Source organism: Podarcis raffonei, chromosome 11 (assembly GCF_027172205.1).
Source record: "Podarcis raffonei isolate rPodRaf1 chromosome 11, rPodRaf1.pri, whole genome shotgun sequence".
In the NCBI taxonomy this organism is placed as follows: Eukaryota; Metazoa; Chordata; class Lepidosauria; order Squamata; family Lacertidae; genus Podarcis; species Podarcis raffonei.
The window spans coordinates 47,904,214-48,192,571 of NC_070612.1; the positions used below are offsets into that span (position 1 = coordinate 47,904,214).

The 288,358-nt window shown below is 42.8% G+C and overlaps 1 protein-coding gene across 4 annotated transcripts; it reads right to left on the minus strand.

Annotated features, from left to right (window-relative positions):
* Positions 1 to 52,656: 52,656 nt before the first annotated feature.
* ZNF608 (zinc finger protein 608) lies at positions 52,657 to 175,507 on the minus strand. 4 transcript variants are annotated; one of them, XM_053409189.1, is made up of 10 exons: positions 175,310 to 175,507; positions 171,113 to 172,148; positions 118,689 to 118,944; positions 65,266 to 65,353; positions 61,658 to 64,085; positions 59,491 to 59,908; positions 58,811 to 58,983; positions 56,873 to 57,026; positions 54,655 to 54,714; positions 52,657 to 53,657 (listed from the first exon to the last, which is right to left on the minus strand). In XM_053409189.1, exons 2-10 carry the CDS (start codon positions 171,986 to 171,988, stop codon positions 53,515 to 53,517), a joined length of 4,596 nt encoding a protein of 1,531 aa, XP_053265164.1. In that variant the 5' UTR covers positions 171,989 to 172,148; positions 175,310 to 175,507; the 3' UTR covers positions 52,657 to 53,514. The 4 variants fall into 4 exon arrangements, with proteins under 4 accessions (XP_053265164.1, XP_053265163.1, XP_053265165.1 ...); XM_053409188.1 differs by lacking the exon at positions 175,310 to 175,507 and adding an exon at positions 172,962 to 174,432; XM_053409190.1 differs by lacking the exon at positions 175,310 to 175,507 and adding an exon at positions 172,962 to 174,429 and having other exon boundaries at positions 53,550 to 53,657; positions 54,633 to 54,714.
* Positions 175,508 to 288,358: the final 112,851 nt, after the last annotated feature.

Below are 288,358 nucleotides of genomic sequence, written 5' to 3' on the forward strand. Positions count from 1 at the left end.
GAGCCCTGGCTGAAGACTGGGTTCACGAGGTGTGAGCGTTGCTAAGCAACTGGGCAGAACTGCAGAACATTACTTCAAGCTGAGTTTCTTGCATGCAAGGGCCATGCTCAAAATGTGAGTTCGTTGCAGACACACTGCTCTGTTCTTCAGGAGACCTGGCATGATCTGTTGTGTTCACTATATGCAGGGCTTTTGTTCAGTCAGAACTCACCGGAACTCCATTCCGGCACCTCTCAGGTGCCAACAAGGGAGGAGTTCATGGTGAGTTCTGGTCCCTCTTTTTCTAGACAAATAGCACTGACTGTATCTGTTTTAAAAGTTCTTTACTTCCTGGATTTAGGACCAGAATTTTCCTTCTCCAAGATAGGTTGCTTCCCCATCTGCCCCTCACTTCCTTCTATGGCACAATACTGTTGAGAGTGTATTAACTTATGGTCTGGGTGTGTGGTTTGGGAGCTGCACGGTCAGGGGGAAAAACAATGCTGCCCAGGGTTGTAAAGACTGCGGAGAGAATAATTGGGTGCACTCTTCCCACCTTGGATCAAATCTATGCTTCCAGGTGCCATAAGAAAGCTGCAGAGATAGCGCAGGATAGTGCGCACCCTGGAAATGCTCTCTTTCAGCTTCTGCCTTCTGGAAGAAGGTACAGGGTTATAAAGACTAGGACTAGCCGCCTGAGAAACAGTTTCTATCTAAATGCGATTTTGGTTTTAAACGCAGTGTAAGGAGTCTCTATGGGAGTGTATTGTATTTTAAAATGGGGTATCAGAGTTTTTAGGGGGCTAACCAGGTTGGGATAGCTGGGATAGCGGGCTTGTTGGTTTTGAATGTCTTATGTAGATTTATTCAATTTCGTTGTTCTGTATGGGGCAATGACAATAAAGATTATAGTATCATATATCATGTATCACATGCAGAAACCACCATCTTGACCACTGGAGCCACTATTGGTCTCGTCCACTCAATCCTCTAGAACCTATCTCCACATGCAGGGGAAGGCCCTAACTCGCCAAGGGTTTGAGACCCATTGGCTACCCTCACCTGGGATGTGGCTGCTGTCGTAGGCTGACAGCTTCTAGGAGCCAAAGGTGGACAAAATACCCCAGAAGGAGCACAACACGTCCCCCTCAGAGGTGTTGCACCTCCCCTAACACCCTACTTACATTCTAAAGAAATGGGCACATGCATCAGCTGTTAGTGATAATTAGATCAACGTCACAAGTATGTTTTCCCTGGATACTTGATTTTTCTCTCTAGTATTTGTATTATCCTCATTCTTCTTCAGATTAACATCTTCATTACTCAGAGTCTGCGATCGTCATTGGGGAGGAAATACTTTAATGGAAAAATTTGCATTCTTCAGCTACACACCTATGCATTTATCCAAGGTATATTTCTCCTTTTGAACCATTCAGATTATGCAACGGCAACATACCATGCTATAGTTTCCCTTCCGTGTGTTTTAGATCTAGCTTGTCTTTCATTTCTTCATCGATCCGGAGACAATATTAACATACATCAAAAGGCATTTATTCCATTCTCTGTACTGAACAGATGGCAGATAGTTGGCTAAGTGGTTTAAAAAAATGGGATACTGTTTGTGCTGATTTACATCAGCCATGCTAACACTTCTGGATATCTATTATTCATCTCTGTTCTTCTGAATGCTGTTTCATGAGGCTCCTGCAGCTTACTCAGCTGTAAGTGTCTGAAATAAATTCATCCATTTCAAATGGTTGCTGAAATGCAGAAGTGGATCTTTTATCTCTATGCAATTTTGCCATCATCATTGTCACGCTTGTTCTTGCCCGCTCGATTTACACAGTAAGACCCAAGAATAAAATAATTCAAAGGAAATTTTTCCGGCAGCATTGAGTGGAGCTTTTTTCTTCTTCTTTTTTCTCATCCACCAACACTTTCCCGAGCACTTTGGGACTCTTACAGTACTCAGATGGCTTGTAATTCTCATAGAAGCTGAAGGATTATAAAATCTGCTTTGAGGCAGTTCCTGCAATCCTGCTGTATTTTTGGGCTGGCACTCAAGGCTGTATGAAATAAATGCATCCATGAACGATTAGAATCGAAAAAGAAAAAGAAAAAGCAGAAGGAGGAAAGATAAAGGAAATCTCATGAAACCGAAGATTAAGTGCATTCCAAATTTTACTTCCAATATAATAGATAACATTTCCAAACATGCATACTTGTTGCAGACTCGTCATATTCTGGGAGCTGTTTCCATAATCACTCTACAGTTTGTCCATATTCTCTGTGAAGGATGAGTTGGAAGGGGCTCCAAGGGCCATCTCCTCCAGTCCTCTGCAGTGTAGGAACCACAGCCAAATAATTCCTGACAAATGACCATTCACCCTTTGCTTAAAAACCACCAATGAAGGAGAATCTACTTCTTGTTTGCATCCGTCTGCCTTGAGAGAAAATGGAGTGTGTCTCCAGGAGAATCACAGTGCCTGCTGTGGCTGCAGAGACCAGTAACTCATAAATGCTGCCTCCCACATTGTTTTTGCTGCATTAGCAGCCTTGAAGTGACCTCCCCAGGGTACAAGGCTGGGAAATGTATATGGAGGTCCTGGGCTGCCCAGATGACAAGACCGCTGCCCCTCAGCTTCACTGATGTGGCCCAAAGGAAAGCAGAGCAATACGTTTGGCACCAGCTTAGCTGCAGGAGTTGCTGGAAGGAGGCAAACAAGACCCCATCCAACCATCTTAGAGACTCCCCTCAAGATTTGTGTAGACTTTACTCCTGAGCCATTTCCTCTTCTTCCACTGTCAAACAGCTTTTACTATCAGAAAGTTCTTCCTGATACAGTGGTACCTCGGGTTACATAAGCTTCAGGTTACAGACGCTTCAGATTACAGACTTCGCTTACCCAGAATAGTACCTCGGGTTAAGAACTTTGCTTCAGGATGAGAACAGAAATCGTGCTCCAGTGGCGCAGCGGCAGTGGGAGGCCCCATTAGCTAAAGTGGTGCTTCAGGTTAAGAACAGTGTCAGGTTAAGAACGGACCTCCGGAACAAATTAAGTACTTAACCCGAGGTACCACTGTATTTAGTCAGAATCTCCTTTCTTGTAAGCTGAATTCATTGGTTCAGGCTCTAGCCTATGGATCAGTGGAAAACAGAATTGCAACATTGTCCGTGTTACAGCCCCTCAGATTTTTGAGGACAGCTATTATATCATCTCTCAAACTCCTATTCTCCAGGCTAAACATAACCAATGGCACAGAAGGCTTGGTTTTCAAACCCTTTATCATCTTCGTCACCTTCCCTCTGCACATTCAATATCCTTCTTAAACTCTGGTGCCACAGTCCTCCAGCTGTGGTCTGACCAAGGCAGAAAAGAGTGGTATGATTACTTCCTGTGATCTGGACACTTGCTAGACTGAACAGATTGCTAAAATCAAATATTGGTGAAATAACGTGAGCCTTCCAACCGTTGTTGAATTTTGGCTCAGGGTGATTTTAAGAGGAAACCTATTCGTAGAGCACGATTTCATCCTCCTTACAATATGGCCGTGGGCAGGTTGAGAAAAAGCTGCCCACCAGGTCTCTAGCGCCAACACAAATAGACTGTATAAAACCAGAGCAGGTCAAGTAGGACATTAACTCAGCATCTGTTAATTAAGCACCTCTCACTTTATAGTATTGCTTGGTGCAGCTTCAGACATGCCCCCTACTGTGTTGAAAGTCAGGTTTTTAATATGCATAATTATTTACTATTTGCTTTCTGCATTTATAGCCCCTCTGTAACAAAAGGCTACTGGGCAGCTCGGACAAGCACATGCTGTTACTCATTTCCAATATTTCCCATAAAGCATCAAGCATTGGAGCTGGGAGGTGTTTAAAGCATGCTTTCCTATCCCACAACATTTCCAAAGCCATTTTTAATCCCAAGTCACAAAGCCCCATCAGGCAGAAGAAATGCAGCTTTTACAAAACAGCTTCAGGTGGGCAGGTCTAGCTGCTCCTTCTCACCATAGCTGTCAAGCGTGCCTTATTTGGCAGGAAAGTCCCTTATCCCAGCGCCATGTCCCGCTGCTGTCCCTTATTGATGATGTCCCTTAAATTTCCTGGGTTTCAAAGGAAGCAGCTCCTCTCCCTGCCTGCCTGCTGGCCAGGGAGGAGGGAGGCTCCAACTGTGTTGCTTGGCTGCGTTGCTCACCCAATAAGAAGTCTAAGAATGACTGGGGGGGTGGAGCTTGCATGCCTTGTGCCAATCAAATCGACCGTGTTGCCTGGGGACTCGCCTTTGCTCAGCGCTTCCCAGAGGAGAGGTGACAGTGGTTTTCCTTGCTGCATCCCCTTTGCCGGGTTGCTGCGCTGTGGGAACCACCGCTTGAGGCTTCGTTTGGCTGCTGGCTGGGCTTTCTGCCTTTGGCTTGGAGGGGCTCAGAAGTCGAACATACCTGTGCTGGGAAAATCCATTATTTTGGCTGCTGATCCCTTATTTTCGAGGCTGCTGGTCCCTTATTTTCAAATCTGTAAATTGACAGCTATGCTTCTCACCTGCCCATGCTGAGTGATTCACACCCCCTCTCATACACTTTAGGATATCAGCCAGACCAGGAACATGTCCCACGGCTGTGCCCTTGGGGCAGCTGTCACCAACCTGGTACCATCCAGAAGATTTGGACTACAACTCCCATCAGCCCCAGTCAATAACCATGGTGGCTGATGGGATTTGTTGTCCAAAATGTCTGGAGGGCACAGGGGGTGGTGAAGGTTGAAAAGACAAGCTCTAAACTTCAGGGTGGAGGAACAGAATGAGCCTTGATGCTATTAAACTCTACAATTCTATGACTCTCTTATAAGGGAAAGTAGCATTATTTACTACTCAAAATATCACCAGACGTGGACCGACGGGACACATACAGATGGCGTGTTTTGTGCAATTCTGATCACTTAATATCATTCATTTCTACACCCACGCTGCCACAACTGACTAGTTTTTACTACACAAAAGCAACAAATCTTGTGTTTGACATTAATGAGGTTGTAGAAGCATCATTTTTACAAGACAGACCAATTAATAACTTTATGGTTGAAAAAGTCCATTTTTAATCTTTCCATTTTCAAAAAACTAACAGTGAATATTGTCCTTCAACAATTCGGCTGAGGTGTATTAGCATAACCATCTACGTTACGTTAGAGGAACGTTGCTGGGCTAGGTCACTGGTTTGTCCCATCTCTGGCAGTGACCAGTCATGGTTTTTGTGCTACTAGCACCTATTAGACAGTTCCACTGAGAGACAATTCCCCACGCCCCAATGATGAGTTTTAACCTATTTCAAAGGGTGTATCTGTGTGGGTGGATAAAGGATAGACAGATAAAGAGACCTGTTTAGTTCAGTGAAAGGTGAGTGGTTTTGGCCACAATCACATTATACCTTTATATCACTATTATACCATTTCATACCCTCCAACATTCCTCAGGTGAAAATAGGGACATTCTTTCCCACATCACTACTGCTGCTTTCAAGAGACAGGAAATGCTTTTGCCCAGAGTTTCTCCTCTCTCTTCATCTCTGGCATCCTCCCTCTGTGTACTGTGAGCAGGGAGGAGATGGGGATGTGGTTACTCCTGGTACTTCCATCCGCATGCCAAAGGGAGAGAAGCATTTTTTTCCTTCCCACACTGCTACAAAGAGCTGTTCCACCTGGCCTTTGGTTTGGACTCAGTCTGACCCTTATATTCCCCTCCCCTTATGGTTTTGATCTATGGGCTATTATTAAAATGAGGCTACATTTTAAATTGTATTTTTAACCTGTATTTTAAGTTGTTTTTCCCCCTATTATGTTTTTATTGTAATTTTACTGGTGCTAGCTGCCCTGAGCCTGGCTCTGGCCGGGGAGGGTGGGGTATAAATAAATTATTATTATTATTATTATTATTATTATTATTATTATTATTACAGGAGGCAAAAGGGAGCTGGAGTGCTCAACTGATAGGAGGCTGTGGAGAGCGAAGCATCTTTCCTTGTCAATGCTGCAGCTCATCTGAGAGCATTGAAATATTCTACACTCTACCTTCTTCTTCTTCTTCTTCTTCTTCTTCTTCTTCTTCTTCTTCTTCTTGCAAAACAAATCCCGTGAACCGCCCTGAGACTGCAGGTATAGGGCGGTATACAAATTTAATAAATAATAATAAAGCAAATAAATAATAAATCTGTTTCCATTCTTGAGACCCAGGACTTGCACATTAGATTTGTATGGGGATAAATAAGAAGACCCATGTTTACATCAGGAGGCAATTCGAATTGTAGCAAGTCTCCTGTCTCCTCTACCGCCTTTGTACAGTTTTACACAACTGCTGTAAGATCATCACTAATGTTGCCATAAAGCACAGGGAGAAATCACTTCCTGTGCCCTGTAAAAATATTGCCTTTGTGAAACCTTAGATCTGAGGTGGCAAGACGTCTCATTGCTTCCCCACCCTAATGCATGTGCCATTCTATGCTCATCCGAAAATTCAAGACTGCATTGTTCATCCTGCATTATTTGTCTTCCACTCATCCCTTCTTACCCTTTCTTCCCTACTCACATTTAACTATTTATGGAGTTGTAAATGCTTGGCTGCTTCGGAAAGACATTTAAAAGACCCATTATGTTCATCCCTCTTTTATGCAGCCCAGGATTTGCTGTGCTAGCAAACAACAACTCCTACACAAGTGCAACCACGCAAAACATTAGACCATGAGCATTGCACACAAGTGATATTAGCACAAATGTTTAATACAGGGATATCCATTCTGTGGACATCAGTGAATTCACATATGCCGTGTTTTTACACCCTTGGTGTGATGTCTCTTTTCATCCCTGTGACTGATGTAGGTAGAATTATTATTCTCATTTTATGGATCATTGAGGTTCAGAGAGAGCAATTTGGCAAAGAATGCCGTGGGAGTCCAAGGATGGGCCAAGGTTTAGAATGAAAGTCACCCACATTCCAAACATGCAGCCAGTCACACTATCGCAATTTAGATACCGTCAGCTTAAGCTTCTGCATTTCTCAAGAATAAATTTCTAGAATGCTCTGATGAAGAAAGCAAATCACAAATTCTTCTCAAACATCATCTTGGCAAGCCTTTCTTCTGCTACTCATAGAAAAGGTGGCTTCATGGGAAAATTGAAGGCAGAGACAGGGGTTGTGGTCCCACCAGATGTTTTGGGACAACATTACAACATGCGGATAAAAGGGGAAATGATGTTGTGGAGAAGAGCAGGAGATTCTGGGGTCACTGAGGATGGTAAAATTGAACAGAAGTCATAGATCAGGAAAATTGAGATATTATAGAAAAATTAGATGGCTGTAACTAGTCATTGCCAGAGATGGGATATAAGACTAGAGGAACCAGTCATGTAAGCCAGCAATGGTTCCATGTCTAGCACAAACTCCATGAACTTATCTAAAAAATGCACCATCCACATCTCCCATGAGCCTTGCTCATTGGCTGTGTTTGCTGGAGCTGATGGGAGTTGCAGTCCATAGCATCTGGAGGGCACTGTGTTGGCTATCCCTGCACTTTACAAATATTCACAACCAAAAATCATTCTGGTTGTGTGTTTCGCAACCAGTGCCGAATTTATGTATAGGCTAAGTAGGCTGAAGCCTAGGGCCTCTAAATCTAGGGGGCCTTGCCAGCCACCCGCTCCCCAGCAGGCAGTCTCCCCTCTCCCAACATTGTAAACCCAAGACTTCATGCAAGGGCAGGGCAATTCAGGCTCAGCAACCATGAGACTCAGGGATAGCCAGTGGGGGCCCAATTTGAAGCAGTGGGGCACACCTTTTTTTTTTTTTTGTAGGGCCCCAGTTCACAGCCAAAGTCTGCAAAATCTTATAGATATAAATAAAATCCATCTAGATTGCCCTGGTGTGTGTGGGGGAGCCTTAGGAGCAGCACGCGGGGCCCAATTTGGCCAAATTGCTTCAATTGCCTTAAGGTCAGCCCTAATCAGACTGTGCAGGGGTTGGGCTGACAAGCCTTGCACCTTCTAGGTCCCTGGTGTCACTATTCAGAGTACAGACTCAAGGACGTCCTATGGAAATAAAGGGGGGCACTTATTGGAAACCAGTTTTGTCACCTCTCCCCCCCCCAAACCCTGGGACGATGAGCCCAGCCAGCTTTTATTCACAGTCGCATAAGCACTACACTACAGTATGGCCCTAAACCTGTATGTTCAACCACTGAAACATACACCCAATATGTAGCAATTGAGATTTATGTTACTGCTTTATGAATGAACACTGGGTTTTATGGATGGACTCTGTGTTTTGTGAATTACCTAAGAGCCACCAACAGGGAACTCTAGAATCTGACAGCTAATCAATTGGGTACTACCAAACAGCAACCCCTATTGCTGAAAGCCGGTAACCAGGAGGGAATGCTTCAGCTCAGCCTTTGCTCTGTTGACTGAACACCCCCTGCTGTGCAGATAATGGAGAAAGCTCATAAATTGTATCCCTTCTGGCATCCTGGCCAACTCTATTACGCTGGTGTAAACCTGGTGCACCAGAAGCCCAGAATAACAGCAAATAAAATCCGCTCATATGTCAGCAACTGATTAGACTTGTCAACCAGTTCTTCCAAAGTCTTCCTAAATTATAAAGCTCCAAAATACAGGCCAAAAGAGAGCAGGTCTGGGAAGAGCGGGCATACAATGGGCACCACCAGTGAAAAGGCCCTTCTGTGTACCTCCTTCCCTGTCATTTGATAGGGTGCCCACTCGCCCTCCTTCTTGACATGGAATGCTCTCTGTTAGATTTTCCAGGTTCAGTACAAAGACCATAAGAAGGGAGAGCAGGGACCTTGAAGTTCCCAACAGCTGTTAATCAAGCAAGCAAACACACAGGGCACCTTTGTCACAGTCAGGGCACCTATGTCCTGGCCAGGCCTGCACCCAACCTTGTTTTTGTACAATCTTGTTTGTCCTCAGTAACCAAAATTATATTATCAACATATACAAGCAGAAAAATTCTTTTCTTTCATTTGCAAGGAATCATACAAAACAAAGTGGCACTAATAAAGAAAGGTTCCAGGGTGGCAACAGAAAGCAAACTAAAAATACTTTTGCAGTTCATCAGAACTATCCAGCAATATCAAGCTATAGGAAAACTGGTGCTATTAACAGTAGTCCTTCCAGTTGGTTAATAGGTTCGGCAACTTCCATGCACATGACGTGTGATGCTATTTCCCCCAAGAGTTAAATGATAACTAATCAGATGCAGCTACAGGAGAGCTATGAAGTTCAGGTGAGGGTTGGATGCCTTGTCAATCCCAGCAGGTATATAAGAGGACGACCTGGCCTGCCCAGGCCTCTGGCTTGCTGGGAGCTTCCATTTGTGTATAGCTTTCACTTTTAACTGCTTGCTTTTGGACACGAAAGGGATCGGACATGTTTTCCTTTTGTCCTGCTGTACGCTGAATAAGCTGCTTGTAAATATGCTCACACAGCCGTCTCCTGCCACTTCTGTTGCGTGGCGTTTACTCTGCTGAGTAGCGTGCTCTAGCTTATGAAGCTCGAGTCGCTGATGCTGCACCAAGGACTGGAGATCGTCTGGCGCACCGGCCGGTGGGCTGGAGCCAGCTGGGGGCCTGCCAGTTGCCCTCGATTCCTTGGCTGCATCCCAACAGGGGGATGGGGAGGGGCCTCACAAGTGGCGTAGCCTAGGGCCTCTCTTCATCTAAATCCAGCCCTGCACGCAACTGACGTCCCACATGGAGTTGCCTCCCCTTGGTTGTCTTTCAAAAGGCAATCACAGCACCAGCATTTCTGCTTATGCAAATTGAGCCTAAAATAGCATTCGGGCTGAGCATTCTTAGGAATGTACTTTTCTCATGATTCTGCATAATTCTCTTGTTAGGCTTTGGATGTTGCTCGACTAAAGTTGTTCTGTTTATTCCAATCAGAATTAGGAACAAATCTTTCTTTCCACTGGGTAACATTTATGTTTATTCTTCTGTATGTCATACAGGTCCATTAATCATTATAGCAGCCTTTCAACCTCATAGGAGATGTGGGGAAATGATAATGTTTTATGCGAGTAATTAATCCTCTGGCAGATGTGCTGTTTCCAAGACTACTGCCATTAAGTGTATTGACAGTCTTCAGAACAAATACTCAAGCTCTGACTCAGTAATGATTTTAATATGATAATATCCAGTTTCTCATAAAAAAGGGAACATTCAGACCTAAAGTTTCTCATAAGTGTTCTAATTGAAAAGTGTCTCAGACAGAACAAGTGATGGGTTTTCTTCATATCTGTAATGTCGAATAAGCAGCTAGCAATTAACATACCAGCTGGAAATGCATAATTCCTCACCCTCCTCTGTTCAGTTAGGTAAGAGCTGTCCTTTGCAGAGTGAGGGATGTGATTCATGATACAACTGAATATCATCCAAGAAAACAAAATGCCAAAGAACAGAGCTGGGTCACAAATTACACAGGATGTTGCATGATGATACAGTTCTTATTGCCTCCATATTTATTTTTAATTTTTATTTTTTTGTAATAAATGAAGCATGCCACAGTCTGTATCCCTAAACCTGTGGCCCTCCAGATTTCTTTGGATTCCATTGCCCATCAGCCAGGGGAGAAACTAGGCTTTATTTCACCTGAGTCAAAGACCCAGTTTGGCACACGCTCACACATTTGTGTATATGTACACACAAAGGTGGGAACCCAAATGGTACCCCTCTGGGAGCTTCACCTGGAGCAAAAAACCCCCAGCTACCCAGCCCCAACCCATGTATAAATACAGCACCGCCATCAGCCCCAGTCAGTATGTTGACTTTCAACATCATGTGTTCCTGGAAACACATTCACATGCAGGGACTCATGTTGACCCAGGCTCTCTGTGAATACTATCCAAAAATGTATCCTATGTTTTGCGCTGCTGAAATATGAGCTCCCACATTTATGGAAACTGCTGCCAAAGTCGCTCCAGCTTTATCCATGTTCCTGAGGACAGTTAGAAATGTTTAATGGCCCAATCGCAAGAATGTTATTTTAGGACTAGTGGTCCTTCTCGCCCCCAGTAATATATTCTATGTAACAGTTGGAAAGGATGTTGTAGCAGATCCGTCACAGACGTGTTTACACAAGGATCTGCATCAGTCATCACTGCAGAAATTGCCACGTTGCACCGCTGCAACATGCAGTGTCAAGCAATTTATTCAGTGTCAACCAGACTATAATGTCAAGTAACTGCTCCATGATGTAAGACAATTCAGGCAAGGAAGTGTAAAATTTTCTCTTGCTTTCGTCTCACTCTTCCTTAAGCTCCCTGCAAATCCATAAAGAACATGCCATCCATTGCCCATACACAAATGTCAATAGCTGTGTAGAGGAGCCACTAGTGACACGAACTCCTTTCCTATCACCTGCCACAAAAAGTGTTTCCCAGTTATCGGTGTTTATACTACATTTTTTGAGATTTGCCTTGAGAGAGTCTTTGAACCTCTTTTGTTGACCACCAGCATTACGCTTTTCATTTTTGAGTTTGGAATAGAGTAGTTGCTTTGGAAGACAATAATCAGGCATCCGAACAACATGACCAGTCCAATGAAGTTGATGTTGGAGAATCATTGCTTCGACTCTGGTGATCTTCGCTTCTTCCTGTACACTGGCATTAGTTCGCCTATCTTCCCAAGTGATTTGTACAATTTTTCGGAGACACTGTTGATGGAATCTTTTGAAGAGTTGGAGATGGTGTTTATAAGTGGTCCATGTTTCACAAGCATACAGTAAGGTATGGAGTGCATAGGTATGAACAGCTATACCAATGGATTGAAAGACCTGGTCATGTTTCCCAGCCCGTTTAGAGAGAAACCATCTCTCAGTCTGGAGCTAACTTATGCTTTCCATTGAGAAGGTACCAATATCTGTTCCCAGCATCTCTACCTAACAAAGAGCTCTGCATAAGAAAACTGTACTGTCTGTTAAGTTGTGGGTAAACATATCAGATGACACAGTGATTCTTCAGACAGCTCTTGTTTATTCACTAGCCAGAACAGAACTGAACTGAAGGGTTCAGCCAGCCTGCTTATATAGAGCTCCACTACAATGCAATCACTGAACGTCACTTTCAATTCCTTATTTGCATATGTGGACCTGAGTGAAAACTATCTACAGTATCCCCCTGCTGGCCCAGGGTGAGAACTTCAGTACATAACACTGTCTTAGATGGATCAATGGTCTGACACGTGTATGGTAGCGGAGACCACTGTGCTGTTCTGTTATATTGGTAGTGTCTTGGCCTTGTCCTCTGTATTTTGGCACATTCCCTGATTCTGCACTTGTCCGTGCAAATGTCATACCTCTTCAACACTTGTCTACCCACCCATTTGTCTATCTATTGATCACAAAATCAATAGACAAGAACTCTATTGTAAAGCAATTAAGGGTGCTGTTAATAGATAGGATCCATGACTGAAACAAGAAAATGTCAGGCTTTGGTCAGTATCTGTAGGTGAAGGAAAATGGAAAATGTTATGGCTGATATTTCCATTGCCTTCTATTTTGTTGCTGTACTATTCCACCACTGATGTAATCCAAGCTATATATTTGCAGTGTCTCTGTTGATACACAGGGCAGAATAGCAGAGTGATGAGCAGCTGCAATAAATATACAGGCACCCCAATATCCAGACAGACATAGGAAAAGGGAGGATGAAATATACATAGCAGCAACCTGATATTGATTGCTGAAGAAGAGGTCATGTCCTTGACTCTCTCCTCTATTGACTATAGTTATTTGTTTCCAAGTTCTAAGTATATTTCTTTCCTATAGCAAATAGCAAAAAGCTATGAAAGTTAGTATTTTCTCAGAATTCTGACTTGCATTTATAAAAACTATATAATCTGTGCATTTTGGTTCAATCTTCCTTCCATTTTTCCTGCACATACATGACAGCAGTGGAGGCTGGTACTTTAAGACAAATGGAGCACAATACCACCAAACTCAAGTTTGACATCAGCAACCTTTGGCAAGGGTAGGATAGCTTTGAAGTTTGAGGGCCTTGGACAAGGTGCCCTCTGATACGCCCCTTTGTCTGTTGGTGGGCTTTGGAGGGGGAAAGGTAAAGGAGCCCTGGACGGTTTAGTCCAGTCAAAGGCGACTATGGGGTGCAGCACTCATCTCTCTTCAGGCTGAGGGAGCCAGTGTTGGTCCACAGACAGCTTTCCGGGTCATGTGGCCAGCGTGACCAAACGGCTTTGACACAACAGAACACCGTGACGAGTGCCAGAGCACACACAAACACTGTTTACCTTCCCTCTGCTTATCTACTGCTGTTGGTATGCTTTTAAACAGCTAGGTTGGCAGGAACTGGGACAGAGCAACGGGAGCTCACCCCGTCATGCGGATTCAAACCGCCAACCTTCTGATCAACAAGCCCAAGAGGCTCAGTGGTTTCGACCCCAGCGCCACCCGCTCCCTGAGTGGTGGGCTTTGAAAGGCTTATCTGGTGGTGGCAACAGAAGTAGTATACCAGAGACAGCAGTTTAAGGGTTACTGAAACGCAATAAGCAGCATTCTGACAGAAGTAGTCCTGTCAGCGGAGAACCATGAATAGAAAACCTTAATAGAAAATGCTGTTATCAGTTGGCACACAAGCTTGTCCTGAACCCCTGGTCTACCTGGCAGCAAGTCCCCAATCCAAAGTGAATCCACATGTCCAAAGTCCAAACCGAAGGACAGTTCCACAGAGATCCTGGAGCATCCAAGCTGAGGTTCATCAACAGGGGAGCATCTGTGCTTGATGAGGCAGGTGACCTTCACCTGCTCCAAGCCTCTTCCAGCTGAGGAATCACACACCTCCATCCAGAGCTAGCAAGCCTCACCTGGCCTGCTAGTGAGCTGGGCTATGGGCCCTTGCCTACCTCAGCCTCCTGGAGCACGCTGCCTGCTGTTCCCTACACCTAAGAGCCTGTCACGTTCATGGAGACGGAGGCCCCTCTGGCTCTGGTGATAGGTCCAGCTTCCCTGGTCTCCAAGGTTACTTTGCAAGAAGGCACTTTTTCCACTGGAGGAAATCTTCCCCTGTCAGAAGGAGCTCGTTCAAGACCCAGTCCTCTGTGTCGTCTGCAGAATAAAGTGGTACCCCCAACAATCGCCCACGGGTGACTAAGAGCTACAGGCTACACTAGCAGAAAGTGCCTGGTGCTGGCTGTGAATTCCAAGAAACAAACAAACAAAAAAGGCATCTAGATCCATAAAGAGCAGATGGACAGACAAACCATTCCCCAAAATATATAGTGGATGGTTGCACCAGGGCTGCTTTTTCCTTCGCAATATCATTTGTTTATTTTCAGCCTTCTTGAGTGCTTGACTAAAACACTATTTGCTATTCTAAGAGCATTTCCTCATCTGCATATGTTAGCCATTTATAAGACTAGAATTGATAGAAAATACAATTTTGCCAAACAAAGCCCCTCGCTCCCTCCCTCCTCTCTCTTTCTCAGCCACCAACCTGCTTTTCTTCTAGTAAAGACCTAATGGAAATTGAGGAACAGTCCTTTGAAGGGAAGCAGGGTGGGGCTTTTCTTCCATTTTGTGTTTTTGATGCACAGAAACGAAGCTTGGTTTAATAATGAGGCATTCCCACCTCCTCCTTGGCAGGGAATATCTCTGCCCAGAAAATCATTTCTTTTATATACCCTCCGTTACTTTGTGTTTATTATTCAAACTTGAAACTCTTCTAACCAGATTACCTTGGAACCTTCTGAATTCCAAAGAAGGAATGCTTCAGATTCAGAAAACTGGGGTGAGAATTTGGAGTCTGCACCCAACCTGCTTCTGAAACAATAATAATAATAATAATAATAATAATAATAATAATAATAATAATAATAATAAATTATTATTTATACCCCACCCATCTGGCTGGGTTTCCCACAAAAGCGCTGGATGTGTGCATGCAGGTGTATCTAGTGACAGAGATAACTGCCCTGTTTAGCAGTGATATTGTATTTTATTAGGCTGAGAAATAGGATTACTTGGAGTAACTGCACATTGTTCTAATGAGGATGGTGCTTTCATAAGGAAATTAATGGGAAATCTGTGTAAAGAACACCACACTGGTGATCCTTCACACACAGTTTGGTTGTTCCTGTTGCTTTGTGCTGCATGTACAGATATCGGATATGAAACCATTCACATGCACGAATAATGAAAAGCTATTTCAAGTGTCACAATTCACCGAGGCATTATACTTTGGGCACCACTTTTCGTGTAGAAATAATTCCATGCACATTGGTGACCCACATTTTTTGTGGGTGATACCACAAATGCACGCACAATGAAAAAAACATTTCCCATCTGCACTTTGCACTTTCATACTGGATCCCACATAAAAATGGCTGGCATATAACACATAAGGTTGACCTCATTTTTCATCATTCAAGGATAGATCCATATGATCCAAATAGCTGCATACATCCTAAAAATGTTTCTAATGTCTAATCCAAATTTGCAATATACCGGTATATATGAGACTATAACAGGTACTGGTGAAAGTTGGAAATTCGAACTTACGTTACACTGAACCCCACCAATAGCCCACAACAGAGTAGAATCTTCTGTATACAAGTGTACAGTGGTACCTTGGTTTGCAACCGCTTTGGATTACAACCATGTCAAACCCGGAAGTGCATGTCCCTTTTTTAAGGATTACAACCCATTTGTAACCCATTGGTGAAAGTGTGCCTTGGGCTACAACCTACTTTTGGTTGACAACCAGACCTCCGGAACGGATTATGGTTGTTGTCAGAGGCTCAGGAGCAGAAGAGCAGGGGAGAGAGCAAATAGAGAGCGGAGGAGAGGAATCAGAGGGGAGCGTAGGGGAATATGACAGTGACCCGAGAGATTCCATGAGCTTCTCCAGTGAATCAGAAGATTCCCAGAAGGGGGCGCCTATGGTAAGGGCGAGGGGGGTCCCAGGGGGGACGCTCCATAAACAAGGGACCAGAGGGGACTCCCAAGGGAGCAGCGGAGGATCAGGACCAGTTCCCCCACCAGAGCACAGTGGGGGGGAAGAGTCACATGAGTCAGGACCAGCTTCTCCTCCAGCGGGGAGAGAAGATGAGTCAGGGGTAACCACGCCCCCATCGGAAAGTGGGGAAACGGAGGGAAGGCCAGGTCCAGCTAGCCTCCCCGAAAGAGGGAGCAGTGACACAAGTGTAACGGTCAGAAGGAAAGTGGGAGGCTGCACGCGCGCGCCAAGTTCAAATGTGGAGGAGCGCGGGACAGCAGAAAACCCGGATTGGGAGCCAGGTCCAAAAGCCCGAAGGAGGGAGGGGGAAGAGTCAGGGGACTCAGCGTCAGAGGAATCTAGGAGGGCTGAGACTCCGACTAGCAGGAGGACCCAGAGAAAGAAGGAACAGAGGAAGAGGTGGAGTAAGGCTAGAATCTTAAGCTGGTGTCAGGGGGGAGGAGATTCAGATGGAACTTCTACGGTCTAAGGCATAGACGTAGCGTTGCGCGCTGCGCGTCTGGAAATGAAACTGAACTTCAATAAAGACTTTTTTACTTGAGGAAGAAGCAGCGTTGGTCTTGTGTGAGCTGGGACCTTGGGCAGCGCTGACAGTTGTAAACCAAGGTACCACTGTAATTGAAACCTGCAGTCCAATGTTGTACTATCCATTTGGAAGGAAGCCTAGTTCAGTTCAATGACATTTACAGAAGACTGCATCCGAAAGCACTTAACAGTTTGCTGAGGTGCTGTTAATTTCAACAGGACACACCTGTGCTTAACTTCCCATCGATTACACCCAAAATGTTCTCCTAATACCTACTGTGCAAGCCTCTAACCTAAGTTCCTTTTATGAGTTTGAATACCAGTGGCAGAAGGTATTCTTGTCACCCTTTCCTTAACCGAATTCACGCTTCTGAAAACCAGCCGGCGATATATGCAATAGAGATATCACACCATGTTTGTTTGGGTTTCTGACAGTGCCATGAAAGTCCGAGACAGACGCTTCTATTTTCATGATCAATTGATACTGCGCCTCACAACAAGCTATGCTGCTCTGTGAGCTGATCTCTGCCATAAAAATACATGCATGATATATACAGGCATTTATATTCCAGGCACAGAAGATGAAATAATTCCTGCACCATGTCCATTTTTGTACTGTTAAGGCATTCTCTTGCTTTGCAAGCAAAACAGTAGATCTTTCATTTGCTGGTGACATTCCACAAAGTGCTTATAATTCAGTGTTCGCTTATCAGCTGTCCAATCTCCCTCTCTAGGGAATGTGTCGACCATCAAAAGCAGTGGAAGAGACGTGCTGAATCTTAATGGCTTCTATTTAATCAGATTCACTTTCTTAAGGGCATTTAATCAATGAGGACAAGTCGTAGGCAGATTTTTAAATAAATGTGTCACTTTAGCGTAATCCACAGCACAGCTGAATGTATTTGTGTATGAGATTCTCCAACTCCGTGCTTTGTTGCTCAGCTGGATTGATAATCCGTAAATCAAAATGTGTCGCATGTAGTTTTAAATTAGCCCTTGAGCAATAACTTTATTCCGAGTATCTAAAGCATCCAGAAGTTTCAGAATGAGGATATTTAATATCCATGCACTTGCTGTTAAAATTGGGATGGGGCTTAATGGAATTTGCAGCCCTGTCAATCATGATCCACAAAATCCTATCATGAAGTTGTCTGCAAAATTCAAATTTATATTACCTTAATTGAATTTCTACAGGAAATTGAGAATGAAACATGGCCCTTGTGGAGGGATTCCTATCCATTCTGGGCTTGTGTCTTCAAGAACCCCTTTTGTTACCCCTTCTTCATCTGTGATCTCAAAACAGTGTTTTTCCTGAGCACATAAAACAAGGTCAACAGTGCTAAATCTGCCTAGCCAAGGAGAACCACTGTTCATTTCCCACCCCTCCCTCTTTGGACAGTAAATTTTTTTTCATTGCTTTGCTCTGAGGCGCCCAGTACGTGTACAGCTGATACCCGCAGCCTGGGTGGTTTCATATTGACACTGGTATCAGTGATAGATAACCTCAGGCCTAGGGGCCAAATGTGGCCTGTGAGACCGTGAGCATAGCCAGGATTTATGTTGTGGGGCCAGGACACCCCCTGTCACCGTCCTCTGTCTGGCTCTGTATAACCCAGAGATGTCCAAGTGGTCCACCATAATTGACGGGTTCCTGACCTGTGGTCGATCGCAGGTTCCTGACCGCTTGTGTGACTTTAAGAAAACAGGAATGAATGCCTCTGGCCCCCGCCCTCTTGCTCTGTCACTCTGTTGCGTCTGTTTGTTGTTCACTTGGCGTAAGCTGTTGTTTAGCGATTTATAGCCAGCTATAGAGCTATATTCCCCCCCCCCAAAAAAAAATGAAGCTAATGTTAGGTTTCTGTTATGCCACTGTGCAGTTCTTGGAGTCACAAGCCTCTGTTGACATTCCAGACTGTTGGAAGTCTCACAGGAGACTCACGGGATGTTGATTTTACTGGTTTCCTGTTTCTTTATCCTGTTGTTTTCCGTCTCTCACAGAGAGCAGATGCATATTCTTTTCTGTCCTGCGTAGTTAGAAATAAAGTAGCAAAATAGCACATATTTCAGGCTCCTTCTGCTGCTGTCTGAGTACTCTGCGCAATGGAGATCGTGCCTGAAGTCTCATTCAAAGACTTAGAGCCTTGATGGGGTTCCAAAGACACGGCCGGAGGAGTAGCCATTACAGCTTGGTCGTACGAAGGCTCCAACAGCTAAGCCACTCTGTCCCCCCCCCAAAAAAAAGCTCAAGAACTCTGGCTCTCTCCCTCCCAAAAAAGCTCAACAACTCAATGGGTAGGTCACTGCCAGTTGTTTTATACTGGGAGTAGATCACAGTCTCTTGGGAGATGGATGTGCCTGGTATAGCCAATTCAGAATGAAATGTCTCAACAACAGTTGTTTTAAATTACTTTCTTTTGACCCCAAGTGCTTAGAAAAATCTGTCATTTCGATTTCAGATATTCTGGCTATTTCTACTTTTGGTTAAAGATCTTTATTTATCTACTTGGTTTGGGGGGGGCAGCTGCATCCGTGTCCCCTGGCTACACCAATACATGAGACCCCCCCACACACACTTCCATCTGTCCCTTGGGTCTCTCCCCAGGCCACACAGTCTGGGGCCCACGCAGCCTCTCAAGCCACACTCCTCAGCAGGTCTGCTTTGCCCTCTCCTTGAGTGTTTCTGGCTGAACTCTAATAAAACTTCTTGCTTGCCTAGATGGATGTGTGAATATGAAGAAACTGGCCTTTGTGGGCCCCAGGCCAGAAAGGGTCTCCCACGGCAGCCTCATATGGGCAAGGGGAACACAATGCATGAGGGCCCCACAGGGGCCACCAAACTTAGAAAGCTTCATGAGGTTCTCCTGGGTATTCAGTCTGAGGGTGCAGAGAGCAACCTACTTCTGAACAAATAAACACGATGTGTGCCCAGTCTGGCCTGCACTGGCCAGCATTCCTGACAGGTTCCAATTCAGACAGAGTTATCTGTGGCGGACAGATTTAAGCATCCAGAGGTTCAAGATGCAATCTGATGGAAAGCAACAGGTTTTAAGTTTGGCTAAATCAGGGCCAAAGCGCACAAGTACTGAAATCAACAAGCTAACGCTTAGTCTTCCTCAAAGTTTGAACACCAATCAACACAAATTGTGATTTGAGATTTCTAGGCAAAATTCAAAAATTGTCACTTGGGAAGCGAATGTTGAATTTTCAGCACAATTCCAGTTGGTGGGCAATTTAGAATAATAATAATACCCCACCCATCTGGCTGGGTTTCTCCAGCCACTAATTGCTCCAGAATACTTAATAGTTTTATAGCAGAGGAGCACTTATGTCATAGTTATTCATCATTCTCACAGATGGGGATGGAGGACCTGTGGTCTTCAAGATATTGTTGGACAGAAGCTGCCGTTTCCCCTTCCCATTGGCAATGCTGGCTAGGATTGATGGTAGCTGAAGCCCACTAACACCTAGAAGGTCACAGATTCCCCATCCTGTTATAGTCCTTTTCCATTGTACAAAGTAATGAGGAATCTACTGTCATGTATCCTGAAATCAGTGAGTCCCTTGCCCAGAGAGCACTGTATGTATATATGCTATTGAACCCAGGATGAAGAACAACATCCTAAACACTGCCCCCACACTGCCCCTTTCCAGCTGCACAGAGGATGTATACAATGTTCAGCATACCTTGAACAGGATTAATTTGGTAGAATGTAATCGGAGTATTAAGGCCGATAAGGTTGTTTTTTTTCAGATAGGAAAATAAGTAAGCTGTTATGGTTTTGTTCCTCTAGGAAACACACTAGGGTTTCTTTTAAGTGAACACGAGTGAATATGAGCATAGCGCACTGTGACAGAAGCAGCAGGACAGCATTTTCACTGCTCTTAAGGCACGCACAAAAATCTTCATCTTTGAACGTGTTATGGGGTGGTGGCTTTCATCATATTTTTATTAGATGTTCAGGCTGAACCAGGTTAAAGCCAGTTCTTCTGTTGATGCTGATAGTGTTAAGGCTGTCATGAGCACGTATTGGCTAGCTCCCATAACATCGTCATTACACCTCTCTCCAAGCTTTGGCGCAAGGGTTACAGGTGGAGGTTGGATGCTTTAGGTAAAAGTGTAGAAGTAATGTAGATAGGTAGGTGAGGAGGCAGTAGGTAGATTGGCATGTGCCTATCTAAAGCAAATAAATTAAATATATATTTTTAAATCAGACTGCTGCACAAGGGGAGAAGCCAGACTCAGCACTCACTCTCTTACTGAGCCAATGTTTCACTTGCCGGTATATGTTTACACTACCAGTCGTGAACCCAGGTTAATGCTATGGGTGACTACTCCATTATGACAACTGAGAAAACACAAAGACTGTCTTCACCTTTAGAAATTCAGTAGCAGATTACCCTGGAGCCGGATATCAGAAATATATTTTTTGATGGTGCAATGCTACAGATAAAGGTGGTTTTGTACAGCTCTTTATTCAGGCCTTGAATGGAGTTGTAGCACAAACTGTGTGCGACATTGCAAGGATGCCTCTGGCTTGCGTTATGCATTATATCAAAAAAAGAAATAAAGGAAACCAGTTCAGTGCAGGAAGAATACTTAGGGAAGAATACTTAGTGAGCATTCAGCGGGAGACATCAGAGCAACTGAACATGGATACAGAGACGGATCTGAAAACGTCTTCATGGTTTATGTTTCTTGTAGCTCTTTCACTTTATGCTAAAATGGCTTTGTTCCACAGTCAGTTATTCAGAGCACATTACTAAAATGATAACCACATCGGTAAGTATATACAAAGGGCTTCCTCAAATGTATATTAATGTGACAATTTGTGCAGCAAGTCAGCTCTTTAAATTCAAGGACAAATTAAATTCATTCTTGTGCATCCCACTGGTAATGTAATGTACCATTAGCTTTCTGAACACCAGTTTGGGCTGCTTCCCCTTCTCTCCCCCCCCCACCCCCCTCTTCCAGCATCTTAACAGCCTTTGACAATATCAGGGAGAAGTCTTTTTGAAAAATAATCTCTAATATGGATCCCCAAAGTCGCTTAAATCAAACCATTTTGTAAACTGTGTCACAACCTTTTAAAATATATCTTTGTGTTCCCTTTAACATCATTATGTCCCATTGTGATGAAAATGGACGTTCTGTATCCTGTGATAATGAAAATAGCCACTTTATGTAGTTTCTGCCTGCAATTATCCAGGCTTTTCTCAGGCTCCAGAGAAATCTAAGCTAATTGCTTTGGGACTTTCGCTACATTTCCATAAATTCTTTGTTAATTTTTTATGAGAAAGTGTTATTGCAGACGGCCTTAAAGTTCCCATTGTATTCAATAATGTAAAGAAGTCATTTGTAAAAATACAGTATACTCACAAGCCCTTGGATCAAAGCTCTCGTCTTTTTATCTACTCCTATTCTCAGGTGAAGCTAAGTGTGACTCATCCAAATCCTTCAATCTCTCCCCCCCCCACAACCCGGCCACACACCTTTATTTTGATATGAGCTCTTTCCCCCCCCCCCACCTCAAAGCAAATCTAAAAGCTGTTCTGTGTGGTACACGACCTTGTCATTATAGGACATGAATTGAGTTTGCTTTATCGGACAGTTTGGCTTGATGAGAAGGTATAAAAGCAATTCCACGGCAAAGACAAAGAACTCCCTGACATAGTCGGAACAAAAATGAAGCGCATGTCCAAAGGGAATGCCTTGTGGCTTGTGATCTCATCGTTGATTTATTGATTGTTTCAAGCTGAAAGCCACCATTTCGCCAGGCTCTAAATAACAACAAGAGCAAATGTGAGTCGGTTTTATTGCTCTGTTGCATGCACTAGTCTAAACTGAAGACAAATTCTCTACAGTGCTAAGCACTTTGGGGATGGCTTTGAGCTACTGCAAAATCCACAAATATTACCTTTCCAAACTGGGCTCTACATTTCTCCCATGGAAGTGATTTCTTCCCATTGCTTTTCTTAGGCTTTTGCCACAGGGGGGAAATTGTGACCAACTGGGACCAAAACAATGAGGTGAGATCTCTCCAATAGGCATTCTTGTCATGGTGGAGTGTGGGGAAAATAACTGTTTACAGCACTTGGAATTCTAGTCCAAGTCACTTTTAAATTACTATTCTTGACCCCAGCAAACATATCTTTGTTGGGGGTAAAGCGGCAGTGTCACAGATACATATTGGCTAGTGTCAATAACCACTGCATGAGCCTTTCATCCAGCTACCTGGTCCATTTAGCAATCTTTCCCACTGACATTTCTCTCTCTCTCTCTCTTTCTCGCCATCTTCAACCCTTCACCATTTCCTTCAGAGGCTGGATCCTCTCTAGCCCTCAAGCATATACCTCCTTTAAATCAAAGTTCATCTCAACATTCATCAAAGATGTTCAGAGAAAGCATAACTAAGCTCAACACAAACAGTTGCCACAGAGAGGGAGGAAGCGAGGGAAAGAGAGCTTGGTGTTGGCCAACGTTAGTAAATCACTAACAGAAAGTTGTGATGTCCACGTGGAACAGGACCATGTTTTGCAAAGACTCAGAACATTACTTCTTGGAATTTGGTAACTTTTTACATTTTAACACGTGGAGTGGTATCATGATAGTACAAAAGTGATGGTTAAAAAGTCATCTGGTCTTGGCTCAGAGCGTTTTGCTTTGTATGCAGTAGGTTCATGGTTCAATCTCCTGCTTCTCCAGGTCAAGCTGGGAGAGCTTCATTCTGAAATGCTGGAGAGTCACTGCTAGTCATTGTAGACAATATGGAGCTAAATGGATGAGTGGTTGGATTCATTATAAAGCAGCTTCCTATTTTCCTAAACAACAGCCCAATGCCAGGATGGGACTGAGCTTAGAAATGAAGTTTAGGTGCTGGAGTAGTGAGCTTTTGGGGACTGACACCTACGTACTCATTGTCAGGAGCTCGTCCTACAATCAAGCAGGACCCTGGCAGAGACACACGCCCAACTGGCATGTTCCCTCCCTCCTGGTCGATTGTTCGGGAGCTTCAAAAGCTTTCTTCAGCCCGAACATCACAGTGACCGATGCCAACAGACATCAGCACACTTAGGGATCTGCAGAGTCTTCGCAGCTTGCGTAACAGACCTCAGCAACTCAGCATTTTGACTAATCTACTTTATTTACATATAAACACACACGGAGCACTGCAACAGAGCATCGCATCCTGGTCACTGTCTCTTCGAGCTCCTGCCGTCGGGACGGAGATACAGGACGATGAAGACAAGAACGAGCCGTCTTAAGAACAGCTTCTTCTCCAGAGCGATCTCAGCCCTGAATGGGAAGCCTGGACTTTGAAAGTCATCTAATCTTCCTTGCTGTACTATACTGTATTGTTTTAATTAGTGTTTTTATGGAGCAGTCAAGTAATTTCGTTGTCCCTGAGAGGGGGCAATGACAATAAAGATATTATTATTATTATTATTATTATTATTATTATTATTATTATTATTATTATAACATGGCTCCCTCTCTCTCTAGCATCAGAAAGCCAAGAGAAAGAACAAAGGACAATAGTCCCACTTCATGGAACACAGTAAAACAAACATCCTGTCTTCGTCACTTCCCACTCTGTGGAGTCAAAACATACCATGCCATGTGAAATACAAAAATCCCATGACTGCAATCATGGAGCAGGAATTCTAACACTCATGAGGTATGTGTGAAGAAAAACCAGTTCAAGTAGTGGGTCATGTATTCAGGAAGATTGTTTCCAAGATATCTCCTGCCTTACACATGACCTTCGAACAATGAAGAAATCCTGCCTATATTGTATATACAGATTACATTCATGAGACTTTGCATGGGCAGTTTTCTGTTCCTAGTCATGGACACAGCTGGGGAGCACGGGAAGCAGCTGCCCCCCCCCAATTGAGTAAACAGTTAAAAATACTTAACTAAAAGTAGAAATTGTAGAAAGATTTTGACAGAATTTTCTGAGCACTTGGGGTCAAAGGAAAGTAATTTAAAACAACTGTTATTGTTTCATTCCAAATCTGCTAGACAGAGCCAGACAGAGGATGGTAACAGTTGAGTGTCCAGGTCCCCCAACCTGAATTCTGGCTACGCCCAAGTTCCCCGTTTCAGTATTAGAGTTAGAAAATGTAGACTGCTGTGTGCACCCCACTCTCTGAGTGGTGAAGAGACTCCTGGAGTTCCAGCGGTTAGCCAAGGTTTGATTTCCATGGGATGTAGGTCCATAGAAACTGTGATGGTTCGGGGTATATGGTTTTCTTTACACAGATACAGTGGTACCTTGGTTCTCGAATGGCTTAGTTGTCGAACAAATCAGCTCCCGCAAACCTGGGAGTAAGTGTTCCGGTTTGTGAACGTTTTTCTGAAGCCGGACGTCCAACGCGGCTTCCGCTTCAGTGCAGGAAGCTCCTGCAGCCAATCAGAAGCCACACCTTGGTTTTTGAATGGTTTGGGGAGTCGAATGGACTCCCAGAATGGATTTAGTTCGAGAACCAAAGTACCACTGTATGCAGCTTGAGTGTAAGACAGAAGGGCTCACAGCATTAACACTCCAGCAAGTTCTCGCTTCCTCATTTTTAGGAGGGTTCCCAAAGCCATGGTTTTGGATTCAGCGCACAAAGCAAGTCAAGTCTCTGCATCTCTCTAGCTTCAGCCCAGACTTAGCACAAAGACCAGCCCTCTCCCTGGCCTAATGTGCTCCCACCTACAAGAAGATGTGGCCTTCAGCCAGTTGAGGGGGATGGGTGGGAAAGGCCTACCTAGTTGTCTCTATGGCAACACATCTGTTATTCACCCATTTCTTCAGCCACAGGGACAGGCGGATGGCCCTGTAAGCAAGCTAACAAAGAATCTGGCTTGACCAGTTCCACAGTCTCTTTGCTAGATTCCAACCTCAACTCGCTAAATCACAGACATGGCTGGCACCCACAAGCGTCATCCAATCCCCCCCCCCATCTTACAACACAGGCAAATGAAAAGGCAAAAATATATATGAAGGGACAATTTAGACAAAGCATTCTATCAACATTTCATATAGAGCATTCCACTTTCTCTCTCTCTCTCTCTCTCTGTGTGTGTGTGTGTGTGTGTGTGTGAACTTTTCCTCTTCTTGGCGAGATTATCTAGATAATTTATATATGCATCCGCTCCATTTCCCCCCCTCTTCTTCTCCCCCCTCCTTTTCTCTCCCACTCTTGCTTGCTCTGAGCACAAGTCAGCAGGAACTTCTCCTATGCAATCACTATTGCAATTAATAGGGCATGCGGCTGCACAGGCAAAATTCTCCGTGGATTTTAGCCTGAATCATTAAGTGACCCTGAAACGCCCTATCAAAAGAGATGCAAAGCAGGTTTTTATTCACTCCGAACCTATTTTTCTTAACGGACACAGGGAAGTTTGGCCCAGATGAGCAATTTAGGATGCAATGGATCTCCAATGACTGGTTCACGGGTCAGCTTAAGTCCCGAAGCTGGCTGAGTTGAGGCCAATGTATGCCACAAGAAAAGGGTGTCCCAGGGGTGTTGCAGGGCGGGGCAGGGACTTAAGCTGGATCCTAAGTCACATGACCTGGCAACCCAACACAGAACACTGTTTTACAGGCTTGTTTTCCCTCTGCCAGGCCCCGCTGCTGAATGGGGCGTGGACCTGGTGCAACTTTACACCAGTTTAATATACACTGGCTTGCTTAATCTTGTGCACGGGATGTGCAAATCCCCCGTCTGCGCACAAAGAGCTGCCTTTTGTGCGAGGGAGCGAAGCGCAGTGTTCGCAGCACATTCAGAACTCCCCTCATTCATGTGGGGAAACAATTGGCTGATTGAAATCCTCTGCATGTGTTTCTCTAAAGGAGGTTTCTCCCAGAAAAGCCAAATTGCGATAACTGTGAATAACACGTTGTTTTACAGGGTGCTGATTTGCAAAGCCCCCCTCCCCGGCTTCCCATGGCTGGTGAATTTCTCTTGCCAACTGTCTAGAAAGAAAGCAACGTATGACTAGTTCTTCCGCACCGATGTTTGCTTGTGTGCATGGGCATGCTCAGTGCGGCCAGGTAGACATGGCGTTTTACTTAATAGTGCTTTGTTAAGTTATGCAGACAGCATTGTCATTACTTAACTGCCATGGAAGACTCTGAAAGCATCCCTGTTGGTTTTATTGGGGAGGGGGGGTTGTCAGGCTCTATAATTCACACATCATTAACTGCTTCATTAAGACTACAGCAGGCCCACTGGGTCTTAAACCTGTTGCACTTTCAAGACAATGCGGTGAAATATTCACTGTCTGAGCCAGTTAGGCATCTCCAGTGATTGGTGCACCAGGTCACTGAAGGAAGTATTGGACGGGCTTAAATATCTTTTTCCCCCTCCAATGTGTGCAAGAAAAATTAAATCTGGAAAGCTGAAGGTGTCGTTTTTTAGCGAAGGGCCTCCTGCTGTCAGTTAACCAATGAAAAGGACAACATGCTCACAACATGGCAGCGGTTTAAGGATTTTTTGCACATGTCCTTATTTCCTTCTCTTTCTTAGGCACACAAGCTGCACTTTTAAAATTTGTCAAGAGAAACACTAATTAATGATAGAGAATACAAGTTGTCTATCTTTCAGATAAGGACCATATGTGTATTTGGAGCACATTTTGTATTCGATGCTGCGGTTTGGGGCCACTATAATGCTTGTTACTTGAGTTGCTTGGTGATGGCTTTGACTCTTGTATATAAATACAAGGAATAAAGAAAAGAAAATAGACACTGGCTATCTCTGAGCATATTATAGACACCTAGAAGCAAAAGGGGCAGTGCTTATATTATTAGTAGTATTTATTAAATGAACTGCTTGCTTTATTATCAATGTAACTCAAAGCTACTTGCAATATTTTAAGCAAACATGTGCATACCTTAAAACTAGAAAAAAGAAAAATCTAAAAGACCATTCCAGTAATGGTAGGAGAGGGAGCAGATTTTCCCATGTAAATTGCTGCTGACTTTCTTTATATCGGTACCATCATTGCCACCAATATCAGAAATTATATTGTTTCTGAGAACAACTGAACCCTGTCTTGAGACCAGCCAGCATTCACAATTTTATCTGTAATTAGTAATGGAATAATATTTGGACATTTAAAGTGGAAATGAATTGTGGCAGCATGCTATCTGGGTTAATTCCTAACCCTTCTGTGAAAAGGCCCATGCCTCCTTAAGTAGGGAGGGAAGGAGAGAGAGAGAGAGAGAGAGAGAGAGAGAGAGAGAGAGAGAGAGAGAGAGATTCTTCCTATGTGTAGAAAGTGCACCATTTAGCCTTTCTGGTTATTTTGACTGAATTAATAAAAGTGCTGCAAGACCCTAAGTTAGGAAGACTACTGACCACAGTGACTGAGCTCCCTGGTTGGTTGTCTTCAACATTTGATGCTGTTTCCCATTGACTTCCCTCGTTCTGCAAGCTCTGAGACATTATTTGCATCAGCCTTATTAGGGTAGTATTTCTTGGAACAATTAAAAGGGTTCTGTGTCATAGGAGGAGCCTAAGCACTGCAGGTAGAGTAGGTTCCTACTTCTAATCTTCTCTCCAATTCATGGACAGCAGAGAGTCAACTGACATTGTGTGTCAATTGACAAACAGAGAGTCGACTGATTGGGGGCAGAGTGGCAATGGCTGCTATTTAGGGCTGGGCGATATCTGGTTTTCATCATCGTGATACATCACCAGCTAACCATCACAACATATCACCAACTAAACATCGTAACATATCACAATGTGTGAAATAAGGATGGAGCTATGTAGTGATGTATGGAAGTTAGAGCTGGACCATAAAGAAGGCTGATCGCCAAAGAATTGATGCTGTTGAATTATGGTGCTGGAGGAGACTCTTGAGAGTCCCATGGACTGCAAGAAGATCAAACCTATCCATTCTTAAGGAAATCAGCCCTGAGTGCTCACTGGAAGGACAGATCCTGAAGCTGAGACTCCAATTCTTTGGCCACCTCATGAGAAGAGAAGACTCCCTGGAAAAGACCATGATGTTGGGAAAGGAGAAGGGGACGACAGAGGATGAGATGGTTGGACAGTGTTCTCGAAGCGACCAGCATGAGTTTGACCAAACTGTGGGAGGCAGAGGAAGACAGAAGTGCCTGGCGTGCTCTGGTCCATGGGGTCACGAAGAGTTGGACACGACTAAACGACTAAACAATAACATGTAGAGACATTGACTGGCATCACAGTTCCCCCCCACATTGTGATTTTTGCATAGCACACAAAAAACCCACCCCATGACATATATTGCCCGGTCAAAAATTATGAAATCGATATCACAGTATGGACTTCGAACTGGTTTTGAAAGATATATTGATATATTGCACAGCCCTGCTGCCAGCACCACCCCTTCCAGGATGCTAATAGTGTAAGAAAACAATGTCCAAATAGGCCTTAGATTGTGGATGTTGTTGGGTATCATCTGGAACCAGACGTCAAGGTCATTGTTTGCCGCATTTTTTCTAAAATCCTATCTCAGGAACAAAAAGAAAGTGCAGACATAAGTCACTTGTTGCATGTTGAAACATACCCATGACAGTTTTAAACAGAATTGCAACCCCTGGACTATGGCACAGAAATAGGAAATGATGATCTCGTACTGTTTCTTTCACTTCTTTTTTTTCTTTACCTGTTTGAAAAATGCTTTCTTTGGGGCCCTGAGGTGGGATTTGTGTCTTTGAAACTCTCTTCCTTTCCTTTGAGTCTTGTGAGTGCCTTCCCATCTTCAGATCTTGTCTTGAAGTGATGCCCAATAAAGAATTTTATGATCTACTCTTTGAAGGCTGTTAAATGAAATAAATGATATTGTACTGCATTTCTTTTATATTAACCTAGATGCATCGTGAAAAGAGTAGCTGATTGATGTCATGCCAGAAGTCCATTTGAATAGGGCTTGGTTAATTCATTGTCATTCTGATGACAATTTGAACAGCATATTTGTTCTCATAAAGCAGTCTCTGGGTAAAAGTCCCATCATCAAAGACATGCTACAACGCTTTGAGCTCAGATGCGAAAATCTCTATTGAAACTTTCCTGTAGGGACATTGGTCCTTTTTATTTTTTTAAAAAAGTTTCCTTTGATATTTCGCCATTTACCTAAAGATGTGTGTAGTTAGTTATCTGCTCAATCAAGCCACATCTTTCCCCCAAGGTTATATCCCCAGTTTCCCTGGGAATGTATTATTCTCTGTGTTGCAAAATGTGACCAGTTAGATGTGTGCTCTAATCTCAAATGAAGGGGGGGGGTGTATGTGGAATTGTCATCAAAAAGCTGGTAGCTAGTATTGCCTTATCTCTCTCTCTCTCTCTCTCTCTCTCTCTCTCTCTCTCTCTCTCTCTCTCTCCTCATATAGGTCACCAATCATAAAATAAGACTTCTCTAATTCAGAAGAATGTCTGTGAAGAATAATTGTAGTTGTTACAAACATATCATTAACCTTATTTTGCCGCTGGTGGTTAAGAAAAGACAAACAACGGCAGTTCTTACTTCTTTGTTCTTGGTTAAGGTTTCTGCAAATGCATGATGAATGGCTTGGACACTTGGCCTTTGCAAGGGAGGAATGAAAGAGGATTTCCCCAGTCCCTAATTACCTTTGCTAAATATTTGTGCTGTCAAAAAAATACCAACTACTGGTTCTCTGGGAATATGGAGTGCTTCAGAAACGTAAAAAGTACATAAAGCTGCGAGCTTTGCATATTGTACCAGAGCACATACCTCTCTGGATTACACACACACACACACACACACACACACACACCTTGTTGTTTTTGCTTTTTGTTAGGGTTGCCATATGTCCAGAATTTCCTGGACATATCTGGAATACTGCGGTCATCAGCAGTGTCCAGGTGGAAAATGTCAACATGAAATCCAGACATTATGGCAACCCGTGTCGGCAGTGTTGTTTTTGCCAATTTTCCATAAAAATGGCTCAAAAACGACACTGTTTGAAATGGCAGCCCTACTTTTGTAGCTTATTTTGATTGATAGATGTGTTGTTGTTCTGATGAAATGTTATCCACCTGGAGCTGTTTTACAAGAAAGGTAAGATATACTTTAAAAAATAAATAATTTTCTAGTTGAGTGGCAAGATTTGTACAGTTATTTTGGTACCATAAATCTCGGTTGTTGGTCCACTTCCCCCCTCTTTCCTGAGGCTGTACTTAGCTGTTTTCTTCGCTCTGTCTTTTCTATCTTTGCCTCCTTTATTCAGCGCTCGTTTCCCTTCTAGTTGTTACCAGCTGACTTTCCCCCTTCTGCCTTGCCCTTTTCCAACATTCTATGCTTCTGCCTTGATTTGCTAGGATTCTGTGACCTCACAGCCGCAGGCATTACGGCACAGCATAGACTCCTCCCATTTCTCCACGACACTCTTCCTGGTGGCATGGGAAGGTCTGGAGCAAGTTCAGTTCATGTGTCAAACACCCTCCAACATGTCGCCGTGGAAAACTGGGTCTTCTGGGATGCATGCCTGTGTGAGTCATGTGACCTGCACAAGATTGCACTCTGAACATCTTTTGGGTGCTGAGGTGCCCAAAAATGGGATGTCCCAATTTATTCAGGGCAGTTGAGGGATATGGTGTCAGGCTAGTTGGGCATCAGCTAAGGTCCAGAAGCTCCTTTTCACTATTGCTGCCTGTTTACACAAACAGAGACGGAGTAAGCAAGTCACGAGCCAGCAAAGATCAAAAATAACAGCAGCGGCTGATGCCTGACTGCTGGCTCCTCAGTTGGCAGTAGTGGCAGTGAGGATGAAGAGGAGGCCATTGAGGGTAAGGGCTTACACGGACAGTGTTGTGCCCGACGCCCCAAAACAAAGAACCGACAATTGTTCAGAGCTGCTCCAGTTCCATATAGTCATTTATTTGTGTGCCTCCCCATGAAACAAAGTTCTGTGGGTGACTTACAATAAAAAAGTAATAAAACCCACAGTTGAAATGTCAAGTAAAACATAAAACTACTAAAGGAGAAGGGGCATAAACACAACAAAACAGAATTCGGTGCTCTCCCAAAATTAAAAACAGATTAAAAAATATATAGATCAAATTGCTGAAGTTTTTTTAAAGGCCGGGGTGAGCAGACCACAAAGAGGGCACCAGGCGAACCTCCCTGGGAAGGCTGCCTCATAACTGAGGTGCCACTATTGAAAAGGCCCTGTCTCTGGTGGTTTCGCTGAAGCAGGGTCTCTCATGCCACTGGGTGAACGTCGAACCAGCAAGCCTTAATAGCCTCCGACTGGCTTTGCTGAAATATAAACATGATACTTCTCTCTCTCCCCCCCCTTTTGGCACGGTCTTTAAACCTTTCAGAGAAATTCCTCTTGCATTCTACTTGTTTAATTAGGGCACCGTTAAGCAGGCTTTGAAAATTTCAGACCTGTGAGCATTTGCCCAAAGAGACAGGCCAGGCTAGCTCTTAATCACATTCCTCAGATGAGTGTCGAGCCGAGTTGAGGTGCAAACACACCAGCGGGTTTCGTTTGGAAGACCTTTAGAAAAACAACACAGCTGAATGGCAAAAGCTGGACTTCAGCAGTGGTTATCATGTTGGGCTGCGCCTTTTCTTTACTTTACTTTTCTTTACTTAACAATAAAAATAAAAAGCCTAATCCATCCAGATAACCATTTGCCCGTTCTTTCAAACAAACACACCCTTCCTTGTTTAAATGTTCCAACTAAGAGAATACGTGGCTTTTTAATCGTTCTGCTTTCTGTTCAAGGGAAAGGGACCCAGGAAGGAACTGAAACCTATTAGGTGGTTTTGTTTTCTTGCGCTGGAAATCCCTGGCTGTAGCAAAGGCAAACCCACAATGGCAGATGGAGGCAGCCTGCTGTTGGTGAGGCGAGCCGTCTTTTGAGAAGTACCTTTGTAGGAGGAAAACAGCTTTGTAACGGGGAAAGGAGTGAATAGCTGTAACTCATGGGGAACAATTCAAAAGAGTCAATGGGGTTCTTTTTCCTCCCTCCCCCCCCCAACTACAGTGGTGCAGTTAGGTAATTTTAGGACCCTTGGAGGGCCAGCTCAGCCATTAGGGAGAATGAGGCAACTGCTTCAGGCAGCAGATGTTGAGGACGGCAGTGAGGTGCTAGATGACAGAACTATAAATGCCCTGAGGCCTGTCCTGTACTCCCTGAGCTAGCCTACTGTCCTCGGGTGCTGTGGCAGATACTATCCCATCATGAGGGTGTAAATAAGGTTGAACTACTAGTTTAGCTGGTCTGTGGAGTTGAAAGTGAGGCACAAACATACCCTTTTTCCTCAGGTGAAATGTCTTGGGCCAACCCTGGACTCTCGTCTTAATGGCCATAAGGGAACATTGTTGTTTTGACTTCAAAATAAGCCAGCCCAGCTGCATTGGGGGGTATTTTCTCCACACTTCTACTCCAAGTCCTGCCCTGATAGTCCCATCATACATGTCTGTCTAGCTCCTAACTAGACTGGTGCAAGAATGTGTGTATGCACAGCCCTCAGCCTCCACAGACAAGAGCTAGGAATCCTTTAAAAATGAAATCATTCCCTGCATGCCTTTGTATTCAGGATCCCACGCACAATTTCCTAAGAGGAGTGATGTTGACTCGTAAGGTCCTATGCTATATTGCATTGGATTTTTTTAAAAAATGGTTTTATCTTTATGCTGGCCCCTTAAGTCCCCATAGAATCTTGCACGTTTGGGTGGATACTATGGTGTTTATCTTCTTAATCTTCATTGTAAAACAAAAACTTTGATGATAGGGCATGTATTTTAGCCAGGACTTTTTTCAGCTGGAACTTGCCGGAACTCAGTTCTGGCATCTCTCAGGTGGGTGCCATTGCCATTCTAAGAGAATGAGGGAGGTGTTCGTGGTGAGTACCTCTTTTTCTTAAAAAACCACAAAAAAACCAACACTGATTTTAGGTACACACACAGAATACACTTTTAAGCATTTGTTGCGAAAAGCCAAAGGAATAAGCGGTCCGTGAACTATGACCAAAGGAAGCTGCCTTTCACCAGGTAAGATTGTCTCTCCATCTGGCCCAGAATGGTCTCTTGTCTCACCAACCTATGCTGAAGAAGAAGAGTTTGGATTTGATATCCCACCTTTCACTCCCTTTAAGGAGTCTCAAAGCGGCTAACATTCTCCTTTCCCTTCCTCCCCCACAACAAACACTCTGTGAGGTGAGTGGGGCTGAGAGACTTCAGAGAAGTGTGACTGGCCCAAGGTCACCCAGCAGCTGCATGTGGAGGAGCAGAGACGCGAACCCGGTTCACCAGATTAGGAGACTACCACTCTTAACCACTACACCACGCTGGCTCACCACTATGGCAGAGATCTCTCCCACCACCTGCTCCCTGGGCTTGGGGTACTTTTAAACAGAGACACTGCTGGCAGTTGGACTTTCAGACAAGACATATGCTCTACCACTTAAAAGATAGTAAAAACACTCACAGATCTGCTTTAGATTTCTTCACCTCATTTTCAAATCTCAAAAAAGGCTAGTTGTGCAATCTACTCAATGCAAAAGCCACATTGTACTGTAAAGCTGAAGAATTACACCCCAGGAAACAGGTTATAGATTAGATTCCAGGGAGAATCCAGAAGTTACTAAAAGTTGAACCGTCATAGGATTAACAGATTTCTTCCGTGTACATTGACCTGAAGAAATCATTGTGGAGTATTTGCAGCTTATGTCAGAGTTAGTCATGAATCATCCCAAGGGTAGCTAAAAATGAATTAAGTTTGTTTTTAAATCCCTCGATTTATGAGAATAGTTGTGATGTTATGCAGATAATCAAAATATCTGACAATGGATGATCCTCTTTTCTAGCCAAAATAGAAACTTAATGGAGCATCAGATAACATGAAGCAGACAAGACATGATGAGCAGGGAAATGAATAAAGGAGAGGGGTGATAGAAAGGGATTGAGGCTGGTTTCCCAAGAACTACTCAGCAACAATAAAACCCCACATAAGCACCATCATTTGCTAACAAGGAGGCCTATATGATCCCATCTCTGTTCTTAAAGTGACTGGGTTAGGTGGATTTATCCCTCCCTAGAAAATGATTGGGGGACAGGGAGACAGTGTTATGGGTAAACATGGTTCTTGATTACTTTCTGTTGTCTTTGTTCATTGCAAGAGCATTTTACTAGGTCCCTTGGGGATGCCTTGAGGGTTAAGGCACTCCCTGACACCTGATGCAGGGTAAAAGTGTGCCTTTATAAAGGCAGTCAAAGAAAACAGCACGGCACTGAGAATAAGATATATCTATCCAGTCTGTCCTTTCTCTGTTCCATTATATTCTCTCTATTGAATTTCTTATAAAATGCCCATCACTAATGCTCACCTCTCCCACACACGCTATGGCCTGTAGGGAGAGGGAAGAAATGTGTTGTCCGGTTCTTTAAAAGATAGCATGAAGTCAATTGATATTGTTCCCATTTCCCTGACCAGTGTGCAGTCTAGGCCTTACAGGGTGAATTTTGTTTGAAAGGAATAGAGCTTTGGAGAATTGTGATGCTTCAGGTGATGCGATGCAATTTTGCCCAGGGCAGAATAAATAGTTGGTATGTTCCACATAGCCTACCAGCTTGATCCATAAAGCAAAGTACCATAACGTATAAAAGGTTTGTCTTATACTTATTCCAGAGGTTGCTCAAAACATTGGGGTGTCTTCAATGAGCTTTCACTTAGAGTAGGCCCACCGAAATTAATAACCCTAATTTAGTCATGAACATTAATTTCAATGTTCATTGAAACATTAGTTGAATACAACCCAATGGATGTTTCGCTTATGGGAAGCTCCCTTCCATACCCTCCAACATTTCTCTGATGAAAATAGGGACGTCCTAAGGAAAAGCAGGACATTCCAGGATCAAGTCAGAAACCAAGACAGCTTCTGTAAATCCAGGACTGCCCCTGGAAAATAGGGTCACTTGGAGGGTCTGCTGTTCCTTAGGGAAAATGGTCTGTTAAATAAAAGCAAAGCTGTTTAAAAAACTGATTTACATTAATATGTTCCATGTTTCAGAATCTGGCGAATAACCAGAGACATTGATATAGTAGATTGTGTCAATCAACATGAACTTCCAGCGATCAAGATCTAGAAGGTGTCATGTTTTTAGCATAGTACGTTTCCCCACTTCTTGACAAGCACAGAAGCCTTTGACACTGGTTCTGACAAAAGCTGGTTTTACAAAAGGCACCTTTTTTTATTAGTGCGGAAGATTAGTGAAATTGATCTTCACAATGAATGGGAGTTTAAATTGCGTTCATCTGAAAACGAAATCTGTGTGGCATAGGAACAATGACTGTGGTGCTATGAATAGTGCATTTTTGGAGTCATGAGGAATTAATTCAAAATAGGTCAGTGGTTCTGAAATGCAGTTTGCTAAGCCATCGGCAAAAACACCTTTCATGAAAGAAAGAGGGAGGCTAAGGTGGGCTTTGCTTCTTAACAGAGAAATACGACTTGCACACAAATCGTTCCACTGTCTCAATGTCTTTTGCAGGTATTTACTCAAATGCTCCCCCCCCCTAAAAAAAGAAAAAATAGACTCAGTTCAGAGATTCTTCTGAGCAGCAGAAAACTATGTTCCTGTTGATAACCAATGCTATACTTCCATTCATGGATGTCTCTTTGATCCAGCTTCTGCATACAGGACAAGGAAAGTGATTTTTCCTTTTTGCCTTTCTCTCCCCACTTTCCAGTGCGAGACCCTCCAGAAGAGCACAGGAGGTGGCTTGAAGGGCTGCAGGACAAAAGGGGGATTTGAAAACATCGCATCCCTCCCTCTTCCATTCATGGAGCTTCTGCTGGATCATATAAAAGAGCTTCTGTGAATGGGAGGACCTCATTGACTACAACCCCTTGTCAGCCCTGTCATCATACCAGCACCAGATAACTGGTGCTGTCACAGCTGACAAACTAACCTTTGGTTGAGCACTCCATGCATGTGTTTTGGGGTAGTGGCCCATTGTCAGGAATTGCACAAGTAGCTCTGATTGCTGGAACAAAGATTTAACTCAGGAAATCATGCTTCCTGGTGTTCATTGTCTTGGGTTACACTGGGGTGATTGGGTTTCACAGCAATGGGGGTCTCATCAATTAACTAATAATGTCTATACAGCATGGTCACAAACCACACCAGTGATTGCCATGGAAGAAGCTCACCTAAATCCATGTTGGATTGTTGCCTTTCTGTGGATGTGGAAGAAACCATAAAAAAAATGCCATGCAGGGTCAGCGTATATTGGGCCTGCAGGTCCCAGGTGCATCAAAATTCCAACTCAAAGATCTTTGAATTTCATTGTTAAGAACCCTTATTTTTGCAAGGACTAAGTGGAATTACATTTCAAACAATGTCAGTGCTGGTATGTAAGAATCAAAAACAAATCAAAGCAGCAATTCATGTTTTCCATGAATCTCAGCTTGATCACAATACCCCTTCTCAGTTCATACTTTCAGAACATTCTGTTGACATGAAAACACTTTTCATTATACAACTCTTCTGTTGTTGCGGCCCAGATAGGAAGAAAAGGATTCCAAGTCTTCGCTTTGTCTCCCACTTTGATCCAGGGTTAAGAGTGAAGAAAATTAAGCAGACAACCCTGTGAGGCCGAGAGAAAGACGTGCTGTTTTGTAAGGGCCAGCTCCCTTTGCGGCCATGGAAGGGGACTCTTTGAATGAGATCATTTTGACTTCCTTTGCTCACATGCTAATGTGACCATTCTTCCTTTGAATTAAAGCAGGTCAGCTGTGCACCAGGGTTCAGTGCTGCATTGTATAATATTTCCGAACCCCTGGTGACTGCGTTGTGACTCAGGTCTGAAGTATGTGACTCAAGAAGACTGTGTTTCCCCGCTGTCCAATGACAGTCCAAGGGGCTGGCATTCACAGAAGCACCTTTTGTGCTCCCAGCAAAATCTTAACAGCAAAGAATCTTGGCAACTAAAGTGTTAGAGAGCAAACAGAGTCTAAGTGGGCTTGATTTTAAAGCAGGCTACCTCTTGAAGGCTTAAGAAACCAAATCGTGTGTGTTCTGGCCTCCTCGATAGCCCACTAAATTTTAATGGGGATTTTCTCATGCTTTTAAGAGCGTTCCATCTCACTTCAGTTAGAAGAGGGTTTACAGCAATGTTTATTTCTCATTTCTTTTAGGAATGGTGGCGGTTTTAATCCATAGATTCCCCTTTTCTCCATTTCTTTTTACTTGCTTTCCACTGACTTGTTGGCACTGCAGATTTGGAGCACCGACTGTAAATCCTGTTTCAAACGTAGTTACCAATTCATGAAGAAGAAGAAGAAGAAGAAGAAGAAGAAGAAGAAGAGTAGTTTGGATTTAATATCCCACTTTATCACTACCCTAAGGAGTCTCAAAGTGTCTAACAATCTCCTTTCCCTTCCTCCCCCACAACAAACACTCTGTGAGGTGAGTGAGGCTGAGAGACTTCAGAGAAGTGTGACTAGCCCAAGGTCACCCAGCAGCTGCAGGTGGAGGAGCGGAGACGCGAACCTGGTTCCCCAGATTACGAGTCCACTGCTCTTAACCACTACACCACATTGGCTCAAGCAAGACAGAAAGCATTGCAACAGGGATGGGCCCTCCAGATGCTGTGGTCCTCCAGATTTTATCGGACTCTGGTTTCATCAGCCCCCGGCCAGCAGAGCCAATGGTCAGAAATGATGGCTGTTGTAGAACATCTGGTCAGCTCGAGGTGTCCTCAGAAACCTGGACTGTCCCTGGAAAATAGGGACACTTGGAGGGTCTGGGTGTCCAATGGGGTGGACGAGCCCTATGCACATACCACTGTACTTGTGTGAAGCCCCTTTCTCACCAAGATCCAATGTATGTCCACATTGGCATGGAGGGATGCAGCCAGTAGTTGCATTCTCACTTGCTTTTCACATGTTTATTGAGTGGATGGGTGGGTGTTCCCTTGAACACCCCCTATTATCAGTGCTCCTAAACACCGTTCTGAGTATGGTTGATTAAAAGAGGGTCGACATATTTCTGACGAAAATCAGGTACATATTTATGCTGAGCTTGCCTTGTCACATTATATTGCTTGCAGATGGTAAATGAGAGACAGACGTCGTAACTTGAATTGAAACAGGCCACAACTTTATTTAACTCCCAGGCATCGCAACTGTTAGGGAACTAGGAATGGGGTGGGAGGAAGTCCTAATCCCAGACTCAGAAGAATCAGCCTGACTGTCCCACTGTACTAGCCTCCCCCCCCAGCACCCCAGCTCAGTCCTAAGGCATTGTCTGCCAGTAGAGTGAGGTAGCCAACATAATGGCCTCCAGATGTTATTGGAGTATGACTCCCATCATACCTGATCATTGGCTACGCTGGTTGAGATTGATCAGAGTTGGGAATCCAAGAATGCCTGAAGGTCATCACGTTGGCTACTCCTGCCATAGAGTGCTCCCCATCCAGAAGCTGCTCAGCACTATTGTGAGAAGTCCAACCCAACATTTGTGCTAAAAGAACGCTGCAGAACACGGCCCTGAAAGACCTACATTGGCTCCCAGTACGTTTCCAAGCACAATTCAAAGTGTTGATGCTGACCTTTAAAGCCATAAACAGCCTTGGCCCAGTAGACCTGAAGGAGCATCTCCACCCCCATCATTCAGCCCGGACACTGAGGTCCAGCTCCAAGGGCCTTCTGGTGGTTCCCTCATGGTGAGAAGTGAGGTTACAGAGAACCAGGCAAAGGGCCTGCTCGGTAGTGGCGCCCACCTGTGGAACACCCTCCCATCAGATGTCAAGGAAATAAACAACTATCTGACTTTTAGAAGACATTTGAAGGCAGCCCTGTTTAGGGAAGTTTTTAATGTTTGATGTTTTATTGTGTTTTTAATATTCTGTTGGGAGCCACCCAGAGTGGCTGGGGAAGCCTAGCCAGATGGGTGGGGTATAAATAATAAATTATTATTATTATTATTATTATTATTATTATTATTATTACTTTCAGAAGTCCTTCCTACCCCTCATTAAACTCATATTTCAGAAGCCCCTTCTCCTTCATCAATGAAAGGACACCTCCCACTTGATTCTGGGTCTCCTGCAAAGGAACAGCAATATTAGACCAATATCCCAAATAACTGAAAACTGGACCTACACCTTGGAGAAGGCAAATATATATATACCCATTTAGAAAAAAAGGCATCTCTAAAAATCCTTCCTGGCCTCCATGAAGCCCAGAGAAACCTAGGTTGCTCATTACCTTGATGGAAGGACAGCTGGATCTGGAGACCCACTTCCTGTTTCTCGTTCCAAATCTTGTGAAAGCAATGCTAAACATTGCAAGACATTTCTCCAAAGTTATTTACCAGTGGCCTTGGAGGAACTGCTTCCAGACCATAAAAGTTCATAAGAAACCATAGGCTCATCTAAGCCAGACTCCTGTCCTTACAGTGACCACCCAGACACCTATGGGAAACCTACAAACACCTCTTCTCTTCTCCTCTGGCTGTGCCACAGAAGTGGGACACTCATGCCACGGACTGTGAGTCCCAAAGTACTCCTCACATCAGAAACCAGCATCTTCTTGTCTCATAGTCCAGCTTTATACTGTTGCAAATTATTTTTTGCTGTTGAGAGTATGTGTGGCAGTGTAGCAGGGAACTCCAGCACACTCAGGTCAGATCTCTCCTCAGGGTCACAGGCCTTAGTTCTCTCTCATCTAGGTTGCTGTAATATGCCCTACATGAGATGGCCTTTGCAGATGGTTTGGAAACTTCATCCAGCTGACAGTACCAGTCAGACTATTGACCAGGAATGGCTGAATGGATTGTGTGACTCCCCTCTTAAAACAGCTTCACAGGCTACCGGTTTGTTCTGGGTAAAAGTCAAATTGCTCTACATAACTTGAGGCAGAGTTACCAGAAAGTCCATAGTCTACAAGCCCACTTGGGTTTTCAGACCCTCAGATGAAGTTTTTCTTTCTTGGGAATTCAAAACAGGGCCTTCTTCGTGGCTGCTCCCAGACTCTGGAACTCCTTGCCAACCAAGACCTACCTAACTCCTCTTCTGAATACATTCCACCAATAGGCAAATAAGTTTTTCATTCATACAGGCCTTTCGTCTCACATGCTGACAATTATGGCCACTGAAAATGTCGCAGTTTGGTCAATCAGCTGTTGTTCTTATCGGTTTTACTGAAATTTTGCCTTCCGGTTTTTATGCTTTGTTATTTTTCTTTTATTGCCACCTTGAGCACCATTTGGTGGAAAGGCAGGATATAACTTTAACAAACAATTTATCATGTATTGTGTACAGATAGTTTCTGGATTTTGATGTGCAATTACTCTCCTTTTATGTTTCTCATGTAACAGGTCAGAGGCTAGAAGCATAGCTCTCTTGAAGGTTTTCAGATGTGTCGAAAAATGAGAAGATAGAAAATTGGTTTTTACCCAGTCAGATCCATAGAGCACCTTACAAGTCAGGTTCAGTATTGTCTAACTGACAGGCACCATGGCTCAGCTGTCTAAGGTTTCAGACAAGGTCTTTCCCAACCCTCTCTAGAGATGTCTTGGATTAAACCTGGGATGTTTTGCATGCAAATCATGTGCTATCTGCCACTGAGCTATGGCTCTTTTCCTAATTCAAGTACATATTCTCTTATAATTTCAAAAGCAGATTTTTTATTTTTTTAAAAAAGCTGAACAGCCCTGAATCTTAATCAGCAGAAAGAGCTAAATAACTGGAACTATGTTTGAAATGATATTCTGGAAGGAAATGACTTTCCTTCTCTGATAACACATCCCAGATAGCTTGAGATGCAGTGCATCAAATCTAAAATTGCGTTTTGTCACATATACTAATTATACTGTATTATCTTTAGAGCTTCATGCTCTAATTAGTTCATTTGGCAGATTAATCAACTAAAGCTTTAATTGATTAATTAAAGAGACTCAGATTTAAAGACACTTTTAAAAAAAGAAGAAGGTGGGGGGGAAGAGGCCATTTGATTAGTCCTCATTTAAATGTACCTGGGCATTATTACGATTATTATTATTATCAAGGAATAGATACCGAGGAATAAAAGGAATAAGACCACTTATTTATTTATTTAAAATATTTATATACTGCTCCGCATTAAAATAATATTAAGGTGACGTACAAGAAAGAAAACAATTCAGTATGAAAGAAGAATTTTTAAAAAAATTGACTGTACATTTAAAACAATCTTATAAACACCACCTATGACAATTACAGTGGAACCTCGGTTGTGGAATGCAATCCATTCCAGAAGACCGTTCGACTTCCGAAACATTCGACAACCGAGGCGCAAAGGGCTGTCAGTGACTTCTGAGGCGTGTTCGAAAACTGAGGTTCCACTGTACGGTAACCAGGAATGATATCAGAGATGGTGGGAGTTCCTCACAGTAGGTGCCAGCTGAATGTTGGTGGATCGATCCGTGTGGAGGATACCATGGAAAAGGCCCTCCTCCAGTTTGACAGAAAAGGAGCCTCTGCAGGCCATGACATAATAAATAGGACATTCTCTGAAGATCTAAACAAATAGGCAAGTGGGAACCATAGATTCGTAGACTTGGGAGGGACCCTGTGGTCTAACCCCCATCAGGAATATACAGCTGTTCCGTACAGGAATCAAACCTATGGCGTTATCAGCCCAGGTGAAGCCCATAGGTTACCCAGAGCAGTCAGAGTACCGGTAAGTCCTTTCACATAAGAAGGACATGGCCAAGAGAACTGGAAGCAGCAGACATGGTCCTAAAGATGTATAAAATAGATTTAGTTATTTTGCTGTATTATTACTTGGTAATCCGGGTTCCCTGGGTAATGTAAAACTGAACCATTTTTTAACACACTGATGCACATCTCACAAAGCTCCAGGCATCCAGTGCTGGCTGCCACTGGAAACAGAACCTTTGTCTGAATTGATCCTGCTCTGATCCCAGACCCTCCAAGTATCCCTATTTTTCAGGGACAGTGCCAGATTTACAGAAGCCATCCTGCTTTTCCTTAGGACACCCCTATTTTCATCAGAGAAAGGTTGGAGGGTATGGTAAAGATAAAGGGATCCCTGACCATTAGGTCCAGACGTGACCGGCTCTGGGGTTGCGGCGCTCATCTCGCTTTATTGGCCATGGGAGCCGGCGTACAGCTTCCGGATCATGTGGCCAGCATGACTAAACCGCTTCTGGCGAACCAGAGCTGCACACAGAAACGCCGTTTACCTTTCTGCCAGAGCGGTACCTATTTATCTACTTGCACTTTGACGTGCTTTCAAACTGCAAGGTTGGCAGGAGCAGGGACCGAGCAATGGGAGCTCACCCCGTCGCGGGGATTCAAACCAACAACCTTCTGATCGGCAAGTCCTAGGCTCTGTGGTTTAACTCACAACGCCACCCGTGTCCCGGAGGGTATGGTAGGATGTCCCTATTTTCATTGGAGAAATGTTGGAGGATATGGAATCATGCGAACCCCGAGCCAAGGAGATAAATAATTATACCACCTTTAGAAGACATCTGAAGGCAGCCCTGTATAGGGAAGTTTTTTTTAAAAAAAGTTTAATGTTTTATTATGTTTTTATATATGTTGGAAGCCACCCAGAGTGGCTGGGGCAACCCAGTCAGATGGGCTGGGCATCAATAATAAAATTATATTATTATTATTATTATTATTATTATTATTATTATTATCATGGAATAGGGCATCCCTATTTATGGAACAGCAATAAATGTAATGAGAACGGCTGGTATTTGGGGAGGAAGGATCAGCAAAACAATAACACAAACCTTCATCAATGACTTGTAGTTCCCACCAACACACACACACACACAGCCGTATCTGGCAGGACTTGACATGATATATCCTGATTTAGTTTCTGGGAGTCCTTGCTGCTCAGCACCTCTATAAGCAGGCTGCTCATTTAAGTCCTGGAAGATGACAGCAGGGGGAATTACTGGAGATGGCTGGAGAGCGCCTTCTGAGAGGCAGAAATGGCACAGAGGTGAGCAATCTTGTATGTCAGTAGGAATTGGCTGCCTAATTCCCATTTATGCCTTTGACAATCTCCCCTGTAACGCTGGCTTCAGTTTCTGGACTTAGCCGCGCTTTGCTGTCATTCAGTTCTCAACGTGTTGTTACAGCGGGAGCTTTGAAAGCTTTAAAATGCAGGCTGGGTGGAAAGTTCACACAAGTGAAGCCTTAACTACAGCTTTGTAAAACACAGCCTTGGGGAGTATAAGCATGGACTCCAGCTGATTGTTTTGTTTTTTTTCCCCCCCAGCACACGAAAAAAGAATAGTGGACTTGCGTTGCATGATGGAAGAAAAGAGACCCCGGGAGCCTCCCTGGAGTTCATTGGAACATTAGATTATTCACTTTCCCAACTAATCAATAATTGTTATAATTAAAATTGATAGCTGCAAATAACATGACCAAGGGCCTGCGCCAGAATACTGATTGTGCATTTGGCTTGGGAAGATAGGTGGGAGCAGGGAACACTTATTTTCCAATTTGCTTTTAGCTGGGTGCAAATTGCTTTAGCTGTATCCAGCTGATTTAGACCTTGCCTGGAGGTACACGAGATTAATTGGGAGCCACACTTTCATTGCTTATAGAATAGACTCTGTAATTGGTGAGATTTGTTAGTGCCAGTTATAAAATAACCGGAGAGCCCAGATTTCAGTTTGTCCTGTTATTATTCTTTCGGGGAGGGGGGAGGGAGAGAGAACAATTAGAACCTTTCAAACAATTGAAATTGCTTTTAATTCTTCATGTAAAACCGGCAGCGTGACTGTGGTCAATATTTCATGCAAGCAAACATTAGTGTGAGTACAGCATCGATTCTCCCACTCCTTGACCCCAATGGAAAAGCATCCTTGTCTACCCAACGCATGAGAGAAGAAGGGATGGCTTTGCTGAAACCATTGTGTTGTAACTGCAGCGTTTCCCCTCCTTCTTATAGAGGGGTTGTTCAGCAAAGGGCAAATTCATTCTGTCTGCCTAAAGCTTACAAGCACAAGCACAACATCCAGAAAATCAGGTTCTACCTTGTATGGACGAGGACTTTTCAGGGTGATTAATCTGTGCACACTCATAGAATTATAGAATCATAGAGTTGGAAGAGACCACAAGGGCCATCGAGTCCAACCCCCTGCCAAGCAGGAAATACCCTCAGAGCACTCCTGACATATGGTTGTCAAGCCTCTGCTTAAAGACCTCCAAAGAAGGAGACTCCACCACACTCTTTGGCAGCAAATTCCACTGTTGAACAGCTCTTACTGTCAGGAAGTTCTTCCTAATGTTTAGGTGGAATCTCAATTGGGTTTTATCTTTTGCACAATAGTGCTGCAAGTGATAGTTGTGAGATATGGCTCCACATACTGCTTGGGGAGGTGAGAGATTGCTCTAAAGCAGACTTTCCCAATGTGTAGGGTTGCCATATTTCAAGAAGTAAAAATCCGGACACAAAGAAGTTGGGAAATCACCCATAGATTGTTGTTGAGCTTTGGGAAAGTTTCAAAAACCCAGACACTTTGCCACTTTCCCCAAATCCCCCCCGGACACTAATTCCATCATTGGTTTTGGACTACAACCCATGCCAGCCCCAGCCAACTGGTAGGATACCAGGGATCCAATACATGCATCAATCTACTCGGGTCTTTACTTTGTTCTTGAGTGTAAGAGATATCTAATATACAAAGTTGTGTCTGTTGTTTGATAGATTTTATTAATTCTTTGTTATATAAGGGGGTACGTTTCTGAGCACAATTCAAAGTGTTGGTGCTGACCTTTAAAGCCCTAAACGGCCTTGGCCCAGTATACCTGAAGGAGCATCTCCACTTCCATCGTTCAACCCAGACACTGAGGTCCAGCTCCGAGGGCCTTCTGGCAGTTCCCTCACTGCAAGAAGTGAGGTTACAGGGAACCAGGCAGAGCGCCTTCTCAGTAGTGTGGCCACCCTGTGGAACGCCCTCCCATGAGATGTCAAGGAAATAAACAACTATCTGACTTTTAGAAGACATCTGAAGGCAACCCTGTATCAGGAAGTTTTTAATGTTTGATGTTTTATCATGCTTTTAATATTCTGTTGGGAGCTGCCTAGAGTGGCTAGGAGACCCAGCCAGATGGGCAGAGTATAAGTAATTATTATTATTATTATTATTATTATTATTATTATTATTATTATGATATTTATTAAGATTTTCAGAATTAATACAGTAAGACAAAAAAGAATCGAAAAGAAAAAGAAAAAATATATATCAAAAAGTAGAAAAATACAAAAAAGTTAAAAACACATAGTTCACATTAGTTATTTTTCATTAACATATTTCCCCGACCTCCTCATACCTCCCCTTTTTGTATTCCAGTTCAATTATTAGTTCAGCAAATCCTTATCAAAATTTCTTAACCTAATTCCAACCCCTTCCCCCCCCTATCCCTCATAACATTACAGCTGCAAACCACTTAGATTCTATCCGACATCATTCTAACATTCATTAATTTTACAATGTTTCTGTAAATAGTCCTTAAATTTCTTCCAATCTTCTTCCACCGACTCTTCTACCTGGTCACGGATTCTGCCAGTCATTTCTGCCAATCCCATGTAGTCGATCATCTTCAACTGCCATTCTTCCAGAGTGGGTAAATCCTGCGTCTTCCAATACTTTGCAATAAGTATTCTTGCTGCTGTTGTAGCATACATAAAGAAAGTTCTATCCTTCTTTGGCACCTGTTGGCCGACTATGCCCAGAAGAAAGGTCTCTGGTTTCTTCAGGAAGGTATATTTAAATACCTTTTTCAGTTCATTATAAATCATTTCCCAGAAAGCCTTTATCCTTGGGCACGTCCACCAAAGGTGAAAGAATGTACCTTCATTTTCTTTACATTTCCAACATTTATTATCGGGCCAATGATAAATTTTTGCCAGCTTGACTGGGGTCATGTACCACCTGTATATCATTTTCATAATATTCTCTCTTAAGGCACTACATGCCGTAAATTTCATACCTGTGGTCCACAACTGTTCCCAGTCAGCGAACATAATGTTATGTCCTACATCTTGTGCCCATTTTATCATAGCAGATTTAACTGTCTCATCCTGAGTGTTCCATTTCAGCAGCAAGTTATACATTTTTGATGAAATCTTAGTTTTAGGTTCTAACAATTCTGTTTCCAATTTTGATTTTTCCACCTGGAAGCCGATTTTCTTATCCAAATTATATGCCTCCATTATCTGATAATAATGAAGCCAGTCTCACACTTTATTCTTTAGTTTCTCAAAACTCTGCAATTTCAATCTATGTCCTTCTTGTTCCAAAATTTCCCAATATTTCGGCCATTTGGCCTCCATATTGAGTTTTTTCTGTGCTTTCGCTTCCATTGGTGACAACCACCTTGGGGTTTTGTTTTCCAATAAATCCTTATATCTAATCCAGACATTAAACAGTGCTCTCCTGACCATATGTTTTTTAAATGCTTTATGTGCTTTAACCTTGTCATACCACAAATATGCATGCCACCCAAAGACGTTGTTAAAACCTTCTAAATCCAAAATGTCTGTGTTGTCAAGAAGCAGCCATTCTTTCGGCCAGCAAAATGCTGCTGATTCATAATAAAGTTTAAAGTCTGGCAGGGCAAATCCACCCCTTTCTATTATTATTATTATTATTATTATTATTATTATTATTATTATTATTACATCCAACCTATAGAGCATTTTGAGGGGATACATGGAGTTGCAGGGGGAGGAGCAATAAGAAAAATCTCCTCTGTGTTCTGTGAGCAGAATTCTACACATAGATACTCTTGATCCAACCCACCATAAATAAACTAAATAGGATCTGAAAAAACCTGCAAAAACCTTAATTATATAGCACTGGGAAGCAGCTCATGGCACATTTCCAAATGGCTGTGGGGAGCTTCCTGAAGAGTGGAAAGGACAGTTCCAGGGTGGAAATGGTAAGTGTTATGAATCATTTCAGAGGTCAGTTCCTTTTGTTGTGGAAAGCCTTGTTTAAAGGAGCATATCTTCCATTTTGTAGTATATGAAGATTTTCTTCTATAAATACAAAAAAGGTTGAGCCTTTTTACTTAAAAACTGCATTTCCCCAATTACGGTAGTTCGAGTGTGAGTAAAATGCAATGTCCTTTTATTTAGAAAAGCTTTTACAGAGGTTTGTTACATTCTGGTTGGCTGAAAATAAATCGTTTATTTCCTCGTCTGCACACATAATGGTATGTTGTCTATTTGTGTTGCGTAAATTTCGAATGGTTGCGATTTGCATTTTATCATTTTTAAAACCTTCAGATAAGTATGGAACATCATCATACCTGCATCCCAGCCACAGAAATTCTACCTGAGGGGAATATATCTGGATCCCCCAAAATAAGTGAATGACTGCACATTTATCACAAAAAAACAATTCCTTTGGAAAAGTGCTCAAAAAAAGTGGCCTACGGACCACTCAGCAAATTCCACGAGCTTCATTCAGGTGGCTTCCCTTGTATCTGTAAAGAACACCAACAATTTGAATTCAATTCAGATTATAATACAATAAAACACAATCTATGAGAAACAAAGGAAGCCATCAACATAGAAGTAAAACCACACAGCATCAAGCACAGTGTGTATATCACTATTGCTACAAGAGGTAAAGGTAAAGGGACCCCTGACCGTTAGGTCCAGTGGCAGACGACTCGGGGGTTGTGGCGCTCATCTCGCTTTATTGGTCAAGGGAGCCAGCGTACAGCTTCCAGGTCATGTGGCCAGCATGACTAAACCGCTTCTGATGAACCAGAGCAGCGCACGGAAACGCTGTTTACCTTCCCGCCTATTTATCTATTTGCACTTTGACGTGCTTTCGAACTGCTAGGTTGGCAGGAGCAGGGACTGAGCAATGGGAGCTCACCCCATGGCAGGGATTTGAACCACCGACCTTCTGATCGGCAAGCCCTAGGCTCTGTGGTTTAGACCACAGCGTCACCCTCATCCCCACAGCACCACATCTAGCATAGTGTGTATATCACTATTGCTACAAGAGGTAGAAAAAACATTAAGTGGTTTGCCAGGACCCTCAGCAATTTTCAAGTGGTCCATGGGACGTGGGGAAGTTTAGGGACCCACTGCACCAGAAAAACTGCCAGCTCACATACACTGAGAATCAGAGTGAACCCGTCTCTCTCTGCTTCTCCCTTTATGAGTGTTACTGGGACCGCTCAAGTTAAATGCAACATTAAGTACAAAAGAAAGCTCATTGTCTGCGAGACAATGCAATCACAGCATATTTTATGCTATACGGAGCTCAAAGGGGGACACAGCAAATGGAAGAGTGAAGTATACAAATATATGCTTGTCACAAAGGCACCTATCTAGGCAATTTTGTACAGAACTCTGCAGTTGCAATAACACTACAAAATAATGTATGTGTTGTGCCTAAAATGTTGCACATTATTGCCATGTATTCTGCATTTACTGGAGATTTCAGTTTTTTGTTCATTGTGCGCTTTTCTTGCACACTTTCCCATGGGTCAGTTTTGAAAGTTGCATGCATTCCAAGGCCCAGTTATTCACTTCAGTGGCAAACACAGCTGGCACACACAAATGCAAATTTCGCAAATGCATATTGCAGTATAGAGACTGCTGTGTAGAGGCTGGCACTGATTTGGTGTACTAAGCACTAAAGTGAGCAGACGCGCTGTCCGGAAAAAGCCAATTTACAAAGCAGGATGTTGCACAAGCCGATTTTTCAATAGCAATGCACTGGAAAAGTGCAGGGTGTGCAGTATATTGCCTTTATGAAAGAGCCAGACCTGATCCTTCAAAAAGATAACGTAACAAGTGTTGCCATTAAAGTTCAGCAATCAGATGTCTGCATCTTGATGGCAGGGATGGAGAGCTAGCCCATCAGAACAACATAAAACATTTGAACAGAACATAAACTCTAATGAACTGAAACACACCTGGGGCACAAATCCATCCCCTCCCACATGCAACAGGATCACAAATAGCTAGGGTCTTGGAGAACATCAGCCTGCTGAAAAAAGGACATCCCTATTGCTCCTAGGTCGAGATATTAAAGGCAGACCCTCCAAGTGTCCCAATATCCCAGGGACAGTGCCGGATTGACAGAAGCCATCCCACTTTTCCTTAGGACTTCCCTATTTTCATCAGAGAAGTGTTGGAGGGTATGGTAGGACATCCCTATTCTCTCTGGAGAAATGTTGGAGGTCCTGTATACCTGAAGGAGCATCTCCACCCCCATCGTTCAGCCCGCACACTGGTTAACGCCCTTCAACTCTATGGTTTTGATCCAAAATGGCCTCCTTGCAGTTGCTTTTCATGGGGGAATACATTCACACACCACTGATGTAACACTGAAGAAAGGAAATAACTGGCTGCTACACAAGGCCAAGTTCCCCCTCCCTCAAGTCTTTTTCTGGTATCCTTATTCACTTTGCTTTCTTCATAGATACATTTCAGCTGAAATTGCTGCTCCATTATCTTTTCACGGACAAATTCTGTAGCATTATATTCCACGTAATAAATAAGCTCTACTATACTAACCAAAAGCTCAAAGAACAGCAATCATATAATTAAGGGAGAATGCTATAGAAATTCAAAAGGCCTTTGGAGAGACGCTGAAAGAAGTTCATAGGAATCCACTGAAAGAAAACTGCCTGTACCAGTTCTGCGTCAAATGGTTCATTGCCCAGCAATAAAAGCTGCTTCTCAAAATGTCAATGCAACTTTTGGGGATATGTGTTGAAATTTAAAAGCATTCCAGGTAATTGAATAGCAAGTTGCAAACACCTGGCTTGATGCTTTAGGCATGATCAAGGTTTGGAACACAAGCCATGGCCTCCTCCTTGAACAACGGGACAGCAAACCATAGCAGTTCCTTTTGAAAGTCCCCTTTGTTTTGACAATGCAGAACTACTTTGCATGGGGAAAGGCTGCTTGAGAGATTCAACAACCAGAGTCCCCTTGGGATACGCAAAACCAGCGACAAAGTTCTTTGGTTCACTGCATGCATTATGTACTTCAGCTAATGCTACTTGGCTTATGCAACCAGGGGCAGGCTCAATAACTCAACACTCAGTTGGGTATGGCTGCCGCTGCAAAGCTAGACTGTTACCTGCCGTTTTTATCAGTACAATAGAGCCTCGGTTTTCGAACATAATCCGTTCTGGAAGACTGTTCAACTTCCGAAACGTTCGAAAACCAAGGAGCAATGGGAGGTCAGCAAAATCCATTGAGAAAATTGAAAAACACGCAGCTATTTGACTTCTGAGGTGTATTCGAAAACAGAAGCAATTATGTCCAGTTTTTCGGCGTTCGTTTTCCGAAACCTTTGGCTTCTGAGACACTCGGAAACCGAGGTTCCACTGTACTGGGAGAGTGTGGGGACTGACCAGATAAGAGTTGGTGGTTGTTTCACAGATGAAAACTCTCATTGCTCTTCCCCAGACATGATATGGAAGATCAACGATTGGATCTCCTCCTCTTTGTTTTGGAAACTTAAAAGCAGCAGGTGGGATTGGATCAGAACGGTATCGCTGGTGGAATTATTTAACTCATCTTTCCCCCCATACCATTTTTAAAGCAAAATATTCCCTCCCCAACCGCTATTAGACCTTCTGAGAGTGGGGGAATGAGAGATATTGAACAGGCTTAAGTAAACAAATGGCAGAATGGGAAAAACTAATAATAGCTGTATCCCCCCCTCCCCGAGTCACATAAGTGAATGAAATCTGGAGGCAGAAGACCCCTCCTGTAAGTGGATTATCCCAGTCAAATTCAAGGCAGATCCATTCAGGGGTTTCCACGCAAGGAACTTTTAATGTGCCTTTTTGTTCTAAAGTCTCTGCTTTTTATCTTCTGCCAGATACATACTGCAGGCAAGAGACCTTCTGAGGGGATGAAACCGGAAAAAGTTCAGATGAGGTGCAGCAGTTCTCCTCGCAAGGTATTTAGGGGTGGAAAAACAGAAATCACACCTCTTCCCCTCCAGTTTTTTTCCCCCTTTGAGGGAGGGGAGGGGGCAATCTGTTTGAAAACTGGGGACATGAAGAAGGTGTTCCTGAGTAACAAATCTGCCAAAGCTTAGGCAAGTAGATCCAGGAGCTATCACGTCAGGTGAATTTAAAAAGTGGAAAAAAATCTGTTTTTTCTTGCTGCCCGCCCCCCTTCCTGGAGTAGCATCTTTGAAGGAAAAAACAGAGGGATATGGCCATGTCATGGAGCATCTGTCATGCAGGCACTGGATTAGATGACTTTTGGGGTCCTTTCGCTTCTCTGATTCTATCTGTTTGATATCTTTTTGTGGAAATAAGGCAATAGAGCTACATGGAAGATTGGGGATGCCCTGATCTGCCTCAACAAGCTTCATTATGTGATCCAATTTAGGACAGTGAGGATCACCCCCCCATCATCTCAGGGTACATATAGCTGATGCACATTTTTGTAGAAACCACCATCTTATTTTTGGGTGGACTAATCCGTTTCTAAATCGGGGAGGAAAAAGACTACCCAAGTCTGACATTAGTGTGGTGCCAGGTTTCAAAGAATCCTGGTAGCTCTTAGCTCCCCCCTCCAGAATTACTGTTCCCAAGCTCTAAGCTAAGGAGCCAAGTGGTGATAGTCAGGCCAGTGGAGGCCATCTCCCCTCCCTCACCCAGGGCTTTTTTCAGTTCCAGCACATCTCAGATGGGCACCATTGTCATTATAAGAGAACAAGGGAGGCTTTCATGGTGAGTTCTGGCACCTCTTTTTCTGGAAATAGTGCACTTAAAATGCCCTTTCTCAAATATCAGTCAAGAGTTCAATATGTGAACATTAGAAGGAGCCCTTAAACCATGGGTAGGCAAACTAAGGCCCGGGGGCTGGATCCGGCCCAATCACCTTCTCAATCCGGCCCACAGACAGTTCGGGAATCAGCGTGTTTTTATATGCGTAGAATGTGTCCTTTCATTTAAAATGCATCTCTGGGTTATTTGTGGGGCATAGAAATTTGTTCACCCCCCCCCACAAATATAGTCCGGCCCCCCACAAGGTCTGAGGGACAGTGGATTGGCCCCCTGCTGAAAAAGTTTGCTGAACCCTGGCGCAAGCCCAAGCCCAAATCAACGGTGCGACACCAGAAAGTACAAAAACAGCATTTTTTTTTTAATTCTGATTGCCAAATTATTTAAGGCAGGTATAAAAATGAAAGCATTCAATATACATTTTACATAAAATAAACTAGATTACAGCATAAAACAAGTAACCAGGCAATGGCATTAAAGTCTCTCTTCTAAAACGGGATAATTGTAAACATTAAAAAAAAGACTGCAGGACTATTCAAGTAATAGAACAATCACAGACGTCTTCTGGTATGCAGGCTATTGGGTTATTTGCCATTCAAGATTATAAAAAGGACATTTCATTATTCACAGGTGCTCATTATTTCCCCATTTAAAATCCTGTACATTATGTACAACACAGTTTTTGTGGTACTGGCAACCCCATGCCTTCCGAATGTATATTCTTCACAATACACAATTACAATGAGACAGTTAATACAGTAACATTTTACACTGATGCATCTTAATAGGAGATACCAAATAGACATCTAAATTGTACCAAAGTGTCGTCGTCGTCACAGTTAACCTCTATTGAGGGTTGTGGGCAATATTAGAAGGGTATGCAAGGTTCAGGCACACAGATACGCAACGTTAGTTATTTACAATTAAAAAAGCCAAAGGAAGGAAAAGAAGAAACAAACAACCTTTTTGTGGTTAACGTTTTCCAAACAAGACAATACACTTCTTTTCATTTACTTTGTGGTTTACAACTTAGCAGCAGGCTCTCTGTGTGAGCCTGATTACCGATACAAAAAGTAAAGAATATATTTATATATATATATATTTATATATATATTTATATTTATATAAGCATATATATATAAAAAAACAGAAGTCTAAATACAGCAACATTTGTTACTCTGTGATAAAAATCTGCAATTTACAAAAATGAAATGACTGGTTTTTGCCTGCCATTAAGGCATTTCAAATTAACACCATGGAACTGATGTCTGTAATAAAGCGCTTTTTCTTCTTCATGTGATCCAGTCACATGACGATGCACATTTCCAAAATTATCATTCTCTGAAAAAGAAAAGAAAGGCAGGGATTATTTCAGAACAATGCAGTCTCATTAATTTATGTCAACAATCTCAGTAAACGAGAGCGGGGGAGGGCCGCGAATTATGCTATAGCAGCACTGGATAGTCTGGGTCATTAAAAGCTGCACCGAATTAACTTGCATTTAATTATATATAAGGTTTCCATTTCCTTTGAAAGGTTGAAAAGTAATCCTATTTAAAAGCAGATAAATAATTTACAAAGAAATGCACGTCACATGCTATGAGAAAGCGCTGCTACTCATTTTCTACTAACACATGGCTTCTTACAAATATCAGATGACATCAGATAGAGATGCACCTTTGGTTTAAAGAGGGTGCGCGCACACACACACACAAATAGTCTGCAAATTCTAAATGACTTGCTATATTGGTCCGAATATAAGCTGATCCCTTAAAATTGGGTTACAGGCTGAAAATCGCTGCGGTTGGTAGAATTGTAACTCTGAGCCAATTTAAGCCTTTGATCTTGCAAGCCCGCAAAAGTTACCGTACAATTGCTAAAATCGCAAATCGCTATTCAATTGCTACAATCGCAAATTGGCAATAGAACATTTTTTTGCTCCGTTTTGCCGTTTGTCTGTTCCAGCAGCGATATCGTAAAGGCCATTTGTGTAAGGTTGCAAATTTAAGTCGCGCGTTTAACTTCTCACGGTCGGAATTTGGGGGGGAAAGTGCGGCTTGTATTCGGGCCAATGTGGTATGTATACATATTTCAAGGGAACATGGTCTGGTTCAGCGATCAATTATCTACGCGACGGAATCAGCTCCATGTAAAACGTTATCGTGAGTAGAGTAACGCTGCTATTAACCAAAGAAAGCACCTGCCCATTAAGAAGTCTATGTAGACCTCCACCCTCAAAACACCGTGGTTCGCTTCCCCTCCTGCCTATTAAGATGCCTGTTACGTGTATAATTTCGAGGTTTACAGGATATTTACCTCCGTTGTGCAGGAAACATACCAGATGCAGAAGCTTGAGCCGCGACCTGCTGAGTGGCGACAAGGGCAGCAGAGGTCAGCCCTGGAGGAAAAGGTGAAAACAGTGTATCTCAATGGATGGATCTCCTCCACTGGTTTTAACAAGACATGAAATCACAACAGCCCCGCCGCACTCTGTGCAGAAGGCATACATAATAATTGCAGGCAGGCAGAAGGAGGAAAACCTGCCTGCCTCCTTTAGCCAGCATGCCTTCTTCCGATTCCACCTAATAGGCATTTTGTAAGGGGAAGAAGGCATTCCACCTTATTGTATTCTTTTCCAAGTGCCGCACTGCATGGTGCTAAATGGCTTGTATGAATTCCTGAATAGGAAGCTCAGTAGAAATAATAGGCACCGGGAAACAACAAGAATCAAAAGTCACAGTGAGTTGCGGCGACGGCGTGGTAGCTACTCAGAACATAATACTTTCATAATAGCTATCATTTTAACATTTTTCCTTTTGAATGCACATAATGTATCCCATAAGGCGTACGGAGCCATTGAATTGCATTCTGAAACAGCCAGGACTTCCAAGAAAGAAAGGAACTGCGAAGGCGCCAAGTGAACATAATGAATTAATGCCATTTGTGCTGCAAACACGACAGTGGCTCTTTTCTGTATAGGGGAAGAATCTCCTTTTAATATTGCTAGACGACAGGGGCAGCAGGGGGGGGGAAAAGCTCGCTTGTGTAGCTTACTGTGAACCCATCTGCGGCTCCATTAACAGGGAGTCGAGGACTTCTCTAAATAAACACAGTCCTAATTTGGGAGCTGGGAGAATGTTAAGACTGCTATGTCCTTTTCTAATGCGCAAGCATTCCAAAAGCATACTTCAGTGGTACAGTATTTGCTTTGTATGCAGAAGCTCCTAGGTTCAATCTCTGGTATCTCTATGTGCATTAAAAATCTTTACTCTGTATCACACTCTTTATATCGCTTGCACAAGGTAACTGGCAGAAAATGCCCCCCTCCCCAAGCAAAGCAAAACATCCTTTGGCTGTCTCTTCTCAGTTTAATGTAAGTTCATGCTGAAATCTGAAGTACCCATAATAGGTAACCTTGTACATCAGGGAAGCTGACAATTTTTTTCAAATAGTCATGCAAAAAATAAATAAATAAGGAAATTTAATTTGCAAGATTATATCCCTCTCTGTAAAGGTAAAGGTACCCCTGACCATTAGGTCCAGTGGCAGACGACTTGGGGGTTGTGGCGCTCATCTTGCTCTATAGGCTGAGGGAGCTGGCGTTTGTCCAGACAGCTTCCGGGTCATGTGGCCAGCATGACCAAGCCGCTTCTGGCAAACCACAGCAGTGAACGGAAACACCTTCCCGCCGGAGCGGTACCTATTTATCTACTTGCACTTGATGTGCTTTCGAACTGCCAGGTGGACAGAAGCTGGGACCAAACAACGGGAGCTCACCCCATTGCGGGGATTCGAACCGCCAACCTTCTGATTGGCAAGTCCTAGGCTCTGTGGTTTAGACCACAGCGCCACCCGCGTCCATCCCTCTCCATAGACATTTCTTATTCCTAAAAGCATGGGAAAATGTTGCACTTGCATGTATTGCTAAACCATGGTTTACTGTTATGAGGACGAGTGCCAGAGAGCCTTGCTGTTGTGTATTGCCCCCTCCTCCCCTTGGTTCAGCTTTGGGGAGGCATTCAGAAACCTTTTCTTCCATTTTAGACCAGTTGCTGCTTCTCCATATATCTAAACCTGGACAAACTGTAGTCAGATTTAACTATAATCAATGGAAACAAACCAACTCGCACACCATGGGGGACTGAAGCTTGCTTTCATTAACCAGTCTAGATCAGGGTTTCCTAAACTTGGGTCTTCAGCAGCTTTGGGACTACAACTCCCATCATCCTTAGCTGTCAGGACCAGTGGTCAGGGGTGATGGGAATTGTAGTTCAAAATCAGCCGGAGACCCAACTTTGGAAAACCTTGGTAGATGAACCACATTTTAAAGCTCAGACATAATCTTTAGAATGGAAGCTTCTTAATCTCCTCCTTGAAGTTACACTGGAGGTGGAGAGGGGGACTTTCGGCTTCTGATCTCCTTCCAGTGCACAGCAGGAAAGGGGCTGGAGTGTGGATTGTTGCCATAATACTACACTGTGGTTCAGTGCTACATGCGATCCAAGTCAGTCAAGTTCAGCCACTTTAATGATTCCAAACAGGAAGACGCAGCTCACCTTGAAACGGGTCGTATTGACCAGGAATTAGTGGGTAGCCCATTCCGACATGAGTGTGGTGATGGGTATGAAGATGTCGTTGACTAAAAGGGGAATGTCGATCTCGCTCCCTCTCCGCTTCCCTTTCGCGCTCAGATGTAGATTTTTCTACAGGCTGGAAACAAAAAGGCCCCCAAACAGTAAGCTCTTCGCTTGCGGATGCAGAAGATCACATTCTGATGGTTTGCGGGATTCTCTCTGACACATCCTGTATCTACATTTCAGCAGATTTCATTTCTCCCTAGGCACGCTGCTGCCTCCATTGGTCTGGGAGGCTTTTAAAAAACTGCTTTAATTGAAGGTTAGGGTAAGTGGCTTTTGTTTGCGCAATTACAATGCGGCCTGACTTATTTAAAAACACACAATTGTTTTACGCTTGGATAGGGAAACTGAAAAAAAAATGTTTGGAAGAGAATCCCTTCTGGTATGCGCATGTATGTTCTAGTTAGCTTAAACTCTATGCTGTACCTTGGGAAGGGTAAGTAAATTAATTACCCAGTTCATAGAGAAACCATATAGAATTTAAAATTAACCTCCCTGCCTCCTTAACTTTATCTTATTATTAGTTGCAAAATAAGAAGTTACTGTTATAATGCAACATATAGGGTCTGGGCTGCACATTAACCCCAGAGTTAAAAAACAAAACTATGGTTTAATTTGAATGTGCTTTGGTGCACGTTGCTGATAAAGTTATTGTGCTCCTTCCCTGTTCCTGACATGCCAATAGGTAATAAGCCAGACTCTGGCTTGTGGTGCTGGCTGAATTTGGATTTGTTTCTCTCTGAACAAACCAGCTGTCTTAGCTTATTGGAGGAAACAACTCTTAAGCTCAGGTCTGACTGTTGTGACAAGGCAGATTCTGGCTTTTTTTCTTGGTGGTGTAGCAATAGCAGTGGTGAGGGAGGAGCGCAGCAAGGACTTTTCAGCAGGGTACACCAGTATAGAATTATAGAGTTGGAAGGGACGCTGAGGATCATCTAGTCCATGGGTAGGCAAACTAAGGCCCGGGGGCCGGATCCGGCCCAACTGCCTTCTAAATCCGGCCCGTGGATGGTCCGGGAATCATCATGTTTTTACATGAGTAGAATGTGTCCTTTTATTTAAAATGCATCTCTGGGTTATTTGTGGGGCATAGGAATTCGTTCATTTCCCCCCTCCAAAATATAGTCCAGCCCCCCACAAGGTCTGAGGGACAGTGGACCGGCCCCCTGCTGAAAAAGTTTGCTGATCCCTGATCTAGTCCAACCCCCAACAATGCAGAAATATGCAGCTGTCCCATACGGAGGTCGAACCTGCAACCTTGGCGTTATCGGCACCACATTCCAACCAACTGAGCTATCCAGGCTGGTTATAGTTTGTTTTTAACGATGTGCGAACTGGGCCCTGGAGCCAACTATCCGTACATCTGAATTTCTACCCAAATCAGTGCACTTTGGGCTACAAAGATGCTTTGCAGAAAACCAGATGATCCATATCCATCATTTTTTTATTTATAGCAGGAAGTGGCTTAGAAGCATATTTTGGCTTTAAGCAGTATATAACTAAATAAAACAAAATAAAAAATGGTTTCCCGTTTGCACGGCTATGGTATAATTGACCGTCAAGGAGGCACCCAACGTCCATGGACATTGTCTCATGTACTTTATTTTATGATACTGCGCATGCATACTGGGAACCATGGGCTTCAGCGATGTTTCTAGTAGGGGTTCTGAAGGAGCAGGCTTTGGAGGTCATAAAGAAAGACCCGGTGGGCTTAACAAATAAGGTGCTTGAATTCGTACATATAGAACCCTGCTGAAATCCCAGTCCTGTTTCAGAAGTATACCACCGGTGTGTCCTCTCTTCCCCCAAATCCTGACCATCCCCAAGGTGTACAAATCATAACAAGAGATGTCTTACAGCAGGAGACTTGCTGCGATACTGGTTGGCATGTTGCTGAAGCAAATCCAGTGCTTTCGATTCAGTGGTAGATTTTACACCGATAGTAGGGCTGGTATTGACTTTTTCTACCTCTTCTCTTCCGGACATCTTTCCATAAACAGGATAATGAAATCCCGGCGACAGATAGGCCCCTGCAGATAAATAATAAATGCCGTATCACGTTACTGTTTACATTTGGGGGCAGGCAACTCCAAATGCATCCAATTCAGATTACCAAAGTTGCACCCATGCGCTTTGATCTCCTGCCCCGCCCCAGCTAATTCAGCCTAATGAACGGGAGGTTATAAAGTGGGTTGAGCTTAGAGCCATTTCAAACATTTATGGGTCCCTCTTAAGTGAAAGGAATAGGAACTATAATGATTCTGACAGTAAGTGCTTAGGATATTTTTATAGGCAATAAACTATCTGTCAGTGTAATGGCCGCAGCCGAATGACACGGGATGTGGAAACTGTTATCTGGGAATGTTGACAGTTCATAAAAAAGTAACAGCTTGTGTTAAATCTATTTCGCTCCTAGAACTTTGCAAAACAAATGTCATCTGTGAAGCTTCTAATTCTCCTTCGCTGCTAACAGGCACTGTCAAAATAGATAAAGCTACGGCCCAGTTAATGTCTGTCTAGCAGCATTGAGTACACACCTGGGTAGCTGTGCATGAGAACAGGAGACACAGCGCGGTACGCAGGGTGATTTGGATCATACATCTGGGGGTAAGGGTAAGCGTGCAAGTACTGTATGTACGACTGGTGCTGAGCCATTGGAGAGGAAACCGCCACTCTGGCACCCCGGGATTCCTTCCAATTCACAGGAGTCTTTCGATCATCATTTTTGATCTTGTTCTCCTCCAGTGATTGGGAATCGGAACGCTTGATCTCCTTAGGCTCCTCTTTAATGCTGTTTAATGAGACAGGAATGCTGGAGAAGGAGGCTTCCTTGTTAGGTGTTTTTCTGGGGCTATCTTCTTTTAACTTTTTTTCACGTTCCAGCTCCTCCGCTTTCTGCTGATCAAGATATTTTGGCTGATATACATAATGGTGCCATGTTCTCGTGTCTGGGTCCTGATACGGGCAGGGGAGAAAAAAAATGTTCACCATTTATATTGTTAAAGAGGAATCTTCATAGCCACATTAATCCACAAAATGGGGGGCAACAGCAACAGAGAAAATAGGAAACTGGCCACAACCCAGAGAACTGCTTTAGGCCTTTATTTCCCTGAACAGCAGACCCTCAACCATGTCACATACTGCTTTTGAGATTCCCGTAAGTCACAAAAGCAGTTTGTTGCGCAGTGCAGGACAGCACTTTTTGAGAAACCAAAGTCCTACCTGCCGTAACAATAAGACATTTTGAGAATTTTTGAAGCCAACAGGGGGAAATATAGAAAAAAACTGAAATATATTCAACAATAAATCAAACACTGCTGTAACACTGGAAATGCATTACAGTGGCTCTCAAAATTAATCTGTTCAATTCCCGAAACTGTTCGAAAACCAAGGCGCGGCTTCCGATTGGCTGCAGGAGCTTCCTACACTCAAGCGGAGGCCACGTTGGACATTTGGCTTCCGAAAAACGTTCGCAAACCGGAACACTCACTTCTGGGCTTGCGGCATTTGGGAGCCGTTTGAGTACCAAGGTACCACTGTATATGGTACTTGGCAGATACAACTGTATAGTTTGGTATTTTTAAGACATTCATTAATATAAGTGCCATAATTTGATCCAAGCAATACTTGCAAAGATACCCCATGTTACAGACTGAGCTGCAAGCCACTGCTCCCTACATAAGACAAGGATAAAGGTAAAGGTAAAGGTACCCCTGACCCTTTGGTCCAGTCACGGATGACTCTGGGGTTGGGCGCTCATCTCACTCTACAGGCCGAGGGAGTTGGCGTTTGTCCACAGACAGCTTCTGGGTCATGTTGCCAGCGTGACTAACCAGAGAAGTGCATGGAAATGCCGTTTACCTTCCCGCCGAAGTGGTACCTATTTATCTACTTGTACTTTGACATGCTTTCAAACTGCTAGGTGTGCAGAAGCTGGGACCGAACAACGGGAGCTCACCCTGTTGTGGGGATTCGAACCGCTGACCTTCCGATCGGCAAGTCCTATGCTCTGTGGTTTAGACCACAGTGCCACCCGTGTCCCCAAGACAAGAATACCCTTAAGGAAAAGCCAATGCATTCTTTTATTTTTAAAAAAGGAAGACAACATTTACACAAATGCGCTTCCACAGTAAGTCTCAGTTTCTGCCAGTTGGGAAAAGAAAGTTTAAAATAGAAAGAGTCGACCCTGAAGTAAATACAAGGTTTTATTTGCCGGGCTTAGAAAGACTGGCCGGGAGTCAAAGATCTGTATGACTGGTTCTGCACAACCAAGAAGGCTTTAAAGCTTTTGCTTTTCGCATAACAGCCACCGCTCTTGCAAACCTCCTGAACTCTCTTTTTTTTTAGAGAGAGAAAAGGCTGAGAAAATAAAACATCCCTTATACTGTAATGTAATTAAGGAGCAACGATACATTTGGATGCTCATTTATCTTCAACAGTATTTCATCATTACCTTCGCTAACCTGGAGTCTTCCAGACATTCTGGACTACAACTCCCATAGGAGCCAACTCCTAGGGACAGAGGTCCCTTCGCCCCGCCCCCCATAAAACACATGCAAAGCAAGAAGGAAGACCCACGATGGCAAAGGGCCCCCTCCAGGTAAGCGTGCACAGGGCTGCGGCCTAAACTGATGCCAAAACCCTTTTCACCACCAATTATGAACGATCTAGGCTTGCCATCATTTGCATTTCAAAAAGGCTCACCTGTTTAAACCTTGTAGTGGGATCTACTCCCGTTTGTTTCATAGAATCCATAACCGATTTCATTTCCACCGCCTCCTTTATAAGCTGGTGATTTTCCATTTGCTTTGCTTTGAAGCTATCCGACTGAATCTGTTGCTGATGATTGGGAAGAAGCTGCGATTTGCTTGTCTCCTCCGTTTTATTAGGGACCAATGACCCTATTTTAGAGTTATTTTTACTGGCCTCGGGAGTCGGCGGCGCTTTGGAGATAGTAGCGGAGGGGATGTTTTTCAGCTTATCGTCTTTCCCCAGGTCTTTGAGGGGGAGTTCGTTTTTCCTTTCACACTCTCTCCCAGCAGTCTGCGCCATTTTCTGCTCCGCCAGTCTCTGGTCCTCGTAATATTTCTCATACTGCTGCCTGTAAGCTGGGTTCGAAGCCATCAGGGACTTTTGGTCCATGTACAGCCCATAGGCATACTGGCCGTAGTAAAGTGACTGGGCAAGTGCAGGATGCCTCTGAGTTATGACCGACTGGTGCTGAGGTTGTAAATTAGTGGGACTGGCTTCGCTTTTCTTGCATTCAGCCGGCTCAGCCTTGTCTTTCTTCTCAGCCTCTTCCTCCGCCTCCTTTTTGATCTTCATTCCCGGTGCGTTATTGCCGTTCCCAGCCGCAGGGGCCCCGACCTGCCCGGAGTGCATGTAACTTGGAGAATAGTACGGATCATAACTGTGGTAATAGGGAGAATGGGGCTCTTTCACTTGGGGCGGCTGCACCGGGGCGGAGGAATGCCCTTTGACAACGCTGTCCTTGTTAGAAATAATATCCGAAGGGGAGCTGGCCTTGGACCTCATCCCCTCCGACCGGCTGTCGGAACCACCATCGTCGGCCGCGTCCGAGATATCGGAGTAAGCCGGGCTGTTGGTTTTAGCAGCGGCGCCCTCTGCCCCGTTCTGCGTCAGCACATGCAGCGGCGCGATGGGCGACTGTCCGTTCACCAAAGTGCTGCATTCCATCCTGGAGGCGCTGCCTATCGACGGGCTGGGGGCGTTGTCTGTGAAGGTGTAAACCTTATCGGCTTCGGCCTTGATGCTTGCCATCCTGCTCTCTTGGGACTCCGACAGCCCGTTCGCCAGCACCTCATTCTTGCTGAGATGCTCCTTTAAAAAATGCCCAGCGATCTCTTTCCCGGGCCCCTTGGCGTCCTCCAACTTCCCCAGCTTCAGCTCCATTTTGGGGCTTAGGCTCTCTTTGCTCTCTTTGTCCTTCAGCTTCCTCTTCTCCTTCTTCTTCTTGTCCTTGAGTAACGTGAGGGCCGGGTTGACGGTGCTCGGCTCCCCCATGATGGTGGGCTTTGGTTGAATAGGTTTCAGCGGAGGGCTCTTTGGTGTCGCCTGCACAACAGTCGTCGTCAGCGAGGGCAATCCTGGCATCGTGCCGGTAGTGGTGGTTGTAAAGGCTGCCGTCGGTATAGCTATTAACTGAGGCGGGGTTGGAGCTGGGGCTGGGGCAATGGGCCGGGCCGTTTTCAGCTTCGACAGGTTCTTCTCGACTTTGCAGTTGCTGCCTTTCTTGCCTTTCTCTTTCTCTCCCCCATTCTTCTTGTCTATTAGCCCTTCAGCCTCCAGTTTGGGCATCTCGGCCGCCAAACTGCCGTCTGCCACCGAGCAGTTCTCCAACGTCACGGTCATGTTGGAAATGACCGGCAGGCTGTTGAGTTCGCTGTTCAAGCCCCTCTTTTTGCCAGAGTTCTTGCCGTTGCTCGCCTGCTCCCTTTTCCCCTTGGGCGTCCCGGGGGTGCTGAGGGGGCAGGGAGAGGCGGGTGCTTTCAGCTGATCAAAATGAGAGAAACTTGTGCTTGGCTCGTTGCATTCCAGTGCCACGTTGCTGAGCGCCTCCTCGCAGTCGGAGATTTTGTCTTCGCTGTCAGGCTCAAATTCCAGTTTGTTTTCCGGGTCCAAGTGTGCATGAGCCTGGTGGTACCTCAGCCCATTGATGTGCTTGTATTTCTTGTTGCAGTTGGGATGGGGGCAATCAATCAAAACCGGAGAAGAGCAGCCTTGGTCCAAAAAAGCAGTCTCTGGCTTGCCCTGGGGAGTGGTGGGAGTGCTTCTAGAATTGGTACGGACACGCTTCCCAGATTTATTGTCCTCTGAGCTGGAGTTCAAATCCAGCTCCATGGGTGGCTTATTTTTCCTTTTATTGGTGGACAAGGGGCTGACTTTGACATCCTCTATGGCACAATTTGGGGGTGTCCTGCGGCCACTCGAATTAAGGCTGCCCCTCCTTCCTTTTCCGTTGGCACCACCTCTGTTCTTGCCCTGCAGTCCCCTGGACTCTGTGAAGCTAACATCTGCCCCCGGCGCAGTCGCCGCCGCAGCGGACCTCGCTCGCTTCCCCCGGCCCCGGCCTCCTCGCATTTCCAGGTCGCTTGTTGGCGATTCACAAAACCTGTGTAAATAAAACGAGATGTCAGAATTGAACGGGCACGAGAGGGAAGGTTAAAACAGACTCATACCATTGTAAACAATGGACTACTAAGCGCATCTCAAATCAGCACACAGGCCAAAAAGAAACACCTTTAGTAGTCCTTAGAAAGAAAATAAATCTTAATGAAATTCTCTTTAAAAGTGAGAGCTGGACCATAAAGAAGGCTGATCACCGAAAAATTGATGCTTTTGAATTATGGTGCTGGAGGAGACTCTTGAGAGTCCCATGGACTGCAAGAAGATCAAACCTATCCATTCTGAAGGAAATCAGCCCTGAGTGCTCACTGGAAGGACAGATCCTGAAGCTGAGACTCCAATACTTTGGCTACCTCATGAGAAGAGAAGACTCCCTGGAAAAGACCCTGATGTTGGGAAAGATTGAGGGCACAAGGAGAAGGGGACAACAGGTGATGAGATGGCTGGATAGTGTTCTTGAAGCTACCAGTATGAGTTTGACTAAACTGCGGGAGGCAGTGGAAGACAGGAGTGCCTGGCATGCTCTGGTCCATGGGGTCACGAAGAGTTGGACACGACTAAATAACAACAAATAGGAACAAGCTGTGCATGTCTGGGGGGTGATTTTAATTATGTACATTTATACCCTGCTTCTTGGCCAGAAAAAGAGCAAGCCCCATTAACAATAAAACAAGACTAAAATGCAAAAAGCATAATGAAATCAGGAAACAAATAACCAGTCAGAACAATGTAATGGAGCATAAAAAGTCAAGCTCTAATAAAAGTTAGGTGTCCTAAGGGGGGGCGGCGTGTGCATTGCAGGGGGTTGTCCTAGATTACCTTTGCAATCCCTCACAACCATATAACTCTCTGAACAGCAAGCAAGGCAGTGGAGAAGGCCCTCTTGCTGGTTGCCACTCAAGACATCCCAGAAGGTAGAGTACACCAGGCCCTCTCCTACAGTTCTTAAGGCGCAAGAGGAAGTCCTTTAGTATTATCCTTGTTTCCATGCCAGAATAACAGTTTCCCCTCGATACCTACATTCTACTGCGCCTAACAGAGAATTTGTGTTTCTTGTGCATGGTTTCAGTTACACGGAATTGTTTTTTAATTAATCCCTGCCCAGTTTTCATGCCAGATATTGGAGGGGAAAGCAGAGAAAAACCAGACTCAGCGTGTCTCCTTACCTAGGAGGAGCCCAGTCGTGTTTTGTGCAATCAAGCAGTGTTCCAACGTATGTTTTATTCCGCCATGTAACATTTACTACTAGGACACCTGCGGACGAGAGAGAGAAACAAAAATGATCACAGTCAGAACAACATCTTTTTGAATCTTGCTTAAAAATGGGGGAAAGGGTGGGGTGGGGAGAGAGCAGCATTTCTTATTTGATTTGAAAGGCTGCGGTTTACAAGCTTCCTCCTTTTTTTATTTATTTCAGTGACCTCCAATTAAAACCCACAGGAGTGTCTCTGTGTGTGCATGTGCGTGCAAAAGGCTCAGAAAGAGAATAATCAAGATACAGCTGCGAGGAGGAAATGGTTTTTGCTACGTCCCGCTGTAAAAAGGCAACAGTCACCTCTTAATTTTGCTATTATTGCACATAATTGCTTTTGTTTGGCTTTCAGCTTGCATAAATGGCGCGCCAGTAACTAGTGCTTGAAGCAAGAGGTGGCTGGTGAAGAATCTGCTTTGTCTTCAAAAAATACAATGTTGACTTTATTTATTTGAAATAACACACTACAATGTAGCATTAAATAGAGACAAGCTCTAGGTATTATTTAGAAGCTGATACTGGGCGCCCTTCATTCATCTTAACCACAATCTAAACACAATATTCCCCCCCCCCAAAAAAGAACATATGGGGGGTGTTTTTTAAACGTTGTGCCTTTCTAAAGCTTCATATGTTCTTTTTATAGGGAAAAGACACAAACTGAAAATCTGAGGGCTAATAAATCCTCTTCTGCAGTCATTAAGCAGAAAAGGGGGAGGGACTGGGTTTTTCTCCAGCACCGATCACACAAATAAAGACGATTTACAAGAACTGTGATAGTGAGCAATGACACCATTAATTCATTAGACATGGTACAGACGTACACATAACAGTCATTTCTGTTTTCGGAGCATTAAAACCCGTGATCAAAAAAGCCTGAAGCAACGATGCCATTTAGCTGCAAAGAAATTCTTTCTCAATATTTAACACCAATTGCCAAGTCTGAATGAGCTTTTTCACCCCCCTCACAATACACCTTTGTGTCTCCTAGCTCCAATTCCGGCTTTTTTTTAACTGGTGAAATAATAAGCAAATAAATAAATAATGAAACTGCGCCTTGTGTTTCCAGCTTGTCGGCTGACTTTACGTCACCAGTGCGATTTCTAATTTTGCATTCAACCTTTCCCCAGACTCCTACACCAATGTAAAGAAAACATGTAACCTGCAACTTATTTCCTCAGGGCCCTTTTAACAGCAGGAAAGTATTTTGAAATGCTATTAGCTAAAGTACTAGGGAAGAAGGGATTTCCTTTAAGGATTTCCAACAGCGTATCAAGGAGGGGGGAAAAGATGGTTCCCTGCATGGTTTTAGCTTGTTATTGTTAAACGACGGCAGAGTGTACAAATTCTGACTTCAGTCTATTTAAAAAAACAGAAAAAGCCTAACTCCAGATACGTAAGATAAAATCCTTTGCTAAGGTATGACTAACAGCAATTAAAATTAAATGTGTTTCTGTGCTTTGAGGGTTTTTTTTTGTGCTTTCAGCAAATTTCACAGCTGGGAAAACACATTTCATCCCTACCACTCCCCCCCCCCCTTTTTTTAAAGCACCCGATAAAACTATGAGAAAAAAAGTGGTCTGTTTTTCTCATCATTTGCTCTCTAGGGCACCGGGTGGGGTGTCAGAGACCTTTCCAACTGCTTAAAATTCTCCAGCATGTCATCTATATTTACAGCACTGGAATATATTTGTATTGCCAGAAGGTTAGCGCTTTTTCAGCTTCAGATGCAATAGGCTGAATCACTTTGTTCCCAAAGTCTCTGATGTAGCACAAATGTATAATTAAAATTGCTTGAAAGGGAAACATGAAAGAAACAACAAGCCCTCCATTCTTGGAGTAATAAAATTAAAAACAGGAAAAGTCTGCACAGACACTTAACATTTGTCTGCAGTGAAAGGCTTTTGTTATTGCCTTCCCCTAAGGGCTTCATATTTCCAGCAAACGCCGGCTCTGGATTGGCCGGCCCGCACTGGGAACGCTGCCGCCTGATTGGCTGGGCTGAGCACTGCAGCACAGGCCACAAAAAAGCGAGATTCAAAGGGAAATAGTGATGTAACACGAGAGTCCTTGCAAGGAGCAGCAGGGCGAGGGGGATGGGAAGGGAAGGGAGAGAGAGAGAGAGCCAGGGATAAGCTGAGCGGCTTTGATTCCTGCTTCTGTACTCATGCTCTGGTTTGTTTGCTCTAACTAGGCTTGTCAACATGATGAAAGGTTGCTGCCTGCTAAACTGCTCTGCATCCATATACACAAGCAAATGAAGAGAGCATGCAAGCTGCTCTTCAGATCACACAAGGAGAAAGCCAAAAATAAGGGCACTTGCAAAATGGAGCAAGGAGGCATTAAGCTGGGCGCTGATGTAAACAAAACCTGCTCCTTATCCCTTATGGGGTATCCAAGAGCCCGTATAGAGTCCTTAAGTGGGTTCCCCATCAGTAGGAGAAAATAACAGAGGCCAACCAGAGAATATTGAGAAGCAAAGCAGCTAGGAGACCTGATTTTTATTCAACTGTTGCAACAGGGTCCTCACTCACCACACGAAGGAGGGAGGAGGAATCCAGAACCACGGTGTGCAAGCCCTTATATAGACTTTGGAAATTGCCCACCCTGTAGCTCAAGTTAAAGGTAAAGGGACCTCTGACCATTAGGTCCAGTCGTGGCCAACTCTGGGGTTGCGGCGCTCATCTCGCTTTATTGGCCGAGGGAGCCGATGTACAGCTTCCAGGTCATGTGGCCAGCATGACTAAGCCACTTCTGGTGAACCAGAGCAATGCATGGAAACGCCGTTTACCTTCCCGCTGGAGCGGTACCTATTTATCTACTTGCACATTGACGTGCTTTCGAACTGATAGGTTGGCAGGAGCAGAGACCGAGCAACGGGAGCTCACCCCGTCGCGGGGATTTGAACCGCCGACCTTCTGATCGGCAAGTCCTAGGCTCTGTGGTTTGACCCACAGCGCCACCCGCGTCCCTGTAGCTCAAGACCACCCCCTCAAAACATACATACATCACAGGAGGCTGTCTACAGCAGAAATCCTGTCTGCCAGGACACCTGACAATGGCCAGTGATTGCTTACTTGGGCAGCCCAGCCATTCTTTTGTGATGGTAAACACTTTAATTCTTGAATCCAGGTCACAGGCTCACCCTATTCATACACAAAGGCACCCTAAAGACAGGTAAGCAAAAGATAAATGGAGAGACTTTCCTATTTCCTTCCTCCTTGCAGAGAAACATTTGAAGTCCATTTGGGAGAGTCAAAATGGTTTCAGGATTGCTCTCCTGTCCTATTTCAGACACGTGGTTTACACACTTATGTATGTGTTTGCCTTGTAAATTTATGAACATTTAATTTGTATATTTGGGACCTTAAATTCTTATAAGAGTGCAAAGCAGGGAACAGCCTGGTCAACGGCGGTTAAACAAAAGCCAAGTCTGAAATCAGCAAGTTATTCAAATCTTTGGCAGCTATTTCTGGACGCGGTTAGCAAAGGCCGGGTAATTTTACACCCTGAACATGTGCAGCTTCACCAAGGAAACAGATATTATGCTGAGCATATTGGTTAATGAACGGCTTTGTGGATGTGGAACACCACCCAACATGGAGACGGGTCAAGGAACGATCTAGCCCTCTATTGCAAACGTGATATGGCAGCAGCTCTCTGCAGTCCCTCAAGGCTTATTTAGTGCCCTTAACTGAGTAAGTCGAGGCTCAATGCTCAGACCTGCACTCTGGCAAGGAGCCTTTGCTCAGAAGTGGAGAATGGGCAGCACGGTTGATGCCAGGAACCACAGCTGTGGGGTGTAACTCCATGTAGTTAGTGTGAAATGTTTCAGGGTGGTTTTATGCATGCTAGGGGAATCTTCCATTCCCCGGGACTGAAAGATGGTATTTAACTCTGAGTAGGCTTGCTAAGAAGGGACGCGGGTGGCACTGTGGGTTAAACCACAGAGCCTAGGACTTGCTGATCAGAAGGTCAGCGGTTTGAATCCCCGCGACGGGGTGAGTGCCCATTGTTCAGTCCCAGCTCCTGCCCACCTAGCAGTTTGAAAGCACGTCAAAGTGCAAGTAGATAAATAGGTACCACTCCAGCGGGAAGGTAAACGGTGTTTCCGTGCGCTGCTCTGGTTTGCCAGAAGCGGCTTAGTCATGCTGGCCACATGACCCGGAAGCTGTACGCCGGCTCCCTCGGCCAATAAAGCGAGATGAGCGCCGCAACCTCAGAGTCGGCCACGACTGGGCCTAATGGTCAAGGGTCCCTTTACCTTTACCTATATATCTTATACAAGATGTATAAGTCTGAATCAGGTAAGTGCTGGAGATGCAAAGAGGTGGAGGGAATGTTCTTTCACATGTGGTAGACTTGTAAAAGGGTAAAAGATTACTGGGAAATGATCCATAAATAATTGGGGGGAGGGAATGTTTAAAAGTACTCCCCCTCCCCCCAAAAACAGAGTCCTTTCTGTTGGGGATAATTAAGACTGAAATTCCCAGGCGTCAGAAAAGGTTATTTATGTATGCTACTACTGTGGCCCGTGTTTTGTTAGCCCCAAAATGGAAAATGAGCGAGGTCCCAACCAAAGAAGAATGGCAACTTAAGTTGACAGAATATGCACAACTCGAGGACTTAACTTATAGAATAAGAGAACAAGAAGAACATATGTTTAAAGAAGACTGGAAAATGTTTATTGGCTATATGGGGGGAAATTAGGTACAGCTGAAAACGCTGGCAGCATTAAGATAAATTCAACAGTGTAAAAAAGTTTTGATGGATGCAATAATGGAATACTGAATGGTATAGTGTTTGCAAAATATGCAGGGATTTATTATATGTAAAATGAACCATGGAAAGAGAAGATGGGAAGTCATTGATATCTTAAGGATGTAAAATGAGTATTCTAAATTGTAAAACAGAAAATTTAATAAAAATTATACAAAGAAAGAAAGAAGAAGATCCCCCTCCATGTCTGCTCTCAAAGCAGAGTTGCTTCTATATAGTATTTACATGTTGGAAACATTCTCAAGGCCAGTTTACACAATCCAGAAATGTAATATGTCTGGTGGAAAATAGGACATGTGGCTTTCATGTACAAGGCAATATGTGACATAAACACTAAGTGCATAGTCCACAATACTTCATCTTAAAAAAAGAAAAAAGTAGGAGGAAATCACACAAACAGGAGCTATGGATGCATGACCATACCCACCTCCACACAATATATTTAAAGAACATTGCTTTCCCCCAAAGAATCCTGGAAAGAATAGTTTATACCTCAGAAAGCTACAATGCCCAGAAACTTCAACATACAGTGGTACCTCCGTTTACGAACTTAATCTGTTCCAGAAGTCCGTTCTTAAACCGAAAGCGTTCTTAAACTGAGGCGCGTTTTCCCTAATGAGGCCTCCCGTCACCGGTGCCCTTCTACCATTCGGATTCTGTTCTTAGACTGAGAGAAACCAAGACACTATTCCGGTTTTGCGGAGTTTGTAAACCAAATTGTTCTTAAACCGGACTGTTCTTAAACTGAGGTACCACTGTACTAGAGTTATCAGGAGTCTGTGGGGGGAGTTGTGTGTGCTTTAAATGAGCTAAATGTGCTTTAAATGTATGTTGTGGATGTGACTTATATGTGTTTAATGTCCGTGGCAAACATTACCTAGTATGAGTGGTGAGGGTTTTTATGACCACTAGTCCACTACAGGTATTGTATATCATCTCCAGATGATCAACTGTCCGACTATGCACAATTCCCCAGCACAAGCCTCAAAGTCCACCACCGCCACCTTTTGCCTTGTAAGCACTGAAGCTAGACTTCATTATAGGGCTTGGTATGGTTGTCTTGATGGATATTTGGATTTTTTTCCAAAAAGCTTAGTGTATCCCCAAAAGTTAAATTGTTCCCCACTAATCACAAGGAGAAGCATTTTGAAGTGAATGTAAATAAGCACATTACTACAAAGCAGGAATAACAACAACATTTAGTAGGAGACATTAATAACAGAAGTGCTGGTGTAAACAGACCCTATGCTTTTCTGTTGTTTGCTGCTACAATGGACGGTGTCACTTAAAGTAGTTAAATATATCTAAATACTCTTCAGGAATGGGGAAAGTAGTTTCATATTTGAGAGAAAAATTTCAATCAACACCAGATTTTGATCTTCAAAGTTCACTTCCACTTGTTTTTGGTGCTTTAAAGGCACGGGGAGCAATTATTTTTCAAGTACCATTTCCCCCCCCTTTATGATTGAATAAAAAAACCCTATCCAGGTTTTATTTCAGGAAAATTGCATCTGTAAGAGACACATTCGTTCTTTCATTACATAAAAAAACCAAAAAACTAAAATCATACAAGTACTCGATAGGGGGAACAAAGACAAAGATGATGGATATTTTCCTTCTGCTTTAGAAGAAAACTGGAGGAGGATTGATTCATTGCCTTATCCACATCTGCTTTCCCCTCTTCAGTCATAGGAATGTTTTCTGAGAGCAAGCAATGAAGTCAGAGTGTTTAATTCAGCAAACCCACCACAGAAATGGGTCAAGCGAATAAACGGCTTCACCAGGAAGCATGCAACTGGAAAGACAACAGCGGTAGATGGAAATGGATATAATGAAAACACAGTCTTGGTTCCCTTCTGCCTTATACGCTCTATGGCTTAAGAAATTTTGTGGTCTTGTTTACTGATAGCTTAACATGGGAGTAAAGAACTTCCCTGCCACCGTTATCAAAATCAGACCCTGGAAACAGAAGAAGACTGTGTGGAGATTGATGAAAAGATGGCACCCCCACCCCCTTTATAATAAAACAAACACGAGAGATGGATGCTGTAGTTCTTGAGAAAGGAAGCACTTGTCCCTCAAAGCTAAAGCTCTCAAAGACTGGTGGCGTTGACATTTCCTTCCTCATTTTAAGGAGTTGCAAGAGTTTATGAGGCTCAGAGGATAGATGCATGTCCTTGACATCAATCTTCCTTTCTCGCAGCTGGTTTTCAGCCCTGTGCCATGACTGAAAAGCCCTCAAATTCCGCCACGCTCCAGAAACAGAAATTGGGAGGTGGCAACATGCATGTGAACTCTGCTCTCAATGACTCCCAATGAACTCTATGGGACAAAGTAAATGGATTACAATCTGGGGGCACAGTCTTAGCCCAGATATTGGGTTGTTGAGCTCCTACACCCCAGTCTCCCAAAGGGCACCCACTTGCTTTCTCTCGCACAATGTGAATAACTAGTCCTAAGTGGGATATAAAGCACAGCACTTGGGAGACAATTCTCCAGTGGGAGCCTTACTATCATACCTCCTGACACTGGGCAGCCCAAACATCTACAGATCAGTGTTAGAAAGTCAGATATATAGGTAAAGGTAAAGGGACCCCTGACCATTAGGTCCAGTCATGGCCAACTCTGGGGTTGCGGCGCTCATCTCGCTTTATGGGCCAAGGGAGCCGGTGTACAGCTTCCGGGTCATGTGGCCAGCATGACTAAGCCGCTTCTGGCGAACCAGAGCAGCGCATGGAAACGCCGTTTACCTCCCCGCCGGAGCGGTACCTATTTATCTACTTGCACTTTGATGTGCTTTCGAACTGCTAGGTTGGCAGGAGCTGGGACCAAGCAACGGGAGCTCACCCCGTCATGGTGATTCGAACCGCCGACCTTCTGATCGGTAAGCCCTAGGCTCTGTGGTTTAACCCACAGCGCCACCCGCGTCCCCCACAGATATATAAGCCAGGCGCTAAATGGCACCTTAAACCTGGGTTGCAGTCGCCACAACAGAATGTCTATTCGCCAGGGAGTTGGAATAGACCAGGCATGTCCAACTCCCAAGAGACTACAATCTGCTCCCACATGAAAAAAGCTGACAGTGATCTACCCAACGGATTGGAGCTTTTTTGGGGGAAGATTGATTGAGGCTTTTTTGGGGGGGGCAGTCGACCACAGACGCCCAACGATTGACCAGTAGACGTGTTGGATATGCCTGGAATAGGCTGAAAGACTGGCTACTTCTTGAGAACACAGACATTTTGGACTTAGAAGGGTTCAATAATAGATTTGGTTGGCATGCATATATATGGTATGACAAGGTAAAAATTCATAAAAGCTTCAAAAACCATATTGTTAGGAAAGCATTATACAATGTTTGGATTCGTTATAAAGATCTGTTGGAAAATAAAACCCCTAGGTGGTTGTCACCAATGGAGGCCAAGGAAGTTAAAAAACTTAATATGGAATCTAAATGGCCAAAATATTGGGAAATTGTAGAACAATAAGGTGGAAATGTGAAATTACAGAGTTATGAGAAATTGAAGTTTAAAGTAAGAGACTGGCTTCATTATTACCAGATAAATGAAGTTTTCAAACAGGACAGGAAAATCGGCTTCCAGGTGGAGAAGTCAAAGTTAGAAACAGAATTGTTAGAACCCAATACTAAGAATTTGTCTAGAATGTACAATTTGCTGCTGAAATGGAATACACAGGATGAAACGGTTAAATCAGCTATGATTAAATGGGCACAGGACATTGGTCATCACATTATGTTTGCTGACTGGGAACAGTTATGGACCACCGGTATAAAATTTACGGCATGTAATGCCTTAAGAGAGAATATTATGAAAATGATTTATAGGTGGTACATGACCCCAGTCAAGCTTGCAAAAATTTATCATTTGCCCAATAACAAATGCTGGAAATGTAATGAAACTGAAGGTACTTTCTATCACCTTTGGTGGACGTGCCCAAGGATTAAGGCCTTCTGGGAAATGATATATAATGAAATTAAGAAGGTGCTTAAGTGTACCTTTCACAAAAAACCAGAGGCTTTCCTCCTGGGCATAGTAGGCCAATTGGTGTCAAAGAAAGACAGGACGTTCTTTATGTATGCTACAACAGCAGCAAGAGTTCTACTAGCAAAGTATTAGAAGATACAAGAACTACCCACGCTGGAAGAGTGGCAGACGAAGGTGATTGAATATATGGGACTAGCAGAGATGACGAGCAGAATCCGTGACCAAGGGAAAGAGACGGTGGAGGAAGACTGGAAGAAATTTAAATTTTATCTTAAAAACTCTTGCAAAATTACTGAGTGTTAAAATGTCATGGGTAAAGCATAGCAGATTTGCAGCGATAAATGATCAGACAAGAGGAAAGAAAAGGGTTAAAGAAAGGAATTTATAAGTAATTTAGACCAGGGGTTGCTGAAAAAAGTTTAAAACAGGGATGCAGAAAAGGGAGGCATGGGGAAGTCGTTGAAATTGGGTATACGAAAAAAAATATATGAAACTATACATGTTTATATGTTTGTTTGTCAGTGTTTGTTGTTTGTATTGTCTTATATTATATGTTGAAAAACCAATAAAAATTTTATATATAAAAAAAAATGGACATGCCTGGAATAGAAAATCTTCGGGGTTCCTTCCAATGCTACAATTCCATGATCTTAACTATATTGCTTGACTGTAGCTTCTTCTGTGGGCACCTTTTTTTATTTACGTCAAAACCTTTTCATAACATATAAAAAACTGCATGGGCAGGAGTTGGCTACCAAGCAGCTGTGATGATGTCACTGGCACTACCAAATAGGTGATCATGACAGCCAGATAGCAAGGAAACCCAGCCAGATGGGTGGGGTATAAATAATAAGAATAAGAATAAGAATAAGAATAAGAATAAGAATAATAATTACTACAGAAGAGGATTGAAAGTGCTAGCAGAGGGGGAGGTGGTTTAAGATCTGAACTCAATGTATATCCCAGATGCTCCTAATTATACAAGCACATTTGTAAAATAAAAAATATGTTCAACACAGCATATGGATAACCTATTGCCACGGGCTTGTTCCCCATACTATATAAAGGGATTAGCTGTACTTGTGAAAAGCTTCACTCCCAATCACCCGTGGCATAAATGTGATGGGGATGTGAAGTATAACCCCATTATCATGAGAGCATGACTCCGCTTGGGAAAAACTGCTTCACTTATCTGAGACAAAGCCTTTACATTTTAATTCTTATTCTCCATTTATCACATGTATATTCTACCTTAATTCCCAGGGTCTCATATATGATCCTTTCCCTGCATTTTATCACCACAACAACCCTTCCAGGTAGGGTTACTGACCCAAGATCACCCAGTAAACTTCATGTCTGAGTACGAATGTGAGCTATGATCTGCCCATCCTACTTCACCGCTCCTAATGACCAAACTTCACTGTAGTATAAAATAGTAATAATAATAATAATAATAAAACATGCATATCTGATGAAAGTATTCACACAGAAATTAGACTTAAAATTACAGTGGGTCTTCTTATAGGAATTAGCTCTCACAATTTTTGCATGCCATTCTCACTGTTTCGTGGTATTTCAAAGTAACTGTTTATTAGTTGTAACATTTTATTCCCTTACGATCCATGGGAGAAGACTCCAATACAACGTCAGAAGCCCTATTTTCCAAGGCCATTGCACTGCGGCTGATTTTAGGTAACTAGAATATTGATGGTAAAAAAAGAAGAGAAACACGTGGGGGGGGGGAGAAGAAAATGCCCCAGAGGTGCACTTAGAATGCACTAGAAACTGGGATTTTAGGGTTGCAGATACAGCCTGATGGAATACGTTTCCAGCTGAAATCAGACAAGCGCCTAGCATTTTGATATTTAAGCGGCTCTTGAATACATTTTTGATTAAGAAGGCTTTACCTTTAGCATGACCCAGCCATTTCATACAATTAAAAAATTATAACTGTAGAACTGTTTTTATTACTTTAAGTTTACTCAGCTTCCAATCTTTCGCACTTGGTAACTTTATAAATATGAAAAAAGAAGACTTAAAATCTTCCCCACCTCCTGCCTTGAGGCAGCAGGGCTCAGAAAATGGTGTTGGTAGCTGCACTATGTAATCTCTATCTTCCCCACCCCAACCAATACAATCATTCTGTAAATTAATGTAAACTGAATTACTGTACTCTATATCATCCCTCATTTAAGGACTGGACTGTCAGCCTATCAGATGTGTATTTAGCAAATGCTAGTAATGGAAATATCTGCAAATACCATATGCTATATGTAAGGGAGGAGGAGGGGTGTACAGTATATTTATTATTATTTTAAGGAGATCTACTGCTATGCTATACGTTTGAAAGAATCTCCCTTTGAGCACATCCTGTAATCAAACCATCTGGAACAGAACTGTGATTAGTCACCCTGAATTTTATCTTCAGCGAATAATGTATGGCAGGGGAGCCAAAGAGATAGGGCTGCATTAGTGACAAGCAGTGTAATGGCACACTTTATGCCCTGGTGCACTCTTGCTACAACCGTAAGCCTTTGAGACGTGCCGCTGTGGTGTTAATCCTGAAAAACACAGTGAGTTTAAAGATTAAAAGGGCTGAAGGACAAAAATAGCTGGTAGGTAGTGGTGCGTCGCTGACCGTTTCAGCAAAGTTGGCGGGGGTTTGTTTTTGCTAATTGCTCATTCTAAGACTCCTGATCCTATTTCCACACAATTTATACACCGAGGCTTTAAAAATTACGTTTATCTCTTGACAGATGTCCTAGACAAACTGCTTGCCTCGTGCAAAATAATAAGCCCTATAACCTGCGTGATTTGGTACAGATTAATCATAATAGAAAAACGCTTTCCGAGCCAAGTATAATATGGAGCAAACCCACGCACAACGAGAATCTGTAGGACATGATGCAGTTACTAATCCGCTGAGAGGAAAAAGTAGCATTTGCACACAAAAAAAGATTTATTTCCTGAAGCCATTGTGTCTAGCCATCAAGGAGACAGTCTTTTTATCCTTTCTTCTTTTTTTAAAAAAAGAAAATATATACGTTAAAAAAATCTGAAGATTTCTTCCAAAGAAAGCTGAAGGAGGAATGAACACCATAACTGAAAAGGGTCTGTTTCCCCATGGGCTGTTGTGCTTTAATACTCAAAAGAGCACATGGCCACTTCCATCACTGTCACATCCCTTGCAGCCTTTGTTCTGAAGCCTGATGAGTTGTATTGATTTGGGAAAATCATTGAGCTTCTTGGAAAACTAGACTCTAGCTTATTCACCACCATTTATTTCTCTCTCAGGAAGACAGCTGGTCAATATTCAGCTGGCTGGGCTACTAAAATAAGCTCTCGCCTCCCCCACCCCCAGTCTTTTCTATTTGCATCTCTAGCAGCCCTTTGCTTTCTAAGCTGTGTTACATCACGCTAAGAAACTTGGATACAAAGGGTGGCATAAATCAGAAATGTCTGGGAAAAATCCCCCATCTAATGCTGGAATTGGGATATTGTTTAAGAAAAGGGACAAGAACAAAGCACCAGGGAAATGCATAAACTGTTTATTAAAAGGCTATTTTATTTTTGGTTTGAATTCAGTTTCTAAAATTCTCAAGACGCAGTCTGTAAGGTCCAAACGGATATAAATAACAGAAGGTTGGCTCCGAAATTATAGAACAGACCCATTCAAATCAAATTAAGCAAGTTATGACTAATATGTCCCATTGATTTCAGTGAGCCTATACTATGTATTCCTAAGTCTGGATCCAAACCATTGTTTGCAAGAAGAACCAGATTTACCCAATAAACCGATCAACAGGCTTAGTATAAACTAATCCCAAATAATCCTGAACAAAATGCATCAACAAAGTTATTTGACTTCATTGGTGCCACAGGAAAATAGACATTTGAGCCAATTCAGGGATCAGTACTGAGGCTCTACTTGTCAACAGAAATGTGTGCTTGCATTGTCACTCAAACACATCTTGACTAAATTACAAAGTATGACACGATCTTGTGAAACTCGAGCACTTTAAAGTAAAGTCTCATTGGTGACAGCAGAAAGGTTTAGTTTTCTTGTGCAGTAGGAAAGCTTGCTTAACTTTCCTCCTGAAAACAATAAGTACGGTCACTTACCAGAATACGTATTCTCCCAGTGGCCATTTCCAGAGTTTTACCAGAACGATTTGCCCTTTCTGAGCTTGCTCATATGAGTGCTAAGCCCCTTTCCAGTCAGTTACTTTTGTGCAGTTGGCAGTGTGTCAAAGACACCGTTTCCACAAGTGAGTCACTAAACAGCGGAAAAACTTGGGAGGCTGGTGCCAAAGAACAACTCTTCCTAACACCGCTTTCAAAGGAGCTTCAATATTTACAGCAGGGATGGGAAAACTTCAGCCTTCCAGACATTGCTACAACTACATCTACAACTCCCATCATCCCCAGCAAGCAACATCTGGAAAGCCAAAGATTTCTCACCTCTGGTTTAGAGCACAGTAACTGAAAAACATAGAAGGTTTGGGACCAAGTCAACCTTCTCTGCAGAGCTTAGCAAAGGGTAGAGTAAATAATCAATTTCCCCTTCAAACAATGAACTCAATATCCAATGAGGTGATACATGATACTACTGTGTATGAATTTTGCAAGGTTGTGAAGTAAAGACTCAGATCCACCTGTTCTGAACACAGTAAATTGAATCTGGGGCCCTTAGTAGTGCTAAATTCAATCTGGGACTGAAAGTACAGTGGTACCTCTGGTTACGTACTTAATTCATTCCAGAGGTCCATTCTTAACCTGAAACTGTTCTTAACCTGAAGCACCATTTTAGCTAATGGGGCCTCCTGCTGCCGCTGCACGATTTCTGTACTCATCCTGAAGCAAAGTTCTTAACCTGAAGCACTATTTCTGGGTTAGCGGAGTCTGTAACCTGAAGCATATGTAACCCAAGGTACCACTGTACATTATTAGAAATTGAGGCTAGAGATTGAGACAGGCAGCCCAACACTACTGAACTTTTCTTTTTTCTCTTTTGGTTCATCAGAGCCTGTGGAATCAGAAGGTTAGGAAAACTGTCCGTCTTGTCACAAAATTTTGATTAGCCAATAGAAAATGTTAGCTGCCTGCTTCAGGAAGCATGCTTAAGTCCGACACTGAACTTTAGTGAAATGAAGACATACCAGAGTCAGAAGCTATGGGATGTGTGAAGACTGTGGCAGAAGATCGTGAAACCTTAGAAGACTTAGCCAATCCACACATAGAAGTCACGGCGGAAAAAGCTAATGTTATGCATTGTTTCCAGAGGGTGGCAAAAAGTCAAGATGAATATATCCAAGCCTGTCTAGTACATTTTTCACTATGAACACAGCACTCTATGTTGTTCTCTGACTGTCAATGCCAGATCCACTGTACTTTTTGAGTGTTGCCATAAGCACACCAGCAGGAAAGAGAGGGGGAACTATTTTGTAGCAGCAAAATACAACGGCGTCGTCGCACAAAGAAAAATAAAAATGGAAGAAAACTCCTTAGCTAACCCAGAACTGGGGGGGGGGGGGGACTAGCAGGAGGAAAACTCTTGGGGAAGGTCCTGGGAAATAACAAACAGCTTTTTTCTACCTGAAAAGACTAACAAATTTATGACAGGGTTCTTCTACGTTCTGCTGCAACAGACTAACATGGCTTCTGGTGAGAAAATTGTCACCAGGGAGGCTGATTTTGCAGAGGTCAGAAGAGAGCTCAGAGCTAAGTCAATACCCTTGTCCTTGGAGGAGGAGACAGGAATGTCAACCTGCTCACTGGAGCCACTCTGGGAGCTGCACAGCAAACCAGCAGAAAGAAGTGATCAAACTTTGCCTGGATTTTGTGCCATGTTTTAAGCCCAGGGGAGCTGATTTTAATTACGGTATTTCTCTATTTACGGATCAAAACTTTCCCGTGCTGCCCTTCATGCCTTTTGGATTCCAGGGTGCTGCAAACAACAACATATTATAAAATAGATATTCACAATAAAAACAACAACAACCAAGAACATTAAAACCCTTAAAGGCAGGTCAGGATTGCAGCAGGTTAAAATGTCAGTGCTTGTTTATTTACTGTTACATTTGTATCATGCCTTTCTTCCCAAAGGAGCCCAGGGCAGCAAACATCAAAATGTTAATATGATACAATTTAGAGCAAAATAAAAACTTACTTAAAATGCTTTTTTAAAACAACAACAACAAAACCAACATGTAGAACATCTAAATGCTTTAGAAAGCAATAATAATGCCCGGGGAAATAAAAATGCTTTTTCCTGGTGCCCAAAAGGTTGCAATGTCTGTCTGGGAAGGGGGTTCCATATTTGGGGCACCATTCTTGAAAGGTTCTCCCTTCTTGTACAGTCATACCTCGGGTTGCAAATTTAATCCGTGTGGGAGGCATGTTCGCAACCCGCAGCGCCGCTTCTGCGCATGCGTGTGACATCATCTTGAGCTTCTGCGCATGCATCGAAACCCGGAAGTAACCCATTCTGGTACTTCCGGGTTCGGCATGGTCCGCAACCCGAAAACGCGCAACCCGCAGCGTTCTTAACCTGAGGTATGACTGTAGTTGAATAGCACACCACTGATAAACATGGTATGTAGCAAAGAGCTTCAGGAGATTTTTTTAATTAACCTTTTAAAAATGGATTGCATACAAAGGAGCACCCAGATTAGGCATGTTCAACCTCTAATGCAGAGGCTGCAAACATGGCACCCTCGGGTTCACATGTGCCTACACAGCCCTTCCTTGGCACCCAAGGGATCCCCCCTCCCTGCTTTAACTGAAAAGAGGCTTAAATTAAGCATTCTAATACAGCCGCCCCCAAAAGTGCCACACTAAAGTACTAAGTTGCTTCACTGTGTAGGCTAGCCTTTATTGACTGCGTTACGAAAAAATGCTTAACATTTGCATAGCACGTTCCAAGTGCTCAGAAGCACATCACACAATTATTTCAGCAATCCTTTCAACAAGCTGCGCTAAGTTGCATAAATATTATTACTCTGGTATTGCATATGGGGGGCTGAGGCAGAGCGACAGCGTCATGCACAAAGGCCACCAAGCGAATTCTTGACAAAGGTGAGGTTTGACTGAATCGATTTTCCAACTCATGCTCCACACACGAGGTCTCAGGTTGAGCTTTCTGAGGTTTCCCTTTCCAGGGTTTTTCTTCAAGCAAGTGTTCAGGCCTTAATTAAAGAGCACGGGTGGGGTGGGGAGCACTTATTCAATTACTGCTACTACAGTTTAGCATCCACTTTGTGAGGAGAAAGATTTGCTAGGAGCTCATATTATAAACGGAGATTGGCAGCGTGCAACAACCATGGCTTTTTGTCGTCGTCTCCCACCGCATTTTAATAATTCCTCTTTCTAAAAGGAGAGAAGCAAAAGCGCTTTACTAATCGTTTAGAAAATTACAGATCAAAGCGTTAGTTAAATAACACTGGAAACACCCTAATAACAGTCTGTTCTTAAGACCAAAATGGACTATCTTGCCTTTCAACTGAAGCAGAAACCACCCAAATTCAGAAAGGCATTTTGACACTGGACAAAAAAACCCCTTATACTGATTTATTTATTTATTTAAAGTAAGCATGTTTGAGTACTCTGCTTTCATGTCACTTTGTTTGAAGGGTGCTACTTGGTTCAGTGGTTTACATCATAGTCCCCCCCACCACTTTCCCACAGTAGAATTATTGCCTTCTATACAAGAAAGCAGGGACGAGGGTGGCGCTGTGGGTTAAACCACAGAGCCTAGGGCTTGTCGATCAGAAGGTCGGCGGTTCGAATCCCCGCGATGGGGTGAGCTCCCGTTGCTCGGTCCCTGCTCCTGCCCACCTAGCAGTTCAAAAGCACGTCAAAGTGCAAGTAGATAAATAGGTACCGCTCCGGCGGGAAGGTAAACGGCATTTCTGTGCACTACTCTGGTTTGCCAGAAGCGGCTTCGTCATGCTGGCCACATGACCCAGAAGCTGTATGCCGGCTCCCTCGGCCAGTAAAGCAAGATGAGCGCTGCAACCCCAAAGTCGTCTGCGACTGGACCTAACGGTCAGGGGTCCCTTTACCTTTTATACAAGAAAGCAGAGGGATTCCATATTCTCCTCTGGAAAGAAATACGTATATCAGCCCCATGTATCTTCCACATTATTTGATGCTTAAGCACGCAGAACAACAACAAAAGGAGAAACAACAGGCAAGATGGATTTCAGTATTTTAAAATTGCAAATGGTCTAAGATAAAAAGAAACAAAAATGCTGACGCCATTCTTCCTGGTTCTTTCAGGTGCTCAGCTGTTGAAGTACGGGTGCCTTCATGAATAAAAGGAAAAAACTGGCTATGAATTTAGCTTTCCAAAGAGGGAAGAACAAGGAGGAAAAGGGATTTATCACGGAAAACACCAAAATTGGACTTGATTCCGAACGGGAACGAATCAAAAAGCTGCAATCATCAGATAACAGTAAAATTTCAGGCCTACACCAATACTATGGCCTACAGCAATACTATGTGTGATGAACAGTAATAGCCTCCCTTCTGGTAATTTGCCAATAGAGGAGAGGCTCATACTGCATATAGCCTTGCAGACTGCATCCTGGCTAGGCAAACTAAGGCCCGGCGGCCGGATCAGGCCCAATCGCCTTCTAAATCCAGCCTGTAGACGGTCCAGGAATCAGCGTGTTTTTACATGTGTAGAATGTATGCTTTTATTTAAAATGCATCTCTGTGTTATTTGTGGGGCATAGGAATTTGTTCGTGTGTGTGTGTGTGTGTGTGTGTGTGTGTGTGTGTATATATGTATGTATGTATGTGTATATATATATATATATATATATATATATATATATATATATATAATAGAGTCCGCCCCCTCCCCACAAGGTCTGAGGGACAGTGGACCAGCCCCCTGCTGAAAAAGTTTGCTGACCCCTGAGCTACATAGAACAGCAAAATTGTTCTCTGCACATTGCTGCAGCTGCTCTAAAGAGCACTATCCATAGTGCTCTATTCAGCATGAGCCTCACATAGCACTGTGGTTTACCTTTTTTACACTAGCAATTGTTGCCAAAACGGAGGTGAACGTTTTCACTCTGTCCATGCATGCCCCAAAGGTTTTCTGAAATGTAGGAGAGGTCTTGTAGCTGGAGCTCAAATGTCTGGCAAAATGAGTCCTTCTGTGTTTAGTGTCCCAATTAATTTCTAAACTTTCAGATGTGATGGTTTTACATCGCCCGGCTGCCCCCAGTGCTCAGCTTCCAATCAAAGCTGTCCATTTGGTTGGATATACCAGCACACTAATTTCAAAGTTTCTGAAAGCAGCACAGGGACATTTTCATTTCCTGCTTTTTTCCATGAGGAAACAGCGAAACGGCATCAGGTGATATGCTTAGACTCATCAGGTCGTACATTCAAACCTATGTTTAAGATAATTAGGGGCCTGAACTAACTTCCTTTAGGGAGGGAGGTAGTTATTAGGACATGGCTAGCACAGCAACACATACCTTTTTGTTTTTTTAAAAGTTCATTCCATATAAACAAGCAGCTTAGAAAGTGTTTTGTGTAGACCAGGCATAGGGTAACTCCAGCCCTCCAGATGTTTGGGACTACAATTCCCATCATCCCTAGCTAACAGGACCAGTGGTCAGGGATGATGGGATTTGTAGTCCCAAATATCTGGAGGGCCGGAGTTTGCCTATGCCTGGTGTAGACCAAACCTTCCTCACTGCCTTCTAAAAGGTATTTTAAGCCCGTGCTTCCTCCTGCTCAGTAAAACCAATGGAAGAACTCAGTGGGAAGAGCGTATGTAAACTACAAGTAAATAAACCTCAAAGTGCATTTGGTGATTACTCCCCCACTGCTTTCTATGGGTATAAAAGGCCGCCAGGTGTGAACGATGGCAAATTGTCCAACAACAGATAATGAAACATTTAAGAGGAAGGAGGGGACAGATGCAGAGGAGAAGGAGAGTGGAGAAAGAAAAAATGCTTTGTGTCAGGCTGAGGATATCAAAATGCAGTGAGATCAGACAGACAGATGAGCACAACCTCCCAAAAGCTATTGCTGATCCATGTATCTCGTCGGGACTGAATAGCAGAGCCTCGTATAAATTATGATGTTTTATTTAAAGTCAAAGCATTTTATTTCCTTTTGCGCCAGCTCTGGGGTCTTTTTCATCTCTAGCTACCAGACCCAAGAGAGAACACATTCCTATAGCTCTGTTGGCAGCCAGCTGTGGCCTCTGTAAATCATAAACCCTCTTAACCAGCCGTTCTTTACAAAGGCCAACTGCAGTTACTAGACATGATCACTCCTTTATTATTCCACTCAATGGAATTTAAAACAGCAATTTAAAACAGCAGCTGAAAAATAGTGAAAGTCACTGAACTGCATTTTTCCAATATGCAAGTGTGCATTAAATTTCACGTGCCGTTTAAAGACTGCATTGTCTTCACTTTGTTAGGAATGGGAAAATACCTAAGCCAGATGTACCCATCACAAATGAGGAATTGCATTCAAAATAGGATTGGTTTTTATTTTTTTTAAAAAAGAATCCTTAATAAATGTGTACATCAGCCAATAGATTTCATCTTAATAACCGCCATGGAATCAGCTTTTTCTGCCAATGACTTAAAAGCTACACAAATGAAATGCCTTACTGAGGTAGCTAAAACTGCCAATGTTTAATTCTTACTTTTGGGCTGTCATCAGTTAAACATTCATTGCAGTAACACTCTGTGGAACGCTGCATGTGCACTGAAGATTATGTATTTATATTTTGTTAATCTCTCCCAGTGTTCAGGATTAGAGATTCAGACCACAATACATATTTATCTGTTTTTTTAAATATTGTGTTTATCTTTTATAACAGCTGATAACAAAGCCTCCCTTCAGTTGTGTCTGCAACAGCAAGTGAGCTACTTGCACCTGTCTTGTGGGCTATGTCAGTGACTAAGCCACACGGGTGTGGATGTTTGTGTGGGAAAGAACCACATCACTAATGTCAGCCGTGTGGCAGCAACATTCACAAGTGACCCACAGTATGTGACCCACCTGCTAATCGCAGGGGTCAGCAAACTTTTTCAGCAGGGGGCCGGTCCACTGTCCCTCAGACCTTGTGGGGGGCCGGACTATATTTTGGAAAAAACAAAGAAAGAAAGAACGAATTCCTATGCCCCACAAATAACCCAGAGATGCATTTTAAATAAAAGGACACATTCTACTCATGTAAAAACATGCTGATTCCTGGACCGTCCAGGGTCTGGATTTAGAAGGCGATTGGGCTGGATCCGGCCCCCGGGCCTTAGTTTGCCTACCCATGCGCTAATGCAGCAGCAGCTACATGTGAAGGAGACCCTTATGTGTATTGAGAATCTGCAGTTCTGTTTACTGACAGGCAGGGCATTACATCGCTGAAGAGAGTGTTTCCTTTTGTTCGCTGAATGTACAGTCCTTCTATATCTATATCAACAGCTTTTGTTGGCTTGTTAAGCAACAATACATTCTTCAATGCGGATCCAGAGTATCTGTTAAATAGGTACACCATTCCTTTCTGCTAGATTTTCTGTAGTGTTTCCCCTCCAAAGATGCCTTATTTAAAATGAATGGCTCCTAGGCTAGGGACACTCTCTTTGTAAACAAGCACAAGGAAGGAAAAATAAAAGCATTTTATACCAGAACAAAGGTTAAGACAGCCTTGATTAGTATTTACTGAAAGTAGGTGGCCAGAGAGCAGTTTCCTGTTTACCCTATAAATAAACCTGATCAGGTGTCATCAGCTTACTATACTTACAAGTGATTGCTGATCCATGGCCATTTGATGTACCTTTGTGGACAATTAATTTGCTGATAAAGACTTATCACTGAAACCGTTCATTATCCTGGAAGAACTACTGTTGGCTGCTGTGCTTGGAGCACCCTATTTCTACATTTGGGGCACCCATCACCTCACGTTTACAGGATATTGACTTTGGAAAGGCGTTCTTGCCTCCATCTTAGTGATCTTCAGTAGTGACATCACTCTTTCCATTCCTGTTCGTGGAACATTTAATTGATGTTTATTAGTTTGTGACTCCACACACATATTGTATATCTTCTGTTTATGTATTCTGACACAGTATAGTGTTATAAAAAATATTGCCAGTATATTATTAGCCGATGTGTTGCTCGTTCCAAGAAAGTGAAGCAGGTAAGGTATCTGATAAGTTGCTTTTTCCATGAGAGGGTGATAGAGTGAGAAAATGCCCCAGCAACTCCAGAAAGTAATTTTATATATTTCCTCTTTACCCGACTAAGATTACATAACAGCATTTTTTTCACCCCACCGCCAGTACACTGTGCACTGATTGTTTTGCTTACCGTGTTTATTACCAACAGTCTGTCATTTGCTTTCCTTGACCTGCCACGATCCACAGAGCCACTACATTTGCCTTTCACTTGTATACAATTGTACAACGTCACTGTGACCTCAGAAGACTGGTGCCCAAACTGCTTTAAACGCTAAGGGCAGGCCACTGATACCTCAATTTTCTTTTCTTTGCATCTTTTTTCTTTTCTTTTTGCATCCCAAATAAAGTCGACTACAAATTGCGCCAGCTAAGGCTTTTCCCTAACACAAATTTCTCTTCAAAATATCACTATCAACACAAAGTGCGTCGACTTGTTTCACTCCGGGAGTACATGCACAAATTCATCTGAATTATCGACTGCACTTTAGCCTCATCTGAAGCGCTGGCCCCTTCGTCTGATAAGTGATGACCCCGAGTGGCACATAAAACCCTCTCCAAAGAGGCAGGAACATTATTGCTTTGCGCTGGGGACTGCAGCGTGAAAGCCAATCAATCACGTTTCTTGACAGCTTTTACAGCCTCCTCGCATTAGGCCCGAGTCAGACTCCACAGCACCTATTGTTCACATTCTTCTTTGCTTTGCTCTGATGAATTTAGGGAAAGTCCAGGGATTCATCACACACAATAAAGAAAGCGCATTATAAGCAGCTCTTACAGTCTGCCTCTAATCTATACAACAATGCACCAAAGTCTTTTCTTCTTGAATGTTATAAAGTAGAAGAGACATAGTAATATTTCGCCTCTTGAACAAATTTCTGTACAAATAACTAGCTGGACATCAGGACCGGACTGTTAAATCCTTACCACGATTCATTCGCTTTTAAAATTTTGCTACAATTACTCTGAATGAATTTTCCAAAGCTGCTTACATGAAAAATATGCAATGATGAAGCACAATATAACAAATATAACAACCACACAAAATTATAAATATAATGCAGAATTAAAAATAAGCAAAACCAGTCAGGCTAGCAGACTGTTTACTGGAATACAAACATCTTCGAATGCCATCTAAAAGCAGGAAGAGGGAGATCCTACTGGACTGTCCTGGGAAGCAAATTCTACAATTGTGGTGCCACAACTGAGGCAAACACATCCCTGGTACCCACTAATTGGATCTTAAAGAATGATGGGCCAGAGAACAGGGCTTCTGATACTGAACTTCAGGCTCATAAAGAGAAACACAACACTTAAGAGAACCATTTAGGGCCTTTAAGGGTATTACCTGCACTTTAAATTGAGCTTGGAAACAAATTGGCCACCCAAGCAATGGATGCAGCATGGGTCTAATGCAGACTGACTGCTTCACTCCAATCTGTATTCTGGCGTCTTCGTTTTGTACCAACTGTAGTTCCTGATTCTAATTCTTGTAAAAGACCTATCCCACACCACCAAAGGAACATGCACAAAAACAAGGCTGAGATGCTATCAAATGTGTATCTTCAACAATATGTCGTGACTGTATTCTACTGTCCACAGAATACTTATATTTGACACTGAACTCCCAACATCAAATTTGCCTCAGAAAGGAGCTCAGATTTTCTCTTGGAAAAAACCAAGTCTCTAGCCCATGTCTTAAATTATGTCAACAACGGCTGCTGTAGCTCCAGATACCAAAAGATGTCATAGTGAAGGGTTTGAAAGTTCTTGAAGAGACCTTCTACAATCCTTTAAGTTTATTTTCCTGGCTGCCAATCTCTGCCCTCGAGTTCCATTCCCCCCACTGACAATCACCCTTCCTTACTGGCCTTGTATCACAGAAGTCCTTTCTAAAGCATTCTTTCCTCCACAAAACCCAAATATATTTTCCCATTGCCAGAAGTCCCAAAGTGATTTACAGGGTCAATACCATACAAAATATAAAATGCTCTGTCTATAGAACATATTGAGTCCTAACTATGAGTAAATATTAAGACAGCTAAGAACTTCTGCATTACTCAGTAGTGCTCTAACCAACTGAGATTTGATTGATCTCAGATCCTTGGCAAATTAAAATTTAAGATGGGCACCTAACTGAATTCCAAATCTGGAATATGAAAAAAAGGAAGGGGATTTTATTCCTGTTCTGCAATAAAACCTATTGATCATCTGGTCAGAAATCAGGTGCAGCCATTGCAAAAATCAATTACCCTGAAGTTTGAAGGAAAAATAAGCAAAAAAAGAAAATGAGAAAAGGCTCTTTGGTCTGATGGACTGCTAACTAGTTTTATAACAGGAAGCAGAGGGCTAGAGGAATTGTATTTGTTTTCGGTCAAAGTAGAAGTAAGAATGCAAGAAGCCCCTGTAAAGATTTGTGGACCACTGCTTTTAAATTTTTTATATATAGATGATCTGGAGTCAAGGGCAAACAGTGAGGAAGCCAAGTTTGTAGTGGAAACCGAATTATTCAGTATAAGAAACTTCCGTCCAGCATTGAAAAGGTTCCAGAAGGATCTCTCCAAACTAGGTGAAATGGCACTGACATTATAGATAAGTGCATGGAAGAATACCTAGCTTCAAATACATATAGATAGGATTCTGAATGTAATAAAAAAAGAGATTTTTGGGGTTGTGTTAGCCTGCTCTATGAAAATGCTAATTTAGTGTGTGGCAGTGCATGAAAGTGGAAAATTTTGTGCTAGGGATTATTAGGAAATGGGTGAATATGAATGGACAGAATATTAATGTATTTCTGTAGATCTAGGGTGCGACTACATCTGGAAGGCAGTGCACAGTTCTGACTCTCAAAAAGGATCTCAGAGACAAAGCATAGGGAGCTGGCTCGGTAATAAATAAGCTTGGTCCATTGAACTCAGTATTGTCCTCAGTAGCTAGCAGTGATTCTCCTAGATTTCAGCAGGGAACTTTTCCACACCTATCTAGATATGTCAGGTACTGAACCTGGAACCCTCTACATGCAAAGCAGACAATTTGCCACCGAACTAGGGTTCTTTCCTGAGATACAGAAAAAGGAACCCAAATTTTCATGTTCCAGTCTGATGCCAGGTGTCATGCAGAAGATGACCAGGCAGGTGAGTCTGGAGTCTAAAGGCTGGAGACAAGAGCTGGTGTTGAGAGATGGAGGTGATGCTGGACATTCGCAGGGAAACCAAAATGCTTGTTTACAAAGCTATTGTACTATCAACCTTACTGTATGCTTGTGAAACGTGGACCACTTATAAATGCCATCTCCAACTCCTCGAAAGATTCCATTAACGGTGTCTCCGAAAATTTTTACACATCACTTGGGAAGACAGGCGAACTAACGCCAGAAAAAGCAAAAGTCACCATTGTCAAAGCAGTGATTCTTCAACATCAACTTCGTTGGACTGGTCTTGTTGTGCAGATGCCTGATTATCGTCTTCCAAAGCAACTACTCTACTCCCAACTTAAAAATGGAAAACGTAATGCTGGTCAACGAAACAGGTTTAAAGACTCCCTCAAGGCAAATCTTTAAAAATGTAGTATAAACACCGTCAACTGGGAAACACTGGCCTGCGAGTGCTCCAGTTGGAGAACAGCCTTTACCAAAGGTGTCATGGGCTTTGAAGACGCTCAAACTCAGGATGAAAGGGAGAAACACACTAAGAGGAAGGCACATTTGGCAAACCCTCCCCATGATCAACTCCTGCCTGGAAACCTATGCCCCCACTGTGGAAAGACGTGTGGATCCACAGTCACTTACGGACTCATTGTTAAAACTGTGTTTATGGAAGACAGTCTTACTCTGCTATGAGTGATTGTCAAAGAAGCTGGAGAAAGACATTTTGGTTCTACCAACACCAAAATAACTACGGCATGGAGCAATTCTCCTGCCAAGAGAAGTTTAGTGTCTGGGACTATTTAGTTTAAAGAAAAGGAGAGTAAGAAGTGACACTAGAGGAGTTTATAAAATTATGCATGGCACGCATAATTGGGGGTGGGAAAGTTATTCTCTCTGCCTCCATGGAAGTTATTCTCTCTGCCTCCATTGGCCATGTTGGCTGGAGATTATGGGAGTGAGGAGTTCCTTCCCCACCCTTGTTATAAGGAAATGCTAAACCATCTAGAATTTTTAGTTAGGGGGGATGACAAAAAGAGCGGGGAGGTGAAAGGGGCTTATAAAATTATGTTTTATGTAGAGAAAGCGGAATGAGATAATTTTCTTCATACCGGCACATGTATGGGCTCATCTGTCTACAGTTTTATGTTTTGATCAAGCCCACCATATCAAGACCACACTGAACAGTTTCCCCATCCTGTGTCGTAAGTTGTTTTCAAGATTAGTATGGTTCACCTGCAGCATTCTTAGTCCAATGAGAACATTACATAAAAACTAGGGCGATAATCTTCCCACAATATTTCTCTTTTCCAATGTCAAGGTCCAACTCTTGTGGGAAGCACTGCAAACTCTTTTTTGTTGCTCCAAACTTCAAATGGATTTAATTCTCAGTAGACCACGCGGATAAGTAATTAGTTATCTTTGTCAAGTATACATTGCTGATAAACACTACCTCCGCTTTATCATAGAAAGGAAACAAAACAAATTAGTAAAAAACCAAACAAAACCACAAAGGAGGAGGAGCTCACACAAACATGCCACAGGGGAAAATAGGTTGTTGCATCAATGATAATTTCCCAGGTAACTAATAAGCACTTGATGAAGCAAATACGTAGTATCAAAAGGCTGAGAAAATTGCTACAGGAAAAGAGCAAGGAAAAACTGGCAGGACACAGTTTCTCTTACCTCATGTCTAGCTACTAACCACATCAGCTCCAGACAGACAGCCTCATCCTCAGCTCCTTGCAATTTAATGAACAGTCATACCCAACAAATCTCCTTGCAACAGCTTGACAGTGGTGATTGTCTTAGATGCAGGGCCCAAAAGAGAGATTTGGCATTGCTTAAATAAGTTTTACAGATGTAATAGATAAAGGCAATAAAGAAAACAAGGTTTCTATAAAACAAATGCAACAGAGCATAAAGCTGTTCCACCAAAATATGTGCGCTGGTGCACACTCATGTGTGCTTGTGTGCACCAAAGGGAAATACAAAATGAAAGATAGGAAGCATGAAACAAAAGTCTCTTTTGCCTTTCAGGGTACATAAATTTTATTTGCAGAATGTAAATCTTACACCTATGCTCTTCAATCTGCTTGTGTCGTTATCCAAAATTGATTTCAAGGAGATTTACTCAGAAATGCAGATCCCATCCAGCTTATTTATTTATTGGAAAGTAGATTTTTCACAGTACGGCATTCAAGGGCCTCTGATTCATTTATAGGGTCTTTTGCAACCTCCGCTTATATCAAGTTTCCACTTACGATTGTAATACTACGGGGCCAGGATCCTGGGAGTAAGCTCCATTGAACTTAATGGGACGTTCTTCCAAGTAAACATTTCTAGAATTGCACCGTACATTATACATATTGGCCTAGTTTGCACATCACAAATTAAATCGGTTTAAATCAAACTACGTTTTAGTACAAACAAGCAGTGTGCTGGTGCACGCTGCTCAAAAGATTGCGCTCCTTTCTTCAATCTGTATTGTTTCCTTCCTGGTGCATCGAAGGAAGGAGCCAGTGAGAGCGCCAAAGGCACTATTGAGCAAAATGAACTGGCACGTTGCTCAAACACTTGAAATCACAGTTTAAATTAAACTATGGTTTAAATTAACCACAGTTAAATTAACCAACCCAGTCAGATGGGCAGCATATAAATGTATTGTTGTTATACTACACTCTGGTAAGGCAACAATATGAAAATATTACTGGGAATATATGTATATAACAACATCTCTTAAAAATTGTATGTTCTTGATAAGATTTCTTGTTTTAACTCTCTCTATTCTTTCTCTTCTTTTCTACTTTATCCTTTTTCTTTTGTGTAGATCTTTTCCTTGTAACAGGACAGTGTATTTTCATTACATGTAATTTTTAATGTGTAAATAAAGATTTTTTTAAAAAAGAAAATAGCAAATGCAGCAGCAAACAAGAGGAAATCAGGAGAAAAGAAACAGTGGCCAACTTGGTGTCCTCAGGATGTTGTTGGACTCATGGACGTAGCTAAATACCCCTATTTATGGGGTATTTTTACCCGTGATTTCCCAAGAAAACTTCGAACAACTTTGATTTCCTAAAAAAAGTTCCTCCACCATTGGCTGCCCCCCCCTCCTTAAATAAAAATACTGGCTACGCCCTTGGTTGACCTACAAGTCCCATCAGCTGCAGCCAGCATGGCCAAAGGTCTGGGATGATGGTTTTCAAACATCTGGAGATTTCATATTGGCTACCCGAGACCTTTAGAGTGCCATTGCCAAGAGTTTTTGATCCAGGCAAAAACTGCTGCAGGCGTCAACATTTCTACAACTTCAAATGAGAGCATTTCCCCCATCTATTTATTTGCTGCCTTGCAATGGTGTACACCCTAAAAGGAAGGGATCCTGTAACCTTTCCTTGAGGTTCGCATCCTGGAATTCCAAAAGCATTTGACCTCTGCGAGTATCTTAAGAGCAGTACATTGTGTTTTAAAGGGCAACGGGTAATGATTCACAGACCTGTTCACGCTATGGGCAAAGGTGAAGCAAGCAAGACCTACAAGTCTCCATTTCCTCGGTCACATCCTTTACATTTGAAGCACAAAGCTTCCCTCAAAGAATCCTGGGAACTGTTTAACTCTGCTCAGAGCTGCAATTCACAGCACCCTCAACAAACTAGCTTCCACCATTCTTTCGGGAAAGTCCCATCGTTTTAAGTGACGTGTGGTTGTGACCCAAGGCACAAAGGCCCCACCACTGCACATTATGCCTTGTTTGATGGAAGGGACTTTTGCAATTGTGGGGCAGGCATCAAGAATACTTCTCCACATACCCTTACTCTTCCAAGTGGGTATGTGTTCTCCAAGAAGGCAGCTGTCAAAATAAGCCAGGCACCCTAGGAATTTGTGGATTTTATCTCATGGATTTAGGGATGTATTTCTGCAATCTGTGGATTGATGCACAGCCCAATCCACAGCCTAACTACTAAAGCCACTATGGGTCCCGATACAGTGGTACCTCGGGTTACAGACGCTTGAGGTTACAGACGCTTCAGGTTACAGACTCCGTTAACCCAGAAATAGTACCTCGGGTTAAGAACTTTGCTTCAGGATAAGAACAGAAATTGTGCTCCAGCAGCGGGAGGCTCCATTAGCTAAAGTGGTGCTTCAGGTTAAGAACAGTTTCAGGTTAAGAACGGACCTCCAGAACGAATTAAGTTCTTAACCTGAGGTACCACTGTTTTATGTTTATAGATGGGGCGTGGGGCTTTTTTTTTTGGTAAACTCTAAACGTGACCTATACATTCTTTTATTTGTATATCAGTTTGACACGAACAAATATCAAATACAGAATCTCCCTTTTTTCAACATCTCAAAAAGCATAATGAGGATTTGCCTGGCTATTGCCACCCATTACAAAAATAGCAAAACATTTCATTGAACATACAACCCTACTGAACACAATTCCTACACATAAACTGGCCTTTGAAATAACTCACTGAATATTGTTTATTTCCCTGCTCTGCATATCTTCGCTTCCATCTCATACTGACTCAACCATGCTGGTATACATATATACACTGCTCTGAACTTGTTGGAAGAAATGTGTGATTGAGCAATAAAGAAATTAACAAATGAAGGTGGCAGTGGGAGAGGTCGATATTGTGTACACAGTATTTTCAAAAGGAAAGTTCTTTCAGCATATTGAATTTATTTATTTTTGCCTGAACAAGGAAAGCTGTTTTTGAGAGAAGCAAGCCTTCAGAGAATACTTCTGCCTCAACTGCAGATCCCCTAATGCTTTAGTTAGTTTCCCTGACCTCTCCCAAACCTGGTGCCCTCCAGAGTCCAGATATTTTGGATTACAACTCCCATTGTCGCTAACCATTGGTCAAGCTGGCTTGAGCCAATGGGGGTCAAGCTAACGTGAAGCAGAAATTTCCTCAAGGTCTAGGCCAGTGCACAACATCATTCATGCTTTACTGGTTTCATTCATATATTCATTATATAAAGGTAAAGGACCCTTGACAGTTAAGTCCAGTTGCAGACGACTCTGGGGTTGCGGCACTCATCTCACTTTACTGGCTGAGGGAGCCAGCGTTTGTCCGCAGACAGTTTTTCCGGGTCATGTGGCCAGCATGACTAAGCCGCTTCTGGCGAAACCAGAGCAGTGCACGGAAACGCTGTTTACCTTCCCGCCGGAGTGGTACCTATTTATCTACTTGTACTTTGACGTGCTTTCGAACGGCTAGGTTGGCAGAAGCTGGGACCGAACAACAGGAGCTCACCCTGTTGCGGGGATTCGAACCGCCGACCTTCTGATTGGCAAGCCCTTTAAATCCAGACATACAAACAACTCAGAAATACAGAATGTAATTACAAAAAATAATTCCTATCAAGCAATATATGTCCACAGTGTGAATAAATAAAATTTGCCCATACATCTGTTGTCCAAGTTACCCGCTGTGAGTCTACTCTATGAACTGCATCTGTCAATTTATCCATTTCAACAATGTCCAAACATTTTAATAACAATTCCTCAAAAAGGGCAAAACTACTGTAGTGTTTCTAATGCGTAGCCCATCTCCTTTTGCCAGAAATCATTAAGTTAATTTTCAGACATTTTTGAACTGTGGGACTGTAATCCTGAATAATATCAGTAAAGGATCTAACCCAAATGTATGCCCAGTTATTAGCAAAATTATATCCAACAATTGCCTCCAATAATTTCTGTGGACTGAGATACACAGAGGCTTAGAAGGTAGAGGTAATTTTAATCCGTTCTGGTTTTTTACTTCTGTATGTATTTAAATACAGTTGTGATTTTCTTTCAAACTGTTCTTTAGTTTAGACAATCAAGCCATGTATAAATTTTATGAAATACATAAGTAATACCCAACAGATATGAAAATCTGCCCCAGGGGCAAGACACTTAAATCTAGTAAATGAAAACGTTTCTATTAAATTGTGCAGTTGCTATGTACATTGGAATAACAGAACTTTATCTCCTGCTCTGTTGATTTTGCCCTTTTCTGATTGACTATTAAGTTCTTATATGTACACCCATTCTGAAGTCTTATCAGCTATCTGTCAGAGCCAGAGTGGGTGGCCACTTTGAACTACTCATTATTAATCTTGCTCTATAAAAGGGTGGGACACAGGAAATTCAAAGATGATTTCTAGTCCAGACGAAGCTCGGTACTTCTATGGATTGCACAAACCTAACAGAGTCTGGTGGCCAATATTCTACGCCCTCAATATTGGCTTTGGAGAATAGACTTTCAACTTCCAGCCCTGTCATCGAGAACGTTTGAAACTTGCCCTTTTTATTACGTTTTCCTATCCAGCCAGTGATCAAAGTCCACACTGAGTTTCCACAATGCTTTGGTAACAGATGCCGGACCATTCTCTGTTTGCTTATACAGTCGTACCTTGGTTTCTGAACAGCTTAGTTCTCAAACGTTTTGGCTGCCGAACACCATAAACCCGGAAGTGACTGTTCCAGTTTGTGAACTATTGTTGGAAGCCGAACATCCGACGGGGCTTCTGCGGCTTCCGATTGGCTGCAGGAACTTCCTGCAGCCAATCAGAAGTCGCACTTTGGTTTCTGAACGTTTTGGAAGTCGAACGGACTTCTGGAACAGATTCTGTTCAACTCCCAAGGTACGACCGTAGTCCCAAAAAGTTCAGCGGAACTTACTTCCGCGTAAAGATATGTAGGAATATGTATTTTTATTTTTTTATTTTTTATTTACTTAATCTGTTTGACGACTGTAAGTTTTGTTCTAATTGTTTGTGTATGCAACATAATTCACTAAAAAGAAAAGAAGAGATATGTAGGAATGCAGGCTAAATGTGCTGCACATAGGCACAAGGTACATTTTAAACAGTAGCAGTACACATCACATTGTACAAGTGAGGAACTAGGCAGTTGACTAGGTGACTCGCCTAATGTCATACTTTCTTGTAGTCTAAACCATTTAAAATGTAGTTTAAAGTACGCTAACAGAACAACTCATTTAAAGATTGTGGAGAACAAGTGTTGTACATTTTTTCTTCTGACTCCTTAAGCTTTTGCATGGCAATAAAGTAGAAAAGTCTTTGTTCTGCACAAAGACGCATACCTAAATAGACCTTTAATGAAATTAATTGCTAGTCGTAATCCTATCCACGTTTGCCAAAGAAAAGAAGAAGAAAATATGTACACTTTCATACTTCCAGAATTTCAAACCGATAATGGAGGCCAATACGATGCACTTCTTAAGAGTGTTGGACTTGAATCATAGAGGTCTGTGTTCAAATCCCCACTTAAGCCCTGAAGTTCACTGGGTGACCTTGGGCTGGTTGTTCTATATCGCCCTAACTTACCTCAAAGAGTTATGTTTTTAAAACTGTTTTTATTAAAGATTTTCTCGGGATAGAAGTACATACATCATCTATTTTTGCCCCGCTACACCAGCTTTATCGTGGTTCACAGACCCAAAATACACAATACTATAGTAGTATATATGAACAGTTATTAAGGTGTTAAGATCGGCCTTGCCTTTTTACACATCAGTTATATTTGATGTGTTTGAGGATTAGATGGGGATAGCCCTGATATTCTTGGAGAAAGGCTATCAACGTGAGGAACAGGATACTTAAACACTGTTATGAAGCTGAATACAGAAGTCAGCTACTTGGGAATATCCTGCGGCCAAAATGACAATTAATTGAACAAATCCCCCACTGAAAGCACTGGGAGAATGTCATTAACTTGTCTATCCTCCTAGAAAGTCTCCTTCTTGCTGCAGGGTATGTTTTTATCTGGGGGGGGGGTCCCGTTTAAAACTTCAGTTTCCTTGATAAACACCATGTGTTACAACTACTGTATAGCTAACCACTGCCCTTTTCCACAGGAGTTTATTAGAGAAAGAAACCTCAACCAACCGCCAAGATGTCCAGGCTTCACGGAACTCCTTATCACAAAAACCTCCTGTGAGGTCTGGGAAAATAACAATACAGAAAAATGCAAGAGGGATGCAGTCCCTGATTCAGACCCTATAAAACCTTTTCAAAAAGGCAGCTTTCACTGCCTTCAATGGGTTTTCCCTCTCCCCAACCCCCCAGTCTGTTATAGAAGCTTCTCCCTTCTCCCCACACTGGAAATTTGGTAACCATAGTTTCTGTATCCTGCTGAGACTTGATATGTAGAGCTGTATTCTACCTGCTATTAAGCTGCTGATAGCAGTGTTTCTGTTGCAATTTATGAGAAATGTCAGTTGAAGGCACAGAGTATTGTACACATTCTATTTTCCCAGCTGGGTGCCTCCGTGAATGGAAAGCAAAACGATGAATACAAGTGCAACACAAGTTTGAGTGGGGGAAGATGAAGAATAGAGAAAATAGGGTACCTGCTAGATCTGCTGGGTGGTCTAGAAGAGAATAATAAACAAATGAATGCCACAAATATTGCAGCCAAAATCCTCTACTACTTAACCTGGGCGAAAGCCCCATTAAACTCAATGGAACTTTGACTTCTATAAGATTGTCCTCTCAGGTGTTCTTCATTACCGTGGTACCTCGGGTTACATACGCTTCAGGTTACAGATGCTTCAGGTTACAGACTCCGCTAACCCAGAAATAGTACCTCAGGTTAAGAACTTTGCTTCAGGTTGAGAACAGAAATCGCACAACAGTGGCGCAGCGGCAGCGGGAGGCCCCATTAGCTAAAGTGGTGCTTCAGGTTAAGAACAGTTTCAAGTTAAGAACGGACCTCCGGAATGAATTAAGTACTTAACCCGAGGTACCACTGTACATAAATTCAATACTACTGGGAACATCATTTGCCTAAATGCCTTTAAATGCTCCACAAAGCCCAACTTAATAAGCGTACAAAATTAGCATAACATTAATTGAATGTAGAAATGTTTTAGCCAATACCTAGCCTAAGGAAGGGACAAAAGAAATGTTAAATATAACCAAATTATTGTCAGACACAAGATAGCAGGCCAAAAATAGGCGAACAGTAACACTCATAAGGATAACTGAACTGTGACACAAATTAAGTTTGTCGCAGATGGAGTATACAGTTCTAAAAATATACTTCTGTGACGTGTTTCTGTTAGCAAGGTCAAAAAATACTTTCTTTAGGGGACCAACAGACTGACACACATACACAGAGAGCTAAGAATGAAGTTATCTCTATTGCTTCGTTACATGCCTGTGATCTTGAATAAAGATGTCTGAAAATTGGCCCATGGTTTCAGTCTAGTGGCGAAAGCCAGGTAGACCGAAGGGTTTTGAAGTGATTTTTCCAGGCATCAGATGTGCTAAGCTGAATGCTGCCTCATGTCAACAAAACTCCCATCGATGCAAACAAACGCATCATGCAATTTCTTTATTTTCCCCATACACCAGGGCAGGAGAGTGCCTAACCCAACTACAGGTGTACCTTGGAAGTCAAACGGAATCTGTTCCCGAAGTCCATTCAACTTCCAAAGCATTCCAAAACCAAATAGTGGCTTCTGGTTGGCTTCAGGAACCTCCCACAGCCAATCAGAAGCAGCGGAAGCCCTGTCAGATGTTCAGCTTCCAAAACAACGTTCGAAAACAGTCACTTCCAGGTTCCAATCGTTCAGGAGCCAAAAGGTTCAGGGACTAGGCTGTTCGAAAACCAAGGTATGACTGTACAGCTGAAACAGATCATATCGTGTATGCCCAGTGTAGAGAATTGCAACAGTGAGTGATTCATTTGTAAAGTGAGTGGTGGCACAGCTCAAATCGTCCTGAAAGCCATGCCCTCTAATCTTCGGTGGGTGAGGAATTACTGTGGATATTCAACTGGAAGGAAAGTACACTTGGACAAACTTTCCTGCCAGAATATTCCCAGAGAATGCAAGTGTAGCTCCTGATGAAAGGTAGGTCCCTGAACTTTGAGCCCTGATGATTAGCTTGGACAAATAAATATCCATACATTTTCTATAGGAAACAAATAAAAGGTGGTAAGACGCACAGCCTTTCCTTTTGCAGAGATTACTGTATCACACAAAACATCTTCTGGAAAGTGATTTGATCCAGTTTCACAGTTTGAGCTTAATAAATAGTCCACATTGTAAAGAAAACTTTCAGCTGTCTGTACGAAAACTACTCCAGATGTGAAATTCAATAGCAAAGGAGACACAATTACAAAAGCAGAAACAGGCCCTCAAAACATGTGTTTCTCAAACGACTCTTCCAAAAGTCACAAGACCTTTGCACAAGAACGGGATTCTAACTTGCCTTGGTCTTTGCACTGCTCCTCAAATTTTCCTTTCTATTAAAGACACCCAAATAATGAAATTAAAATCCAAAGCCTGCTAAAAACTTCAGCGCTTGAAACGAAGGATGGAGCCCATTACCATTTAAATAACAACATGAAGCTCTTTGAAATAAAAGGCCCTTTTGATCTTAAAAGGTTCCAATGCTCAGCGAGTGTCTGAGTCCTTCACATTACCAGAGAGAAGCTGTAGAAACAAACTGTGACCTACGCTGTCTGCTATGAGTGAAACCGCTTGAGTTAAATGATACTTCCTCCTTTTGATTCTTATCAGATCAGCACTCAGGTTTTAGTTTACATGTGTTAAATATGCTGAAAAGAAAGGAAAAATATTAAGGATACACAAGTGATGAAAAGTACGGGTTGATTCCAGTTGGGTTCACCTGGTCATGGAAGGCCCTTTGAACCAGCAAAGGCTTCCATTAACAGAAGGAGGTGGGGAGATTTTGAGCTGAATGCCCCTGGTGCCTCCACAATTTGTTCTGGAGCTGGTGGACCATTTGGAAGAGGGTCGGAGGTGGCACAAGAGATTGCATCCCTCCCCTTTTCCATTCATGGAAACTTCCGCTGGAACAAAGAGCCATCTGGATAGGGAGGCATACAGCTGGATTTGACCCTATATTGGCCAACAAGAAGGATGTTAACAAAATTAACTGAATGAAGGGCAAAGCTACCCCTCACAACGCTATGCTGCTTTGCACAGAATGCTCTTATGGTTTATTATTCTTCAATTGATTTATATACTGCTTAATGCCAAAACAGGTTGCTAAGCGGTTTCCAAAATATTGCCATTATGCAGCATTATTAAAATGCAACACAATCCCAGTAAAACCATCTCGTTAACGCAGTAAAATATAAATGTCCATTGTTAAATATGCAATAAAGAAACCCCATTAAAACACACCCATTTAAATAGGAGGCTTGTTTTACAAGTGTGGCATTTGGGTTTCCAGGCAACCAGGAAAAGAGAGTAATGCTGTTTGTTCAGTGTTCAGACAACATTTATCCAAATAATATCCAGGAATAAGAAAGGTATACAATGCCGTGGCTTATGGGCTCTCGGCTTTATCTCTCCGTTTTCTCCTCAGGATAAAAAAATAAAAAATGGTATTTGTAAGATCCAGAAATGTGATGGGTGAGAATATCCTCTTTATTTCCCCAGAACTCTTCCTTTTGTCTGTTCTATAGTTAGTAGTGGCCAGCTTTTTTTGACAAATGTACCACAAGATAACCTCAAAGCATAACAGAGTTGCTATTCTAATCCTTTGTGATGTACATTTAGGCCCTGGGATATTTTTACTCTCATCTACTGACCTGAAGAGCTGGCAGTAGAGTCAAGCAGGAGCGCATGGGTAACTATGCTATCCCAAGGCCAGCAAGTCTCCTAGCTCCTATCCACAAATATCGCTTTGACTTGCTAGGTGTGCAGTGATTTTATTCATTACCAGCCTCCCCCTTGCTGAACACAGGACTTGCAGGGTCTTCTCATTCATGTGGACCTGTGCAGACAGCTAGAAACAACAGAAGTCTCTCTCCTCTGACTTAGGGGACATTTCTGCCATTCTTTTTTTTTTTTTTAAATATTTCTATTAGATTTTACAATTTTATATTCAATCAACATAATGAAATCACATAATAAAGAAAAAACCAAAAATAAAATAAAAAATATCCCTCCTCCTTCTACCCCAAGGACTTCCCTCAACTTCCCCTTCTGGTTTTTTGCTACATTTTTTTCCTTCTGCTACTATTGTTCTACCTAACTTCATAATCTCTTTTGTAAATGTACTTCTAATTGTTTTTCTAATCTATTCCAATATCTTTTTGCTGTATTTTTCTTAATTGTAAGTGTTCATTCAAACCCTGCAAGTGAGTCTATTCCTTTACAATATTTCTGCAGATACTGTGTAAATGGATTACAGCCTTTTCTAAATTATCTTTATCTCTTCATCTTCCTGTAAGTTTTGCCATTTCTGCACAGTCCATCATTTTGGCTCACTTCTGCCATTCTTCACCTTCTCAAACCATTGCTATGGTCCTCCAGATATTGTTGGGACTCCACCCATCCGCTATCAACCATTGGCCAATCTGGCTGGGATTGAAATCCAACAACCTCTGAAGCATCACAGGTCCCCCATCCCTGCTGTGGGTCATTAGGCACCCTGCTGGCAAGTAGATTTGGGGCGCTTGTATCCAGCAGTGTCACAAACACATCTTGCCAGAGAACCTGTGTCCTTTCAGAGCTATATCTTAAAATGACTGCGAACGAGACATCTAGATGAAGGTAAGAAAACCACCATTGGTATTAGCAGAAAAATAGAAGGCAGCACATAGAGTAATGCACAGGAGGCTACAATGGGCTTTTGTTGTGTATTAGCCATAACACACATCCAGCGGAAACACTAGAAATGTTTTTAACTGTTTTATGGGGTTATTCAGCTGTTTATGTTTATATTTTGTTTATGTATTTTGTGTTTTTATATTGTGGGTATAGGGCGATATAAAAGTTTTAATAATAATAATAATAATAATAATAATAATAATAATAATAATAATAGTATCACCATTATTGCATTTTAGTACTAGCGGAGCCAAGGCAACGTCACACGCGTACTAGTGGTGAGCACGGTATGTAATAATATTTCTTCCCATCCTACAGGCACTAGTTGGAGAATGTAGCTGCTCCCTTTCTGGTATTTTTTTGTAGACAGGTTTATTTCTGAAACAGTTCGACAGCCTTATAAGAGCAACAATTCAAACAATGAGACTGGTATGGAATGCCATTCTAACTGCTCTTTTTTGGGTGGAAGGAGAGGGTTCCTCCTCTTCTTCTTCTTCTTCTTCTTCTTCTTCTTCTTCTTCTTCTGGAAAAGCCATGAATAAGAGATGCCTTTGAAAACTGCTCTAGCCTTTGACAGCTTGTGGAGTCTCCTGATGTCACGCCTCCTAATTGACACAATGCAGGGTGTCTGCATGGCACATTGCGGCAACATTTGTTTTACAAGCACGCATTTCGCAGGAAACAAAGGATTAATCTTCCCAGGACTTACATGCCTACTCTCCCCCCAAAAAGGGAAAAATAAAACTGTTACACATCCACACAAATAAAAATTCATAGGATGGTGGCAGGCAGCCAACAAACTATTTCAGGTCTGGCCTCCCATCTGTTCATGATTAGAAAACACAATCAAATTGCTTTTTCTCCGACTAATTCTCAGAAGGACTCCTTAAAAACAGATTCCATGATATAACTGTAATAAGGCAGAAGAGTTTACAATGATCAATAAAGCACATCTTTCCAGGAATCTGCAAGCCTCAACAAAGAAAAGGGACTCACTTGTTCCTCTCACCATTACCAAGCCTCTGAGTCAATGATCTATCAACAAACCAGCGAAGGAGACAGACAGGTCTTGATTCTCCAGCCAGCACACCCAAAGTTATTCTCAAAACATGGCAATTTACTGCACAGCGTGTATTAATTAATTTACTTCTGTTTGCAGATCCTTTAAAAAATAAAATTAAAAATTAATCCGAACATTTTAAAAGCCACATATAAATCCCCTTTCCAACTTGTACTCCATTGCTTGGCTATAAATTTATCTCCGCCACTCTCTGACTAGTGTAAAGGTTCAAAGCAAAAATAATGATTAATGCTTATTCACAGCAAAAAAAAAATCAAAAAAAAATCCTCGCAATGAAATCAGTGTTCGAAATTCACCAGGCGCCAAGCACATTTTGTACCTGGCTACTAGCCACTTGTGGCCAAGTGAAGATGCCCAGGCACCAGAATGGTGCCCGATATCTCCACCATCTGGAGGTGCCTGCCTGGGAATCCTCGGATCTTGACTGTTTTCGCACACTAGCAACACACCCAGTAGAATTCCATTCATTATATTTTATCTCCACTATCAGAGCGAATTTCAGGAACCAAAAAAGCCGACTTTTGAGCCGTCTGGCCCCCAAATGGCAGCTAGACATTCTGTTTTAGCGACTGTAGCCCCGGTTTAAGGAGCCATTGGGCAGCCAGCTTACATATCTGAGTTTCTAACATGGAATGAAATTTATTTTTCAAGTTTGCCCTGATCTTTCTTGCTGCACTGGCTAAACAATATGGTGTGATAAGAATTTTAAAGTCTTAGATATATAATTAATGTTCATAAATGTACCAACCAAGCACGTACATAGATCAGCACAGGAAGACCAACCTGAAACCATTTTTGATTCCCAAACTGACCAAATGTTTTCTCTGCAAGGTCAAAGGAAAATAGAAAAGCCTCCCCATTGTCTTTTCCTTCACAAACCCTGTCTTAAGGGTATGTCTGTGTTTGAATAGGGTGAGCCTGTGACCTGGCTCAGGAACTAAGTATTTATCATTACAAAAGACTGGCCAGGCTCCCCAGGGTATCCAGTCAAGTAAGCATTAACAGGTAACCTGTCAGACGAGATAAACAACGCACTCAGATTTCTGCTGTAGACCGCCTTTTCTGTGATGTAGGTATGATGTATCTGGGGGGTGGTCTTAGGTTACACCCCTTCTGTGATGTATGAATGATGTATGGAGGGGTGGGCTTGGGCTCCAGGGCAGGGAATTTAAAATGTCTATATAAAGGCAGGCACACCTTGGTTCTGGTTTCCTCCTCCTTTCCTGCGTGTGAGGGGAGCATCTTGTTGCAACAGATCAATAAAGATTAGGCTTACTAGCTGCTTTGCTTCTCAATGTTCTCTGGTTGGCCTCTGTTATTTTCCCCTACCAATAGGGAACCCACGTAAGGACTCTATATGGGCTCTTAGACACCCCATAAGGGAACAAGGGCAGATGTTTGTTTACAACAACGGGACTCATGTTTGCACCTCAAACTCATGCACTGCTAATTCACAGGGCTTGGGGGTCTTCTGATTTCTGATCTGCTGCTACTGAATTATAAGCATACACTATTCTAATGCACATGCCAGTAATCCTGCAACCAGCCTTTGTCTGCATTACCATTCCTCCCTTGCTGACTAATACTACAAATGGGTGTACAGGAGTGAAAAAGATGTGAGGCTTCTGGGTTGCAGGGAGGGGGGAGAGTCTCCTGATAAGAAATTAATTTTGGGGTAGATTTAGCTTTGCACATCACAGTTACCCTGCTCTCACACCTTTCAACATACACTGAGAGACATTTTGTTCCGCTGTGAACGAGCCTCATGATTATAGACGTTATCAGAAGGAAGGCTGTGTTTCCACAACATCTAGTAAGTCGAGAGCAGCTGCTCCAAGGACTTCTGGAAGAGGGGAACAGTGTGGCAAATAACAGTCAACATTTCATGCTTTCTTGGGCATGCTAATCCTAGGCAAACGAGATTGAAGATTAAGGAGCAGGAAACAATTACATTGTGTGCCACTGCCAAGATGCAAAGGCTCTAAATCTCCTTGAAGGCGAAAACAAATTAGCAGGTTTGCCTGAATCAAGCTGTCCCTCCGAATGGAGGCCTGTTTTCGACTACGGTGTTATTAAACTGCAACACTGTGAACACAATTTCCCCTAGCTTATTAGCTGCATCTTTTTTGTCTAGACAGGCAGAATAGCTTGTAACCTAGATGTCAGCTTTACCCTTGCACCACTAGGTTTACACTTAAAATGGGAAACATCACCTGGAAAGGATCTCAGTGTCCCAGTGGAAGGTACTTCTGTGTGAAATAATAAAGCGTTAAGGTGCAGAATCCTTAAGACTGCACACAAACGCACACACACACTTAAGGGGAGAAGCTTTTGTCAGTACAATTGTACCCTGGATCCTGAACGCCCTGGAACTCGGACGTTTGGGCTCCCGAACGCTGCAAGTGATTGTTCTGGTTTGCAAACGTTCATTTGGAACCCAAATGTCCAGTGGGGCTTCAGGAGCTTCCTGCAGCCAATCAGAAGCCACGATTTGATTTTCAAACATTTTGGAAGCCAGATTTCGTTTGACTTCCAAGGTGCGACTGTGTTCCAAGAGCAATTTAAACCCACAATCCACTCTGCTGAAGGAGGTTTGGATGCGGCCAAAGTGCACTCTGTGCTTAGTGAAAGTATGGGCAGTCAGAAGCTATCCCTGTTGGGCTGATCTGGATCCCTGCTGTTCCAGTTTGTAGCTGGACAGGACATTGCCCGTCTTTCACCCTTTCCAGGTGTGAGCAGCAGGGTTTCATAAGTGGCAGTGTCTCTGCTACAGCATTCAGCTAAACTGCTGGCACCAGTCTGCTTCAAAAAGCAATGCAAGAGGGTGCCATCGGGGGGTAAAGTCAAAGCATTGCAGTTACAGTGCCTGCTGTGGCTGTAGAGACCAATATGGGAGAGGCATGTTTTATTGCAGGTGGGGCAGATGAAGGTGTCCGGTTTCTTTGCTACAGATGCACCATGGCGTTCCTTCTCTCTGCGCTCTTCCCAGTGGTCATTCCTCCTCTGGTCACTGCTGTGGATACATAAATGGACTGCCTGCCTCCAGGCACCGTGATCGTCTGTAAGGGATTCCCACACTGCGGGGTTAACGTTGTCAGCCTTCACATCACGTTTGCGGACATCTTTATAACGCAGAGTTGCCAACAGGCCTGGTGCCTGAAGCCAGCTCCCACAAAGCACATCTTTGGGGATCCTGCCATCTTGCAGCCTGTGTACATGACCATGTCAGTGTAGATGTTGCTGAAGAGGGGAGCCAGTGGCGCTGTGGTCTAAACCACCGAGCCGCTTGAGCTTGCTGGTCGGAAGGTCAGCAGTTCGAGACTGCACAATGGGGAAAGCTCCCCTTGTTCTGTCCCAGCTCCGGCCAACCTAGCAGTTCGAAAGCACGCCAGTGCAAGTAGATAAATAGGTACCGCTGCGGCAGGGAGGTAATGGTGTTTCTGTGCGCTCTGACTTCCATCACGGTGTCCTGCTGGCCACATGACCCCGAAAGCTGTCTGTGGACAAACGTCCCTCAGCCTGAAAGCAAGATGAGTGCCGTACCTCATAGTCACCTTTGACAGACTTTGATGTATTACGGTATTTTAATATTTTGTTGGAAGCCGCCCAAGTTTGACCACAAACTTGACATGAGCCAACAGTGTGACGCGGCAGCTAAAAAAGCCAATGCAATTCTGGGCTGCATCAATAGGAGTATAGCATCTAGATCAAGGGAAGTAATAGTGCCACTGTATTCTGCTCTGGTCAGACCTCACCTGGAGTACTGTGTCCAGTTCTGGGCGCCACAGTTCAAGAAGGACACTGACAAACTGGAACGTGTCCAGAGGAGGGCAACCAAAATGGTCAAAGGCCTGGAAACGATGCCTTATGAGGAACGGCTAAGGGAGCTGGGCATGTTTAGCCTGGAGAAGAGGAGGTTAAGGGGTGATATGATAGCCATAAAGGATGTCACATAGAGGAGGGAGAAAGGTTGTTTTCTGCTGCTGCGGAGAAGCGGACACGAAGCAATGGATCCAAACTACAAGAAAGAAGATTCCACCTAAACATTAGGAAGAACTTCCTGACAGTAAGAGCTGTTCGACAGTGGAATTTGCTGCCAAGGAGTGTGGTGGAGTCTCCTTCTTTGGAGGTCTTTAAGCAGAGGCTTGACAACCATATGTCAGGAGTGCTCTGATGGTGTTTCCTGCTTGGCAGGGGGTTGGACTCGATGGCCCTTGTGGTCTCTTCCAACTCTATGATTCTATGATTCAGAGTGGCTGGGGAAGCCCAGTCAGATGGGCGGAGTATAAATAATAAATTATTATTATTATTATTATTATTATTATTATTATTAACAACAACAACAACAACAACCGTCCAGGGGTCCTTTACCTCTTTTTACCTTTAGAAGTTGCTGAGACAGAAGTGCAAATATAATGGCAGAGACTATGTCCTACCATGTGGTGCCCAAAATGTTTATGACACAGAACATATGGATAGCTCTGAGGCATCGCTCCTCACAGGTGTAAGTTGCCCACGACTCACTTTCTTTTTCCTCAGCCAGGTGTTAGGATTGCTTCCTAGCACCTGCTGTCCAACACTCATAAAACCAAGGCAAATAGGTTTTTAAATAGATTTGATCGGAAGAGCTTTCTTTGTGGGAGTATCATTTGAAAATTGTACAAAATTCTCAGGAATAAAACTAAGGAACATTTTGCACTGTTTTGTGTCTACCCAAAACTAGTCTTTAATTTCCTCTTTTGGCAGTTAAGCAACTTTGGGTCATCTCCCCTAACCATGGGCTAAACTGGCTGGGGATGATGGGAGTTGTAGTTCAACAATATCTGGGGGCCCAAGAGTTCTGGTTTAGGTTATGTCAAAGCTTCAAGCTCAAAGATATTGCAAGCGTGTGCCTTTGGCTGGTTTGGTAAACATCCTGTAAGTATTGCTAAAGTAGTGAAATTCCACAGTACCCATTTAAGCAGGAGCAAGTAGTGCAACTCATGTTAATTTGGGTCTCTGAGGCTCTGTGGCAGGCACCTGCTTCCGAAAAAGAAAACGACCATTATCAAGAGTGAAAAAGCTACGGCACTGTGTGTCTGCAGAAGAGAAATTGGAAACGCTATATCTGTATGTGGCGCATAACTGCACACACAAGGACATGATGTGCTTCTTCATGTGTTTGCGTCTAGTGGGCTTCTCTGCTCATGAGAAGTTTCCAACTATGACTTCTCTTGACTTCCAGTCTCTGCTAGGTTCACTTCCTTTAGCGATCTGCTCTGCTCACCTCACCCTTTTGACTATTTTGCTATGTTTAACTGAGTTTCAACATAGGTTTGTTATCAGCCACTCTGTCTCACTCCATCCCACAACAAGGGACCACACATTCTGAATGACAAACTACAAAGACAATAACTTTCAGGTAATAAAACAGGTATTGCTATATGTCAAGATAAGGAAAAGCAGCCAAATAACTCCATATTCAAAGCAGTCTGTTGCCTGAAGTAATAGCCCCTAGCTTCATGGCTGAGAGGATTTAAACCCACTCCCAAAGTCCTAGTGACAATCTGAACACTGTGGCCTTAATAGAATTTAGTACAGGTTGACACAGTCAACAGGAATTAGTTCAGTGATGTGTTGTATCATCTAGCTTGCAAGGACAGCTGCATCTGTTTATTTATGCCTTATAACCAAATGAAACCTTTTTGCTGTATCTTTGCTTTTTATTTCATGTACTTGAAATTGAGTTTGAAAGTGACACTTAAGCTAGAATTGATTTTGTTCTGCAAGGCTGGTTATTAAATAGGGCAACAGTTGAAATTTCCATCTGATTATCCTTTCTTCATCTTTATTAATGGGCTTCCAAAATGTCACTTCTTAGCCAAGGTAAAGGACAAAGGCATTCTAATCTTGATATGGTTTGGCCAAGAGAAATCATTCTCTCTCCTTTTAAAACCATCATTTAAATTCCCTTCCTGGGAAATTAAATTTTGATGTCACCTTCTCAGTCCATACAATTTAAAAACAGTAATGGAAAGCAGTAAACAACAGCAGTGACTTCCAGACAAGGATAAGGAAATCGTGAACAAGCTGATACAGACACAAAATTCTGCGGGGAGATCTTAATAGAATGAATTTGAGAATTACTGCCAAAGAAACTTTTCAGAAATGCTGCATGTCAGAAGTTCTTAATTATTATATTTTACTTGGATGGCAGCACAATGAATTACTATTTAACTTATCTTCTCCAATATGCTATTTCAGTATCAGATATGTACCCTAGCTTGACAGAACTCTCAGGATGAAATAACTATAGGGTGGAACTCAACTAAATTTTAATCCGAGAAGAACCACTGAAATTAATGAAGATGACTACATTACGGTCGTTCATTTCAATAGGTCTGTTCTTAGTAAAACCTAGTTGACGACCATTCACAAAGGCTAACAACTCAAAATTACCACATTTGGTCACCCATCCTCGATTTCCTAAGCATTCTGTGCAAACATGAAATGCACATACACAGAGTACATTAGACTTACAGGTATTCTTGTTTCAGTGTGCTGTTTTTGCAGGTTATTTCATTAATTAAATTACCTGACTTCCAGATCTTTAAAACTATCCTTCTGATGGATAAAAATCACTCTTTTCACTTCAGTTGTTAAGCTGCAGTGTATTTAGTCTTATTTCAACTCTCCCAACCCATTTTTATATAACTTCCATTTATACATGGGGTTTTTTTTTTGTTTTGCTTTTTAAAAAGATGACCATTATTGAGACAGAGGATCTTATAGTATAAAACCATGTGCTTTTCACAGCCCCCTCCCCCACCCTGAGTTATAAAAAGATAGCTTCCTTTATCTATGAAAAGTGACACTGGCTGATTCCTTTTAAACAAGTTGGTCTCTGCTGCCCTAGTTCAGAGCTTTCCAAACTGGGTGTCACAACATGTTAGTGTGTCGGCTGCAGTGTGTAGGTGTGTTGCACAAACACTCCCCATGCCCCTCCTGGGGCTGGAAAGGGGTTAGTTTAACCTCCGGTTTGCTAGTGAAACTGAATTACTGTGTCACGATATGATGCGAAACTGAATCAATGTCTAAAAAGTGTGTCACCAACATGAAAAGTTTGGAAAGTTCTGCCCTAGTTGAACACAACACCAACAGAATGATTTTCTGCATGTCTTGTTGTTTAGCCGTTTAGCCGTGTCTGACTCTTCGTGACCCCATGGACCAGAGCACGCCAGGCACTCCTGTATTCCACAGCCTCCCGCAGTTTGGTCAAACTCATGCTGGTAGCTTCGAGAACACTGTCCAGCCATCTTGTCCTCTGTCATCCCCTTCTCCTTCTCCCAGTATCAGGGTCTATTTGGAGTTAAATCCTTCTAAGTTCAATGCAACTTACTTCCAAGTATGGTGGGGCATAGGGTTCTAGCCTTCAGCATTCTGATTTAAACTATAGTCAAAATAAAATGTGAGAATGGCCTATTGTACATCTGTGTCTTTCAATATGAATCAAAAAGACATATTCTAGATAACAAACTATGAGCCACAAGCCACGTTTTCCCTCCAAGCTAGGGCTTTAAAGGTCAAAACCAGCCCCTTAAACCTGACCCTATACTCCACTGGGTGCCATTACAGCTGGTAGAGCACTGGGTGAATATGCTCCTATGGCAGGGACCCCGTGAGGAGCCTCGCTGCAGCATTCTGAACCCGCTGGAGTTTCCGGTGACAGTTTCAAGGGCAGCCCCGCGTAGAGCGAGTTACAGTAGTTGGGCCTGGAGGTGACCGTCGCATGGATCACTGTGGCCAGGTCGGGGCGGGAAATCATGCAGCCTTGACTGTAATGCCCCTGTAGCTATTGCCAATCTTTTCCCCACACCACACTAGTTGAGATTCCATTTCTGTTTAGATGTCCCAGCCCAGCATCACAGCTGCTGGAATAAAGTCCATGTGTGATGCTACATATACACAGATATTCCAAAATAAAACACCTCTTAATATCTTACCATAAGAGACAGTGATTTCATAAAACCTCAACCACACTTTAATTCTACATTTCTTGCACTATTATTAGATCAGTTCCAAAGACAAACAAAGCACATTCTGTGCTGTCAGCACGGAATTACACAATTGTAGAGTTGGAAAGGACCACAAGGATCATCTAGTCCAGGGGTCAGCAAACTTTTTCAGCGGGGGGCGGCGGTCCACTGTCCCTCAGACCTTGTAGGGGCTGGACTATATTTTGACAAAAATGAACGAATTCCTATGCCCCACACATAACCCAGAGATGCATTTTAAATAAAGGCACACATTCTACTCATGTAAAAACACGCTGATTCCCGGAGCGTCCGCAGGCCGGATTTAGAAGGCGACTGGATCGGATCTGGCCCACAGGCCTTAGTTTGCCTACCCTATATCTAGTCCCAAGCCCCTGTGATGCAGAAATCTTTCGCCCGATGTGGGACTTGAATGTGGGATTATGAGTCTCATACTTTACCGTACAGTGGACGCTCGGGTTGCGAACGTGATCCGTGCGGGATGCGCGTTCACAACCCGCATCTGCGCATGCGTGGGTTGCGATTCGGCACTTCTGCGCATGCGTGGCCGCCGAAACCCAGGAGTAACCCGTTCTGGAACTTCCGGATTTCGGCAGTCCATAACCTGAAAAAACGCAACCTGAATCGTCTGTAACCCGAGGTATGACTGTAATGGGATTCCAGAGCTTAGCATGTGGAGCCCACAAGAAAGCAGCTGGAGCGAGGGCTTATTAGGAGCTCTCCGAATTTGTTGTGGCTGTCTTCCCTGGTCACTGGTGCTTGGAGACTTTGCTAGCAGAGGTTTACAATGGGATTGTTCATAACAGCCACTACAAAAAAAAAGTTCCTAGTCAAAATATGGAACAAAGGGATTATTATGACATTAAGATTCAGGAACAGAACGTAACTGGGAAGAGGACCAAGAGTCGAAAGACGGCTAGAAAACTGCAGACATTCGAAGCCAAGCTTTTGATTGACAGTTCCAAGTTACTGAAGCAGGAAAGCAGACTTAATGAGCTGCAAAGTCAGTTAAGAATATGCTAGGCGGTGGCACAATAAAAGAAAAGAAAAGAAAAAGAGATCCATGCAGTTTACTACCTTCCTAAGAGAGGTTTACGATGCTATAGGTAACTGAACAGAAACCTATGTCTGACAAGAGGGATATAACTTGCTTTCTTAAATCCTCGATGAAAAATTGCTTTTACAAAATGAGGACCAACCCCCCCCCCCTTTTCATTTTCTTTCTCAAACTATCAGGACACGTCAAGCTGAGAATACCACTTGTTAAAAAAGAAAAGCGACACAACTTCCCTTCGTCTGTGTTTATTATCGAACAAGAACCTATTGTTACGAAGAATCAGAATGCCAACCCAGCAATCTGAGCGGAGACAAATGCGACGAGGTGACGGATTGTTCTGGAACCAGTGGCAGGCAGGTGAAGGATGGCTGTCTTTGGATCAGCGTTCAAGCATAAAACCCTTCATAAGAACAATTACTTCTGATGGCTACAGCTGTTTGCAGCCAAAACCAGAGAGAATAAATATTTGCAGTTTCTTTTCTTCAAAATGCCCCTTAAGCAGCTGATGATATACAGTTGTGTCACAGTTAATTATATAATCTTTCAGGTCTCCCATCCTTAGAGAAATCGTATTTGGGAATAAAGGTGTTTGGGGTTTTTGGGGGTTGTTTTTTTTACCCAGCCTATCCATATGTTGCTTACTGTAAGAAATAATAAAAGTAGCAGTAATACTACTACATGGGGTAACCTTGGTTCTCAAACGCCTTGGTTCTCAAATGCCAAAAACCTGGAAGTAAGTGTTACAGTTTTCAAACTATTTTCAAAAGCCGAACATCTGATGCGGCTGTCGGCTATTGTTTCCGAGGCACTTGCACCAATGAGAAGCTGTGCCTTGGTTTTCGAACATTTTGGAAGTCAATCGGACTTCCGGAACGGATGAAGTTTGGGTCTTTTGTTTTTGCTATTTATTTTGCATTTTTGAGGCTTTGTTTTTGTGACTGTGTGGAACCCAGTTCAGCTACTGATTGATTGATTGTGCGACTGCGGAAATGGATAAAAGCCCCCATCCAAACAATGACTATCATCAGTGCAGGTAAGAAAAAAAAATCAATTTTAATTTTTTTATCATCTACAATACTGTCTTTATTTCTTTTATAGTACAGTACATTGATTATTGCTTTCATTTTATGGATCGATGGTCTTGTTAGATATTAAAATTCATGTTAAATCGCTGTTTTAGGGGTTGTTTTTAAAAGTATGGAACAGATTAATCCATTTTGCATTACTTTCTAAGGAAAAGCACGCCTCGGTATTGGAACACTTTGGTTTTGGAACGGACTTCTGGAACAGATTAAGTTTGAGAACCAAGGTACCACTGTAATAGTATTGGCAATACTACAATTAATAATACTAAAACGTGTTTTTAATTTATTCCATACTGCATAGTGACTTCTGAGTGGCCTACGTTATTTGAATATAGACCAACACAGACAAACTAGCGATAAATATCAGCTTTCTTAGAAGCAACTATCAAGACAGCTTCTGTATTTGCCCTCACTAACCTTACATCACAGCCCATCTGTTATCATCTAAATAGTCTTCTCTTCTCAGATATTTTACTTTAATTGAGTCTGACTGGTTACAAAGATTTGTGTCAGCTAATGAACTGTTGGCTTTTTTTTTTCCTTTCCTGCAAACTGACCAGAGGAGCACAGTTTCTGAAGTCTTCAGTCTGCCAACATATTCCCAGTTGCTACACTTGAGAACAGGTCTGAACTGAACACAGATTTTAGTATAGCAATATTATTACCCTTGAGGCCTCTCTCCACTTTTTTCTTCTTCTCAGCAGGGAAATGCCATTAATGATGTCATTAATGACAGTAATCTTACCTGACTCGTTCTCTCTTGAAGTCCCTTCTCCACCCCCACCACCCCCAATAATAGCAATTTTTCTTTCCCTGGTCAGTCAGGCAGATGTTTTCCAATGCCCTCAACTGGAAAAACAAGCCATTTTATGGCAATACTTGTAGGCTGCCTAACACTTCTGGAATCTTGTTTTTTATCATACAATTATCCTACTTTGCAGATGAAGACTATATCCCAAAGTAGCTCACAGCAATTTAAAGATAACTACAAATAACAATTTAAAAGCGGTATTGATGTGGGGGTGATGCACATAAATCAAAATACTGTGTAAGCCCTGCCCGAAAGGCTTACAATCCAAAAGACGGGACACAATGAAGGGGAAAAGAGAGAAGGTGCGACAAAGAATAGAGAAATCAGTTTTGACAATGGCAGAATAAAGGGATGAGTTGCTAACAGGCATTTTTTCCAACTGGGACTAGGGCTAGGAGATATCTGGCTTTCAACATCACAATATATCAGCAGCTAAACATCATGATATACCAACATATCATGCTGTCTGAAATAGGGATGGAACTGTGTAGAGGCAAACAGTAAGACTGGCCAATACCTGGTTTTCGACATTGCGATATACCACCAGCTAAACATCGTGATACATCATAATGTCTGAAATAAGGATGGAGCTGTGTAGAGGAACTGGCTGGCTTCACGGTTTTCCCCACACTGTAATACTTGCACAGCACACCAGTGCACACACAAAACATGATTTGGACTTCAAACCGGTTCTGAACGATTTATCGCCCGGCCCTAGCACACATCTTGATTCGCGATATATTACTGGGTCAAAAATTTTGAAACCAGTATCACGATGGCAACTTCAAACTGGTTTTGCACAACATTATCACCCATCCCTAATTGAGTCCCAATTACTGGTACAGTGGACCCTCCGGATACGAACTCAATTTGTTCCGGGGGTCCGTACGTACCCTGAAAAGTCCGCAACACGAGGCACCGCTTCTGTGCATGTGCGTGCGGCGAAACCCAGAAATATACACTTCCGGGTTTGCTGCGTTCACAACCCAAAAGTTACATTACCTGAAGGTAACGTAACCCAAGGGTCCACTGTATTCTTGCTAGGATGGAGGTCTTTGTAACTAGACAGTGGTAACAGAGGCCTTGAACAATAGTTTTGGATTGCCTTATCAAACGGTAGCTTGCCTTTTTTACTGAAGTACCCATTCTGGCGCCACACAAGAAGCCCCTCATGCGCCACACAAGAAGCCCCTCATGCGCTCAAAGTGCACGTAGCAGAGATATGGCCGGGGGGGTGGGGTGTGTGCTACACTAGAGCAGCCCGTATTACCATTTTAAGAACTCCATGCAAAATAAAACTGCATCTCTTTTATATGCCATGCTGTTCTCATTACGCCTGCCGTTAATACCAGCTCCTCTTTATCTTCCTCTTTTTACAAGGAATTATTGCAGCTGCCCAAACTGCATTTTGTATATGGCTGCCATATGTGCAGCTCAGACCTCCTACAAACCAATTGTGATCACTGCACAACTGATCCCGGCTGATGACTCAACGCCATCAACACAATTTCTGTCTCTCATAAACATCGCAAAAGGTGCCATGTTCAGGTATGAATCACGCTTGAGTGTCAAGGGTGCATCACTGCTATTCGGATCATCCTTGTACCTATCCTGTTGTCTGGATGAAAGTTACCAATTTCACTCTTTAGTATTTAACTGTATGGATGCAAGCATCTGATACATCTGGTGAATACATCAGGGACGAGAAGCAAGGGCCATTAACCTAATTATTTCAAGGTTTCAGAACAACATCTCTGATGAAGTCCAAAAGCTGTTCTGGAGGTTTTCTTAAACGGATGCAAAGCCTAGCTCTTCCAAAAGCCTTAGAGCTGTTGAGTGAGCATGTCTAGACCTGTGGGACTGTTGACACAGAGTACACTATTTTTAGTGGTTTCTTGATGAAAAGACTGTGTTTGTTTTGTTTTTTTACATAGTTTTGCTGCCACTGTTGTATGGTTTGCTTTGCTGGAAGCCACACTGAACCTTAGAGAAGAGAAATTCCAGTTTTTTTAAATAAATGACAGTCAAACCTCATTTTGTGGACGGGATGTGTTCCGGAGGCCCATCCGCAAGCTGAAAATGATGCACGTCGAAGTGCCGTGTCTGCGCACACACGTGGCACGATTTAGCACTTCTGCGCATGCACAAGCGGCGAACCTGGAAGTAACCCTTTCCGGTTTGCCACAGATGTTTGCCGAAGTGGACGCAATAGGAGGCGGACGCAGAATGAGGTTTGACTGTAATAACAAAGCAACTACAAGCAGTGTATGTCTCTCTGCCCCATAGGTTTGACTGTTATTTCCCTAAAACCTGGATTATCCTCCAAGGTAAATGCACTGTTTGAAGTGTAAAACTATGCATAACACCTCAGACACCTGGGCTTGGTGCAGATTCAATGCTTGCTTCCTAGAAACCATGATTTGCTCATTAAGAGTCGGCCAGAAGTGTGTCCCAAACACTAACATGTAAATGAGACTGTTAGAACCCAATGCTAAATGTACTAAGGATCTATGAAATTAACAGAATTTACTTGCAATTGTGTCTTGGATTGAAGCATAAGCATTTTTTCATTACGTAGCATTACACCACCAGGTAATTTTTGTCACAAAGGAAAAACCACCAGACAGCCACATCTATTGAATTTTCCATATTTAGAAGGCTCAGCTTAATATATTCAGCTTAATATTCCTACATTAAATCAGGATCTGCTTCTTTCCTTTCTTAGAAGCCCACAACAATTTTCAGGGATTTATCAGTGTTAAGACGTTATTAATATTGCTCAAGAAGCTTTCCAATATGCTAGACATCAACAAGTGAAACCTTTATTATCCTGTTTCCCTATTCTCTACAGCTTTGAAGGCTGAGTAGTCATCTTGCTAATGCCACGCAAATGTCCCAGATTTGCAGATGCACAAACAGAATGGATAATAACTGGTGCAGTTTCCTAGACTATACACCCCTTCCCATAAGCAGAGGCAGGGACTCTGGATCAGGCAATTTCAATAAATAAAAATCTTCTCAGCTGAGCACATCTGAGTAGTACCAAAAGCAGGCAGACGGAATATCATTCTTGTGAGCATGGAGGCACATTATAAAATACCACACTGCTGCCCTCCAGACCTTTAACAAGGCGCACTTCTTAATTCAGTGGGGGTCAGAAGTTTAGTTTACTCAGCAAGAATAACACTATTAAAAGCTACTGCTCTTTCATGTCACCACAATTCACACTCGTACATTCCAACTCTGGCTAATGCAGGTCAGTGAAAAGAACACGAAGGGAGAGAGGCGGGCACCTCAGCCTGCATATTTTAAAACAGAATTTATATGTGCTTTGAAAACAATCTAAAAGGATCAATCTAGATTACGAATCTGATGAAAGCGTGCGCAGCAAAAGAGATGGATGGACGAGAGCATATAAAAGCAAGCAAGTCAGAATCTTTCTATTGATTTCCAGGCAGACAGTGTAAAGCACTCTGCTGGTGCCTTATATATCACTGCACAGAATGAACTACTGTTGCACATACAACTGAAGCATGTTAGGATTTATCATCAGCTGATGTGCTGTAGGACACTTTTGAAATGGAATTTCTTGCTTCCAATACAGCGGCTATTAAATCACTAGTAATTAAACACTGCTCAAGCAAACATGAGAAAACATCTGTAACAGCACCCATTCCAGCAGTTCTGATTAGATATAATATCCTACGTCAAAACCAGCAATTAGACCGGCATGTACAATAATTCCATCATTGATAACAGTAAATTCAGGCAATAAGAGATTATCTTACGGAATTTATAATGGAAAAAATCTGCCCATGACAAAGAAAAGCTTTTTCTGATGCATTAATTTTAACAAGAGTCATCACACTTCCAATTCTTTTCCTGACCAAAGTTTCATCTCTTAATTATTTTCAATAAATGCCTGCTTATTCATCAAGCAACAGGTTGCCTTATTTTAATTAATGTGCCTTATACATGAAACCTCCATGGATTGATGTTCTCTCAGAAACTTCCAATTGAAAAAACAAATTCTCATAACTGTTAACATCACCAGAAAATGTATTCATGCAGCACAAATCTTTTTTCTTTACAATAAAAAATTAAAACGAACGCTCAGGAAATCTCCCCACATTAAATACAGATTGCCTTTACAGGGTATTACATAGAATGTTTTAAAGTATAGAAGTGTGAGTTTCAGATATACTTCTAAAATTGTATCACTTTTATAAACACTTCCTCCTGCACCATTATCCTGTTACACTGTAAACCATTTTATTTTTAAACAAAGACATTCAATATCTAAAAATACATTCAATCTTATCCTAAAAGTTTATCAAGCCACTCGGTACAATCATGTATCAAGAGTTTATTTTATTTAAAATGTAGCTGGTTTCACTGGAAGAGATATGATGGGAATTTCCTCTAGTTCTAACAACAAACAGTACTGTATAATATGGCTGCTAACAAACTTGTGAAGCAGATGCAACGTTCAAACAAAATGGGAAGAGAAACGACAGCTTACCTTCCTCGGTTTCATGCCACACAATCCCTTCCAAATTCACACTGGTCCCAGGTTCACATGGTCCAAGGCATTCAGGTTCCGTTACTATCCCAACATCGCAAGTATTCACACCCACTGAACGAGTCCGTACCAAAAGCTGCTCAACTGGAGCAGCAATATTGGAGGAAGATGGGGAAAAGTAGGAAGGCAGAATCTGAGGTGTAAGACTACTGGAGATAGGAGGCGGAGGTGCAGGCACTGTAAAGAGGGGGTCAACCTAAAAACAAAAACAAAGAAAGACACAGTCTGTCATATGCTGAAGGTATTAGGAAAGATTGCGTTTATACACACACTGAGTTTTGAATACAGCAATTCCACACATTATGAAGCAGTACCCAAAAAGTCACATGATATCAAGATGCGCCAATCAAAACATATTTCGATATCCTCTTCAAATAACTATGCTCACTTAGGAATTTTTGTCTTCAAACTGTCAGTGTGACCACTGAGTTTCCACCCTGTTTTAGTGACTCACCGAATTATTACCTTTTAGACCAGAGCTTGCCAAATTGTCTGTTGCGACACATTATTATCTTGGCTGCAGTGTGTAGGTGTATCACACAAACGCTCCCCGTGCTCTTTCCAAGGCAGAAAGGGGTTCCCTTTAACTTCCGGTTTGCTAAACTCAGTAAAACTGGATTACTGCAAAACCGAATTACTGCGTTGCGGAAATGAGGCATGTCTAAAAAGTGTGTCACCAACAGGAAAAGTGTGGAAAGCTCCTTATTAGACATTCTGATCGCTTGCTTTAATATTTGCTCCCAGGCTTTTCAGATGCCTAGGATCACGAACCAACTAAGACATCAACAGTAATTTGAGGTAGCATCTTATTTAGAAATGACTTTTTAACATTTATTCTCTAATATGGGCTCCATTCTACTATGACTATGAAAAATAAGTTGAGCCATCTTAGAAATTGTCTAAGTTACTGCGGCATGAAATCATCAGACACATGAAGTAAAATGAAAAGGCCATTGGCTGTGTGGAGACACGAATCTTGTGCACACTGGGAGTGTAGGGGTGGATAAGGGGGAAAGCACTAACCCCACCTAAGTAATCCCAAAGTCTGTGTGTGACAGGTAAGACTGGAGAATTGGACGTAGAAGAACTACATTCTTTCCCTTACTTCAGAGTATCTTTCCTTGGAAAAACTAGTCGCTGAAAATACAATGGCATAATGCATGGGTAGGCAAACTGAGGCCCGGGGGCTGGATCCGGCCCAATCGCCTTCTAAATCCAGCCTGCGGACGGTCCAGGAATTAGCATGTTTTTACATGAATAGAATGTGTCCTCTTATTTAAAATGCATCTCTGGGTTATTTGTAGGGCCTGCCTGTTGTTTTTACATGAGTGGAACGTGCGCTTTTATTTAAAATGCATCTCTGGGTTATTTGTGGGGCATAGGAATTTGTTCATTTTTTTCAAAATATAATCTGGCCCCCCACAAGGTCTGAGGGACAGTAGACTGGCCCCCTGCTGAAAAAGTTTGTTGACCGTTGGCATAATGTAACCTGTGTACAGTCAAACCTTGGTTGTCAAACGTAATCTGTTCTGGAAGACCGTTCAACTTCCGAAACGTACAACAACCAAGGTGTGGCTTCTGGTTGGTTACAAGAGCTTCTTGCACTCAAGCAGAAGCTGCATCGGACATTCGGGTTCCGAAAAACATTAAAAAACCCAGAGCATTTACTTCTGGGTTTTCAGTGTTTGGGAGCTGAAATGTACGATAACGGAGGCATTCGGGATCCGAGTTTTGACTGTACTCTAAACAAACACAGTACACAGACAAATGGGACGCAATTTACGTTTCCTACTGAGACCTACCGATAATCTTTATTTAAAACCTGGAAGGCAAACTTATTCTATGCTGGTTAAAACTTGACGGCTGAATCTCTAGGTTTGGCAACTACCTGACCCAAAAAAAGGGAGGGATGAAATAAAGCACAGCAGAGTACAGAAGCTCTGCACTTCTGTTATGTGTTTATCCTGCTGCCATCAGACTTTTAAGATGTTGGCAGCCTTAAAAGAAAGGGTGCGGGGGGAGGGAAAGCTTTTCAACAAGAAATCAAGCATGCAGGCGAGTGAAAACCAACTGACCTCAAAAACAGCTGTTCCTTGCAAACTAGTCATTGGATAAGTAAGGATGAAAAAAACCCAATATTTATCTTTGAACTACATTCAAGACATAGGGCCAGAGTTTGCACTACATGAGTTTTGGCTGCCGCACAGACTTCTCATAACAGAGGCCCTCCAGCCTTCTTTTCAGGCTTTCAGAGTAATGCAAATGCACTTGGTTCCTGTGTTTTCCCCAGCATTTATCCAGATGTGGAGCAGCACAGTGTCGGCTCAAGCTATACCCCCTCATAGATAGATAGAACCCTGTGAAATTATTTTAAAATGCTCCAAATCGGTGGGTTGTTTTTTTAAGAGATCCAGCAGGGGGTAGTTGGTCACAAGTGAGTTCAAGGTTCTGTTGGACCACGAGGATTTGGAGAGACCTCTCAGTCAAATGGTTCACTGGGTGACCTTGGACCAGCCCACCTCACGAGGATGCTGGGAGGATAAAATGGCGGAACCACATATGCTCCTCTAAGTTTCTTGGAGAAGAATGGGTTACTAACATTAAAAATGACAGATTCCGCCTTGCAATATGCAGAGATGGCAAAACTGACGGCACTGATAAAAGACACAAATTTAGAATCTTTTAAAGAAGACTTTTTTAAAGAAGGAGAAAAAAATAGTGGGGTATAAATGCTGTAAATAAATAAACACTGTGTTTATTAATAAATGTTAAGACACTTCAAGACGGTGTCCTAGTCACAAAACATTTTGCTCTTCAAAACCAAACAGGACTGTTTCAACCACGTTACTGTAAGAAACACTGACAAAGAGACAGGCGATGTTTAACTTTCTGTGCTGCCTGAAGGAGTTCGATGTTGCTACAGAGATTAAATGCTCTTATACAAAAGAAGGCGGCGTAACAGAAGAATTGTGAGGGATGGCGACAAATGCACAAAGTATAACAAGCCAGTCTTGATTGAGGCCTCTGGATTAGAAAATAAAAGAAGCTCTGCAAAATGACAAGACACCAGACACTTGGTCATTCTAGAGAAATGTGTCTATGTAAAACTACAAGTTTCCACATGTGGATTGATTCCTCAGTAGCGGGGAACTCTGCATTCAGGTTTCAGGCTTCACATTGCAGTGCCGGAGTTTGGAGCAGCAGGCCTAATAGGTGGTCACTGATTCTAGATTTGACAGCACTGCCCATATCTTATCAAAATATGTGAATTTATGTTCCCAAAGCACAGTGCCGCTCACACAATATTTTGATAATATTTTAGGTGGGGGGGGGGAGTTATTATGCACTTATGGTCTCCTGGACAAAGACCACAAGACAGAATCCCAAATGTGTCATGCATACTTAAATTTCTCTAAATTGTACTCATGAGCAGAAGTAGCACCCAGCATTAAAGAATTAGTCTACTTCTTCTAAATGTCTTAAAACTTTGTGAAATGGTCTACTTTCTCAAAACAGAAAGAATCCTTGGAATTCTAGGATGGAATAGTTGCTGCAATGAGCATCCTATTTGTTTATGAATCCTCTGTGCTTATATTGACTTATAAGTAAAGAGAATGTTGCTTGAGTAAATGGCCTCAGCCCAGTATACCTGAAGGAGCATCTCCACCCCCATCGCTCATCCCAGACACTGAGGTCCAACTCCGAGGGTCTTCTGCTGGTTCCCTCACTGCGAGAAATGAAGTTACAGGGAACCAGGCAGAGGGCCTTTTCGGTAGTAGCCCCCGCCCTGTGGAACACCCTCCCTTCAGATTTCAAGAATTACATGACTTTTAGAAGACATCTGAAAGCAGTCCTGTATCAGGAGGTTTTTAACGCTTAATGTTTTTACTATGTTTTTGGATATGCTGTAAGCCGCCCCGAGTGGCTGGGGAAACCCAGCCAGATGGGCAGGGAAGAAGAAGAAGCAGAAGCAGAAGAAGAAGCAGAAGCAGAAGAAGAAGAAGATCATCTATATATGAGAGACATTAACCCGGTGCAATAGTGTTTCATGGGAACATCAAATCCCTTCCAGCCCTAAAATGCTATGAGACTAAAGGAAAGAGAGCGAGGCAGGCACAGAGCAGTAATGCTAAACAGGAAATATGGCTCAGTGGATTTTTGATGTCTAATATACACATTCAAATGCGCAGACACAACACATGTTACAGACCTTCCTAAACGGTACCAGCTCAGACGACAAAAGAGGGATCAGATCTCAAGGCAGCCAAAAACAAGACCCCCTTGAGCATGAAAAGCTAGCATGTCAGGAGAAATGCCCTGGGGTGGGTGGGGAGGAAGCCAGTGTGCCCACACCAGCAGTCATAAGGAATACACCGCCTACCATGTGCTACTTTTACACATTTGAAAGGGGAACCATTTCCTGAGTCAGAAGTACATGGTGCATCCCCAGGTTTCAGACAAAAAACATGCCCCGCTTGAACTGCCACCTAATTTCAAACGCCGCTCAGAACATTGCTATTATTGCTTCTTCTTCAAAGACCACAGGGTTCACAAACCCAATACAGTGGTACCTCGGGTTAAGTACTTAATTCGTTCTGGAGGTCCGTACTTAACCTGAAACTGTTCTTAACCTGAAGCACCACTTTAGCTAATGGGGCCTCCTGCTGCTGCTGCGCCGCCGGAGCACGATTTCTGTTCTCATCCTGAAGCAAAGTTCTTGACCTGAAGGAATATTTCTGGGTTACCGGAGTGTGTTACCTGAAGTGTATGTAACCTGAAACGTATGTAACCCGAGGTACCACTGTATTTTGTTTTATTTGGTTGAAAGTCCCCAAAAGAACTCGCAAGGCAGCATACGAGGGTTGAAAAGGCAACCATCTCAAATGGGGGATGGGGAAGGGGAAAGGTACACAAGTCTAACATCTGCTGGTGGCAGTCTGTCAAGCTGAGGAAAGTTAATGTCAAGAACAGACGCTTTGCAGTTCCTCGCTGTTATTTTTGCATGATTATTCCCAGGTGTTAGGGCATGCTGAGCGGTAGCCTTGCTATTTATCACAGAAGAGGTTGCAAGGAGGAGAAAGAGAGGGGGGAAAACACAAGCTACACTTGAAGGCAGGTTAGTTGTACAGATTGCAGCAGTTCTGTACACAGGCAGCCTTAAAACCCTACAGAAATATGCGGCAACGTTTTCTTTCCTCGCCTTATTTCACGAGCTTTTGGGGACCTGATTAGCAACGAAAGCTACTAAGTTTCAGAGTGTTGTGCTTGGCAGTTTTCCATTGCCCAAGTGTACACTTGCATCAGGCGGCGATGGCCCTTCTGTACTAGAAAGCTGACGGCGAATATCTGCCAATAAACAGACTAAGCGCCCTAGTGAGCACTTTTCGTTCCGAACATGATGCACACACTAACCGTCCCCACCCCAATAACTCATAAAGAATAGGTCAGAAAAGGAATATCACCATTACTAGGAAGACAGCTGTGATCTTTCCTTTATGTGCACAGATACTCCTCTATTTGCTTCTGCTATTCCAGATGCTAAAATTAAGAAGGGCATTAAAAAACAACAACACCCAGTCAATCCGATGTTCTCGCAAATCTCCAGAATTACAATCCTGGAGTAATAAAATTCCACCTCTCCTGTAAGGGATTTCCTGCCCGGCAGGGTGGATTCCACTATATAACACAGGAGTTCCTGTAGAAAAGACACTCCTTTCCTGCTGGATAGGAGGAAGTGAAGAGATCCAAATGCCAGATTTTCCCCATCTCCTGTGGGAAAGCCACTTTTACACACACACACACACACACACACACACACACACGTCTAGAACAAAAAAATAAAAAGGCAGACCTTTTCAGCCATTTGAATTCATGTTCCATATAAAAATAAAAAATCAGATTTTTAAAAAAACCAACTAAAAATACTATCCTAATTACAAAATTTCAGAAGTATTTGTCTATGGATACTTATTTCACTTTCTAACTTCTACCATATTTTTGTAGGCTTTGTTCCAGAAAAGGCTCTTGCTTTTATAGATGGCATTTAAATAAATGAGCAATCCTTTAATTCAGGGTCCAAGGAACTAAGGCTGCATACATGCTGCATGCCTGTAGTTTTTCTCCATCTGGGACTAGTCATACTTACTCTCAACATGCTGCTTTCAATCAAGATTGATTCTAGATCCTGGCATCCACAACCATGGATGTGGTTACTTGGATGTGGCCGCCGAGACCATATAACACCGGTCCTGAAAGACCTACATTGGCTCCCAGTACGTTTCTGTGCACAATGAAGTGTTGGTGCTGACCTTTAAAGTCCTAAACGGCCTCGGCCCTGTATACCTGAAGGAGCATCTCCACCCCCATCGTTCAGCCCGGACACTGTGGTCCAGCGCCGAGGGCCTTCTGGCGTTTCCCTCATTGCGAGAAGCCAAGTTACAGGGAACCAGGCAGAGGGCCTTCTCGGTAGTGACACCTGCCCTGTGGAATGCCCTTCCATCAGATGTCAAGGAAATAAACAACTACCTGACTTTTAGAAGACATCTGAAGGCAGCCCTGTTTAGGGAAGTTTTTAATGACTGGTGTTTTAATGTATTTTTAATATTCTGTTAGGAGCTGCCCAGAGTGGCTGGGGAGACCTGGCCAAATGGGCAGGGTATAAATGGTAGATGATGATTGAAAACCCTCCGCTTAAATCCATGCCTTTCCCTCCCTGTACATGCCCCAGGTGAATGAAAAAAGTGCTGGTTGCAATCTTGGTACATGCTCACCCTACAGAATAATTGGGCAGGTGTGGATACAGTCTGCCCCCTCTTCCAGGCCTGCCTACACCTTCTTTCAAATGGGCACATCATGAGGTAATACAGATTTCCAGTTTGCTTTTGAGGAGCATAAATTGTGCAAGGAATCTAGGTTTTGTGTGGACTACGCAGGGGAAAAAACAAGCACGCTGTTCCCAAATTAAATGTGTGCATATAGCATAAGTTCCATTACACCATTACTGTGAATATAAACCTCTCAAACTGGGAATACAGTGGTACCTCGGGTTACATACGCTTCAAGTTACATACGCTTCAGGTTACAGACTCCGCTAACCCAGAAATAGTACCTCGGGTTAAGTATGGACCTCCAGAATGAATTAAGTACTTAACCTGAGGTACCACTGTATAAGGCATCCTTTGCAAAATAACAAACTATGGCCTTTTAAACTCTGTATCAGAGGGTTGTTGTTTTTGTTTGCTACTATGATATATATTTTTTCTGTTTTTATATTGTTAATCACTCTGTGATCTTTGGATTAAGGGTGGCACAGAAATGTCATAAATACATAAATAAAATAAATCCCCCCAATGGGATCAGGTTTGCCTCAATGGTGGGATGTTTTCACCACCCACTGACCCATACTTTCTCCTAATATTTGCTATTCTGATGATTTTACAAATTTGGAGGGTGCAGTATTAAACTAAGTCAGAGTAGACCTATTGACAATAATGAACCTAACTTAGCAATGTATGTTATTTTCAGCGGCGGTACTCTGAGTAAAACTTAGTTGACTGCTGCCCTGGGTGATTATTTTTATTGACTATAGTTTTATTTCATTACTGTGTGAGCCACTTTGATACTTCTTTCTGTAGATGAAAAACAGTACAGAAATACAAATACACAAAACTGGAAATGAACTGGATCCAAAGGTCCAGGAATGCAACTGTGATCACAGGTACCATTGACTTCCCTTGCCCATTGAGTTCAGAGAGACTTACTACCAGGTAAATGTGCACAGAATTGTCTCTATCACAAACACATACACAAAAGAGCCCATGGAGGCAAACAACAAGTAATAAAATATCTTTAAAACAATTCCAGTACAGATTGATACTGGGTAAAAGCTCAACTTATAAAGCTTGTTGAAAGAGGAAGGTCTTCAGCCTTTATCCAATCGAACCTGCAACCTTGACATTATCAGCACCATTCTCCAACCAACTGAGACATGCAAGTCAAGGTTCACTTAACTCACAGAATCACAATTCCGTTTTGCTCTCCTTTTGACTACAGTGGTACCTCTGGTTGCAAATGGGATCCGTTCCAGAGGCCCATTCGCAACCTGAAAAGAGCGCAACCTGAAGCGCCATATCTGCGCAGGTGCATGGCGTGATTTGGCGCTTGTGCGCATGCGCGAAGCGCAATTTAGCACTTCTGCGCATGCACGAGCGGCGAACCCTGGAAGTAACCCTTTCCGGTACTTCCAGGTCGCCGCGGGACGTAACCTGAAAGAACATAACATGAAGCAAACGTAACATGAGGTATGACTGTATTCACAATGATTAGAAATACAGTGGTACTTGGGTTCTCAAACTTCATCCTATTCCAAGAGTCCATTCAGCTCCCGAAACCATTCGAAAACCAAGGCATGGCTTCCAATTGGCTGCAGGAGCTTCCTGTACTCAAGCGGAAGCCGCATTGGACCTTCGGCTTCCAAAAAACGTTTGCAAACTGGAACACTCACTTCCGGGTTTGCGGCGTTTGGGAGCTGATTTGTTCAGGAGCCAAGCAGTTTGAGAACCCAGGTACCACTGTATGGGGGTAACAACACTTCTGTAACTCTCCCTGCTTAAAATAAAAAAGCAAGGAATGGCGTACTAGGTGTGATCAACCATTACACACACACACACAAACATACACACCCCTGTGTGTATTCTCCACTGCTTAGCATTCATTCCTTGCTCTGCTCATCAAGGGGCGAAACGCTACCACACTTCATAGAAATTTCAATGTTTTGCCCAGCAAAATGTAAATAAGCCCAACCTAAACTCTTGTAAAATCATGAAATGCCGCTGGCAGTTTTATCAAAGTGTGTAGATGTGTACAGAGCCTTTGAAGAAATGAAACTGCCGTTTAGCAAGTGTGATTTATAAGCAACACTGATTTTAGCTGGGAGATAACACGGCTGTCTAATCATTAGTAGTCAGACAACAGCCATGTGAACACATCAATTATGGGCCAATGCCAAAAGCCCTTGAGATCCTGGAGATTAACAGCCAATCCTCTGTTTTACAAGTTCACATCAAAAAGAATATTAATAAGAGGAGGGGCAATGTGAAAGCCTGTCAGACGGTTGCAGCCACCACAACAAGGCATTCCTCCCCTCTCGCTGTGCTTCGAACTGGCCCATGAAAATAGCTGGCATCAGCTCCTATGCGGGGATCTGCCAATTTTCAGAAAATGTTTTCATTAACATATGGGAAGTTGTAAAAGGCTGCAGCAGCTCTGCCTTGTGTATTAGCAACAGCAATGCCTTTTGTGCCTCTCGCTTTAAAGCACAACAATTACACAAGATTAGTTCTTATTAAACCCTCTGGAAAATAAAAGCCCAGCACAAATGTTAGAAATGTCACCCTATCCTTTTCAGACAAAAATCAGGAGACTTTGCAATAATCATGCATTTAAGCATGCATTTTACAGTATTGGCAAGTGAACTCAAATGACCCAATAAAAACGACCCAGTTTGAAAGTTTAGGGTCAGAAATATATCAAGGTGCCAGCATCATTTTTAAACCTCGACAACAAATAGATTAGATGCTAGCTAGCTGTTCACCTGGAAAAGACCCTGGTGTTGGGAAAGATGGAGGGCACAAGGAGAAGAGGACGACAGAGGACGAGATGGTAGGATAGTGTCTTCGAAGCTACAAACATGAGTCTGACCAAACTGCGGGAGGTAGTGGAAGACAGAAGTGCCTGGCGTGCTCTGGTCCATGGGGTCACGAAGAGTCGGACACGACTAAACGACTAAACAACAAAAGCTGTTCACTTGAACTTAGGACTTGAATAAACCTAAGGGTCATACTGTCTGCATTGTATTAAAACTATAGTACTGTATTGGCCTGAATATAAAGCACACTTTTTTTTCCAAATTCCGACCGTGAAAAGTTAAAGTGCGGCTTAAATTTGCGACCCTACAAAAATTGGCTTTTATGAAATCGCTGCTGAAACAGACATACGGTAAAATGGAACGGGTGTGAGCACCTGAGGAATTTTAAGGGAGCGGCTTACATTTGGGTGTTGTCTTTTTTTCTCTCCCCCCTCCAGCCTTGAATTTTAAAGGTGTGGCTTATTTGCGGATGCGGCTTATATTCGGGCCAATACGGTACTTGTATTGTCATATTTGGAATTCCTTTTAATTGACACGCAGTATACTTTTTACTATTGATGCAAATCACTTTGGGACCTTTAGTGAAAATCAGCTTATAAATGTCTAGGAAATATATAAAACAATTAAGTATTTCAAATTACAGGGTTGCATTTTCCTAACCCCATTCACTTCCACATCCTTTTGGGGCACAAGTAAGGCCAGATTTATCTGATTGTTCGCAATAATCCTTCAACTATACAAATCTTTCCAAATTTCATAGTTTTGAAGGGTTCACATATAAGATAGCATCTCTTTTTAGTTGGTAACTGATAATGAAATACAGCCAGAAGCCTCCCATGCATATGACTGCTTGTGGCGACGGAAATCCTCATAACAGTGTTGGCCAACATTGTGCTTGCCAGATAATCTGGATCTCATCTCCCATCATCCCTGACTATTGGCCATGCTGTCTGAGTTTGTTGGGAGGTATAGATGTTCACAGGGACGCGGGTGGCGCTGTGGGTTAAAGCCTCAGCGCCTAGGACTTGCCGATCAAAAGGTTGGCAGTTCGAATCCCTGCGGCGGGGTGCGCTCCCGTTGTTCGGTCCCAGCGCCTGCCAACCTAGCAGTTCGAAAGCACTCCCGGGTGCAAGTAGATAAATAGGGACCGCTTACTAGCGGGAAGGTAAACGGCGTTTCCGTGTGCGGCTCTGGCTCACCAGAGCAGCTTCGTCACGCTGGCCACGTGACCCGGAAGTGTCTGCGGACAGCGCTGGCCCCTGGCCTCTTGAGTGAGATGGGCGCACAACCCTAGAGTCTGTCAAGACTGGCCCGTATGGGCAGGGGTACCTTTACCTTTTTTATACATGTTCACAGCATCTTACAAGCTTTGCTTCCTCCCCACTAGCCCATATGAATATGCCTGACATAAAATATTGTCAGGAACACTAGCCCTTTGTTCGCCCTCATCCGGTGATCTAGTCATCTCCAAGTTCCCAGTGTGCCCCATTCTTGTGACCTCTGTTTGGGCACCCTCAGTACTGGGGTGGGTGCAGAATGGAGAGGACCAGAACACTAGATCAGGCATCCCCAAACTCGGCCCTCCAGATGTTTTGGGACTACAACTCCCATCATCCCTAGCTAACAGGACCAGTGGTCAGGGATGATGGGAATTGTAGTCCCAAAACATCTGGAGGGCTGCGTTTGGGGGTGCTTGCACTAGATAAATATAAGTGAGGACCAATACCTCCCATTACTGGAAATGACTGGGCACTTTGCTCTGCAAGTTTGGCACAGGGACAGAATAGTCAGGTGGGGAAAACTATGGAAGGAATACAAAGCCAGTGAGGTATCCCTTCAGTGGGGGTATAATTATATGCACAAAGGGTTCCACATAGCTCAGTTGGTAGAGCACAAGCCTCTTAATTTCAGGGTCCTGGGTTCAAGCCCCACATTGGGCAAAAAAGTTTCCTTCATTGGGGGGGGGGTTTGGACCCTCCTGGTCCCTTCCAACTCTACGATTCTATGAAAAGCGAAAGACTGTGCCAATAGAAACGGAATTGCGACCATGATTCCTCTTCAAAAGCGTCGCTTTCTAAATAAATTTTATTTTGTACTTGACCTAACTTTGCTGTTGATGTGCCTCATATGGAAAAAAAAACACGTCAGAAACTGTGGGGAAAATCTATGTTAAATCCATCATTTCTTCCTCTGTAATTGAGTAGCTATGCAACTGTCATCGCACGGCACTTCAGCTGTGCTGAAGTGACGCTGACTAAACCAAAGGCCTCTTTCCGCACTTACCATTTATAGTGGTATAGTTGCGGTTTGGTACCAAGTCTCCAAGAGCCAATTTGCAGGTGATTGTCTGCACCTTTGGTCCCACGCTGCTGTTATTAGAGTGTGGGTGTGAGGATTTCTTTCCACACTGAGGGTGGGGTGTGCCTGAATTAGGAAAGGTTCTGTGGTTGTAGTCCCATCCTTATATACCATCATATTCCTCCAGCCAGTAAGTGTCATGGGTCATGAGCTTGCACATACAAATAGCCCTTTTGAAGCTTGTGTGTGTGTGTTTAATGCCTAGTATTCTGAAATTCTATTTTTTTAAAATTAATTTTATTGCATTTTCAGTTTTATCATAATCACAATTTCCATACATAATTCAATAAACTCAAACCTTGCTCTATCCGAGCATCGACTTCCTCCCGCCCCTTTTTCTGACTTCCATACATATTTACTTTATTCTTAGCATTTCTATAACAACTTTTTTACCTTCTCTCTTGTTTTTGAATTCACCTCTTTAAATGTAAATCAGTTCCTTATAGTCTCTTTACAAAACATTTCAACTCAAAGCTACAAACGTTTTCAAATGTTTACATTGTTTTTTCAAATATACTATAAATTTGCTCCAGTCCTTTTGAATGAGTTTAGTATTCCTGAAATTCTAATCTTGTGGGAGTAGGGCAGGGGCCAGCAAACTTTTTCAGCAGGGGGCCGGCCCACTGTCCCGCAGACCTTGTGGTGGGCCGGACTATATTTTGGAGGAAAAAATGGTGGAAGAGCACCACGAGCCCCAGTGGCTGCTTACCTGTGTCTTGTGAGCAGCAGGGCTGGCGGCGGCGGCAGGACAATGAGCATCGGGCAAAAGGGCTCCAGAGAGGGGCTGCTTAAAATGGTGGCCGCTCGAGTACTGCTGCTGCTGGCACCAACAAAGCCCACCCCCCTTCCTCCTCTAGGCAGGGCAGGAAGAAGCCAGGAGGAGGGAGGGAGGCGGCGGCGGCGTGTGAGGGAGAGGGAAAGAACGTGCGCACTGGCGATCCATGCTGTGATTTCTGGACCATCAGTGGGCCAGATCCAGAAGGCAATTTCCGGCCCACAAGCCTTAGTTTGCCTACCCATGGAGCAGGGAGATTAGAAGGTGAATTTACAAGCCTGCATGAGCATTTGGTGAACCTGGTTGTTGTGCTAAAGCTGTGCCTGATGCTAATGACTGCTGCAATGGACAGTGATTCAATACCATTGTCTCTTGTCTTCTATATCTCACAAACTGAAAGCTCACACCCATCAGAGAGAAGTGGAGGAAGCTATTAATTATTATTACGATTAATTGAATTTATATACCGCCCCAAAACCAGAGGTCTCAGGGCAGTTCACAGAACAAAATCAAAATATAAAACCACAAAATAATCAAAATAAAAATAACAACGCATTAAGGCACTCCCCAAACCCCATGTTTTAAAAGAGCATTGGGAAAGTTAGATGTTTCCCAAACCATGGGCACCAACTCTCAGCTCCTCCACACATAAATCTGGACAATGTTTGTACACACATGCCACAAATGAAAATACAGTGGTACCTCGGGTTAAGAACTTAATTCGTTCTGGAGGTCCATTCTTGACCTGAAACTGTTCTTAACCTGAGGTACCACTTTAGCTAATGGGGTCTCCCGCTGCCGCCACACGATTTCTGTTCTCATTCTGAAGCAAAGTTTCATACCTAGGGTATTATTTCTGGATTAGCGGAGTCTGTAACCTGAAGCGTTCTTTACAGATCTTTCGCAAATAAATATTTTTAAAAACCCAGCCGCTATACCGCTATGAAATGTAATGGCAGAAATTGCCTAAGCTGAGAATTCAGCTACCTCAACTAGAAAGCAATTGTGTGCTCGCTGAGCATTTGAAAACAGTTGCTTTTTTACCTTGAATTCCTTGGGAAGAAACAAGTCACAATCTTAGTGCTAGGGTGTTTATTTATCCTCAAGTGACAGAAGAAAATAATTATACTATCAGGGTGGTAAAGTCAATGTTAATTCAAGATTCTGTGGTTGCTAGTTTAGGTGTGTAATCACGGAGCAGAAACTTAACTTTGGGAGGTAGCAATTCTCAACAAGTCCCCCCCCCCCATTATACTCCATCATTTGCTATCTGAAGTCACTCACAGATCACGGAGTCCTGGCTATTTTGAACTCCATTAGCCTACCCAAGGTTGTTAAGTAGCAATTACATAAGCGAGCACCAAGAATTTCTCCCGTGCGCTTGTTTGCAGGAGGGTAGTGCAGGAATTAAACAAAATAATCAATCCGCTAAAAACCACTCTATAACGCTTCCTAATAATGATATGTTAATGAAATATATTGGCTCAAATTACAGGGGTCATATGCAGCTGTTGAACTCAATTTCCAAGGCTATCTATGTCACCACATTTCTGGTTTATGAAGGTTTTCAGTACAAGGTGATGAACACTAAACGCTAATGAAAGTAATCATCAATGACAAGATTGCAGCTTCGTATACTGAAGCAGAACAAAACAATGCAAGCTGAATTCTTCTGAAGGCTAAAAGGATCTGCATTATGGCATGGCATGAAAGCAAAGTCACATTGGAAGAGCAATTCTATACATGTCTATTCAAAAGCAAGTCGTGCCGAGTTCAATGGGGCTTATTTCAAGATAAGTGTGCATAGCCTTAGTACACTACTGCTGCTCTGTATGAAAAAGCATATTCTTTTCTTAATCCTACTATCACGATCCATTTTATGTTAATACAAACATCTTGTCAATGCTGAATGCTAACAGCTTTTACATCACCAGCTTGGTGGTTGGAACGGAAGGGAACGCTCGTGGAGGAGCAGAACCCCTGAAATATGTTTTGATCACACGCTGCAGCCATGAAAACCTTAAAAAGTTTGCAGAAAAATCCTGGACAACATAACATTGCACATTCAGTCTTCAGAGTAAATCCTGATGTTGCAAATAAGCATAATGCTTGACCTAGCAGACAAATTTCACAATTCAAATTATGACAAACTAATATTATCAAGAAGACAGCCCAGGCTAATTATTCTAGTTCCCACCACCATCTCAATCCTACAAATTTACAGCACCCAGATCTGCATAGCATAATGAAAGGTTGTCTACAGGCACATTTGGCAAATCCTCGCTGTCATCAACTCCCGCCCGGAAACCTACGTCCCCACTATGGAAAGATGTGCGGATCCAGAATTGGCTTCCACGTGCAAAGGTAAAGGTCCCCTGGACGGTTAAGTCCAGTCAAAGGCGACTATAGGGTTGCAGCGTTCATCTCGCTTCAGGCTGAGGGAGCTGACATTTGTTCACAGACAGCTTTCCATGTCATCTGGCCAACATTACTAAACCGCTTCTGGTTCAACGGGACACTGTGACGGAAACCAGAGCGCACAGAAAGGCCGTTTACCTTCCTGCCGCAGCGGTAACTATTTATCTACTTGCACTGGCATGCATTCGAACTACTAGGTTGGCAGGAGATGGGACAGAACAACGGGAGCTCACTCCATTGTGGGTATTTGAACCGCCGACCTTCTGATTGGCAAGTCCAAGAGGCTTCATGGCTTAGACCACAGCGCCACCTGCGTCCCTTGGCCTCCACAGTCACCTGTGGACTCACTGTTAAGATCATATTCATGGAAGACAATCTTATTCAGCTATGAAGTAAGAGGAAGACAGTATCTACTTCGCAAGTAGAGCAGTTACCCAACTATTCAAAAAGCTTCTGTTAAGTCACCCATCCAGCTCAATTTCCTTCATCTGGGAAAAGAAATGAAGTAACCTTACAATGCTGTGTAGGTGAGGTCACCTACCCTGCAATTAGCCCAATAGTTCACAGCAACTTCCTGCAGCAACAGTGAGTCACATAGGCTGAATTGAACCTTTGTGAATGGCAAGCTGAGACAGTTGCACCCCAGTGGTGGAGTCTTTGCCACCTAATCATTCTGGAAATGGAGACCATTAGGCACCAAAACAACAGTCAAACACTTAGTTAACAACAGATGCAATTCTAGTTTTCCATATTTAGAAAACACCTCAAGACCCCCTGGGAAGAATCACACGTCCTTAATGATGTAACCTGGTTTTGCAAAAACTGCAAATTCAGCAACACAGAATTTCAAGGAATTTGTACTGTTTTACTTAAACCCGAATCTGATTTCATGAGCCAAATTATTACAGGAGTGCTTTAGCCACTGTGCTTTATCACTGTGATAAGCCTGCCAAAATGACAAGGACAAATGCTCTTAATTGTTTATACCTTAAAGGTATAAACTTAAAGGTAGCTGGCAAAAGCTTTGGTTAAATACTATGTATATATTTTTAAAGTACCTAAAAGGGACCAAACTATATGCTCATTAAAATATGCTGAGCATTTCACATGGCGTTCTTTTCACCCTTGCCAGAGGTTTGGATACTACGTTCTGCAGCATATTTATTTCATTTATGCAGCAAGTATTTGGCCTTTATTCAAACCCACGTAATTTACTGAACAGTACTCCACCACAGAATGTCATTTGAAAGCTCTAGAAATTTATTCAGAATTAAAAGGCAGTTACCATTGTGTGAATACACTGTTTTGGTGGTTGTTTGTGTGTGTGTGTGTGTGTGTGTGCGCGCGCGCAAAAATATTCTTTAAAATTATTTAAAAGCCTATGCCGACATTCTAAAAACATTTACAAAAACAGAAAAATAAAATCATGGTAGTATTTACTAACTGTGGAAAGTCACTAAGAGTCACAGTCTCAAAGTGAAAGAAATAAAAAGGGCTCCTCTCAAAGTTAGACTGTCATCCACCCCATAAATATCAAGCAATGATGAGTTTCAGAAGCTATCATAGAAAAGGTTCTGCCTGGCATTAGCCCTACATTTCAAACAGAGGGAATCTGGAGCAGGGGGTAACCACACCATTTGGGCTCTACAGTGGATCCTCGGGTTACGTTACCTTCGGGTAATGTAATCCTTAGGTTGTGAAAACAGCAACCCTGGAAGTGTATACTACTGGGTTTTGCCGCATGCGCAGAAGCGCTCTGCGCACATGTGCAGAAGCACTCTGTGCGCCGCACGTGCGTGCAGAAGGGCACCTCCGGTTACAAAGTTTTCAGGATGCAGATGGGCCTCCGGAACGGATCCCATTCGTAACCGGAGGTACCACTGTAATCCTATGCACACTACAATCCTATAATCCTAGTTTGACTGAAGAGGATTTATATCTTCTCTCTCTCTCTCTCTCTCTCTCTCTCTCTCTCTCTCTCTCTCACACACACACACACACACACACACACACACACACACATGGTTAGAGTATTGAACTCAAAGACCGCCACCTTGAATTGTGCCTGGACATAAACTGGCAACCACTGTAGTTCACGTAAGACCAGTACAGTGGTACCTTGGTACTTGAACGGCTTGACTCCCGAACAATTCAGCTCCCGAATGCCATAAACCCGGAAGTGAGTGTTCCTGTTTGCAAACGTTTTTCGGAAGCCGAACGTCCGCCGCAGCTTCCGACTGAGTGCAAGAAGCTCTTGTAGCCAATCAGAAGCTGCACCTTGGTTTTTGACCCATTCCGGGAGTCGAACGGACTCCCGGAACAGATTAAGTTCGACAACCAAGGTACCATTGTACTGTACTGCCCTAGTGGCCCACCCTACATAGGAGCTGTAGTGTTGAGTTCTTCACCAGCTGCAGTTTCCAAACCTTCAGCCTTGCTAATGTGCACACTTGTCGTCCTCCGTAACTGGAAAATGTGAGTGAACTGAAAAGTCATCGTTCAGCTTCACTGTGATATATGTGACTAATCAGAGCCCTCCTTGTGCAAGAGAAGCAAACACGGATAATGTTGCTCAGACTCCTATCACGACAGCTTTCTCCAGCTGATTTGAATTCTTTGGGCTCAATCATATAATTTTTCTGCAATCTCTGCAGCAGACGATGACCTTTCTTACCCACACTTGCTTAGGACAAATGAATATAATTTGACAAAATATAGATGAGGATTTTTTCCCCAAATGCATTAGGGATATGCAAATTCCCTGGCTCTGTTCTGCTGGAGTGAAGGCTTCTTCTGCCCAAAACAGCTGACCCAGAAAGTGTCACATTTTCATAAAGCATTTCAAGCACATTTAAAAACATCAATTCAGAACTGAGGGTGGCTGGACCTTACCTGAATGGGATTTACATAAAGATAGTTATTTTTCTTCCTAAGTAGTTCCCAATTTCAGAAATCCAACTTTTGTAAAATAATACTAATACTAATAATAATAATAATAATAATAATAATAATAATAATTTTAAAAAATGGAAGCTCAGATTTCTGACTGGGGTGACAGTGGTCCTTTCTGTCAACTTTTCTAGGACTGCTGATGGGAAAGAAGAATCCAAGATCCATGCATTCTCCCTTCTCTTTCTGTTTAGTTACACAAGTTGTAAATTAAATTAAACTTGAATTAAAAACAAACTTCTGCAAGTGCGGAACGGTTAAAAATGCCAAAATGAGCAACTAACTGACTAAAACTAAAACTGACTAACTGGCTAAAAATGACTGAAAATTCAGGGACCTTTCTGGGAAAGAACTGAGACATTCATGGCAAGAAAGACACTTCAACATTGCCTTATTCAGAAATCTCTACTTCAATAAAATGCTTGTTGTTATTCAGGGCTTGGCAAATGGCACTGCCATCAAATATTTGAAGAAGGAGAACTGTGAAGAATAAATGCTATCTGGAAATAAAAAAAGGCTTGTACTTATGCGGTGCTAATGGCCATCTAAAAGGCCAATGTGGAATGGCTATATATTCAGATTCACAGCAGCAGTTTCGCTGGAAGAACCATACATCATAATCCGCAGCCATCTTAAGAAAATCTGAAGTCTTTGCCATCTGAGCAAGGAAGAACTGCTAATATGAGAATTTTAAAGATGTCAAAGTTTATTTTAAGAGCAGCGATTAGGGAGGACATTTTCAAATATTATTACAAAATTGCACAGACTACCATGTGGCGTGTTTCAGGAATAAATGGGTGAGGATGGAAGAAATCTAAATACGCCAGAAGTCTAAAGAATCCAGATCAGGGTGTTTTGTGACATTTTTCACTCCATTTATCGCAAGGGAGGGTGTTTATTTTTTAAGACATATAAGGCTTTAAAGGCGGCAACCCAAAAACACTTGTTAAGGAGCAAGATTAACTGAACACAGTAGGACTTCTGTATAAAGATTCATCGGATTGCATTACAAGGAGGTTATTGACTTTGGGAGGAAAACAGCATATAATTTTATTGTCGCTTGAGGAATTCTCTGTTAAAGAGTTCAAGCCGGACAAAAAAATGTTCATATTCTGAGTTTGGGGATTAAAACCGCACCCAGCACAGCAAACAACACCCTTGTCTTTTCAAATTATGCATTAATTTTTTTGACTAAGTAATATATGAAACCAGCATGACAAGGAATGCATTCTCTGCTGCATCAAACCGTCAAAACTCATTTCCCTCCCTCGACTAAAATCGCTTGTCAGTCAAGGCCACTTAAACCAGGAGCGAAGCATATCTTCTGCAGAGTGAAAATGATATCAGTCATCACTCCGGTTAACTCCCATAATTTCTCTCTGTAAACATTTAGAGAGGAAAGTTCTAGAATGTCGTGATAGGCTTGTGCCAGTTGAAACTGTCAAGTTCAACGGCAGGTTAACTGTAAACTGGAAAGGAGGGGGGGGAACTGTCTTTTGTTTCATCTGAGACTTCTACTGTATATCTCTTTCCTGTGTCAATACACACAAAGGGGAATAAATTAAAAACAAAGCAAAATAAAACATTCTTGAGTTTGAAAGAGAAGCTGTAATTCTATACCAACTCTTCTGAGCTGAAAACTGCGCGCCCTGTTGCCAGAATTGGCAAAAGGTCATAAACAGTTTAACTGCCAGACATCGCTGCACATAAATTCTGGTGCCAGCCTTTATCGTTGCAGATTTTCACAATACAGAAACTGGCACAGGCTCTAAAACCCCTGATGACTCAAAACCCTCTGAGCATCTTTAATATAGTTGTATGATAAACATCTAGAGCTGCCTTCTAAAATGAAGAACGAGAAAAGAATGTTTCAACAGCAGCCCAACATAAATAAATTTAGCCGGGGAAGCTGTAGCCCAGATCCTGTTCACTACATGCCAGGAAATTTGGCTAAATTTCTAGTAGGCTGCTGCTGCTAAAAAGGCAGAGAAATGGTCCCAATTAAAAACTGGGCAACACGAACCCCGTAAAATTCATTTAATTTAGGCAGCTTTCTTATACGGATTTCGTATCAAGACCCCTATTGCTCTTCTCGCCCTTGACTCAAATCCCTTTGATGCCCCACAGAAGATGTGGGGCACACAATATTTCCCTTTCTGCAGCATTAAAAGTTTGTCACCACACGGTGACATCTCAATTCAATATTTGCACTCGAAATCTTACCTCCAAGAGCCTCATCTTTCTCCCCGAGACTACAAATGCCAACTGACAGTCAGACAAACCAACTGATCTCTCAGGAGTGCTTGCAGAGTGACTGGGAAATGCAGAAAGAGGACTGGAGTTTACAGTTTACAGTTGGTCAGGTTCTGTCTCTCTCTCTCCCTAAGGTTCTTTACTTCATGAGCTGCAGAATATGCAGCCAGTCTAGATTGCACAGGGACAGAAGGGCTCTCCAGCCACTGTTCTTACACAAGGTGCATTCCCAAATTCTGTAAAAAGGGTGTGGGACCAGGCAGGGAAAACATCTCTGCCTGCTCCACCCTCACATTCCTACTTTGGAAGGGAAGATCACATGCTCACAATATTTATTATAAGCAGGAACCTGCGCGATTGGAGTTCCCGGTCACACCAAAGCTTGCAATTCCCCCTTCTCAGGTCTTTGGCACAGACAGAAATATTGGGTGCAGGGCTTGCTTGCACGCATGACCCCGTGGCACTTTTCAGTGTTCACGGCAAATACCTGAGCAGGGCTAGAGGAGAGACACCTTTTGCTGGCCAACAGAATGAGTGGTCTACATGTAACTCTTGAAAAACCATCTGGGATGTCAGAGAAAAATCAGATTGGGGTTGTTGGCGTAGAAAGGCACACATGCTGGGAATCACAGGTGAGCAGAAGGTAGTTGTGCTTAGGTCAGTGTTAGAAACTCAGAAATAAAAGCTAGGCGCCAAATGGCTACTTAAACCAAGGTTATAGCCACCAAAATAGGGTGGCTAGTTGCCATTTTGGGGCAAGACAGCTCTAATGTACAGTGGTACCTCGGGTTAAGAACTTAATTCGTTCTGGAGGTCCGTTCTTAACCTGAAACTGAGGTACCACTTTAGCTAATGGGGCCTCCTGCTGCTGCAGCGCTGCCGCCGTGAGATTTCTGTTCTCTTCCTGAAGCAAAGTTCTTAACCCAAGGTACTATTTCTGGGTTAGCGGAGTCTGTAACCTGAAGCGTCTGTAACCCAAGGTAGCACTGTATTATTTTTCAAATGATGGACTGTGATTGATTCTCAGTTAAACACCTGGCTAGTTCAGATGACAACCTTGAGCTAGGTTAAGAATTTTGAGAATTTAAAGAAGAAAAGTCACTTGATCCAGGGATAGTCTACATATATTGGCCTATTCCAACCACTTTTTCTTAATGGTGACTGCTCCTGCTGAGGCTGCACAGAAATAGCAATTTGGTTCCAGAAACCCCTTCCGATCCTGCAGATAAAATATAAGTGTTAGAATTCTACAGGATGGGGTATTAGTGTGTGTAAACTGGTAAGATCCATGGATCTCCAGGCATGCACCTTCAGATGGTGGCGACGTCAGGCTTCATCCTAGCACCAAGGCACCTTCACTTGGTCACAAGTGGTTGATAGTCAGGTGAGAAATGTGCCTGGCTAATTTCAAACATTGGGTTAGGTCCATTTTGCATGCTCCCCAGAAGGTAAAGGTAAAGGACCCCTGGATGGTTAAGTCCAGTCAAAGGTGACTTTGGGCTCATCTCGCATTCAGGCCGAGGGAGCCGGCGTTTGTCCGCAGGCAGCTTTCCAGTAAGTGTGGCCAGCATGACTAAACCGCTTCTGGCGCAAAGAGACACGGTGACGGAAACCAGAGCACACAGAAACACCGATTACCTTCCTGCCACAGTGGTACCTATTTATGTACTTGCACTGGTATGCTTTCAAACTGCTAGGTTGGCAGGAGCTGCGACAGAGCAATGGGAGCTCACTTCGTCATGGGGATTCGAAACGCTGACCTTCCGATCGGCAATCCCAAGAGGCTCAGTGGTTTAGACCAGAGTGAAACCTGCACCCCTATGCTTCCCATAAGCATCTGGTTGGCCATGTGAGAACAGGATACTAGACTAGATGAGCCACTGGCTTGATCCAGCAGGTTCATCTTGCGTACTTATGTATACAGGCCATAGCCATCCTCTGGGTCCTGAAAGACCTACATTGGCTCCCAGTACAGACCTCCATCGTTCAGCCCGGACACTGAGGTCCTCCTCCCGAGGGCCTTCTGGAGGTTCCCTCACTGTGAGAAGTGAGGCTATAGGAAACCAGGCAGAGGGCCTTCTCGGTAGTGGTGCCCACCCCGTGGAACGCCCTCCCATCAGATGTCAAGGAAATAAACAACTATCTGACTTTTAGAAGACACCTGAAAGCAGCCCTGTTTAGGGAAGTTTTTAATGTTTGATGTTTATTGTGATTTTAATATTCTGTTGGGAGCCACCCAGGGTGGCTAGTGAAACCGAGCCAGATGGGTGGGGTATTAATAATAATAATAATAATAATAATTAGGGCCTTAAATCACTATGGCTGCTTAATATGCTGGACAGCTCCTTTCCCAACCGCATAATGGTGTTGCATGGTGTTATCTTATGTGTCTTCCTAAACACAGCTCCATACGATGTTGGGGTGTGTTGTAAAACTTTATTATTTCAGGCAGTTGGAAGAGAAGAACAGATGGAACACCGTAAATCTGGGGAGAAGACAGGAGGGAGTATGGAAGCTGGGGAGCCTGTATAATATGATCTGCACAAAGCATTTAATTCATGTAAATGTATACAATCGAAATCACACATTGAAAAGGACTCACACATATTGAAAATTATTCTCACTAATTTTATATCAAAGTGTATACTGTTATATAAGGAAATAAATTCCACTGATTCCCATGAAATTTCATTAAAAGTAAATGTGCTTAGAATTGTGGTGGTAGGTCTTAAATATTAAAATACATTTCAAATTGAGACTTAAGTGATAATTTCAAACAAGTTGTCAGTAAAATGTATATTCCTAAATTCTTAATAATAAAATGCAAAGTAAGCGATCCACTCTATTAGATAACTGTTGTAGATGCTGGTTGTTCGTGACAGAGAGATTGTAGATTTGAAATTTTTACAAGCAGGCACTGAGATGAACTCCCAAGGGTTGATGAAGCCTTTTAAAAATGAAAACAGCTTCAGAAATAATTATTTAGGGGAGACTTGCTCCTCCTCTTATCTCCTAATTCACTCCTTGTGCCCAGATTTGTCTTCTGATTTAAGACATCATGCAGGGGTGGTACCTCGGAAGTCGAACGGAATCCGTTCCGGAAGTCCATTTGACTTCCAAAACATTCGGAAACCAAGGCGCAGCTTCCGATTGGCTGCAGGATGCTCCTACAGCCAATCAGAAGCGCGGAGGACGTTCGGGTTCCAGAAGAAGTTCGCAAACCGTAACATTCACTTCCGAGTTTGCGGCGTTCAAGAGCCAAAACGTTCAGGATCCAAGGTACGACTGTACTTGCCTTCCAGCCAAGCTATTTTCTGTAACTACAAAAAAAGAGATAAAGCTATGCCATGGCAGGTGGGTGGGACCCACAGATTCACCATAGGTAAATCTCATTCCACAAGAGCTATTACAGTTGCGTCCACACTGTCCACAACACTGCAATCACCTAATTCACAGGTTAAAAGCTCAAACTCGCTTACATGAGAACAAGCCCCACCAAGATCAGTTGAAACTTGCTTTACAATTGCAGGACAATTGCAGTCTCCTATCTTGAGCAAGATAGGGACGCAGGTGGCGCTGTGGGTTAAACCACAGAGCCTAGGACTTGCTGATCAGAAGGTTGGCGGTTCGAATCCCCGTGACGGGGTGAGCTCCCGTTGCTCGGTCCCTGCTCCTGCCAACCTAGCAGTTCGAAAGCACGTCAAAGTGCAAGTAGATAAATAGGTACCGCTCTGGCAGAAAGGTAAACTGTGTTTCCGTGTGCTGCTCTGGTTCGCCAGAAGCGGCTTAGTCATGCTGGCCACATGACCCGGAAGCTGTACACCGGCTCCCTTGACCAATATAGCGAGATGAGCGCCGCAACCGCAGAGTCGGTCACGACTGGACCTAATGGTCAGGAGTCCCTTTACCTTTACCTATCTTGAGCAAGAAGTATTTTATGTGTGGGATCTCCAATGGCCATACAGTACTCCAGCACAAAAAAAGTGAATTATTCCTCAGTCACTTCCTCATCTGTATATTCGATTATAAACACAGACCTTGACCTTGCAATCAGTGGTGAAGCCTATTTGTTGCTAGAGCTCTGTGGGAATAGAAAGCTTTGAAATTTAAGTTTAAATATATATTTTAAAGATGTTTATTGTGTGCGATCACCTTTTCTCTGCTGTCTTAAATAGAATCAACATGCTAGCTCCTCTTGGGAGTTCAAAGGAACTAAGCAACTGCAGACGTCTGGGTTCAAGGCTGGTTCAAGGGAGATTTTATATTTGCAGAGACAGTCTCTCCCCCCCCCCCGCAGTCTATTTTTAAAGAAACCACTGCTCTATTTATTTCACAATGCAAGAGAACACTTTGCAACATATAATTTAATGATTATAATCTGCAAAGTATGCAAAATAGGGAAAAAAAGATGCCTATAATTTCATTTGTTCCAATGGTTTCCATTTGTTATAGTATCAGGAGGTTTTAAAAATGGAAAAGAAAAAAAAACCCCACAAAGACAGGGCTCAAACACCTGTCGAGATAAAGCCAGTGGAAGGCTGTAATTGCCCAGAGATAAATGGCAGTTATCTATTTACAAGTCAATATTATCTAAGTGACATATCCAACCAGCAATCAGCCCACAATATACATTCACAATTCAAGGGGACAGCTTCCTTGTAGGGCAAAGGATCTATTGAATGTCCTTGCAAAAAAATAAAATAAAAAATAAAGAACTCGCTCAATGATAAATCAAAGTTAAGTCTATTTCCAGGAACATTTCTGAAAATACTGCTCCAAAAATACAACATTGACAGTAATAAAGTCCTGTTGAAAAGGGACTGGCTTACAGGGTTTTTTTATGTATATGCTTCGGAGCTCTTCCGTGCCGCTAATTAGCTAGGCTAGTGGAACAAAAGTCAATTTATGCAGTTTCCTCCTTCCTTTGTTGGGAGGTGGAGCTAAGGGGAAAGAGGGAGAAGGTTTTGCAGGCAAGCCAAATTGCATTTCAGAGAGACAAGTTTGAGTGAACGCATTATGTTTGTTCAGGTTAACAGCAGTATTCTCTCTCTCCTCTTTTTAAATTCAAGCCAACAAAGGAGGCAAACTCCATTTGCCAACAACTGGTGCCCCTGAGTTGTCAGGCTCCTGTCAGGCAGCAAAAGCTGGTTGGTTTTTTTTTAAAAAAATTGTGAACACTACCCTTCCCCCCCTTTTGTTGCTTTCTCAAATATGCACTTTGCTCAGCAGTCCTCGCTATTAAACAATTCACTTTTCTCTCCCCTTGGCTACTCTGCTTCGGGAGGGGGTAAAGAAAGCAAAAAAAAGCAACAACACGTGGTCACAAAATATAAAGCTAGACATTCATTTCCTGTACCTCAGAGTCCTATACTTTCACCTCCTTGTCCATTGGATTTGGCTACCAAATAGGTCTTAATCTGTAAACAAATGATTTGCTCTACAATTAAACCATTCATCTTTTCGTTTTCCCCCTCCCCCCCCTTTCTCCGCCTGCTTGGCTGCAATCCAATGTACAGGCTCATAGGTTCTTCTATTATTTAGGGTCTGTGATGTTTAAAAGCAATAAGCTCGCGGAGAGTTTATAAAAACTATGAGGCATCACCAAAAGCATTCTATGCCTCTTAGAACCCGCATGGCTTCTGTTGAAAGTTTTGCTTGTGTGTGTGTGTGTGTGTGTGTGTGTGTGTGTGTACACAGTACTGTATGCTCTAAAGCAGGCATAGGCAAACTCAGCCCTCCAGCTGTTTTGGGACTACAACTCCCATCATCCCTGACCACTGGTTCTGTTAGCTAGGGATGATGGGAGTTGTAGTCCCAAAACAGCTGGAAGGCCGAGTTTGCCTATGCCTGCTCTAAAGTAAATTTAAAGCATGCAAAACGATGGCCCAAAATACTAGGTTTATGGATTCAGCTCTGCGCATGAAGCTTCTGGGCTGTTCATATGGAGTCCTGGCAGAAAAAAGCAGCAATAATGTTCATTTGCTGCTCAGCTGGTTAAGGGCACTTGGCAAAACTAAATCATATCATAGAATCATATCATATCATAGAATCATCTGCGACACCTTGTTTAGGGCTGCTTTAGGAGAGACGCATGGGGTTGTTTGTGCTTTTTCCCTTCAAACTGCTTTTGAAATGACCCCCCAGTTTTGAAAGAAGCTTCCCATGTGAGATTTCTCAATTTGAGAAATATAAGCACTCCCTTGGGGATAAAGAACAAGTTGGGTTGTTCTTCAGTTCCCAGCTGTAGTTCCACATTCCGTAAGGGATACAGCTTATTGCCCGTGACTAGATGAGAGAGAGGGGGAGAGAATGTGTGTGTATTTTAAAACCAGTGTGGAGTGCTCCTATTCAGGCCTTCAGCCATGTCCTCTTCCAGGATACTTCATCCCAGTCCCCCAACCCATGGGAATAAAGAGGCTTCAGGTGGGGGGCGTGGGGGGCGCTGTGGTCTAAACCACTCAGCCTCTTGGGCTTGCCGATAGTTCAAAGCCCCGCGATGGGGTGAGCTCCCGTTGCTCAGTCCCTGCTCCTGCCAACCTAGCAGTTCGAAAGCACACCGGTGCAAGTAGATTAATAGGTACCACTGTTGTGGGAAGGTAAACAGCGTTTCCTTGCGCTCTGGTTTCTGTCACGGTGTTCTGTTGCGCCAGAAGCGGTTTAGTCATGCTGGTCACATGGCCCGGAAAGCTGTCTGTGGACAAACGCCAGCTCCCTCGGCCTGAAAGCGAGATGAGCACCACAACCCCATAGCCGCCTTTGACTGGACTTAACTGTTCAGGGGTCCTTTACCTTTTTTAAAAAAACCTACAGGTTTCAGGTGATCAGTGCAGCCGATTTGTGGGAAGAGTTGCTCTTCAAATCATGTACTTTGATGGCAGAAGTTTGGCCCCATATCTTGGGCATAACCACCCTCTGCAAGTTTACAATGAAGATATGGGCGAGGCGTCACCTTGCCAAGTATCATAAAAGGGAGGATTTAACCAGGTGTTTTAACGATGGGGAAAGCCATGCCAACTAGCTTTTAGTCACTCTGTGAGACTTTAAAACAAGGATCTCGGTCAGATCTGCCAGTGTCAGCCCTATTGGCCATGGTGCATAGGCACACAGTCCTTGAGCTTCCATATCTCATTTAAAGGTAAAGGTAAAGGACCCCTGACAGTTAAGTCCAGTCACAGACAACTTTGGGGTTGTGGCACTCATCTCGCTTTACTGGCTGAGGAAGCCGACGTTTGTCCACAGACAGTTTTTCCAGGTCATGTGGCCAGCATGACTAAGCTGCTTCTGGCGAACCAGAGCAGCGCACAGAAACACTGTTTACCTTCCCACCAGAGCGGTACCTACCGTATTTTTTGCTCCATAAGACACACTTTTTCCCTCCTAAAAAGTAAGGGGAAATGTGTGTGCGTCTTATGGAGTGAATGCAGGCTGCGCAGCTAACCCAGAAGCCAGAACAGCAAGAGGGATTGCTGCTTTCACTGTGCAGCGATCCCTCTTGCTGTTCTGGCTTCTGAGATTCAGTTTTTTTTCTTCTTGTTTTACTCCTCCAAAAGCTAGGTGTGTCTTGTGGTCTGGTGCGTCTTATAGAGTGAAAAATACGTTATTTATCTACTTGCACTTTGATGTGCTTTCAAACTGCTAGGTTGGCAGGAGCTGGGACTGAGCAACGGGAGCTCACCCCATCACAGGGATTCAAACCGCCAACCTTCCGATCGGCAAGCCCTAGGTTCAGTGGTTTAGACCACAGCGCCACCCACTTAAAGACCATGTTGCTCCTTCTTCTATCCTTTCCCCCTCCCTGTTTTCATGGGATGGGGGTCAACTAAGTCTGACTCAAAATAGACCTATTTAAATTAATTGGCCCAACTTAGTCATGTTCATTCATTTCAATGGATCTACTTGGGAGTAAAACTTAGCTGGTGATGTCTTCATTGTCTTTTCAAATCTCTGCTTTCTTGGTCCCATCGTTTCCTTAAGCTCTTTTGTCTTTCACAATAAACACCCACCCAGCCCTCTTTTCTACATAGGATGGCCTGTTGCAAAAGAGGGCCTCTGCACCTTTAGCAATAGAAAGAATGTCAGCAGGTCTGTCATGCCAGCTCTGCCTGCTGAAATTCCCTCTTCAAAACAACCATTAAAGGTGCAAAAGCCCAGTCCTCTTTTGCATCTGGACAACCTAGCTCTACCTACTCTTCCCTCAAGCTCCTGTGTCTCGATTCTGCCTTGTCCTTTCCCGTTCTGGCTCTGACACTCCCTTCCCTGCCCTGAAAAACCTCTGCTTCCTGCAGCCCCTTCCAACTTTCCAGAGCTCAATCTCCAGAGCGGCATAATGCCAAGGCTACTAGACTTAGAATCACAGAGTGAAAGAGACCCTGAGGATGATCTAAGCCCAAATCCTTGCATTGCAGGAATATGCAGCTGAACCCTATGGGGATCAAATCCTGCAACCTTGGAGTTATCATCACCATGCTCTTAACCAGTGGTCAGCAACATTTTCCAGCTGTGAACCAGTCCACTGTCCCTCAGACCATGTGGGGGACCGGACTATATTTTTTTTTGGGGGGGATGAACGAATTCCTATGCCCCACAAATAAGCCAGTGATGTATTTTAAATAAAAGGACACATTCTACTCATGTAAAAACACACTGATTCCCGGAGCGTCCGTGGGCCAGATTGAGAAGGTGATTGGGCCGCATCCAGCCCCTGCCTACCCCTGCTCTTAACCGACAGAGCTGAGCTCCTTGAGCCAGGAAGACCTGAGTGAAAATCTACAGTTAGCTATGAAACTCCATTTGCTGCTGTTTGGGTCAGCCACTAACTGTGGTTGTCTGTCTAGCAAAGCCCCAAGGGGCTTTTAAAAAGTGATGTGCACTATCCTTGCCTCTTTGTTAGGAGGGCTGTGGAGAAAATATAGAATAACTGAATATAATACCTCCAAGTCCTTTGGTCCTGTGGGAAATTAAATTCAAAGCTGAATTCACCCCTTACTTCCTTGGAAAAAGCTTGGCTGTTTATATAAATGTTCTTTGTTGACAATGTCATTCCTTCAGTGGCTAACTCATGTATTTGTGAACACTCTAGTACTATATAATAGCAGCATATCCGGTTGCTGCCACGGACTTTGCTACCACAAAATCACAAAGCATTTTAAAACCTGGATAGGAACTTAATGAGCACCTTAAAAACTTTTCAATTTAGCTTAACACTCCACATTGCTGGACAGCTTAGCAACAAACTCAAGCTTTCCTTTAAAAAGTGATATACATTTAATGAAAACACTGCAGAGTTTGGTGAACAAACACCTGTTCGTTTGTTTCTTATAATATATCTTCTGTTTTCACAAGATCACTTTTGAATGTGATCTTAAATGCTTTCCCAGAAGCTAAGACTGTCTCCATAGCCACCAACTGCATGAATTTAAGTCTATTCTGGCGGGAAAGTACTGCAATACCAACTACCATGTCAGTCTAGGTTGTTGTTTTTTCCTGTTTTTGGAATTCTTTTCCCCTGTCTATAAATAATAGAATTATTGATGACACTCCAATAACTAAACGTACAGGTGGAAATTTATAAATGACAGGTATTTAACAATATCAACTTCAACCATTTACTTTCAATGAAATTCTGCAAGCCTATTTAAAGCCTATTACAGCTGCTGGCATCAATCTGCCAACTCGCAGAGCTGTATGAAAAATTTACACCCCTTAAATTTAGCCACTGTATACTTAAATGCACATCTCTCCAGATAAGCTACTTGTTTTAATACAATGCAGGAAAAATGCAATCTTCTGTCTCTAAACAGTAGAACCCTGCAGTTCCCACAAACTTGTTGCTCCAATCAGAGCCAGCTGTTTGCAAGCTGCTAAACATCTTACAAATAGTTACTTCCCATATATATATATATAATGCTGCAATGAATTCAAGTTTTTGTATCACAGTGTATCCACTTAAAATGAATACAGTATTACAGTATATATGGCACGCCTCCGTAATAGCCATGTTGCTTAAGGTCTCATTTGTAAGCTATAAGAGCCAATAAGGAAATATACACGGTAACAGTAACACTCTACCATCTTACTGCCATTATAGTAGTTGTACGGGGAAAACTTTACGGAACTGTACACCATGGTTTTTCCACCCTTCATGCATATTCTACAGGAAAAGGGATATTGAATCCCAGCTCACTGAACCTCCAGGTCTCGGATTCTACACAGCACAGCACCAACTATCCGCAAAGTTGTGGATAGATTTGATATCAACATAGTAATAAAAGTCATAGTTTCTCTCCCTTGCACGATGGTTCAATATGGGAAATTGCCAATGCCTCATAAAAACACATGTAATGAACACATTTGTTGAGATCCTTAGAGCTCCATTTGCATTCCTAAGAAACTTCCATTTTGCATGAAGGAGGAGGTTCCCAGTTCTCTCTTTCTGCTGCAAATTATCACACATGTAATTGAATACCACCCAGAAAAACACAATTTTGTGGGGGCACCAGGTCTTGAGCAGGAAATGGAGCTTTGGATTCCGACCATTGTATATAAAACATACAATGAATATGAATACATGTTGTCTAAGAGGAGCAAAGATGTTTCTGCAAAGAGGATGCATGTTTTTCCAACAGCTCAGCAAAAAAAAGGGGTGTATAAAATGTCCCCATCCATAATAGTTTTTCAGTAACCTCAGGATGCCAAAAATATTTTACTCATAGGATTTTTTTATTATTATTATTTTTAAAGTCAAACAGCATTTCCATTTTAAACCTGTGGTAAATATTCAAATGTGAGCCAAAAAATTATAGCCCTTCGAACATCGCTTGAAAACATTTGGCAATTTCCCTCCTGAAAGTAAATCCAAGGGCTCAGAAAATAAATATTCAAGAGCATTAATTTGTTTCTAGATGTGTTCGTGCAAGTAAAACAGCAGTCGTAATGTGGAAATTTCAGTCACATTTTGCAACTAATTGGAAGCAGATTAGAATTCTGCCTCAGGGGAACATTGTCAAACTAGAAGCTGGAGCAAATGAAGAAAGAGGTGAAAGAATCGTGAAGAGCTGACAGATTTACAGTGCTCAAGGCAATAAACGGGTACTAGATGAAAATGAATGTGCTTCACTGTACTGAATGCAGTTCCCTCAGTCATATCTCAGCAATAACAGCATACAGCTATGATACTATTATTTTCAGCGGAGGCGGAGAAGGAAAGTATAAAAATGCAAAGCAGCCATTTATGCTGCATATATAAAAAGCTCACATAACTTGATCTGTTAGAGTAATAATCAGTCAAATTATTAATTTAAGGCCCTTTCTGCATCCTTTATTCATGGTGAGTAGTATTTACTCATGCAGGTTTATTCTAGAACTATTTCCACAGCTACCATTCAGGGTTAGAAAACCAAGGAAAATGACCAGTATATATTTCTCAAGGTTATGTTTCCAGAGAGGGTAAAAAAAAGGACATTGCTAGTAACAGACAGTCCAAACAGGCCATCTGTGACTAGATGATGCAAGATGCCAGCTACAGGCATGTGACTTCTACAAAGTACTTAGCCCCAGCTGCTTGTTTCAAAGCAAACAGTCAGCATGGAACAAGATTCTATTTTGTAGGGGAGGAGCATGAATATTATAAGGTTTACGAAGCCCGCTGCCTTCAGGAACTGAGACTGCAGGCCACAAAGTTTACAATGCGTGCTACCTTCCTTTGACAAAATACAATCTGGAAAAATGAGCTGCATCCCTTTAACTGAGAAATAAAAGATGAAGGAGACACAACACAGACTGTGGAGAATATCAGGCCCCAGCTGGATACCGAGCCTGACCCAACAAGTTGAAGTCTTGGTAGCCAACAGTGTTCAAAACCAGCCAGGCACCCAGTGCATTTTTTGAGACTGGCATGGATCAAATTGCGACCATGTGGAGACTGACATCTCCATTTGGCTGGCCCCTCCAGCTTTCTCAAGCAGGTAAACAGAAGACCTTATTTACTGAATTTATTTCCCACCTTTTCCTCCAAAAGAAGACATGGTTTGCAACCCTACAGGATAGGTTAAGAGGCTGTGACTGGACCAAGGTCACCCTGTGAGCTTCATGACTGAGTGGGGACATGAACCCTGATCTACCAGGTCCTAGTTCATCACTCTGAACCACTACACTACACTGGCTTCCTAGAGTCCTTCTGCTATGGGGCAACTATATAAATTAAGTAAATAAATATGGGGAAAGTAAAATGTCACTTAGAGAAGGATCTGAAATATTTTCCTTGAAGCTTGAATTTGTTTTGTCCTGCATTGTCTTACCTGATGTTCTGATGTGTTGTAAAACTGCCTCGGTGTTTTTTCTTTAAAATATAAAGCGGTATAGGCATGAAACTGACAACAACAACAAGCCCCACTGCGGGGAAATGGCGCCCAAGCACACTGTTGTGGCGACTGTAACTTAGGTTTAAGGTGCCCTTTAGTGATTAGCTTATATATCCGAGTTTCTAACACTGGTAGTCAGTACAGTGGTACCTTGGTTTTAGAACAGCTTAGTTTACGAACAACTTGGAAACAGAACGTTGCAAACCTGGAAGTAGGTGATCTGGTTTGTGAACTTTGCCTTGGAAGCTGAACATGTTCTGCTTCCTGTTGAGTGTGTTCTGTTTGTAAATTGAGTCTTCCGCTGCAAATCATAGGCTTTCTGTTGAGTCTGTCGGCTATTGAGTCCCGAGCACCCACACAACACAGAGGTGATATTTGGAGCTTTTGTTTCTGTGTTTTGGTTTGTGTGGCTTTTTTGTTTTTGTGCCTGTGGCTCTGTGACTTTGCTTTTGTGACTGTGTGGAACCCAGTTCAGCTACTGATTGATTAATTGTGTGACTGCAGAAATGGATAAAAGCCCCCCATCCAAACAATGACTATCATCCGTGCACGTTTTAGGGATTGTTTTTTAAAGTCTGGAACGGATTAATCCATTTTGCATTACTTTCTATGGGAAAGCATGCCTTGGTTTTAGAACGCTTTGGTTTTGGAACAGACTTCCGGAACGGATTAAGTTTGGGAACCAAGGTTCCACTGTAGTTCCTGACTATAAGTGGTTTTCACAAAGGAAGATTCATGCGGACAATGCCAAGGGACACGGAGGTGGCACAAGACAGAAGCAATTGTCACCCAAAGCCAAATGTGTTCCAAACACCTTCAGGGCCAATTCAACCCTGGCAGTCTAAAGGGACACTGGGATACAGAGCTCAATTATGTTGGGCAGACAGCTTGAGTTGCCCAGCTGAATAAAGAAATCCCTTTACACAGAAGCATTATGCACAGCCCCCCATGCTGGCTGACATCGGTGGGAGCTGGTAGTCCCAAACATCTGGAGAATTCCAGGTTGTTGGTGAAGACTGATACAGAGGGTCGTTGCCGAGTTTATACAAAGCAGTCTCAGTAGAATACTGAATTGAAAAAACCAGACTGGCAGGAGACCACACAAAGAAGATGGAGGCTTTCTGAGCCAGAGAACAACAGGAGCAGTATACCCGCTTAACATACACCATGCTGAATAGGGTGCTTCATGCAGATTTCTACGAAGAGGGAGACACATGCAAGCCTGCATACATTGGATATGGTCTGTTCTCCTTAAAAGAACAGTCTTGTTATTCCAGATCTGCGCTGCAAGTCTATCCTGTTTCCATGCATGGCTAGTAGCACTGCTCAATTGGAAAGACGGGCCATTGCTTTATATTAGAATACCACCACGATTTGAGTTTTCTCCTTTGTAATTTAGAAGGTATCTATGGCTGATACTACACTTTCTGAAAATATGAATCACATTCCTCGTCCAAGTGTATGTCAAGTAACTGCAATTAAGGGCAAGGAGTAGCCATTCGTCAATATATTCTATGGGAGCTTTTCTGTGTGTGCATTTTAAAAAGAACAAAACGTCCCGAAGGACTAGCCCTGGAACGCTCCCACCAGAGGAAGGATGCCAAACCTGGATTACTTTTTGCTCCTTCCATCAAAGAGATCAACTTGTTTCTCTCTCTTATCTTAAAAGGAAAGAAATAGAACACATAAACCTCATAGACGTACAAGTAATGTTGTTAAGAGACTATAGTAAAGCTACTGGATTTGATTGCATTATCCATGTACTGTGGCAAGCTGAATGTCAACAAACATTTTACAGCGAAGACAAAACTTAAAAACCCAAACTTTCCTGTCAAAACATTATTGCTTTAAATATGAGTCACCCGTGCAAATCAGCCAAGAAGGTGATATAAAATCCAAAAGAGCTATATTTTGAAAGGAGGTTATAAATAGGTTTTGTGTGCGCGCATTTTACTTTTCCTACAAACTGAAGTAAAGGAAAAAGCAAATTTATTAAATTCTTAGGGATGAGGCATGGCATTTCCTCCTCATGATATAGCTGCATAATGTAGCTGGAGGAAACAGAAGTGTTTTCTAAGAAGTGACTAAGAATAGGGTTCTTTTAAGAGAGAGAGAGATGAAATCAATAACTAATATGAGGATGTACAAATGCAAAATGTACCATGAACTGCTAGTGACACCAGATGTTCTAAGAAAACCACCTAGGGGGAAACTCGTCTTTTAAAAACCCATGTGTTTACTTTAATCAAAGGGACAAAAGAAGGCCAGTTGAAGAGCTTAGTCTTCTGTTGCTAACAGAAGCGTAAAAATACAGTTAGATTCTTCAAGAAAACTACTAGCATATACTTTTTAATAGTCTATTGCGACATGATAAAAACCAGAATCAAGCTGACTGGTATAAAATTGACTGGCAACCAAAGACCATGCTATTATTTGAAGCTGTCATGGGAAGGCAATAAAATTGCTACCAGGTCTCCTCAAGTTACCCTTCAATAAAAAGAAGCCATCGGGGAAATAAGAGGGAAAAGAAAAACATAAAAACCTTTAAAGTTCTTTTTAAGTAAAATTATACTTTGTGGCACAATGCCATCTGCTTTCTGCTTAACAAGAGCCAATTCTACAACTTAAATATCAGCTTTCTAAAACTACCAAGCAAAACTAAATAAATAGATTCTCCTTTAAAATATATATACATTACTTTAAGCTGAATTCATATGGAATAGGCTTAAGCATCCCTGTGGACCATTTCCTTCATGTTACTAGCTGACAATGAAGATTCCCAGGAGGCAGGAATACATAGTTGGCAGGGATCTTTAAAGCAAACACCATTCATACGGAGAACAAAACATGGGGAATAGATGGTAAAAAACCAGGATGAGTACACTTTCAGCAATTTGCCTGCAATCCTCCCCAATGCACCCAGTAAAATGATTTGCAAAGCATTATCCTTAGAAACAGAAGACTTGGTTCAAGTTATCCTTTATTCATTGCTACTGTCAATCTACTAGTGAAAATCAGAGACACCTGTTACTTTATTTTAATCGGACCCTTCCTTGTAGGAACTCAGAATTACATACATGGTTGTTCTCCTGCTTATCTACAACTATAGAGACTGGCTATAGGTCACCCAGTGAGTGGGATTTGAATTCAGATCTCCCCAGCCCTAGCGCTGCACAACAACTACTACGCCATACCGATGCTTAAATGCTTACACTGGTTAAATGCTGGAAATGTGAGATGATTATATACAAGGACGCATATTCAACCAAGAGGAGCCAATCAGGTGTGGCCAACAGATTATATCAGAGATAGAGGCTCCCATCCAGCCTGTTGGTAAAGCATGAAACTCTTGATCTCAGAATCGTGGGTTCCAGCCCCACACTGGGCAAAAGATTCCTGCATTGCAGGGGGCTGGACGAAATGATCCTTGTGGTCTCTTCCAACGCTAAAATTTTATGATTCCTGAGCAGTGACCATGCTGGCTAAAGGGATCTTTGAGTCCACACCATCTGAAGTGCATCATATTACCTATTCCTGGATTAAATCCATCTCCCATTTATTTAGAAGGCTCAACGTGGAATCCCAGAACCATGTATTTCCTGTCTACAGGGCTTCTCTCTCAAGCCATCTCTCAACCAGCTGCGTGTCAAAATAGGTTGCAAGACGTGTCTAACTTCATATGCATACCGCAAGCTGACATGAGCTCCGCATGCCTGATTTCTGAGGCTTGCCAAACGCTCCGTCTGAATGCCACTTGGACCACTGCCAAAACTCATCTCCATGTGGAGTTCATCACGAGATGGGAGGCTTCTAGTTATGGGAATCAACCAAGAGGCACCAGAATTATGGGTATGGTATGAACAGCCTTTGTTCCTAAGTCAGCTTTTATGCTTCACGACAACACACAATTTCACTCTTCCATTGACAAGCCTATTTTGAGTAAAACTCAATATAGGTTTGGATTCAGGAGAGAAGCGCTAACTCCCACCTCCTGAATAGCCTTTCAACTCAAAATTACAAACCAAATGTCTTTCAAGTCACTAGGAATAGATTTACAACCCTGCATTCAAATCTAAAGTGCTTTCTTCCAAGCCCAGCAATTAGGAAAAACAGGTCAGCAAAAGAAAAAGGGGCTGATTTAAACTGGCTTTCCTATATGTTTAAGTAGCAATTCATGGCTTTACAGAACTACTGGTTTTCCATTAGTTATATTAAAGGATGCATCTAAATCAAAATAATAACGGTTTATGACTGGCATCTGTTTTAAACTAACACTGTGCAAATAATGGACAGGAGCATAAACCTAAATAAAATATAAATTTATGTAGTGAGCGCTCATTTCAATCAAGGGAATCGGTTTCAATCACCGAGAGAGAGAGAAAACCGGTTTCAATCACTGATTCAAAATCAAGGTTTCCATTTAGAAATTCACAAAAGAATCATCATGCAATACTCTCATTATATGCCATTACAATGTATTAGTTTGCAACCAAGCAGAGTTTTTATACAACCAGAGAAGTTAGTCTGCAATTTTTGCTCATGCATTTAATGTATTTATATACTTATTATTATTATTATTATTATTATTATTATTATTATTAATTTTATTAGTTATACCCCGCTCATCTGGCTATATAAGCTATATAACCTCCGTATGTTGTTTACATTTAAAATACTACTAATAGTAATATTGCACCATAATAGAAAGCAACGACAGAATAACTTTCGAAAAGCTGGATATACACATATTTCTAGAAACCTAAAGTCAACAAGTTTCCTCAATGACTAAATTCCAAAAACAGATGTCTAGAAAAGACCCTATTCCACCTTGCCTAACTTAGAAGACACAGAGTCCCATAGAATTACCTCTGAGGAGGATCCTATTATTACCCAGAGAGATGTGTATAGTCAGAGGTAGTCCTTGATGCTCCGAAGCCTTTTAGGACTTCAAAAGTTAAAAGCAGAATCTTGAAATGGGCATTGAAACAGAAAGTACAGAAATTTCAGACTGGCGAGATGCATTTGGTCCCAGTTAGTAACCTTGCTGTCATTTTCTGTGCTAAATGTAGCTTCCAGACCATCTTCAAGTGTATTTCCACACGCAAGACAGCACAAAATTCCAAACATGGTGCTACTAGAAAGATTATCTTTCTGTCTAGGACAGGGATGTCCAAGCGGTCAATCGTGAAGGTAAAGGTAAAGGTACCCCTGCCCGTACGGGCCAGTTGTGTCCGACTCTAGGGTTGTACGCCCATCTCACTTAAGAGACCGGGGGCCAGCGCTGTCCGGAGACACTTCCGGGTCACGTGGCTAGCGTGACGAAGCTGCTCTGGCGAGCCAGCACCAGTGCAGCACACGGAAACGCCGTTTACCTTCCCGCCGGAGCGGTACCTATTTATCTACTTGCACTTTGACGTGCTTTTGAACTGCTAGGTGGGCAGGAGCTGGGACCAAAAGACGGGAGTTCACCCCGCCGTGGGGATTCGAACCGCTGACCATGCGATCGGCAAGCCCTAGGCACTGAGGTTTTACCCACAGCGCCACCCGCGTCCCTCTGGTCAATCGTGAACTACTGGTCAATTGTGGGGCGTCCGTGGTCGGTCGCGAGATCCTGTCCTCCCCCCCAAAAAAGCTCAACAACTTGGTCAATCCAATGAGTAAATCACTGCCAGTATTTTTATAGCGGGAGTAGATCGCAGTCTCTTGGAAGTTGGACATGCCCAGTCTAGGAGATACTACAGCTAACACAACAACATAAGAGACTGCAAGGTGCTTCATGTCACAAGACCTCCATAGGTTGGGCCGAATTTAATATTGTCCCTAGGACATGAACAGGATTTTTAAGGGGAGAGAGTAGCCTCAAGCAAAAAAATGATGCACATCATCTTCTAAATCACACAAATCACCTGCCAACAGAAGCTCAGGCTGATCAGGATTGAGTTCACTGGCTTTTATCCTGTTTATCCCAGACATCAGTTCAGCACTCCAACACTAACACACCTGAACATGATTAAAAGAAGCAAAGTTGGGTGTCACACTCCTGCTACCACAACCTAAACCCTCAAATGTCTTCACTTAAGTCTTTTCAGGTCTATGTTTAACATTATGAGGAGTTCTGTATACAGTGGTACCTTGGTTGCATACATCTTGGTTTGCATGCGTTTCGGATTGCAAACACGTCAAACCCGGAAGTGTGTGTGTGTCCCAGTTTGCAAGCTTTTTTTTGGATTACAACCCAATTTTATTTGGATTACAATTTGGGGGGGGAGGCCCCATTGGCGAAAGCACACCCTCAGTTTCAACCTGTTTTGGTTTACAAACAGACGTCCGGAATGGATTATGGTTGTAAACCAAGGTACCACTGTATATTGCAAAAGTATTGCTCCTTACAGAAATGATAGAATTATTATTGACTCTCCCAATGCAAGTATCTAAGATCATTCATATTTGAAAACTAGGTTCCATAACTTTCCATAAACTGGGGCTGGTAGTTTCTGAGCAAACTAAGTCCTATTCAGGCACACTACTGGTGTGTAAACCTAGCATGCAAGCAGGGGTGAGTGCTCCACCTCCACATTGAAGGTGACCCGGAAACTACAATTAATCCAGAATGTGGCAGCGAGACTGGTGAGTCTGAGTGGCCACTGAGACCATATAGCACTGGTCCTGAAAGACCTTCATTGGCTCCCAGTACGTTTCCAAGCACAATTCAAAGTGTTGGTGCGGACCTTTAAAGCCCTGAACGACCTTGGCCCAGTATACCTGAAGAAGTGTCTCCACCCCCATCGTTCAGCCCAGACACTGAGGTCCAGCTCCAAGGGCCTTCTGGCGGTTCCCTCACTACAAGAATTGAGGTTACAAGGATCCAGGCAGAGGGCCTTCTTGGTAGTGGCGCCCGCCCTGTGGAACGTCCTTCCATCAGACGTCAAAGAAATAAACAACTATCTGACGTTTAGAAGACATCTGAAGGCAGCCCTATTTGGGGAAGTTTTTTATGACTGATATTTCAATGTATTTTTAATCTTATTTTGGAAGCCGCCCAGAGTGGCTGGGGAAACCCAGCCAGATGGGTGGGAAATAAATAAATAAAAGATGTCCCAGAGGCACCAAACTGGTCATTGTGGGGAACAAAATACCGAACTAAATGAACTTTTCATCTAATGCAAAAAGGCTCTTTTCATCCTCTTTATTTTGCCCTTGCACCAGAGTTTGGGAATGTCCCAATATTTGCCTGACAAAAGCTCCCAAGATAATAACTAACTAGAGGTCACTATTGTTTCAACTCTACGTAAACTTATCTGAAAGCCTCTCCAGTCCAAATCCAATGCTCTGAGCCTGACACAACACTGCATGTAAACAAACAAGTTAAAGATTACACTTGTATGCTCTCATTACTGATTTTATGACCCATGTATTAAACACAATGAGATAAAGTTGACTTTGCAAGTTGTAAATCAATGTATTTTAATGGTTGCATCAACTAATTGGTTTGCACTTTCATTTAGAAAACAACTGAAGTGGAAATGGAAAACTTCTCCACTTGAAGTTTCCAGTTGCTGATTTCAATTGCCTTGACTGAAGATCCACTGTGCAGGAGATCTACAGAGTAATGCCAAACCATAGTTTAGGGCTTTGGGGATGACCTGTCCTCGCCTGCTTTTCCCTCTCACTTCTGGAGTTAACAGCAAACCATAATTTGTCAATACATTCAAAGTGGACAAACCATATTGTTTTAGGCCAAATTATAGTTTGTCCGTTTTTAATGCAATTATTTGCACCTACCTGAAACTGATAGAGAGAAGGAAATAGCATGAGAACCAAGGGCTCATTCATTGTATCAAAAATGACACAAAGTGATGCATTATAAACACAGTCCAACATTTACCGATAAAGCTGGCCAAACGACTTAACAATTAAAAATTATCTAGAATCAAGAACAAGCTTGCAGTGAAACCACTTTTGTGTTAAACTCCAAAGTAGTCAAGATGCTACGGTCATCTCTCATCTCTCCAAACTGAATAAGTTGGCAGCAAAATGTCGGATGGGTCACTGTAATGTTGTTCAAAATTATAGACTTTGGGGCACAAAATCCCAGCTACATTTACACTGAAGCAACTTTGGGCTTTGTTACCAGTGTTAGAAACTCAGGTATAAAAGCTAAGCGCCAAATAGCTCCTTAAACCAAGGTTGCGGTAGCCAAAACAGGATGTCAAGTTGCCATTTGGGGGCGCTATGGCTCGAAAATCTTATTTTTCAAATGATGGACCGACTGTGATTGATTCTCAGTTAAAACATCTGGCTAGTTCAGATGACAACCTTGAGCTAGGTTAAGAACTTTCAGAACTTAAGAAAAGTCACTTTAGCTGGAAACAGTCCATATATAAATATTGGCCTACTCCGACCTCTTTTTCTTAATGGTGACTGCTCCTGCTGAGGCTGCAGTGAAAAAGCAATTTGGTTCCAGAAATTCACTCTGATTGGGCAGATAAAATATAAGTGTTAGAATTCTACAGGATGAGGTATTAACTGTAAAAACTGGTAAGATCCATGGATCCCCAGGCATGCACCTCCAGATGGTGGAGATGTCAGGCATCATCCTGGTGCCCAGGCACCTTCACTTGGTCGCAAGTGGTTGATAGTCAGGTGCAAAATGCGCCTGGCCAATTTCGAACATTGGGTTAGGTCTAGTTTGCATGCTTCCCGGAAGGTAAAGGTAACGGACCCCTGGATGGTTAAGTCCAGTCAAAGGTGACTTTGGGCTCATCTCGCATTCAGGCCAAGGGAGCCGGCGTTTGTCTGCAGGCAGTTTTCCAGTTAGTGTGGCCGGCAGGACTAAACCGCTTCTGGCGCAAAGAGACACAGTGACGGAAACCAGAGCACACAGAAACACTGAATACCTTCCTGCGACAGGAGTACCTATTTATCTACTTGCACTGGTGTGCTTTCGAACTGCTAGGTTGGCAGGAGCAGGGACAGAGCAATGGGAGCTCACCCCATCATGGGGATTCGAAACTCTGACCTTCCGACTGGCAAGCCCAAGAGGTTCAGTGGTTTAGACCAGAGTGACACCTGCGTCCCTATGCCACCTCCAGATGGTGGCAATGTCAGGTGTCATCCTGGTGCCCAGGCTCCTTCACTTGGTCACAAGTGGTCGATAGTGATAGTCAGGTGCAAAATGCACCTTGCGAAGTTCAAACGCTGTTTGTGGGCCAACAGCAAACCTTGTGTTAAGTCTGGTAAACAATCCTCGCTTGCTAGGGAGGAACAAACCATGATCCTGGTTCAGATATCACACTAAGGTGGTTTGCTTAAGCAACTGTGGTGGAGCAAATCGGGTTTGTGTGCACTAGCACACAGCTGGTGCACAGTGTGGTTTATTAAACCTTGGCATATTGTTGCGTGCGAAAGCTGCCAGTATATCTCTGAATCTGAAAAGCTAAGATGTGCTGCTGTCTTTTTACAATGGCCTTGGTTGGTTGCTCTTGGGAACAGAATGCTCTACTAGATGGTTCACTGGCTGCAGGGCTGTGTTTTCCTTCTTTCACCTAATTGGTTTTCAGTACAAGTTCCAAGGGCACAGAGCATCTTCTCTGCAATGGGAACAGCAGATCCCATCTTGAGGCAAACTGCCGTATTTTTCGCTCTATAAGACGCACCAGACCACAAGACGCACCTAGTTTTTGGAGGAGGAAAACAAGAGGGGGAAAAATTCTGAATCTCAGAAGCCAGAACAGCAAGAGGGATTGCTGCGCAGTGAAAGCAGCAATCCCTCTTGCTGTTCTGGCTTCTGGGATAGCGGCACAGCCTGCATTCGCTCCATAAGACGCACACAGATTCCCCCTTACTTTTTAGGAGGCAAAAAGTGAGTCTTATAGAGCAAAAAATACAGTAATTCTATTGGGAAGGTTGTCATCAAACCCCAGCTTAACATCATCATCATTATTGCCAATGTTACTTCATGATCTTTAAAAAAAGATGTTATTTATAAATTTCAGAAGTTTACAAATTAAATACACAATATATTTCCAATTAATATTCATTTATCATTTGACTTCCCCTTCATCCCTCCGCAGTTTCCCCATATTTTCTAATATTGCTGCATATTATAATTAATCTATACCCTATCCTTCCTGGTTGTTTTACTGCTGTTCTTCATTCAAACCCTACTTGCGTTTTTACATGTTTACAATAGCTCTTTAGATAGTCCAAGAAAGTTTTCCAATCCTCCTTAAAAATGGCCTCTTCTTGATATCCAATTTTCATGGTTAAATTTTCCAATCTGGCACATTCGTCAATTTTAACTGCCAATCTTCTTTTGTTGGTACCACCTCATCACGCCATTTCTGCACATATAGTATTACTCTTGCTGACATCGTGGCATAGAAGAGTAAGTTAATCTGCCTTTTGGGAACATCCATCCCAGTTATCCCTAAAAGAAACGCTTTTTTGGGAAGAGTTACTTTAATTTTTTTCTTTACCTCATTTTCTTTACCATCTCCCAACAATCCTTAGCCACTCTACAAGTCCACCCCACATATGGTAAAATGTACCTTCAACTTCTTCACATTCCCAACAGATACCCAGATTTATACATTTTTTCCCAATTTGCTTCATGTCAGATACCATCTATGGATCATTTTCATAAAACTTTCTTCCAGGGCAAAACACACTGTGAATTTCACATTCGGTTTCCACAGTTCCCCCCACAACTCAATCTCAATAATATGTCCCACCATCCCTAGCCCAATGGATCATAGCAGAACATTACATCATGATCAATGTTACATCTTGATTTATTCTTTTAAAAGAGAAGGAAATCTTGATCAGCTGCCTTGATCACATGCAGAATGAACAGGAGTGCATTAGAAAGCAAAACATGCAGATGCTAGCCGAATTATTCATCTGGGGCTTTCCAAAGAGGCGCCAAAGGGTTTCCCTCATCCTCCGCACTCTTTCACTGCATATTTGTGTGCAACCAGGATTCTGAACAATATCTGTGAATAGGCAATCAGAGAATTAGTCAATGGACTAATTTGAAGCAGGGCCATAGCTCAGTGGTGAAGCACACCCTTTGTATGCAAAAGGTCCCAACTTCAATCCATTACATCGTCAGATAGACCTGAGAAAGACTTTTGTCCGCAAATGCCTGTCAGTGTGTGGACAATACTGAGCTTGATGGTCTGACTTGGTATAACACAACTTCCCAGAAGATTTGATTCCAATTAAAAAGCTGTAAGCTCAATGAGTTCATAGCATGAGCTATGAACCGGGTGTTCCTATTTCAGCTGAGCCTTTAATCGCTGGTCTCAGTCCCACATCAATGATTAAACCAAACCATGGTGTAATTTGAGCGTCAGTCCCTGACCCAGTAACTTAACCATAGTTTAGGGAAGGGTTTCCCAAACTTGGGCCTACAGTTGCTCTTACTACAATTCCCATCATCCCTGATCACTCGTCCTGCTAGCCAGGGACGATAGGAGACGTAGTCCAAAAACAGCTGGAGACCCAAGCTTGGGACACCCTGGTTTAGGGTCATGTGTGTGGGTAAAGACAAACTGCAATTTCTTAGCCTCAGACCTCCACCTGTAATTTAATAACATTGCCCTCTACTGCATTTATAAGGATTATTGAGATTGATAAATATGAAGCGCTTTGAACACTTAAGAAACTGCTCTATAAATGTATAACTTGCCATTCTGTATGCGCTGTCACACTGCTGAAAGAATGATATAAGACTTTTATTGCTGCTTATACGTTAGAATTTGTGCATGAGTCTGTTGGCATGGCTCATCAGGGTCCATTATTTAACAGCTATGGCAGTGCCCTGGTCTTGCAAGCTGACTCTTTGCTGTAGACTACATATTCTCTTTCCAGAGAAATGGATTGGTCGGAAGCAAATTCTGGTAAGGAGCCCCTTTTGCCTGACACAGATATTTTGTCCATACCGAAAGCTTCGTCACCTGAATGCAGTTCACCTGGGTTTAATGGTGGTGTTGAAATGCTTCACAAAAGTGGTGCAATACAGTGGTACCTTAGTTCTCAAACTTAATCCGTTCCGGAAGTCCGTTCCAAAACCAAAGCGTTCTAAAACCAAGGTGTGCTTTCCCATAGAAAGTAATGCAAAATGGATTAATCCGTTCCAGACTTTTAAAAACAACCCCTAAAACAGCAATTGAACATGAATTTTACTACCTAACGAGACCATTGATCCATAAAATGAAAGCAATCATCAATGTACTGTACTATAAAATAAATAAGACAGTACTGTAGATGATAAAAATTAAAATTATTTTTTTCCTTACATGTACTGCTAATCATTGTTTGGATGGGGGCTTTTATCCATTTCTGCAGTCACACAATCAATCAATCAGTAGCTGAACTGGGCTCCACAGAGTCACAAAAACATATCACAAAAACGAAGTCACAAGTCAGTCCCATAAAACGAAGAACAAGTCACAGTCAAAAAACCGAAAAAGCCACAAAAACGCAACAAGATAGCAAAGACAAAAGGTCCAAATATCATCTCAGTGTTGCATCAGTGCTTGGGACTGAACAGCCGACAGTCAACAAAAATTCTCTGATTAACAGCAGAAACTCAATTTACAAATGGAACACACTCAACAGGAAGGCAAAGTTCCAGGGCAATGTTCACAAACCGGAACACCTACCATACCTTTCCGTCTATAAGACGCTCCCCATGTATAAGACACCCTCTATTTTGGGGGACTCAAATCTAAGAAAATGGGGGGAGATCGCACAGAGTTATTGAGCTTTTTTGCGGAGGATTGCCCAAAGTTGTTGAGCTTTGGGGGAAGTGGGGATTATCCGGGTTGTTGAGAGTTTTTTAGAGGGGATTGCTGAAAATCACTCACCTGCTAGCCTACAAAAAAACACCTCTCGTCTGTCCCATCACCGGCAGAAGCTGCCAATCGCCCGCCCAACTGCCGCAGCATCAGCCAATCAACACCAGCCATTGACGCTGCAACCAATAACGCGCCCAATAGCCACTGACTATGTGGCACCAAACAATCAAATGTCCGCCCTATGCCCTACCAATGTAAAAGACGACCCCCACATAATTTTAAAAGGAAAAAACCTTGTCTTTATACACGGAAAAGTACAGTACTTCAGGGTTTGCAGCGTTCTATTTCCAACTTGTTCATAAACTAAGCTGTTCTAAAAATAAGGGACCACTGTATATAGAAAGGACAGAGAACCTCAAATTTCTTATTTCAGTGAAATGGCTTCTATTGAAGGTTGCAGGTTCGATCCCTGAAAGCGACAAGGTGCATATTCCTGCAGTGCAGAGGGTTGGACCAGATAATCCTTAGGGGCATAGCTGTCAACTTTTCCCTTTTCTTGCGAGGAATCCTATTCGGAATAAGGGAATTTCCCTTAAAAAAGGGAAAACGTTGACAGCTATGCTTAGGGGTCCCTTCCAACTCTACAATTCTATGAAAGAGACTTGACCCTCCAACAGCCGTTTCTAATGAGGAGTTTACAAAGCAGGATAATAAAAATAAAAATCCATTGCTGTTTCTAGTGTTAAGGGGATCCTTCAAGAATCTTTTGCCTTTCCTGTTACTAAAGCGCTTGCTTATGTTAAACAAAATTTAAAAAAAGTGTAAACGTTTCAAGTGGAGTTTTAAGTCAGGAATTCTAAGCAATATTTATTATTTCAAATACAGATTCAAGAGTGGGAATTAATCTAGATTAATTTTAAATGGAGTATCAGAGTTTGAACCTATATAATATTATGATTTCTGGGTCATACCACCATAGCCCATAAAAGTTACCAGAGTCTTATCTTCATGAAATTCAAGTACCCTAACCCTTAACCCCTTCAGAAAACAATGTAATTTCCACACATTTTTGTTTGTGTGTGTTGTTTTCAATGTGGCAACAACTTGGTTCTCACCCAGTTGATGCTTTTAGACTAGATTATAACAATCCAGCTGGCTCGTCACATTTCCCAATGCAATGTTATAATGTCTCATTCCCATTTGCTAAAAACCTATTGCTTCATCTCCAACACAGTATGTTCATTTCATTATTATTATTTTTAAAAGATGCTCCTGTAAATATCAGGATGTAATTGTTGATATTTAAACAGTGTTCCTCTTTTTCTAACAAGTTTTTCTCAGGCAGAGATATATACTGGAAGATGGGTTTGGGGGCTTAAGTGATTGTTGGAAAAAGTAGCTTTCCAATTATCACAGACCTGCCAGGAAAAGCAGAAATGCATTATGTGTTAATGATCACAACCAGGGGTCCACGCTTAACTCTTTTGTCAGAACTACAGCAGATCCTCCCCGCAGCTTCACCATTAATATGTCTGTTTCCTGTCAGCCTACTCAAGAGATAATGCCATTTATCTCAAGGCAACACAAGACCAGTCATTAGCTTCAATAACAGACCTCAAACAAAGGCAGGAAGTTGGGTTTTTTTCCAAGGTGCACAGTCTGCAGCCAAGAATCCTATTGCCTAACAGTTCAGAAATTCAGCTTTTGTCTTTCAAATGATTTTTCTGCACCTAATGCAACAATTTCAGTTAGCTTTCGTAAAGAGTCTGTTTCCTGGAAATTTCAGCGAGCAGCTTTTATCATGTATACCATTAGGTAATTGGTAATAACCTACTAAAATTATCCTTTGGGAATGTTTTTCCCTCCTGCCCTCCCCGTTTCCCTTTTTTCCCTCTCTCTTGCCTCTGGCGGGGGAGGGAATGGACAGAATAATTCAAGCACTTGCTAAATAATGAGATGTTTGAAAAACTGGCCCTTGTTGGGCTGCTGGAGCTGATTCCCTGTTCTCAATTCTTCAGCGATAAACTAAAACTAAGCTTTTCTTAAAAGTATAGAGGTTTGAAATATACGTATGGGCACACATTGTCCCTGGCTTTCTTGTATTCTAGAAATCCACTGCCTTTCTACAAAGTTACAGGTCAATGTTTTAAATAATAATTTAAAAAGTGGGGGGAGGGGAATGTTAGCAAATCTCACGTTTTGTTCAACTCATGTTTTTTTATATTGCAAACTGGGAACAGATGGTACATTGCGTGTTACTTCAAATCTGGTTATTGAACACCTCTGTGGTTACACAAGAGTTTTGCTTAGCATTTTTAAAATACGTTTTCATTTATTGGGCTATAAACTGCTTCTTCGCTCAAAAAAGTATTTATATACTCCTAATTAAAGCACGCAAAACAAGCTGAACCTAAACACATGCTAAAATTCCTTTCATTTCTTTTACTGGGCATTCATGAAGTTGTTGGTTTTTAAAAAAAATATATATGGTAAGATTGAGTAATGTCCTGTGTAAAATTTACATGCCCCCCCCCAAGTGGTTCACAAGAACCACATTCCTTTAGATGCTTTGCTTTATGCATGTCTCAGGGCCCATTGTTTCAGTGTTACTTTAACCTTGCAGAGGAATTCAATACAGAATGAATCTGGCCTGAGAGGTCACTGGGTTCATACAGAAAGCTTTCCTCAGCCAAAGGCCACCACCTCTTCACCTAGACCCCGAAAAACGTCGTCACACTACTAGACAGTGCTATAGAGCATTAAGAACCCGGAGCAGGGCTTATTATGAAGCGCCCAAGAGTTATCAATGTTTTCAACAGCTAAATCCCTTATGTAGCTTTCAAAACAGTTTGCTGTCCAGCAACAATGGACTTTGTTCCTTAATTGCAACCAGTGACCTTTCTGCCCTTTGCTTCTCCCAGCAGTGAATAAATGGCCCCTAAACAGCAGCATTAGCCGGCATATTAAAACACACACATCTTCATAAACTCATAGGCTAGCGTTTGCACATCACGTTAAAGCTGCTGGTGTGCACAGAGTTTTGCTCCTGGCTGCGATGCGCTTGGAGGTACCAGCCCAACCAAGACACCAAACAACATTGTGTTGCCCTAACCTGGGCTTTTGGGTTTGCCCCCCCCAAAAAAAAAGCAAATTGCAAGCAGTAAGAAGAGAGGAATCTTTGCCTACCACTTGTGATCGCCTGGAGCAGAAAACTTGTGGTTCATTGCTCTAGGAGCGAGAGAGGAGGACTTTGGAGAACTGTACATTAGCTGGTTCAGATTATACCATAGTTTAACGTTGACTGTGGTTTAATATGACGTGCGAACCAGGCCATTAAGTCAAAACACATTCTTAAGAAAAACGTGTCAAGTGTCCCATGACTGTACAGAAAATGCGAAAAGCTGGCCACAATAATCAGCCGCTAGCAACTGCATGTTAATAGGCTAAGGATGTGTGTTTTTATACACACACTGTACCAGTTTTGGTAAACGTGCACAATGAACAATTATTGCACACACAGCGTATAAATCAAATGGGAAGTTCTTGAAGACTACTTAAAATTTTCACAGGGTAACAGCAGCAGAAATTGATAAACCATAAAAGAAAGGGGCACTCATGCTGATTAGCAATTTCTGTAACTTCCTACAAAACAGTTGGTATTTGGCAATGATGAAAGGGGCCAGATTTTAACATTCCAAGCCTGACATGCATATATGGCCTACCTGTCACAACTAGACACTCAAACCTTTCCCATTGTTTTACTTATTTACACATCGGTGGTGTGTTAACCACCCAATGGGCTGAACAAATATGTAACCTCAGACGTTTTTTAAATTCCAAGATACTCACATCTTCTACCTACACATCAAGGGAGTGGCATCTCTTAAGAGGAGAGAGGAAGACACTGAATTCAGTTGGGCGTGATTTTGTGTGACTTTCTGCAGTACAGAAACAGAAGAAGCAAACCCCCCAAATAGACTCTTTAAGCAAAACGTTAAAATTAAATAGCAATTGTGCCTCTTGGGAATCTGCTCTCGGCTTTCCATGTTGTGGCTGTTGCTTTTTAGAGAGCTAAGCGCTGTCACAGACAAGAAGACAAAGGTTTTGAATATTCAGTTATTAATAAATTTGAGAACCTATTTAAAGGGAGATGCCAGTTTAAGTGTGGAAATTGATTCAGCCACCCACTGCTGGAAAATCCATGCCAAGTCCAAGAGGGATGCTATTTGTGTGCTGGTCACGTATCTACTACATCTTTGGACAGAGGAAAGGTTCGATTTTAATTTCCCAAATATATCTTCTTCTTTTTCCTCAGCAAGGACTATGCTTGGTTATCTTTTTTAAAAAGGAGAGAAAGGGGAGGAGAAGGAAACAGCACCACAAAGTGCCACATCCTTTTGCAGCAAGGTTTCACATTCAGACACATAATATTTGATTGAAAGGAATTTCTCCCCGAAGTAAAAAAACCTGAAGGATGCTTTTAGACAGTAAGCCAACACACCAGTGTGGCAGACAATGGGGCAGCACTGCAGGGCTCTAACAAGTGAAGTCATTAAAGTCAGTTTGAGCCAACAGCAGTGGGTGTTACTGGTAATTCAAACTCCACCGATTCTATAAAGGCAAGTGCTGAAATAAGAAGTGCTCCTTTGGCAAAAGGAGAGGGGGGAGGGAAACAGCTCCTCCAGACAGGTTTGTTCCTAGTTTACACATTACCTCATTTACATTACACTGGCTGAAATGTACTTTGCTTGTATATGAATTCATTCCTCATATAATTTCCTGTGTGACTGGAATGAAAAGGATCACACACACAAGGGGGGCGGGTGGGAAGGAGGGAGGGAGGGAGGAAAACCACACCACTGTCTAATCTCTTGTTGCCATGACAGCAGCCTTTGAGATACTGAAATGTTCAGATTGCCAGCTAAACAAAATTGTTGAATGTGAACATTTGGCTGAAAGATTAAAAGGCTAAGGAGGTTAGGAAAGGGCAGCACCTCCCACATTCCAGCCATCCACTGAATCCAATCAAATGGCTCTGACTCTTTAACCACAAGCATTGTGAAGACTGGATTAGGGCAATTTATCTAGATAGTTAAAGCAGATTAGAGAACTGCAATTTGAAGGCTGTTGGCAACAAAAGCAAGTGCCTACTGTACTGAGTTAATAAAAACACACACACACAACAACAACACTGTAGCCTGAGATTTTAGGACAGCTTTCAGAGCACAGCAGAAGCATTTCACTAAGCCAGAACACAGACCGCACTTTATACCTTAGGAAGTCAACCAATCTGGGTCTCTCTCTCTCTCCCCCCAAACTCCCCACACATCTGCAGCTAGGAAAGAATTACACAGAGACCATTCAGAGCCATGTTTGCAAGCGAAGAAGGAGGACACAACCAGAACTCAACACTCTAAATGAGAGAGAGAGAAGGCTGTGCAGATTACGTTGGGATCTTGTCCAAGCTGTAATTTGCAAAAAAAAAATAAAAAAAAAATCAACCAGGCATTTGCTACAGCGAGATCATTTTGAGCATGTCTTAGGGATGCGGGGGGAATTAACAAGCACAGGATTCTCTAGAGAATTATGCGCCGCACAAGAGTCACAGACCTGACCCAACACAGCCAGTGCTTCTGAACACCTGTACACAACTTTCCTGCACTCAACGCAGAAAGTTCTCCAGCTCTGAAACTTGAAATGGGAATAATGTCTGAATGATTGCGTGCAATCATGTCGCCAGCTATTACCCAGCAGGGCTCTTTCTGGAGTGGGGAAAAGGGTTGGGGGTTGGGGAGGGGTTGTCTTTGTTTAAGCAACCTGTAGAATTAATTTGACTCTTAATTATAAGCCAACAATAGCTCCCTAGATGACAAAGGAACCTTCTGTCCTCTGGATGCAGAACAATCCTTGCTTACACCAAACGCTGCCCCAGTGAGCAATAACAATAGCCCAGAGAAACCAGTCCCCTCCACCTCCCTTCACAATGCAAAGCCATTTATCCTTCGCAGAGAACATCCTTCAGACTTCAGTGAGGAGGGAGAAAAACACACACACATTTTTCAACGACTCAACAAACAGGCAGCTCACATGAAGGAACTCCTTGAGAATGCAGATAAGAGGAGACTGCTGGGCAGAGGAGAACATGTTTTCCTATATTTGGAAAAGAGGGTTTTGCACACGTAGATGTGGGTACAGCGCGGGCCCCCTCCCCCACTGCCCTCCTTCCAAACAGGTTATCCGCACACCGCATGACTGCTGACAAAGCACTCCTTATGGCAGTTTCTGAATTATGTAGGGCTTCCTGGCTTCGGTAGGAGCAGCAATGACTCTCCACCTTATTATTCCACCCCCCCAAAAAACAAAAATACAATAACACTTTGGGACTATTCTTCAAACCCATGGCAATAGAAGATTCCAATATCTGCTCTGCATCCTTTGTTGCTGTTGTGGGGGTAGGAATTTCTCAACACCTGGGCAGAAGGGACACCACCGCTTTTTTTCCCCTTTGAGTGTAGGCAATGAAGAACAGACAACAGATATGCAATTTCAAACAACAAGATTAACAAACGCGAAGCCAAAACAAATTAAGAACCACAATGCATTGGTACTTTCCCCCGGAACAACAACAACAACAAAAATACCCAAACAAACCGCAAACAGGTAAGATTTACTCCAGGGTGCCAAGAGGTGACTGGAGGAAACCGAGAAGGGGAGTTTGAAATGTTATATGCAAACAGAAGCTGGGCAAGAGTTGTGGGAAGTTTCATCAAACAACAAGGGGGCGGGAAAGCACATGGTCTTACCTTTTCTGTTTTCAGCTTCTTAATTCTCCTGTGGCTTTCCTCCTCCTCCTCTTCTTTCTTTACCAAGAGAGAGTTCCCCATTAACCCTGAATCTGGGGCGCTTTTGCTCACATCCCCCACGGCGGAGGCGGCGCAGTTGAAAGGGCTGTTGCTCCCAACGCCACCTCCCTTGGTCCCAAAGCCATACAAGTGCCCAGGGGGAGGTTGGCTCCCGCTGCTGTTGTTGTGTCCCTGCTGCAGGTCAAGTTGCTTGTCCTTCCTGGATTTCCCTCCATCCTTATCCCGCTTGGAGCCTCTGCTGCCCTGGGCTTTACCTGCCTTCTCCTCTTTATTATTTTTCCCACAGGAAGCAATAGCACTGCCGCCGCCGCCGTTGTTGTTGCTGCTGCTGGTGTTGTTATTGCCATTTGAGTTGGCGCTCACACTTTGACCCAGCGCTGAATTCATGCCAGCCGCCTCGCCTGAGCGCCCTTGGGCTTCCTGCCTCTTGCCAGCGCTGCCGATTTCAGGAATCCCATACAAGGCTGACGAAGGCAGAGATTTACTAGCATCCTTCGAAGTTTTACTCCTTTTCACTTTTGATTTGCTCGTTTCTTTGTGTGAAGAATTCCCCTGCGGGGCGGGGGGCTGGACTGAAGCAAATTTTAGGCCATCAGCTAAGGCGGAGGTAGCATTCACCCCACTGGAAGCGAGACCCCCACAATCCTTGGAACTCAAGGAATTATTCATCTCAAATTTCTGTCTGTCCTTCTCCAAATCAGCATCCAAATCGATGATTAAATTCCCAACCCCAATTTCCCAGTCATCACCACTGTCATAAGCATCAACCGTGTTTGGATCCACACCTTTGCCAGCAGCGGAAGTGTTCAATGACATCCTGAATATGAGACCTCTGGAGTAAAAATCAGACGAACTTTCCTTTGGAGATGAGGGGACATTCGTTTATCTCCGTGGGCCTTTTTAAAATGTAATTCTTCTCGCCTTCCTTCCCCAGGTATATTTGGGTAGATACCCTGAAGTCCAGGTCCACCTTTTCCTGCGAGGAAGGGGAAAAGTCGAATATTTCTTGGCTGGGTGTTACCAGAATATAATAAAATTAAAAATATAGAGGCAAGGGAGACAGAAAAGACACTCCATATATTAATTTTAAAGAGGTCTGATAAACTGAAGCCTTTGATAATGAGCATCTTCCCTAGAGGTGCATCCCATCATCCAAGATCACTCTTTAAAACGGCATGTACCAAAAACAAAAACCACAGCAAAAAAACAAAACAAAACCCTTTTAAAGTTGACAGATTTAAATCCACAAAAAAATACCAAGCAGTGAATGTGATTCTGGATCACTTAGGCACAAAGAGAGAGAGAGAGCAGCTTCCCTCCCAAAATGCATTCCAAAAATTTTGTTATTTTAAACCAGCCCCCTTCAAGTTTTGTGACTTTTCTCTAAATTAGATTATCTTGTTTCTGTGAGGGAGGCGGGGACGGAGGAGGTTACTGACACACACAACAAGAGCCAATGAAAGTGCATATTCATTTTAGCATTTTTTGTTTACCTGAGGGAAGGTGAATGCACCATTTCTGTATAAAATGCACAGAAGATAACATTTCTAAAAGTGGTCCTAATGTCGTCTTAGGTCACCTACGGCTCCATCTGTTAAATATAGTATTACTGACTGTACAGGAAACTGATTAAGACATACACTTTAAATGATCTACTTCCAAGGCGGCCTCTAACCGCAAATGAGTGTGTGTTTGACACAGCTTAGCTAAAATTATTTTCAAAGGAATCTGCCCATTTCCAATGGCTGAGTGTCCAAATATTTACATACATATTACGTGCATTGCTTACCTTTAATCCTTTATCATTTTTTTTATTAAAAAAAAAATTAAGCCAGCAAATCAAAATTCTCTCCTCACTGGTCTCAGCAAAAAAGTCAGTTCCCCCATTTCATTTTCCTTAAAAGAGCAAGTGATCACGTAGAAGAAACCAAAGTAACATTTCTGCCAGAGTAATCGTCGAGGAACATATTTCCACTTTGGCAATGAGGGGGGAAACAGAGGTCCTTTCCCCCCCCCCCGCACACACACACACACACACACACACACACACACACACAACTACCACCACCTTTTCTTTGGAGATTTGGTGTGTGTTTTTTTCCTCCTTTAAAATATTTGGTTGCTCACAACTTCACAGGCTTGCAAGGTAGCATTTCACATTCACAACATCAGAAGCCCTCAAGCACCCCCCAGGAAAAAAGAAAAAAGAAAAATCCTTTTCTCCCCTCCCTTGCTGGAGCAAAGCACCAAGATGATGTGATTGTAGCAAAAAAAAAAAATTAAAAAGGTTGCAAAATTGTTTTCCTCCAACTTCACATCCCGTCGTCAGTTCCAGATTCTGCAGCCATCCTGATCAGTAAGTAATGATCCCATGAAAGAAAACCTACAGGCGTCCGGCTTGTTACAAGGCAGAATGTGCTAACATCGGGGAAAATTAGTGAAAGAGAGGGAGGGGGGCAGAGAGAGGACTGAAAATCTGGGCTGGATTCCGCCTGTTAGTCGGGAAGTGGCATTTCCCCCCCCCCTCCCGTCCTGACAGATCTGACTTCTTGAACTAACTTGAGGGGGAAAGAGGGAGGGAGAGAGAGAGAGAGAGAGAGAGAGAAGGAAGGGGGGAGGGAAAGAGAGGAAAAGGGAGGGAATAAAAGCAGAGCCTGATAAACCAGTTATCAGAAAATTTGGTGGGAGTGCAAACGCAAAGGGATCCTTTGCAAAAAAAAAAAAGGAAGCAAAATATTCCCACCATTTAAAGTTTAAAGGGGGTGGGGAATCGGATTGCAATTGCTTTTCAGGGTTTGGGTGTTTGCAGGCGTGAGTAAGTCATGTGGTGGGTAATTCAGTAATTAAGAGTCCAGAGATATAAAAATGGGCGACCTTGTTTTCAGGACAGAGGGGTGTTTTTTCCCCCCCTCTCTCTCTTTTTCAGAATCGTTCCAGCAAACCCTGGTTCATCGTTTTCATTTATTCCCCTCCTCCTCCTCCTCGCCTTGGCTGGGTATTTTTTAATTAGCTGGCGCTTGGAAAGCTAAAAGCTGTAATGAATTGCGGAGAGATTGGAAAAGCGGAGCGTTGCATGTATGTTCGGGGAGGGGGAAGGGTGGAAAAAAGAGAGAGAGAGAGGCAGGCGAGAAAGAAAGAAGGAAGGAAGGAACGCAGCAGGCAAGGAGGAAGAGGAGGGCGCGGGAGAGCGGGGGATGGGCGAGGGAGAAGGAGCCACCAACCACCTAAAAGGAGCGATTTTGTTACAGTTCAAGCTTTTCACATCACGTGAGGATCAAGGGCTCAATTGGTCGTCGTGAGAACAAAAAAAAGGGGGGGTTGACAACCGTATCAAGAAAATACTGATCTGGTCTTTAAAAAGGAAAGAAATGCGGTGGGGGGTTTGGAAAAAAGGTCGATTTTTCTCTCCCTTTCCCTCGAGGGCTGGCACAGCTTGCAGGTACGAAGCCCAAAAATACTGCAAGGATGGGGAGGGTCCTTTGCACGGCGATCTATTTTTATTTCATTGTAATAAAATGCCAGCGCAACGAACCACTTCGCGGATCTCTATCGGGCCGTGGCAGTTTTGGGGGTTGCGTTTTTATTTGCTTCTTTACACGGGAGGAGGTGGAAAGAAGAGGCTGCTTTTTGACTGGCTCACTGCGCCAAAAGCACACGGGCTGCCCCGGTTTTAAGCATTGCAAACATTTGTTCCAATGTGACAGAAGGACATTTCCTCCCCCCTGCTCCAAAAAAAAGAGCTTGTTCTGTATTTTAACACAAGCTCTTCCCGATCTTCTTTTTTTCTTTGGTGGGGGGAAGGTGTGAATAACAGGCAAGGTCCATAATTATGTCAATTTTTATTCTCCCTATTTGGTCAGTAACACCCGCCCCCTCCAAGAAAAAAGGTAATATATTTAACGCGACCCCTCCCTTCCAGTGCACGTTAAGGATGATTTGTGCGACGCTTTCAGCCCTCTCCTAAATATTCCTCACCGTGATCGTGGGTTTTTATTTCTAAGCCCGAATACACCAGGTTGCACACATTTCTTAACACTCACTCCCCTTTCATATGGAAATATATAAATATATATCAGTATATGTTTATATATATCCCCTCTAAAGTGCTATCGAGAGACACCACGCAGCCGTACTTACGGTCTGTATTGAATCGAGTTGACCTTTTCCTTCTACAACTGCATTGAGTGTGTTTTGGTTGCAGCCGATTTTTATGTTGGGAGGAAAAAAACATTTAAAAAAAAGAAGAGAGAGGCTAGATTTCTTCAACAAGATTTATGGGTTTTGGTTTTTTTGTTGTTGTGTTTGTTGGAAGAAAACAGCACCAGATGTCATGGACCTTTAAAATATTTTTTTTAAAAAAATTAAAAAAATAAAATAAAAATCCCTGCAAAACACACAGCCTCTCGCCATGCACACATGAGAGAGCGCACTGCACAAACCAGCTCAGCTGCAAACAGCGAGCAGCAGAAATCAGAACTGCAGAGAAAGCAGAGTGTGAAGCAAGCATAGACTCTGTACCTGAAAAGGGACTTTTCTTTGTTCCCAATGCCCTTTCCCATCCGTCCAATCAGAGGCCAGCTTTTATGAAACCGGGCTCTCTGATTGGACAGCTGCTCCTCTCGGCTGCCGGAGGGGGGGTGAGAAATGCACGCGCGCGCTCACACACTCACATAGAAAAAGCCTTGTATTTTGCAATCGCCCGGCTGCGCTGGGGGCTCCAATAGGCAGCCTCCTGCTACAGCAAGATACAAATCATGTTTCCCATTTCAATTACGGCATTAGCCTATACATTTTATTTAAATTAAAGGAGCAGCAAAGCGGGTGAGGAGAAGCGCAAGCCGCGTCTCCTGCAGGGAAGCAAGAGGGAGACTCCTCCACTCATATGTGTGTGTGTGTGTGTGTGTGTGTGTTGCTGCTGCTGCTGTTTGCAAAACCACAACTAATGGCTTCCCTATGTGATTTTTTTTCCAAGGAGCCATTGAAGATCTCGTCTCGTTTCTCCGAATGGCCCCTCGCTGAATCTTTGCAACAACACGGCCCTGCCTGCGGATCTCCTTTTAATAATAAAAATAATTAAAAATAATAATACAGATGAGAAAGGCTTTTGAGCGACGCTTGCAAAAAAGAGAGCAGAGACCCTGTCCCCTTCCCCCACCCGCATTCAGCCCAATCGCCCTTTCTCAGCCTCCCCCTCCCCCCATATTTTATATTCTGCTCATTTTTACAATATGACTTAAGTAGGACAGTTCGATATTTATTGCGCAAAGGAGTTGTAACCCTTTTGTTTCCAGCTTGCTGATTTACTGCCGCGAGCACCGAACTGGAATAGCAAAAAAAAAAAAAAATCCACTTAACGACCACGTGAACACATCAGTGAGAATACAATTATTTTCCAGCTACCCCGCCCCCACCGCCCATCACTCCGTTTAACCTCCTTCCAGCGACTGCAGCTCATCAACAATTGCATTTTGCTTTGAATTGAGAGCCAACCACGGATGCATTGAAACAGCAGCGCCTTCCAATATCAGGAAACTAGAAAGAGACTGCATTTGCACAGCCCTTCCCCCATCCTCGTTGTACAGAATGCCTTCTTTTACTGCAGCAGCCTAAAGGACTGCTAGCTTGAGCAGAGCTGGGGGGGAAACCATGCCATAATTAAAATGCCTGATTATTGGGAGGTAGTTCTGTGGCCATTCATTAGAAACCATTAAGCATATACATGCGAGTTAATGCTAATCATTGTTTCAGCAGGCACAGCAGATTCCTATTGCAGTTCGCTGCAAAGGTTTTGTTTTGGGTTTTTCCCTGCTCTGAACATCTAACCGGCGGGAACCAAGATTGCATTTCTAAAAAAAGGAATATTTGAGCAGATAAGAAGACAATTTTATCCAAAAGTTAAAGCATGAAATTTGCAATGTACTGCTCAAAATGATAAATGGATTGAGCCCTACTGTTACATTAAGTGTTTCCATCGGGACATCACAAGGGCGCTCAGTGTAAAAATTTGTGGATGAGTAAACGTTACATGAGCCTCTTCATTCTGAAAAGAAAACATTGGCCTGACTAAAGATTGCTTTTGACTAAGGCTACTGCCTTGAGTTACTTTGCATGCTCATAAATCCTATTGACTTCAAAAGGCTTATAAGTGTGCAGAACATGGGCATTTAGTATTACTGGCCACGTTCGCTTATCCAAACCTTACATTTCCCCCCTTTCCATTCAAAAGCTTAATCAAGCTTAATCTGCCACAAACATATTGTTGCATTATCCCTTGTGGTTAAAACTTCTGCACTATTGTTAGAATCTTGTTAAAAACTAATTTGATTTTTTTTTTGTGATCAGTCCTCGCTCATGAATATTTCTCAGCCAACTGTTGGTTTAAAATGTGCTGATTACAACCCATGCCATGTCTGCCAATTAAGGACAGTCCTTTACCGATACAGTGGTACCTCAGGTTACATACGCTTCAGGTTACATATGCTTCAGGTTGCAGACTCCGCTAACCCAGAAATAGTACCTCAGGTTAAGAACTTTGCTTCAGGATGAGAACAGAAATTGCGCAGCAGCGGCACGGCAGCAGTGGGAGCCCCCATTAGCTAAAGTGGTGCTTCAGGTTAAGAACAGTTTCAGGTTAAGAATGGACCTCCGGAATGAATTAAGTACATAACCAGAGGTACCACTGTACATGCCTTTATTTTAAAGTCATTTTTCTCTGGTCAAGAAACACAGTGACTTAAGATTGGCTTTGCAAATGAGCTTTAGCTTTTATGCGCATTTTTATTTAGAATCATAGAAACATAGAGTTGGAAGAGACCACAAGGGCCATCGAGTCCAACCCCCTGCCAAGCAGGAAACACCATCAGAGCACTCCTGACATATGGTTGTCAAGCCTCTGCTTAAAGACCTCCAAAGATGTCCATAGACATCATGGGCACATTTAGCTTGGCCTGATCTGTGCCTGAGGAGTATGACACTTTTGGCCCAAGTTAAAGTGCAATTTTGCATATTGTAACCTTATATGAGTGGCCTAGGGCAGGGGTCAGCAACTTAAGGCCCATGGGCCAGAAGCGGTCAAAAGAAGAAGAAGAAGAAGAAGAAGAAGAAGAAGAAGAAGAAGAAGAGTTTAGATTTGATATCCCTCTTTATCACTACCCGAAGGAGTCTCAAAGCGGCTAACATTCTCCTTTCCTTTCCCTTCCTCCCCCACAACAAACACTCTGTGAGGTGAGTGGGGCTGAGAGACTTCAGAGAAGTGTGACTAGCCCAAGTCACCCAGCAGCTGCATGTGGAGGAGCGGAGATGCGAACCCGGTTCACCAGATTACTAGACTACCGCTCTTAACCACCACACCACACTGGCTCTCACTCGGTTCTATTCAGTGCACAGAGGCCGTTTAACTGGCCCACCAGCCACCCCAGAACCAAGCCGCCTGTGTGGCGAGTCCTCGCGTGCTGCGCTAAACCAGTAAAGCGCGGCACAGGGACTCTCTTCCGCGGCTCTGGAAATCACTTCTGCGCATGCCCACATGCCAGAAATCACACCTGTGCATGTCTGCGGTGCCGAAAATCGCTTCTTTGCATGCCCAGATGCCAAGAATCACTTCTGCGCAGGCACGATTTTTGGCATCTAGGCATGTGCAGAAGCGATTTCTGGCGCCACAGATATGCGCAGACGCGATTTCCGGCATCGCACTGCACCGGTCCAGCCCACAGAAGATCTCCGTGGGAGTGATCCAGTAAGCCTTGCCGACCCCTGGCCTAGGGACTCTCTCCAAACCACCCTCCCGCTACAGCTCCAGCCTCCTTGAGTATTTTTGCCAGGGTGAAATTTGTGCTTGAACTCCGATGATGCCTTTTGCTTGACTGGATGAAGGAAAGTATGTGTGTGAAGAGAGAGCGCATATAGGTCTAATGCCCTACCCTCCGACATTTCTCCGATGAAAATAGGGACATTCTATTCTACATCAAGAAGCTTCTCCTGCCTTTGATCTTGCTGCAAACATAGACGTCATGGGCACATCTACATCAGTCACCTTGAACCCAATGCAACCTCTCCACTGAACCTACCTCACAGGATTGTTGTAAAGAAAAAATGTGTGAGGGAAGGGATCGTGTGCGACATCTCCCACAGATAAATGGAATGGAATAAAAATTTAGTGGTAAGCTGCCTTAAGTCCCTATCAAGGGAAAAGGTGGGTAATAATAATAATAATAATAATAATAATAATAATAATAATAATAATGGAAGCCGTGAGAATGATCGGGAACATAGGTAGAGGTAAAGGGACCCCTGACCATTACGTCCAGTCATGGCCGACTCTGGGGTTGCGGCGCTCATCTTGCTTTATTGGCCGAGGGAGCCGGCGTACAGCTTCCGGGTTATGTGGCCAGCATGACTAAGCCGCTTCTGGCGAACCAGAGCAGTGCATGGAAACGCTGTTTACCTTCCCGCTGGAGCGGTATCTATTTATCTACTTGCACTTGGACGTGCTTTCGAACTGCTAGGTTGGCAGGAGCAGGGACGGAACAACGGGAGCTCACCCCGTTGCGGGGATTCGAACCGCTGACCTTCTGATCGGCAAGTCCTAGGCTCTGTGGTTTAACCCACAGCGCCACCCGCGTCCCTGGTTCAGGAACATACAGAGAGTAAATCCTATTGAATTGAATGGGACTTAGTTCTGAGTAAAAATGCTTAGGATTGCAGTTTTTACACAGTTATCTGGGAGTAAGCTCTATTGAATAGTGTGGGGCAGTGTAAGGCTCCATTTACTGTACAATGAAGGAATAAACACTCCACGTGTTTCCTTAGAAATGTATGGCTGCTGAAGGATTGCAGTTATAGAATTTAGTGGATCAGCGACCTTTTCCTTCAAAATTATAGGAAGGGCTTTGTATGCCAGCTTCACCATTTCCTTGATTTGGTCCAGGTATTTTATTTTCAGTATAAGCTCCGTTTTCACAACTACACACCACTTTTAATTGTTCTCTGAGACATGGAGGGGAGGATAATAGGAAAACCAGGACCAAATCAGAAACTAGCATAGCTTCTGTAATTCCGGGACCGTCCCAAGAAAATTGGGACACTTGGGATCATTCCCTACACAAGGTGTCACTACCAAACAGTTTTTTCCCCTAGTTTCCACCTGCCTCACTTCATTAGATGGATGAACCTTATCACCATCAGATCTTCTGATGAAGATCTGAAGGACCAGGCAGGAATAAACAGTAGAAGGTGATCCTTCAAGTAACAGGCAGTTTTAGGAAGGACTGAAATACTCGGTTCTATTTCTCTTCAGATGTCATTGTTAGCATAGCATTTCAGCGCACAAGCGCCACACATAACACAGTGGGCTACACACGTATGAATTAAAATTCATGCATTGGTTCACAGACCTGTTAGCTGGTGGTGGACTGAGAAGAGGAGAAGACAAGAGTAAATTTTATGTTGGGAAGTTCCCAAGCTTGGACGCACTTCTTTGAGCAGTTTAAACAACTGTACTGCCGCGAAAATAAGAAATCAAGATAACAAACTTTTTATAAAAGAGTGGAAATGATTTATTGAATATTTACAAACAAACTGTAAACAGATAAGAGCACTGGCAGGATTAGTGTAATAACCTGCAGTTTTATAAGAGCATACATTGAAAGTAAATGAATAAATGATATAATTTGGAATATGCAGAAAATAGTTAAAAAATAAATTTAAGGAACCGCAGAAAGAAAGGGAAAGGAAGCTGAGTTTTGAAATGTTAACATATTTGTATGATTATTGAAATGTGTAAAATTGAAAATCATCAATAAAAATTATTTTTAAAAATTAAACAACTGTACTGTTTGCCTCTCTACAAATGTATTGTTTCCTGGGAGCGAGATGATGAATTCTTTAGAAGAGTTCTGTTTATAGCCGCGCAGTTTCAATGTAAATAAAGTCTGTTGTGTCATCTCTTCAGAGATCCTCCCACACAGAGAATTTCAGAGTGTACTGCACATTGCTAACAAAACCAAATGCTTGCAAAGTGGGTGTTACCCAGGCAGCAGAGGCTACCATTTGAGAAACGCAGAGCACTGTAAACATTAATCATAAACTCGAGTTCTGTGCATTGCAAACTATTTCTGAATGGCTTTGTGGTGCTGGTTTTTAGACTTAGTTTTGGAAACAATGCATTTGGCAAAAAAAAACATGTGAAAACACACCATGCCCCATTGATTTCATTGCGACTCACTCCCAACTGAGGATTATATCCTTACAGCACAATCCAATGCGTGTTTTCTTGAAGGTAACTTGAGTTTGCACTGGCTTGTTCCCAAATGAATGTAAGATTTCAGCTCCAATCCAGTGACTAAGACTGCAGTTCCAACCCCACTAATGTGGGGATAAGCCCCATTGAATCCACTACTTTTGAGTAGACGTGGTTAGGATGTCCTGTTGCCATGCAGCCCAGGGCAACTTCCCGGCAAGATATGGGGGGGCTGAGCCAGTCTGGGGGCGGGGGACGACGACTGTAGAGGCTTTGAGTCCATAGAGTTGGTGTGTCTGCTTAGGTTTGTGTTTTAAGACTGAGCTATGAGCCCCAACCAATTTGCAACATGGAGTAGTTACAAAATAAGACTTTTGTAAGGATTGGAGAAACAATGAATGCCAGGTGTGAATTTATTATTACAGTGGTACCTCGGGTTAAGTACTTAATTCATTCCGGAGGTCTGTTCTTAACCTGAAGCACCACTTTAGCTAATGGGGCCTCCCGCTGCCGCTGGAGCACGATTTCTGTTCTCATCCTGAAGCAAAGTTCTTAACCCGAGGTACTTTTTCTGGGTTAGTGGAGTCTGTAACCTAAAGCGTATGTAACCCGAGGTACCACTGTATTAGAATCATTTCACATCACGGTCATTGGAGCAGATTATATCATTGGCAGCTCTTTGTCTGACGAATGTTTGCCAAAGCAACATTCAGACCAAATTTTCTGTGGTGACATCATCCTCCTGGATTGACAAAGTCTACTACCAAAGACGTTTCAGCCTCAACGGCACGTGTGTCAACACATTTCGTACATCTATGCAGTTCTAATCATGCTTTCGCATGCAACTCCAGAGCCTGTTTATTCCCTCTCATTAGCCATCAACACTCGGCCCATACATTAACGAGAAAAGCAAAATTAAGGTAGTTGGGTGTTTATTTCCCTTTGGGGGAGGGGGGGAACTTCTTGAACTAACATAGGCCTCTGTTGGATTTTCCTTTTTTTTATAAACAATATATATTTTACTTATTTGGTTAATAGCTCCGATTTTTCAAAACCGACCTCTGTTTAGACACGTTTCACTTTAGGCCGTTTCATGTCTGCAAAATTACAGTCATTTGCGCATTATTATTACAGTGAGTGGGAGACAGATTGTATTTAACGCTGGGTGGGGGGGAAGGGTTATTATGGGAAGTGATCTGCTACGGTCAGCACATAAATTCAGCCTGAAGAAAATTGCTTCTGAATAGTTAGTCTGTTAGCTCGCCAAGGAATGGTCACTGGGTGAGATTGCAAGCATGCTGCTTCTCTATGAGTATTATACAATCCTAATGTTACAGAAGGATAGTCCACTGAACAAATGTTTTTGTAACTGAAACTGACAGGGGTGAAATAGCATCACTCCACCCCACCACATTCAGAAAGTATTTAATGGAAATGTGTAGATGGTGTTTCTTTTTTTCCTTGAAAATAAAGAAGAAGCCTACTTTAATAGCTGTGGATTTTGAACGGCGCTGTTTTCTAAAAGGTGCAATTACCCGGAGCATATTAGCAGGGGCATGTGGTTACTGCATATTTAGCTAGCGACATGTTGTTAATAAAACATAGATGGCTGTCTCCGCTCCTTTTATTGGGGGGGGGGGGAGAGGGAAAAGTGTCCAGATGCAACCAGTATGGTTGCAACTGGGTGGCTGTGATCTTCGTCTTCATGCTTTAATGCGGCGGTTGCATTGAGGGATAACAATGCTGAACTGACGGGCATTGATTACCACTCCCAAAATAAAAATGGTAATTGAAATCAGTTGGTCGTGAAAGCACTTCCTTTACTAACTAGGTACTATTATCAATAATATCAAATAACTGATAAGAGCGCTTCTATTCCATATTTCCATTCCGCAGTTGCTGTAAAAAGCAGTCTTCCTCAACCAAGTCTCGCCCAAGATATTTTAAGTACAGTGGTACCTTGGTTCCTGAACTTAATTCATTCTGGGAGTCCATTTGAAATGTTCGAAAACCAAGTCGTGGCTTCCGATTGGCTGCAGGAGCTTCCTGCACTCAATCGGAAGCTGCGTCAGACATTCGACTTCTGAAAAACGTTTGCAAACCGGAACATTCACTTCCGGGTTTGCGGCATTCGGGAGCCAAAACATCCGAATACCAAGGCGTTTGACAACCAAGGTACAACTGTATAGTAATTTAATGCACTGAAATAGTAAATCATTGTATGCATTACTGTGTGTTTAAATTTGATTGGATGGTAACTGAATTCTAGGGAGTTCTCATGTGTGATTGGCTAACGTTGGTCACATGGGAGGTACCTAGTAAAGGAGAGACTCCATTTTATGTGAAGAAAGATGGTGGTGTTGGAATCCACTGTAAACACTGCTAAATTGAATAGAGTGTTGGAGTGTATCTTCTCTGCTTGAAAGAAAGAACAAAGCTGCAGGAGAAGATAAAAGTGGAAATCTCTCATAGGAGCTGCAAGGCATGACCTAATAAGAGATACAGAAGGCTGAGTGCTGATCTCTGGAAAGAGGAAAATATAGTTGTTTGGAAGTTAGAAGAAGAAACTCTAAGCCCATGCTTGGATGAGCATGTGACTGTAAATATTATGTTTTAATTTGTCTCTAACTAGAAGTTTCTGCATGCAAAGTTTTTGAATGCTGAAGTCTGAACATTGCTTTAATTTCCAATAATAATAATAATAAATTTTAAAAAAATATTATTTATACCCTGCCCATCTGGCTGGGTTTCCCTAGCCATTCTGCATATAAAAAATTGTAAAACATCAGACATAAAAAAATTCCCGATACAGGGCCGCCAAAGAAGGGTTTCAGTCATACAGTGGTACCTCCAGTTGTGGATGGGATCCGTTCTGGAGGTCCGGCTGGATCTTGTGGATTTTGCAACCGGAGGACCTCTTCCGCACATGCGCACGCTGCAAAACCTGGTAAAATAGTTCCGGGTTTGCCATTTTCGTATCCTGAAGTTTACCCTCTTATTTTCATGTCCTCTTCCCTCTCATCTTCCATTCTGCTCATGGTCTTATGGTGCACTACATCATACTTGCAGCAATTCAATTTCTTGTCTGACTGGGGCCTAACTTTGACTAAGTAACGATACAAATATAGGATTTATTATCATTATTAATAATATTTTGCACCCTCTCGGCTCTGTACCGTGTGCTGGGTAATTGCCCACATTGATATGGATTATGTCTTAGAATGTTATTGAGGGCCTCCGAGCCATAACTCCTTCTCGTCCCAGCGATGAGTGTGTCTGCTCTACACTATGTGTATAGCACAGAATTGTCACAATTAGTTCGTTCATGTTTTACATCAATGCATTATTAAGTCATAGAATCATAGTACAGTGGTACCTCAGGTTACAAACACCTCGGGTTACAAACACTTCGGGTTACAGACTCCGCTAACCCGGAAGTAGTACATCAGGTTAAGAACTTTGCCCGAGGGTAAGAACAGAACTTGCGTGACAGTGGGAGGCCCCATTAGCTAAAGTGGTACCTCAGGTTAAGAACGGTTTCAGGTTAAGAATGGACCTCCGGAAAGAATTAAGTTCGTAACCAGAGGTACCACTGTATTGTAGAGTTGCCCAGTACAGTGGTACCTCAGGTTAAGAACTTAATTCGTTCTGGACACCCGTTCTTAACCTGAAACTGTTCTTAACCTGAAGCACCACTTTAGCTAATGGGGCCTCCTGCTGCTGCCGCACTGCCACTGAGCGATTTCTGTTCTCATCCTGAAACAAAGTTCTTAACCCAAGGTACTATTTCTGGGTTAGTGGAGTCTGTACCCTGAAGCATCTGTAACCTGAAGCATCTGTAACCCGAGGTACCACTGTATACCTGAAGGAGCATCTCCACCCCATTGTTCAGTCCGGACACTGAGGTCCAGCTCCGAGGGCCTTCTGGAGGTTCCCTCACTGTGAGAAGTGAGGTTACAGGGAACCAGGCAGAGGGCCTTCTCAGTAGTGGCACACGCCCTGTGGAACACCCTCCCATCAGATGTCAAGGAAATAAACAACTATCTGACTTTTAGAAGACATCTGAAGGCAGTGCTGTTTAGGGAAGTTTTTAATGTTTGATCTTTTATTGTGTTTTTATCTGTTGGGAGCCACCCAGAGTGGCTGGGGAAATTATTATTATTATTATTAGTATTATTATTATTAAGAGTTGGAAAGGGATCCAAGGGTCATCTAGTCCAACCCCCTGGATCAAACCACCACTTTCTGGTTCACAAACAGATGCACTGATCGATTCTGCTACAGGGCCATCCTGGATTTTCTTGTTGGTTCTACCATCTATTCTCAGGGAGGCGGGGGAATGAGTTTTTATTTTATTTTATGGAATGGTATTGCAATCTTGACAGGTGTGAATCGTTCTCAGCTCGTCTTTCTCCGTGCGATTTCAGAATCTACCGTAATGTGTCAGCTAGATGTAGATATCACCACTTTTACTCTCAGCCATTTTATCACTCCATTTATTTATTTTTAAATAAATCTTCTCATTAGCACTAAAATACATTTTTGGTCTATTTTAAAAGTATTTAAATATTTGCACAACAGCACTTAAACGGAAGAGTGTTATAGCACTAATTAAACAACTTGCTTTAATTTTTGATAACACCTCTCTGGCCTCTGCAATTTCAACAACATGCTTTCCCCCTAATGAAACCACACGTAGCTTAAGCGCTTTCTTTTTTGACATTTCGTTTTGACAGTAATCGGGCAATCACAGGTAAATTACATTATGGGATTTGGGGGTCCACCATGGCTATTTCATGACTGGTGGTGTGGATAGCAAGATGTACCTAAGACAGGAAAATCAATAGCAATGATTAGCAGCATTAGGAGTCCTCTATCTTGAAGCATGTGGGACTCGGGTGGCGCTGTGGGTTAAACTACAGAGCCTAGGACTTGCCAATCAGAAGGTTGGAGGTTTGGATCCCCGTGACGGGGTGAGCTCCCGTTGCTCGGTCCCTGCTCCTGCCAACCTAGCAGTTTGAAAGCACATCAAAGTGCAAGAAGATAAATAGGTACCGCTCTGGCGGGAAGGTAAACGGCGTTTCTATGAGCTGCTCTGGTTCGCCAGAAGTGGCTTAGTCATGTTGGCCACATGACCCGGAAGCTGTACACCGGCTCCCTCGGCCAGTAAAGCAAGATGAGCGCCGCAACCCCAGAGTCAGTCACGACTAGGCCTAATGGCTAGGGGTTCCTTTACCTTTACTATCTTGAAGCATGGAAGTGAGAGCTGGACCATAAAGAAGGCTGATTGCCGAAGAATTGATGCTTTTGAATTATGGTGCTGGAGGAGACTCTTGAGAGTCCCATGGACTGCAAGAAAATCAAACGTATCCATTCTTAAGGAAATCAGCCCTGAGTGCTCACTGGAAGGACAGATCGTGAAGCTGAGGCTCCAATACTTTGGCCACCTCATGAGAAGAGAAGACTCCCTGGAAAAGACCCTGATGTTGGGAAAGACTGTGGGCACAAGGAGAAGGGGACAACAGAGGACGAGATGGTTGGACAGTGTTCTCGAAGCTACCAGCATGAGTTTGACCCAACTGTGGGAGGCAGTGGAAGACAGGAGTGCCTGGTGTGCTCTGGTCCATGGGGTCACGAAGAGTTGACATGACTAAACGACTAAACAACAACAAATATTGAAGCATGCCAAGAATTGGCACAGAAGGCTAGTAAGGTTTGGATCTTATCCCACCATAGAACCATAGAATTGTAGAGTTGGAAGAGACAACAAAGGTCATCTATTCCAAACCCCTGCAATGTAGGAATCCGGTCCTTAGCCATCCCTGGGTGCACTCAAACCACCAACTTTCTGGTTAACAGCAAGGCACGCTAACCGACTGGGCGAAGCACACAGAAGACCCAGATCTACAAAACATGACTTCCAGCGGTAACGTTCTTTTGTTTCTGGGTGCTAATCAACATTTAAAGACAGTTGCTATATTAAAAGAGAGAGAAAACCCACAACCAGTATAAAAGATTAGCTGCTTCAACATACTACGGTAGCAAAACTGTATAGTTGTTAAACGTGTGTGACCTATTTTAAACACCTTTTGCTTACAGGGCCCACAAGCTGCAGCAATACTTGTTTGGTGGGTTCATTTTTGAACTGGTTTAAGCAACGTAGTCACGCAGGAAATACGTTGAATTTTTATGCTTAATCTTTTCTTAACGTGAGCCAGCTATCGAACGTGAGCTACCCATGCTTTTTGGGTCTCTCCTTTTTTGAAAGGGGAGGATCTTGCGAAGTCAAAATTAAAGACTGCAATCTAATGCGGTTTAACATTTTCTTACACGCCACTTTTTAAATGGAGGACTGTTTTCGAACCAGTCAATGCATTCACTATTTAATAGAGTAACTTACGCCCTATATTGATAGAAAGATACTTCTGTGTATATATTAAGTACATTTTAAAACAAGGGTACCTCCCAGTTTTGTTAACCTGTTTCAAAACATTTTTTTTCTCAAGTAGCTGCATTAAAATTGGATTCCATCATAAATAAAATCGTTCTCCTGCCCTAGGCCAAATAAACACACGCTCGATAGTTGCTTTGAAAGAAAATGGGCCGCCTTCCACGTTAGGCCTTTTGTAACTAAGCTAGCCTCTGTGGCGATGGTTATATTTTAGTCATGTGTAGGACTTCTTCTTTCTTCCTCTTCCTGTTCTTCTTCTTCTTCTTCTTCTTCTTCTTCTTCTTCTTCTTCTTCTTCTTCTTCTTCTTCTTACTGAATAAACATGTTAGGTATTTGTGTTACACATTTTTTTTTATGGCTGGGTTTTAATTGTTTTTATATGCTGTATTTTAGCCTGTTAAGTTGCTTTGAGACTTCTGTAAAAACTAACAAATGTACCGTATTTTTTGCCCTATAAGACGCACTTTTTCCCCTCCAAAAATGAAGGGGAAAAGTGTGTGCGTCCTATGGGGCGAATGCAGGCTTTCGCTGAAGCCTGGAGAGCGAGGGGGGTCGTTGCGCACTGACCCCTCTCGCTCTCCAGGCTTCAGGAAGCTATCCGCTAGCCGTGGGAGACCCAGCTCTCCCAGGGCTAGCGGAGAGCTTGCCGGCAGCCAGAAGCTTGGGGCGCGCTGAGCTCCGCACGCCCCAAACTTCGGGATTAGCGCAGAGCACCTGGGGGAGAAATAATTTTTCCCCCTTTATTCCCCCCCAAAAAAACTAGGTGCGTCCTATGGGCTGGTGCGTCCTATGGGGCGAAAAATACGGTAATCAATAATGATATGGCATCAGCTGGATAGCTCCATTGGTTAGAGTGTGATGCTGATAACGCCAAGGTTGCCGGTTCAATTTCTGTATGGGGCAGCTGCATATTCCTTCATTGCAGGGGGCTGGATAAAGGAACCCCACGATCCCTTCCAGCTCTATGATTGTATTCTAGTACAGTGTACCTTGGTTCTCAAACTTCATCCGTTCCGGAAGTCCATTCCAAAACCAAAGCGTTCCAAAACCAAGCTGCACTTTCCCATAGAAAGTAATGCAAAATGGAATAATCCGTTCCAGACTTTTAAAAACACCCCCTAAAACAGAAATTTAACATGAATTTTACTATCTAATGAGACCATTGATGCATAAAATGAAAGCAATAATCAATGTACTGTACTATAAAATAAATAAGACAGTATTGTAGATAATTAAAAAAAAAATCTTTCCTGTACTGATGATAGTTATTGTTTGGATGGGGGGGGGGGGCTTTAATCCATTTCCACAGTCACATACTCAATCAATCAATCAATCAATCAATAGCTGAACCAGGTTCCACACAGTCACAAAAACAAATTAACTGAAAAAGCCTCAAAAACAAAAACACAAAATAAATAGCGCAAAACAAAAGTGCCAAACTTAATCCATTCCAGAAGACCGTTTGACTTCCAAAATGTTCAAAACCCAAGCCACAGCTTCTGATTGGTGCAGGCGCCCCAGAAACAATAGCCGACAGCCGCATCAGACGTTCGGCTTCCGAAAAATGTTCGAAAACCAGAACACTTACTTCTGGGTTTTCGGCATTTGAGAACCAAGGCATTTGAGAACCAAGGTACCACTGTATTGATGGTTTTCTCTGAGGTGTAGCAGATCCACCATTTTCATCATGATATCCCACACTCAGGAGGCTTATGGTAGTGTTGTGCTAATATCTATCCCTTCAGTATTTGGAAAGTTTTCTTCCTGTGCAAAAGGAACGCCCACTTTTCACACTCATTCTCAGAGCCCTTTAGAATTATTTTGGGTGCAGCATTTAGTGGGCACCTTGTTATTGTGAGGTGGTAAACTTTTCTCTGTTGCTTTGCTGCCTCCTTGACTGACCACAATTCCTGGTCTTAAAAAGCCCCAGGGAAGTGGAAGGGGCAAGCAGAATACAGAATGGAAGAATGGTATAAAGAGGTGAGGGGTGTAGCTATTAATGATCAATTAACATGTGCTATTAAGGTAAGATGGGGATTATGCAGGAGAAATGGTTTTGAGGAGGTATGGAAGGTGTCTGTAGAATTTGTACAGTTAAAATGGAAAGGGATCAAACCATTGCAAGAGGAGCTGAAATTTTGGGAGGTTGGATGGTTACAATGGAATGTTCTCAGTGGTGGGGTGCACATTTTTATTCTTATTTATTTATGGTTATTACTTTGTCAAAATTTAAAAATAAAAAAGAATGTATAAAACATAAATAAATGTATGAAATATAAAAGAAAGAAAGAAAGAAAGAAAGAAAGAAAGAAAGAAAGAAAGAAAGAAAGAAAGGCACTAGGATGTCTTCCACTGAGGTTCAGGCATCCAGGAAGATGGCAGAATGCCGACTAGAGGGGAGATGGCCTGTAGAACGAAAGAGAGGATGCAAATGAGAACATCCCAGCTACCTCAAAAATATGGCAAGTGCAAGAACAACAACTGCACTCCATCCACAAAAATGCAACTGAAATTCATAATTTCTGAATGCGATTTCTTTGGGCATTAAGTGATGGCGAACGATTGGAGGGGAAGCACCAGAAATGTTTGGCACGACACTCATTTGTGGTAGTGTGGTGAAGACTGAAGCATATGACACTGTTCGCATCTAACAATATTCCAAGGGCCTTTTAGCCCTCATTAGGCCTAGGGCTTGCTGTTCAGAAGGTCGGTGGTTCGAATCCTCGCGACGGGGTGAGCTCCTGTTGCTTGGTCCCTGCTCCTGCCAACCTAGCAGTTCAAAAGCACAAAGTGCAAGTACAGTGGTACCTCGGGTTAAGTACTTAATTCATTCTGGAGGTCCGTTCTTAACCTGAAACTGTTCTTAACCTGAAGCACCACTTTAGCTAATGGGGCTTCCCGTTGCTGCTGCGCCACCGGAGCACAAATTCTGTACTCATGCTGAAGCAAAGTTCTTAACCCGAGGTACTATTTCTGGGTTAGCGGAGTCTGTAACCTGAAGCGTATGTAACCTGAAGCATATGTAACCCGAGGTACCACTGTAGATAAATAGGTACCGCTCCGGCGGGAAGGTAAACAGTGTTTCCGTGCGCTGCTCTGGTTCGCCAGAAGCGGCTTAGTCATGCCGGCCACATGACCCGGAAGCTGTCTGCGGACAAACACAGGCTCCCTTGGCTTATAGAGCGAGATGAGCACACAACCCCAGAGTCGTCTGCGACTGCACCTAATTGTCAGAGGTCCCTTTACCTTTACCTAGGTGTTTCAAAAATGGGCAACATGGATGTGCAGTGGGGAGAAACATGCAAACTCCAACCCTTTTTCATGATGTCCCGCAAGTTGGAAGGCGATTGTTTGCAGCAGCGAGCTCCCTGCCTCCATGGAAGCTCAATCTAGTCAGGATTGCTAAAGAGCTGAAGCCATGGTTTGTTGTTGGCCTATTTATCCTGGTTAGGGAGAAATAAACCACAACATTGCGTTCAGATGTGCCACTAAGTTCTTCCCTTCCTGATTCGTTTATCTGTTCACACAAAGGAAGGAACAACTGGTCTGTGCACGCAAGGAGGGCTTATTAAGCCAAGGTACTTGGGTTCTTGTTACATGTGGATGTAACCATTGTGTGGCAAGTGAACAGTGCTCAGTAAAGGGCGGCTTCCTGAGGGTTGCTGGAGAAACAGCCACAGTTTAGCCACCTGTTTGTACAGAACAGGCATAGACACAGATAGCACCAAGTGTCATTTTTTCTCCCACTGAAGCAGCTTGAGGGAAATGTGGAGGAAATGGGCATCAGGGAAGCATAAAAGTTGAAGCACTGCTCATTCTATGCATTTCCTTCTTCTGACTCAGCCTGTGAGAAAATATTTCTCTGAGGAAATAAACACGTGAACAACACATTTCGCGAGGGCAGCGGAGTTTCGTGGATGGTTCCTTCTAACATCATTCTGAACAAAATGTGGCTCTTATTTTTTAAAAAAGTCTCCTTATTTTATCATTATTCTTTAAAGGGGAAAGTCTGCACTGAAAAAGAAACCATGAAGAGGAAAATCCTGGGGTGTTTGGAGTGGTGAGGGGTGGTGATTGAAACACACACACACACACACACACACACACACACCAGTCTCAGTTTTACTGCTACAATAGTCTTTTATGAGTGGGATTAGCTATGCCTAGAACTGGTGCAGTATTCATTGCAGCGCTGGCCAAAAACCAGGGAGTGGGGGGAGAGATAGTGTGTTGTAAAATTAAATCACCACAGACTTGTCCGATTGGATTTTCATATTTGCTTTCCCCACCCCCACCCCTTAGGATGGAGAAATTTGGCCTAAAAACTTACTCTGCTATATTTTTCTCTCTCCCTCTTTCTTTATCTCTTTCTTCTGCATTCAGAAAACATGTTGAGCGAGCTGAAGCATTAAAAAGATCAGTCCTTGGCTGTTGAATGAAAGCCTGTTGTGTGTGTGACTCACATACTAAATGGAAATCTGCCTTCAAAGACTATTTTACTGCCTAATTATATATACACAAAATGTAGCTGTCTGTTTCAATCAAATCATAGGAAGAGAAATAAAACTCCTCTTAAGATGCAATTTTCATGGTTCGTCATAACCTCCCAACACACGCTGGCAACGCAAACGGAGAGAAGTACAGCTGCGAGGTCCAGATAAGACTGCCGTAATTGTTTCTTCCCCCTTTTAATTATTGCATTATAAAGACATTATACCTCCTATTCGGAATCAGGGGAACTTGTGTCCTTGGGGTTTTTTAAAAAAGAAATATTTCCCCTTTTCAGAGAAAGGTGATTGATATCCATCTGTCGGACAGTCAAGTCAATGGAAATCTACTTTCAAAGAACTTTGAACAGTAGTGCTCAAGATAGTTCATCCTCAGACTTAGATTATGTTAGGAATCAGATACTTCTTCCCAAGCAGCATATATTGATTGGGAGATGTTTCTTATAAAACACATGTTGTAAAATTTCATGTACAGGCTTGTTGAAATTTTTTGTTTGTACATGCATTCTTCATATGACTTTTCAGTGCTCAAATCATACTGCTTCATTTCTTGCTCTGCACTTGTACAAACACCTAAAATGTTTATTCAGAGCGGGTGGGGCAGCCCAGTCAGATGAGGGGGGTATTATTATTATTATTATTATTATTATTATTATTATTAAGGACATCTCTATTTTCATCGGAGAAATGTCAGAGGGTATTCCATACTAAACTTTTAGGTATGCTCAGCATCCATGGGTTTGTTAGCAAAGTGCTTCACTTTGTAGACATTCTTTTAATTCCTGTTGAAACAATGAGGCTGAGAGGAGAGACTGTGTGATGGGCCAAGACACAGAAGGTACACGGGCTATTTATGGTGGTGGCTTGATTTAACAACAGCTCTTATTGATTTAAAGGGAACCTGTTTCCAGGCTTGGAGGGAATATAGCACAGAAATAACTGCATAAAATCAGTGTGTAGTATTTTTAAATTGGCACATCCTGTGGACTAGGCCAATGGCTTACTAGCAGCCCAAAGGCTCCCCTCTATTAGGCCAAACTAGGGTGTGAGAAAAGATGTCCCATAAGTGCTCCAGATTCTGGCCATGAAGAGGTGAATCATTAGTCCCTGACGACTCACTGCAACAGCTCCGTAAGATAGTTCCTTTATCGCATAGGCTCCAGCTTATTGAATGTGGTACAGTCACCCTCTGCCTGAAATGCCATTATATGAATGGGGTGGGTGTTTGGCATAAGAAATAAATGCTTCTTAGACCTTCTAAAATAAAAGGTCTTGATGGTTATTTTTTGAACTCAACCCCTAGTTCATGGACAGGGAAGCAGGTGCCCTCTAGATGCTCCCATCATCACCGACCATTGACTTTGTTGACTGGAGATGATGGGAGTCCAGCTTCTGAATGGTGGGGATTCGAACTGCTGACCTTCTGATCGGCAAGCCCTAGGCTCTGTGGTTTAACCCACAGCGCCACCCGTGTCCCATTACCACACAGGGAGCCTGAGCCTTATGATTCATAGAGTGTACAGAGGCTGGCGTCATGTGATTATTTAGGGATTCTTCCTTGACTGAACTAGACTTCTGGCACATTTGGCCACTCACTCTCATGTGAACTAGGCCAGTTCACATTTAAAGCAATCTGGAATTTAGTGTGTATGTGTCTTCCTGGTCTCTGAACATGCTATTTCTGAGCCACCTGAACTAAACATGTATGAAGTAATCAGTACTGTGGAGTTTGCCCAGATATATTTTTCTTTCAGAAAGGCCCTTCCCACTCACAGCTGGCTAGACAGACAGAAGGGTTTCTATTAATCTTTTTTTTTTAGTCTAATGGTCACTTAATTTCATATGCAATTAGATCCAAGACTTTGGGGATTGTTCAAATAATACTTGGAGCAGCAAACCGCCACAACCTCTTTGAGCTTAACTGTGTTCGTGCTATAATGGTTCGTTAAAGAACAGGAATTTCTCTGGAACAGAATTATACTAAGTTAGCAGTGTTTCACTGCGGCTGATTTTCTAATAAGAATAATTTGAAAACCTGACATTGGCAAACTATGGCAAAGGAGAAGAAAAACCCTGAATGCTTGGTAAAGCAACAAACATATTTTGTTACACAATTCCCTCCCTCCCTCCTTCTCTTTCTCTCTTACCAAATGTCTAATTTCAGATCCCTTTCACGTCCTTCTCCTGCAGCGTTTAATGTACGTGATTAATCTTGACTCGGCTTAATACTGCTAGGAATGTGGCAATGACCTCAGTTGAACACTGGGAAAGTGATTAATGTGAGATGAACGGGGGATATTTCTTACTCTGGGTCCTGAATAAACACAGACATGCAGTATTCAGTTACAAACCTTTGCTCAATTGAAAATGGACCATGGATTCAAAGAATAACGTTTCAGATGCAATAAACAGTGTTCGAGAAAACATGGCCTTTGTTAAAGAAAATGCTGTTTCAAGCTAAAGTTCCCCTGAACATAAAAGATATATGATGCAATAAACAAAACGAACCACAGGCAAGACACAGCCATTCAACCACTAACCACTGATTGAATTTTCCAACACTCCTGGACATTTCTGCGAGATAAACTGTTCACAAAAGGTCCGTGTTAAATATAAGCTTGTCATTTCATCTCCCTTCTCTGCCCCCATTCAAATTCCGAGGTCCAACCCCTGTATATATTCTCAGCTTTAGGTTGTTTTGTGGTTTTTGAATTTTTTATGATGTGGGAAGACAGGCAAACAGTTGCTATGATTGTCAAATGGCTTAAATCAAGTAGAGAAAATGCAATAAAACACTGTTTCCATGGCAACACATTGTAACCTAGTACCTCTGGATTATGAGCCAGCTCACATCTATGATCATTATTTGTTGACAGACATAAATTCAGCCTAAAAGCATTAATTTTACTGAGGAGGATGAGGGGAGGGGGCTGGAATGTTCAGCTACGATATAATACTGCTTAAATATTTTCCAAGGCAAGGCTGGCGAGCCGTTTTAATACTCTGGTGTTAATAAAGCAAATGAAAGCACTGTTTAATTTTTTTTTATTTTGGGGGGGCATCTTTAAGACAGTGCAAGAAATATATGCGTCTCCTTACAGCAATTGACATGCATTCTGCTTGAAGAAATACAATAGGAAGGATTCTAAATGGTGAGCTACAATTTGATTTCTACAAAATCAAATAATGTGCCTTGTCAGTGGCTGAGGGGAAAAAAATCCCAAAACAGAAACATTTCAAATAAACAACATGTGGTAGGACAGCGAGCCTTCATATATTTTCAAAAACCTCCAGTTCCCATCTGCCACACTGTTTTATGTCAATACGGGGGGTGGGAAGCAAATGAAGCGAGTCCATTTGTTTGAATAATTTTGACTTTCCTAAAAATAAACACACAAGCTTATACTTCATGGTAACAAAAGCGATTCTTCTATTTATTCCCAACCTGTTAATTATTAATCAAAGCCTTCAACTACAATAAACAATTCTAAAAAACTTTTTCCCCCCCTCGTTCTCCCACTAGTAAACTGTTACTGATTTAGGAGGAGCTGTGGTTGAAAGAGAGACTGAATTGCAAAACAGCTGCTTAGGAAAATCCATCTCTCTGAATAACATTGGCTAATATTCATATCACTGCATATTGGAGATAACAACTTTGAACACCCTGAAATAGCTCGATTGGTAGAGCATGAGACTCTTAATCATCGAGTCCCAAATTGGGGGAAAGATTGCAGGGGGTTGGAGTAGACAACCCTCGTGGTCTCTTCCAACCTTAAAATTCTATGAACAGAAACAGTGTTGCCTGTTTTAGATTGTGTACATCAGGCATGGCCAAACTTGGCCCTCCAGTTGTTTTGGGACTACAATTCCCATCATCCCTAGCTAACAGGACCCATGGTCAGGGATGATGGGAATTGTAGTTCCAAAACAACTGGAAGGCCAAGTTTGGCCATGCCTGGCGTACATCTCTTTGTGTGTTAGGTTCATGTTAATTTTACCATCAGATGCTCTCTTCCAGGTTGCCCCTCTTTCTGAAGTTAGGTGAATGGATCCTTTTATTTGGAATTATTTTCTGAGTGAGGGACCTTCACTGGGCATAAAACCTTTCCCCATACTACTGCCTTGTGAGGATTTTTAAAATTTGCCCAGGCCTTCCAAAATCATGTCAATTATCTGGTTTTAACATCTTCAACAATTTTTAGTGATGATGCTGGGTTGTTGTTGTTTACTTGATGGAATGCTTTTCTTTCTCTGCTGCTTTTAATCATTTGTTGTAATTATGTTTTAAATGCATATCTATTTATTTTGAAAACATGTGACTGAGAGGTTGGCTCAAGTGCCGAGGCTTCCCAATGAATGAGAAATTCTGTCATCACCCTTATAGTGAGATGAAGCTCAGGGCCCCAATCCAAGGATGCTCAAAGCCTACAAAGATCTCCCCAAGAAAAGCAGATGGTTAACACCATGGGTAGGCAAACTAAGGCCTGGGGGCCTGGATCTGGCCCAATCGCCTTCTAAATCCGGCCCGCGGACAGTCCAGGAATCAGCGTGTTTTTACATGAGTAGATTGTGTCCTTTTATTTAAAATGCATCTCTGGGTTATTTGTGGGGCATAGGAATTCGTTCACCCCCCCCCCCGCATATAGTCTGGCCCCCCACAAGGTCTGAGGGACAGTGGACCGGCCCCCTGCTGAAAAAGTTTGCTGACCCCTGGTTAACACTGTCAGGGTTGACAGTGTTGATCACCTATCGGGAAGCAAGGAGGGTGCGTTGTGCCACTCAATCAGTTCCCCACCAAAAGATGGTCAGCGTTAATCATTAATTTATTCAACATGTTTATATACTGGTACTTTTGGTATCAATGCACCAACATTGATAGTCCTGGCCATGTGTTAGAGACAGCACATGCAGACACAATTCAACATGAATGTCTGAACATGCAGCACCAGATACAGGATGTGTTGAGAGGTTTTAGGGGACAGGGGGTGGACAGGTGCGGAGGACTCCCTGGTCCTGATTGGGGAAACTGTGCCCCTGAAGGACCAGGTGTGCAGCCCAGGAGTCATTTTGGATTCACAGCTGCCCATGGAGGCGCAGGTTAATTCTGTGTCCACGGCAGCTGTCTACCAGCTCCATCTGGTACACAGGCTGAGACCCTACCTGCCTGCGCATTGTCTTGCCAGAATGGTACATGCTCTAGTTATCTCCTGCTCGGACTACTGCAATGTGCCGTTCTACATGGGGCTACCTTAGAAGGTGACCCAAAAACTACAACTAATCCATAATGAGGCAGCTAGACTGGTGACTGGGAGTGTCCAGCGAGACCACATAACACCGGTCCTGAAAGTCCTACATTGGCTTCCAGTACGTTTCCGAGCATAATTCAAAGTGTTAGTGCTGACCTTTAAAGCCCTAAACGTCCTCTGCCCAGTATACCTGAAGGAGCATCTCCACCCTCATCATTCTGCCCGGACACTGAGGTCCAGCTTCTGGCAGTTCCCTCACTGAGAGAAGTGAGGTTACAGGGAACCAGGCAGAGGGCCTTCTCGGTAGTCAGATGTCAGGGAGATAAACAACTACCTGACTTTGAAAAGACACCTGAAGTTTAAGGAAGTTTTTAATGTTTGATATTTTATCATGTTTTTAATATTCTGTTGGGAGCTGTCCAGAGTGGCTGGGGAAACCCAGCCAGATGGGCAGGGTAATAAATATATGATGATGATGATGATGATGAATTGCATGTAGCAATTTTTTGCCTGTGCGCATCACATCCAGGAAACATCTTTGTATGTACAGGGCATACTTGCTGGAGTGTGGCATGGGTCACATGAAGGATGTTCACCCTGCATTCATAAAGCAAAACAAAAAATCTGTCTTGCTGAAAGCCTGGAGGAGACAACCAAGTGTCACTTTTGGGAACTGCATAGCCTATGACATCAAGAGTAAACAGGTTTCAATGGGCCACACAAGTACCAAACATTCAGCATGAAATGGGCGTTGTTTATTAAGACAAATACATAGTGTAACATCAGATTTATAACTGAATGCAGATGTACAAACATGCTTGGCTATGTGCCTAAGAATACTCATTTTATGAAATGCATATTCAGAAGCTAGTGGAAGAGCTACAAATAGCTCATGATATTGGTAGAGTTCATAATTGTCTATTCAAGAATATGGATTTGCTCAGGTAAATAATGCTTGGTTGTATTATGAGTCTCATACCAGTGGCCCGAGAGAGCCAGTGTGGTGTAGTGGTTAAGAGCGGTGGACTCGTAATCTGGTGAACTGGGTTCACTTCCCTGCTCCTCCAGATGCAGCTGCTGGTTGACCTTGGGCTAGTCACACTTCTCTGAGGTCTCTCAGCCCCACTCACCTCACAGAGTGTTTGTTGTGGGGGAGGGAGGGAAAGGAGAATGTTAGCCGCTTTGAGACTCCTTAGGGTAGTGATAAAGCAGGATATCAAATCCCAACTCTTCTTCTTAATTAGACAAAACTGTAAAGTAAGACATTGAAGATGTACAATCAGTGTTGTGCTTTCCTGATACCCAAAGGTTCTTTTATGCTATTCTCTTATTCTCAGCAAAATTCTCATTGGATGCTATCAACAAGATTGTAGGCCCTTCAATAGAATCTTTTGGTCTGATCCCTTGCTTTCATGATAGTTTCAAGTGAAAATCTCATTGACTCTCCTGTTAATGTTGTGAAGGTACAGGACCACAGCACCCAATCTTAGTGGTCTTTTGTTTGATGAGTATCTTCTAAATTTGGAAGATAATCTCTCAATTTTTTATCTGTGCCCTCCTTTCAAAAATCCCTACCCCACCCCCTGGTCTTATTTATGTGCTGAAAACTTTATTTCCAGAAGGTGGTATGCTAAGATGGATGCAAATGGTATTATCTGTATGTATGCATCAGGAGAAAGTCAGAAAAAATGTTAAGGAAAATGTGTTCTTCCTCTCCCCTCCCCAGAGCTGCTGAAAAAGCTTTTAATTAATGAAAAGATTCCAAGTCAAATGGAGAAGAGTTTGGTTTTAAATAGCACAAGTTGCATGTTTTCATGTTTTATGTGCGATATCATATTTAATCCCTACATCATAGAGATTAAATGCAAGGAGTTAACTTGCATATATCATTACTTCCTAAAATGATTTTCCACCTAAACTCAGCAAGTTAAGAGAATTTTTTTTTTGCAAACAGCTGATAAAGATCCCCATTTCTTAATGTAGGAACAAGTAAACTTTGCTTGACAGACTATAATACCTCTTTCATGGTGATTATATAGCAACTAACTTAAAAAATAGCTTGGAAAGAATATAAATATATTTTCTTGGACATTTTCCAAACTGGAAACTTTGGTTCAGCCCACTGAGTTGCGGTTCTCCTCAGCTCCATAAGTGAGATGAATACAAATGGAAATTGCACAGAAGGCGTGATTGGCGGTTTTCACACCTTAATGGCTATTTATAATGCAGGCAGGATACTAATTCAGCCATTTTGGATTTATTTGCTCCCTGTAGAAAGAGTGCTTTCTTTTTATGCTCTCATAACACGAAGCTAGAATTCTTATTGCATTCTTACAAAACTTCTAGGTACTTGAAGAAAAGGACTCTGCCTGAAGGAGACGTGGGAAAGTTCAAAATGGCCACTGGTGTATAAATATTTTTGAAGCAAAGAGAATGTATATTTGCTAAAAGGCATGCTCATAAGTGCTTTCAGCAATCAACTGAGCAATAAATCCTTACAAAACAAAATTCCCATTGTGCTGGGCACACCCTGACATTTGGCATCACACTGCTGAAGGAAGACTTGAGACCAGATTTTGAAAGAAGAAAGCCCACAACTTTGCTTCCAGCCTTTGAAATTCTCTCTGGTTAAGAGAATTCAATCACATTTTACCTCTTCTCCCATCTTAGTTTAGTCACAATAAACTCAGATCCTGATGTGCCCCTAATAAGTGGGAGAAATCTAGATCCTAGCAATTGAATTGAAATAAAACCATTCTAGCCTCATGGACACTGAAATGCCCGAAAGCAATAGAACATAGGAGCTCTCTGTTGGATCAGACCAAGCAAGTATCGGAGAGTATGGAGTTATGCGACCCCCGAGCCAAGGAGATAAGTAACTGCACAACCTTTAGAAGACATCTTACTTAGGACCTTACTTGGAAAATCTATACAACCCAGGTGGTTAAGAAAGTCCAACAGAGACTCCATCTCCTCAGAGTATTGCGAAAGAACGATGTCAATCAACATTTGATGATCTCCTTCTAACGGTCCACAATAAAAAGTGTCCTTTCATACTGCATCACCGTGTGGTACGCTGGTTTGACATCAACTGATAGGAAGTGCCCACAGAGGGTGGTGAATACAGCACAAGATATTATGGGCTGTCCCATGAATCCTCTGGATGAAATAACGGAAGAACGTTGGTTCAGGAGAGTGAGGAAAATTCTCAGGGATGATTCACACCCTGGCCGGCACTTTCTTGATCTCCTGCCCTCAAGCAGAAGATACAGAAGCATGATTAGTCGCACCAACAGGGTAAAGAACAGCTTCTATGCGTGGGCTGTTAGGTTGCTGAATGAAAAGATAACAAAAGGGCAACTGACTTCTGGGTTTGGTGGGTGTGCGTCAGTAAATGAGGGGAATTAAGACTAAGAGAGCTGAGTGGGGGGTGCTCGTGTAATCTCACCATATACAAGTTGTACAAGTGACAATAAAGTATTTCAATTTCAATTTCAATTAAGGCAGCCCTGTATAGGGAAGTTTTTTGATGGTCCCACACAGATCCTGGAGCATCCAAGCTGAAGTCCATCAACGTGGGCAGTTATGCAGACACAGCACCTCAGCTCTGCTGTCCTTTCACATTTTGCATGCTGACTGCTGTTTCTGGTCTTGATGAGGCAGGTGACCCTCACCTGTTCCAAGCCTCTTCCAGCTGAGGAATCACACACCTCTTCCCAGAGCTAGCAAGCCCCACCTGCCCTGCTAGTGAGCTGGGCTGTGGGCCCTGGCCTGTCTCAGCTTTGTTTAGCACCCCACCCGCTGTTCCCTATGCCTCAAAGCCTGCCGTGTTCATGGAGACGAGCTCTTGCGATGGGTCCTGCTGCTCTGGTTCCTGTGCACCGACTCCCATCCCCTCATCCTCCTCCATCACCCCATCAGTACGTCCTACACCAAACTCTCCTTCCCCATCTCCAGCTTGCCCCGGTGTGTCCTACACCCATCCCCGAGATCCTCTTTCTCCTCTCTGGTGTCCTGCCAGTTTGTGACACCAATCTGAGGCCTGGTGAGCAGCACCAGTCCACCCCACAGTGTGTGCATCTCTTATGTGGCCTTGCCAACAAAGGTCTGTATAGTTAAAGCTATGGTTTTCCCAGGAGTGATGTATGGAAGTGAGAGCTGGACCATAAAGAAGGCTGATCGCCAAAGAATTGATGCTTTTGAATTATGGTGCTGGAGGAGACTCTTGAGAGTCCCATGGACTGCAAGAAAATCAAACGTATCCATTCTTAAGGAAATCAGCCCTGAGTGCTCACTGGAAGGACAGATCGTGAAGCTGAGGCTCCAATACTTTGGCCACCTCATGAGAAGAGAAGACTCCCTGGAAAAGACCCTGATGTTGGGAAAGATTGAGGGCACAAGGAGAAGGAGACGACAGAGGACGAGATGGTTGGACAGTGTTCTCGAAGCTACGAACATGAGTTTGACCAAGTTGCAGGAGGCAGTGGAAGACAAGAGTGCCTGGCGTGCTCTGGTCCATGGGGTCACAAAGAGTCGGACACGACTAAACAACTAAACAACAACAGTCGACAACAGCTTATGCCATGATATATCAGTCAGTCTGGAGCTGTCCTGGTGGTTTTTGCTGCACGAAACCAACAGGGCTACCCTTCTGGAAATTGTTACATGGAATCCGTGTTTATTTTCAGAGCCAAGAGGGTTTTTTAAAAATGTATATAAAAAACTGGTGCTCAGCAACAAATTCTCCACAGTCCTTAGCTTTGCTCTCAGGTGAAAGCAGAAGCTTAGCTTGACTATTCTTATTGGCTGAAGTGGAGCGAGTGAAGTTATGTACCTAGCAGTGCTGTATCGTTTCGGCGGAAAAACCTTAATATGTCTGAGAACTCGAGAGGATTTAAACAATGTCATAAAGAGATAAGTGTGTTTTCCAGACTGTATCTTCACTTGTCACAGCTATCAAAAAATAATCTTTTCTTTATGGTGGGTATCTTCCGGTTTAGCGCGGTTACATCTCGCCCGTTCCTGTTGTGGAAAGCAATGCCTTCATTAGAACATTTCCACTGATGTGAAAGCAAGCTGTTTGGGGATTTAAAGAAATGATGTTCCCGTCCGTCCAAAGTAATTGGCTCTCCACCCCGTTCTCCTTCTCCTTCTGTGCTGTTCTTTCCCACTCACTGCCAGTTGAGGTGTATGCCACAAAACCATAATAACGAGGCAGAAATCTCTGATCAGCACCTGAAAGCTCTTATAAAGGCTGCGTTGCTAACTATGTCTGGAGATCCCTTTCCCTCCCCGCTTCCTCGCCTGCCCAGGCTGCTTGGCCATGACTGACTTGCTGACGATGAAGCCTTTTGCTGGCAGCTTGCCCAGAGAGCCGTTCTCCTACAGATTCCAGCCTCTCTCCAGGAGTTGCCTGCCTTCAGCATAATGGGCAACATTGAAAGCAGCAAGGCATTCGGTCGACAAGGTCAGAGTGCCTTTCATTCCTGCAATAATCAACCAGTGTAGCTCTTCCTCAGACCTGGGGAGAGAGAAGATAGAGGTCGAAAGAGCAATTACATTTCACATTGACTCCAGGAAAGACTTGGAACACACCACTGAAAAGGGGAAAAAAAGAAAAACAGCACAGAGGACTGCATTCTCTCTCTTTTCCACCCCCCACAATTCCTTTCCTGGCCATTATTAATATGGCGGTAAAAAACAACAACGTCGCAGCTATTCTGCCAGGAGCTTAAAAAAAAACAACCAGGGGGGAATCAGGTTTTTTTTGTTCCAGTTTATGAAATTTCTGTCCAACCCCTCCACCCTCTTCTTCCTTTCCCTGAGACATTTAGCACTGTCAGCATATTACAAAGGAATGTAAATGAGATACACCATGTTATAACCAGATACACTGAGCAAAAGCTATTAATTATGTTAAAAAATGTTAACCCTAGCAGACTGTAGAACAAGCAATTGTGCTAATTTTCAGGCTGTAATCAGTCCCCGCATTAGCATAACAGTATTTATTTAGCACTAAGACAACAATTTGGGGAATATAATTTACTTGGAAATGTCAGTAATTTTCTGCTGGCATATTGTTGTTACACAGCTACCTTTATTTGACCTCACAAGCTGCCAGCCTTAATTACTTTAATGGTATTAACTGTACTGACCAGTCTGATGCTGTATGGTGGAAATTGCTCTTGCCACGCAGCTGAAAGCAGCAGGAATGGTTGCTTCTGTGCATTGTTTCATTGGAATTTTGATTTTTTTTGGCTGCTTTTAGTGTTAAAGAGTCTGTTTTAAAGAAAAAAAAAGCCCATCTGCACCAAGTCTAAGCATTAGGGCTGTGTAAAAAAATTACCAGCATTTGTGTGTATACCCCCACAATTCTCTGTCAGTTAATGAGGAAAAAGTTGCCCTGGTAAATTATTGAAAGGGACACAAAATTTTGGTGAAATTCTCATGGGTGAAATTGGTGGTGTGTGTGTGTGTGTGTGTGTGTGTGTGTGTGTGTGTGTGTCTTGCTTGTCTTAGTTTCATGGTGGCCGATGGGTTTTGTGATATCCTTTTCTTTAATTCTATAAATCATATCTTCAGGGGTCTGATTTTTGCAGTCTTCCCAATAGCCCATACTTCATAAAAATCACACGACAAACCCTCAGCTGGGCCTCGGAGGCTGTTATTATTATTATTTATACCCTTGTGCAAATTAACTGAAACAATGTAGTTTATTGTACAAAACTCACATATATGTACACTAGTAACGGATATGACCTCCGCTATTTTTAAGCAGCATTTGAACACGGTTTGGCATGGAGTCTACTAGTTTCGAACAGTCACTGTTGATTTTCGGATCCCTGTACCACACTTGAATCAGCACCTGAAGGAGCTTCTCCATAGTCGTACAGTTACAGCACGGAAGCGACTTTTGCATATAGCCCACAAATTCTCAATGGGATTTACGTCCGGGGAATTCCCTGGCCAATCAAGTACCTGTATTTGCTGCTCTGTCATGAATTTCTTCACCACTTTCAATGTGTGACGGGGGGCTAGGTCCTGCTGCAATATCCCAGTACCATCAGGATACCTCTTTTCCAGCTCTGGAATAACTCTCTTTTGTAGAACCTCAAAATATTGTGGCGAGCGCATCATTCCTTCTATTGGCTGCAGGCTGCCAACACCATAATGATCAACTGACATTTTGTGTTTGTTTTGAGTACAGGATTATGAGTAAGATAGAAAACATGCTTTGTTTCAATTAATTTGCACAACGGTGTAAGTGAAGTTTTCACTCTTTTTTTAACTTTTAAAGACATTTGCATATAAATGATTTTTTTAAAAAAGAAAAGGTAAAAGGAAGGACTTGTCTTAAAAAGAAAGTAAGCAAAGACACCAAACTCAGATGCTCATAGTGAGCTTCTCTTGCTTCAGTTAAAATCCAGGGGAAGGTGTCATGAGGCAATTTCTTGGATGAGGCTTTTTAAAGGGAAGCTGCAAAGCTTTTCGTTTAAGGCAGAGAAACACACACAAACGTCCCCTTCAGCTACCTTGCGATGTATAGTAAGCTCATCCTGGCAGCTACTGAAAATTGCTAAAGTCACCTAAGAATGAGGAAGAACGATGGAAGCCACTTTTGCCGGTGGACTTTCAAGAAATTGTAGGACAGGCTTTAACATACCACTACTTGAAACTGCTATGCACCGGTCATGAAAGACCTACATTGGCTCCCAGTATGTTTCCGAGCACATTTCAGTGTGTTGGTGCTGACCTTTAAAGCCCTAAATGGCCTCCGCCCAGTATACCTGAAGGAGCATCTTTACCCCCATCATCCAGCCTGGACACTGAGGTCCAGCTCCAAGGGCCTTCTGGCAGTTCCCTCCCTGTGAGAAGTGAAGTTACAGGGCAGGCAGAGCGCTTTCTCGGTAGTGGTGCCTGCCCTGTGGAATGCCCTCCTGTCAGATGTCAAGGACATAAACACCTATCTGACTTTTAGAAGACACCTGAAGGCAGCCCTGTTTAGGGAAGCTGTTTAATGTTTTATTACATTTTTATATATGTTGGAAGTTGCCCAGAGTGGCTGGGGCAGTGAGTGATCTGCAGCTGCTGAAATTCCCTATTCCAAAGGATGATCCAAGCTAATAAAATGTGTGTTCCCTTTTACACTGGCACCAATGGGATCTTCCCTCCTGGGACAAATAGCAGCTGAGGGGAATTTTTGTTGGGAAAACAGGAAGGAGGAAGCAAGAGCCTTTTATTTCCTTGCTGTGATCTGAGGCGCCATCTTCGCCAGTTTTGAGGGGCCCCAACGCAATGTCCTGACATCACACACACAACATTGCAAGGAACCAGGTGATGCAGCCAAAACTACGCTGAACATTGAGGGGGCCCAGCCCCTCGAAAAAACATTGGGGTCCCCAAAACTGCCTTGGTTCCCTATGAGATGGTGTGTATGGCCATGACTATTTAATTTCTTGTTATTGGGCAGGTTAATCGATTACACACTGCTTTAGCCCTGTGAACCAGGCTTTATTCATAAGCAGTCCTTCAGAATGTTCAGAAGTCCACACAGTCCAATATGAGCTCAATGAGATGTTAGACGAATTTAGCTAACCCACTTCTAGCCTGCCTAATTGTAAAAAAGCAAAAAATAAAATAGCTCAGTGTTGAATAGCTCAGTGTTGACAAAGGATTAGGAAGCTTGGTGGTGACATTCTTTCAAGGAAACGAAACCTCCCTCATTTTGCATTTCATACTTGAAGGCAGCCACTTCAGAAATAGTCACTCCTCATTGCCTGCACAAAGGAAATGTGGCTTTCTTCCACTGTTTACAGTGAAACAAGATGTGAGTACAAATGCCTCTATCCTGCAGAACAGCGAGTATTATTTACTACGTGCTTTGAAACATGGTTTATCGCTGGAAGAATTAAAAAGCAAATATATTTCTTCATCCTTCCTTAACCTCAGTTTAACTGCGGGAAAACCAGTGAGTGATGAGCAGGACCTGTTTGATCCAGTTGTATTTGCAGAAGGACTTTTGTGTCTGCAAACAACCTTCTCCTTGCCCCCAATCTGCGCTGTAGGTCCCCCAAACCTCCTGGAGCAGAGTTGAGGTGTGGGGCAGAAGAGGAGAGGAATGGAAATTTCCTCTGTGCGAGCACAGTGACATCACTGGATATATCGATAAGGCTGCCAGGTGGTCAGCCAAATCTTCTGGTCTAATGAAATGCAACATGGCTTTTTCTGCGTAAGAACTTCCAGCTGTACAAGAGAGCTTAGTGCTCTGGCAGCCAGTCCACAACATTACCAGAACAAACATAACCATCAGCATCAATCATACCCACAGTTACACTAGCAACACTCCCCCACTTTTATTTAGAAAGTTATACACCATTATGAACCATCACCACTGCTACTTTCAGGGTAGCATTTGAGATTGTTCTTGTCCCCCCCCTCAAAAACCAAAAACAGCTTAAAACCAGTAAAATAACACATCAACCAATGAAATCATAAATGAGCTGAAGAGTAAAAACACTGGGGAAATAACTGCAGCTGAATAGGAAACAGTTATGCGCCAGATTTAGAAGACCGGAGAGGAGAATCTGTTGAGAAAGGCGCTTTAAAAAAATCCATTGCACCTGGCACAATGGCCTGGTGTTTCCATTTCATATCAACCTGCCAGTCGCATTTCAAACAACATTATGGGTAACCCTGACCAGACTATATAAGATGAAAGTGGATTGGGTCTCCAGTGACAACAGGGACACATCGTGCATAAAGCACATGTTCCCCCACATGTTCTGGCCTGAGACTCTACCCCAGGCCTTTCCTCACGAGGCCTCCTTAGCACCGTCCTTTCAGTGTTTTCGCATGCTTTGGATGTCTTTGAACTGTGATAGGGCTTGCCGATCAGAAGTCGGCGGTTTGAATCCCTGCGACGGGGTGAGCTCCCGTTGTTCAGTCCCAGCTCCTGCCTACCTAGCAGTTCGAAAGCATGTCAAGTGCAAGTAGATAAATAGGTACCGCTCCGGCAGGAAGGTAAACAGCGTTTCCGTGTGCCGCTCTGGTTTGCCAGAAGCGGCTTAGTCATGCTGGCCACATGACTCGGAAGCTGTCTGCGGACAAACGCCAGCTCCTCCGGCCTATAGAGTGAGATGAGCACGCAACCCCAGAGTCGTCCGCGACTGGACCTAATGGTCAGGGGTACCTTTACCTTTAACGCCTCTGATAATGCTTACCTGGATGGAAAATAGAGGAGGTGTGTGTGTGTGTGTGTGTGTGACCCGCCTCTGACTTTGCCCATTATTCACATGTGGATATACCTGCCCAGTATGGCCAATGGTCAGGAATGGTGGGAGTTATAGTCCAGCAACATCTGGAGGGGCGGCACCACGTTGGCTACCACTGATCTAAAGGTTGACAGAGGGAAGATATAACAGTGGCCGGGGTCATGCAGAATTAGCTGCATCCCTTTTAAATTCATTGCTTGTTCCATGAAGCCTTCAATGAACATCTAAGGACTCACCTAGCATATGCCGCCATATTTCCCATGGGTTCTTTAGCCCTTCTGATGATGCTCTCACCTTCTCCGTTTAACCACCTCTTCAAAGTGAGCACAGCAGCACATACATCCTGGTTACATTTTATGCTTGAACTTTTATGCCTTGGTGGTTTAGCTACCAAAACAATCAAATAACATAACACGGCAGTCATCCTTTTAAGCCAACATTCTGGGCTTTTGTGCAACCACAATTATGTGAATTGCTTAAGCAGAGCCTGTGACCTTCTTCCCTTTGAAGGCCACAAAATTCCTCTTGATTTCAGAAGTGTCAGATTTAGACCATTGTATCATACGGTTCATACATAACACTTATGAAAAAGTTCAGATAGGAAGTCTTGTATTATAGCAACATGACAATGAGCTGCTGACTCTGTTACCTAAGGTTTGATGATTGCTTATTAAGTTCCATTTGAAAAAGTTTAATAAAAATATTATAAAGAGGGGGAAGGTGCAGAGAGTGAGTGATACAGGTGACAAAGTACCGTAATTGGTTTTTTTGGTGGTTTTTAAGCATCTCAGTTCTCAAATTGAATTTTTAAAGAGTTTTTGTTGGCATCTGTCTGTCTCAAGTGACAATGGAGCCATGGGGGTGGAGTCAAACCACTGCATTAGCAACACCAAAGTGACCTCCCTGGGGCATAATAAGCCTGGGTTGTGTGTATGGAGGTCCTGGGCTGCCCAGCCAACAAGACCCCCCTCTTGGCCTCACTGATGGGGTCCAAAGGACAGCAGAACAACACGTTTGGCACCAGGAGTTGTCAGAAGGAGATGTACAAGGCACCACCCAACCATCTTAGAGATTCCCTCTGGATTTGTGTAGGGTTTGCTCCTTAGCCTTTTCTTCCCCTGAAGATGTCCCTCAAGGCAGTGGTGAGTCAGGATCAGTTTTCTTTCTCCTGGATAGGCTTCCTTCCCAGGTTGACGAGCCTCATCTGCTCCTCGCTTCCCTCTACAGCACTTGCAGAAACTGCCTTGATGATGCTTGGAACCACTATTGGTCTCGTCTGCTCCATCTGCCAGAGCCTGTCTTCGTATGCAGGGGAAGGCCCTCACTCACCGAGGGTTTGAGACCCACTGGCTACCCTCACTTGGTTGACCTGGCCAGTTGAAGCTATTCCTCGAGTGTGGCCCATGTTGCATGCTAACAGCTTCTAGAAGCAACAGATGAGAGCTGCGTGCAGGGTGAGGACCGAAGGTGGACAATGTGTTCTCCACCAGAGGTACTACCCCTGCCCTAACACTCCATACATCACACACAAGTGGATCACATAGCCATGGCTTTAAATTCCTGTGTTTGCTGGCCCAATCATTCAGTGTAAGGCGCATTTGCTCCACAGTACGGACTCACCTTAAGGAACAGAACACTTAAATGTTACAAAATTCTGCATAGGGTTTGAGTTCTGAGATATTCTATGGAGTGGTAGTCTCCATTTACAGTGTTCTCTTTGGGTGTTCCATGACGATGTTCTATAGGGATCCTCAGGGTTAAACAGTATGCCTTTAATATAGGGTATAACTATAGGGTATGAATATAAAACAGCACTGATTTCAATCAGTGCTGTAGAGCCTTAATGCTATTTCCTCACCAGCTACTTTCTCATGTATATGGCTGTTTTTGAGGGAGAAAACAAATTCCTCCAGTGATAAGAGCATATTGGACTATATGCTAATGTTTTGGTTTCTGGGTCATGAAGAAACACCTCAGCTGTCTGAATTTACCCTTTGGGTCCTTCCAGACTGGTGCTATATTGTGGGTGTATTCTGCAACATAATCTTGACACAACGACAGCGCATTAGTGGTGGATTTATTTTGCTTTAGCTTGTTCTGTGATGCTTCCTCAATTATACATCATGGCTGTCCTGAGGATGCTGTAGAGCAACAAAAGCAAGGCAAAATGGACCAGAACCAGGGATGGCTGTGGGCAGAATTCCTGCATCACAGGGGGTTGGCCCAGATGATCCTCAGAGTCCCTTCCAACTCTATTATTCTATGACTCTACTCAAAAAATTGACATGATTTCAGCAAGAAGCTACAGGATATGGACTGACTGAAAAGGAAGTGGTGTGACCATCCCAAAATGGTTCCGGGTGCAGACAGTATTGAAAGAACAAATCATCACAAATGCACGGTGAAATGGACATTTAGAGGGGTTCTTAATGCCCACTATTTTGAGAAAAGGACTCCTCTCCCCCTAATAACCAAGGTTTTTTGCTTACCAAATTTAGGTTGTCAGTTATAGGGAAATACAAGATTATGATACTCCAGTGAGCGTACCTAGTATCATTATGAGAACAAAATCTATCAATCTATGTAGATGCCATTTTCAATTTGCTGTTTTATTGCTGCCCGAACCAAGCCTATAGTTTCCTGTACAGCCAAGCGTCAGTTGCGACAATGCGCTCACGGCTACAATGCATGGATTTGTTGTGGCACCATATAAGTTACCTCAAATTGGCACTGGCTTCCCTTTCAAGTTACAACCAATTTTGAACTCTCTTCAAACAGCGCAGCCCATCGGAGCAAAGGCCGCCTGAGAGAGCAAAAGGCCATTCCATTATGTAGGCTTGATCTCTTGCCATGCTGGGCCATTGTTTGACATCAAAAAACACTCAACCCAGAAAAGGTCATTTTGTTAGTGGAGTGGTGGAAGGGAGGGGGAGCGCAGGAGAGTGCGGCTTAGCCTGAATAACGTCGTGTCATATATCTTGGGAGGTTTCACCCAAGCCTGCTAAACATTCTCTGCACAGCCAGACCAGACAGTGCCTACATTCCATCTCCACGTACACTTACGGTCGACACAGAATGCGCAGCAATGGGAGAAGAATGTCCATCATGCAATAATTAATGCCATTTTAATTCCCACTCCGATCGCTTCTGTGAAGGAGAACTCTGTGCACCATCAGTTAATACGCCAGACCTCTAAGGCTTAGAGTCTAAGGCAAGGCAAAGAGTATAGGGGGCAGGTCAGTGTTTTTCACCCCTTCCTTGACCCTTCCTAAATTATTCCACAGTAATCTGGTAAACGTAGCTTCCTTTTCAAATATCTGTCTATATCTGTCTATGAACGAGAACGTATTTTCTTCTTTATCCAGTGGTGAATGTAGTTTCATGATAATATATTGAGACTACGTCGGCCTTCATCAACGTGGGACCGACGGGAGTTGAAGGCCAAAGGATCTGAAGGGCACCAGTGTTTGGCAAAGACTGTGCTGATTTTAAAGACAATTTTAAATAAGCAATGTGAAAACCTGACAGTAGGTGAGAGAGAGAAAGAAGCAAGAAGAGGGAAGGAAGCTTTTTTTGTTCTTCCCTCATGCTTCTGTGGCAGGCAGGACATCCTAATAGCTCTCGGGATAAGGCACCAAGTCTCTGATGAGTCCCTTGATCTGAGTCTTTTATGGAACCCTGAGGGAACAATGATGATGCAGAGGACGTGTTTGAGAGAAGGAATCAACCGAAACAACACACACACACACACACACACACACACACACACACACACGACATCAACATACTGTCCTCTATACACTCTCTGACACTGAAATAATAATAATAATAATAATAATAATAATAATAATAATAATAATAATATATGATTTATACCCCACCCATCTGGTTGGGTTTCCTCAGCCACTCTGGGTGGCTTCCAACAGAAAATTAAAAACATTAAAAACTTCCTTAAACAGGGTTGCCTTCAGATGTCTTCTAAAAGTCAGATAGTAGTTTATTTCCTTGACATCTGACAGGAGGGCGTTTCACAGGGCAAGCGCCACTACTGAGAAGGCCCTCTGCCTGGTTCCCTGTAGCTTTGCTTCTCGCAGTGAGGGAACCACCAGAAGGCCCTCGGAGCTGGACCTCAGTGTCTGGGCTGAACGATGGGGGTGGAGACGCTCCTTCAGGTATACTGGGCCGAGGCCGTTTAGACCATAGTCACCGTGGCTAGCAGCCATTGAGAGCCTTATGCCCCATGAATTTGTCTTATGTTTATATAAATCTCATAGCTCATATAAAGATGTAGGAACAGTGCATTCACTCTATATTTGAAGGTCCTAATTTGATGACTAGTCAACACTGGAGGACTGTGACTAGCCTTGAAAACTGGCCCATAAAGTTATGTCATATGGGGAGCTATGGATCAGTTGACCCTAGTTTCCTTCTTGGCTACTTTCTGAGGGCCACATAAGAACATAAGATGAGCCTGCTGGATCAGGCCAATCGAGTGTTAAAAACAATACAGCATATTGTCCTAAAGATGCTTTAGGACTGGATCAATGTCCAGCCAATCAGTGGTGTACAAATCCAACTTTTCCTAAGGTAGGAAATTAAATGTTTCATCTTTCATTCCCTGGGAATAAGGCTGTATGTATGTGCCAATTGCCACTGAGTGCGTTTCATGAGAAATGCATTGCTGAATTTATGCACCTCTGAACACAGTTTAATTTGATGTTTTGCCAAAAATGTTTACTGTTGCCTTTCCCTTCTGCAGAAAAGGATCTTCAACTGGCATAAATCAAATCTATAAAGCTACTGTTTGTTTATGCCAGCAAAGAGGCTTGTTCGTCTTTAAAATGGTCATTATGCATTTTAAATAAGTGTTGGATTTTTTTCTTTGTTTAGTCTAGTGATATTATAGTTATTAAAAAATGTGCAATAAGCCTTTGGGTTCCCAAAGGATGCTCCCTTTTTCATTTTAAATATTCAGCGAAAGTGTTATCTAGGATGTTGTGGTACTTTCTGTTTTGGAGAAATCTTCAAGCCAGCTAATTTGGTTGATTTAATCTGATAAAAGTTTTAACTACAACTCTGAAAGGGATGTCAGTAGGCAAAATATACCAGTATAAACATAAAATAGTAGCTCCGTTTGTTATGTAAGTAACAAGGTCAGTGACTGTTCAGCTGTAGGAGCAAACTCGATTAAGATGGAGGATAATCTTTTGAAAGATAGCAATTTATCTCTATCTGAAGGTTATTATCTTGGTTCTACAGCTATCACAGACAGCAAGGTTAACAAATATTCAGTGATGAATTTTTGAAAGCTTGAGTCTGATCTTGTTCCCTTAAACCCCTCTAAGGGTCTGTCATATCTTACAAAAACGACTGTCAAATTTGTACACGGGATTATTTAATGGGCTTTCTTGGAGAAAATGCTTGCAATTCACCCTTTATTTGCAATAAATTATACTTCATAGCAGAGTCATTCTTAAAGGCATTCCTCAGATAAGAGAGATTAGCTTGAAAAGCGATTGTGCTGAAATTCAAAATATTCCGTGAGAAAACATAAAGCTCACGGTATCAGTTTCTGCAAACAGTCATTACACTTTGCTGATCAAGATTAGTTAAAAGTACATTCTGTGGTTTAAAGTTATCCTGGGTTTAAAAATGTACCATTTGTATGTTCAAAAAAAGTTTGAGTCCAGAGAAAGTCTCATACAAGGTGCCTCCACCTGATTTTAATCCAAAAACGAATGAATGAACGAATGAATGAATGAATAAGTAAAATCTCATTCCCTGCAGCTGCAATTTGCTTCCAGAGGCAAGTTACCTGAGAGCTTTTCTCCATAAACAAATAGATGCCATGGAGTGGAGATGGACAGAAGTGGAATTAGGGGAGCATGACTGGCTGGGTTGCACTGGGTGTGAAGCCTCGGTGTGTGTGTGGGGGGGCTGCAGGGGCATCACAACTATGATGTAGAATGCAATGCAGGGGTATGTGTGCTGAATTTTGGCATCACACAGAGCACTGCTGAAAATTTGAAAGTGCTAGGTCCGCCACTGAAGTGGAGGTGGCCATTTTTGCTCAGATTGTGGTGGGCGAAAGGGGGATTAAATCTGCTCTCCCCAAGTACCCTGATGTCAAAACAGATTGGGGGGGTCTGCAGAAGCAGTGCTACTTACATTAAATGTGTTCATATCAGTATCTACTGGCAGTGGCGCAGCGTGGGTTGCCTGTGCCCAGGGCTGTGCAGAGGGAGAAGGTTGAGATGGAGGGACATGGACAGAGTACACAGGCTCATTCAACTGCCTAACGGCGTCTGTGTCACTCAGTAGAGCACAGCCATAGAGGTAAGAGCTGTTCCGTTGTCTGGAGAGGTCACTTCCCGGTTTGCATGGGGAAGGAGTTTTCAAAAGAGCCCAGCGAAGGAAGCTCACAGCTGTATTGAAGCAGCACTGTGTGTTGAAATTTTGCGCCCCGGGCAACCACCCCTGTGCCCCGCATGCTATGCCACTGTCTACTGGTCTTACAGTGGTGCATAAAAAGATCTGCATATGTCCTCCTGACAAACAGATGGTTCATGTGGTCTCCTTTGGCAGTGCCAGTAGTTTGTTGGGCAACTGTTGGGAAGGGATGCTTGGATTTCATGAGAATCACATGAGTTAGAGAGTGGATCTCCACTCACTGATCTCACTCCTCTGTCAGTAAGCATGGACATTTCCCCTCAATCAATTTAATGCCCAAATTGAGCTAAGAGATTATTTCTCCTGAAACTCCTGTTCTCATTCTTCCTGCTTCTTTTAAGGAATCAGAACTCAGTATTAATCTGAGATTGGATATTAGATGGTTTGTATTAAAGAGTCAGGCATGCATTTCATAATTAGGTGCAATGAAACACCATTTTAGGAGGGCAGAAAGGACCCTTCCTTTAACTAGCCAAAAGGCCTTCAGTTGATTCCCAGCCATACAGTTGTGTGCTTCCATCATTCTGTGAAAAATCATCACAACCATATTGCTATTGTTGTTCTGCTTCATAAAAACAAACAACATGAGAGAATGAAAATTCAGAAAAAACGAAGGGTCTGGATTAATGTGTAGTGGAGTCTGGCTGTCTTTTGTTTCAAGCTAAATGGCATCTTTTAGGAAATTTTCAAGGCTATATAAGTGCAGAGAGAATCTCCCATCTCGGTGATATTTTTTTCATCACCTTTAGCAGTAGCAAAAAGTGTTTGATGAAAGTAGAAACGTTTTTTTTATCTAGTACTGGCTTTGGTAATCTCTTTCCCTTTGGGAAAACTGTTAAATTAAGGGTACATTCATATTCGCACTTCACCATGGATTTAGCACAGTAACTGCCATGGGATGTGCCCCTGCCATAATAGGGTTCGCACATCCTCAGCTGTAGGTTTGTGTGATGATGACTGATTTATTAACATTGGAAGATTCCACAGTGGTTTCATTCCCTAAGAGCTCACATTAAATTGTCAAGGCTAACTGACATTAAAATGACAATGCTCCCTAAATTTGTGCTCCTGTTCATGGTGTTACTTTCATTAGCAGACAATGGAGAGACAAAGGGCCGAGAGAAATTAGGAATGAAATTTGTCTTGGATAAGATAAGACTAGGATAAAACTGGACCTTCTCATATAGAGGGGGGAGGGAATTGGCTTTCAATTGTTTGATGTCTTACTATGAAGCAGCTCCACTGCCCTGGGTGAAATTCTGTTCCCCAGAGGAGAAGCCCAACAAATAATATATTTCAGAGCAAAACTTTATACTGGTACTTTCAGATGCCCTCACCTGATTAGAAAAAGATTTGGTAGAGAATGTAATTGAGTTAAAATGAATCAGCAAGAAAAACATGGACCAAATGTGAGAGGAAATTCTACTTTCTTGTGAAAGAACACAATGTCATTTTTCATTTTCTTATAAAAACAGTGGTTCAGCCACTCCTGAAAAAACCAATTCTAGATCCATTGGTTTATGACAACTACCACGTTTTTAGGAAAGCTGATTAAGAGGGCTGTGCTGCAACAGTTCCCAATGCTTTGGGATGAAACTAATTACCTTGACCCATTCCAAGCCGGATTTAGACGCGGGTAGTGCTGTGGTCTAAACCAGAGAGCCTAGGGCTTGCCGATCAGAAGGTTGGTGGTTTGAATCCCTGCCACAGAGTGAGTTCCCGTTGCTTGGTCCCTGCTCCTGCCAACCTAGTAGTTCAAAAGCACATCAAAGTGCAAGTAGATAAATAGGTACCACTTCAGCAGGAAGGTAAACGGCGTTTCTGTGCGCTGCTCTGGTTCGCCAGAAGCGGCTTAGTCATGCTGGCCACATGACCCGGAAGCTGTATGCCGGCTCCCTCAGCCAATAAAGCGAGATGAGCGCCGCAACCCCAGAGTTGTTCGCGACTGGACTTAACTGTCAGGAGTCCTTTATCGTTACCTTTTTATGTACAGTGGTACTTCGGTTTATGAACTTAATCTGTACCGGAAGTCCATTCTTAAACCAAAGCCTTTCTTAAACTGAGGCGTGCTTTCCCTAATGAGGCCTCCCGCTGCCAGTGCCCTTCCACCGTTCGGCTTCCGTTCATAGACCGAGGTAAAGTTCGCTAACTGGAACACTACTTCCAGTTTTGTGGAGTTCGTATACCAAATAGTTCGCAAACGGAGCTGTTCTTAAACTGAGGTACCACTGTAATGGTTTAAACTACTTTTTATATATACTTCTTTTATCTATGTTTTATTGTACTGTGAAATTGCTTTGAGATACTTCATAGGGAGTGATTAATAAATGAAACACTATTACTGCTGATAATGCTAATCCACACTTCTCTTTACATTATGGAATTTTGTGTCTATAAATATCTTCTATAGGGAATCTACATAGTCTGAACCAGCCTGAGAATCTGCAGAACCTACATGCTACAATTATAGAAGTATTTAGATCACGTCTACACTAATATACCGAGAAAGAGATCAATATATGATACAGAAAACTAAAGCAACAACAGACCACTTCAGCAACAACAAATTTCACAAAAATAAGCCATTACGTATAAAAATGTTACATTAATACATATAAACCAAAATCGCTCTACCTCATCTCCTCTCTCAGACTCCTGGCTCTCACCTAGGGCTCCATATATTTATACCCCACGCATCTTGCCTGGTCTCCCCAGTCACTCTGGGTGGCTTCCAACAGGATATTAAAAACACGACAAAACATCAAACATTAAAAACTTCCCTAAACAGGGCTGCTTTCAGATGTCTTCTAAAAGTCAGATAGTTGTTTATTTCCTGGACATCTGATGGGAGGGCGTTCCACAGGGCGGGCGCCACTACCGAGAAGGCCCTGTGCCTGGTTCCCTGTAATCTCAGTGTCCAGGCTGAACGATGGGGGTGGAGATGCTCCTTCAGGTATACTGGACTGATGCAGGACCATTCAGCACTATCCCCCCCACAGCACGTTGTGACAAAAAACTGGGACCACATTCCTGCACAAGTCATATGACCTGCACAAGAAAAAGCACTTGGGGGGGGGGACAAAATCAGAGCATCCAAAATGGCCCTTGTGCTCTTGTGGGGGGTAGGGGTGAGGAGGAAAGGATGTCTCAATTTTTCCAGGGCATGCAATAAAGGTGAATGGGGCCTTTGACTCTGTTGGATTGGAGATGGTCTGCTACGGCTTTTAAACTGCCTCTGGGTTTCCTGCGCAAACCGCCAGCCTTAGAATTGCACATCTGAGTACCTACTTGATAACAGCACATACATTTCTATATCTTTAGGAACAGTGAATTAAGAAAAGAAAAACCGAGTAGCAACAAGGTTTTTCAAAACCCCAAGGAATAACAGCGAGAGAAAAATAAAACAATAAGAGGACAAGGATAGTGAGACGGAGAGAGAAAGAGTCAGAGCAAAGGGACAATAAAGTGGTAGAGACAGATGAAACTGGTCTTTAAAATTACTGCATAGCCATGCAAAATGTAAACTGGGGATCATCAAAATGGAAATGTGTATGGGGACAAAATGTAACGTCTTAAGTTATTGTAGAACTTAAATATCTGAGGTAAAGAGGGTGAGCATTAACATGGTGCACATATAGTCATACCTTGGGATAAATACGCTTCAGGATAAGTATTTTGGGTTGTACTCCGCGGAGACCCAGAAGTAATGGAGTCTGTTACTTCCAGGTATCGCCACTCACGCATGTGCAGACGGTCAAAATGACATCATGCGCATGTGCAGAAGCGCCAAAATGCAACCTGCGCAGATGCGCAGTCGCATCTTACATTCTGTTCCAGATGCGAACAGGGCTCTGGAACGGATCCCGTTTGCATCCCGAGGTACACCAGTATACAGAACAAACGATTAAGCAAACAACAACAAATATAAATATTTCAGTCATATCTCACATGATCTTTTCCCTCCTCCTTTTCTCACATATAGCTCACTCTCTGAATCCGGTAGTAGGATGTTTTACTGCTTGCTGCCCTGATTTCATTGCAACAGTATGCATATTGAAGTTGTGCTTTGACGTAGGGCAACATGTGTTCTCACAACAGCTACAGGCACCATGAATTGATTACATTTGATCACTGGACAGACGATGCCCACAAAAGAAGTCACACACTCTGCTATATGCCGCAAAGACAGAAGCTTTGTCTACATTAACTGGGATGGTCTAAGGGCTCATGGCCGAACTTGTACTGGCTCAATTTGAGGTTTTGGCTGCAGTGGAAATGCAAACTGCACATTAAAAGCCACTAAGCAATGTCTGGTGAGGTATTCCTTCTTTATTAATAAAAGAGAGCATGACAAATTAATTAATTAACGTTTTCTCCAAGAGAGTCATTGTTGACTGGAAATGTTTAATGGCTCTTTTGTTTGGAACAAGATTCTTTGGGAAGAATGGGGATATTACTGCCAGAAGCTATTTACAATGTCATAAAGCTTTGCTGGAATGAATATAAAAAACAGTCATACCAAATCAGACCGTTGGTGTCCATCTGGTTGTGTACTGTTTGAACTGACTGGCAGTGGCTATCCAGGGTATCAGTCTTTCCCAGCCATCATCGCAGATATTAATATTGTGCAGCTTGAAGCGACTGGATGCATAAAAAGGGGACTCCTTTTGGAACGAAGCATTGTCCAGACCCCTGAGGTATTATTCAAAGCTTCACTTGCAGAACTTTCCTCATAAAAGAACAAAAACATCAAAGACACATCCAGATAATTCCATACAAAATCTTGTGCAAGTCCAGCACAGGTTCATCTGCTTAGAAAGGAAAGAAACTTATAATCAGAGCTGACAAACACAGCTTTCTCTCTCACACAGGCTCCATTAGCCCACATTCTAGTCTCCAAGGCTGTTGAGCTCCTGGAGAGGCATCTTACTCCCACAGAGCCTGAGAACAAAAACCCAAGGCAACTCCCTTTTAAAATGGAGACTTGCAACCAAATACCTTTGCCACCCGATCTAAGGTTAAACACTCATGTGTTAGCTAGCAGAAAACAACAAGTTACTTATCAACCCATCATGGAATTCAGAGACCACTCAGTAAATTTCAGTGAATTTTGCTCACTTTAAACCCTTCAGTAATACACATCTAGGCAGTCCCCATTTCAGTATCAGTTAAACAATTATACTTAACAGACCTTCCTGGAGATGCTTAAGGACCTAGACTCGTGAGAGACATGTTTTCTCAATATGTAGACCTGCTGTCCATATTTGTGTAGACCTGCTGCTCAGACAGGTTCCAGTCTGGGAGGGCAGTTGTTATTTTGTTATTTTTGTTTGTCATTTTGTCATTATTTATTTGTGCTTGTTGGTGCAGCTCTAGAAACAAGCACTGTAAGGGCTTTGTTGTGACTTAGGCTTAGCAAGAAGCATAAGGAAGCATAGGCAGAATTCTTAGTGTCTTGTATAAAGAGCAAAATTTTAGTTTCCCTCCTAAAGTTGCCAAAATATCTATCTAATGCAGGCATGGCCAAATTTGGCCCTTCAGCTGTTTTGGGACTACAATTCCCATCATCCCTGACCACTGGTCCTGTTAGCTAGGGATGATGGCAGTTGTAGTCCCAAACAGCTGGAGGGCCAAGTTTGGCCATGCCGGATCTAATGCCTTGATCTCTGGTCCCTTTCAGAACCAGACAGACTACTTTGTGGTTGAGGAATAATTGTTCCACCTTCACAATCTGCTTGCAGGGACATCCATGTCTTCTGTCCTATGTTTGACTTCATTGTACCTTGCTTGGTTAATCATGAACATTAATATCAACTAGTCTTTGGGTTAGTGCTCAGTTGCAGTGGGGTCAGTATAACCCCCAACAAGGCACAATGATAACCCTCTACAGGTATTACATGAGCCTAATGCTAAACATGAGAGGAGCCAGGAATGAAGGTGCTGGCTCTATCCTCTCTCCATCACCATTCCCACTATTTACCAACTCATTGCTTGGACTAGATGACCCCTGTGGTCCCTTCCAAGTCTACAGTTCTATGATTCGTGGAAGGCAACAGTCTGTACCAGGGAGTTTTTGTCTCTGTGGAGACTCCCTGTGTTTCAGAACCTGGGAAATTAGATTTCTAGACTGTGTGGAAGTCTCAATGGATATAAAAGGCTCCCTTCATAAACTGGAAGGCAACCAGAAATGGTGATGAGGACCATCTCACTCATCTCTACTGCCTCCTCACATGTTGTAGGCTATTGTAATGCACAAGGAGGGCTTATCTGCTATCCAGTTGTTAAAAGTCAGTGATCCAGAACACAATGGTGAAGTTCTAGAGCACAACAGGATGGCTGCATACAGTGCTATTTTTCTAGAAAAAGAGTTGCTGCAACTCACCATAAATGCCTTCTTTGTTCTCTAAATTGGCAATGGTGCCCATCTTTGATTCTGGCTGAATAAGAGCCCTGGCTATATAATGATTCTTTTCTGTTATTTGTGCGTGCAGTTTGACTGACATAATTTGACCGACATAACGCATATTAGATATGTATACAGTTTGACCGAAATAACAAGTTAAGGCCGAAGAGTGCTGAAAGCGTAGTGATCTAAACTGACACTTGTCCATGTTATTTTTCAGATGGTAAATCTGTATAAAGATGGCAAGGGGGAAAGTTGGTGAACAGGCATAATCAGTTTGCCTCCAGAGGAGCCTTTATAAGCCAGCCATTAATTCGCTGCTATCTGTGAATCAGCACTGTAGGTAATTGATCAGGGAGTAAATACTTTGTTAAAGAGAACAGTCTCTGACATTCTAGCTTGGAGGAAAAATAATGCAACTGTACTTGGGGGGAGGGAGAGATTATCATTTGACTAGACATTTAAATGTTTTATTATGGTGTTTTCTGATTAATTCCTATCAGAAATGTATAAGGCAGTAAATATGACTCAATTTAATTTTCAAGCTGATGTAAATTCCATTCTCCAGCCCTTAAACCCTGCAGCTGTTGTTAAAAAACTCAATACAATTTTTTTTTTACCAAGGACAGAATCCTTATATATATGATCTTGTGCATTCTCTTAATCTCAAGAAGACCCGATGGAGAAAAAATTCCTATCAGAATTGCAAATTAAAATGAAAGTTGGAGTCAGTAAAGTCAATAATTTTTTAAAATTTATTTTTGCCAGTCACTCCTGTAGGATGTGGATCATACTTATAGTTGCTTCTGTTTCACAGAATTATGGTCATGGTGACTTTGAACCTGTATATTTAATAGGTTTCCTAGTAAACACCAATGGAATACAAATTACACAACACCATTCAGTGGTAATTTGTCACATGGAACAGGTTCATACAAAATTCAAAAAGAGGCAAAATGATACTCCTTTTTTTCTCACTTGAGCTTTTTTCACAGCCTTTGTTAGCCTGACAATGAGCCTGTGATCCTGAAGAGGGGTGTTGGGGGGCGGACACGGAGAGAATTGAATTGGGTGGGGGAAAGTGAACATTACTCAAAATCAATCTCTGAGGCTCTAAAGAATTGACTTAGGAATATTTAGGTGCTATAAAATGTACCATCTCGTATTGTCAAATGAAAAAGGCAATTTACTTTAGTTTCAACTAATTTTTTAAAAAAGAATTCCCTTTTGAATAGTAATCTTTTTAAAAAGCTGATAAAGCCAAAGAAGTGAAAAAAGAGGAATCTTAATTTATCTAAGTATTATTTCCCTGGAGGACTCCCCTTTCCCCTTTTTTAGAACCTATTCCGATGTCCCTAGTTATGCACATTTGGAAGGGCAAGCATATGGACAATCAGTAAGTTAACATACCCTCCAACATTTCTCCAATAAAAATAGGGATGTCCTATTGCATCATCATCATCACCATCATATTTATGTTAGAATTTCTGATCCATGACTGCAGTCATGGGATTTTTGTATTTCACATGAAGGTATATGTTTTGACTCCACAGAGTGGGAAGTGATGGAAACAGGATGTTTGTGTTACTGTGTTCCGTGAAGTGGGACTATTGTCCTTTGTTCTTTTTCCCTTTGCTGTCTGATGCTAGAGAGAGAGGGAGCCATGTTGCAGTGCTCCATGTGTGTTTATATGTAAATAAAGTAGATTAGCCAAAATGCTGAGGTCTGTCACGCAAGTTGCGCAAACTCTGTGGATCCCTAAGAGTGCCGGTGTCGGTTGGCATCAGTCACTGTGATGTTCAGGCTGAAGAAAGCTTTTGAAGCTCCCGAACAATCGACCAGGAGGGAGGGAACATGCCAGTCGGGCATGTGTCTCTGCCAGAGTCCTACTTGAGTGTAGGCTGAACTCCTGACAACTTATACCCTGCCCATCTGACTGGGTTGCCTCAACCACTATGGGCGTCGTCCAACATATATACAAACATAACAAAACACGAAACATTAAAAAACCTCCCTATAAAGTTGCCTTCAGATGCCTTCAGCCAAGACCTTCCGAAGATGAGTTGCTGTGCTCATTAGGCCTGACACTCTTGTGCAGATCCTGTTTTTTTTGTTAATGAAGAGATAACTCTAATTTCCTGGGTGTGATTTACTGCTGGCTCGTTCAGGATGAATTACTGATACATCTTACTTGTGTGATGTGTCACACAAACTGGATTATGTCCAGGAGGAGGAGCTGGGCTATGCAGATGCTCTGGCATATCCCAAAGGACTTGGTGTTCCTCCTGAGAACATGGCTTCACCATGTGATCTGTAGTAAGTATAGAGGATATGTCCTCCTCCTGCTGCTGCTGCTGCTTTAGTAGGAACAGGCTAGTTGCATTCTCTGATTGGCTTTATTGGAATGCCATAAGATTTACTGACCCAGTACAGTGGAACATTGGTTTTTGAGCGTCTCGGAAGCTGAACGTTTCGGAACCCGAATGCTGAAAACCCAGAAGTAATTGCTTCCATTTTCGAACCCGCCTTGGAATTTCCACAATTTCCACAACTGAAATTGCCGGCAGCCCTTTGCACTTTGGTTGTTGAACGTTTTGGAAGTTGAATGGTTCTTCTGCAACGGATTACATTCAACAACCAAGGTTCCACTGTACTAAGTTTAGTACTTACCTCCGTTTCCAATCCAGATGGCAACACTACTATTGTGTGTCATAGTCTTAGAATTACCATTAAAAAAAATAATAATTCCTTCCAGTAGCACCTTAGAGACCAACTAAGTTTGTTATTGGTATGAGCTTTAAAGCTTTAAATCTCATACCAATAACAAACTTAGTTGGTCTCTAAGGTGCTACTGGAAGGATTTTTTTTTTATTTTGTTTCAACTACAACAGACCAACATGGCTACCCACCTGTAATTAGAATTACCATGTTAGGCTAGTACCTGGAAGTCCAGGGTTCAAATTCCCACTCAGCTGTGAAGCTCACTGTGTGACTTTGGGGCAGTCACAGCATAAACCTACCTCACAGGGTTGTTGCGGGGATTAAAGGGAGAGGGGGAGAACCATGTATGCTACCTTGAGCTTCTCGGAGAAAAAGATGGGATATAAATGCAACAAACAAACAAATAAATACAGTATATATCTGTATACCGATCTCAGAGATTTGCTGTAAACTCCACATGTGGTGGGAATGCCCCAAAATCCTACTCTTTTGGACAGAAGTCCTACAAGAAATATGCAAAATAACTAAGCAGGTATTAGAAGTCACCACAGAACTGGCCCTACTGAACATTTCCCAAGATAATAATGCCCACTCACATTATAAAGAGCTTATAACCCACCTACTATCAGCAGCCAGAAGCATCACAGCCAGACACTGCAAAGACCTGTCAGGAGTAAGTATAGACCAATGGTATCAAATAATATGGGAAACTGACTTATTAGAAAAACTAGCCAACAGACTGAAACTGACTCGGGGACAAATAAAAGAGGACACCTTCACCCCAGTATGGCTCCCCTTTATTACATACACAGCCCAACAAGACAACAACAAGAATCCACCGACGGCATATGAATCAATGTGGCTAACTTGACCTAACAGTCCTCTCACGCACGCAAACAAATCTCTCAACAGCCAACTAAAGACAACCAGCCATGCCCAGGGCCAGCCACCAATATCTCTCACTACCAAGGTAATATAATAAACAAATAGAAAGAGAATCTACCCAAGTGATGCTGACAACAAACAAACCCCACAACAACCTCACACATAAAGTAAAAGTTTGTGAGTTTACCACACCTCCCCCCTCTCCTCACCTCCCCCAACTGTACACACCATCAACGTCTCACATGGAAAGTAACTGATTTGTAGAATAGACTAAGGTTGCCAGATTTTTTTTTTCAATGACTCTGGGGACACTTTTCAACTTCAATGGATTTTGTATGGGGACTGATTTGTAAATCCGGGAATGTCCCCGGGAAACGGGGACGTCTGGTAACCTTAGAATAGACACTACGACCTGAAAAAGAGACAATGCACATACTTCTATAACCCAAGAAAATCTTTTATTATTATTATTATTATTTAAAGATTTGCTATGAAGATAAAATAGGATAATTGCAAGCTGCTTTGAGGAAGAATGGAATGAAATAGCTGCACAAAATGAAGACAACAGGACTTTTGTTGAGAAAAGAGGATCAGAATCAGACATAAAATAAATCCTAACTAAAGCTGGAGCTGTTCTATGCTGTTTAATGGGCCCTGTTTGTTCAGTTCCTTTTTGTCGTTAATATACCACTGTGTCTTTTTTGCCCATTGGCCAACTGACTTTTGAGCAGCTTCCAAGAACACTGATTGACATCATTCTGGGACGTGGTATGCCAATGGGTGCCGCATGAATTATCTATGTTCCTCTGCCAACTTATTCTCCTCATTTGCTCTTGTGCTTCTGAATATTCTCTTGTGCTAATGCCGCTGCTCGGATTACATTTTCTCCAGTTTTGTTTCCCTGATGATGTCCAAAATCACCTCTCTGATGAAATGTCATCACCGCCATTGCTGATGATCGATGTGCTGCTGGCAATGGATGCTTAGCAAAATTCGGCATGCTGTGCTACTCAATACTTCTGTTATGTTTCCCTTGTGTTTTCTTTCACCTCAGTACCACGGGAATTCGGGGGGGGGGGGGAGGTTATTGCCGCATGGCTGGTTCTGAAGTTTGATCACGCCAAAAAAAGGAAAACAATTGCTAATGAAAAGAAAGCCAGTGATTGATGTTAGCTCAAGTGCTTTACTCCTGTAAGGACTTGGCATATTGGCAAGAAATGTTCTTGTGTGATTCGGTTATTAGAGCCACACGCTATCCTGTTGATCAACAGATCAAATATTTACCAAAATTTTGTGGGACCAGCCCACAACCAGTCAAACAAGTTTACATTTACAGTTAGGACAAAAGAATCTTCAGTTTGAATACTATCTTAAACTTAACTGTGTACTAGGAAAAAGAATCAGAAGCCATCAAGTTGGTCTCGGATTCCAAGCATCTAACTACACATTATATTAAATGTGTAGTGTGTAGCTTTCTTTCTGCCAACACTAATCATAGGAGGTGAGATAATGATTAAATCTCCCCCTGCCTGTTTCTGTCTTATTGGTGGCCCTATGCTTAGCTATACACTAAAATGAAAAATGAAAATCAACAGATTTTTTTTAAAAAATAATAATATGTACAGTAGTTAGAGAGGTTCAGAAAAATCACATGGCTCAACCCAACTAGGATTCTACTTCTTCAGACTGTAGCCAGTGAGTCGCATGTTTCAAAGCCCACACCCTCTTCCCATCCAATAATCTGCTAGTCTATAAGGAGGGAAGGGAGAACTTTCCAATAGGAGAGGACCACCTGTTAAGACAGCTCTCATGCTGTCCAAAGTCTCCTGTTCCTCAGATTGGCCAAGGGTTCAATTTTGGCTTCTTCCTACTTCATCCCAAAGTTAGACTTGGGATTGTGCAGTCTTGTTTTGAGTGTGGAAGTGCCCCCGGAGCACTTCCTAGCTGAATTTCACAGAGTCCTTTTTGTAAAATATTAATCTATGACAGAAGCCAAACAATGACGCATGAATGCTTTGCCTCCACTGGACCAAACCAGTCATTTGCATCTCTGATCCACAGAATTCTCAGTTAGTGAAAATCAACCTCACAAAACTCAGTGTGAGGATATTTGCTTGCAGTCCTGTCAGTTTATTATTTGTTTTATTATTTGTTTTATTTCTTCCATTTATTTCTTCCATACCACCTTTTTCTCCCAGGAGCTCATTTTAGCACTTAATGAACTGGGTATTTTCTAATGCTCACATTTTGTAAGCAGACCTGGAAGCACAGGTAAGCACCTGAACACACACACACACACACACACACACACACACACTGTTTCATTAGGTTATGGCTTCTTGCTTTGTCTAAAGAGTAATTAAATGATTTTGAAGTTGTGCTCTTCATTACATCTTGTAAGCAAGAAGTGGAGGAATATTGATACATAAATAAGATATCCTGCAAACATGCTTGTACATGTTCTGCTGCTTAATGAACTGGGAAATAAAGTCTCATTTAAAAGTCTTTAATATACAGCTTAGTAATATACGTGTGATGTTTGTCAAAAATATCCATCATTGTGCACATGCACCCCTCGCTAATTGTAGCACTGAACTGTTGAAAAATCACTTTTTGATAAAAACTACTTAAAATTCTAAGGGAGGAAAAGTAAGACATTTTCTTAACAAGACTGGAGCATAGGGTATTTAGGACATTACTCATTGTATGATACCTTTATACAATCTGACGTTTCCATTTCATGGAAATGGCTGACACTCATTTGCCAATTGGCATTAATACCTGCTACTACTCATCTTACAAACCCACGGTTGGTACCAACATCCCAAAATGAAAGACTCAGTTGTGTGAGCTGTTCTTTTTTCTTTCACCAAGAATGGTTTTTTGGACTTCATCCCCTCTTGGTCTCTGGAGTGAAAATCACACCTACATTTCTGAGTGCTTTATTTATTTCAAATCTATAACTTGCCTTCCTCCCCAAAGGGAGCCCTGGGCAGCTCGCAATAGAAAAATTACATTAAAAGTATTTTAAAAAGCGCTATAACACATTGCAGACAGCAGTTAAATCCACCAGCATAAAACCTTCATAAAACATTAAAAATCACATGGAAATGATCACGTCTGCCATTTCAATTAATATTCTTTGCTGCAAATCACAAGTCATACTTTCCCTGTCCTCTGCGTCCAGAGCAAGAGAAGACATTCCCCTGTTTGGTGGGCATAGAAACTGGTCCAAATCATGTCAGAAAGTTCTTCCTGATATTTAGTCGGAATCTCCTTTCTTGTAACTTGAAGGCATTTGGTTCTCCAGAGCAGGAGAAAACAAGCTTGTTCTCTTCCATGTGGTATCCCTTGAGATATCTGAAGATGACTATCCTATCTCCTCTCAGTCTCCTCTTTTCCAGGCTAAACATACCCAGCTCCTTCAACCGTTCCTCATAAGACTTGGCTTCCAGACCCTTGATCATCTTGGTTGCCCTCCTCTGCACATGTTCCAGCTTGTCAACATCCTTCTTAAATTGTGGTGCCGAGAACTGGACACAGTATTCCAGGTGAGGTCTGACCAAGGCAGAATAGAGTGGTATTTAAGTTTTTATTATTGGTTTTTAGTAGTAAGCACATAAGAACGCAAGAAGAACCGGCTGAATCAGGCCAACGGCCCATCTAGTCCAGCATTCTGTTCTCACAGTTGTTCCATCTCCTTTATCATTTTGGTTGCCCTTCTCGGAACATCTTCCAGCTCTACAATATCCTTTTTGAAATAAGGTGACCAGAACGGCACACAGTTTTGCAGATGGAGTTGCACCATAGTTTTGTATGACAGCATTATAATATCGGCAGTTTTATTCCCATTTCCTTTCCTAATGATCCCTAGCATGGAATCTGTGTTTTTCACAGCTGCCACACACTGGGTGAACATCTTGCTTGAACTATCCACTATAACCCCAAGGTCTTGATCCTGGTCAGACAGTCCTGGTCAGTTAGTGGGACAAAATAATATCAGCAGGAAAGGCTAGATTTACAGCCAACTTTGGGGAGACCCACATTTGGGTAGGTTGAAGATAAATTTGCAATCCATAAATAAAAAGTGTGGCTATTTTTTATCCATTATAACTATATTAAGCTTATTCGCATAAGCCCTCATTGGCATATACCCTAAATGCCTCTTCTGTTCACCCCCCCCATAACAATAGGCATTCAGTATATAGAACTGTTGAGCAGCTCACAGAAATAAGTGGCCCTGACAAACAGTAACAGCCAGTGAAACCATCTCACTCTTCCTGTGTCTTCTGAATGTTTCAATATGCTGAAATTGTCAGTTTGCATTTCTTAGTATCTTAGTATAGAGGTCTTTCCTATTCTACTTAATTCAAGCGGGTTCTGGAAGCTTCTCTGCATGAAAGAAACAAGCAGAAGGTTCATGTTGTTTGGGTTATTCCTTCAGAGAAGCTAAGTTCAGCTGACCTAAACTGGTTCTGTTATCTCTTCTGTCAAGGTCATGCCGACTAATAATAAGGCCAGAAGGAGCCTGGGTTTCACTTTCTCTTTCTATCTCTCTCCCTTCTGGTGTGGTGTTCTGTACATAATATGCTTAGTGTTAAGGTTTAGACTTATTATAAGTTATTGCTTATTATAAGTTATTGTTGCAACTGGATTTCCTATGGACAGGGCCAATCCTGAATGTATTGGATTTGTGACCATTATGCTCATTTGCCTTCAGTAGCAGTAAAGCTCTGCTGGATGAAATACAATTGCCTCTTGTCTATTTTTGAGGGGAATCCTGCAACATGAGCCTAGGACTTGCCAATCAGAAGGTTGGCGGTTCGAATCCCCACGACAGAGTGAGCTCCCGTTGCTCAGTCCCTGCTCTTGCCAACCTAGCAGTTCGAAAGGACGTCAAAGTGCAAGTAGATAAATAAGTGCCACTCCAGCGGGAAGGTAAACGGCATTTCCATGCGCTGCTCTGGTTCGCCAGAGCATGCTGGCCACATAACCTGGAAGCTGTACGCCAGCTCCCACGGCCAGTGAAGCGAGATGAGTGTCGCAACCCCAGAGTCAGTCACGACTGGACCTAATGGTCAGGGGTCCCTTTACCTTTATCTTTACTGCTAACTATACATTGGAATCTACTCTGGATCAATATTTAGTAGAATTCCAATGACAGAAAGGTCCTGAAGAAGACTTTGCATTCCAGCTGAAACCATGCATATGAATGTGTGCCAGCAGAGTTTTATCACAGGCCTGATTACAAGAGCAACAAGCAGGTCGAATGCATGATCTACATGAGCAACAAGATCTGGGAATGGCCATTATTTACGTATTATCAGAGCAGCACCCCAGCTTCCTACAAGTGGAAGGAGATGAGCAGGAAAGGTACTTCTGGACTGGACTCACGACTCTGGACGTTTGCTTCCCGGTGGCAAAATAAGTCTTCCTCCCTTCTCACCAGTGCAATCAGCACTGTTGAACTGTGACAACATGGTTCTGTCAATTAGGGTAGATATCTTAAAAGAAATAAATGAATCTGTATTTAAATAGACCCCCAGCTTCCCATAGAGTGCAGCACTTTTCAGCCTTTTCAGACCCAGGAAAACCCACCTTTAGCCCAAACTTGCATTTGGAGACCAACTTCCTACTTCTTCATCCTATATTTCCATGACAGTAGTACTGCAGTTACAACCCACTGATGTTGTACTGAGTTTCTATCTTCTAGCTGAAGACCAGTGGGGCAGTGTATGCTCATACTGCTGAACCATCTGCTTTTGAAGACCACAATCTGATTTGTGAAAACAAAGAATAAATACATGAGATCATTCACCACTCAGTAAACAACGTTGTAGTGTCTTAGTATTATTTTCTTTTATTATTGTTGTTTTATGATTACTTTTTCTGTTTGCAATAAAAATGAAATATGACTTTTCCCCTATGTAATTTATTCTCCTACCTCCTTTTTTTGTTATTGCTTCTGACTTTGTGGTTGACGAACTAACTGGGAAACAGTAGCAGCTCTATAATCTTTCATGCCAACATTTCTGCTTTCTGTCTGTCTCCAAGAGCAACTTGCTTTGTTTTACAGGAGTTGGCTACTTATTCTGGTGTTTATTATTATTAAATTCCCAACTGGAGTTTAAAGAGGAGTTTTGTATGTGGGAAGTTGCAGTCAATTGTAACTATGTAGTTAGTGCATGAAGGGGTTAAGACCACAAAGGTCTGTTCCTAGACTCATCTAGGTCACGCCTCCTTAACCTCTGTGAGGGAGGAAGTGAAGCTGCTTCTCCTTTCCTCACTCTCTCTTCTCACCATGTAATGTAGCAGGATGGACATGTCTGAACTTGCTCAAAGTTCAGACTGCATGTTTGAAAATATCTTGTGTATTCTGCACCGAGGAGTTCCGTGATGCTGCATGGAACAATGCATGAATCAGACCTTTGGATTTAGTAAGTAAAGCTTTAAAAGTTACTTAACAGTTTGTGATGGTCTTTTCGTTGCTAGAGGGGTCGAGAGAGTGTAAGCATTTTAAGGCAGACTAATTGGGATGTGCAAGGGGGTTTTATAGCCCATATTCCACGCTATGCTGCTGGATCATAGCTGTCAATGTTTTCCTTTTTTAAGGGAAATCCCCTTATTCTGAATAGGATTTCTTGCAAGAAAAGGGAAAAGTTGACAGCTATGTGCTGGTTAACTCTGGGAGTGTTTTTAACTCTGCTGGGGGCTCGCTCCTGCTGGAGAGTGTGCAAAGGTCCACATTTTGAATCTAGGCCCCCAGCCGATTCTTTTGTTAATTACCCCCATGTGGATCAAATATATTTCCCACTTCCACAGTGTAAGCCAACAGAAATCTCATAGTTCATGATGAATTATCTAAAGCAGGATCTTTGGTGCCTTTTTCTTTTCTCTCTTACTCCCCCCCCCCCGCCCAATTTCCAACCCCTAAACCCTCAGCTAGATAACACTTTTTCCTGCTGCGATAGCAGACAGCTCCAGCAATTGAGAGCCATCAGTTTTTGGATGAGAAAATCAAGTGCCCCTCACACAGATCTATGAGCTGATAGAAGTTAATTGACAGCTCACATGCTTTGGTTTCCAGGCAGAGTTAGAAGGAACAGAAGCCCTGTGGGGTTCATTTGGGCAGAGATAAAGCAGGCTTTTATTCAGTGCTCATGGAGAGAGCATAATTAACCTTTTAGAAGTTTAAGAATGATCAAATTGTTATTCATTTTTGCAAATGAGAAAAAAAGAGCCTCTTTTCCTGCCAGCAAAATGCCAGGGCTGATTTCAAGGTCACTTGATCTGTGTATATATATCTCTGTGTGTATATTCTCTCTCTCTCTCTCTCTCTCTCTCTACATAAATATTCTGTATAAAGAAAATGTGAGGCGGGAGAAACGTTGCCCCCAAAACATACATCAGTGTATAAAACGTATTAATGTGCTTTTCTACCATCACCACCAATGTTTTCTTAATATTTATCACTCATGCAAATCAATCTGACACTATCTAGAGCTGCTACAGTACAGCCTCCATAGTGTAAATATGGCACTAGTCTTCTCTGTTTTTATTTTAAAGCAGGCAGTGCCAAGATGTATATGATATAGATGAGCATCTTTGAAATACAATTGCAGATGGAGATATGGGTAGCAAAATAATGCAATACGGTATTCTCTCTCAGCCTGGAAATTACAAAGCATTTTATAAAGCATGCTAAGCAAAGGATGGAACATTTTAAAGAGTATCCCATTAAAAAAACCAAGAGTTTTCATCTTTCGTATACAAAAATGGTATCTAACACAGCCGTTGCACAAGTGAAACATGCAATTGAACTTCCCTTACTTCTCCTCTTACTCCTTAACTCTGCTCCCTACGTCTTCCACTCCAGGGAGTACCTTCAGGGGTTAGGGTCTCAGTCCCAGGAAGTATATGCCTGTTAGCAAAATACGCCCCAGGAAAAGCAGGGTTAAAGGAACAACAAAGGCCAAACAAGCCAAAGTTAGAGAATCAGGTTGTAAGGGTATCAGGGGGTTGCTCGAGAGCAATCAGGCAAATGCCTCCCTGATCTGCTGCAAAGCCTTGTTATTGGTGCCAAAAACAACCTTCACCCTGCAGAGCGCCACTATTCCGTGGCTCGCTCATTCACTGGCAGCATCTGAGAGTGGGCGGTCCTTAAACATTCCCCAGCAGAGTAGTTTCTTGACGCCCAGTCTGCACTTCCCCTCTCTGCGCGGAAGCCTACTGTGCAAGGAGGGCGTGGGTAACGGAGGACCTCTCTCCTCCCGTCTTTGCTCAGGCAAGGTGTCCTGGCACCGCCTCGCCTCCTCTGAGCCCTGCAGCTCCTCTCCACTAGAAGCGTGGTTACTCTCCTCCGCTGAGGAGGTGCTGCTTCCCACGATCTTTGGGGACTCTCTGTAATCCATCCGGCTTTTCCCCTCTCACCCCTGAGCCAATAGCAGTTCCCTGACACAGGTGATACTCAAAATATGATCCATTCTAGGTCCAAAAAGTAACCCACTCTCCAAGGTCAATTTGACAGGCAAGGTCCAACATAGCAAAGTAATGGAGCTAGAACCAAGAGCAAGCATACAAGGAGCCAGAGACCTGTGGAGAGTCTGGTTCATCCTCTGAGCATTCAGTGTCTGGCAGCAGGTCAAGGCTAGACATGAGATGATGGCAGCCATTTTGAAAAATTAAACTTGCATACTACTCATGGCAGTATATTTACAGATCTAATTTAGGAATCAGCAACACAGAATCAAACTGTTCTTCAGATAAATGAACTAGTTTTATGAGCCACTAAAGCATTTACCGCTTGACAAGCAGGGCTGGGTTTAGAGGCCCTAGGCTACTCTACTTGTGAGGCCCTTCCCCATCCCCCACCTTCACAACTAGAAGAAAATGGATGAGTGTTGTCAGCGCTGCCCAAGGTCCCAGCTCACACAAGACCAACGCTGCTTCTTCCTCAAGTAAAAAAGTCTTTATTGAAGTTCAGTTTCATTTCCAGACGCGCAGCGCGCAACGCTACGTCTATGCCCTAGACCGTAGAAGTCCCATCTGAATCTCCTCCCCCCTGACACCAGCTTAAGATTCTAGCCTTACTCCACCTCTTCCTCTGTTCCTTCTTTCTCTGGGTCCTCCTGCTAGTCGGAGTTTCAGCCCTCCTAGATTCTTCTGACGCTGAGTCCGCCGACTCTTCTCCCCCCCTCCTTCGGGCTTTAGGACCTGGCTCCCAATCCGGGTTTTCTGCTGTCCCGCGCTCCTCCACATTTGAACTTGGCGCGCGCGCGCAGCCTCCCACTTTCCTTCTGACCGTTACACTTGTGTCACTGCTCCCTCTTTCGGGGAGGCTAGCTGGACCTGGCCTTCCCTCCGTTTCCCCACTCCCCGATGGGGGCGTGGTTACCCCTGACTCATCTTCTCTCCCCGCTGGAGGAGAAGCTGGTCCTGACTCATGTGACTCTTCCCCCCCACTGTGCTCTGGTGGGGGAACTGGTCCTGATCCTCCGCTACTCCTTTGGGACTCCCCTCTGGTTCCTTGTTTATGGAACGTCCCCCCTGGGATTCCCCTCGCCCTTACCATAGGCGCCCCCTCCTGGGAATCTTCTGATTCGCTGGAGAAGCTCATGGAATCTCTCGGGCCACTGTCATATTCCCCTACGCTCCCCTCTGATTCCTCTCCTCCGCTCTCTATTTGCTCTCTCCCCTGCTCTTCTGCTCCTGAGCCTCTGACAAGTGTTATAAAGAAAATTAAGTGAAGCCAAGGATGATGATGGGTATTTAAAATTCTGCAATTCTCAATTTCTCCTCTAAAGGACATAAGATGTTATTGTTAATTACCATGGTGATTTTTAAAAATGCATAAAATTAACACTGAAAAACCTTTGCAATAGCTGAACTTTGTAACCCTTTTGTGGAATAAGCATTATTTCTTAGGAAAATTAGGTTGTAATGGCCTGGGCAGGCCAGGTCTTCCTGTTATATACCTGCTGGGATTGACAAGGCCTATGACTCTTACCTGAATCTCATAGCTCTCCTGACAGGTGATTTGGTCTGCAGCCCCAGTGTGGAAATAAAGGAGGAGATTGTCCACCAGATACCAGGCACTCTATTATTCAAATTAGGCCCAGTGTTTTTCTTACAATCCAATTCTCAATAAATTAATCAATTTTAATCTAGCATGTATATTCTCAAAACTTTCTTATTTGTTAATTCAAGCAACTACTGCTCTTACTTCATTACAAACAGTATTTTTACCTGCAACACACTTGAGCATACCTGCTCCTCTTCCTTTCACAGATATTTTGTTTCCATTTGCAACTGTAGCTGCCTCTAATGAGTTATAATTTAACTCTTTGGGGGGGGATTAGCATCAGACATCATGTGCATGGAAGTTGCCAAATCAATTAACCAACTAGAAGGGTTACTGTTAATAGCACCAGTTTTCCTATAACTTGATATTGCTGGATAGTTCCTGCTGGTTACCTGCTTTCAGCAATAGGGGTCACTATTTGGTAGTACCCAATTGGTTACCTGTCAGATTCTAGAGCTCCCTATTGGTGGCTCTTAGGTAATTCCAAAAATACAGAGTCCATTAATAAAACACAGTGTTCATTCATAAAACAGTAACATTAATCTCCATTGCTACATATTGGGTGTGTATTTCAGCAGTTGAACATATAGGTTTATGGCCATGCTGTAGTGTAGTGCTTATGCAACTGTGAATAAAAGGCGGCTGGGCTCATCGTCCCGGGGTTTGTGGGGGGGGGGGAGAGGTGACAAAACTGATTTCCAATAAGTGCCCCCCTTTATTTCCATAACAAGTCCTTGAGTCTGTACTCTGAATAGTGACACCAGGGACCTAGAAGGTGCAAGGCTTGTCAACCCAACCCCTGCACAGTCTCATCAGGGCTGACCTTAAGGCAATTGGAGCAATTTGGCCAAATTGGGCCCCACGTGCTGCTCCTAAGGGCCCCCCCCCCGCACCAGGGCAATCTAGATGGATTTTATTTATATCTATAAGATTTTGCAGACTTTGGCTGTGAACTGGAGCCCTACAAAAAAACAACAACTAAAGTTGGGCCCCACTTCTTCAAACTGGGCCCCACTGGCTAGCCCTGAGTCTCATAGTGGCTGGGACTGAGTTGCCCTGCCCTTGCATGAAGTCTTGGGTTTCCAATTTTGGGAGAAGGGAGACTGCGGCACTGGGGAAGATAGCAGGCTGGCAAGGCCACCTAGCTTTAGAGGCCCAAGTTGCCCTGCCCTCACATGAAGTCTTGGATTTGCAATTTTGGGAGAGGGGGTGTTGCCTGCTAAGGGAGCAGGCTGGCTGGCAAGGCCCCCTAGATTTAGAGGCCCTAGGCTTCAGCCTACTTAGCCTATACATAAATCTGGCGCTGTTGACAAGGTCTGTCAGCTGTGTGATAAACTTGTCAGGCGGCAGAACGCCAGAAACGGATAAGACAAGGAAAAGTTCTTACCAACAGCTTTTTATTCAATATTCACAGAGAGAGGCTTGGAAATACTGCTTCTTGGACTAATGGCGTTGCTCCGAGTGAGTCTCCACCCCTCCGTCTCTCCTACTTCCTCTGAGTCATTGCTATGGGTACTGAGAAGTATCCTCTGCCTTTGAGCTCTTTGCTCTCCTACTTTCAATGCTTGTCGGGTTCTGGGAGATGGGGATCGGAAATGCTTCCTAAAGATGCCGCGTCCATCAGCTGACCCCTCTATGATGCTTCTTCTTCCTCCTTTCCCATTATTTCCCAGCTTTCCCCCTCATCTTCCTCTGAGCTGTGATCTCCCTCAAACCCCTGTTGTAATTCTGAACTATCTTCTTCTCTGGAAAGGTCAGGTTGGGGAGGCTGTCTCCACCATTCCTCCTTTGCCCAGTCTCTGACATCAACTGTGGTCTGTTTGCCCAGGGATGGAAGGACCAGGGTACCCACTAGATCATTGTAAGGATTATGATAGAGCAGTTTCGGTTAGTACACCTTTCAGTACTTTTGAGTTAGCTGTTGTTAATGGTAGTTCTCAATAGTGGATAGCAACAAAGAGCATCATCAACTTGGGGCCCCCTGCCCACTCAAAAATTTTATTGGGGTCTCAGCCCCTAGGAGTTGTCTCCTGTGGTCACTCACATAACCTAACAGAAGCTTCTTAGGCTTCCCTCACATTGTTTAAACTTGACTGCATTTGCTCACTTGGCCAGCAGTCTGACGACAGCCATAGACAAATATTATATAGTAAGATATGCATATATGATTTTTTTGATCCACTGTTTTCATGGATCTAATAAGACTCATGGCACTTGTGCTTATCTTGTTTTGACCCTCTGTGCCCTGGTAGTCTACAAAACAGGTGATGAATATCATGTTCATTTGGGTAAGCACGACGACTCAGCCAAAATGCCACAAAATCCAGCTCACAATCAGTAAGAACTGGAACTCTAGTTATACGATAAGTTGACAAGCTGGGAATGCAGAAGGGAATCATTATGGATAGGCATTAGTGAAAATAAACAAATATTATGTCCCATTGCACCTTGAATGTTAGTGGAGCAGTAGAAAAGCATGATGATGAAGACCTATAAGGTTTATTAGGTATATCTTTAGACAGTGAATTATCCCTCTTCTCCTGTAGTACCAAGTGAGGAATGACTGCACAAATGCCACTCTTGCTTTTCTGTATTACCTGCCTGTTAGCATCAGCTGAAATCAAACAAAAAACAACACAGAAATATAATGACGGCTTACGTATCTTCAAACCTAAAGCAGGACTTTAGGTTTCCCCTTAAAAAAACTTATTTCATTTTCACAGTATGGAAATTATAGACACGCTGACATTTAAACCTTTACTTTTCATAGCATTTCACACTTACACCATTTTAAAAGACAGCTATTAACATTTGCAAAAAACCAAATGTTCTAACATACAGGATTCCAATTATACTGCGTAAGAGGGTTATCAACCATTCTTCTACAAGACTACTTTGAAATGTTTGGTATTAAACCAAGAGCTAAAATGTCAGTTGCACATAGACAATAAATTAAGGTTTATAAAACCATGTAAGATTTATTTAATATTACAATTTTGACCTTTAGGCTCCCTTTACGGTAGCCTGTAGCTTGTGTAACTTTTTCCTTACTGTTGCTTTCTTTCTTTCTTTATCTGGCTAATCTTGCTTGAATGTTAAAACAAAGGTTGTAGTACCTACTTTGGGAAGTCATATTTGTGGTATTAGCCCTTCCGTATTATGGTCTGTTGCTAATGCCATGCAACATTTTTATTTTTCAGCAAACAATTGACACAGAACCATTCCCTGGTTAAAGAATCAAAGGTCTTCCAAGTATTTTATCTTCTGCCCTAAATTTAATACAAAACACAATTAGCTATTTTCCTTAATATATATTGTATATCCAATCCTTGCACCTATCATGTGAAAACATTTTCATAATTTGCATTGAAAATGAAAAATCTACAGCAGAAAGAAAAGAAAACCCCAGAGAAGGCGCAATGGGCGGTTGGCAAATTCCATTGAGAAAATGGAGAAACACGGCTTGGAAACCGTTCAGCTTCTGAGGTGCATTTGAAAACAGAAGCATTCACTTCCGGGTTTTCGGTGTTCAAAAACTGAAACGTTCGGCTTCTGAAGCGTTTGACAACCGAGGTACCACTGTAACAACGAAACTGACCAATCACTGTACTAGATTCCAACGCCTACTTCACACATTAAACGCTCGCTTCTGTCTGAGACTCAGGAAATACCGTGACAGGAAATGAGGCCGCTATCGGGGGTAGCAACGGAACTGATGATTCACCGTGCTAGAGAAGAAACGAAAAAAATAAATTAGTTTCTTCTCCTGTTAGACTCACAAAATGTTTACGGGTACGCATACCTCTGCGTCCCCCCCGAAAAAAAGCACTGGAAAAAGCTAAAGGCTGTTTGGAAATGATATATAATGACATGAAGAAAATGCATACTCGAGCTATTCTCAGAAGCTTTCCTTATAGGCATAATAGGGACAGAGGCTCCAAAGAAGATGGCTAAACTATTTATGTGCCAACAGCAGCTAGAATATTACATGCACAGAATGGAAAGAGCAGGTTCCAATGAAGAAGAAAGAGTGGCTTTTGAAAGTAATGGACTATGTATAAATTAGCAAAGCTGACTGTGAAATTAAGAGATCAAAATGATGAACTTTTCATAGAAGAATGGGGCGCCTTTTGTGGACTATTTTTAAAAATACTAAAGTCAGATGAAATCGCAGGAACGATTCTAGCAGAAGAAAAATGTTAAAATAATTGTAATAGAGAAACAGTTTTGCAATAGATAAAGATATAATGCAGTAGAAAAGGTTTGAGAAAAAAGCACTATGGAAGGGGGGGTGGGAAGTCAATTTAGGCAACAATTTAACTGTTTGATATGAAGATTATTGTGAAAAAAATTTTTTGGGGGGAGAATAAAAATCATGAGAGAGAAAAAAGGAGTTGCCAACCTAGCAACTGTGGCTTCTTGATGCCCATAAAGATGCCAGTGCTGTCCTTAGGCAGATGTGCCAGACTCTGAGCTGTTGTTGTTGTTAAGTCTCTAGCCCTCCTAGATAGAAAAATGTGGAGGGGGGATCTAAGTGATCCCTGTGAAATTAGAGTGATGTACATTTTTCGTGGTACTGAGGTAAGCCTACGGTTGTCAGGGGCAGTTGTCTCTAACTTTGCCACAGTCTCCATGGTAGCCATTTTGTGTTATGCTCTGCTCCTTGTATGGCAGCCATTTTGTGAATGGCGCTTCCAGCCTAAAAGGCTGGCAACCCCTATCTTAAAATGAGAATCCTTCACACAAATGCTGCCTTAGATGTCTTTCCACTGTTTTTTTTTTTGGGGGGGGGAATGTTTTTTAAACCAAGTCTGGCCTGATAAAAAGGCAAAACCGTGTTTACAATAACAGAACTTTGTTTCTAAAAATCTCTTAGAATCAACTGGAATTTGAAATGACAAGGATTAGAAGCATGAGATCTAGTGAGCATCAGCCAAAAGCTTGCTCTTGCCAAAAGATGCCTCCTTTTTCCAAGGTAGATGATATTGAGAAAATAATAAAGTCAAGCTTGTAGATCTGCCAGGGGGATTGATGGAACAGATGCAGAAAACTACACTAAAGGTCTGATTCAGAAACAAGATGTACCGTGGAAAATGATGTGAAAGGGCACTCAAATGCCAACACAAACTACCACCTGGGAGCTTTTTCTAGACACTTCCTCTTAGACATATCAGCTACGGAGATAAGGTTAAAATGTTGAAACTTGATGGACAAATTTTTTAAAAATAGCATTCAAGTCTCTGTTCCACTCAAGCTGCAGTTTAGAGTTCTAAAGGGGTTGTTCTTATTTTCCAAAAGGGATGAAGATCTTGAGAGGTCAAAATTTTAAGTGGGGCAGTGTTGTTTGAGTTCTAAAGGGGTTGTTCTTATTTTCCAAAAGGGATGAAGATCTTGAGAGGTCAAAATTTTAAGTGGGGCAGTGTTGTTTGCTGTAGAACATCAGAGCCTGAATTATATTGAACAGGAAACACAGTTCACCACCGAAGAAGAAACTGAAAAGAAGGTCACTTACTGCTGCTTGCCACAAGTTTTCTACTAATGTCCTGAATAATGGATTGCGAGTGGTGGAGGTGATGAGGAGAGCAGAAGACTATTCTCTTAAAAGTGAAATATTGGCAACTGAACAAAGCATGACATCAAAGATTAAGAATTATAGTAGTAATAGTAGTTGTAGTAATTCAGATGATGCTGAAGATGACAACAACACAACAAGGATACTTGTCAATGTTCTGCAGATTGAGGGCCAAATATTTTCCACTATTACTAAAACGTTGTGCTGACCTGTCTGCACCTAATTCAAAATTTAATGTTTGGATATGATGCTCAGAAAATCTCCCGCAAGTATAATGTTCTCTTTTGTGATGTTTTCACAAGGAAGAATATTTCAAGGAGGAAATGAGATTCTTTAACTTATGTTCTAAAAAGCCCAGATTGTATAGAGCAATATTTAATAGCCTCTTCAACTGGCTGAAGTAATTGGCTGTAATATGATGACCTTTTCAGCTTTCCTTAGCATTTTGACAGCCAATGCATCTTTGATATTGATTTCTTTATTATTATTTTGTACGTTTATTGTGTTTATTTTATGTTTCCTTTCATTTGCCTCTGGGATCTCAGTTAGATTTACTGAGCTGCAGCAGTGTGCATGTTGTTAAGCGGTATAAGGGTCAACTGGAAAATCCTACAAGTGGGTGCATCTAGATTCCTACTTAAACACTTCTTTTTGTAGATGCTTCACCTTCCAACTCCCACTGTTTCTGTTCCAGCCGTGGAACCTTGGAGACTAGCATATTTAGTGTCGCATAAGTGTTCACAGAGAAGATGTCTTTATCAGAGACATGAATGCTTATCCTCAGTTGAGAGATGTGTATATACACTTTTTCGAAAGGCAGCAGTAGGTATGCAGAACCCAGATGTACGAGAAGCGACTAATTCACCACATCCATCTGCTGTGTGATGCTGATTTAACATCTGTAGTACGAAAGAAACATGGTTCCAATTAAGTCCAAATGGAATTAGCTCAAATGTGCTGATAAATTTCCATTCAAAAGTTTCATCCTGGTGCTTCCCTTTAAAGTTAGTCTGAACATAGGAAGCTACATTGTACCCAGTACTTTCCCCCCCTAAAAAATTGTTTACGGGTACTCTCATTTTGGCTGCTCCCCCTCCCCCTCCCCCTTCCTCCCCCCAACCCCCGGACAAGGGACTCGAGGCAGAGGCTGTGGCGCTGAGAAGACGAGAAGGCCCCCGGCAATGACGATGGCAGGATCGGCTTGAGCGAGGAGGGATGAGTGCTCGCTGGCTGGCTCTAGCCCGTCAAGAGGAGAAGGAGGAGGAGGAGGAGAAGAAGGAGGAGGAACGCCATTGCCTCCACCATAGCCTTCCCAGACTCCCCTCTCTGGGCACTGTGGAGACAGCTGGCATGCCGGTCCGTTGGTTGGTTGGTAAGGGCAACACAAAATGTTTAGGGGCACGCGTCCCCCTGTGTCCCCCCCCCAGAAAAAAGCACTGTTTGTACCTCTAAGATTGACAGCAGCTCTCCAGTATCTTAGGTTATGAGGGGCCTTTCTCAGCACTTGCTATCTGGGATCCTTTTAACTGGAGATACTGGTTCACCTGGAGTAAACAAGTGACCACCTGTGTACAAAGCAGAAGATCTATCCATGAGCTATGGCCCTGGCCTAAATTACTGGTGTAAAATAATATCATCCTGGAGGATGAGGAGGTGATGAACCACTGATGATATGGCTAATGTTGATAGGCCTTGTCTAAGTGGAGCTGGAGTTGGTAAGTTGAAGTCAAGCCAACAATCTGTGATTTGTTGCTGCTAGTGAGTAGCCAATGAAGGACTGTCTCTGAGTAAGGTGACCCCTACCAGCTCAAGATTGTGCAAGAGACTTATCGTCCAGAATTAGCCGTAGAGCAATCACTTTTGATACGATGGAGTGCTTTGAACGGGCACAGCGCCCGAAATTCATCAGGCGCCAGGCGCATTTTGCACCTGGCTATCAACCACTTGTGACCAAGTGAAGATGTATGGGAGTCAGGACGATGTCTGATGTCTCCACCATTTGGTGGTGCTTGCCTGGGGATCATTGGGTCTCGCCTGTTTTCGCACACTACCAACACAACCCGTATAATTCTATCCATTATATTTCATCCACACAATCGGAATGAATTTCAGGAACTAAATAGTTGGATTGAAAAATGCGACTTTCAAGCTCTCTGGCATTCCGTTTTGGTGACTGTAACCCTGGTTTAAGGACCCACGGCACCTAGCTTATATATCTGAGTTTCTAACACTGATGGGCAGCTATAGGTGACAAACGACATTGGCTTCATCTTCACTTTGGGTTCTCCACTGTTCACAATGGAGAACCCCCTTTCTCTGTTTGTTTACTTACTTGTTACCCAAAAGTTTCCAAGCAACTTATAGCACATTTAAAAACATGAACATAAATATGTATACCATACCATTAATGAGTTCATACAAAAGCCTACTATTCATTAATATGTGTAATTAATACACACACAAACACACAACTAACTAACAGCCACAGGAAGCTTTGGCAGGACATTAATAGCACATGAGTGAAGTAAACGCATGGGGAGAGTAGTTGGGACAAGCAAAGCAGCTCCGCCCACATCACCTTTCCAGCTGCCCCCCACAAGTTAGAGGGCAGAATCATGGAGCATGTATTTATGATCCCCGGAAAACTAGAGGAGGAGGAGGAGGAGGAGGAGGAGAAGAAGAAGAAGAAGAAGAAGAAGAAGAAGAAGAAGAGGAGGAGGAGGAGGAGTTTGGATTTGATATCCCGCTTTATCACTATCCGAAGGAGTCTCAAAGCGGCTAACATTCTCCTTTCCCTTCCTCCCCCACAACAAACACTCTGTGAGGTGAGTGAGGCTGAGAGCCTTCAGAGAAGTGTGACTGGCCCAAGGTCACCCAGCAGCTGCATGTGGAGGAGCGGAGACGCGAACCCGGTTCCCCAGATTACGAATCTACCACTCTTAACCACTACACCACACTGGCTCTCACCCACTCATGCCACACCCACTCATGTCACATGTTGATTTAACTTACATAAAGCAGACCTTATTTTCCAGGGAGAGTCCCAGATTTACAGAAGCTTTCCCAGTTTCTGATCCGATCCTGGAATGTCCTGGTTTTCCTTAGGACGCTCCTATTTTCATCAGATAAATGTTGGAGGGTATGGAATAGGACATCCCTATTTTGATCGGAAAAGGGAGGGCTATCACAAGCTCTACTCCACAAAACCTGCAACCCTCTACACAATTATCTGAGAGTAAATCCCACTGAAACAAATGAGGCTTAGTTCTGAGTACATACTGAGTGTAGTTTTGCACTCTTAATCTCCAAGTCTTCGAGTGGCCAAAACAATTAGTTGTTTTTCTAGTAACAGGCTAACGTGGAGTCTCCCGCCTGCCCCCCCCCCAGGAATCTGTCTAGTCAGTAGGTTTTTTGACTTTGTGAGCAGAACACTTCTAAAAAACAAAGAAATCTAAAAACAGATGCTTCTAACTTACATTGTCTTTTCAGCTGCTGAAAATAATATGTACGGCCATTTGGATCATCTCTCTGTAGAAAATAGACGAGTGATCTAATTTGTGTTAACTGGCATCTGGGCACCAGCGTCCAGATATCATCTGTTTGTAGCTGTTTTAGAAGTTATATGGACTATGACTTAATGCGCATCTGAGAGATAGAACATATGGTCTATTGATGCTGAGATCTGTGCATATTACAAGATCCGCTTATTGCCCCTGGTCTTTTTCCAGATATTGGATGAGACTGATTAAGACTGATAAGAGGTCTTTGAGGTTCTTAATGTCATTTTGACATATTTTGAACATACGATTGCTCTGTGCTTGTGGCAGAGGGTTGGAGGGTTGGAGGAATGTTTGTGCATCTGAATTGCTACTGAGAGATGCAGCATTGCAGCGTATTGATCAGATTAACAGAAAACAATTCTCTCTACCTTGACTTTTATGCACGTTTCAGTAACAAATGGGATATTTTCAAGCTCAGAGAAACAACATTGTTTCCACATAATGAGGACATCATTTTATTTAAGTGTGCACAGTACAGGCCCCTGCGGGTTCCATATGTCTGATCATTTCCTTAGATAATCCCTGAGGCAGGAGGTCACTGAGACGAATAAATAGCTATCCTTTTCAAGCCAAACAATATTTGCATCACTGTTGATTAGTGATCGTAAAAGGAATGAATTGGATCATAATTCAGGAATGTAAATTATTTTGACCATTTAATAATCAGGACATTAATGAACAAGGGGAAGAAGAATGCTCATAATGATTATGAGCTACTTCTCTGAGCTCCACAGTCCCGGCAAGTGCTAGTATTTAATATATATTTTCAGCAATTTGGCAATGAAAACAAAGGTATTAATTTTGCTTTATGGCACTGTGGGGAAATTAATGAAGTGATCTAAAAAACGGTTTGATAACAAGGGACACTAAATGGCAGGAAAGGGAAGAGAACAGAGTTGATGGCAAGAGAGAGACCTGGCTCAGAACAAAAGGATAGAGGTTTGATCTTTATGACAGCCATAATGCATATGTAAAGGACAGACCTGTACTCCTTTGGGGTGCAGGGCAGCTCTGAGCACCAAGATGAACTGTATCCTTTGATGAAGCACACAGCTGTGTCCAGGTTCAATTTTTGCCATTTCCAGGGATTCATCTGAAGTGGCAGGTGAAGTGAAAGATTCTGCCTGAGACCCTGGTACAACACTGTGCTGGATGGACAGATGGAAGCTGCCTTAAGGAAAGTCCTTTGCTGGATTCCATGTCATGAGTAAAGGGCACGCTATGCCTTCCCTGCAGTCCTTGCTCATCCTGAATGCAGGACTCAACTTTTTCCTTCCGGAAAGGATCACAACCTTTAATTTACATAGGGTTCTTTTGGGCTCACCATTGGTACAGGACCCCTCCCCAACACCAAGTCCTTGAATTCCAAACACCCCAACCCAAAATCCAAAACCCCCCAAAAAAGTTTTAAAAGCTTAACTTACCAAATGGCTGCAAAAAAAGTTTTGGAAAAGCTTCAAAAATCACCAAAGTCTTTAAAAATCTCAAAAAAGGCTACTATGTACACTGCGTTCTATGAGTTGCTCCTCAAAGTCAAGTCGCAACTGTATTAACAGTGTTAAGAAAAAGGAAACAAACTTGCAAGACGTTTTTGTCTTGCAAAGCAAGCCCATAGGGAAATTCGTCTTGCGAAGCAGCTCAAAAAACGGAAAACCCTTTCGTCTAGCGAGTTTTCCATCTTGCGAGGCATTCGTCTTGCGGGGCACCACTGTATTAGGTCCATGAATTACCATATAGCATATATTCAACACAAAAAAGGAACAATTTGTTGTTGCACAAAGGACAGCTGGACATATAAAGGGCCCCATTACCCTCAGTAGCTTAGGGCCTCATCAAACCTAAATCCGTCCCTGTCTCTTTGGATGATGGTTTTAGATGGTCATTTTTATAAAACTGTGGTTTTTAAATATCGTAAGCCATTCTGTTTGGTGCTTTTTCACCAGTAAGGAAGGGTCTCTGTTAAAAAAACACACCACCCAACAACCTCTAAAAACATTCCCAAGATGAGAGCAGCCCTTTCACACAAACCCCTTGCAATTGGTCCACAAAGTCTCCCATTAGCTTCCCTTCTGGGTAGTCTAAACTGAGCTGAAGTTTATCCACCTTCATCCAGACCAAGTTGCCTGGACTTGTAAGATACTCACACCGTGAGTAGGTCATTCTCTCATATATATACACAGACATGCAGTGTGTGTGTGTGCTTAAATGGTAATTTATCTAAAAACACATCACTGTGAACATATGGAAGCTGGCGCTGCTTCATTTGAGTCTTTTTCAAGAGAGCTGTAATTGTGTGGTTATGTGCTGGAAAAAAGGTCTGTTGAAAATTGGACACAAGTGCCCTAAACATTCCCTCACTCCTCTGTCTCTGTGCCTCCCTCCCTCTCTCCCTCCCTCTCCTTTTGCATAACCGTATACTTTGAGGACTGCAAACTGTATAAACAAGATAGACTGAAGTGGAAATCACTTAACATCAGCCTTGTGCATTCTGCTTTGAAAACAGCACTTTCGACTTATGTCTGTGTTTACAGAATCACCAGTAGACCAGTTCATTTAATGAGCTGTAACTAAGAGCAGATTCACAGGGAACATCAAGTACTTTCTCAAAATTCAGCCCAGTAACCGAAAGCATTTGATCTTTTATTGGCATGGCAAGGCTGTTGTAAAAAGAAAGAAATGGACTGAGTATACTCAGTGCTGAATAACTGCAGATGGCTTCCCCCCGGAGCTATGCTCATACTGTTAGTCTTCTGATCTGACTAATAACCAGTTTCAGGTCAAGTCAACATGTGAGCGTGTAGCTAGATTCAACATATATGTACATATATACACGTGTATCTATATGGTGTACACACAAACACAAAATACCTATGCACAAACACAGCAATCAACATTTCTCCAGCTGTTTTGTACACACCCACACATTTGCCTCCATAATGATTTGCATTCTCCAGTATCTTTCGTCCCCATGGGGCATGTATCCTCCCTTCTTCCAACCCCAAACAAACACGCTAAAGGTTAATGGGACACTGCTCTGGTATCACACATCTCACAACCTGATTCTTTCTAGGGGATTCTTCCATTTTATTTGCATGTAGACAAACAGTATGCAAATCATGTACACAGATGTCTCCTATCTGGAATGGAAAGATGCATTTCCACTCCAAATGTGATTTAGTTTGATAAATGCATGGATGGGGCTGCAACAAGATACTTTAGGCTATGCAAATGCAGTATGGGGGGGGGCTGTGTTTAGTCATGGCATGGCAAATCTACTTATGAGTCCCCCGAGACAGGCCTGCTGGGCTAGAATAACAGCTCCATTATTCAAAGCTTCATGTCTATCACCCTACACTTATTAGCATAGTTTCGAGGTTAAACAATGGTGTGAGTTCCTTCTGTGTATCCTCCTACTTATTCATTATCAAATTACTTTACAATGTTTATTTAGCTTCTCATCAAGTAGATCAAGCATGCAAAATCTGAAATGCACCACTGTTCTCAGTAACAGGGGCACCAAAGTGTAGAACGTTAAAGGAGCTGCGGCCCAAAATTAGTGTCATGCAGAAAGATAAAAGGAGACCGAGACTTGGAGGAGAGGGTTTGCCTTCATTTTCTAACTTTGCTAGAGGTGTATATTTTGACCTACAAGTTTGTTAAGCTTCCCCCTCTCCCTTTAGTCAATTTGCATCTTGATCCAAAATGCCCTGTTTTCTATTTTATTTTATTGTATTACTAGGATGGCCTGTCCAGCCCAAGTGAATTGTTTAATACATGGGTAGGCAAACTAGGGCCAGGGGGCCGAATCCGGCCCAATCGCCTTCTAAATCTGGCCTGCAGACAGTCCAGGAAGCAGTGTGTCTTTACATGAGTAGAATGTGTCCTTTTATTTAAAATGCATCTCTGGGTTATTTGTGAGGCATAAGAATCCATTCATATATATTTTTCAAAATATAGACTGGCCCCCCATAAATTCTGAGGGACAGTGGACTGGCCCCCTGCTGAAAAAGTTTGCTGACCCCTGGTTTAATAGAACAAAAGATTTGCTCTCCAATTCATTTTTTAAAAATCAAATCTACAAACACATTATGCAGAAATTCAGCCTTTTCAAAACAGGACCTGAAACTTCCATTGCTGAAAAAATCGGTGTTCAGTACAGGGAGGGAAAGACAGGCGTTTAGTGCCTCATCAGGGGCCAGGGCAGCGACAACTGCCCCAAGGCAACGGTATCACCTGTTTGAAGAACTGCTGGCTGTAACACACCCTGATCCACTGAGAAACAACAACATTCTGGGGTGGGGGTAAAGCTTTTCTCTGTTTACTTAAAATACCATCTTGATTCAAAATACGCCACTCATTGGTGGACCTGAACTATCACATGAATAGGTCTGGGTACAAGTTTCAGTGGCACCTTGGTTCCCGAATGGCTTAGTTGTCAAACAAATCGGCTCCCCAACTCTGCAAACTCGGAAGTCAGTGTTCTGGTTTGCGAAGGTTTTTCGGAAGACAAATGTCTGACACGGCTTCTGTGGCTTCCAATTGAGTGCAGGAAGCTCCTGCAGCCAATCGGAAGCCATGCTTTGGTTTTCAAACAGTTTCGAGAGTTGAACAGACTCCCGTAACAGATTAAGTTCAAGAACCAAGGTACCACTGCACTTGGAAGATAAAGACACACAGACCACTCAGCCAAATACAGTCATACCTCGAGATAAATGTGCTTCGGGTTGAGTGCATTCGAGTTGTGCTCCGCGGCAACCCGGAAGTAATGGAGCGCATTACTTCCGGGTTTTGCCGCTCGCGCATGCGCAGACGCTCAAAATGACGTCACGCGCATGCACGGAAGCAGCGAAACGCGACCTGCGCACGTGCAGACGCGCCGTCGTGTCTTGCGTGTCATTCGGGATGCGAATGAGGCTCCGGAATGGATCCTGTTCGCATCCAAATGTACCACTGTAGCTAGCAACAATAAGCTAAGCTTGAAACTGTACTCTCCCAAACATTTTAAAGGAATTCTGAAGTGCCCTGAGAATCAGGCTAAAAAATTGCTCTGGAATTCTCACAGATATAAATGCATGACCCACATATTTTCAAACATCCGTCTCTCAGATTTACAGTTTGTATTTTTAGGTGTACATTTTACAATATTTAGGTGTGCACCAAAATAATAATAATAATAATAATAATAATAATAATAATAATAATAATGTGTGAAGAGTCCCTGAGAGCCTAAAGGCTTTGAAGCTCTGATGATCTGCAGAACAGGGTATGAAATCGCACATTCCTCTTTTGTATTGCTGTCTTTCTGCAAGTGTCCAACTATAAAGCATAGGGCAGGCTTAAAGCCCTGTGCAGAAACCTCATTACATTACATTAATTCCTGTTTTCATCTGGACGTAGACAGTTGATGGATTTCTGTTGCTTGCTTGCAAAACTGCCATATGGTGAAAACCACAACTCCTTAATAATATGATTGTCACCTGTCATGTTTCACTGATATATGTTTTTATAACGCATGTGGGTGATTTCCCCCCAAGTACGCATAGTAAATTGCTAGCTTATTCTGAGTCCTGAAGATGTACTGCATTCAAACACAGATGGAATTATTTCTTTTTTATATGTTGCCTTGAGATCTGAGTTCTTGCTGCAGAGGAAACTATATTATGCTTAAAGTGTCTCCAGACTTAAATAAATCTATGCAAAGTGTTTCATTTTGTAGGCATGGCATCTTTGCCCATTTGTTTGGGAGCTGTGTATGCAATAAAGAGGAGAGGGTTTAGCAACACTATAATGTTTTTTTGTATGATGGATCGCAACAGCCTGGGAATATGATATTGCACTCTGCTTATCATTCCGCAACCACAGCAGCCGGCCAGCGTTACACTTTTATAACCTTCTGTTTATAGTAGAGAGGTAGGCATCTTTAATGGTAGCTAGCTAGGAAATCACAATGGAGAAGTCTTACTATGTGCATAATGCTGGTGCCCCAGATGAAGAAAATCGATGAGGACAAAGCATTGATCTTCTCGCAGAGTGCAAATGCAGTTAGCTCTGAAATACTCTGCTGGGGATTTGGTTATTAAAGTCATTTGATTGCACAACATGTTTGCTAACCAAGTTTTTATCATGCAGCACCTTACTAGGCTAAGCTTGGATTCCGTGTGTGTGTGTGTATCTGAGAAAAAGAAACATATTTTTCTCCCAAAAAAGAAAAAGAGGGTTGGGGGTTTTGTGTGTGTGTGTGTGTGTTTTGGCATATGCTCCATTCTACTTTTTGCATGTTTGCTCAAGGCTAGACCAAATTGCCTTTTCTTCAATGACATTTCACAATGTCACCAAATATATGATCATCTCTCTGAAAGCAGTATGAATATGAATCATTTCAGGAAAAGAAAATCTCCTGCTGTGATGAATTTTATGTTATTCTGTGTGAGGTGGTCAATTTATTTTCTCTTCCCCTTCCACTGTTGTTATTATTATTAAAGTAGTAAATGTGACCACGCATAACCTGAAGGGCTTACCATATAGACAGATGCGCCTTTTTATTTATATGTGGTCTATATTTCATGCTTGTCAGTGAATTTTTTTTAAAAAAAATAATGTACAGCCTTCCCAACGGTGGGAAATAAATCAAGTATTTTAAAAGTGATTGCAGATGATTCATTTAGTGCTGTCATAAGAGAGTGTTTTCTTTAATGAAAATTTATATCATTTCCTCTCATGCTGAAACTCCAAGGTATACATTTATATTGAGAGGTGGAAAAGGACTGACATGTTCAGGGCTAAATGCTGGCTGATCTTTGAGAAATAAACTTGTCTTGACTAGTGAGGTATAGTCTGACATCACTGAATTCACTAAGCTAGGTTTTTCCATGTTGAAGCGTTGCTTAAACAGGGAGCACCTGAAGGTGACCTTTGTAGTGCACAGTAGCTGGAGGGAAGAAAACCTCTGGGTTTCCAAATGTTGCTGGACTGAAACCCACTGCTTCCCTTGCCATCCGCCATGCCAACCTTCAGATAACCCAACAAAAGCGTAAAACCATCCTACAATCATTAGGCATTGCTTGTTATAATCACCACTAAAAGCTTTTTTAAACTTTGCCCTTAAGAGCGTACACATATATTTAGTTGGTTTTTATTATGCTGCCATCCCAAAGGGATTCACAATAAGATGATAAACAGCATTGTTAAGCACACAGTCAAAATCAATACACTATTTAACTCCTTAAATATAAAAACCAAACAAGCGGCAGGTAATAAAACCATATAAGATTACCAGAGCCAGCCCCCCTCACTCCCTGCACAGGATCAATATACCAGCCCAGCTTGCTTTAACCAAAAGTTGACTGGGAAATAAAGTTCTTTGGGGCTTCCTTTAAATAAAGGAAGCGGGGAACTAAAGCCAGTTTTCCGGGAAGGGAGCTGAAAAAGACCTATACCACATGCCCACTGGTCTGATTGTATCTTCCATACCCTCCAGCATTTCTCTGATGAAAATAGGGATGTTCTATTCAATAATAACAATAATACCATGGGTGTATTAATATTACAGTGGTACCTCTATTTATGAACTTAATTCATTCCAGAGGTCCGTTCTTAACCTGAAACCATTTTTAACCTGAGGTACCACTTTAGCTAATGGGGTCTCCCGCTGCCGCCGGCGCGCTGTTTCTGTTCTCATCCTGAGGTAAAGTTCTTAACCCGAGGTACTACTTCCGGGTTAGCAGAGTCTGTTTGTAACCCGAGGTACCACTGTATTATTATTTGAAGTGTTTGTAACCCGAGGTACCACTGTATTATTCTTTCTTCTTTTTCTTTTCTTCTGAGGCGTGTTCAAAAACTGAAGCATTTATTTCTGGATATACGGCATTCGAAAACCGAAATGTTCGTCAACTGAGACGTTTGAAAACTGAGGTGCCACTGTATTGCAATGGACACAATCACCTTAGACACATCAAGAGTAGCTCGCTTATTTTTTTGGGGGGGGGGTTTACCAAAAACAACAAAATACATGACAATATTATCCTGCTGTCTTGGAGGAATGAACAAGGACCACACAATTTGCTATGACTAAGACATGTATTTATGCAAAATGGTGAACAGTGAGCAAAACAATGTCATGGCTATTTTACAAAAATGCAAAGTAGTTATGAAGCAAAGGCTAACCAGCCCACAGGGCCTGGGCCATACATAAGCTGTAGCAGTTTTCATCAGTGATATAGAGATGAGCAAATAAATGCCTTATATGGAGTTTTGGAGAGTGTGCTTATTAGTCCACTTGTGTTCCTTTATTAAGAGAGAGTCGGAGTGTTGGGCTGCGTGACCTGAGAGACCCCAGTTCAAATCCTCAGTCAGCCACGAAGTTCCCTGTGTGAACTTGGGCTAGTCACAGTCTCTCAGCCTAACCTACCGTATTTTTTGCTCTATAAGACTCACCTTTTCCTTCCCAAAAACTATAAGGGGAAATGTGTGTGCGTCTTATGGAGCAAATGCAGGCTGCGCAGCTATCACAGAAGCCAGAACAGCAAGAGGGATTGCTGCTTTCACTGTGCAGCGATCCCTCTTGCTGTTCTGGCTTCTGAGATTCAGAATATATTTTTTTCTTGTTTTCCTCCTCCAAAAACAAGGTGCGTCTTGTGGTCTGGTGCATCTTATAGAGCAAAAAATACGCTACCTCTCAACCTTGTCATGATAAAATGGGGTGGGATGGGAGAAAACCACATACACTCCCTTGAGCTCCTAGGAGGAAAAGTGGAATATGAGTATATAAAGAAATAAAGAATAAAACCAGTGCTCCCCCCCCCGGGGCACGCAGGAGTACGCATTCCCCTAAACATTTTGTGAATTTAAGTTTGGCCTCACTGAGGGGCAGTATTTCAATATGTGTAGGAAAATGAGAGTACCCCTAAACATTTTTTTTAAAAAGCACTGAATAAAACAAAAAGAAATCTATCCATTTCTTTACACTTTCCCCAGTCAACCATGCCATCATGCTCACTCCTCCCAAGCTTCTAAAATCGCTCTTTTCCAAACCAATTTAGAATGTTGTCTTGCCCTTCATGAGGATAAAGGCAGCAGACGGTTACAGAAAGACACACTCAGCATCCTCTTAAATTCGAGAGATCTGTGCTAACGTCACTTGCTGAATCACCTCCGCTCTGTCTCGTCTTCGCCGCCATCCTTTATCTCTCCTGGCTCCTGTATATGACCATTTGTCAGTAAGCTATAACATTGTTACTGCTTCTGCAGTGTTAGTAAGAATATAACTGTGAAGAAGAGTCTTAGATTCCTGGTTTTGTGCTTGAGTGGTGAGCAGCGCCAAGGCAACCAAAGAGCACAATTTCTTGGGCTGCTCTGCATAATTTATCTGTGTGGATTCTGCCACATGTGGTGAATTTGGAAAGCCTCTTCCGCTCCATATCTTTGCAGAATATCAGGGGGCTGGCACAGTTTGTACATTGTCTTCTTCCTCTTTTATTCTTTGGTGATCACTTGTAGCCGAGTAAGATTGTCTTCCATAACCATGGTTTGAACAGTGAGTCTGTAAGTGACTGTGGAGGCCAATTTTGGATCCACACGTCCTTCCACAGTGGGGACATAGGTTTCTAGGCAGGAGTTGATCACAGTGAGGGTTTGACAAACATGCCTTCCCCTTAGCTCGTTTCTCCTTTTCACCCTGAGTTTGTGCTTCTTCTTCTTTGGAAATATTTTTTATTTGATTTTTACAAATATAAGATTATAACAGTCCAAATACTGCCCTGTAAACAAATCAGAACAAATATTCAATAAAGATCAAATATAGTCCAACAATCATGTAAGTTTTGTGCATGCAAATCAGGGTGAATGCTGGATAAACATGTCTTCTAGAGTAGCCCAGTTTAGACGCTAGCAAAATCCTAGTTCCTTCAGCAGTTGTTACCAAGTGCTGTCTCCTGACTTTTGGGATTGTTACTGTAATAGCCCATTTTCCAGGGATGCTATGAGACAGTGAAATTCTATATGCTTGTTCACACCCTTGGGTAACTTTCCATATAGCTCTACTCTCTTGCAGCCGAAATGGAACTGTGTGCTTTTCAGAAAATAAACCAACTCCACCCCCTGCCAGCATTTCAGCATTTCTCTGCATCCCTACTGGAGTCAGTTTAATTATTCATTGTGAACTATCTGAATGTAGCTCTGTTCTTCACTCGTGAATTGCTTGAGAAATGATCCCAATTTTAAGAAAATAGACCTTATGCATCTGTGCTGAATAGTTTAATGTGAACAAATTTCAGCCTATGGCTTATTCACAAAAGGGCACTTAACACTGTTTGCTATTCACTATTCATGGTGTCTGTGTGTTTGCTCATCTATGTGAGATGTTATTATTGCTTCTGCGTCTAGGTAGAACGGGAGCACATTTTAAAGGCAAATATTAACCAGATAGATATATACATAAAGGAAACTAGTGGCCTCCAGTTTAGGATTTCCAGATAATTTACAACCTGCCTTTTACTGAAAGCAACAATAACATGAGAAAACAAAGCTATAAAATATACAATTAAAGGTTTGTTTTGTTTTTTTAAATCCTATGGGAAGGATATGATTTTTGTCATTACTTCAGTGACCACTAATGCTGGTTTAACATTTGTTTGCTTCAGGCATTTAGAAAGATAATGTGCTTATATAACGTGTGGTCTTTCCCACAACATTACTGCCTGGACTTGCTCCATCATGGGTTACCTGGGTTTTCTTTTTCCTCCTTTTTGATGATGGGGACAACATTTACCTGCCTCCAGACCACAGGGATCTCACCTGAGATTACATCCGCAAGCTGTTTTCATACCCTTGGGTGCAGCTCATCAGACCCTGGAGATCTGAATTCATTTAAAGTTGCTAGGAGTTCCCTTACCTCCTCTTTTCCTATCTAGGCAGCAAATCCCTGGTTGCATCATTATTCTGTTATCACCAAGCTGGGCACTGTGTTCCTTTGGGTGAAGACAGAGGCAAAGTAGGTGTTGGAAGAGTTCTGTCTTCTCTCTGTCACCCAACAGCATTTCTCCATCTTCTCCATGCAGAGGACCTACCACTTGCTTGTTCTTCCTCTTGTTTCAAACATGGCTGAAGAAGCCTTTTAAAATTTTATTTTTAACCTCTCTTGCAAGTCTGAGTTCATTCTGAGCTTTCGCCCGCCTGACCTTCTCCCTGCAACTGTTGGCTACTAGTGTATATTCTTCCTTTGTCATTTCGCCTTCCTTCCATTTCTTCTTCAATCTCACCTTATCTGTAAACTCCATATGCAGCAACCCCCGTTTCTTTAGATGCCCCCCACTTTTCTTTCTTGTTGGAATTATCTGCATTTGTTCCTTCAAGATTTCCCCTTAAAGCAGGCTAGTTTCTTCACACCCACACCCACACCCACACACCCATCTCTATCCACTAAATAGGCAAGGAAGAGGGGATAGGTAAAGGTAAAGGGACCCCTGACCATTAGGTCCAGTCATGACCGACTCTGGGGTTGCGGTGCTCATCTCACTTTATTGGCCGAGGGAGCCGGCGTACAGCTTCCGGGTCATGTGGCCAGCATGACTAAGCTGCTTCTGGTGAACCAGAGCAGCACACGGAAACGCCGGTTACCTTCCCGCCGGAGCGGTACCTATTTATCTACTTGCACTTTGACGTGCTTTCGAACTGCTAGGTTGACAGGAGCTGGGACCGAGCAACGGGAGTGTTGAAGGGATTCAAACCGCCGACCTTCTGATCGGCAAGTCCTAGGCTCTGTAGTTTAATCCACAGCACCACTCGCATCCCTCAGAAGAGGGGATATCAGAGTTCAGAGTTCAAAGACATATTCCAGCCAGGCAAGAGCACACAGGGAGGATGCAAAGCATAGGTGGTGGGGTTTGGAGAGAGTCCTGACACAACTAGCAGCACAAAACTAATACATCTGCAAAGGTGTTACACTGCAGTAGCAAGCACCCAGTCCTCATTGTAGCAGAATAATATGCACAACAGCTTCTTGGCAACTTTTCTGTTTTCTATACAGTACTGCCAGAGCTCTTTTGCAGCAGTCTTCCTTTTGCAGAAGATCCAAATTCTGCAGGAAGGCAACGTGTGCCCTTGCTGCAATTCCGTCAATGTCATGTGTTTAATCTAGTCTTCAACTTCAAGTTGGCACCTGGAGAGAGTGCTTCAGGACTTAACAGGATTACAGCTTTAAATCTCAGATATTGTATATTCTGAATCTTCAAGGTGTTATGGAAATATAAATATGGGCACCTCTGCCGCCGCCGCAGCTCCTCTCTGTGAAAGGGATTTGATCTGAGCTCTCCGTTCCCCCACCTCTTTTCTCGCTGAAATATGCATGACATCATTGTCTATTTCCAGCTTGTTACATTAATCAAAACCTACCCTTTGTAAAAAACGGGTGTCCTGCGACTGAGGCATTTGAAATGCAGAGCGCTCGCAAGCAGCTGCTAGGTACCATGAAGGAAAAGAGGGTAGGCTTGAGCGAGGCACAAATTGAATTTCAAGTGACTGAGCAGCCTCTTTATCTTTTGGTGACACAACCAGGAATTGTGACTGCGTTCTTCAAGGCGATGAAACTTCGGGCCACGGTTCAATCACTACACAGTCACTATAGCCTTCCCAGCAGTCTTTCCGAGACCACTGATGAGTATGACCTTTGGGTGTGTGTGTGTGTGGAGAATACACAAAGCCTTGATTTCTGCACAGTTAAACTCGACAAAAGGGAACCCTCCCGTGGAACTGAACCACAACAAAGAGGTTGCCTCTGACTAAACACGCACATGTACATTTAATGAAAGATGCACAGCGCAACCCTGGGCATGTTGATGCTCAAGGAAGCCTTTCTTCCCAGCTCATGCTTTTGAGATTGTGACCCTGCTGGCGGGGACTTTTATTTACACTGTCTTGTAAAGTGCCTGGTGCATATTTTGTGCTTTAGCGATAATGGATAAATAAACGATTCAGTTCTTTGTATTCTTACTTCATCACCATGGAAGTGCAAAGGATTGCAGCCTTTAAAAAAAGGACTCTGGATAAGCTCACTGCATATTTTTCAGTTATTCCATTGCATTTTGGGGGGTGTCTTGTTCCAAGAACATCTTCCTTCCCCCTCAGTGCTTTCAAGCGACTGTCTGAGACCCCAATTCAACAAAACAGATAATACAATTTTGGTCCTTTGGAAATAATAGATCAATAAAAGCTTCAATCCTTTGTATTATTATTTCTTCATCATTACCATGAATTGCACAAAGGAATGCAATAGTTCCACCCTTTTTTGAAATGAACGTCAGATTAACTCACTGGATATTTTTTCAGGTTTTCTGTTGCATATTTTGGGGTGCTATTCATTATTCACCTGCCTTTCAGTGTTCTCAAGTGAATAGCTGTCTAGGAGTCCAATTCCACAATACCACCTGCCCTCTTCTAGTGGACAAGCAGTGAGAAGATCCAGGAAAACCTGCCCTGTTTTCCTGTGTAGGTCAGGGTATAGATTGTATCCAAAGGTAGAGGCCATGGTGAGAGTGTGAGTCCATTCTTGAAGGAGGTTCACTGAAGGTATCTCACTCAGCAACTTCTTCCATGAAAATTCCCAACCCAAGAATGGAAAGCGAAACACCAGTGGGCAATAAAAGAGGTTCAAAGACTCTCTCAAGGCAAATCTCAAAAAATGTAATATTAACACTGACAACTGGGAAACACTGGCCTGCGAGTGCACCAGTTGGAGAACAGCCTTGACCAAAGGTGTCATGGGCTTTGAAGAAGCACAAACTCAGGATGAAAGGGAGAAACGTGCTAAGAGGAAGGCATGTTTGGCAAATGCTCACCATGATCAGCTCCTGCCCAGAAACCTATGTCCCCACTGTGGAAGGATGTGTGGATCCAGAACTGGCTTCCACAGTCATTTACGGAAGAAGAAGAAGAAGAAGAAGAAGAAGAAGAAGAAGAGTTTGGATTTGATATCCCGCCTTTCACTCCCTTTAAGGAGTCTCAAAGCGGCTAACATTCTCCTTTCCCTTCCTCCCCCACAACAAACACTCTGTGAGGTGAGTGGGGCTGAGAGACTTCACAGAAGTGTGACTAGCCCAAGGTCACCCAGCAGCTGCATGTGGAGGAGCGGAGACGCGAACCCGGTTCCCCAGATTACGAGACTACCGCTCTTAACCACTACACCACACTGTGGACTCACTTTTAAGACTGTGTTCATGGGACAATCTTACTCGGCTACGAGTGATCACCAAAGATAGTCCATGCAAATTTGGAGTTTGCACTGACACTACCTGTTCATGGCCAGCCAGCACAACCATGACTCTTAGCATTGGTTATCACCATACATGGCTGGTGGGCTGGGATCTGTTAGTGCTTCATGAATTCTGCAGGCTTTGCCTAGTGCGGGCTGAATCTTTGCACCCAGATCATATACATGCAGTCTGAAGCTTAGTCAATACTCTTCATTGCTTAGGATTCTGCTTCCCATAGCAGATTTAAACTCTAGACCACATTTGTAGGCTGAGTCATGCCTTTGTGCTGTTCTTATAAACTAGGTCTCCATAATCCACTAGTATATATATATATATATATATATATATATATATATATATATATATAAACAATAATATTTATTAAAATTTCAGAGGAAATACAAAAATATAAAAAGAAAAGAAAAAAAGAAGAAAAAAAGAAAACAAAAAGATACAAAATACAGAAAAATAAAAATAAAAATAGTTAAAAACAAATCAGTCATTCCATATCCTATCTTTCATCTGCCTATTTCCCTGACTTCCTCACACTAGTATCCACTAGTATAAAAAGGTAAAGGAACCCCTGACCATTAGGTCCAGTCGTGACCGACTCTGGGGTTGCGGCGCTCATCTCGCTTTATTGGCCGAGGGAGCCGGCGTACAGCTTCCGGGTCATGTGGCCAGCATGACTAAGCCGCTTCTGGCGAACCAGAGCAGCGCATGGAAACGCTGTTTACCTTCCTGCCAGAGCGGTACCTATTTATCTACTTGCACTTTGATGTGCTTTTGAACTGCTAGGTTGACAGGAGCAGGGACCGAGCAACGGGAGCTCACCCCGTCGCAGGGATTTGAACCGCCGACGTTCTGATCAGCAAGTCCTAGGCTCTGTGGTATAGGGTTTCCCAAACTTGGGTCTCCGAGTTGGCAGGACCAGTGGTCAGGGATGATGGGAGTTGTAGTCCAAAAACAGCTGGAGACCCAAGTTTGGGAAACCTTGCACTCGTAGAAGGGCCTGTTTCTTTTCCTTTATTTTTTTGCCTTTGGAGCATTCCTATGTAGTTAAGCCTCAGCAGAGGAAATGTCTTAAATTCAGACGGGATGACCTTTTCATTGAGAAGCAAAGCACCACCCTAGGGCTACTTAGGTGTGCATCCTTCCATTCACTGTTATGAGAAGTATATTTATCCATGCTTTTTGTGTGTTTTTAAGACCGCGGTGTCCGCTTCTCCTTTGTTACTGTTGCTGTTGTTGTTTGTCTTTGGTGCTCATTAATTGGCTTCAAGTTGCAGCTTGCTGGAAACCGGAGTGCAAAAATTTCAGTCATAACAAAACGTTGTCAGTATGATTGGGTAAGCAAATATTCATTAAAGCCTCAACACTCCCCTCGATTCCCCGAGAACTTGTTTGGTTTGGTTTAAATAGCCAACTTAATCTCGGCTGAAACAGTGTTACATTCGCGGCTTGTCAGCTTTGGGAGACTCGATTCTGGATCTACATATGTGGGAGTCAGTACCCTGGGGATAATATGTTAATTACAAAGCCAGGAAATCATGTTCTGCATCCGATTGGTGAAAAGTCTTTATTAACTGCTTGGAAATAGTTAATTCTTCATTAGTCAGAACACTGAACCAGAAGCTGCTACCTATGAGCCATTGATTGGAGTTTATGGAAGCAATAACTTCCCTGGAAAAACATTTGTTACCTCACTTAATGACCATATTTTAGACGATTAACCTTTCAAGGGAGGTCAACCAACAAAATGGATGTTAACTGCTTGTAACAACCGATATCTTGGCAATGAATATTCAGATGCCTTTAACGTTATATATGCTCTCTCTCTCTCTCTCTCTCTCTCTCTCTCCCCTAACCCCTGCAAATCTTTTAATGATAATGGCAAACTTAGTGTGGTAAGTTTTTCTCATCCTCAAAACTTAGGACAGCATTTGCAGGCTTTGAGGCACATGCTATGCTATTCAAGCTAACACTGCCCTGTTCTTTAAAATGTTACATGTTCACCACTTCTGAGAGAAAGTGTGAATATATTATCAGACTAGGAATGGGGAAACCCATCTTAAAATCCCAACCCCACCCTCATGTTGATAGTTGAGATGGTTTAGAATAAAGTGTGGGCCCTTCTCCATTGGTCTGGAACACAGATAGCTGTCTTATACAGTGGTACCTTGGTTCTCAAACACCTTGGTACTCAAACAACTTGGAACCCAAACACTGCAAACCTGGAAGTAAGTGCTCTGGTTTGCGAACTTTTTTTGGATGCCGAACGTGCTCCGTTTTGAATGTTACACTGAGGTCTGTCAGTTTTTGCTATTTATTTTGCTTTTTTGTTTTTGTGGCTTTTTTGTTTTGTTTTTGTGACTGTGTGGAACCCAGTTCAGCTACTGATTGATTGATTGTGTGACTGCAGTATATTGTTTATTGCTTTCATTTTATGGATCAATGCTCTGGTTAGATAGTTCATGTTAAATTCATGTTAATTTGCTGTTTTAGGGGTTGTTTTTAAAAGTCTGGAACAGATTAATCCATTTTGCACTACTTTCTATGGGAAAGCGCGTCTTGGTTTGGGAACACTTTGGTTTTGGAACGGACTTCTGGAGCTTTATTGAAACTTAACATATATACATAATAACCCAAATTCCCAATGATTCCCTCACATAAAATATAATATCTAAATTACAACAGCTACATAATTATACACTTAATTATAAAACCCACCACCCACCCTCTACTTCCCTCCACAGCAATTTGACTTCTTTATATTTCTTTCTACCTTTTCCCCTTGCATTCCATAATAAATTATTTTTGTTAAAGTCTGATTTTTCTTTTCTTTTCTTTATTGGTTTTGTTATTGCTTAGATTTTTTATTCTAAGCCTATTAGAATGTCATTTTTAGAACAATATTTTGACATATAATCTTCGAAATACTTCCACTCCATTCTTAACTTTTGATTTGATTGATATCTTATAATTGAAGTTAATTTTGCCAATTCTATATACTCACTTAATTTACAAATCCATTCTTCCTTTGTTGGTGTGGCCTGAGATTTCCATTTAATGGCAATCACTGCCCTGGCAGCTGTTGTTGCATATAAAAAGATTGTTTCCCCCCCATGAGTCTTTTAATAAGCCATTTGAGTATAGGAATGGATCACAAGAAAATTGCCATCTCACTTTGGCTTCTGTAATGCATACTTCATTTTGGTGTAGTTGTACTCACTGAGTTGTTGTTGCCAGAAGGGTGAAAAAGTAGTGGTTTTTTAGGAACGGTACTCAAGGGTTACGTTATATTACTGGGGTGCCTCTCAACTGTCATAATTTTGTGGGAAGGCTTCAAGTGCAACCCAGGAATGTAAGCATACTCCATTAAAGTAGATTAAAGTCACCCTCATACATCAAATCCCACCCCCTTTTAAGAAAACAGATCTTTTGTGGTTAGGAAAGTGATGACAAAATGCATTGAAATGGATGGGATGAATGGGGACAGTGCTTTTTTTCTAAAATAAATAAATAAATGTTTAGGCATACTCTCATTTTGACTAAAGAAAATCACCGGGAAAGGAAATGAAGCCGCCATCGGAGGTGGTAACAACAAAATTGACCAATCACCGTGCTGGATTCCAATTCCTACTTCACACATTAAATGCTCGCTTCTGTCTGAGACTCAGGAAACACCATGACAGAGAATGAGACCGCCATTGGGAGTAGCAACAGAACTGACGATTCACCATGCTAGAGAAGAAACTAAAAAAATTTTTTTTTAGTTTCTTCTCCCATTAGATTCACAAAATGTTTAGGGGTATGCATACCCCTGCGTCCCCCCAGAAAAAAACGCACTGAATGGGGAAATATGTAAACATACCACAGGCAAATCAGAATGAATGAAGAATAAACAGGACATCTGGAGGTGTTTTTGTGCCACACCTTACAGCATTGTGATCAGCCCCCACCCCAATCAGAATCAGCTCTGTAATCCGTAACACTGAGAAATAAGGATAGTTTCAGCTTTCTATATTTCAAATATGGATCAGTTTGTGTTCTTGGATCTTTGCCTTCCATGGGATGAGAAGAGTTTCTGTTGTGTTTCAGGAATCACCGTACTTTTCCGTCTATAAGACGACCCCATGTATAGGACGACCCCTATTTGTGTGGGCTCAAATTTAAGAAAATGGGGGGAGATGGCACAGAGTTGTTGAGCTTTTTTAAGGGGGGTTGGTGAAAATCACTCAGCCGCACACATCACTAAATCCGCCTCTCGTCTGTCCCATCCAATCAACACCATCCACCCAACAACACTCAGCCAATCAACACCACCCATTGATGCAGCAACGAATAGCATGCAGAATAGCCACTGACAGCCTCGGCAGCAACCAATCAAACGTCCACCCTATGCACTACCCATGTATAAGACGACCCCAACTTTTTAACATGATTTTTCCAGAAAAAAGCAGTCTTATACACGGAAAAGTACAGTTTGTAGCTGTGAGCTGGGGCTGTGTCAGAAGACCTGCACATGTGTAGCAGAGGATTTGAATAATTTCTCTCTCTCAAACTTAAAAAATAAATAAAATTCTTCTGTAATGGCATTGGGAGGAGGATATCCATCTAGGCAGACAGAACTCTGGACCCCAAACCATTTCCAAATCCTGCTGCTTTTACAGTGCTGCATGGCATAAACAGAACACACACAATGCCATTTGATTTCAATCAGAGTAATGGCTTTTGCCTCTGAATAAGAAAAATAACGGCGATGATATTATTAACTGTGTACAACTATTTACTAGCGTAACTGAAGCTTAACTGAAGGAGATCTAGCTAAAGGAGTTTGAACGAAAACAGCACATTCATCGAGTAGAAAATAAATAAAGTACTTACGCTGGAACCATGGATCTAGTCATAATAATTCGTTAAATATAATATGTTTTTGATTATAGTGTGTAATAATTAGGACCTACATGAGAGACATGTTTTAATTTGTGGCTGGGATCTCTCCACCCCCGCAGCCCCGCATTTTATCTATTTGTATAAATTTAAATTAAACATCTCTTGGATCACAATAATAATTTATTATTCACGTTTAATGCTTTTTTTCTTTCTTTCCAAAAATCACAATGCAATGACAGTGGTGGCCTAATTGTTTTTAAAAGCTCCTTTCCGTGATAATAAACTAGCAAGGCACACATGGTTGTTAGATCAATAACTGTAATGATGCAAAATGTATCTGCTAAAGAGCTTCATTATGGCTTCTGTGTCTATTGACAGAGCAGACACCAGATCCACTTTATCCTAAATAATTTCCCTCACTGATGGCTGCTTCTCCTACTGTGGGGCATTTTATATGTGTCGTGCTTCTTTAAGCAAGAATTCTTAAAGCATTCTAAGTTTTCATCCTGTAAACAAGCTTGAGCGAATTACGGCCAGGCTCAAGTAATAAAAAATATTATTAGCAGCAACATGAAATTATTATCATTCACAGGAACTGGATTTCTTATTGCTTTGCGAATCTATTCTGTCTCTCTAGTTTATAGTTGATGTGTATTGTTTATTTATTTATTATTTTGTTCTTGGGTGTTCTTCATGTTCACCTCTTTTTGTATGTAATTTGTGTTTCAAAATGTTGTTGTTGTTGTTTTTTAAAAAAAATTAAAATTATTTTCAGTTGTATTGTTTTGCTGCTGTTTTTCCTCCCTGGGCTCTTTCAGGGGGAAGCTTGACATAGGAAAGTTAATATTTAAACCATTCTTATTTAAAATATTTCTGGCCCATCTTTGCAGATAGTGCAGATTGCAAGTGGCTTACAATAATAAAAATTTATTGGAGGCACAGAAACCCTCCCCCACCCCCGCTAATAAAAACCCAGCTTTTCACCACACGTTAGTCCATAGTCCAAGATGGAAGACATTCATCAAAGATAAGCAATCAGATTTATTTATTGATTGATTGATTTACAGTATTTCTAGACCACTTTTCGGGCAGATCTCACAAAGTGGTTTACATAAGATTATTACAATAATAAGTGTTCTGAAGGAGCGTCTCCACCCCCATCATCCAGCCCGGACACTGAGGTCCAGCTCCAAAGACCTTCTGGTGGTTTCCTCACTGCGAGAAGTGAGGTTACAGGGAACCAGGCAGAGGGCCTTCTCAGTAGTGGCGCCCGCCCTGTGGAATGCCCTCCCATCAGATGTCAAGGATATAAACAACTATCTGACTTTTAGAAGACATCTGAAGGCAGCCCTGTTTAGGGAAGTTTTTAAAGTTTGATTTTACTTCTGTTGGGAGCCACCCAGAGTGGCTGGGGAAACCCAGCTAGATGGGCGGGGTAATAATAATAATCATAATAATAATAATAGAAAGAAAAACTGACAATAAGATGGATATGATAACTTGTTAGTTCAGAAAAAAGCTGTTACTCTTTTTGTTCTCCTCCCCTCAGGGAAAATTGTGGCAGTTGAAGGGAAGGAGAAGCTACAACCAGAATGGTCAGATCTTCCTCCATCCTATCAACACCTCATAGTAGAACGATTTGGCAGTTTACAAAATATAATAGCAGCAATATTTAAGCAATATTTTTCTGGCATTTCTGGTACCCAAAAGTTTTCCATTAAATTCCATTTCCAGTGCAGCTGTACACCATACCTGCCAAGTGCCACAGGAAATCCTGGGTGGTTTTTATTTTTGGCATGAGATTGTAGCACACTTTTTTCTGTGCAAGAGTGAGAAGAAGAAGAAGAGGAGTTTGGATCTGATATCCCGCTTTATCACTACCTGAAGCGGCTAACATTCTCCTTTCCCTTCCTCCCCCACAACAAACACTCTGTGAGGTGAGTGGGGCTGAGATACTTCAGAGAAGTGTGACTAGCCCAAGGTCACTCAGTAGCTGCATGTGGAGGAGCGGAGACGCGAACCCGGTCCCCCAGATTATGAATCTACCGCTGTTAACCACTACACCACACTAGCGCCGGTCATGCGACTTCCCTGGGCGTGTGCCCAGGAAGACACGTGTCCCGGTTTGGGATCTCCAAAAGTTGGACAATGTGCTATACCTGCCTACTCAGAAGAACCATTGCATTCATATACAGTGGTATCCTGGTTCTCGAACTTAATCCATTCCGGGAGTCCGTTCGACTCCCAAAAGGATTCAAAAACCAAGGTGCAGCTTCCGATTGGCTGCAGGTTTTGCGGCGTTCGGGAGCCGATTTTTTCCAGAGCCAAGCCGCTCGAATACCAGGGTACCACAGTATATCCGAGTAAGTGGATATAGCAGGGATGGGGACCTCCAGTCCAGGGGTCTGTAACATGCAGAGGGCCGCTGAACTGGGCGCAGTGACACAACAAAGGTACTGGGGCCAGTGGGTTTGTGCCACCTATACCTGTGGAAATTTCTTCTGCTACAGGACCCCTGTCCTCTTTTATATCTGAGCACCCTACCGTGAGGGTGATCCTGCCCTCAGAGGAAGGCTAGGATTTAAATAGAAATAACATGGTTACCTTTCTAACGATGAGACTCTTTGTTCTTCTAATGTGGTGACAACTCTCATCAATTAGTAAAATGCAAAATATATACATGCAAGAGTTATTAGTGTATTTTAAAACTGGTTGGTGATTATTAGTGCTCAGTGAGTAATGAACTTCTGTGTCTTGCTTCTGAAAAAAAGAAGCCTTTCATGGTTTCTGTTCATCCCATATGGCGCTCTGATGAGCTTACACTCCTTCTTAAGTACTTGGGTATAGCAAAACAAGAACAAAGCTGAAACAAAGTGAGTCATATGTGTTTGTCTTTACTTTCACTGCATGAGATAATGTGGAGGTGTTAATTACAAGACTTCACTGAGTCTTGACTAATAACAGTGTGCAAACAAATGGATGTCAGCCTCAGCTTCAGAAAAGCTTCTACTAATAAGGTAAAACTAGCAATTAGAGCTGACAATGAAGTAATACTTTGCCTTGAATATTCATGTGTGAAGTTCTCCTTTTGATTTGCCTCTGCCTGTCCAGATGGAAACTAAGAATAGGAACCCACACTAGTTCCCTTAAAATGATTTAAATATCACTCGGTGCACTAGCACATTGGATTAATTCCCTCTTTGTACTAATGCGCTGACCCCTGGCATCAAAGCAGGCGTACCATGTTCGCAAAGATTTCCCCAATCTGTGACCCTGCAGTAAGAGAAACAAATTGAACTCCTAGAAGAAAGACAACAGTGACCGGATAAAATCACTAACGGTGTGTATGAAATGCAATTTGTTGTATTTACATTCTACACTTGCAGCTGCTTGGGATGCAATGGGGAGGTGCAAATATGATTATTTGACATCCGCCAGTTTCCATTTCTACCAAATCAGTTCTGATATGCTTCTTGACGTTCACAAGTTATCTTCCAGTGTTGGATAAATACACACAGAAACTGCCTACTCATCAAATCTATTCCAGGTTCCTGAATTAAGAATTAAGAACAAACCCAACGACCTGACTGATTATCAGTTAAGGGTTGTAATTTTATAATCAAGCTCATTTCTCAATTTCAATCGTTTTTCTATTTTTTTAAAAAAACCTTTAATACCATTTTCTTTCACTATATTCTAATATTCCTTCAAGCTGACTGCTGATAATAGCTTCAGATAGTGCTTTGTAAGTTATGAATAGATTTATGATACATAGCTTGCAATCCTATACCCACAGACCTAGGATAAGCCTCATTGTACTCAATGGGAACCATGCCCCAACTTCCTTTCCTAATGGTAGAAATTCAGAGTACATCGAATGCATCTGCTTTATCTATGCATTGCCAGGTGCTTCCTTCATCACACACACCTGTATCAGTTGTACCTGTGCAGTCAGAAGTGGAGGAGATATATGCCTACATTGCTCTAAGCAGGAATCTCAAATCATGTTCTCGTACCTTCTGCATTAACTGATTAGAAGGGGGAGCACAACACTTCTACTGAATTCTACTCAAAGTAAGTCCATTTGAGTTCCATTGGGTTTACTCTGCAGATAAGAAGAAACAGCTTATAGCACATGAATTAGTCAGGCTCCAACAATTCCCAAAGTTCCCTGGGAACTGGCATTGATCGTTAAACCACTCTGAGAATTGAAGTCCTATGAGGGGTGTCTCCTTCACCCTTAAGAAACTAGTTTCCAGGGTTCATGGGGAGAAGCCATGAGTCTTTCAAGTCGACTTACACTGTTTTAAATGCATAGTACACACAGGGCCTGAGATTTGTTGAAAAGTGCCCAATTTACCTTAATGAACCAAAGTCCATGGGAGCTGGCACACTGGATCACACTCAGGGTGTATTCAGACATGGGGACTATTGTGTTTGCTTCTGGGACGTGGGTGTTGCTGTGGTCTAAACCACTGAGCCTCTTGGATTTGCTGATTGGAAGGAATCCCCGTGATGGGGTGAGCTCCCGTTGCTCAGTCCCAGCTCCTGCCAACCTAGCAGTTCAAAAGCATGCCAGTGCAAGTAGATAAATAGGTACCACTGTGGCGGGAAGGTAAATGGCATTTCCATGCACTCTGGTTTCCATCACGGTGTCCTGTTGCACCAGAAGCGGTTTAGTCATGCCGGCCACATGACCCGGAAAGCTGTCTGTGGACAAACAGACCTGAAAGCAAGATGAGTGCCACAACCCCATAGTCACCTTTGACTGGACTCAACCGTCCAGGGGTCCTTTACCTTTACCTTTTGTGTCCGCTTTCCTGATTATAATACAAGCGCTTCTATCCCAGGTTCTAAGGTTCCCTCTACACTGCGTTACCTGCTGCACAGCGGCTATGTGATGAATATACAGTCATGTCACACTCAACTTCAAATGGTGGGAATGAACTATGCTGGGATGTGACTCCAAACCTTGCCATCTATTCCAGTGTAACACCCCCCCTCCACAATTTTCTGGTTTCATAGGGTTGCAAATTCCCCCCTCCCCCGAAAGCAAACAACACAGAAATGAGCACTAAGCTTTGACTAACATTGTGCTTGTTTTCCAGAGGTGGTTTTTTATGTCATGTGAAAGATCATATAAAATGTGGAAATTATTGAGTTAGGAAACATTGGGGAAATGGGAAAAAGTGCTGCCTGGGTGCAGCCTAATCCAGTGCTCTGTGCAAACAAGCTCTCTATATGACACATTTTATTTTATTATTTTATATGGTGCTTTTCATTATGCAACCTCTCAGAGCAGTTTATAAAATTGCAAAATGTGATGGTCTCAGTTCAGATTGATACAATGCAACAGAACAACAGTCCATTTAGAAAACCACCTAACCTCGTCTGCCTAAATATCCTAACGAGCCTGGTGCTAGTAAATTTAATACTTGTTGGTTGTCACAGAACTCAGCGGCTCTGCAGAACGTGGTAGCTAAAAACCAAACTTCAAACGCACCAATCCAGCAGTCAAATTTTTAAGTGGATGCATATAAATAAATATATCTATATATAAAAGAAACAGCCCTTCCGTTAATTATATCTTGCAGCAGGTGAAGGCTGTCGAGGTAATGCATTACTACACTATTTGGAAAAACTACAGTTCTAATTAGATGAGCAAATAAATGTTCAGTTCAATTTATTAATATAGCTGTAGGCCTTGTTGCAATTTATCTCTCATTTCTGAGACCAATCCATCTCGGGCTGGAAATCATTGTGGTGAAGTAACAGGCTTTAATAATGGATACGGGCAGTGAATTATTCATGGGGAGGGGAGCAGGCCTTGATGCTTTCCACTCACTCCTTTAATTAACTGTGAGATGCTGAGGAGTCCTAGAGTGAGCCTAAGCTTTCCTGGCTTAGCTTCCCTGGAAATGTGAATCTCTTGCAGCCACAAAGAGCTTTCTGTTTGTCAACAGCTTAATCACCCCCAGCACAATCTTCGTGCAGAAGTTACTCAGCAGCTGTTCTTTCATTTACCCCAAATTTATTTGCTGCTTGCAGCAAGCGTCTCTGAGAAAAAGAAAATGCTTTGGGATGGTAATGAAATTCTGTGCTAAAGTAGTCCCACTCATTATATAAAGGAAGAAAACGTAGCCATAAACACAACTTTGCTTTGAAACTTTGGTCTGGTTCAGAGGTAATGGGAAACCATGGTTCTCCGCTATGTTTCTGAGAGCCATGGTGGGCCTTGCATGAACCACCTTCCCTTTCCCTTTGTGGAAGATATCAGAAGCTTCTGCTTCCAGTTCGTGTACTACTACTACTACTACTTCTTTGGCGATCACTCGTAGCCGAGTAAGATTGTCTTCCATGAATATGGTTTTAATGGTCTGCCCGTAAGTGACTGTGGAGGCCAATTCTGGATCCACACATCCTTCCAGTTTGTGTACTACTAACCATAGTTTCCTGTAGTATCCAAACTTGGGTAGCTTTGGGCTATCCAAGTTTGGATACTACAGGAAACTATGGTTTCAGAACAAGCCAATGTGATCCTGGCTTTTTCTTCTGGCTTGTGTCATCTCAGACCATTGGCCATGGTGGCTGGAAGGATTGATGGATGGAACAGTAGCCTGAAACATCTACCAGGTTAGAAAAGGCTGGTCTACAGTTAAACAACAACAACCACCTGGCATAGCAACAGCCATAGCAGTCACTGGACACATAAGGATATCATTAAAGGCTTCCTAAAGCATTGCCTTCAGTGATGAGCCAATCCTCTATGTCAGGCTTCCTCAACCTCGGCCCTCCAGATGTTTTGAGACTACAGTTCCGATCATCCCTGACCACTGGTCCTGCTAGCTAGGGATCATGGGAGTTGTAGGCCAAAAACATCTGGAGGGCCGAGGTTGAGGAAGCCTGCTCTGTGTAATATGGGTACTATATAACCTTCCTTACAAGAGCTATTTGACATGGACTTGTCAAATTTTCCAGTCATTTCAGAAGTTACGTCAGATTACATTTCTGAGAAAAGAAAGAACATATTTGCAGTTGTTTTATAAGTTCGCAAAACATTTTAATTTCGTCCTTCCTTTAAAAACCGTTAGAGGAACTTCTATTTCAAGTTGTTATTTTGTAGCTGCTTAAAGTTAACGAGTTACCAAAATATTTCCAAGCCTGCACTTGATGCAAGGTCAAATAAAATCCTAAAACTTTCCAAATGGGAGTCTTTTCCAATTTGTGGTGGTCCAGCACCACACTTAACTATTTCTTATAAGGATTCTCTCCCCAGCACTAAAGTGAGCCTGGATTGTTCAGATGGATTTCTTTACACTCCTTCCCCCGCTGCCCTGCAAACATTTTATTGCAAATACAGGTTTAATGCTTCCTTTCCTTTCTCTACCCCTCTCTTTTCCTTTTGAGTCATGTCTATAAAAGCCTCAGCGCCTAGGGCTTGCCGATCGAAAGGTCGGTGGTTTGAATCCCCACGGCGGGGTGCGCTCCCATTGCACGGTCCCAGCGCCTGCCAACCTAGCAGTTCGAAAGCACCCCCGGGTGCAAGTAGATAAATAGGGACCGCTTACTGGCGGGAAGGTAAACGGCGTTTCTGTGTGCTGCGCTGGCTCGCCAGATGCAGCTTTGTCACGCTGGCCACGTGACCCGGAAATGTCTCTGGACAGCGCTGGCCCCTGGCCTCTTAAGTGAGATGGGCGCACAACCCCAGAGTCTGTCAAGACTGGCCCGTACGGGCAGGGGTACCTTTACCTTTACTTATATTAGCTTGTGAGCTTGCAGGCACGGGACTGTCTTATTTCTTAATAAGTGTACAGTGTTTGAGAAAGCTGAGGCACTTCATAAATATTATTGTTATGTGAGCATGTAATACTTGCATGCAGTATAACATAAATGCATATATAACAACGTGAGACAAATGCCTTTCTCTAAGACTTTCCTCCCTGGTGTAAGCAATGGTTTGCTGCAAGCACATAAGCAACTTGTGTAGGTGATTTATCATCCTTATCTAGAAAATCTACACAGCTATTACCTGTTACTAACAGAGCATCAGATATGTAGCACACATGAACGTTTATGGAGTCATATTTTGCATTGTGATGACAAGAGCCTTCCTCTTTCAGCTTTATTGTTTGGGGAGCAATAAAGACTGTGGGAGAAGTCTTAGCTGACCACTTCTTTGTAGAAAATTGAATCACTATTTCTATAAATCATAAAATGATGTAAAAGGGCTGTGAAGTAAACAATGATGTATATTAATTAGTAGCTTGACCTGAGTCAATACAAATCAAAGTGGCTTTATGAAAGTATTGATGTTCTTAGTTTTTTGTTTTTGTTTTTTTTAAAAAGCTTTTACTAAGGTTGAATTTATTTATGAATTTACCCCTGAGGGGATTGTTCATCGAAATGAATCTATTCGCTTTGAAACCAAAATCATGGCAGCCAACACTGAGCCAAAAAACTGAGCTAGGGTGATATTTATATGAATTGTGGGTCATGTCTATTTTTGACCTAACAGGAAGAAATACAGAAGCACTTGATTAAATATATAGCATGTATTATAAACCAGCATCCTTATTATGCTTCATTTTAAGTGAACGTTGATAGATCCCGTACAATGCTACACAGGAGAACTAGACCACCCCCAAATGACTCTCTTGGCACATCATGGCAAACCATAGCTAATGATTTCCTGTGAATGCACCAATCTGGACCCCTTTGCCCCTCCCTGCTGGCTCATGGGAGAAACATACCACCACCCCTGACTTAGGGTATTAAACATCACATGCCTGAATGATATGGATGATAAGACCTGTTAGGTGTTGGAATGACAACCACAGGAGATGGAGCATGATCATGTGACTTGGGCAGGGCACAATACAGAAAGTCTTGATTTATAAGGAGAGCTACACGAACAGGGTTCCGTACCTTCCAACATTTCTCTGTTAAAAATAGGGACGTCCTATTCCTCCTCCTCCTCCTCCTCCTCCTCCTCCTCCTCCTCCTCCTCCTCTTCTTCTTCTTCTTCTTCTTCTTCTTCTTCTTCTTCTTCTTCTTCTTCTTCTTCATACCCCAGCCACCTGATTAGATTGCCTCAGCCACTCTGGGCAGCTTCCAACATATATAAAAACATGATAAAATATTAAACACTTTAAAAAAACCCTTCCCTATACAGGGCTGCCTTCAGATGCCTTCTAAAGCTTTTATGGCTACTTATCTCTTTGGCTTGGGGTTCACATAACTCCATTTGTTGTTGTTGTTTAGTCGTTTAGTCGTGTCCAACTCTTCGTGACCCCATGGACCAAAGAACGCCAGGCACCTCTGTCCTCCACTGCCTCCCGCAGTTTGGTCAAACTCATGCTGGTAACCTCGAAAACACTATCCAACTATCTTGTCCTCTGTCGCCCCCTTCTCCTTGTGCCCTCCATCTTTCCCAACATCAGGGTCTTCTCCAGGGAGTCTTCTCTTCTCATGAGGTGGCCAAAGTACTGGAGCCTCAGCTTCACAATCTGTCCTTCCAGTGAGCACTCAGGGCTGATTTCCTTCAGAATGGAGAGGTTTGATCTTCTTGCAGTCCATGGGACTCTCAAGAGTCTCCTCCAGCACCATAATTCAAAAGCATCAATTCTTCGGCGATCAGCCTTCTTTATGGTCCAGCTCTCACTTCCATACATCACTACTGGGAAAACCATAGCTTTAACTATACGGACTTTTGTTGGCAAGGTGATGTCTCTACTTCTCAAGTAGTTACTCCATACCCTCTGCCATTTCTTAGATAAAAATAGGGACATCCTACCATGCCCTCCAACATTTCTCCAGTGAAAATAGGAACATCCTAAGGAAAAGTGGGACATTCCAGGACCAAATCAGAAACCGAGGTGGCTTCTGTAAATCCAGGGCTGTCCCTGGAAAATAGGGACACTTGGAGGGTCTGACACTGCTATCTGTGGTAAAGGATCCCTGGATGGTTAAGTCCAGTCAAATTTGACTGTGGGGTGCGGTGCTCATCTCGCTTTTAGGCCGAGGAAGCCTGCATTTGTCTCCAGATAGCTTTTCTGGGTCATGTGGCCAACAGGACTAAACTGCTTCTGGCGCAACGGGACACCGTGACAAAAACGAGAGTGCACGGAAACACCGTTTACTTTCCTGCCACAGTGATACCTCTTTATCTACTTGCACTGGTGTGCTTTCGAACTGCTAGGTTGGCAGGAGCTGGGCAACGTGAGCTCAACTATCTACCCTCCATGGAGACAAGCAAGAAGCATGATCACCGTTCAATGACACATTTCAGCCAGAGAAAAGAAACTCAAGGAAGGAGAAAGGAAGGAGATGAGGGTTGAGGCAGGGGAGGGAGTGTCACCTGGTGGGATGGAGTGGGCCCCCCTGAAAACGAGAAGTGCCATAGTTGGGCTCAGGGTTCCCCATCTCTGCATCCGATCCTTTAAAACAGACATTTTCAAAGATCTGCAAATGTCATGTGCACAGGCTCCTGTCTCCTCTCTCTGTTTCTTCAAAGAGTGCCATAGGCAAACGCTAGGCCAGCGCATCTCCTAGCCCCAGAGAGCGCAGGAGCATTGCAGCCGAAAAAGAAGGGAGGAGAAGGGGAGAAATTAATACTGATCAGGCAGTGTGTTAATGAAACATTTACACAAGCAGTTTATGTGGTAGTAATAAAAAGGCATCATTCATCCCACTCTTTCATTACTTAGCACAATCCTTAAGAGGATTACCTTTTTTATAAAAAAAGGAAAAAGCCCAGAGAGAATGAGAGAAAGAGGGAAGAATGTACTTATCAGTTGAGTCTCAGGATTGGTAATGCTGAGTTCTTAATAGATTGCTCTTGGATTTAGGATTACTGCCTTGCATGTTCTTTCAGGCATCGCTATAGAATAGAATCCTCCCCCCCCTTCCCTCTTCCATATGAAGAGCTCTATTGACTTTGTGATGAAATGACCTAAACTGTCCAGTTTATGCATATACTAATCCCATCTGCTGAAGCCCGGCCTCTGTCTTTTCAAATGTAAAGAGTTTTATTTATTTATTTGGGAGAGAGAGAGAGAGAGAGAGATTTGACGGGAGGCCGCACTGAGACATGAGCTAATTCCTCAGCTAATATGATTAAAAGCTGCTGAAAGCAGGAGTTGGGGGCCTAACACAGCTCGCTGCATTTTTGAAATTTGGCAGTCTTCCATCTCACTGGGCCCCCGGTTCAAGGCTAGAAAAGGATGGTGTGGTTATTTTCAGGCTTTCAGTCTCTTTTAACTCATATCTTATTAGTTTGTGCACCAGTACAGTGGTACCTCGGGTTACATACGCTTCAGGTTACATACGCTTCAGGTTACAGACTCCGCTAACCCAGAAATAGTGCTTTAGGTTATGAACTTTGCTTCAGGATGAGAACAGAAATTGTGCTCTGGCGGCGCAGCAGCAGCAGGAGGCCCCATTAGCTAAAGTGGTGCTTCAGGTTAAGAACAGTTTCAGGACCTCCGGAATGAATTAAGTACTTAACCCGAGGTACCACTGTATTACAATTATTTGTTACTCCCATCCCCAAATCAATCAATGTTTGGACACCATTCAGGTATCTGAAATGTCATTCCAAACATAGAGTCCCATGCACAAGGAGTCCCCTTTCCTGAGAAAGAAAAAAGCATGTTTTCTCCACTCAGCCTTGCATCTTCTCCACTGTGCATGCAGACCAACCTTCCTCGACTTCTCAGAAGAGAAGAGAAAAGCTCTTTACACATCTGGGAATATGCCTCACGGTCGTAATTATGAATTGATTCTCTCAGCATGGACCCACTGGGTAATAGCTACACTATTTTATATAGACATTTTAATAACAGTATCATAAAGTACTATCTGAGCACAATAAAAAAGGAACAATTAATGACCCATTTTTTAAAGAAAAGCTGGTTCCAACCATGGTGGTGTGTTGTTGTTTTTCACAAGACACTTTGCATTTTGAATGCTTTCATAGAAAAAGACACACTTTACTGTTCATCCGCTTTCCTCTTTTTGTTGAGAGCTTTGGTAAGTCTTCTGAAACAAGCCTGGAGCAAATTCCCCATAAATAACCTCTTTTTATTTTATTTTAAAAAGTATTTTCAGTTCTTTTCTTTGTCGGAAGAGGAACAAAAGATTCTTGCCTCAAGGAGAAAGCAGAGAGAAGAGCACTGAAGTGTATCTAGCTTTCATTTGTTTTCTGCTTTATTATGATACGGGAGATCTTTACTTAGGTTTTTCTCAGGCAGCATCCTGAATGAGCAAGGTTTTTAACCCTGCGCATGATAAGACTGCAGTGCAGCAGCTTTTCCCAGCATCCCTTTTGTTCTGTCATAAAGCTTGGCCCGAAAGTGTCTCTCTTCCACCAACATCCAAAGCAGCCCTTGTTGTCCACCTGAAATCTTTCTGTTCTCCTCAGATGGGAACATGGGTTTGTTGCGGCAAGATTTTTTTGCTTTCCTGTTGGGACAAACATTCAGGACAACACAGCTCCTATTTAAAAAGTTTATTGAGTGCTAAAGCACAGTCTTAGCACACGATGCACAGTTCATATAGCCAATGCATTTCCGTGGGATGTAGAAGTGCCTTTGAGAACTTAGAGCAGGCCTCCTCAAACTCAGTCCTCCAGATGTTTTGAGACTACAATTCCCATCATCCCTGACCACTGGTCCTGCTAGCTAGGGATCATGGGAGTTGTAGGCCAAAAACATCTGGAGGTCCGAGCTTAAGGAAGCCTGACTTAGAGAAACATTTTCTATTTAGTCTTTTGAGCTGGTATCCTGGTTCTGTTGGGTCAAGGATTTATGCTTGTGCAATGGGACTTTCTTCCCTTCTCCTTGCTCTGTGCATGTGTCATGCTCTCTCTGGATCTCCTCTGGCGGTGTGGGGGAATCCCCTGAACAGATTTAGGAGAAGCATGGTGGGAGCAGAGGAGGGGAAGTTCCACTGTTCAAGGGTAAAATCCTTGCACTAATGGAAAAAGAGCCTTCTTGCTACTTTGGATACAAGTCAAGTTATGATAAGGGATCCCAAGGGTCATCTAGTCTAACTCCCTGCAGTGGAGGAATATCAAGTATCCATAACAGATGGCCATTCAACCTCTGCTTAAAAACCTCCAAGGAAGGAGAGTGCATCACCTCCCAAGGGAGTCTGTTCCACTGTTGGACAGCTTTTATTGTCAGAAAGTGCTTCCTCATATTTAGTCGGAATCTCCCTTCTTGTAACTTGAAGCCATTGTTTCGGGACCCAACCCTCTGGAGCAGGAGAAAACAGCTTTGCTCCATCTTCCATGTGGAAGCTCTCTAGATATTTGAAGATGGTGATCGTGTCTTCTCTCAGTCTCCTCTTTTCCAGTCTAAACATACCCAGCTCCCTCAACCGTTCCTTATAAGCCTTGGTTTCTAGACCCTTTTGACCCTCCATATGAAGAGTGCTGAGGGATGCAGGTGGCGCTGTGGGTTAAAGCACAGAGCCTAGAACTTGCCGATCAGAAGGTCGGCAGTTCAAATCCCCGCGACAGGGTGAGCTCCCGTTGCTCAGTCCCTGCTCCTGCCAACCTAGCAGTTCGAAAGCACGTCAAAGTGCAAGTAGATAAATAGGTACTGCTCCGGCGGGAAGGTAAACGACGTTTCCATGCGCTGCTCTGGTTCGCCAGAAGTGGCTTAGTCATGCTGGCTCCCTTGGCCAATAAAGCGAGATGAGCGCCGCAACCCCAGAGTCAGCCATGACTGGACCTAATGGTCAGGGGTCCCTTTACCTTTACCTATGAAGAGTGCTATTGACTTTGTGATGAAATTACCCAAACCATCCAGGTTGTGCAAATCCTATTTCAATGTGTTTCATTTCTTTTTCAAATGCAAAGGGTTTTTTTGGGGTGGGAGAGATTTGGCGGCAGACCTAAGTAATGCTCCTTGGCCTGTACACTACAAGCTTCAGAGGGAACAGAAAGTTCTGGATAAACAATAGGTGCCTGGGGCAACAGGCCATTTGAAGGGGAGTTGTCTCCCCACAACTTCCGAATCTCTTGTGTAGAATTGCTTCTGACTAGAATTTTATATGGTGAAATATAGAAATTTCAGGTGGCAGTGATAATATATGAACGGATGGATTTAAAAAGTGAGAGAAGTAATACAGAATGATGTACATTTGCAAGTGTAATATCTAAATCCCCAAGCATGGATGCCAGGAGATGTGCTGCAGTCTGGCACACTCAGAAGTGCTGTGATGCCTTGTGAGGGCAGAATTTTGTTGGGAATAAAACTCTTAACAGAAAAAAGCAGCAGCAGAGAACAAGTTGCTCCATGTGACATTTCATTTCTTAGCAGCTTGAGAGATTAACGCTCTCGCCTGCATTTAATGCATTACAATTCCCAGCTATACAGAAATGAAAACTCATTCTTTATTGCATAAATGTTATACAGAGAAAATGAGAATTTGCATTGAGGCCTTCCCTTCCTGCAAAAATCAGACTATCCTGTTAACTTGAAGGAGAAAGCGAGATTGGCACATTTCCCTGCCAAATCGAAACAGCTTAGTGCAGTACTGTATTTCGAAAATGGAAAATAAGAGGCTACAGTTGTGGAAATATGTGTGATTACTTGGATATGAATAGTCTGAATTTCATTAAAAAAACACCCCATCTCAGCAGATATGCCTCTTTTGTCCCAAATCACCAAGGAAACAACCAGCTTGTTATCAATGCATCCACCCACTGAATTGCCGAAGTCTTCAAATAATATTGATAGATGCCTTCAATGGTACCTAGCTGAATGCTGAAATGAAGGATATCACCACATCAAGGAGGTTTTTCTCTTTTTTAAAAAAGCTACCAATACTTGTTCATTTACAGTCAGTGACATGTGACTCAGCCTCAAACAGATGCCATTTTCTCTTGAGGAACAGTGGTGTATTCGAGGGAGGAAAGTACTTCAACTGTGTCTGCCTGGCAAAGAGACAACTATGTCATGTCGGTGGAATAAGTGACAGGCGTGCTTGGCAGAGTCAACTGTTGTACAGATGAGACAACTATTGATTAATTTGCAACTGGACCCAGCCACCTAGGCTGAAATGTATTTGCTCAGAGATGCAGAGTCGAGATGATGAAGTGGCCTTGTCCTTTTCAATGCCAGCAAATTCCTTCGGGGCGCGATGCTGTCTTCCCATATCTCTTGGCCCATAAAGTCATCTGTTTTCTAAAGCTTTGGGGAGAGCTTTTGGTTCTGCGCTCCACAAAAGTAAAAGAAGATTCCATGGCAGTAGAGGAGGAAAGAAAACTCTGTCATGCAGGAGCGGTTCAGCCTTGAGGATTAAGAGTTTGTTAGTTTTTTCCTACCTGTGTGTTCATACCAGGCAACAGGTGGATTCAATCATGTTTGCTTGCGAAAGCTGCAACATGGCGCCTTCTAGATCTTGTAGGGCTACAGTTTCCATCAACCCTAACCATTGGTCATGCTGCCTGTGGAGGATGGGACCTGCAGTCCGATCTGGAGGCCCAAATTTCAGATATTTTAACAGCACCATCCTATGCAGATTCCCCAGATCATAAAGAGAATTACTGCCCAACAACACAGTGACAAAAATCCACCAACAGCATACAAATCAATATGGCTAACCTGATCCAAAACACCCACCCACCCCTCTCACACATGAAAACAACGATCACCACAGCCAATCACAAACAAACAACCACACCCTAGGCCAAACGCAACCTCTCTCACCACCAAAGGAACACAAGTAAACAGCAGAGAACCTGCACAAGCGACGCTGACACAAAACCCCACATATATTAAGTATAACAGAAACATCGCCACCTGACCCCACCCCCACTCACCTTTCCCCCTCCACCTCTCTCCCCCTTTTCTTCCTCAACAAATGAAACAGATCTGTAAAAAAAATGTTACTTGGGGGGAAAAGAGAGAGAGAGAGAGAGACATTGCACATACTTTTGTAAACCAAGAAAATCTTTAATAAAAATACATTAAAAATAAAAAATAAAGAGAATTAATCACAGGTGACACTGAGCAGGACTGTGGCCTAACAGTGCAATTCTAACATATCTGTGCAGAAGAAAGTCCCATTGAGCTCAACTTGGCTTACTCTCGAGTTAGAGACTTAAATCATGTTTTACCGAATTTTTTGCTCTATAAGACTCACTTTTTCCCTCCTAAATAGTAAGGGGAAATGTGTGTGCGTCTTATGGAGCGAATGCAGGCTGTGCAGCTATCCCAGAAGCCAGAACAGCAAGAGGGATTGCTGCTTTCACTGTGCAGCGATCCCTCTTGCTGTTCTGGCTTCTGAGATTCAGAATATTTTTTTTCTTGTTTTCATCCTCCAAAAACTAGGTGCGTCTTGTGGTCTGGTGCGTCTTATAGAGCGAAAAATACGGTAAATATGATCAATGATAATAAACGATTTGCATGAATTACTTTGAATGCCGAACAAATGAGATTAATTTCTGATTGAGTGATAAGCGTGAGAACCTGAAAGGCAAATCTGTTTGTTGAGTTATTTGGACCGTAATAACTTTAAAAAATGAAGGAGATGTGCAGAAGGGAAGGAGAAGGCATGGGAAAAGATGCAGAAGGTTTATTTCAGAATAAAACTTTTCTTATTCCTATAACATTCCTGTTTCTTTTGGCAAAGGAACAGCTCTCTGTGGGTTTCTGAAAAGGGCTCTGCAAGATTTTGCAGAAAGGCCCTGTAACACTATTATGTTGCTCCTTTATCTTCAAGCAGTCCACCAAGTTGAGTTTCAGTCAGCGACAGAAGACAAGGAGTGACACGCTTGCGAACACTATATCAACACAATATGTGAACATGCATGAGCAAAACTGGAAGCTGATGTAATGTTATCGCTAGAGCAAATAGGAAATGTTTCAGTATGGTTCACTATACAGATAAGTTGCAGCCGAAGATGATGGTTGCAGAAGATGCTCTTTTACCAACAGTGCTGTTGGACCTCCCTGGCTGAATATAGGGCCAGAGATTACTGATATAAAGGCTACGTTTCCTCTGGATTAAGTCCCACTTCACTCAATGGACCTTGCTTCAGAGTATTTGATGTTTCTCTGTGTTCTTATTTTAATACAGTAATTCTCACACACACACACACACACAAACACACACACACAGAGAGAGAGAGAGAGAGAGAGAGAGAGAGAGAGAGAGAGAGCGCATTTATCAGTTGCCTTGGGACAAACATATCACCCTTTGTGCATGGTTTGTTGTGAGGGTAAAAAGCATCTTTCATCTCAGTGGTGTAGCATGGGTTGCCAGCAAGTATTGCACCCTCTAACCTGTGTTAGGGGCCAGCAGCTTCCTCTACAGAGCCAGGATCAACTTCCCTTTGCAGAGATACTTGGGTGGGCTGGGGGACTCTCATTCTCCCTTGGGACCAGCCCTTCATCCCGACGCTCTTCAGTGATTGGCCCACGGCTCATAACCCACATATCCTCCTATTCCATGTTGTCCCCGGTGCCACCAGAAGCACCAGCTGACAAGGGGGTAGTGGGGCAGGGCTGGCATGGACAGAGCTCCTCAGCACCACCCACTGATAGTCTAGGACGAAGGGGGTGGCTTGGCAACTTCCCTGAGTGGCAGCCGCGACACCCTATGACCCATGTATTTATTTATTTATTATTACAACTTTCTTTCTTTTTTTGCTTTTGAACTTTTGTGCCGCTAAGAATTTTGTGCCCTGTGGCCCACTAGGCTACTGTATCTTCTTGGAATGGACAAGGCACAAATGCAAAAAATAAATACTCTTCAACAGCAGTATCTGAATGATGATAGAAAGGATTATTTATAGAGCAGCAGGGCTAATCTTTGATAATCCCTTCTCAGTGCACACGGACAGTCCGAAAGTATCTTTCCCCTCAAGGGCTGATATTTCTCTCTTGTTCTGCAAATTTTCAGCAGAGGCTGGCATGGTTAATGTCACTAAGGCAGGGGTCAGCAAACGTTTTCAGCAGGGGGCCGGTCCACTGTCCCTCAGGCCTTTGTGGGGAGCCGGACTATATTTTGGGGGGGAAATGAATGAATTCCTATGCCCCACAAATAACCCGGAGGTGCATTTTAAATAAAAGCACACATTCTACTCATATAAAAACACGCTGATTCCTGGACATTCCGTGGGCCGGATTTAGAAGGTGATTGGGCCGGATCCGGCCCCTGGGCCTTAGTTTGCTTACCCATGTGTAGCACCCTGCTTGTGGTTAACGCTTAGCTGGAATGAAATATTCAACGCAGCAATAGAGAAATTAAAATAATAATTTATTTGTCAGACAAATAAATGAGAGGCACAGTGGTATATGGTTACCAAGCTCTGGCCTGCCTTCCTGCCATTATGGCCAGCACTTATATTCCCTCAGCTCAGCCCCCTTGCTCCTCCTTTGGCTGCCTCTGTCCAATCAGCCTGGTTAAAATTCCTATTGGCTGTTTGCTAGAACCAATCATAAAAGATACACCCATTTCCTATTACCTTTTATGGGAGACAAAGAGCTATATTTCCTTCTATTTATAATTGGCAAATAAATAGCCATTAACCTCTACAAGGCACCTTAATTACCAAATAACCTTTTGCCCTAGACTAGGCGCCTTAACTAACATTTCATCTTTTGCCCTATTGCCCTATTCACTCCAAAACAGATGGTGGCTAATTTTATCTAAACAGATCTTTTGTTCATCTTCCCACACATTATCAATGAAAGATCTCCTTCTTTGGAGGTCATTAAACAGAGGCTTGACAACCATATGTCAGGAGTGCTCTTGATGGCGTCTCTCTGTCTGGCAGGGGTCCGGACTCAATGGCCCTCATGGTCTATTCCAACTTCTTCTATGATTCTATGATTCTATGATTTCTTACTTTCTAAATCCTTTGCATAATTACATTTAAGCCAATATTTCATACATAACATATATAGAGCAAAGATCTTGTCTTAAGTAAAAAAGGAACTTAGTAAAAGCTAAGTTTCTAAATTCTCTGAAGCTTCAAAGCAGTTTCAGAGAGAGAGAGAGAGAGAGAGAGAAAGAGGCCTCTCCCTAGCCAGCTGCTGTTTGTATTAGCTCTTGCCCTTTTAACCTTAGGAAGATGTGGCTCAAGTTTAATGGGAGGCACTATTTGTTTTTGCAACCTTGATTGTATTCTATCATTTGTATGGTCAGTGTGACCTTTTGTTCCCAGCCTGTTTTATGACCGCAATAAACCAAAGGGGCCTCTGACAAAGACCTTGCCTGCTGGTGTCCTGTCTCGAAAGAAACATTTGTGAATTTAAGCTCATTTTTGGAATACAGGAATCTGATCAAAATATAAGCCTTGATTAAAAATGCAGGCTATGATCAGATGCCTCATTCCCCCCTTTCAAGCTCAAGGACCTTCCCAAGTGTCCTTGATAGCTTGACCTTCATCATATTCCTGAGGTAAAGCTCTGTATAGGGCCATGATATGAGGTAGAGTTTCATTTGAAATCATCTTGCTAATTGTACTTCTAAAACATGAAATGATACATGGCACCATACACAAAACCATTACTACTACCGTCAAGAAAAACAAGCAAGACAATAGTATCCCTTTGAGTCCTGCGACATTTGGTAACCAGTTGGTGAGCCATCCCATATCCCATCCTTCCCATGTTTGTACTGGGACATGTGCTATATTCTCCATCTTTGTGGCCAACACACGGATTGCCTCACCATTATCAGAAATGTTAAAGCAACAGGCATTCCCTGTCAAGTTCAAGACTCCACATAGGCCTCCCTGCCTGGCAAGTACATAATCCATTCCCATTTTCAGCTGCAAAATGGCGGCTCTACTTTCATCCAACTGTTGTGCAATAAGTCTCAAACTCTGGGCCGTTGCATTGGTTACAAGTTCCACTACTGCTTGCAATCGAATTATTCTGTTTAGATTATAAATAGGATCCCGAGCCCCTTGTATGAGCTCATCAGGATTCCAGGAGGCAGGTTCATAATAGGCTATAATGCGCTCTGGTGGCCAATCATCAGTATCGCTCCAACTTTGGGTACTTCCTCCTGCTATATGAGAAATATCAGCGTTTCTTCGTGTACGCTTGGCTGAACTAGTGGGCATAATCCACATTGGTGGTAATACCCATCCCAGGAAACAAGTCCCACTCCATTTGGAAGGGAGTTTCTTGTATGCCCATTCTCCACATATCCACCACAACCATCGGGTCTGAGGTTTTTGGTACGTGGAGTGCATAAGGCGAAATATCAAAAGGGGCATAGAGCTCACAGTGCAGTATGTTAGATTGCCTTTTTCTGTCATAGTTATGTTCCACACCATTTTCCATGCATGAATAAAAGGAGGTGCACAGGGCAAGGTATTCCGAGTTCGATAGGTAGTACCGTTTGCCCAGGTTTGACTATTCTTAATATAATCCCAAGTATAGTGGCAATGAGAAGAGCCTATCATGGTAGAATCAGCTGCCTCTGATGATTTATGTACACAGAATTCCCCTTGTACAGGTATAACTCGTATTGGTTTAGTTGAGTTCCATCCGGGGAAATTCTGTACTTCTGTTTGGTGTGGCATTTCGCTTACCATACCAATGGCATTTAATGGTATTGGTAATAAGGGCATACCTCCCTCTGAATCATCTGGCCCAAGAGAGCAAACAAGGCAATTGGTCCTATTTGTAACATTGGCTACCATCTCAGCTAAGCCTACCCACATATTGTGGTCATGGCGGAATCCATATTTAGCAAATTTGCTCAAATTCAAGGACCCTTCCCCTTCCCAAGGGATCAGGATTAATAATAAAATCATGTTGATGTCTAGTATATGCATTCCTTCCACAAAAGATTACCTTATTGTGATAACAAAAAAATATTAGTCCCAATATAATTCCCCCAGTGACAGAAATGGGGAACCACCAAGACCAAAACATATATCCCAAGGATCCCCAATGAGTAATATCTCTGATAATTGTTCTACAGGGGGGGGCAGTCAATCAATTGTATAAGAGAATCTTCCCGTTCACAATCGCTGGTTCAGACGCTCCTCAAGCTTCAGGCGTGCGCAGGTCAGCCAGCTTCCAGGTTGTGGCTGCAGCAGGCCGGTCGTCTAATGTTGCCCGTGACCTAGCCCGTTCCCCGTAGGGCTAGATACAGGGGTTTTTGGAGAGAGTCAGTTTTAAAGGATTAGAGGGGTCACCTTTGCACGTCCAACTGCCTTCGGACTTCTTCAAACGGGAGTGATGAATCCAGGGGGTCACCTCAGCTACCTTCACCGCTGTTGGAGTAGAGAGCAAGACGGTGTAAGGTCCACGCCACTTAGGTGCAAGTGGATCGCGTTTCCACTCTTTCACCCATACGCTATCGCCAGCCTGGAACTGATGAATCGGCTCGGCAATGCTGCACGGCGTGCGCTCGAGGGCCCACCTGTTAAGAGAAACAAAAACACGGGAGAGAGATTGCACTTGTCCCTGTGTCACATAGTCTCCTATTTGTTTGAGGTCAGCTGGAATATCCTGAACAAAGGAGGGCGGCCTCCCATACAGGAGCTCAAAAGGTGACAACTTAAGTCTTTTTGTGGGTGCGCACCGAACACGAAACAGTGTTATGGGTAACACATCTACCCATCCCAATCCTGTTTCCTGGGTTAATTTTGCCAATTGGGTTTTCAGAGTCCGATTCATTCTTTCAGTTTTCCCTGAACTCTGAGGCCTATATGCTGCATGCAGTCTCCACTTCACTTGTAGGACTCGACATACTTCTTGTACTACTTGATCAATGAACGCTGGCCCATTATCACTTCCAATGCATCTAGGTAATCCAAACCTTGGGATCAATTCAGTGAGGAGTCTCTTAGTTACCTCTCGTGCCTTTTCAGTTCTGGTGGGAAAAGCTTCAACCCATCCGGTAAGAGTATCTACAAACACAAGGAGATACTTGAATCCCTTAGAAGGGACCAGCTCTGTGAAGTCCACAATTAGGCTTTCCATGGGGACGTATCCCACATGTTGAATTCCAGGAGGTTGTACCGGTCCCTGCCTGGGATTGTTTTTAGCACAAAGAACACATTTCTGGGAAATGCAAGTTGCTAATTGTGATAGGTTAATAATATACAACTTCCGACTGAGACTCTCTCTGGTTGCAGTACCGCCAAGGTGAGTAGATTCATGATAATTTCTTACAATTGTACCTGCTAGGTGATGAGGTACATAAATCCTATTGTCTGGCAGGATCATCCAACCGTCCTTCACAATCGCCCCTTCCTGTTCAGCCCACTTCCTCTCTTCTGGGGTATAGTGAGGTTTAACTTCTTCTGGAACTACCTCTGGTATGAGGGCTGCTATAAATCCTCCCACAGGCTTTTGGGCTGCCTCTCGGGCTGCTTTGTCAGCAGCATGATTTCCTCTGGTTATTGGATCCCTTCCACGTCCATGACCTTTGCAGTGCATTACAGCAATCTGTTCTGGAGCCCATACTGCTTCCAACAGGATTTCTACTTCAGGTCCATATTTCAAGGCCTTCCCGTGGGCTCCTATTAGACCTCTTTCTTTCCATAGAGCTCCATGTGCATGCAGGGTTAAGAAGGCATATTTAGAATCAGTATAGATGTTTGCCTTACATCCGGCTGCCAATTGCAGAGCTCTAGTTAAACCTATAAGTTCAGCCTTTTGTGCTGAGGTGCCAGCAGGCAAAGCTTCAGCTTCCACAACTTCCTCATTGGTGACCACAGCATATCCTGCTCGTCTGGCACCCTCATGCAGGTAACTGCTACCATCAGTATAATATACAACATCTGGATTTTTCAATGGTTCATCTTTCAGATCGGGTCTACTGGAATAAACTTCATCCATTATTTGGAGACAATCATGTGATTCTTCATCATCTACCTCTGGTAGGGGCAGCAAAGTTGCTGGATTGAGCATATTCACTACTCGTAGATGAATCCTGGGATTTTCACACAACAGGCCTTGGTATCTAGCCATCCTTGGGTTTGTTAGCCAATAACTACCCTTATATTCCATAAGTGTCAGAACAGCATGAGGTACATTCACATACATCGTCTGGCCAAAGGTAAATTTATCAGCTTCTTTGACAAGGCTTGCAGTGGCCGCTACTGCCCTTAGGCATGGAGGCCATCCTTTTGCTACTGAGTCCAATTGTTTTGACAAATAAGCTACTGGACGGTTCCAACTTCCTAATCTCTGGGTCAGGACTGCCGCTGCAATCCCATTCTGTTCATGTACATACAGCTGAAAGGGTTTTTCCGAATTAGGCAGTCCAAGGGCTGGGGCCTCCATAAGTCGTTGTTTGATAGCTAAAAAGGCTTGTTGCTGCTCAGGTCCCCATACGAATGGGTCCTTTTCTGCACCTCGAGTGCTTTCATGTAAGGGCTTGGCCAGACTGCTGAAATCAGGTATCCATAGTCTACAAAACCCTGCTGTTCCCAGGAATCCTCTGAGTTGTTTCCTTGTGGTAGGTTCCTTAATAAGGCAAATAGCTTCTTTCCTCTCTGGTCTCAATGCTCGTTGTTGGTGTGAGATGTCAAAGCCCAAATATTTGACCTTTTCTAAACATAACTGTGCCTTTTTCTGGGAAACTCGGTAGCCAGCTTCCCAGAGCAAGTGGAGCAGTTCCTCTGTCCCTTCTTTACAGGTATCAAAATCCTTTGCCGCTAGTATAAGGTCATCTACATATTGCAGAACCACCTTTTCTCCAGGTATTGAGGGGTAACTTGTTAAATCTTTCGCCAAGGCAGTACCAAATAAAGTTGGGGAATTTTTTAATCCCTGGGGCAATCTTGTCCAGGTTAGCTGGCCTTTTGTTCCTGTCAAAGGGTCTTCCCACTGGAAGGCAAATATAGGTTGGCTCTGTGGTGCCAGCCGGCAACAGAAGAATGCATCTTTCAAGTCCAATACAGTAAAAAATGTTGCTTCTGGTGGGATCAAACTCAGCAGGGTATATGGGTTTGGTACATTTGGGTGCAAGGTCTCGATAGCCTGGTTTACGAGCCTCAAGTCCTGTACTGGCCTGTATTCATCTGTCCCAGGTTTCCGAACAGGCAAAAGGGGTGTGTTCCATTCTGATTGGCAGGGCTTAAGCAGACCATATTTTAATAGGCGGTCCAAATGTTTCTGGATGCCCTCTGCTGCTCGCCGGGGTAAAGGATATTGCTTTACAGATACAGGGGTAGCCATAGGTTTTAGGGTTACTACAATTGGAGCTATATTCTTAGCCATTCCTGGTGGGCTATTTTCGGCCCATACTCCTGGTGGCACCTGTAGGGTTTGGAGGAGCTTGTTTAATTCTGTATCCAATGTGGGTTGGACTTGCAGGGCTGACATTAGGCGCCATGATTGTTCCTTAGGTACTGAGAGGGTAATTATTCCTGCTGCCTTTGATGGCAGTTTCATTTCTGGACCTTGAGGAGTGAAGGTGATTTGGGCCTGCAATTTGGACAGCATATCTCTACCTAAGAGAGGTATTGGACACTCAGGTATATACAAAAACTGATGGGTTAAACGATGTCCCCCAATCTGGCATTCCAAAGGTTGGAGGAAAGACCTCTTAGCTGACTGACCAGTGGCACTTTTAATGACTACACTTTTGGATGCCTTTTTCTGCAATAGTTCTGGGAGTACTGAGTATTCAGCCCCAGTATCAATCATAAAGTCTATTAAATGGCTCCCTAATTGAATCGTGACCGTGGGCTCCTGGAAGCCTAACTTTATGGAGTCCGGTCGTTCCTAGTCTTGGGTAAAATCCTCCTCTGCCAGTCCAATAAAATTGTCTCTACTCTGTCCTTGTCCAGGTCTCTGATATCTTCCATTTCGGATCATTCCCCGTCCCCGTCCCTGGTTTCTTGGGCCGGAGCCTGGGCCTGGGCCTGGGCGTACTTCTTCCAACCTCAGGGGTTCAGGACACTCCCGCTTCCAATGACCCTCCTTCTTGCAATTCGCACATTGATTCCTTCCCAGTGGTGGATTCCTTCCCCGCCCTCTCCCTCCATTTAAGGGGCGGTAGTCTTGCTTCACTGCTGTGGCTAGCATTACCATCTTTTCCTTCTGCCACTTCTTCTTCTCTTGTTTCTCAGCCTCATCCCTATTCCGATAAACTCGGCGTGCAATGGCCATAATTTGGCTCATCAGCATCCCTTCCCATCCTTCTGATTTCTGAATTTTCTTACGAATATCAGAAGCACACTGGGCCACAAAAGTAGCAGTAATCATTCTGCTGTTTTCAGGGGCTTCAGGGTCAAAAGGAGTCCATATACGATAGGCTTCCTGCAGCCTCTCTAAAAAGTCTCCCGGACTCTCATTTGGTTTCTGTTCTACTTCTGAGACTTTAGACATATTAGTGGGCTTCTGGCATGCCCTGCGGATACCTTGCACAAGCGTCTGGCGGTAGGTGGTAAGCCTGGCCAGGTGAATTGCATTGTTTGGATCCCAATTAGGATCTTCCAAAGGAAAGTTATCCTGGAGATGACGGTCAATATTAAAAATATTTCCCACTCTGGCCTGCTCACGCAAATATATCTGCGCCTTTTCAATTATGTCTCTCCTTTCCTCAGTGGTGAACAGAGTATTCAGGAGTTGGCGGCAATCTGTCCAAGTAGGACTATGAGTATTTACTATTGAAGTCACCAAGTCCATCATAGCCTGAGGTTTTTCTGCGAAAGATGGGGTGTGT

Bases quoted from the DNA above. Each gene is read 5' to 3' on its own strand.
- ZNF608 (XM_053409189.1), bottom strand. From the start codon at position 171,988: ATGTCATTGAACACTTCCGCTGCTGGCAAAGGTGTGGATCCAAACACG. The intron at 64,086-65,265 runs GTAAGGAGACAC...TTATTTACACAG, and splicing joins CACGACTGGGCTCCTCCTAG to GTTTTGTGAATCGCCAACAA. The intron at 53,658-54,654 runs GTATGTTTCCTG...TTTCTTTTTCAG, and splicing joins GGCTCAAGCTTCTGCATCTG to AGAATGATAATTTTGGAAAT.